The sequence below is a fragment of the Schistocerca serialis genome, chromosome 2 (assembly GCF_023864345.2).
Source record: "Schistocerca serialis cubense isolate TAMUIC-IGC-003099 chromosome 2, iqSchSeri2.2, whole genome shotgun sequence".
NCBI lineage: Eukaryota > Metazoa > Arthropoda > Insecta > Orthoptera > Acrididae > Schistocerca > Schistocerca serialis.
In genome coordinates this window covers 832,390,042-832,678,399 of record NC_064639.1, presented here as the reverse complement: position 1 = coordinate 832,678,399, position 288,358 = coordinate 832,390,042, and the positions used below count along the sequence as shown (strand labels likewise).

The 288,358-nt window shown below is 42.2% G+C and overlaps 1 protein-coding gene across 2 annotated transcripts; it reads right to left on the bottom strand.

The window, feature by feature from the left end:
- Positions 1–50,111: 50,111 nt before the first annotated feature.
- LOC126458106 (acyl-CoA Delta-9 desaturase-like) lies at positions 50,112–187,012 on the bottom strand. 2 transcript variants are annotated; one of them, XM_050094932.1, is made up of 6 exons: positions 186,922–187,012; positions 89,064–89,361; positions 72,948–73,078; positions 64,304–64,509; positions 58,703–58,888; positions 50,112–53,335 (listed from the first exon to the last, which is right to left on the bottom strand). In XM_050094932.1, exons 2-6 carry the CDS (start codon positions 89,341–89,343, stop codon positions 52,981–52,983), a joined length of 1,158 nt encoding a protein of 385 aa, XP_049950889.1. In that variant the 5' UTR covers positions 89,344–89,361; positions 186,922–187,012; the 3' UTR covers positions 50,112–52,980. The 2 variants fall into 2 exon arrangements, with proteins under 2 accessions (XP_049950889.1, XP_049950891.1); XM_050094934.1 differs by lacking the exon at positions 186,922–187,012 and adding an exon at positions 152,861–152,907.
- Positions 187,013–288,358: the final 101,346 nt, after the last annotated feature.

Here is a 288,358-nt window from a genome sequence, read left to right as displayed (position 1 = left end):
AGAACAAAAGTAAGGCATAATAAACACTAAAACTATATGCCACTTATTTTCTCCTCATAAAAATAAAAGAATAACTATATTTTACTTATTTTCTCCTTATAAAAATAAAGAATAACAAATCATCTTGTTGGATATTTTCCCTTTTTTTAACATTTGTACCATTTGTTAGGATAATATCTCAATACTTGTGTATGTTTATTTCTTTGTCAAAGCAATTCTTGGAAATAATTCTTATTTGTTAGTGTAACAATGTTGAAATGAGTGTCTAGAAACAAAAACATTTTACTTGTACACGATATTTAGAAAATGTGTTAGGAATAGATTTTACTTAATTATTAAATTTATAAAAACAATATTACTAAGAAAATCGATGTGAAAGACTCCCCGCTTTCGATAACAAACTTCTTAAAAAACAAACTTCACAATTAAATAAAGAAAGAAAATAATTAAAAAAATAATAATTATAATAGAATAAAAATATTCTTCCCTTGTCAATTTAAACATATTTTTGATAATAATGTGGAAGAATATAAAAATATTAATTAGTAATACAAACTAGCATAGAACAGAATGACGTGGCTGAACAGTAGGCAACAAAATTTAGATAACAGAATAATTTTTGACTGGCTTAGACAACGACTCAATCATTGCCTAACTTCAGTACAAAAATTAAGTTCGAAGGGTGGTGACATGTAAGGTGCCAGGCAAATCCAACACCTTCCATGAAATCTCTGACATGATAAGCAAATCCAGTAGTATGTCATATAGCTCCGAATAAATCGTGACATTAAATTAACCAAAGTAATACGAGTAACGAGTGAGCAAATGGAATACCACAGACTAACACAAGAATGCCTAAATGCATGTCATACCTTCCCACCGTGAGACAGACGCAGTTCCGAGGGGAGAAACGAGAACAGAAACCGAGAGCAGAACCGTGTTAAGCGAGAAGGCCCTACGATAAGGGATGGACACACACGACTCCAGCTAACCGCTAGGACCACCCCCCAGACCACGTTAAAAGCTAGAGCCCTCCAGAAAAACAGTATAGATCTTACAATAACACTAAAAGGGCCACCCAAGCCGCAGGTTTTAGCGTGAGACTTTTTCGCGTCTCTGTTACGTCAGGACCACCCCCCCCAGCCCATGTTATAGGATAGAGCCCTCCAGAAGAACAGTATAGATCTTATGATAGCACTAAAAGGACCACACCAGCTGCAAGTTTTAGCGTGAGACTTTTTCGCGTCTCTGTTACGTTGCAACGTTTCTCATTGGATTGACAGAATTTTTGTAGGTGGAGCTTAAGGTTAACATTGAGACCCTGATTGGTCAAATGAAAACACAGCCAGATAGTTTTTTTAAACCAGCTTTGGTAAATTGTAGTAAGGAGAAGTTAGGAGAGAGTTGCTTCCGAGACGGCGAGGTGAGCAGAGCTGTGCTGTCCGCCGCCCTGTGACGAACACCGACAAGGTAGTGAACGCACGCGATACCGCGTAACAGCGCATAAAGCTTCACGCAGAACTGCAGAAGTCTCATCTGTTACATCCCCTTTTTGTGTAATAGTAGTGCCGATCGTCAATTAAAGCTCATGGCGTTCACATTTGCCACTTGAAGTAAAAATATGGAACGTGATGATTTTTCTGTTATATAGTTAGTGAGAAGCCACATCAGCCACTGTAATTTACGACAAGTTAGGTAAGTAATTAAAGATAATTGAGGGTCACTGTAGACCATTTTGATAGTTTTCTCTCTTGTGAAACTTAATTTAAACCTAGATTATAGATGTGATATGGCATAGGTCATCCTTCGATCCATTGTAGAACTTGGAAACCCACTCAGGGAATATTCGTTCACATTATTGTTGAACGCAGTTGGTTTTTATCATCCTGTATTAAAACATTTCCTTTTATCAATAGTGCAATTTATAAACCATGTTTTGTGAGTAGAATAAAATTTCCAATGGTAAACTTAACTGCTTTTTCGACGTTATTTTACCAGCTAACTAAAAATAGGAAAGCCTTGAACCCCTTCCACTAAATTTAGTTAGTATTAAGATTCTTTTACAGGGAGTGCAGTGGAGCTGACGCTGAAATCATTAAGTGTTTGGTTATATCATCGCTAATCTCACTGAACTCTTCTGGACTCTACATGTCATGTGTGGTCTGGCGTCTCCTTACCAGCAACAGGTCCCAGGTTCAAACTAGTCAATTCCCTAAAAAACACGCTCAGACCGTCGTTGCGCGATAGTGGTAGGGAGACACGATATAGAACAACAGACACCACTCAGAATGTTAGAGCTGAATAGAATTGGGGAGAAGAGGAATTTGTGGCATAACTTGAGTAGAAGAACGGATTGGTTGGCAGGACACGTTCTGAGGCATCAAGGGATCACCAATGTAGTGCTGGAGGGCAGCGTGGAGAGTAAAAGTCGTAGAGGGAGACCAAGAGATGAATACACTAAGCAGATTCAGAAGGATGTAGGCTGCAGTAGGTCCTGGGAGATGAAGAAGCTTGCACAGGATAGAGTAGCATGGAGAGCTGCATCAAACCAGTCTCAGGACTGGAGACCACAACAACAACAACAATTATTCAGGATAAAGAACGTTTTATAAAATTTTCTATATCACTTACGAGCATTGTGTGTTGCATTAATAGTGCTAAATGCATGTTTAGGGGTGATTAAACGGGCAGCTATCTTCGATTTTACTCGTAGAATGTCGGAAACCTTTTGTCAATTTCCTACAAAAGAGCCACAACGACTGCAGATCCATGACTACCTGAAAACTCAGGTTATTTCATTATATTACAAGAGTAATTCTCTTCGCCACATATAACAAAAGATGAAAACTACATAAAAAACAATGTTGTTAAAATGGTTCAAATGGCTTTGAGCACCATGGGACTTATCTTCTGAGGTCATCAGTCCCATAGAACTTACAACCACTTAAACCTAACTAACCTAAGGACATCACACACATCCATGCCCGAGGCAGGATTCAAACCTGCGACCGTAGCGCTCGCGCGGCTCCAGACTGTAGCGCCTAGAAGCTCGGCCATGCCGGCCGGCAACAATTTTGCCTTCAATCGATCATTTCGCTAACACACAGAACACATAACAGACAACATGTATCCAAAAAGTATGTAGTACGCTGACTTCACTAAATGCTGGATGTATAAGAGGTGTGAATGTTACAATAGTGGTACGAATTTGGCCGAAGGTTAAGCGTTTTAGTAAAGGGTACCAGGCCAGACAAAAGTGTGTCCCAGACTCTGATGATAAAATCTCGGCCAACGATAGTGAAATCACCAAAAGATGGAAGTAGTACTTCAGCCAGCTTCTCCACTGTGGTGAACTCAAAGTACGATTCGATTTCCAGTCTCTAACCACAGCTGAAAGACTGCTACCCACCCATACTGGATGAGATCAAAAATCAAATCAGATGGCTTAAGAAGAATAAGAGCCCAAGCGAAGACGGAATACTTGCCGAGATGATCCAGGCAGGAGGCGGAAACTTGCAGAAAGACTGCACCGACAGATATAAAGTCTTTACCAAAGAAGAAATACCATCAGAATGGAAAACGGATGTGATCCGTCCAGTTCATAAGAAGGATGACAAACTGAAATGTGACAACTATCAAGAAATCACCCTGCATAATGTATGCTACAAGATCATGTCCAAATTCCTCGTACATAGAACTCAACCCCTGGTAGAATCAGCGATTTGTGAATACCAGGGAGATTTTTGGCCAAGATGGTCAACGGTCGACCACGTCTTCGTTCTCCGATAGCTCACTGAAAAATTAAGAGAACATGGTAAAGAACTACATATTTTTGTTGATTCCGAGAAGGCCTATGACTGAATATGCTACAAGAGTGGAGGTGGAAAACCGACTTACAGGTGACTTTGAATCTGTGATGCTTCTCAGGCAACGATATAGTTTATTTCCTAATTTGTCTCCTAAACTGGCCCATTTTTCTTTGTGAAGATCATACGTGTGATTTTTGAGAGATCCAAGTCGAAGGGAAGAGCCTGTTTTATCTATCTTACGTAGATCTTATCTGCTTAATCAGCAACATATGACAAGGACAATGGAAATAGCTGTCAGCAGATCTGGGCCACTCATAAACGAAGCAAAGACGGATTACGTGGTTATGACTCGTCGACAAGCTCAGGATACCAAAAAACTACCGTGAGGATGGGAGACCTATCCTACAAGAGAGATCGTGAAAGTAAATACCTAGGAGCACTTTTCACAGAGAACTCGTCATACGAAGTAGACATCAGTACCAGGAAACACGCAGGAAACCGATCTTTCTACAGTCTAACACAACTGTTTCTGTCCAAGTATTCCTCGAGACAGTCCAAGATTCGCCTATATAAAACATCCAGGCCGTAGTCCTAAAGGCTGTGAGACGTGAAGTATCCGAAAGCAGGACTTTCATAAGCTTCTCGTATTTGAGAGAGCTGCGGAAGATCTTTGTCCCGGTGTTGAACGCAAACACCGATGAACGGAGGATAATACAGAACCATGCGCTAGGCGATCTGTGCCGCGATGCCAACGCAACAGAAATCGTCATTTCCCTCAGTTTCCGCGATATTTTTTGGACTGGCACCTTCAGCACACCTGCAACTTCCATAAATGCAGTATCAGCGAAGTTATATAATCTTTTTCAAAAAGTCCGTCCAGATAGCTGAGTGGCAAGGAAGATAATAGTATTCATGCGGCGCACTATCTATACAGCAGTCTCTTCTGACACAGTATTTTTTCCAGAGGGAACGTATTTTCCGCGTCATACGACGAACTCAGTGGCGTGGGTCACAGGTATGACGGTCCATTACATCTACAGAGACACACGTCTGAACGTACTGGATTACTGGCAATACTTGCAAGATGGACAAACAAAACTGTTACGGCTACAAAAGTACAAGGATTTGTATGCCAGTTTCCTAGTAAAGGTTCTTGCGGACCTGCCATATACTTGGGGTGTGCCGGGTGCGCCAAGATGAGCGGCGGTGCTGTCGTTGTGAAACCGACCAAGTACTCGTAAAGTGATCAGCTAAGGACAACTATGCGAGTATGCGACCTAGGAAAAACTGACACTTGCACAGTTAGCAATGGAATGCACTTCAAATTTTGTTTTCATATCTATAGATAATTTTCTTTAGGGTGCCGTAGATGGCCCCACTTGGACTTCGTTGTTCTTTCGTGCTGAATTGTAGGACGGCAGCGAGGTTCCTTCCAGGACAGTTATAATGCGTAAGGACGTACTATGTTTATTTTGTGAACAATAACGGTTTCTGTTTCTCCTACCTTCCTTAAAAAAATAAAAATACCTCTCTCCTGAAAAAAGGGCCAAGGTAACTGGCTGGGAATCGGAGAATAAATTAAAAAAAAAATAAAAAAAAAAAGGTAGAGCACTAAAAAAAAGAGCTCGGCGTTCTGTCAAGCCAAGGGGCCCGGGTTCGATTCCCGGCTGGGTTGGACATTTTCTCCGCTCCGGGATTGGGTGTTGTGTTGTCCTCACTATCATTTCATCATCATCAGTGGAAGGCAACGGGAAAACCACCATTGGCATCACTTTCCTAGACGCTCATGCGGTGGACCTCTCTTGACGAGGCTTCCCCTATGACAAGACCTGCCGCAAGGCATAACGCAGTTTTAAGTTCTCAAAAAAGAACTCTCTAAATTCGAGAATTCTCATGTAATAAGAAATGTACAACTGACTCCAAATTCTATCATTACTTTAAAAGTTAACTTTTATCATGTAACAATAAAAACTCAATTTAAATTATCAATATCAATACTTGACTTATTTTACTGGTTTACATATTAAAATACTCAAGTAAATTCCTGATGCATTCCATTTATTCCAGTGGACGAGAACTACTCCAACATAACAACTCACACCACATTTGACAGACAATAAGAATTTACACAACGTTGAACAGCTAATTAGCTTCTGGTTACCAATCACATCTCGCACCACATTTAACAGACAGTAAAAGTTTACACCACGTTTAATAGCTAATGAACTTCTGGTTACCCATCACTACAGGATAACAAAACACAGATCTATGAGTTCCCAGTGCACCGCCTTAACTGCAGTGTTACGCACAATGCTTTCTACATGCAGAAGCATCAGTCCAACTAGCTATTTCTCGAGTAGCAGAACTTACAAAGCTTAAAATATCAATGACAGATGTGAAGTATCTTGCCATGTTGCAGCAACGAACTGCGTGAGCTGTTCACCAACTCTTCTACCGAGATCTGGGTTGTTTTCTTCAACAAGACGGTGCACCGTCACATTACCATCACAACGTTCAGCAATTCTTGGATGAAACATTTGCTGAAAGGTGGATAGGCCGATGTGGAAGTGCTGACTTTCCACCTAAACCTGCCGATCTAACTCCATTAGACTTATTTCTGTCGGGAACTTCGAAGTACACCGTCGGTGCCACAAACAAAGTACGCTGGATGGCACGAGAGATGCAACTGTCACCACCTGTGATTTCATTCCAGTGACATCCGTAACGCATGTGTGCCGAACTGTTCCGCAGCGTTTCAGTCGCTGTACTGCTGCCGATGGAGGATACTTTGAAAATCTTCAACAGTAAAACGCCTTCAGTAACACCGTGACCATCTATGTAACTTAAAAATTCACAATGTCTGTTATTTTTGTTCAAGTTATTAAAGGTCAAACAGAGTGATACCCGTTTGTGGGGATGACTGTCTTTGTACTAAAGAAAGGAACATTTCGTTTTAAAGTCATTGAGGACTTGTTACAATCCATTCGCAACATCCTGTTTGCATTCCGATATACAATGGACCTTTCTTGCTTCTGCTATCGTATAATTTTACTCGAGCCACTTTTCACTATTAATATACCTTTTATATTGGATAGCTTTCCATCATCATTATTTTAAGTACGCATATTGAGCATGTGAAATTTTTCTGTACGCGTATACTAAGCGACTTCATCCTCATGCATTATTAATTCTAGGATCGCAAACGGAAGACACTTTATCAGGTAGCTTTTCAACTGACCTTAATCTTTCGCACTGAATATTGTCATTAATTTTGCAGCATCACACTTTCACAAATTTACATGAAATAAGTGCTGTGTGAAACTATGTACCGCAAGCGTTGTACGGATAATGGTAGGCGTGTGTATAACATCTCTGTTGCGACAGTGTGCGAGCAATAGTGAGATAGTAATGTCGTTGGAGAAAAAAAGACAGTAGAGGGTCGAACTTAACGTAGTACACCGCGTACTTAGGTTAAACTGTTAAACAATCTGGCAGCTAATTACGTTCTTACATCCAAATTTCCACAACGTGACCGAGACGTTGAGCAGCCCGAAAATTCCGCTGTGTTCCTTGCATCCGATAAATATCAATCCGAGAAAAATTCCAAAATTCTTGAGTACACAGTCGTCTCTACTGTATGCTTCTTGAGGTAAGGAAAACATTACATTGTAATTAGTGAGCTCTGTGATTTAATTTTTAAATTTAGATAAGTCCTTTCTAATCAGCTAGTTGTGCTTTCTGTTGAAAATTGCCAACTAATAAGGCCTCTAAGTTTGTTTGATACGACAGAGTAGTTTTCTCTATAAAAACGAGTAACGTGGATCGAGTTGTACAAATCCTACATACTGTATGTGAGGGAGTATGTCGTACTTCGATGTTTCTGCTAGTGTAAAGTTCACTGAACAAGCATATCTATCCGGTTTCTTTTTCCATTTAGCTATTGTCAGTTTGTAGAAGCGGAGACGCCCATTCTGAGACCTTGATACAGAAAACTGACAGAGGAAAACTATATATTCTACTGAGGAATTATGATTAATATCCAAATTGTCATTAATGTCTAAGTCATTGTACAACGTGTGCTTCTTCTCGAAAGCTTAAATCTTCACTTTCAAAAGCAAATCACGTTACCATACTTCGCATATTATATGACATTGGTGTAGCGACTCTTCTTTTCCCTTGGAGTAGTTGAAAGAAGAATAAAATGACATAATTTTAAATTTTGAAATACTGCATGACTCATTCAGAAAAGCTGTGCTCAATGAATGCGTCATCGGACGTTCAATTCTAGCTAGGCATGTAACAATGACTTCTCAGAAAATCGTAGCTTTCGTTTCAACTTAAGTAATAAAGTATTTTTTCTTCCAAATACAGGCATGAAATTATTGACGTAGTTCGTTCACTGATGCCCTTAGCACTGGAGTGTCGTATTCATGTGCATTTTTAAGTCTCATGTTGTCTGGCATATTTAGTCCTTGCACGAAACTCTTTTTCTGCTTTGTGCCTGCCTGATATTTTTGAGAGCCTCTTTCTGATTTTTCACCACCAAAAATGTATGAAGTCGTCAAGAGCGTGCCTAGGATCTGAACTACAGTGTGGGGGACAACTCATATCAATCTTGCAGTGAATGGCGGAATATTTTTGGGACTTCACGACCAATGGTTCTGCGTACGGAAGGTATCCATTATATTTTTAGCCTTTCTTCAGATTCACACAACACTCATGCGACTATTTCGCGGAGCAATATTAGAGTTCGTATTGCCATTATTATAGTAAATCTTTCTAAGAAACATTTGCCGTACAGTTATGGAGCTTATGTAGTGCGTAACAAGAAACCATAATTGATTTTTCTCACAACGTGTTCCTGAGTATATCTCGACACTGTAGATTTTCAGTTTTCACTAGTCTTGTAAGAAAGTACTTAACAACAAAAAGTTCTGAAGTGATAACTGTCCAGCCAATAGCTCAGAAAACAAATGAATTTAGGTTTTAGAAAACATATGACATTAGGACAGCACAGAAATAAGCATTTTCTCTTTTATTTGATTTGTCACTGAACATTTGTGGATGAGGGGTTGTTAAAAAAAAAAAAAAAAAAAAAAAAAAAAAAACGTGTGACTAGGGCCTCCCGTCGTGTAGACCGGGTGCAAGTCTTACGATTTGACGCCACTTCGGCGACTTGCGCGTCGATGGGGATGAAATGGTGATGGTTAGGACAACACAACACCTAGTGCCTGAGCGGAGAAAATCTCAGACCCAGCCGGGAATCGAACTCGGTTCCTTAGGACTGAGATTGTGTCGCGCTGACCACTCAGTTACCGGGGGCGGACAGGGGTTGTTAAAAGTCTAATAATATCCCTATTTCTTCTGAAATGAATCTGCTCGTAGCAACTAGAGAGTTTTTCAAAGGACTCCTGTGTTGTTGACAGCATCAAGTAAACGTTGTTTCTTGATCGCTGCTACAATTTTAATTTTACTTGACTTACACGTCCGCAAAGCGAAAGCTGGCAATTTTTCTTGAAAGAAAAGCAAGGATGAATCTTTTGCAACATTTATATCTTTACATCGCACATGCGCCAGCCTTGTCGACGTCACGAGCGAAGGTCATAGAGGAAGCCGAGTTTATGTTTTTGCACGTTATGCGAAGTGGAGCTGACGGCTGCAGTTTTACTCACTTAGCTGATATCAGGCATTATTTATAGCAACTGAACGACTCGTTGTATTAGTATTACACATGTGATAGTAAATTTAACGTAATTTTTCCAAAATTCTAAACATTATTCCAATGGTTGTCGTTTCTAAATTTGGCCAGGTGAAAGGGTAATAAAAAAAGGTTGAAATATTTTGTTGAAGCTATTTCTTTCTACCTGGGATAGTTTTACATTTCCTAAATGAATTCCAGTTTTTGCTGCACTGTGAGTCATTTTGTTTAGCTCTTCGTCATAAGCAGAAGACAAAATGTCAGTTTGGCTGAGGCATTCAGTTTCCTGACAATTCCTCAATAATACGTTTGAAATGTTTTATTACGCATTTATAAGACATAACGTCTGCTTCTATCCGTAATGTCGGTTTTTTACGGGAAATAAGCGTTTAAATTTCACAAAGTTGGTTTAATCCAGTACAGATATTGAAAGAATATCAAGACAAAAATATCTATACAGGGTTGTTATAATCATCATCAGTCTACTGACTGGTTTGACGCGGCCCGCCACGAATTCCTTTCCTGTGCTAACCTCTTCATCGCAGAGTAGCACTTGCAACCTACGTCCTCAATTATTTGCTTGACGTATTCCAATCTCTGCCTTCCTCTACAGTTTTTGCCCTCTACAGCTCCCCCTAGTACCATGGAAGTCATTCCCTCATGTCTTAGCAGATGTCCTATCATCCGGTCCTTTCTCCAAATCAGTGTTTTCCACATATTCCTTTCCTCTCCGATTCTGCGTAGAACCTCCTCATTCCTTACCTTATCAGTCCACCTAATTTTCAACATTCGTCTATAGCACCACATCTCAAATGCTTCGATTCTCTTCTGTTCCGGTTTTCCCACAGTCCATGTTCAACTACCATACAATGCTGTACTCCAGACGTACATCCTCAGAAATTTCTTCCCTCTTGGTTGTTGTACATATTGTATATGACCGGTCTCTCCCTATAGCTTACCCCTACTTTTTTCAGAATCTCGAACAGCTTGAACCATTTTATATTGTCGAACGCTTTTTCCAGGTCGACAAATCCTATGAAAGTGTCTTGATTTTTCTTTAGCCTTGCTTCCATTATTAGCCGTAACGTCAGAATTGCCTCTCTCGTCCCTTTACTTTTCCTAAAGCCAAACTGATCGTCACCTAGCGCATTCTCAATTTTCTTTTCCATTCTTCTGTATATTATTCTTGTAAGCAGCTTCGATGCATGAGCTGTTAAGTTGATTGTGCGATAATTCTCGCACTTGTCAGCTCTTACCGTGTTCGGAATCGTGTGGATGATGCTTTTCCGAAAGTCAGATGGTATATCGCCAGACTCATATACTCTACACACCAACGTGAATAGTCGTTTTGTTGCCACTTCCCCCAATGATTTTAGAAATTCTGATGGAATGTTATCTATCCCTTCTGCCTTATTTGACCGTAAGTCCTCCAAAGCTCTTTTAAATTCCGATTCTAATACTGGATCCCCTATCTCTTCTAAATCGACTCCTGTTTCTTCTCCTATCACATCAGACAAATCTTCATCCTCGTAGAGGCTTTCGATGTATTCTTTCCACCTTTCTGCTCTCTCCTCTGCATTTAACAGTGGAATTCCCGTTGCACTCTTAATGTTACCACCGTTGCTTTTAATGTCACCAAAACTTCTAAACTCATGTTTGTAAGTACCTGGTTGGTCTCTGACAAACGTATAAAACTTATTTTGATATCGAAATACGTAAATCTCAGTGCAGGTCAACAGAAGTATATGAAAATTAAGTATATGAAGCTCACGTTACACAATGCGAAATCCATACTAGCCTTACTTGCATCAAACAATTCGCCTGCGAGAAAGCAGTCCATTTTCAAAGAAATATACATATGCTGTTTGACTGCAAAACAAATGACTCAAATTGAAATGTTAGCCCTGAATATTGTTAATCTTATCCGCCCCTGGTAGCTGAGTGGTCAGCGCCACGGAATGTCTTACCTAACGACCCGGGTTCGATTCCCGGCTGGGTCGGAAATTTTCTCTGTTTAGGGACTGGGTGTTGTGTTGTCCTAATCATCATCATTTCTTCCCCATCGACACGCAAGTCGCCGAAGTGGCATCAACTCGAAAGACTTGCACCAGGCGAACGGTCTACCCGATGGGAGGCCCTAGCCCCACGCGTTTCCATTTATTTTATTGTTAATCTTTATCTTTTGCCTTGCAAACAATCACTGCACCAGGACTGTTATTCTAACTACACAGCAAATGAACATAAAATTTACAGCATCTGACAAAACTGCTTGAAAACGCACAAAATAGCATTTTACTGGAATTAATGCTCAGAGCTGAAATTATATTTTCACAAATACATTCCGACAATCGCTGCACCTTACAGTGGACATTATTATTATTATCGTGACAAAAACACACATAAAACGCAGTTCAAACAATTGGTGATAGATCAACATAATTTATATAATCTTTGACCAAAATTTGGCGAGTCACAGTGCATTTTTTGTTGCCTGGTAAACGTCATCTGCTGTGCAGGTGGCTGGACACAGTCGACACTCAAGCATAGGTTGAATAGTCCGACCTTCCCCGCAGTCACGTTGGATTTGTTTTCTTCGATGTATCCCCACTTGGGTTTGTTAACCCGTGATCTGCCCACTTCTGACCTCAAACTATTCAAGGACTCTCAGACTGATCAGTTCTCATCACGACCAAGGGGTAAAGATTCTGAAAATCTTTTCCAACCAGGTGGGTGGGATGTCTCAGCCCTCCACTGTTGCAGCCTGGCTTCCTCATCAGTGGTTGTTAGTTTCTTCGATGTTCTGAGAAACTTTTCCTTGACCTTAGTCGTTGTGAGTAGGGTTGCTACCAGTGTATGGGTTGCGTTTTCTCCTGCTCCAGTTTTGTTCTTTGCCTATTTCCTGCTACTTCTCTTCGAACAGGAGGTGATGCAATTCCTACAAGATGCCAGAGCATTCGACTGGAGTTGACTTCAAAAAGCCTGTTATAATTCTGCACGTGTCGTTTAGCTTATAATTCTGCAAGTGTCGTTTAGCGCAGTGTCCACCTGCTTGGCATGCGTTGACTAATGCCAAACAGGATAGACATAATCTGCAGAAGAGTAGCATTATGCCATTGCAGAAGTTCGGATCGTTTCACCTTGACTGTCCCGCTGTGATCCGGCCAGTTTTCCCTGTAGGTTGTCCCTGGTGGATATTCTGTATTTGAAAATCATGCAGTATTTTTTGAACGTTATAGATCTGTCAAGTGTCACTCCTAGGCATTTTGGAGTCTCACAGTGTTCCAGTTTAACCTCTGACAATTCTATCTTCAGCTATCGGATGGTTTCTCTATTTCTCAGATGGAAAGCACACACCTGTCTCATGGATGGGTTTGGTTTAACCTGGTTTATTCTGTAGAATTTTGATAGATCTTCAAGAGCATTCTTTAGGATGATTTCTATTGAATCGAAGTTTGTGCTTTGGGTTACCAGTGCGAGATCGTCAGCATACACATTGTGAGTTGGTCTTTAGTATATAATTGTATGGAACAGAACTGGAGCCAACACTCTTCCCTGAGGAAGGCCATTCTTCTATAGCTTCCATTGGCTACGCTGTCCTTGGAGATAAACGAAGAGTGTTCGGTTCTGCAGAAGATAGGCGATGAGCCTGGTGAGTCTGAAATCCTTGGTTAATTGTAGACCTTGTTTAATAGTAACTGGTGGTTGACGCTGTCGTCCGCTGCTGCAATGTCCACGAATGACACTCCTGTCACCTTATGGACTTCAAAACCATCTTCTATGAACCATGTAAGACTGAGTAACAGCTCTTTTCAGCTTTTACCAGGGCGGACTCCAACTGGTAAAGAATCAATAACATGAGAGAGACCGTTTAAAATCAGTCTCTCTGGCAGTTTGTAAAGATGACACAATAGTGCGATTGGTCTAACATTCCTTGGACTATTTCCACCTTTACCACGTTTCAGAAAAGCAATTACTAGGTTCTTCTACCATATCTTTGGAATTTGACATCTATCAATACATTTATTGAGGAGTTGGAGAATCTATTCTTTGTTGCTAATCCAAAGTGCTTAACTTTTTCTCAGTGCGTACATCGTCCAAGCCAGGTGACTTACATGTTGTACCCTGTTTACTAGCTTTCTGTAATTCACCCATAGTGAATGGAAGTGGAAAGTAGTTATTCTCCTCTTGTTCAGTTCCTCGTAGTTTTGGTTTTTTGGATTTATTGCTGGGCTTCCCATTTGGCGGTAGCTGGTGTGGTATTTTGTTGGTGGTGATATTCTAATGTGTAGTTGTCTTAGTTGGATCATTCCACAGGCATCGCAGAAGTCTCCAAGCTTTATGACTGTCTTTTTTCAGATCCAGGTTTTCTATTGTTTTAATCCACTTTCCACTTTTTGACTCTCTAATAGAGGAAATGAGTTTGTTTCCTGTTTCTATAGGTGTTTCACTCAAAGGGTTTTCTCTAAATCAGTTGCTATATTCATTAAATAAGGCTGCCTGATCTGATGTGCACCGAGGGATGTAAGATGTTCAACAGCCACGGGGTATAGATATTTTGTAACAACGTTTTACAGCCGTGGTCAATGTGTCGTATTGTTCTTGTGTTGGTTCTATAGAAGATTATTCAGCCTACAATAAATCTGCAAATCTGGTCCAGTCAGCCTTTCTAAAGTTGAGCCTATTATGACATGGGATTTTTTGAGGTCTAACTGCACGAAATATTTGACAGATTAATGGTCTATGATGTGAATTTGGTATTGGAGAAGTGACTGACTTCATAGACTGTCGGCTAATGCTGTTGGTGGTGAATATGAGATCAGGATTGTACCCTCGCCTCCATCTAGCGCTGTTAAATGATGCAGGTAGTTTTTCACTAGGGATAAGGGTAAGGTGATTCATTTCTGCCCGCTCTAGTCCTGCTGCACCATTTTCATCTTCATTGTCATTGCCACAAATATTGCAATATTTTCCTCCTTGAGTGCTGCGGAACGAATCTCGTTATCGTCGGTCAACAGCTCCTGTGTGTTTCCTATATGCGCAGTACATGACACTGCTGCTGTCTGCAAAGTTCTTGTAGCAGTTCTTCCTTGGCTGATGATGTCCCTTCTCTGTTGATTGAGATAATGCATAGCTGTCGCCATAAAAAGGGCTTGTATGTAGATGTTTCTCTTGTGAAAGGATCAGCCGTGATTTCTTGAAGCCCAGGAAATGCACGATTGCTTTTCTCAATCGCAATCTTTGATGATACGCAAACACACCGGCCTACCTGTGGCACTGAACGCTCGTCTAAAAAAATGTTCAAATGTGTGTGAATTCATATGGGACCAAACTGCTAAGGTCACCGTTCCCTAGACTTACACACCACTTAAAATACTTATGCTAAGAACAACACACACACCCATGCCCGAGGGAGAACTCGAACCTCCGGCGGGAGGGGCCGCGCAGTCCGTGCCATGGCGCCTCAAACCGAGCGGCCACTCCGCGCGGCGAACGCTCGTCTATCCTGCAACGTGTTGCTATTAGAAATACTGATCCGGCTGTCCAAACCAAATTTCACTAACCGTAATTGCGATGTAGAATGCAAGACGGTATCTCACCAATTTTCACGGAATATATGCAAAGACAGTATACAAACGCGTTCATAAAGGTACCGAATGAAAACGAGAAACCAAACTTAACGACTGATAAATGAGAACAATGACTCCACGCTTCATTAAGCAATATCAACAAGACAGCCTTTCATAAAGTTCTCACAGCTAGACAAAAAATGGTTCAAATGGCTCTGAGCACTATGGGACTTAACTTCTGAGGTCATCAGTCCCCTAGAACTTAGAACTACTTAAACCTAACTAACCTAAGGACATTAAACACATCCATGCCCGAGACAGGATTCGAACCTGCGACCGCAGCGGTCGCGCGGTTCCAGACTGTAGCGCCTAGAACCACTCCACCACCCCGGCCGCCACAGCTAGTCAAGTTACCGAAATATTTCTTAATAAATTTCCTGCGTACAGTTAATTCCCTTGATATTTGATTCAATTATAAGACAAAACCACGTGACCCATTATAATACTTCTACAATATACTTCAACCATACTCAAGCCGGCCGTTGTGGCCGAGCGGTTCTAGGCGCTTCAGACCGGAGACCTGCGACTGCTACGGTCGCAGGTTCGAATCCTGCCTCGGGCATGAATGCGTGTGATGTCCTTAGGTTAGTTAGGTTTAAGTAGTTCTAAGTTCTAGGGGACTGATGACCTCAGATGTTAAGTCCCATAGTGCTCAGAGCCATTTGAACCAATCTGATAACCCACAGGGATCAAAACAAATATGTTATCCAGGCAGATTCAGGGAGGATGAGGCATCTTGCCACAACCTCCACTGTCAACCCAGAATTTCAAGAGCTACGGTCATTGCTGTAGACTTACCATAATAAATGGTGTTTCCATTGGTCCATCTGTCATAATTTGAGACACATCATGACAATCAACTTAGTGCCACAGAAGATTGTAGAAAATCATCCAGTATCATTATTTCTTATAGCTTTGTGCATGGACGTTAACCAAGATCATCTCTGATGAATGTCCAGATTACATTAGGAATTAGATAAATGATTACACACATTTAAGTGGTAAAATGAATTGTCGTGAAAGACATATAATTTCATGCACATGTGTCTTATTCAAAACCCTTATCTAATATGTACAATACAAACGATTAACTTACATCCTGGGTGTCATATGAATCGTATATAAGCCTGTCAGTAAAATTCTGATGTCATTTTAACCGCGTTGCGTAAGCAAGTGTATAGTTGGTTATCATTTTGGTATCACTTATCAATGCTAAGTACTCATTTTACCCACATAGCTTAAACAGGTACACAGTTGATCATTATTTTGATATCAATAGTCAACGTTAGGCATTCATCTCTGCTCCTAAAGTACATAACATAAATGAATGGATTTGGATCCAGTTTTCTCATTACATCCAGTTACGTATCTGGCTGGTCTGCTAACTACCACATGTACCATACATTACGACTTTCGGAATAACTACGGTGACCACCAGAAATAGGTACTGTTGTGAACACACTATTGGAATAGATAACCTTATTAGAGTATAATTAATGTCAGTCATGTGTCAGTCAACATCTTATACTACTGGAGCAAAATCTTAGGAGTAATATCATCCTAGCGTTTGTCAAATTCATTGGTATCATTACGACTACAAAACTGTTATTACGTTTTCCTTAACAATCTGCAAGTTCCTGAAAATTCAAAGATCAGATGTCAACCACAAATTTGCTACATTCTTCATAAAGACATACACACAGAGCATAATTCTGAGCAAAAAATGTATATGTTAAATTATTTTGGTTCTTTTTTTCCACCGCTACACAGAGTGCCTGTAAAGTTAATATTAGTTTCTTAGACTTTCCCGGCGATTTGATGACATCTCGTGGAAATCGGGTTTTCTGCCGGATATCAGCGTCTACCAAACACGATATTTCGACGTCCTTACTTGACGTCGAAATATCGTGTTTGGAAGACGCTGATATCCGACAGAAAACCCGATCTCCACGAGATGTCAAGTTAATATTAAATCACATGCAACATCACTGCAGAGACAAAACTCTTCCCCTACCACTCATTGGCTACCTGAAATAATAATCCATAAAACATCCATATACACCATCACTACTGAAATAACAACATCGTATACTCCTTATTGGCTTCCTTAAACACATATTCTTAGAACAATCTCTTCACTTGGATACACATCATAATTCAATAAATATTATTCCTTCATTACTGTTCAGCTTATTTACATTATTGCATAATATCTACACCTTAATTCATCATACAAACCCAGTTACATCATAAGCACATCATTTCGTACCTTTTGGTCTTAGTATTTTTCACATAGATGTCATACTATACTCTCTCTCTCTGTCACTCTTTACACTGTGTCCAGTGTCTCACAATATATCTATTCAGCTCGAATTGTCAATTAATATCTCTTATTAGTCAGTAGCTGAGGATTTTTAGTATCATATAACTGCTTCCAAACATGTCAAAATGACATCAGTATAGTAGATTTCTAAAACGTCATTGACAAATTACCAAAAGTTCATAGCGAATTATATTTACCACCAGTTAGGTAAATAGTTTCATGCAGTGGGATGTCGACCAGTCTTAAACTTACTTCACTATACTTACACTAGGATAGTATGAGAGAGTCATTTACACTTGTTATCTAAGTGGAATAGTAGAAGAAGTTAAGTGTAGCATGAATGAAAAGAAGGAATAGTAACACCCAGCTTGAGGAGGCATCAGTCGCCAGCTGATGCACCCACCATACAGAGATGGATCATCTACCTACTTTACTCATTAAATATCTTGACATTAGATACATGATGAAAACCTCATGATTTACATGCCCTATATGTTTCCACTTCTGCAGCATATTCCTGAACAACACGATGTATACGAAATGGTCCATTGCATAGAAGAAAGGTAGTGAGATTTCATCAGAGCTTTATGGCCTACATATAACTGTTTGACATTTACATGTAGTTGCAACTTCTTTCAGTTTTCAGCTGCTCTCTTAATGTTGGCTAAGGATAAATCAATCACTTCATGATGACGTAGGCGCCTCTGTTTGCCTAATGGCACAATTTCTTTGACTCAGTCAAAGATGTAGAATCATTTGGTAACTCATACATTCTGAAACAAATGAAAGTATCTGTTCCAACTGTTATGTAAGCTGTGACATACAATCTATACAGTTTCCCAAGCTCTTTCATTAGGCGTTCACAGGGGTTTGAAGGTGCATAATATAAGATGGTAAAGATAGGTTTAATTTTCCTGTGGTGCAATACACGCAACCAGTGCTGGGATCGGAACTGAGGCCCATTGTCAGATATTACTTTATCTATGTGACCAACTTCCTTCAAAAGGTGTTTAACAAATGCTGCACATACAGATTTTGCTGTAAATGACACAAATTTGGACGCAAGTTCTATTGCCACAAAAACAAAAGAGTAATTGTTGTTTATTCTTGGAAGGAGGTCAGATACATTGACAGCTGCGAGCTATCTTAATTTAGTAGGGATTGTGGGAAACGATGAGGCAGAGTTGGATAGTAAGAGGTTTTGCCTTTTGACGTAGTTTAGACTTTGAAAGCACTGGGTGAATTCATTTCTCCATATTGTAAAAATAACATGAGCCACATAACTTGTAAAAACATTTCCAGGCTCCAAAATGGACGTAACTGATGTGTACATGCCACACAAGTTTGTTTACTAACTCATCAAGAATACAAACCGCCCATAGTTCACTATTTGGATTCCTATGTTTGAAAAGAATATTGTTCCACATTAGATAAAATTGACTCATAGCTATAGTGTCCCTGTCATTCCATTTCTGTTTGATTTCCAACCATACAGCATTCTTATCTTGTTCCTTAGCGATGCCAGGAAGATTTAATGAAATGTAATTCTGATATGCGACCTTCTGAATGTATAAGGCACTAAAGTTATTTTGCTGATAGTCTTCTTTACCTCCCACCATGAACCATGGAACTTGCCGTTGGTGGGGAGGCTTGCGTGCCTCAACGATACAGATAGCCGTACCGTAGGTGCAACCACAACGGAGGGGAATCTGTTGAGAGGCCAGACAAACGTGTGGTTCCTGAAGAGGGGCAGCAGCCTTTTCAGTAGTTGCAGGGGCAACAGTTTGGATGATTGACTGATCTGGCCTTGTGACACTAACCAAAACGGCCTTGCTGTTGTGGTACTGCGAACGGCTGAAAGCAAGGGGAAACTACAGCCGTAATTTTTCCCGAGGGCATGCAGCTTTACTATATGGTTAAATGATGATGGCGTCCTCTTGGGTAAAATATTCCGGAGGTAAAATAGTCCCCCATTCGGACCTCCGGGCGGCGACTACTCAGGAGGACGTCGTTATCAGGAGAAAGAAAACTGACATTCTACGGATCGGAGCGTGGAATGTCAGATCCCTTAATCGGGCAGATAGGTTAGAAAATTTAAAAAGGGAAATGGATAGGTTAAAGTTAGATATAGTGGGAATTAGTGTAGTTCGGTCGCAGGAGGAACAAGACTTCTGGTCAGGTGAATACAGGGTTATAAATACAAAATCAAATAGGGGTAACGCAGGAGTAGGTTTAATAATGAATAGAAAAGTAGGAGTGCGGGTAAGTTACTACAAACAGCACAGTGAACGTATTATAGTGGCGAAGATAGACACGAAGCCCATGCCTACTACAGTAGTACAAGTTTATATGCCAACTAGCTCTGCAAATGACGAAGAAGTTGAAGGAATGTATGATCAGATAAAAGAAATTATTCAGATAGTGAAGGGAGACGAAAGTTTAATAGTCATGGGTAACTGGAATTCGATAGTAGGAAAAGGGAGAGAAGGAAACATAGTAGGTGAATATGGATTGGGGCTAAGAAATGAAAGAGGAAGCCGTCTGGTAGAATTTTGCTCATAGCATAACTTAATCATAGCTAACACTTGGTTCAAGAATCATTAAAGAAGGTTGTGTACATGGAAGAATCCTGGAGATACTAAAAGGTATCAGATAGATAATATAATGGTATGACAGAGATTCGGGAACCAGGTTTTAAATTGTTGGACATTTCCAGGGGCAGATGTGGACTCTGACCACAATCTATTGGTTATGAACTGTAGATTAAAACTGAAGAAATTGCAAAAAGGTGGGAATTTAAGGAGATGGAACCTGGATAAACTGACTAATCCAGAGGTTGTACAGAGTTTCGGGGACAGCATAAGGGAACAATTGACAGGAATAGGGGAAAGAAATACAGTAGAAGACGAATGGGTAGCTCTGAGGAATGAAGTAGTGAAGGCAGCAGAGGATCAAGTAGCTAAAAAGACGAGGGCTAGTAGAAATCCTTGGGTAACAGAAGAAATATTGAATTTAATTGATGAAAGGAGAAAATATAAAAATGCAGTAAATGAAGCAGGCAAAAAGGAATACAAACGTCTCAAAAATGAGATCGACAGGAAGTGAAAAATGGCTAAGCAGGCATGGCTAGAGGACAAATGTAAGGATGTAGAGTCTTATCTCACTAGGGGTAAGATAGATACAGCCTACAGGAAAATTAAAGAGACCTTTGGAGAAAAGAGAGCCACTTGTATGAATATCAAGAGCTCAGATGGAAACCCAGTTCTAAGCAAAGAGGGGAAAGCAGAAAGGTGGAAGGAGTATATAGAGGGTCTATACAGGGGCGATGAACTTGAGGACAATATTATGGAAATGGAAGAGGATGTAGATGAAGATGAAATGGGACATACGATACTGCGTGAAGAGTTTGAAAGAGCACTGAAAGACCTGAGTCGAAACAAGGCCCCGGGAGTAGACAACATTTCATTGGAACTACTGACGACCTTGGGAGAGCCAGTTCTAACAAAACTTTACCATCTGGTGAGCAAAATGTACGAGACAGGCGAAATACCCTCAGACTTCAAGAAGAATATAATAATTCCAATCCCAAAGAAAGCAGGTATTGACAGATGTGAAAATTACCGAACTATCAGTTTAATAAGCCACAGCTGCAAAATACTAACACGAATTCTTTACAGACGAATGGAAAAACTGGTAGAAGGCGACCTCGGGGAAGATCAGTGAGGCAATACTGATCTTACGACTAATCTTAGAAGAAAGATTAAGGAAAAGCAAACCTACGTTTCTAGCGTTTGTAGACTTAGAGGAAGCTTTTGACAATGTTGACTGGAATACTCTCTTTCAAATTCTAAAGGTGCCAGGGGTAAAATACAGGGAGCGAAAGGCCATTTACAATTTGTACAGAAACCAGATGGCAGTTATAAAAGTCGAGGGACATGAAAGAGAAGCAGTGGTTGGGAAGGGAGTGAGACAGGGTTGTAGCCTCTCCCCAATGTTATTCAATCTGTATATTGAGCAAGCAGTAAAGGAAACAAAAGAAAAATTTGGCGTAGGTATTAAAATCCAGGGAGAAGAAATAAAAACTTTGAGGTTCGCCGATGACATTGTAATTCTGTCAGAGACAGCAAAGGACTTGGAAGAGCAGTTGAACGGAATGGACAGTGTCTTGAAAGGAGGATATAAGATGAACATCAACAAAAGTAAAACGAGGATAATGGAATGTAGTCGAATGAAGTCGGGTGATGCTAAGGATTAGATTAGGAAATGAGACACTTAAAGTAGTAAAGGGGTTTTGCTATTTGGGGAGCAAAATAAATGATGATGGTGGAAGTAGAGAGGATATAAAATGTAGACTGGCAATGGCAAGGAAATCGTTTCTGAAGAAGAGAAATTTGTTAACATCGAGTATAGATTTAAGAGTCAGGAAGTCGTTTCTGAAAGTATTTGTATGGAGTGTAGCCATGTATGGAAGTGAAACATGGACAATAAATAGTTTGGAGAAGAAGAGAATAGAAGCTTTCGAAATGTGGTGCTACAGAAGTATGTTGAAGATTAGGTGGGTAGATCATGTAACTAATGAGGAGGTATTGAATAGGATTGGGGAGAAGAGAAGTTTGTGGCTCAACTTGACTAGAAGAAGGGATCGGTTGGTAGGACATATCCTGAGGCATCAAGGGATCACAAATTTGGCATTGGAGGGCAGCGTGGAGGGTAAAAATCGTAGATGGAGACCAAGAGATGAATACACTAAGCAGATTCAGAATGATGTAGGTTGCAGTAGGTACTGGGAGATGAAGGAGCTTGCACAGGATAGATTAGCATGGAGAGCTGCATCAAACCAGTCTCAGGACTGAAGACCACAACAACAACAACAACAACAACAGTCTTCTTTAGTTGCCTTGAAAAGCCCAACAGATGAATGAGACAAAGTGTCAGTTACCATGTTTTGTGTTCCTGGAACATAAACAATGGTAAACTCCTGCGAAGTTAAATCCCAACACTCAAGGCAATCAGGACTTAACAGTTGTCAGGAACTGAGGGACATAGTGATCAGTATATACCTTGATATGCCTGCCATACAAGAAGTAGTGGAATTTATCACAAGTCCAAACCACAGACAATGCCTCCCTTTTGGTCACAGAGTAATTACATTGTGATTTAGAATGCAATAGTCCTTTGGGTAATGGAATCATTTTGCTCAAATTCTTGAAAAACGTGCACGTCAAGTCCAAATTTGGAGCTGTCAGTAGAAACACACAAGTCACATGACAGATCTGGATGAATAATGTAGGTGCAGCAAGAAAAACATTCTTCAATCTTTGAAATTCATCCTGAGCTACTTCATCCCAGTGTCACACAATATTCTTATCAGTCAGCTCATGCAACCTGAGAGTGGTCAGGTACTTCAAATTAATGAAACGTTGATATAAATTAATGAGTCCCAAGAACCCTTTGAGTTGACATTCAGTTGTAGGCACAGGCATTTTTGCAATACTTTCCAACTTTTCTGGATCAAATTGAATTCCTTCATGACATATGCTATGGCCAAGAAATTTGAGATTTGCCAAACTGTGACTGTTCCAAATGAACTGTGATGCCAAGCTCAGTAAATACTTGTAGCAGTGAGTGAAGTAGATTATGTCCTAACTGTGACTATTCCACAATGAGAATATCATCAATGGAGATGGTAATTCTTTCCTTCAAATGTTCAGGAAGACTAGAGTTTAATCCACGAATAAATGTGGATAATGAAATTTTAAGTCGAAAGGGCGATTTACAGAACTGGTAACAGGTACCAAACAAAAACCAGTTGCTCCTAAAATCAAGGTACAGTTGTATTTGGCAAAAATAGGAACAGAGATCTAAAGTAGATAACACCTTTACACAATGCAATTTCTGTAACAATTCCTCTAGTGTCTGAGGACAATCTGTTTCAGGAAGAATAATGGTTTTGACATGTCTGGAACCTAACGCAAAGCGTATTGATACATCTCTTTTTTCATTAGCAAGAAGTGAACTATTGTAAGAACACAAGGCAGAGTCCATGATACCTTGAGCTAATATGGAGTGAATCTCATTCTTCATTCATTCCCTGTATATCAATGGAATAACATAAGGTGGAACGAAAAACTTCCTATGTTCCTTGACTTTATATTCATACAGAAAATTTTGTATGGTGCCTGGCATATTGATAAAGACTTCGGAATGTGAGTGTAAGATATCGAATCCTTCTTTGAAATCCAACCATCGAATTGCAAACAGAGTAACTTCCCACCGACTCCAACTTTCACCTTAGCATCATTAAAGTTTACAACAGCCTTGTATTCTGTCAAGAAATCAACACCTAATATCATTTGTGAAGTATGAAGGGGCCCAGTTAAGAAGTTCTCAGAGAACTGATGACCATGGAAAATGAAATCTAAACGTGTCTGTTTCTTAACCTCTACAGTTTTTGCAGTAATTACAGCTTTAATATTGGATCGTTGCAATGGAAATGTTGGATGAATAGTTAATTCCTGACATTTACTGAGAGCTGCTGCATCGATAACCGAAAAAGTACTACCCAAGTCTAGTACCTCTGAAAAAAAAACTTTTGCAGCACAAACTGCCACTGTAAGATGAATTAATATGTTCTGCCTTCTTTGCCAGCTAGGTGTCTCTAACGTCATCAGACTGGACAGAATTTATTCGTATCTCCTCTCGATCCATGTCACAAAATGTTTTCCCTAATAAAGTGTCACTAAAATCCATTACCATACCATTAGTTATGTTCCGTACCGCTTGTGGATATACATCTGTTTCACATTCACTGTCATCATCTGACCAAGGCATGTAATTTGTTACCCAGTCAAAAACACAGTCATATATTAACAGGACTCTAATCAGTTTCACCTGACATCTGTTCCTAAATTTGATTACTAATAGACTCACCCTCTTCATTTTGTTCACTAATGGGATCACAATGCATCATTCTTTGGTATGAATGGAGGAATTCTCCGTATCAACGAACGAGTCATTTGCCGCAAGTGCCATGTGCCATGTGATAGGTCGTCACGTCTATCACGAGGATTAGGTGGTATTGACTCACGAGATGTGTCATGATAATTGTGCAGCCGCGCAAAGACTGTATGCCGAAAGGTATTCCGACGCCCGTCATCCCACGAAGGTTACAATTATGTCTCTGGTAAGACGAGCTGAAAGAGGGACCTTGAAAAGACAGAGACGAAAGACGGGTCCGAGAGAGGCGACAGCGCTGGGAGTTCGTGCTATCGTGCTACCGTCCACACCTTTCGACTCAGAAAGATTCAGCGAATGCATGGCGTACCTCGATCAACGGTATCTCGGGTTTTAAGATACTCCACCCATATCGCTTACTTATCTCCCAAGCAATTGAGCCTGGGGATCCTGAGAGACGCCTGGCATTTTGTCGATGGGCCGATACGCAAATACGTCGTGATCCCTTTTTCTTCGCACGCGCCCTTTTTCCAGACGAGGCAAACTTTTTGAGGACAACATTTGAGGAGTCACTCTCCATAGAGCACACTACTGGGCGGAAGCAAATCCTCACTGGCAACGAGATCACCGAATACAGAGACGGTGGTGAATCAATGTCTGCCGCGCGGGGTAGCCGTGCGGTCTCGGGCGTCTTGCGCGGTTTGCGCGGCTACTCCAGTCGGAGGTTCGAGTCCTCCCGCGGGCATGGGTGTGTGTGTTGTCCTCAGTATAAGTTAGATTAAGTAGTGCGTAAGCCTAGGGACCGATGACCTCAGCATTTTGTTCCCACAGTCCTTACCACAAATTTCCAATTTCCAATCAATGTCTGGGCGGACATAGTTGGAGATTACGTGATAGGTCCTGTGTTTTATGGCGAAACGTTTAACAGCTCAAGCTATCTTCATATGCTCCAGGATCTGCTACTTCCTTTATTAGAAAATATCCCCCTAGACATACGAGTACGTATGTGGTTTCGACATGACGGCGCCCCTGCACATCAGGCCTTACCTGTCAGAAGGTAGCTTAATGCAACTTACCCGAAGCGATGGATTGGTATCGGTAGTGCAGTTTGTGAATTTCCGCCAAGATCGCCAGACTTAACACCACTGGACTTCTTCTTATAAGGAGCTGTGAGGCAGAAGTTGTAGTCCACTCCCGTGACGACGCCACAAGATGCGAGATAAAGGATTCTGGCGGCTTTCCAGGCAATCATCCATCAGACGTTGAATGATGTCGAGGCCAGTTTCCGACAGAGAGTGTAAATGTGCATTAGGCAAACGGGCATTTATCGAGCATCTGAGATCCTAAACTTCCAGTGAGAACCATGTTAATCAGCCCTTTTCAGGACTAACGATGTGCGAAGTCCAGTGGGCAACCTCCATGTGGTGCACATTGCATTCCGCTAATGCCGACGGTACTTGCTTTCAGGTTAATCCCTACTGAAGAATTTCAAGGCCATTTCAAGTTAACGAAAATTTCACCATTGGACAGAGTTCAGAAACCATACAAGATTTTCCCGATCTCGCTTCGTTCTCGAGATACTAGTAACCTGGGAAAGTTACAATGAAGTAGTGCCCCCTGGCGACAAAGCACTGGTTTGTCGGAATAAATACTTCCTACAAACAATGCGTATTTTTTCACGTAAAATACGAATATGGAATAAAAAATAGGGATTACCACTTGCAAAAATGAACCTGACTTGCTTTGATCTTGAAAACAGGGTTCTAGGTCATTTCGAGGTAACCGTTCCATGACCCTTTTCAAACCTTACAACCTTTACTAGACACTTTTTTTGCAGAACTGTGCCGCTCCAGAGATATCGGACAGTATAGATTAAACTGGGACACCCTGTAGGTTGCTTTATTGGGAGATAAACAACCAGGAGCACCTCCGAAGATGTCCAACGTAGCCTTGGACGAAACGTCAGGGACTGAAGAGTTCCATGGACCACGGCCATACAACACGGAAAAATTCTCAGCAGCTGAAAGCCTTCATTGTATGATTAGACGACTCTACGGGGAGAATGTTTGAAAATCGGTCAGATATCTGGAAGTTTCACGTAAGAAGAAAGCACATTTACCTTGTACTTTAACCTTTCTGTTCCGTTGCAGAGACTCGTCGTCCATCCAGAAATTCTTGAAACTGAAGAGAATGTTTCGGACAGCCCGCGTACAACGGATTTATGATTATACAGAAGCATCGTTACTCCATGAAAGAATACGTTTTACAAGATGAGAGATGGATTCTGTAGACCGTAAGTTACTGCAACTACATTTACTCATTGCTAGCAAGGTATCGGTAGGTCTGTGGAATAAAATAGATTACCTGACGTTTAGATCGATGGAATCTATAATGGAAGTAACTACCAGTAGGCACAAGAAGAAGTTTGATAAATTACAACCTAATGTGCAAACTACTAGTAACGTTGTCATGTCAGATACTATTATTAATAAATCACAGAGAGTATTGTCTCAGAACGAAATTTCGATCCTTGCAAAAGGAGGAAACTTTGGTATTACACCTACGAAAGTACAAGTTGAGAAGATAACTGCGAACGTAGAAGCAGGGATAAGAACCCTCCCCAAAGAAACTGCAAATGTAATTCGAATTGAAACCACCAGGGTCTTGTGACGCAGTAAACCTTTGGAAAGTAACCTAACGAAAGGTGAGGGACGGGCTCTCAGAGATTTAAGTGTAGACGAAGGGGTAGTGGCTCCTCCTTCTGACAAAGACAATGCTACTGTTTTTATGAATAAAGAGGATTATAGAAGTAAGATTTTGGATCTTTTAACGTCAGGACAATATAATAAACTTAAGAAACACCCTATAGCTAGCATATTGAGGAAAACAAATACGCCGATAAAGTCATCTACTTCAATTCAAAAGGAAGATGAGAAGGTTTTGTTGAAGAGTGAGGCTATGTGTCCCAGACTTTATGGCCTACCTAAAGTTCATAAGATTAATCTTCCTCTGAGACCCATTGTCAGTGCTATTAATTTCTCAACGTACTAAATAGCAAGATATCTGGCAATTTGTTTACAACCACATATTGGCAAATCTGATTCTTATGTAAAGGACTCACGTCATTTTATTGAGAAACTTGAGGGACTTACTTTGGCTTCTGAGGATATTCTTGTCATTACCATGATTCCGCTTAACGAAGTTATGGTTTACATAGCGGATGTTTTCCCAGCGGATTTGACTGCTCTTTTCAGACACTACCTTACCTCTAGTCAGTTCCAGTGGGAAAATTAGTCTTATGGGCAGGTTGATGCTGTGGCCATGGGTAATCCATTGAGTCCTACGATTGCTAATTTTTACGTGGAAAAATTCGAACAGTTAACTCTGGAAAAACTGAGTAAGAAATCATGTCGATGGTATCGATACGTGGATGATATATTTATTGTTTGGTCACATGACAAAAAAGCTTTAGAAGAATTCTTTTGTTATTTAAATAGTATAAATCAAAAAATCCAGTTTACCATGGGAATGGAGAAAGACAATGCAATATCCTTCTTGGATGTCTTCGTCATGAGACAGTCTGATGGCAGCTTGAAACATAAAGTCTTTCTGAAGGTTACACATACCGACAGATACCTGAATAAGGATTCCAATCATCATACACAACAGAGAAGAGGTGTAATTAAAAGTCTAGTGGACAGAGCTAAAAGGATTTGTACGCCGGAACACCTGGACGCCGAGTTAAAACATCTAAAGCAGGCTTTCGAGAAGAATGGGTACTCTAGTAAGGAAATAAATTAAGTTTCGCGACCGAATAACAGGAGGCCTAAGGACAACGATAGGACACAGCGATGGAAGAACACGGTTTCTCTATCATCCATCAAAAAAGTAACGGATCAAATCGGCAAGATTCTAAGGAAACATGACGTTCGACCGATTTTCAGACCAACTAAGAAAATAGGCAAAGCACTTCGTTCCGTTAAGGATAAACGTCCCCCTTTGTCTGCAAGTGGTGTATATAAAATTCCGTGTACGTGTGGCAAGGTCTACATTGGAACTACAAAGAGAAGTTTGAATACACGATTGAAAGAACACAAAAGTCTTTGCCGACTAGGGAAAACCGACAAATCAGACGTGGCGGAACATGCTCTTCAATCAGGTGCTCACGTAGTGAAATTTTCGGAAACTGAAGTTTTATGTACTATGACGAACTATTATCCACGGCTATATAGAGAAGCCATCGAAATATATAAACATGGGGACAATTTTAACAGAAAAGAAGAAGCCATGAAACTTAGTGATATATGGACTGTGGCGCTACAGAATCGATGAGAAGTTTTTATGTTTGACGTACTATAATCGATTGTTAAAAATGTTTTACCTTTGGCAAGTTTTATCCCTGCTATCACTTGAAATCCAGACCACGCCCACTTTCCACAGTATTTAGGCCGCTCTTCGACGTCCGACTCGTCAGTCGGCAAGACTCAGCACAACCAGGAGCACCTCCGAAGATGTCCAGCGTAACCTTAGACGAAGCGTCAGGGATTGAAGAATTCCATGGGCCACGGCCATACAACCCGAAAATATTATCGGCATCAGATAGTTACTGTTTCTCTTTATAATCATCTGTATACGACTTGCTGACTCTTAGTCACTGGTCATACGTGATAGGATTAAGAAAAGCAATATACTGACAAAATTCTCTGAACACAGTTTGACAACATTTAACTACTAGCAACTACAATTACACAGGCTACTCCGTATTCTGCTACTTACGTTTTGATCTTAGCATTTTATCAACGATCTGATAACAACACCTCTTATTGAACAACGCTAGTCACGGTGCTTCTCCCTAGATTTTAACACAAACTAAATCAAACAAGAGCTAAATGTGTACGAAGATAGAATCAATCTATACGTTTCAGCGATTGCAGCTTGTGCAGAGCTTTCTTTACAGTTACAGCGATAAAGATACAAATAAAATGCATTTTATACTTTATTTTCCGCAGTAGATAACGTATTTTTAGGTGTTAACTGCTGAGGAAAATCAAAAGTTGATGGCACACATGTCTTCAATGACCATCTTACTGTTTACTGCATCGCTCTGTGCAGTCGTTTGGCTTAAAATTCTCCATATTTCAAGGCAAAAATCATATTTCAGTAGCAACACTGTTATCAGTATCGAAATTATGTGAAAAAGTTAAGTTGGAGAGAAGAAAGGACGACCTTGCAAATAATATTTCATAATATCTACACGTACTTTTACGTGACATGTATACAATGAACATTATCATTCAAGTAAATTCTCTCAAATGGAAGACTATTCGTAGCAGCTTGGTAACTATAACACTCAATTTTAACTTGTAGTTCGTTGAATTAATCACGTCAAATGTGTTGGCAGTTTTTTTGTTTCTTAAAACAACTTTCCCTGTAGAAATAAACATTATGTTCTTTCACACATTTTTCGGTGATCCCAAACACAGCACAAGACCTAACCATTGCGATAAAAAATATCAAAAATGATAAACTTAACAGTATTCCAGAATCCGCCTCTAAATGGATACCACTATCAGTCAGCTGATATAATGACGTTATGCGATGTGTATACCATCCATGGCTAAGGTTTGTGTCAACCGAATGCAGTTAACTTGAAACGTCGTCATATTTTACTGTTTTATGTACCGGGACGAGTCGAAGAATTTTTTGAGTGTTGACGTAATGACAATCTCGATAACGATACTGAACAGTAAATACTATGTATTAAATCTGTTTCTGTACTTTGGACGTGATGTTTAAATGAATGTCATTTTTAAAAGTGAGTGGCTCATACATCCTCTCGTCATTACTTCTGCAGTATTCACTCAGTTATGCTCTTGGATTCTTGTCCCTCTGTTAATTATCCCCACACCGCTGGAAGAGGAAGAACAAAGAAAACTTTCTCTGGGAACTCAGACATCATGACCATCACCAGTCATTTACAATCCACTGCCTGATACAGGCCTTCTCCAGATTCTTCCATGGTTCACTGTCTTCAGCTGTACGTCTCCATGATGTCCCTGCACGTTTGCTACTTTAATATACTCCTAATCTACACCCTCCGCTCATCTCTATTTCCTATACATTAATAAGGAAAACGATATGGGTCGCAAATTGGGAAATCCACTGACATAAGCGGCTTTGACAAAGGGGAGATTGTTATGGCATGGTGTGTGGAAATAAGCACCTTGGAAACGGGAACGCTGGTCAGTTGTCCGTGAGCTAACGACGTCAGCAATGATGGATACTGGTTGAAGGAAGATGAAACAACGAGCAGGCGACAGGCTGATCGACGCCCACACCCGATCTCAGAACGTGGAGATAGGAGGCGTCCCTGCTCTGTAATGTAAGATAGATGACGATCTGTGGCAGAACTGATGACAGACTACAATGCTGTGGCAGGCAAAGCTTTTAGGATACCAGAGTTCAAGGCACAATATTGAAAGGGGGTCTCTGCATCAGACGAACCTTGCTTGTTCCCATGCTGATTCGAAGACATCACTACTTACAACTACAGTAGACACAGAAGCATTGAGACTGGACTGGGATGAATCACGTTCCTTGTAACACCAGATCGATGGTCGTGTCCGGATACGCTGTCACCCAACCGAAAAACTCTTGAAACATCATTCACGCCATCGACGAAGGCTGGTGGGGCCAGTATTATGCTATGGGAGACATTTACTTGAGCTTCCATGGGACCTGTATCACAGTCCGCGATAGCTTTAATGGCTTCTGGGCCGGGGATGCGCAGTAGACAGCTGGGCAGCTAACCAATCAGCACTCAGTCTGTTTCCGCGTTCTGTGTAAACTTCCATCATATTCTAGCGTTCTATCGTGTTTTACGCGCGTGAAACTAGGATTGACGGATTTTTGTTGTAGTCTGTGATGGCTGAAATACCTACAAGCCGCTACATGTTTCACAAACGGGCAAGGGACCTTATTTTGTAGTGTACTCGTTCTTCAAACGTGAGGCAGAAGGCGACCTGGTCTGCGACGTTGCCAGTTAGCAGGGACGTAACATAGCTGTTATCTACGCACTTCCAGTCGAGCTGATGATGCAGCATTCTTTGTGAGCTGTGCAGCCAGAGGCCATTACCGCTGTCACCGGTAATCGCATATGATAGCTGTGGACTACTTGAAAATTATTACCGACCATGTGCATCCATTCATGCTTGATGTCTTTCCCGTCGGCTATGACGGCTTACATCGTGATAACTGGCAATGTCACAAGACCAGAATAATGCTACAGTAGCTTGAGGAGCGCCATAGTGAACTCTCATTGATGTCTTGAACAGAAGTTCGTCTGATATGAACAGGATGGAACTCATACGGCACGGTATCGAGGGCCAGCTCCGCGCCCAGAAACCATTGACTCACAATTTCCGGAAATCGGGTGATCTGAGCGTAGACATCCGATGCCACATAGCTCCAGAAACCTACCAAGAACTTATCAATTCTATATCAAGCAGAATCGTTGGTGTATTGCGTTTCAAAGGTGGAGCAACTCGCTATTAAGCAGGTAGTCCCAATGTTTTGCCTTAACTGTGTTTACTACAGTTAAAGTACATTACAGTTTAAATTACATGTTTCACTTTATCTCTTCCTCATCCGTATGCAGGGTGATCCAGAATGAACTGGACAAAAAGGTGTGCCTACTGCAATAACTTTACTTCAGAAATACTCATACAGACTGAAAGCTTAACTCTCACATTCCTTATGGATATCACATGTGTTCGATGTGGGCTCCATTTGGGACACGGCAGGTGTGTATCCGGTGCTGCATTTCCTGCCACATCTGTTACGATGTAGCCCAGTCAATGGAGTTATCCGCGAAGACTATTCAGTGCCTAAGCTGCTGTAAGGCTAGAAGAGTGTTTCTTCTGGAGAGTGCAATTAATTAGCTGTTGGCATGTCGCTTGGACAATGAGTTGATGTCATTTAGTTCCGCTGTGATATAGAGGCGAAGTTTAAGCACAATGTGAATTGTGGTTGGGGAGCTGTGTGCCTTATAAGTAGGTTAAGAACGGAAAAGGCTACCACGGTTTAACAATTAAATTCGGAAAATGCAGAGGAAGCAAAAGATGTTGCACTCTCGGTTCAAAAGAGAGGTCCCAAATGAAAACGGGCAAAAGATAGTAGAGATTCCTGTATCCGCGAAAAGATCTATGTTCGAAGCATACAACAACTACCACCGTCAAACGTTAGCAAATGATCTGGCCGACAACCCGAGAAAATTTTGGTTCTGTGTGAAATCCTATCCAGTCATTCGCTGACCAGCCTGATGTGGCAGTAGAAGACAGCAAAACGAAAGCCGAAGTTTTCAATTTTGCGTTTAAGAAATTGTACACGAGGGAGAATCGTGCAAAGGTGCCGTCGTTTTAACCGTCGCTGGACTCCCGTATGGACGACATAGTAATAAGCAGCCCTGGCGTGGAGAAAAAACTAAACAGTTGAAAACAAGTAAGTCGCCAGGTCCAGAAGAAATTTCAGTTCTGTTTTACAAAGACTATTCTATCGCACTGGTCCTTTATTTAGCTTGCATTTATCTTCAATCTGTCGACCAGCGCAAAGTCCTAAGTGGCTGAAAAAAAGCGCAGGTGGCTCCTGTATATAAGACCAGTGAAAGAACAGGGCCGCAGAATTACAGATCAATATCCTTAACATCGGGCTGAACATCTTGAGAGGAGCTCCAGGCGACGCTGTCTTGTCGACTGACGAGTCGGACGTCGGAGAGTGACATAGATACTGTGTGAAGTGGGCGTGGTCGCGTTTACAAGTGATCAGCAGAGATAATTTCTGTTAGAGATAGAACTTAACTATGGATTTTCTCCTGTCAAGGATAAAAACTTATCTATCAATTATGCAAAGTCACTGTCCATATGTCAGTCAATCTGATGGCTTCTTATTATCTGTTAAAATTATCACTGTGTTTATGTACTTCGATGACTTCTCTATACAGTCGTGGATAATAGTTTGTCCGGTAGATACAATTTCGGTTTAGGTTCAGGAAATCATGAAGTGAAGTCTTCCGAAACCGAAATTTTATCTATTATGACAAACTGCTCCATGATTATATAGAGAAGCCATTTAAATATATGAGCATAGTGATTAATAGAAAAGAACTAGCCACAAAATTTAGAGATATATGGACAGTGGCTCTGCAAATCGATAGATAAGCTTTTATCCTTGACAAGCGACAATCGGTAGTTGTGTTTCATGTCCGACTAAGATTATCTCTGCTCATCACTTGCAAACTCGACCACGCCCACTTTACACAGTTTTTATGTTGCTCTCCCATATTCGACAAGACTCAGCGCCGCTAGGTGCACCTCCGAAGATGTCTAGCGCAGCTCTGGACGAAACGTCAGGAACCGAAAAGTTACTTCGACCACGGCCATACAACCCGAAAGATACATCAGGAACTATGACATCTGGTCGTGAAAGCCTTCGTTGTATAACTTTAACATATTCTCAGTTCGAATATAATAATTTTTATTTGGAACAAAATGCCTCTGTCCAAGAATCAGCACGGTTTTAGAAAGAATCGCTCGTGCGAAACTCAGATTGCCCTTTATCACGTTATGCACTGCAAACTATGCATGAACGGAAACAGTCAAATTTCATTTTTCTAGATTTCCGAAAGGGTTTGACACGGTGCTCCACTGAATATTGTTAGCGAAGGTACGAGCGTATGGAATAGGTTCCCAGATATGTGAGTGGCTCGAAGACTTCTAAAGTAATACGAGGGCCGTTCAGAAAGTAACCTCCGGTTGATTTAAAAAAATACACCAAGTTAAATAAAAATATTTTAATATATACATCTTACAACTACATCTTTGCACTATTTTTCTACATAGTCTCCATAGCGATTGAGGCACTTATCGTATCTCTTCACAAGCTTTGAAATTCCTTCTGCATAAAAATCACCCGCTTGTGCCTGGAGCCAGCCTGTGACCGCATCTTTGAGCTCTTCGTCGTCATCAAACCGCTGTGACCCGAGCCATTTCTTCAAATGCATGAAGAGGTGATAATCACTTGGCGCCAGGTCTGGGCTGTAAGGTGGATGGTTGATAACGTCCCACTTGAAGGACTCAAGAAGGGCCGTTGTTCTGCGAGCAGAGTGAGGACGGGCGTTATCGTGCAAAAAAACGATACCGGAAGTCAGCATACCACGGCGTTTGTTCTGTATAGCCCATCGTAACTTTTTTATTGTTTCACAGTACACGTCTTGATTAATGGTCGCACCACGTTCCATGAATTCAACCAACAACACCCCTTTGGCATCCGAAAACACCGATGCCATCAGTTTTCTGGCAGAAAAATCTTGCGAGGCTTTTCTTGGTTTGGTAGGCGAATTTGAATGTGCCCACATCTTTGATTGGTCTTTTGTCTCAGGGTTCACGTACTTAATCCAGGTTTCGTCACCGGTCACGATTCTGTTTAACAATGGATCCTCTTCGTCCTCATAACGTGACAGAAAGTCTAATGTAGAGGCCATTCTTTGAGTTTTGTGGTGGTCGGTAAGAATTTTGGGCACCCATCGTGCACAGAACTTACGGTAACCCAATCTTGCTGTCACTATCTCGTACAAGAGAGTCTTAGAAATCTGTGGAAAACCAGTAGACAACTCCGACATTGAGAAACGTCGATTTTCACGAACTTTTGCATCAACTGCCTGAACGAGTTTGTCAGTCACCAATGATGGTCTACCACTCCTCTCTTCATCATGAACGTTTTCTCGTCCACTTTTAAATAAACGTACCCATTCACGGACAACTCCTTCACTCATAACTCTTGGTCCGTACACGGCACAAAGATCACGATGAATAGCTGCTGCAGAATATCCTTTGGCTGTAAAAAACCTTATGACAGCACGCACTTCACATTTGGCGGGGTTTTCTATTGCAGCACACATTTCAAACTGCCACAAAAACTAAACTAGCGCAGGTACGACGTTCACTCGACCACGGCTTGATGCCGACTGACCTGTTGAGCGCGTGAACGCACAGATGGCGTCGCTACTCCCCCCACAACCCGCACTGTGACCAATCGGAGGTTACTTTCTGAACCGCCCTCGTAGAAGCCAGTACGTTGTCCTTGACGGCGAGCGTTTATTATAGACAGGGGTGTTACCAGGAGTGCCCTAGGAAAATGTAATAGAACCGCTGTGGCAGCTAGCTTTAAATGTGGAAAAGTGTAAGTTAATGTGGGTGAGCGGGAAGAACAAACGTGTAATGTTCGGATACGTTATTACTAATGTCCTGGTTGACACAGTCAAATCGTTTAAATATCTGGGCGTAACATTGCAAAGCGATATGAAAAGGAACGAGCATGTGGGAACTGCGGTACGGAAGGCGAATTGTCGACTTCGGTTTATTGGAAGAATTTTAGGAAAGGATGCTTCACCTGTAAAAGAAACCGCATATAGGACGATGGTGCTGCGTATTCTTGAGTACTGCACGTGTATTAGGGGCCCATGCCAGGTCGGATTGAAAGAAGACATTGAAGCAATCCTGAGGTGGGCTGCTAAATTTGTTAGCAGTAAGTTAGAACAACTCGCAAGTATTATGGACATGCTTCGGGAACTCAAATGGGAAACTCTGAAGGGAAGGCGACGTTCCTTTCGAGGAACATTATTGAGAAAATTTAGAGAACCAGCATTAGAAGCTAACTGCAGAACGATCCTACTGCCGCCAACATACATTTGACGTAAGGGCCACGAGGATAAGGTACGAGAAATTAAGATTCATGTGGAGGCATTGAGATAGTTATTTTCCCCTCGCTCTGTTTGCGAGTGAAACAGGAAAGAAAACGGCTAATAATGGTTCGGAGTACCCTACGCCACGCACCGTACGGTCGCTTGTAGAGTATGTATATGAGACATGTAAGTCCCGCGGAAATAGGGATACGTAAACGATTTCTTCACACTTTCTCAAAAGAAAAATTCCGTTGGTGTAAAGTCAGGCGTCCTGGGAGGGGTCAGGGGAGACCACACCATGAACGGCACATTATTCCACGCAGAACAACAAATCCAGCGCTGTGGAACATGTTCGTTGAGGTGCATATTTACGAGGTGGGGCTCTGTCCTCCAGCAAAATTAAGTTGAGGACCTCTTCGGTCAACTGAGGTAAAAGCCAGAACGAAAGCATATCGAGAGAGGTTACGCCTGTAACGGTAGACCTCACGAAGAAGAAAGAGCCGAAGACGCTGTGGTTGGCGCAGTAAATAGTCGGAGAATATCGTTCATGTTCCAGAGCGGCATGCAGGTTATTGTGTACCCCATATTCTCAAATTATGCTTTCTCAGTTCGACACTTAATTATGTCTTCGACAGAGAACACAGCTACGTCTGCGAAACAATTCATCTCCATCCGCCCCTGAAATTCAGTGCATAGTATTGTCTCCGTTTCGGTTACCGGCTGGGTTCAGCACCTGCAACATCTGAAATCTGGAAGTTTTCAACTGCAGACGATTGTGCAACATGCATCCCACTGTTGACTGCGACACATTTACTTCTCTGCTGATGCGATGCGTGGATTTTCTAGGCGTTTTTTCGTAGATCGCACGAATGTATTCCACCAAATCATTCTCGATAAATAGGTACCCTGCGTTTTCTTTTCCCTCGCATATGCATCCTATCTCCTCCAGTTGCTTTTTACAGCCCTCACGTTGTGACAGAGTAGTGCCACTTTACCAAACTTGGCCTGAAAATGTCTTTGAACAATGATTAGTGATGATGTTTCTTGCGTATTCTATGACATAATACGCCTTTCCCATCGCGGACGCCACCATTTTGAATTCTAGCGCCAGCGGTGGACAATGGTGACTTTCTATTGTTCCACTGTTGCCAACCTAAAACGTGACAGTTTACCTTTCAGTTTGTGAAAGTCATTGCTATTGTCGCAGGAATATTTCTTTTCGTCCTATTCATTTTGAGTCACAGTATGTTTGTTTTCCTTTTCCTCCCAGTAATTCCTAAAATTCCATTTCTCATTGGACATCCCCATTCACCCCAGTCTGTGAATGATTTTCACATGCTGCACTGCTCCAAGTCTAAACTTGTAACATACATTAAAAGTAAAGTTTTTGTTTGAGACGCGTAGGAAGTTTAGTTTTGGATATCCTGTTTAGTTTCACTAGACGCACTCTCACCAGTTTTTACTTTCCTGTTTATTTATTTTGTTGTCTATCCAATCAATTTTCAATTGTTCCTAAAATACAAACTCTTAATAACTGTTTCTATGACTTCATCGACGCGCAGGTCGCCGAAGTGGCGTCAACTCGATAGACTTGCACCAGGCGAGCGGTATACCAGACGGGAGGCCCTAGCCACACGCCATTTTCATTTTTATCTTTTGTACTGTTTTCTTTTCGAAATGTCGATTGTGGATTATTCTCTATTTGCTCTAAATGATTTTCAGGGCGGCTTCCGAACTATTTTTTTAGTTTTCATTTAGCCGTTGAAGTTTTTCTGCACTAATAACAGTGCAATGTCGATTGAAGGTACTTTGCTTTAACAGAAATTTCTTCTTCTTTTCCAAACTGAACGACCTGAAACTGGTGTAGAAGACCTGTGTTCTGCAATTTTACCTGCTGACAAAAAGATTACTTCTTGAATGAGATTTTCACTCTGCAGCGGAGTGTGCGCTGATATGAAACTTCCTGGCAGATTAAAACTGTGTGCCGGACCGACACTCGAACTCGGGATCCTTGTAACTCACGGGCAAGTGCTAGTTCTTCAAGGTTCGCAGGAGAGCTTCTGTAAAGTTTGGAAGGTAGCAGACGAGGCACTAGCAGAAGTAACGCTGTGAGGACGGGGCGTGAGTCGTGATTGGGTAGCTCAGATGGTAGAGCACTTGCCCGCGAGGGGCAAGGGTCCCGGGTTCGAGTCTCGGTCCGGCACACAGTTTTATTCTGCCAGGAAGTTTCAGATTACTTCATTTATGTTTTCTACGCCGTTAAATTGTTGTTGTTGTGGTCTTCAGTCCTGAGACTGGTTTGATGCAGCTCTCCATGCTACTCTATCCTGTGCAAGCTTTTTCATCTAACAGTACCTACTGCAACCTACATCCTTCTGAATCTGCTTAGAGTATTCATCTCTTGGTCTCCCTCTACGATTTTTACCCTCCACGCTGCCCTCCAATACTAAATTGGTGATCCCTTGATGCCTCAGAACATGTCCTACCAACCGATCCTTTCTTCAGGTCAAGTTGTGCCACAAACTTCTCTTCTCCCCAATCCTATTCAATACCTCCTCATTAGTTATGTGATCTACCAATCTAATCTTCAGCATTCTTCTGTAGCACCACATTTCGAAAGCTTCTATTCTCTTCTTGTCCAAACTATTTATCGTCCACGCTTCACTTCCATACATGGCTACACTCCACACAAATACTTTCAGAAACGACCTCCTGACACTTAAATCTATACTCGATGTTAACAAATTTCTCTTCTTCAGAAACGCTTTCCTTGCCATTGCCAGCCTACATTTTATATCCTCTCTACTTCGACCATCATCAGTTATTTTGCTCCCCAAATAGCAAAACTCCTTTACTACTTTAAGTGCCTCATTTCCTAATCTAATTCCCTCAGCATCACCCGACTAATTAGACTACATTCCATTATCCTTGTTTTGCTTTTGTTGATGTTCATCTTATATCCTCCTTTCAAGACACTGTCCATTCCATTCAACTGCTCTTCCAAGTCCTTTGCTGTCTCTGACAGAATTACAATGTCATCGGTGAACCTCAAAGTTTTTATTTCTTCTCCATGAATTTTAATACCTACTCCGAATTTTTCTTTTGTTTCCTTTACTGCTTGTTCAATATACAGATTGAACAACATCGGGGAGAGGCTACAACCCTGTCTTACTCCCTTCCAAACCACTGCTTCCCTTTCATGTCCCTCGACTCTTATAACTGCCATCTGGTTTCTGTACAAATTGTAAATAGCCTTTCGCTCCCTGTATTTTAACCCTGCCACCTTTATAATTTGAAAGAGAGTATTCCAGTCAACATTGTCAAAAGCTTTCTCTAAGTCTACAAATGCTAGAAACGTAGGTTTGCCTTTCCTTAATCTTTCTTCTAAGATACGTCGTAAGGTCAGTATTGCCTCACGTGTTCCAGTGTTTCTACGGAATCCAAACTGATCTTCCCCGAGGTTGGCTTCTACTAGTTTTTCCATTCGTCTGTAAAGAATTCGTGTTAGTATTTTGCAGCTGTGACTTATTAAACTGATAGTTCGATAATTTTCACATCTGTCAACACCTGCCTTCTTTGGGATTGGAATTATTATATTCTTCTTGAAGTCTGAGGGTATTTCGCCTGTTTCATACATCTTGCTCACCAGATGGTAGAGTTTTGTCAGGACTGGCTCTCCCACGGCCGTCAGTAGTTCCAATGGAATATTGTCTACTCCGGGGGCCTTGTTTCGACTCAGGTCTTTCAGTGCTCTGTCAAACTCTTCACGCAGTACCATATCTCCCATTTCATCTTCATCTACATCCTCTTCCATTTCCATAATATTGTCCTCAAGTACATCGCCCTTGTATAGACCCTCTATATACTCCTTCCACCTTTCTGCTTTCCCTTCTTTGCTTAGAACTGGGTATCCATCTGAGCTCTTGATATTCATACAAGTCGTTCTCTTATCTCCAATGGTCTCTTTAATTTTCCTGTTGGCGGTATCTATCTTACCCCTAGTGAGATAGGCCTCTACATCCTTACATTTGTCCTCTAGCCATCCCTGCTTAGCCATTTTGCACTTCCTGTCGATCTCATTTTTGAGACGTTTGTATTCCTTTTTGCCGTTAAATTAAGTCTTTGAAAATATCGTGTTAACTACAAAATTAAACCCTTTTTTTCGTGCAGTAGATTTTGTGTACTCCGTCCGAATTGTATCGGTTGACATGTCTAAATTTTATTAAGAGCCTTAGTAACACTATAATTAATTACTGACTTTGGTGTACATTGGTTGGTTGATTGGTTGGTTGATTTGGGGGAGGGAACCAACCAGCGAGGTCATCGGTCTCATCGGATGAGGGAAGGATGGGGAAGGAAGCTGGCCGTGCCCTCTCAAAGGAACCGTCCCGACATCTGCTTGAAGCGATTTAGGGAAATTACGGAAAACCTAAACCAGGTTTGAACCGTCGTCCTCCCGAATGCGAGTCTAGGGTGCTAACCACTGCACTACCTCGCTCGGTATTGGTGTACATTGCAGCACAGTAGTATAGAATAGAAAATTGCATCTACCATTGACAACGTAATCATGAGCTATTTTCGGGCTGTCCATTATTTTTATATGAATCTACCTTGTATCTTCCTTTTGTCCATACATATATAAATTAAAGTCCCTTACAACGAGTTCTGTATGTATGTTCGGGCTAATCTGAGGAATTACCGTAGAGATTTTGATACGGTTTTCACTAGCACACTGTACAACACAATTGAAGTATCAATTTTTCGAAACCCCGTAGTTGCCTACAGTTGCGACACATAAGGTTAAAATTTGGCTCGGAGGTGCCTGCTGCCTTCCTCTGTAATGTTACAAGAGCGTAGCGCCCTGCGACGGTCGAGCTTGGCCACGCTTCAGACAGCAAGGCGTCGGCCGACATAAGCGAAAAAAAGGCAAGCGCGCAGAAGTTCATGTGAGCTGTAAGGTGGGTTAATGATGTCACATGGGGACCCATTTTCATCACAATTCTGTTTAACGCCGCTGTAGATCTATCACAGAATGGGAAGGCCGTCTCACCCCGTATGGCCCACATTTCACCCCTTCTTTTAATGTCTTCGCGATGGAGACCAGAACAGCGACGCCCAGCGTTGAAATCACGCGGTTTTCTTGTAAGTTGTCAAGGAAAACATTTCAAACACACCGCTGTTCGGAATCTACATGAAAAGACCTTAGGCGGTGATATAAAGAGTATCAATGAAACCACTTCTCCCCTTAATGCATACAGTCCCACGCACTCGGCAGCGAAGTGAGCAACAAGATGATGTTTTTGACATCCTTCGATACTGATGACACCAAGCGAACGATTCAACTCATCTCTGTTTAAGAACATCATGGGCCAGTAACCTCATTGGACGTGATTGCCCTCGCTGGAGTGCAATGCGACAACAGTTCTTGCTCTGGTGTACAATATGGTACCTGTAGAGACTATTCACAACCATTCGTCAAAATCTGAACGTGAGCGGAAGCAGCAAACTGGGCTTATCCTTCTGCCGCCCCACTGTTTCACACCTGTGGTCCGATTACAGATGTATGCGATACTGACATATGAATGAAACGACAAAGGGTCCCTCTAAGAGCCCCCTATTCTGCAACGCCCTCGGTGTCACGCTCCCGCATTTGTTGAGCACTTTGAAAATGTACCTGTGTGGAGACGGCCCTTGACAATTGACCTACGTGACTGCAGGTAAGCTGTCTGCTGCTCTTGCGGCTGCTAGCAGGCATGGAGAATGGGAGGGGTGTCAAGGGACTGCATATCTGCAAGTGTCTAGCACTCCTTCATAGGCTGTCACTGTATAGGAACGTTTTTAAAATTGACAAAAAATGCGGACAGATGGCTCAGAGAACTTTGCCAAACTGTGGGGTCTTAGAGGGATCCTTTGCCATTTTATTCACGCATTTGTCAATGTCACACCCTTCATGATCATTTCAAAGGAGGGATGAGAAAGAAGAACCTTTGCCTCTTCGGATCACGTTCAACTTCCGTTTAATGCTTTCTAGAGGTCCCAAGTGGTTCCACTCCGTACACCAGAGCAAAAATTATGGTTTCACTCCCCTTCAAAGGGGTACGACCACGTTCAGCGAGCTTGCTGGCTCTTGATGTCTTTAAATATAGAAGGGTTGAACCTCGCCCATCGCACTGCGCAGTGTGTTGGAATCCGCGCACCAGGGCAAGGTGTGGTTACATTGATGCTCTTTATATTACCCTTTGAGAACTTTCCGTATCGATTCTTGGATACCTTTAAGAAAACCGCGTTGTTTCAACATCGGGCGTCGCGGTTCTGATCCCCATCACGAAGACGTCAAGAGAAGGTGTGAAATATGTGCGATACGGGGTGCGACGACCTTCCCATCCTGTGACACATTCACAGTGGCATTGAGCAGAATTGTCGGGAAATTTGCTGTCGATGTGAAATCATTAACCGACCTTACAGCTCACATGAACTTCTGAGCTCTGGCCTTTTTTTCCGCATGTGTCGACCGACACCTTACTGTCTGAAGCGTGGCCGAGCTCGAGCGGGACGTCGTAGGGCGCCATGCTTTTGTACCATGACAGAAGAAGGCTGCAGGCAAATTTCAGACAAATTTCAAACTTTTATGTCGCAAATATAAACAATTAGGGGGTTTCGAAAAATTGACTCTCGAAGTGTGTTTGCGCAGTGTATGAGTACATTGACTGGTTCGTGAGGAATACTTGTGTATATAATTTACAATTATTTGGTTCTAATTGACTGAACTGTAGTGAATTAAAGCCCTCCGCCGCTGCGAAACGATGCTGTTGCCATCTGAGAGCGAATGGCAAAACTCACTGGGATCGTGCAACGCTACCATACTGCACTGCCAGGCCGGCGTTAGCTACCACTGCCGCGAGGCTGTCAAGAGCTACCACCGGCTTCCTGAAAGATTTGCAATTGTTGGTCTTGATGGTCTAGCGCTAAAGGGCGACCAAAAAGGTCTTGGAAGTAATCCCCACTGGAACTAATGACTTTTCATCCAGCCTTTTAATCTGGCATTCATGTTCAATGATGTGGAGATTTTTCAGAAACGGCATATGGTACGGATTCTACATTACGCTGTTGTGGGTCCGCTTTCCCCAGCTGGATAATTGGTGTAGGTTAGGAACACACAAGTCACCTGAAGGGCGTCCAATAGAAAGATTTACACCAGGCTATTGAGCCACACGAAATTATTATTACCAGAATCTATACGTCTATCCATATCTTCTTCCCCTACACATATTATAAATTAAAGTCGCCCGCTGTTTTTTTACGTGCGTGAAGGTTAATCTTAGGAACGGCTGTTGATATTCTGGTACGATTTTCACTAATATATACTGTTGTGGGTTGGCAGGAGAGCCAACACCGTATTATTAGAGGAAGACGAATGGCACGCGTTTTAGCTCACGCAGGCTGGCTTGAGGTCTGGAACAGGACAAGGAAATTAGACTTTAGAAAAACGGACGTAGCTGGTGGAATACTTAACTTTAATCCATTAATGATGAGCGTCGCTCTTGACTGTACATGACTCATAATATCAATAGTAACTGGTAATGGCGCCTTGCTAGGTCGTAGCAAATGACGTAGCTGAAGGCTATGCTAACTAACGTCTCGGCAAATGAGAGCGTATTTTGTCAGTGAACCATCGCTACCAAAGTCGGCTGTACAACTGGGCGAGTGCTAGGAAGTCTCTCTAGACTTGCCGTGTGACGGCGCTCGGTCTGCAATCACTGATAGTGGCGACACGCGGGTCCGACGCATACTAACGGACCGCGGCCGATTTAAAGGCTACCACCTAGCAAGTGTGGTGTCTGGCTGTGACACCACATATACACTGATTTACAAGGAGCATTTGTGTATATCAAATATTTATTACAAACAAGTCATCTAGCCGAATATACTTACAAGGGAACCTCCCCATCGCACCCCCCTCAGATTTAGTTATAAGTTGGCACAGTGGATACGCCTTGAAAAACTGAACACACATCAATCGAGAAAACAGGAAGAAGTTGTGTGGAACTATGGAAAAAAAGCAAAATATACAAACTGAGTAGTCCATGCGCAAGATACGCAATATCAAGGACAATATGAGCCAAGGAGCGCCGTGGTCCCGTAGTTAGCGTGAGCAGCTGCGGAACATAAGTTGCTTGATTCAAGTCTTCCCTCGCGTGAAAATTTTATATTCTTTATTTTCGCAAAGTTATGATCTGTCCGTTCGTTCATTGACGTCTCTGTTCACTGTAATAAGTTTAGTGTCTGTGTTTCGCGACCGCACCACAAAACCGTGCGATTAGTAGACGAAAGGACGTGCCTCTCCAATGGGAACCGAAAACATTTGATCGCAAGGTCATAGATCAACCAATTCTTCCAAAGGAAAACACATCTAATATATTCTATACGACACCGGTGGCGGCATGTGCGTCACATGATAGGAATATGTTGTAGATCCACCTAACTTGTACACTTGGCGAATGGGTAAAAAGATTCTTTATACCTTGCCCGATTTAGGTTTTCACGTGGACGTGATAATCACTCCCAAAAAAAGTGATGAAAACATGAGAGTTTGTCACATAAACTGAAAATAAAAAATTAAAATTTCCAGTTGAGGGAAGTCTTGAACCACAGACCCCTCAGTCCGCAGCTGCTTACGCGAACCACAGAACCCCGGCGCTACTGAGATCACACTCTCCTTGATATTACCTATGTTGCGCATGGACTACTCAGTTTGTATATTTTGTTTATTTTTTCGTAGCTCCACACAACTTCTTCCAGTTTTCTCGATTGATCTGTGTTCAGTTTTTCAAGGCCTATCCACTGTGCCAACTTATAACTAAATCTGAGGGGGGTGCGATGGGGAGGTTCCCTTGTTAGTGCTATCTGTGTGAAGCCAGTTTGTATATTTAGTCTAGTGATACACCACGAAAATATTAATTGTTTAAATTAGAAATTGTACCTATGTTAACTATCTATAAGTGCAAAATTTTCTCAGAATTGTATACGACGTGTTTATTACGTAAGTCATGTTTTGATATTTAGATAATTTGTAATAAGAGACTCTATACTTACGATCATGATGGTAAGTTGTAATCTGTGAGGTTGCTGTGTAGCAACAAAAGGTGTGGTAATGTGTGAATGGTCGGGATGAGACGTACTTTTCGTTTGATCTTTGTTTTCTATGTTCTGATCGTGCTGTACTGTTCACTTTTATCGGTGAGATCAATGCTTAATGGGTATAAGCAGAGAATAATCCAAGTACATGTTAGGTGGCATCGTCTTGTTAGCTGCAGGTGAGACGTGCTGTAATGTTTCGTCAAAGCTGTGCCGCGATGCTGCGTCCGAGCAGCGGAATGAATTGTGAGCTGCTGCTTACGGGATAACGCATTATGTTAAGAACATATTCTCCGAGCATTACTATCAAAATGTTTTGCAGCGCCTTAGAAATGGATACCTATCAGTACCTTATAACGAGTGAAATTAATAACTATATAGTCTTCGTTTAGTTTTACAGTTTCACAAATATGTGCTCTTGTAAAAGGACATGTCATAATAAAAGCTGATCGGCGTCGCTGTTGAAAACAATAATATTTTCGATGTTACAGAAAGTCATCTAGCCTTGCAGTCAGATTGCTTACTTCCGAAATACACGAATTTTACAGGGAATACACCAGTCCCAGGCTGAGCACACTCGCTTTGTTTAAGAGTACAAACATATTGATATTATGAATTTCATACGTAACATAGTGTATATACGGCTATACATGAGGTTTTCTACTTTTTGTTTTACTTGTAATTGTCACTGTCTCTTGATGCCATTGTCTGCGTGAATTTTCTGTATGTCTTGTGCTATAACCGTTAGGAAGAATGTTAACCACTAAAGGTGTGTGGTTTAGTTTTCAGTCTGGATACTGGTTACATGCAGCTCTCCAGACTAGTCTATCCTGTGCAAATCTCTGCATACTTACTGCAACTAACATCCATTTCAGCCTGGTTAATGCAGTCAATCCTTGGTCTCCCTCTATGATTTTTCACACTCTCCTCCTCCTCACTTGCTTCCATTACCACACGGACAATCCACTGATGCCTCAGTTCAGTCAACTGATCCCTTCTTTCCGTAAGATTGTGTTATAAATTTATTTCTTTTCCGCAATTCTATTCAGTACCTCTAATTATTTATTCGATCTTCCCATTTAATCTTCACCATTCCTCTATAGCGCCACATTTCAAAACACTCTATTCCATTCATGTCTGAACAGTTTGTCGTATACTTACAAATATCGTCAGCAAATACTTCTTAATATTTAAATGCAAATGAGATGCAAACAGCTGTCTCTTTAACAACAGATTGTAACGACAACAAAGCTATACTATTGTAATTATAATACATTTTTTCTTCTGAATTTCGATAAATTAGTATAATCGATGTTCTGATTTCATTTCTTTTCTTTTCATGTCATTATGTTAAAGAAAATGTAAACAATGTTCGATGTAAATTTTAATATTTTTGTAAAATTGCAAGCAATATTATAACAAAATGGAAATGGAAGAAATGTTGAAACTGTTGTAAGATGTTAAAGTTGTACTTTTGCGTCTGGTCCATACGTAGGCAATGTATTAGGATATGTGGAATGTAAAATCTTTGGGGAGTACCCTGTCTGTAGGGGAGCGGTAAAAGGTGATTGGCAGGCGAGCGCGGGAAAATGCACACGGGCGCGGCACGGCATAACGGGATCAGCATCAGTAGTAGTCGGAGTTGGGCTTTGATCTGAGAAACGCGTTTCGGATCGAGGAGGCTATCCTGGAAAACGTGATTTCGTTGATCCTCGGATGAGCCGTTTCCGACGACTATACAGCTCGGCAATAGTCCATAGGCACTAAATGGGAAAGTATTGCGACGCTATGAAGAAGTAAAGTGCCGATAATTCAAGAGCCATTGCCGTGATTGTATGTGTGCTCCGCGCCTCGCCATCTCGCCGCCTGCCGACCGCCGCATCGATACGAACAGGTTGAATCTTTTAGTACTGTATTCGTGTGGACCAGTGTTACTTTTGTTCCTGACTGTTCAATAACAAATTAACTTTTACCATAACTGTTCTATCATCTAATTTTCCTCATCACAAACCTAGACAGGGTCCTTTCCACATGTTGTGCAACCCGAGTGTCCCGAGCGGAAGATTTAAAGTTTATGTTGATAATAATTACCTGCAGACCTATCTGAGTTAGAATGATGTTTAAGGATCTTTGTTGTTAATGAAATAATAACTTAGGTCTGACAAAGTTTGAAGATAATGTTGAAATTGGTTTAGTAATGAAGTTCAATTAATTTGAGACAAAAATAATGGTAGTTAAATGAGCAGAAAATAAGACAAAAAGAAGAGTAACTCATATATTGGAAATCTTGAGTGCTTAACTATTTAGGTAATCAAAAATTTCAGTACAGTGATCATAACAGTTTCAGGACCCCCCCTCCCCCTTTTCTTTTCTATTCATTTGAATTCTGAAGTGTACTGAACTGATTTGACCAGCAAAGTTAAAGTCAATATAAAACTTAAATTTATCAATGTTTTACCTTTTTAAAATTGACATTGTATGTGTGTTTCGAAAGTGCTGTTTCTAGGGTAACCTATGCCCGATTTCAATCAGATCAATAGACAATACGAATTTTGTAGTAAACATTATAGTGTATTGTTGTGTATTTATAGCTTGTCCATATTAGTACAGAAAGTGAAAATATTAGTTCAGTAGATTTTCTGGTTCTAAAACTTGCCATATAATGCAATGTTACTACGTGTTGTTGTGCTTGAACGTAATCCTTCTTGTACAGGGAAGAAACTCAGTTAATGCCTAATTAGGCTGGTGACCGTATTATTAACAATTGGTAGCATCTGCTGTGTTGTTTCTTGTCCGTCCTAATGTGTAGTTGCACTTTAGGCTTGCTTAACGTGTCATTGTATTTACTGAGTGAGTGTAAGTCTGATTTTGCCTCCATTCAGGTACACGCGGTCAACATATTTACCAAAATCCTTTCTTATAAGGTGAGGCCCGTCAACTTACTATAGTACAGGCTTTATAAAGTTAACGTACGCAAGAGCGTAGTCGTTACAAGATCATCCTTTTTATTACTTGTCTGCATTTTATACGCTCTCTAGTTCGGCCACAATCACTTATTTGCTGCCTAAATAGGTAGCAATACTACTTTCCTAATCTAATTCACTGGGTATCACCTGATTTAATTTGATTGCATGCCATTACCCTTGCTTTAATGTTATTGATGATCATATTACAACCTCTTTTCGAGACACTATTTATTCCGTTCATCTGCTCTTCCAAGTCCTTTGCCGTCTCTGTCAGAATAATATTGTCGTCGCCAGATCTCATAGTTTCTATTTCGCCTCGCTAAACTATTACCCCTTTCCAAATTTCTCCTTGGTTTCCTTCACAGCGTGCTCAGGGTACGGACTGAATAACAGCGCATTCACTAACAGCCTGCCTCTCTTCTTTCTCAGCTGTTTCTTCGTTTTGATATTCTTCGCCTCTTGTAACTTTAGTCTGGTATTGCACACGTCGTCATTTTTTCCCTGCTATCTTCAAAATTTCAAAGAGTGTATTCCAGTCAACATTGTTAAAAACTTTTGCTAAGTCTATAAACGCTTCAGATGTAGGTTTGCCTTTGCTCAGTCTATCTACGAACAAACGTAGTGGGGTCAACATTCGACGAGGTCGGCTTTTACCAATTTGTCCATTCTTCTGTAAATAATACATGTTGGTATTCTGAAACCAAGGCTTAACAAACCGGTGTTTCGATAATATTCATATCAGTTACCAGCTGTCACCTTATGAAATCAGTTGAAGATCGTTATCATTGTAGTTTTTTTCGGTGAGATTAAGACACGTGGCATGCAAAGTAGGTTGTCGTAACATCCCACGGGAAGTCCGCTTGCCACATGCTCGTGCCTACTTGTTAGAAGAATTAGTTAGTGAAAGTGCTGATTCCTACTTCTGTTTTGTGATACTATCTTGTTGCTCATCAAATAATATTTGAAACTCTAATAATGGCTATAATAGCAATAAATCGAAATCATGAGCATTTCTGAGCGCATATTCAGCACAGTAGACGTTTTCAGTTTTAATTTGGTATGCTGAATTGTGTAAGAAGCTTTTGACTAACCAGAAATGGCGTATCGATTTTGAGTATACGAAACTGGAACTTGCAAGATTTCCTTCTCTCTAAGTCCATTCTGCGTCTGTAAACTAAATTTTATTTTCCTTGTGTAAAGTCACTCGACATGAACTTTAACAGTATTGTAATCTTTTGAGTGAGATGGTACTGCCAGTGACAGTATACACAGTAAAAGAGTGGAAATTTGCACATGAGAGAAGATAAGAGTCAAATGAAAACGGAACAAATGGGAAAAAATAAGTAAACCGCATATTATTTCAAAAGTGATCGCCGTAACTGTTAATGCATTTATTCCACTGTGAGACAAGACGTTCAATGCCTTCATGGAAAAATGTTTTCGGTTGTACCAAGGCGTTCACCTCTTCGTCCGAAGCAATTCGAAAGCCATGAATGTCTTTTTCAGGGCTCCAAAAACAGGGAAATCGCATCGGGAGGCATCGTATTTGTACTGGAGGATGTGTAAGGGCTTCCTAGCGAAATTCCTGCAGCGCAGTGAAACACCCTTGGCAACCTGTGGAGGGATCAACATGTGTCCGTAAGCAACCGAAAACACTCTTTCAGTAAGACGTTGACCATCTTAGCTCACAGTGGGATAAATTTATTAACAATTACAGCAATTACTTTTGAAACAATGAATATTTTACTTATTTTTCCGTCTGTCTCGTTTTCATTTGACTGCCTCTCATATATAGATTCAAATTAATGTTCAACAAGATAAGGCAATTTGCATAGATGAGCATTCAAACCACGTAACAACTTACATGGAAACTTTATTTGGCAATAAAGTTAATACACACACAACACATTTTATATACAAAAATATATTCATAGAATTGAGCCTGAAGCCAGCGTTTCGCGGCTCTAGGTACAATATTAGTGCTCGCTACAACTAACAATAAATAAAATTAGTGCGGCCGTCTCGGGGGCCGTTACTCCATTGTTAAGGAGTGTGTCCACCACCACTGGGGAACAAAGCTGTCTACTACGGCGTCTTACTACGATGTGCATATCTCACTAATCTGGCTCCGATATAGTTATCGGAAGTCGCAAGCTACATATATGTCTGGCGAAGCGTTTATCAGTTGAAGAAGGGTGCAGAACTGTAGCTACATGACATATTTTCAGCGGAGTAACAAAGCATTTTACATCTGAAATGATTAACAGGCTGCGGAGGTAAACATTCAGCAATCATGAAACGAAATGGATATGTAATAACTTTAAGTTACTATTTACTAATTAAGGTACTATTTCTGTGACTGGGTTTCAGTTTACATGTTTGGACGAAATGTTATGGTAAGATCTCGGTTTCACTGCTTTTCGTGAACAGGTTGTAAATTGCTTTTAAATCCACAACTGTACCTTCAGATCATATTTTAAACATTCTTTCACATCAACTGGAAAATTTCAAAAAGAATTTGTTAACTTGGCACGATGGGCGAAGATATTTGGTACAACAGCTGTCATACGAAGATGAGAAAATTAAGCATTAAGAATCTAAATAACTAAAGTTGTTTCAGAACTCGATGCGACAATGAATGAAAGACTTTAAGTCAAAGTCTTAACTTACAAACTAAGATTATTAACAAATGTTCTATATCAACGACTACATTTCATGACAAACACACATAATTCTCTAAGAATCTGACACTAGTTAAAGCTTTTGTAAAAAATCATTGCCCTTAGCATTAACGAAATTTTGGAATGACACAGTGTCACTCCTGACTGAGAAGGGCTCAGCAACCACATTTTATGTGTTATTGTTTACGTGAAGTAAGCGACATTGTCTGCACTTAATGCCACTGATGTTCTCTGCTACTTGGAGAAAATTTTGAAGTTAATTTATGAATGAAGATAATTGATTTATAAGCTTAATACTACTCGCGTTAAGTCACCAGTCACTGTTATTCCCCTGAAATATTTCTGACTCATAAATACGAGTTTTGGGAGGAACTGAAGCAGTATCCTGCCAAGGAGACATAAGAAACATCATTGTAATGGATATATTCAATTGAGTTGTTGATAATCATTGATGGAACTCTTTTTTTGAGGAAACAGAGCGAGTAATGGCGACTGGCTGCAGTTTGTATAAAGATTATTAAGAGTGCAGAAGAGCAACACACTCAAACCAAAAGGTGACCTGTGAATGTTGCAACACAACAATGAAATACTTCATACTTTGTGCAGAATGCTGGAAATTTGTAGAAATATCAATCAGCAAAGTAAAAACAGAAACCGTATTACACAGACGTTATGAATGTCCACCTATTTTGATTCATAACAACATTTTTGGGCGTACGACATACTGTCAAACAGCGTGTCGGTGTCTTTACCAACTGCACCACGATAGTCTGAATTTGTAGGATTGCTCTCAGCAAGTCTACGTCCAGGGCCAGATTTACGTTGTGGTCAGGCACTACCAAGTCTAGGTCGCAGGAAAGGGGACGCTGAAAAATCTCGACTGATGATTTTACTATCGGTAGACACCACTGTGGCTAATCGGTAGCTTCATAGTTATGTTACGGGGTGATTGTTAATGTCGCTGGCGGCAATTGCTGTATAGCTGTGCATCGTCTCGACTAATTTTCATTGCTTTGGTGGGCGGTTTGTAAAGCTGTGTTTCCCATCAATTTGTGTACAAGCGGTGAAAGCTCTGGCTGTCGGTTATCATCGTTGCGAGGGTTAGATAATAACCTTTTTCTTTTTCTTTTTTTTTTTAAAAAAAAGTAGTCTATCTGACACGATAATGAGCGCCGTGAAGAAGCTAATTCGCGAGCAAAATACGAAACGAACTCTTGAACAGTTCTCGTCGGCAGCTGCGCCGCCAGCACGACAGATTGCTAACCGAAGGGACCTGGGTTCGATTCCTAGCTGGTTTGAAGAATTTCTCCGCTCGAAAGCTCAGCGTCGTGTTCTACTTGCATTCATACCGGCATAACTGACAAGAAATTCGTCAACGATAAGCTGTTGTATTGTCTTTCAATTATTGAGATGGCTGAATGGGCACAAACCGAAAGCAAATTTAAAAAAGAACTATTGAACAGGGAAAAGAGAGATGCCGTTCGAGCTAATTAAGTGATTCCGTTACTATTGCACTTTTTGACTTTTTGTATGGTGAAGTACTAATTTTGGAAAGAAAAAAAAGGCTACAAAAACTGAAAACGTCTAAAATCGAAAACCGAATGAGGGACACGGAAAAAGTTTCTAGGACGCCGCCGCCACCGTATGTAAATCCAGTCCTGTCCGTTTACAAGGCAGGCCGTAAACGGAGTGAATATAATGTCAGCTTAGGGCTAACAGAAGCGAAAATCACATAGAAAGGTGAAATGCTATTCCTAATTCGTGCAGTGTCACACTAAAATCCAAGTCAACATAAACCCAATAATCTATCACGAGTTTTCCTACTCAAGCAGGGGAGCTGCAAGAAAGGGGGAAGCGTAACACGTGAGCGTGGCATCACAGAATAAACTCGTTCGTATGACAGCTGACACCAAAACAAAACACCATAAAATCTGGGAGTTGGTTTGAGACTGGGGAAGCGTGTCGAACACTATCTTCGCCCACCGCACGATGCGAGACCCCCGCATGCAGGGACGTCGGCGCAGCGGTCGCGGTGCGTTCTGGAGGCTGCTCAGAGCGCTTGCCGGGCAACATTGGCGTCGCGCACTTCGTCGGCCGGCATGTCGGGGTCCCCCCACCCCCAGATGGCGGGATGCGCGCCGTGCGACTTCCGGCGCTGCAGCCGCGGGTGGCTGCCGTCCCCGCAGCGCGCCGCGCGGCTCAGTGCCATGCGCTCCGGCACCGTCTTCAGGTCGTACGCCCAGCCGAGCCACGCGAAGAAGTCGATGAACGCCGTCGTGAAGTTGAGCCGGTAGTTGCCCAGCTCGGCCGCCTTGTAGTCCCACGGGAAGACGTGGTGGTAGTTGTGCCAGCCCTCGCCGAACGCCGCCACTGCCACCGGGACGCTCTCTACTGGGCTCATGTTCCTGTGGGAGAGCAGCCATTGTTAGTACGTCTGCGGCACCACGATGAACCGTCCTACGTTGCTGAGTGTCGGTCTGGCAGAAAGCCGGCCGAGGTGGCCGTGTGCTTCTAGGCGCTACAGTCTAAAACCGCAGGACCGCTACGGTCGCAGGTTCGAATCCTGCCTCGGGCATGGATGCGTGTGGTGTCCTTAGGTTTGTTAGGTTTAAGTAGTTCTAAGTTCTAGGGGACTGATGACCTCAGAAGTTAAGTCCCATAGTCCTCAGAGCCATTTGAACCATTTTCTGCCAGAAAAATATTTCCAGAATGTGATTTTCACTCTGCAGCGGAGTGTGCGCTGATATGAAACTTCCTGGCAGATTAAAACTGTGTGTCAGACCGAGACTCGAACTCGGGACTTTGCCTTTCGCGGGCAAGTGGTCTACCAATTTTTTTTTTTTTTTAATCCCATTTTGTTCGCTATTGTTCGTTGCATCTGCTCGGGGCGGACGTCGTAAGACATCCATTTATGCTCGTTGTTGATCGACTGACTCAGTTTTTTATTACAGAGGGCAGCTAACACTCTGACCAACCAATTGAGCTACCCAAGCACGAATCACGTCCCCTTCTCACAGCTTTACTCCTGCCAGAACCTCGCCTCCTACCTTCCAAACTTTACAGAAGCTCTCCTGCGAACTTTGCACAGCTAGCAGTCCTGAAAGAAAGGATATTGCGGAGACATGGCTTAGCCACGGCCTGGGGGATGTTTCCACAATGAGATTTTCACTCTGCAGCGGAGTGTGCGCTGATATGAAACTCCCTGGCTGCCAGGAAGTTTCAGAAAATATATTGTTTTAAAAAACATCTACTGAGATAAACTTTCCAAGCCTTCGTCAGCTATCACTGCTATCGTCTTCAGCAGCTAAAAATTCTGATTTTTGGTTTAGGCAGCGTGTTCGCCATATACACTGAAGCGTCAAAGAAACTGGTATAGCCATAAGTATTCAAATACAGAGATATGTAAACAGGCAGAATAAGGCGTTGCGGATGGCAACGCCTGTGTAAGACAACAAGTGTCTGGCGCAATTGTTAGATCGGTTACTGCTGCTACAATGGCAGATTATAAAGATGTAAGTGAGTTTGAACGTGGTGTTGTAGTCCGTGCACGAGTGATGGGACACGGCATCTCCAAGGTAGCGATTTTCCAGTACAATCATTTCACGAGTGTACCGTGAACATCACGAATTCGGTAAAATATCAAATCTCCGACATCGCTGCGGCCGGAGAAAGATCCTGCAAGAACGGGACCAACGATGACTGAAGAGAATCGTTCACTGTGACTCAAGTGAAGCTTTAAGTGAAGCTTTCCACAAATTGCTGCAGATTTCAGTGCTGGGCCATCAACAAATGTCAGCTTGCGAACCGTTCAACGAAACATCATAGATATGGGCTTTTGGAGCACAAGGCCCAATCATGAACCCTCGATGACTGCACGACACAAAGCTGTACGCCTAGCCTGTGCCCGTCAATGGACTGTTGATGACTGGAAATACGTTGCCTGGTCGGACGGCTCTCGTTTCAAATTGTATGGAACGGATGGACTGTACAGGTATGGAGACGCCCTCGTGAATCCATAGACCCTGCATACCAGCAGGGGACTTTCTGTGCCGGCCGCTGTGGCCGAGCGGTTCTAGGCACTTCAGTCCGGAACCGCGCTGCTGCGATGGGCGCAGGTTCGAATCCTGCCTCGGGCGTGGATGTGTTTGATGTCCTTAGGTTATTAAGTAGTTCTGACTCTAGGGGACTGATGACCTCAGACGTTAAGTCCCATTTGAACCATTTGGAGGCTCTATAGTGATGTGGGGCGTGTTCACTTGGCGTAATATGGGACGCCTGATGTGTCTAAATTCGACTATAACAGGTGATACGTACGTAAGCATCCTGTCTGATCACCTGCATCCATTGTACATTCTGACGGACTTGGACAATTTCAGCAGGAAAACTCGTAACCGCACACGTCCAGAGTTGCTACAGAGTGGCTCGAGGAACACTCTTGTGGGTTTAAACACTTCCGCTGGCCACCAAACTCGCCAGACATGAAAATTATCGAGCATATCTGGGATGCCTTGCAATGTGCTGTTCAGAAGAGATCTTCACCCCCTCGTACTCTTACGGAGTTATGGACTGACATGCAGGATTCATGGTGTCAGTTCCCTCCAGCACTACTTTAGACATTAGTCGAGTCCATGCCACGCCGTGTTGCGGCACTTCTGCGTGCTCGCGGTGGCCCTAGACGATATTAGGCAGGTGTACCAGTTTCTTTGGCTCTTCAGTGTATACGGCTGATTGAGCTGCTCCTAACGATTATTTTTATGCAGCCCTCACTATGTTTGTATCAGCAACAGTATCCAGACAGGCGGTAGCCACATCATCGATATAAGTTCCCTCTCAGAGCTCTGGGCGACTGTTAGCTAATGGAATCACACTGCAAAAAATACGAGTGAGGATAGGTCACGAGTACCATGGCATTTTTGGACCAAGATATACCTTACTTCTATCATACTTATCCAAGTGTCTCCATTACTTCTTTGTGTAATGAGTGATGTTATCCTACAGATTTCGGATGTAAATGTCGGCTCCGTGTCCAAAGTTCGCCCCAATGCCATACTAATAGTGTACACCTGTTCCCGAAATTATTGCTCTTTTTGCGCCTTAATTCTAAGATAAAAGAGGCAGCTCAGATCCAATAATTGCGTATTTAGTAAGCCATGGAGTAGGGCTTTGGACACCGAACGTAAACAAAGAAAAACGCCTTATATTTACAAGGCTGCCTAAGCAGCAGTTTCGAATATGGCACCGGGCTCTCACGCCTGTTGACGTCATTGTACTCACGATAAGCCGGAGCTGTCGTGGGATGCTGCCTCGCGTATATAAGGCGGACACACTGCCTATTCCACACGGGGCTCCTACGACGTAGATACACTGCACATTTCGAGCAAATTATCCGCTTTACTCAGTATACACACAGACAAATATACCTGTACGAACACTGAAGCTTCATATTTTTTGTATGGGGCATATCGTCCTAGAATTAAATTAAAAATAGTTCCCATCCGCTGGTTCTGACCAAGGTTTACCTTGGTGCTAAGGGGCAAGTGCTAGAACTAGAAAGGCCCTCCCATTTATTTATTCCCAACCAGATTCCCCCAGCCTCACTACTACCTCGCCAGGTATTTGGCTGAAAAATCGCCGACTCTTCTGTCGGTCATTGCTCGAACAGTCCGCTCTATCTTTAGGGATAGAAAATGAAAAAGAACAAAGAAAACCTAGTCCAGCACTCGGAAGTTTTATCTCCTGAAGACGTTAGTTGCGACAGCTGTCGAAATGTTGAGAATGTCATTTTAGTTGATGAGGCATGGAAATCGAGAATATTTGGGCCATTATGCCGCCATGGAATACTCAGATGACACATGTGAGTGTATAAGTTCTCTATTTCACTTTAGATGATGGCTAAGACTGCTCTTACACGAAACACACTTCGGTATTATCCTCATTTCCCTGTCCAACAATCCAAGTTTTTTATTTAAATTCTTTAGGGAATCATACAAGCAATTAAGCCGAAATATTTTTGGGATGGTTGAAAATAGCGAAACGAGTCTCTCGACAAATTGTGCTACACAAAGAGCGGAGCATTTTTCAGTATTACCATATGACTAATGCTCATAATTTTATACAATAAGACAGTGGAACAGTTGCATTATCCATGATGGTTTGAACACTGCATTGTTCAGCAATAAAACACTCATAAAAAAAACTGTAAGCAGACACAGTTTTGCCACAATGGAGATTTATTTTTCCGTATTGAGTTTGGGACTTAAGGCGATCTTCAGTCAACAGCATACTGTTTTCCTACAGTCTTAGACCTCATTCGTAAAGAGAAAGTCACAAATACACGAGAAATGTATGCCACTGCTTAGATCAGAAACTAGCTACATTGATATAAATAGTTTCTTCAGCGAAACTGTAGCTGTTTACAATATTACAGTGTTGATTTTCACTTTGACTACATTTTTATCAGAACTATTTTTCAATTACAAAGCGAGATATGAAGTTCTTTTTTGTATTAGGACAAATAAGCCCTCGGTCACAAATATTAAGTCAAAATTTACCAGGTTTCGACGCTACTATGAGCGTCGTCTTCAGAATTAAATTAACTGTTCTAAAACATAATAGGTATACAAAACATTAATAAACTAAAGTGTGTACTGACTGGAGAGAGATGCTGTACTTACAAGTCACATTCTAAACAAATCTAAACCGGAAAGGCGACGTCATGAACAGTTGTAAATAAAATATGATGGCGAGCCGCTAAGGGCTGCTCGTACCTGAGTGAACACGGGTTGCAACAAAGCGTCGAAACCTGGTCAATTTTGACTTAATATTTGTGACCGAGGGCTTATTTGTTCTAATATAATTCTGACACGGTCACTGAACCTTAGCAGCTATGTTCAAAGTTTTAGTTCTTTTTTGTTTCGAAAGATTTTATCCACCCCTAACGAGTTGTCCGTACAACGGCTTTATCAGATACCTTTTGGCCGTAATTTTCCGGATTCCTATATGGCTTTCATAACTACCGTGATGGTTCCAGAACACACGAAGTTCCCCTGTGCTTTCACCCTAGAGGCCATTTCATACCGTTATCCGTCTCCCGTTACCTGCAGAAGGCGTTTGATTGAAGTAAGACCCAATAGCTTGGAGAAGCATATCCTGACGGATCATAGCGTTTTATGTAGCAATTACTATCAGATAAACAAACAACTGCCGTAGAAGTACAAGTACCTGGCTTACTGAAGTGAACAAATGATGTTGTGGTTATATGTTTCAGCGCTACTTTTCGGTAAAAAGGTGGGCAGGCGTACTAAATTTGTAGGGTAAGCCTGTCACCATACAGCAGTTTGTGCCCTATCACTATTTCACTGTAACAAGGCTAGATTGGGTCGAGAGTTGTGCATCAGTAGTTCACTCAATAAGAATATTTCCCGCGGAAAGGTTCCAGCTCCGGTGCAAATTTTTAATCTATCTGGAAGCTTCAGCAGTCTGGCAGTTTTACATATTCGGAGATCGTGACTGGTGAGCCAGGAAGATGTGAGGTCCAAGTCAAAATCTTAGGTGGAAATGAAATGTGGATTACAAAGGTACCCACTTCATATTTGTATTGCAACCGCGAGGAAGATGTGAGGTCCAAGTTAGAATTTTAGATGGAAATGAAATGTGCATTACAAAGGTACCCACTTCAGATTTGTATAGCAAGAGTATATCCTGCTGATATAGAACTAGGCACTGCGAAGTATTTAGGCAGTCGCAACAGCCAGAATGTTGCTCCGACTTACCTGTCGTACGGCTTGACTCCCCAAATGTGTGCGGCGCTGTTGACGAGCCACGTGCAGTTGAGGGACAGCGTGTAGCGGAAGATAGCAGCCACGTGCCACGACACCCAGGGGTCCTCGCCCCACACACGCACCGGGATCCAGGCGGGCAGCACGAAGCAGAACAACGGCATGATGAAGAGGTACCACCTACAGTACGAATATGTACAGTCGTATAAAAAACAGCCTTCGGCTGCAGATATTGCATCACCACAAAAAGTCAGTTTCATTAGGGAACATCTTACACAGTAAAATATGTAATATTTCAAGGGCAGGTTGCGTATTCAGTTAAGTTTAGGAGAAAAAGATCTTGGTTTTATTCTGTGCGGATAAAATATCTTCAGAATGTCTTTAACGAAAGCCGCATTTCGCTCGTGGCTTAATGAAATACATAAACAGTTTTCAAAATCGGCATAAAGCACTGTGGAACACAAGTTCTTAACAGAAACGATCTCTATAATCACATTAATGAGGCGAAACGCAAGAATTGACGGCAACAAAACTTTCCTCTTAGTGATATACAGTGTGATCAGAAACTGAAAAGCTTGTAAGGGTGTTGTAGGGTAAGTTGTGCTGAGAAATAATTGTTAAGAAAAAAAATTCGATTCGTTGCGCCGTTTCCGAGTTAGTTACTAAAGTTAGCTAATCAGGGCGCTGCAAGAGCAAATTCCTCTGTTGCCAGATTCAATTAGTGTCAGTTGTTCCCATAGCGTGGATAACAGCGCTCGAGATTGCTCGGTCCTTCGGTTGGGTTCGGCCCCTACTAGAGTCCCATGTCCAATTTTTGTATCGTTCTCCTATTTTGTTACAGGAAACCAGAGGAAGAACACGTTCTGAGACATCGTCTCTGGTGGGGTGCTTGAATCTGCACAGGTGATGGCCTGATTTGCTGACTTCAAGGCGCCATGTATCGAATTTTTTATTAACGTTTACTTCGTAGCACAACCTACCCTGGATCACTCTTACAAGCTTTCCAGATTAGTCCTGATAGATCTGTGTAATATCATATGTACATTTTGCCTGTAGTTGACAAGGAGGAAAAAAAATGTTCAAATGTGTGTGAAATCTTATGGGACTTAACTGCTAAGGTCATCAGTCCCTAAGTTTACACATACATCCATACCCGAGGGAGGACTCGAACCTCCGCCGGGACCAGCCGCACAGTCCACGACTGCAGCGCCTGAGACCGCTCGGCTAATCCCGCGCGGCACAAGGAGAAAAACTGTCGAAATTTATCTTCTGAACGACGATGTTTCTGGGTTTGAACTGTGCTTTTTCTAACTTGTTTAAGAAAAAGGGTGTGATGGTTCCTTTGAAGAAGACACGTCAAATTTCCTTCTCCAGCGAACTCGTCGCCGACGGAAGGTTTCTTCCTTCTTTCCGTCTCCGTCAACCCGAGAAGATCTGTCAACGGAGAATACACGTTCATAATTATGGGTGAAATATAACAGTTTGAGATACGAAACGTTCTAGGCATCACGAAAGGTATTCGAAAGGTCAAAACTTGCAAAACCGGGTAAATATGTACACGTGTTCTACATGGTAACCATCGGCATGGCGCGCGATGCCCGCTCGCGGGTAAACTGGTCTTACACCGGACGGTATTCTTCCTATGACTATGCTGACGCTCTCACACCATGACGCCGATACCATTGGTACCATTCCATGATATTATACATATAAAAAAAGACCTCTATTTTCTCCTCGTCGATGCATACCTCGAATTGGTCCGTAAACTGGACTAAAAAAAGGATGAATGTCACCACTGATCCATTTAATGGCGTCTGTCATATCGTTGCGAGCGGGAGATATACGATATTACGAACATAGAGAGACCAACTATGTGCAGATCCCGACAGACACCGTAAGCTCGAGTTACAGAAATTAGTTACCACCCTGAAATACAGCAATGGTCGCTATGGAGCGGTATAAGTGGTGTAAAACTGGTAACAAGTGATCAAGCGATCTTCCACTGATGACACAAGTTGTGGTAGTGAAGTGTTGTGTATGTGTCAGGCAATTGTATGGTATCAGCGTAATGAGGTAGGTCAACTTGGAGACTTCACAGAATGGCAGAAAATGACAATAGCGTTCAGAAGCGTCTATGGTCATCCAATGAATGAAATTGCTCGATTTGTTGCTGTATCGACGGGTACTCGCAACTATGTATAGAGTGTTTTTAACTAAACTTCGCCGGCCAGAGTGGCCGAGCGTTCTAGGCGCTATAGTCTGGACACGCGCGACCGCTTCGGTCGCAGGTTCGAATCCTGCGTCGGGCATGGATGTGTGTGATCTCCTTAGGTTAGTTAGGTTTAAGTAGTTCTACGTTCTAGGGGACTGATGACCTCAGAAGTTAAGTCCCATGGTGCTCAGAGCCATTTGAACCATCTTTGAACTAAACTTCCGCTACTTGAGCCAGTGGAGACGGAAAACTGCATACTGCATGAGTACCCAACGTTAAGTAGTGATGTCGAGAGCGTACGCTGCAGGATTTGCGTTGTTAGCAGTGTTAGTGTCATGACTTGCCTTTAGGCGACAGTACTGCTATGGCGACGTAGAGCTGAAACACAGGCATCAGGGTGCATCACAGTTGCCAGCAGTCAACATGGGCTTAGACAAGGTCAGCTGCACTTTTACCTGCAAAGCTGTTTTATCAAAACAAAAGCAACAGTTCTGCTGCTCTTCGAGAGAATCGACGCGTTGAAGGAACAGAGAGAGGTCCTCTTTCCGCACGGATGTTCTACATCTACATCTACATTGATACTCCGCAAGCCACCCAACGGTGTATGGCGGAGGGCACCTTACGTGCCACTGTCATTACCTCCCTTTCCTGTTCCAGTCGCGTATGGTTCGCGGGAAGAACGACTGTCTGAAAGCCTCCGTGCGCGCTCTAATCTCTCTAATTTTACATTCGTGATCTCCTCGGGAAGTATAAGTAGGGGGAAGCAATATATTCGATACCTCATCCAGAAACGCATCCTGTCGAAACCTGGCGAGCAAGCTACACCGCGATGCAGAGCGCCTCTCTTGCAGAGTCTGCCACTTGAGTTTATTAAACATCTCCGTAACGCTATCACGGTTACCAAATAACCCAGTGACGAAACGCGCCGCTCTTCTTTGGATCTTCTCTATCTCCTCCGTCAACCCGACCTGGTACGGATCCCACACTTTACTGGGGATTTGGGAATTGTTCCTGGGAGAGGGCGATGGGCAATTGCGTCACAAATTGTTGAAGTTTCTGTTGCCATGGCTGAGTATGCTGGACGCAGTGTACAATCTACAAGCAGTGCACGAGCTGTATAGAAACAGTAGACTATTCTACGAGCTGTGCCACGACACCTGACTATTCCGTGGCCCAACGTTCGAAACGTGCTGCGTTAAAATGTATTTCTTTCAATGGTTCATTCGTTATTTATCTCCCGCATGTTCTTACAAATGTTTTCACAAAGTTTCTTTGTCCTACGAACTCTCGTTTTTCATGGAGACCTTCTCAAGTAACGAAGGATATAATTAAAATAAAATAATTAACCTTCTTGTAATACTGAGTAACAACAATCGCGGTAAAAAGATCCAACCGACAGGAGCTGGAGAAGATTTTCACTCCTTATCAACGACACTCTGTTTCAAACTCGCCAGGAGTTGCTGCTGTCAGCGAATTCAGCTTAATCTCAACCAGTTTACGAACGAATGTTTCGAAGTGAACAGCATGGAGTGGACGTCTGGAGTCGAGTACCACGCTAAACGCCATTCCTTACGGCGGGAGATAAAGCAGTACGATTTCAATGGGCCAAACAACACAGAAACTGCACCTTATCTGACTGGAGGCTTGTAGTTTAGTCCGACAAGCCACGATTTCGCCTCTTTACAAAGGGTGCAAGACACTGCGTGCAAAGATGCCCACGAAGTGTTCAAAACGCAATGTGTGGTGGGTGTATTAGAGGCCGAGTATAGTTGTGTGATGTGTTTCTCGTACCATGACTTTGGCTTATTTGGGTAAGGGGTTTATTTCAGCACCCTCTGTGACCAAGTTTTGCCGTTCCCTCTATATCTCCGTGATGAGTGCCCTTCGGGCACTCTGTCTTCCAAAATAACAGCTGTGTTAATGTACTTGAGGGGCATTCTACATTCTGACACTCTACCGTAACTTGATTGTCACTCTAAAATTCCAATCTTAACTCCATAGAATATGTCTACGATTATTTGGAAATCAGGTGAATAAACGTAACCGCAATTTGGCAGCATAACGGGACCTAATCATCAATGAGTGTTTTCAGCTGTATATGGCATACCTGAAAGAAAGTGGACTTTCTTCCTCGGCTAGCTGAAGCCATTATTAAAGTTAGAAGCTGTGTTACAAGATAATAGCATGATACTTGATACTTCCTAGCAGATTAAAACTGTGTGCCGGACCGAGACTCGAACTCAGGACCTTTGCCTTTCGCGGGCAAGTGCTCTACCAACTGAGCGACCCAAGCACGACTGATGACCCTTTCTCACAGATTCAACTCTGCCAGTACCTCGTCTCCTACCTTGAACTGAAGCTGTGAGGAGAGCTCGTGAGTCGTGCTTCGGTAGATCAGTTGGTAGAGCTGTTTCCGACAAAAGGCAAAGGTCCCGAGTTCGAGTCTCGGTCCGACACACAGTTTTAATCTGCCAGGAAGTTTCTTATCAGCGTAGAGTGAAAATCTCTTTCTGGTAATAGCATGATGTCGCCCGAGGATGAATAATTTTTCTGTCCGATGTGTTTCCCTTGAAACACGTGACCTTAATGCCACTACAAACCTTATCATAACCGCCTCAAACACTTCGAACCTCTCAGACGGTTTGACATCTAAATCGCAGACTGACGATATTATTTTTGCCACACACTGCCTTCGGGTGTCGTCTACGTGTATTAGCTATATTTTCCTATCCTTGATCATGGGCCTATCTCTTGACCGAGATAGGGGCGTTCACTGTTATCACATCCACCCACACGGCTTGATGATACGATCTTCAGAGGGCGCAATACTCCGTGTTCAAAACTTCTTAGAAGTGGAATGCAATCAATAGTGCTAATGTGTTTGGTGTTTCTGTATTAAATGCGTGTTTCCTTTTAATGAAATTCACGGTGTTAGGAGCATATGTGCAGATTGTACCTTAATATGAACCCACTTCAGTGTGTTGTTTGATTTTTCTCTGCGTCGAACAGTCTTGCCGGAAACACGTCAAATAATTCACCACCTGATGTTTTCTGCACAGTCGTAACTGCACAAAGAAGTTGACTATGCCTTTCAGTATAGACTTTCCATTTTGCGTCCGCACGCCCACACGTCAATAGCTGATTTGCTGCCAAGGTTAAAATAAACATTAATGGCTGGTATGTGCCCTGCGTACTTACGTCAACCCCAAAACAAACTATCGGTATTAGCTATAATAATTAGACTGCAAAAGAGGTAAATACTGGTGTAACGTTGCTCAGTACACTGTCCTCGGTCATCAATAGAAATATCTGCACCTACACCGGTAAAACGCTGTAGTTTGGCGACCAGTCTTGTAGGTAAGGAGTCTTCAGGGGTTACACACCTCTTCTGCCACATGACGAGGGGATCCCGTTCCAGGTCCGACATGTCCACTTTTTTGCCCTTCTCGCTCACGTCAGGATGCTTGCGGACCATCAGCCAGCCGATGTGTGAGAAGAAGAAGCCGCGGCTCGAGTTGTGCGGGTCTGCATCCGTGTCCGTGAACTTGTGGTGCACCCGGTGGTCACGCACCCACTCGTAAATGTGGTTCTGAAACACGAGAAACAGGTGGCAGCTGCGTCTTATGTTGCTCTAATACAGATAGTTGGGATCGACGCCAAGTTAAACAGCCCAGTCAAAAACGTAGTCCCAAGGAAATAAAAGCAAGTACCTTCTAAGACATTTTCAAAACAATACGTCTGAATGCAAAACTTTACTGTTTGTACAATGATAATTTCTAACCCTACAGCAAAGAATAACGTACTTAAATATGATAAATTTTGAAATTTCGAAAACGTAGGACGTACATTGTAAGTAGGCTGTTTAGGTTTTATGTTGGTAACGCCACGTAGCACTCTGTATGAAAATCACTGACTGTGCTGTGTGCAATCTGTGTCTGGTTGGCATTGTTGGAATATTCGCTATTGTAGTGTTGGGCAGTTGGATGTGAACAGCGCGTAGCCTTCTACATCTACATCTACATTTATACTCCGCAAGCCACCCAAAGGTGTGTGGCGGAGGGCATTTTACGCGCCACTGTCATTACCTCCCTTTCCTGTTCCAGTCGCGTATGGTTCGCGGGAAGAACGACTGTCTGAAAGCCTCCGTGCGCGCTCTAATCTCTCTAATTTTACATTCGTGATCTCCTCGGGAGGTATAAGTAGGGGGAAGCAATGTATTCGATACCTCATCCAGAAACGCACCCTCTCGAAACCTGGCGAGCAATCTACACCGCGATGCAGAGCGCCTCTCTTGCAGAGTCTGCCACTTGAGTTTATTAAACATCTCCGTAACGCTATCACGGTTACCAAATAACCCTGTGACGAAACGCGCCGCTCTTCTTTGAATCTTCTCTATCTCCTCCGTCAAACCGATCTGGTACGGATCCCACACTAATGAGCAATACTCAAGTATAGGTCGAACGAGAGTTTTGTAAGCCACCTCCTTTGTTGATGGACTACATTTTCTAAGCACTCTCCCAATGAATCTCAACCTGGTACCCGCCTTACCAACAATTAATTTTATATGATCATTCCACTTCAAATCGTTCCGCACGCATACTCCCAGATATTTTACAGAAGTAACTGCTACCAGTGTTTGTTCCGCTATCATATAATCATACAATAAAGGATCCTTCTTTCTATGTATTCGCAATACATTACATTTGTCTATGTTAAGGGACAGTTGCCACTCCCTGCACCAAGTGCCTATCCGCTGCAGATCTTCCTGCATTTCGCTACAATTTTCTTGTCTAGTTGGAGGTGAGCCGCCAGCAGTGGTGGATGTGGGGAGAGAGATGGCAGAGCGGACGATCTGGACGTGTGCCCGGCAGAAAAACGAAATTTGTAAGACCGGATGTCATATATATATATATATATATATACTATTAACGTAAATCTTTCATTTGCTAACTATGCCTGTCAGTAGTTAGTGCCTTCAGTAGTTAAAATCTTTTATTTAGCTGGCAGTATTGGCGCACGCTGTATTGCAGTAGTTTGAGTAACGAAAATTTTTGTGAAGTAAGTGACTCATGAAAGGTATAGGTTATTGTTAGTCAGGGCCATTCTTTTGTAGGGATTATTGAAAGTCAGATTGCGTTGCGCTAAAAAAAAATGTATTGTGTGTCAGTTTACTGTTGATCAGAATAAGTAAAGAGAGAAACGTCTGAGTACGTTCAGTTTTGCTCAGCTGTTTGAAAATCAAATAACGTAAGAGGTTTACCAGCATTGTCATTCTTAATTTTTCTAAGGGGATGTTTCAACATGACACGCATGAGATACAAGTCTCCTATAGTGCTCTGTGGCTGGGCAGGCAGCACGTACGACCGCAAAGTAGAGGTTCCGGGTTCAATTTTGTTTACTGACACCGAATTTTACTTGATCGGATTACCGAACAATGGTGCTTATTGCTTCGTGAAGACTGGCGAATTGCTGATTGAGGAAGAAGAAAGTCTCGTGTGTGAATCTTGTCACTAACGATCGGGAGAGCGAGAAACTGACCATAATTGATACCGTTACATTCCATGTGCAGTCGTAGGCAAGAGGATGATACAGCATTCAGACGACAACGCACAGACAGATCTGATCAGCTTATACAGACGAAAATTCTCGTGTGATGTTAATTAATGTTCGTTTCCTTTCATTTTTGCTATGAAAATCCGTTTGGAACATTTGTAGTGTGTTTAAATACAGCATTCGGCCAATAGAGATTAAGGTAGACTGCATAGTGAATATTCTGCTTCGTCGTTAATCGTGATTCGTGTAATATGTGAGTCATTTCCATCTATTTTATGCTACGAGCCTTCGAATGAACGTGAATCACTTTTTTTCATTAAGGGAGATCTTAGCTACTATAATTTTTAATTCTGCAGTGTTGGTGGTTCCACCGATTTTGAGGAACAGTCAGTGAATAATATCAAACTTCCTGGCAGATTAAAACGTGTGCCCGACCAGATTTTTAGTCCCGGTCTGGCAGACATTTTTAACCTGCCTGCAAGTTTCATACAACCGCACAATCCTCTGGAGAGTGAAATTTCATTCAATGAATAATACCACCAAGTAGAAACCGACATGAAATTTTGTGTCACCTTACAATTTTGTTCAAAAATGGTTCAAATGGCTCTAAGCACTATGGGGGTTAACATCTGAGGTCACCAGTCCCCTAGACTTAGAATTACTTAAACCTAACTAACCTAAGGACATCACCCACATCCATGGCCGAGGCAGGATTCGAACCTGCGACCGTAGCAGCAGCGCGGTTCCGGACTGAGTACAATTTTGTGCCGAAATGGGTCTGGGACCCTGAATTCTGCCTGTTAAGGGCAATGCTCTTACCGGCTGAGCTATCCAGGCATGACTCATGACCCGCTCTCAGTCCTACTAAGACTTCTTTCCTACTTTTCAAACTGTACAGAAGCGCTCCCACTTAATTTACTGGCCTAGCAGACGTAGAAGAATAGAAATCCTAAAGAAACGGCTTAGCATCCATCTAGCGGCTTATTTCCAAAAATGATCAACCACCATTCAGCGGAGTGTGGGCTGTTTTGTAACATCCTGACCGATTGAAACTGTGTGACAGACCGAGACTCCAACCCGAAACCTCTTCTTTTGGGCGAAAGGCTTTCACCAGGTGCGCTATCCAGGCGCGGCTGACGATCCTCTATCACAAGTTCAATTCCGCCCGTCCCTCTCACCCACTCGTTCCTACTAGCATTTCCCGCAAAATGTAAAATTTCTTTTTCGGATTCCTGTTCGGCACCCAGTTCTCATCTCTCTGAAACTCATTTTCGTAACTGGAGGAGGAGTAGGAGGATGTGGAGATGAATCTTTAGCGTATTGTCGACCACGAGGTCATTAGAGATGGGGCACAACCTCGGATTAGGAAGGATGAAGAAGAAAAGCGGCCGTTCCCTTTCTAAGGACTCATCCCGCCATTTTCCTTAAGCCATTTAGGGAAATCACGGAAAACCTAAATCAGGGTCGCCGGATGCGGGGTTGAGCCGTCGTCCTCCCGAATGCGAGTCCAGCGTGCTAACCACTGAGCTATCCCGCTCGGTTTCTTAACTGCACACATTCACTGCAGATTGAAAGTTTCATTCTAGAAATTATCATATTACGAGCGTGGAGGATCTGCTTCAAAAATTTTGAGCATCTTATCCCGGACCGAGCAGTTTTCATTATTGCTCACTATCATTTACGTACCACGTGCCTGTGAGTGTCACTTGCCTGCCCAAGAAGGAAACGTTTCGGAAAGGCAAAGAAATATACAGTTCCAGTCGATTCTTAATGTGTTATGTAAAGGACAGTACTGTCATGGTCTGGATTTTCCGAAATCTATCAACACGTGAACTTTCACAAACATTAGAATAAAACACATTCAGTATTACTGATATATTTCTGACAGCATAGCTGAGGTCAGGCGACTGCAGCTACTGTTGATGGCTACTAAAGCATTGGCAGTTCACTCACTGTCAGATGTTTTATTTCCTAATAGCACGTTTCGAAACCATACGGGTGTTTTTGTGTAAGTTTTCCTTCTCCAGGTTTCCTGCTAGCCCGTGGAGCATTGGAACGAGTTTCACGTATAAACAAAGTGTAAGCATATGTTTACTTTTATTACGTTTAGATACTGTCAACAAGATGGTAACATCCCAGCGACTCGCGCGCCCCGATATGAATGCGTCATTTAGCGGCATACGGGAACCCGCTAGAGAAACGAGGAAGCATTCCGTTTGCAGCTGAGCGCGCAGGCACAGTTGTGACGCGCTTTTAGAAGCACCGAGGTTCAACCTCCCCACTAGCTATTCACATTTAGATTAAGATTCGTGCTGATTTCCACCTCGGGATCTTCGGCCGACGTTTGCTCATTGAATTTCAAGACTTTCGCCATCACGAATGGCTGAGTATTTGATAGTACCGGGCACTCGTTATGGCGAAAGGTAGTACGGTACGTCAGTAAGTGGTCGCTTTTGCGCATGATTCAGTTGTCTGTAATGAGTTTCTATCCAAAAAAAAGCTGCTCAAATATCCAGTCAGATCTTGATACGACTTCAAAGTAATCTTAATCATGTCGAACACCACAGCTGACACTGACTTGTGTTATTACCCTTTTACTGTGCTATGACCGGTTCTTGGAACATCTTCAGCTTGCCGAGTAGTGCTAAAGTCATGGCATAAATGGTTTGGTTGTCATATGTAATGTTAACGACCAAAACCAGAAACAATGATCACAAAAAAGTAATGCAAAGATTGGCAGCTTGCTTTAAATGTACAGAAATATAAAATTGTTTACTTCACAAAAGGCAGAAAAGTATTATCCTCTGACTACAACATGAATCAGTCATCTCATGCAACAATCTGAGTGTAATAATTTGTGGGGACATGAAATGATCACATAGACTCAGTCACAGGTAATATATGCGGCAGACTTAGTGTCATTTTGGGGATGAGGGGTAAATGCAGTCAGTCTACAAAGGAGACTGTTTGCAAATCGCTTACACGTCCCATCTTAGAATAATACTTAAATATGTGGGAGTCTTACAATATAGGACTTTCTTCTGTTGAACATTTACAAAGAAGAACGGAATAAAAGCTAGGAAAGAGAGAGTCGGTAAACTGGGAATTAGAAATGGACTCCCACCAATATGTTAATACATTATTTGATTTCTTTTCATTCAATTCCCGATCTGGCGATATATCAATTATTTTCGTAAAGTGTGGACAAAATGAAGTTATTCCAAAAGTGGTTAATTCATTTGTAGGTTAAGTGTCAGAAGATCAGTTATTGTACGGATTGTCGGAAAGATGGAACATCAGCCCATAGCGTGCAAGCAACCCTGGAAAGAGTTCATGAAGTGTTTGCTGAGTGAAAAACAATCAGCAAGAGCAATGTGATCTCAAGGTCCAAACGCATTCCAATACGCCTTACTAGTTGGAAGAGCCACAGCAGAATATCGAAAATGTTGCCATCCTTAAGACAGAGCTGCTACGAGTGTCTCGTAGTCTGGTAAACCACGTGCAGTGCTTTATCGACATCAACAGGGGCCATTTCGAGGTTGTTTTATAATGAGCATTTCCCCTGTTCATTAACTAGGGTAATTTTGTTCATGTTAGATTTGTAAACATTTTGCGGGTCAGTTTTATGTTGGCCGGCCTGGGGCACCCAGTTTTGGAGTTATCAGACAGCCTGTTAACTTCAAGGTGAGGGAAGTGTGACAATTATAACCTACACTGCTGTTGACATGCATACAGAGTGTTCGGAAAGCCGCTGTGCACTGCACTGCGGACTACGGATGTAGATTACAAATAAAATTGGCAGAACAGCAGTTGGAAGAACTGTTTTTCGTAGATATGCGATTGTTCTTTACTTCGTTGTTCTGTTGAGTAACATTTAACTGTTTGGAGCAGTTGATGAAAGCTACTGAACGCGATGTGTTCTATTTAGATGTTCATGTTGTCTTTAATTATGGTACTCTGAATTCTTCTTGTTGATTTGATTATTTATTTTAGACACGTTTCTCGTTCCATAGACCCAAAAATGAGGTGATTCTAGTGGTGTGGAACATGTCAGAAAGTATAACACAAAAACATAGAACATTTGAATATAATATTCACTTCCCTGGTCGTTTGTCTAGATATGTGAATACATTGTAGTAAACTGGAACTGCTAATATTTACAGAATTAATACACTGTCAGAATGAAACATAATTATGAACTTTTAATAAATTTATCATACACAAAATACCCAATCTTGACAGTTGTGGCCAAGTGCTGTCAAGAGTGATATCTAACAGACATTTTACTTAAGCTTGTCTAACAGACCCTAGTAAGATAGTCACCTGTAGAGTGAAGGAATTGCCTACAAAACAGTGTTTCAAATTCTGTTTACACTGTTTCTTTTCAAACTGTTTTGGGGAGGCGGTAAATGCAAGGATTTAGTGCAGGAGGCAATTGTTGCAAAATTCCCGGAAAGGGCAGTTCGTCTGCTTAGTGAGAAATTTCAAGAGACAGTCTCGGTGATTATATGGCGAATGAACAGGAAGACCATCTAAGTTAAACGAACAGAATCTGTTAAATATTTCTCACTCTAATGCAGCAAAGCCCAGCAAAATCATCGCGCAAGATGGCACAACGAAAAATACCCCGCTTTGCAATACTGCAAATGGTTTACATCTTTTATTGAGAGGAATACCACTGATATTTTTGACGTCAGCTTCCACCTCTCTGGTCATGTAAACACACAAAACACACGATTACGGTTAATGAAGACTCCTCTGGCCGTGCTTGAAACGCCACTGCATAGTCAGAAAATAGGAGCGTATATAGCAATATCAAGACATCACAATATTGGAACTTAATTTTTTGAATAAACCGTGAACAGTGGACGGTATTTTTCAGTGATCCACGCTTTCAATTGCTACCTAAAGGAAGAAACAACTCCAGATTTCAACACTATAATGCTACTGCGTACACAGTTAACAACACTATGCGTCTTCTGGAAGTGCTTTTTAGGGAATGTATCATCTCAAAAATACTATGGCCCCTTTCTCACTGGATCTTACGCCACCAAACTTTTGTTTGTGGAGCAGCAAAATCTGTAGCGTATCGTAATCCCTACGAACGCTTTATGACTTAAAAAGTGAAATAAATACACTCATGCTCGTAAATTAAGGATGATGCTGATGCATGGTGAAATAACGCTCTGGTGGGCGGTTTGTGGGTTTACAGACGACTGAATAGACATGGTTTATTCGCCCGGAGACCTGCAAGGTGCATTCCACGGACTACTGCACGTAAAGCCTGGTGTCAAGAACAGTGGTCCCAGGTTATGTTCACGGACGAGTGCAGGTATAGTCTGAACAGTGATTCTCGCCGGTTTTTCATCTGGCGTGAACCAGGAACCAACAAACCCCTTAATGTCCGTGAAAGGGACCTGTATGGAGAACGTGGTTTGATGGTGTGGGGTGGGATTATGATTGGTGCACGTACCCCCGTGCATGTCTTTGACAGAGGAACTGTGACAGGTCAGGTGTATCGGGACGTCATTTTGCACCAGTATGTCCGCTGTTTTAGGGGTGCAGTGGGTCCCACCTTCCTCCTGATGGATGATAACGCACGGCCCCACCGAGTTGCCATCGTTGAGGAGTACCTTGAAACAGAAGATATCTGGTGAATGGAGTGGCCTGCCTGTTCTCCAGACCTAAACCCCACCGAGCACGTCTGAGATGCTCTCGGTCGACGTATCGCTGCACGTCTTCAAACACCTACGACACTTCAGGAGCTCCGACAGGCACTGGTGCAAGAATGGGAGGCTATACCCCGGCAGCTACTCGACCACCTGATACAGAGTATGCCAACCCGTTGTGCGGCCTGTGTACGTGTGCGTGGTCACCGTATCCCATGTCGGGGTACATTCGCAGGAAACAGTGACGTTTTGTAGCACATTTGCTTCGGGACGGTTTTCTCAACTTATCACCAATACCGTGGACTTACAGATCTGTGTCGTGTGTGTTCCCTATGTGCCTATGCTACTAGCGCCAGTTGTGTATAGTGCCACGTTGTGTGGCACCACATTCTGCAATTATCCTTAATTTATGAGCATGAGTGTATGTACGTGAGAAGTATATCACAATAAGATCTTGAGAAGCTGTTTTCCAATAAAATTCAGCGCGTCCAGACTTGTACAGCCGTCAGTGGATGTAATTTCCAACATATGTTGTGACTGCGTATCAACTTTCCGAACACACAGTAAGAGAACAGCCGTGCGTGGTAGCCGTGTGGTCTTGGGCGCCTAGCCACGGCTCGCGCGGCTATCCCCGTCGGCGGTTCGAGTCCTCCCTCGGGCATGGGTGTGTGTGGTGTCGTTAGCGTAAGTTGGATTAAATAGTGTGTAAGATTAGGGACCGATGACCTTAGCAGTTTGGTCCCATAGGAACTTAGCACAAATTTCCAATTTGTAAGAGAACAGATGAGCTGTGGGAGGGACGTACCTGGAAGGCGATGGTGTTGCAGATGACGAGCAGCAGGCGGAGCGGCCACTTGGCTTTGTAGGAACGGTGGGCCCACAGCCGGTGCGCCCCTGCCGTCACGCCCATGCCTCCCAGACCGCCCAGGAAGTACACTGAAAACAGCGAAGTCAGTAAGCACATTATGTCACTCCCTTTAGCCACTTATTCCTATCGACAGACTACCTGCAGCAATCGTCTCACCTGCTAAACAAATTTTTTGAGTGATGCAATTGCATAATATTTATGTGAAAATTTAAGATTGCCACTGAGAGGGGAAGAATCCATTACATCAACAATAAGTGTCGATTATGGATTACTAGACTAAGTCAGAGACTTCAGACAGCTTGAGTGTAATATGACACACAGTATGACATAGCCATTGAAGATAAGTTTGCCATGTGGCAAAAGTGAGGTGTTGGGAAGGTACTTCAGAAGGGAAACATAAATAAAAATCTTTATACAGGGTCACTAACTATTGCCACCTAGAATAGCTCCGAAAGTATGACAGTAGCTGAAAATTTTATGGGATTTGTTGCATGGGACAACGGGGGTCATAATATGACGTTGGTTTTTCTTTTGCTAGGTGGGATCGCGTCAGAGATATGAAGGCCAACATTGTTTTTTTTTTTTTTTTAATGGGATGCTATAGTTTTGTACTTATTTTCTGATAGCGGCTGTCGAGACGAATCCAATGATGTGTAACAGTAAGGTCTTTGAAGGTCAACGAAGGTTACAAAGAAGGCATGAACGTCAATTTACAGAAGGTGTTAGAAGTGATGACAATCGGTATCAGTGCAGTACTGCAAAAGTCTTGTCACGGATTGAGGGGTATTCCTTATCACTTCGGCACTTATCGAAGCACATGCTCTGACAATTCTCTCTTGCATATATTCGGGTATGGTTGGAACGTCTTTATAAACAATGTCTTTTACAAATCCCCACAACAAAAAATCCAGAGGCGTCAAGTCTGGCGAACGAGCCGGCCACGACACGTCTCCTCCGCGTGCAGTCCAACGATTTGGGAATTGTCTCTGCAACTCATTTCTAGCCATCACCGAAAACAATGCCGGACACACATCTGTTGATACCACATTCTGTTACTTGTTGCTAAAGGAAAAAACCATGTTTCTTGCAGGAATGTGGTGTACTTCCTACCATTAAGATTTCCTTCGATGAAATAGGGGCCTATAATTCTGTCCTCCAGAATCCCACACCATACGTTCACCGACCACGGGTTTTGGTGTGCAACTTGCAGCACCCAACACGGATTTTCAGTTGCCCAGTAATGCATGTTATGCAAATTAACATTTCCATGGCTCGTGAATGTATCCTCGTCAGTAAATAAAATCAAATTAATAAATGTCTCATCCCTCTGAATATGAAGTTGAGCCCATCGGCAGAATTCAATGCGACGCATAGAACCCGTACCAATTAATTCTTGGTGGGTACTGATATGGGAAGGATGACATGTATGGCGATGCAGAACACCAAAAACACTACTCTGGCTCTTGCCAGATTCCATTGCGATTTGACGCGAACTAACACAAGTATCTCGAACGACAGTGGCAAGAGAACCAATTTCGTTAGTAACTTTTCTTTGTCGGATATGTTTACGATGCGTTAAAGATCCAGTTGTTCTCAATTTATCTTACACATATTTAAATGTACGACGTGCAGGGTGAGTACGTTGAGGATATCTTTCAGCGTATAAGTCTGTAGCTCTCACTGAAATTCGGTGGCATTCTTCGCAAATGAGAAGCATATCGGCTTGTTCTTCGAAGGAATACGTCATTCACATTCACTTGATTGGACGATACTAGTCTTAACGTTCCTATTAGTATTGTATGCGACACCGTCGAATGGTGTTTACATGTCAATGGCACGTTAGATGGACACGACGTATTCGGTTAATATTTACTATCTGCACGATATGGGAGAGAGAATTGTAAGAGCATGTGCCACGATAAGTGCTGAAATGATAAGGAATACCACTCAATCCACGATACGATGATTGCAGCACTGCATTGATACCAATGGTCATCATTTAGAACAGTTTCTTTAAATGGACGTTCATGCCACCTTTGCGACATTCGTTGACCTTCAAAGATCTTGCTGTTACACATTATTGGATTCGTCTCAATTCATTTTTGGAACACAACCTACGACCATCTTAGAGACAGAAGTGATGACACTTTCTGCAGGACCTGACCATCATTTTGCAGCACAATGCTCAAGCACGTACAGTGCAAGCTGTTATTGATTTGTTTGACTGATGGGGCTGTTAAGTGCTATACCACCTACAGCACTCTCCTGATTTACCACTCGTGAGTTCAACTCGATTTCTAAACTGAAGGAAACACTTTGCGGCATTCGTTTCAGAACTGCTACAAATTCGTCGGCACAACTGGCACTGCTAAGAGTATCCTACGACTCCCACATCGCTGGCAACGAGTTATACATAAGACTGGTGACTACTTTGAAGGTTAGTAAAACTCTGAAACACGTATCTATTTTGTACAAGCTTTAAATAAATAGTTGCCACTATTAAAGTTTTCATAAAAGGCATAAAAAGGAGAAGCAGAAGTAAATGTGAATTTGCGAATTTTCAGGAAGGGATTGTAAGCTGTGAGCGAAAACTTCGTATACAACATGATATACTTTTAATCGTACAAACAGTGGAAACTGTTTCGTCTGCATCCCGCACAGATTATAAACGGTATATTTTTACAATTACATGCTTGTTTTCAACTTCATATACCAAATCAAACTTGGTTTACATACATAAAAAGTTATTGGGTTGCGTTGCTGCCTCTGGATCACGGGGTTCCGGGTTCGATTCCTGGCGGGGTTGGCGTGTTACTCTGTCCGCGGACTGGGTGGTTGTGTTGTCCTCATAATTTCATTATCATCATCATTTGTGACAGTAGCTAGATTGGACTGTGAAAAAAATTGGAATATGTAACAATGGGGACTTTGTACGTGAGCTGATGACCTTGCAGTTGAGCGCCCCACAAACCAAACATCATCATCATCATCATCGCGCAGATTAGCAGTAACCCACGCATAACGAGTTGCTGGAAGTCCCCTAAAGAAATACTGAGCCTCTACAGCCGTCCATAATTGCGAAAGTGTTGACGGTGAAGGATTTTGTGTACGAAATGACCTCTCGATTACATCCAATAAATGTTCGATAGGATACATGTCGGGCGATCTCGCGGCCATATCCTTCGCTCGAATTGTCCAGAATGTTCTTCATAAGAATTATGAACAATTGTGGCACGGTGAAATGGCGAATTGTCATCCATAAAAATTATATCGTTGTTTGGGAACTTGAGTCCATGAATGGCTGCGAAAGATATCCTAGTAGCCGAACATAACCTTTCCCTGTCAGTGATCGGTTCATGTGGGCCAGACACCCAGTCCATTCCACGGCCGGCCGGAGTGGCCGGGCGGTTCTAGGCGCTACAGTGTGGAACCGCGCTACCGCTACGGTCGCAGGTTCGAATCCTGCCCCGGGCATGGATGTGTGTGATGTCCTTAGGTTAGTTAGGTTTAAGTAGTTCTAAGTTCTAGGGGACTCATGACCTCAGAAGTTAAGTCCCATAGTGCTCAGAGCCATTTGAACCTTTTTTGAATCCATTACACGTAAACACAGCTGACACAATTATACAGCAACCACCAGCTTGCACTGTACCTTGTTGTTAACATGCGTCCATGACTTCGCGGGGTCCGCGGCACACTCAAACCCTACCAGCAGCTCTTACCTGCTAAAATCGGTACTCATCTGATCAGGGTACGATTTTACAGTCGTCTGGGGTGCACGCGATATGGTCACGAGCCCAGAAGAGGCGCTGCAGGTAATGTTGTGCTGTAGTAAAAGCACTCTTATCGGCCGCCTGCTGCCGTAGACCATTATCGCCAAATCTCGCCACGCTCTCCTAACGGATACGTTCGTCGTACGCTTCACATTGATTTCTACGATTATTTTTCAATGTTGCTCGTCTGTTAGCACTGAAAGCTTCACGCAGATGCCATTGCTCTCGGTCGTTAAGTGAACATAGTCAGCCACTGCTTTGTCTGTGGTGATAGGTAATGCTTGAAATTTGGTATCCCGGCACACGCTTGATGCTGAGGATCTCGGAATATTGAATTCCCTAACGATTTCAGAAATGGAATTTCCCAGCCGTCTATATGCAACTACCATTCCGCGTTCAAAGTCTGTTAATTTCTGTCGAGATACCATAATCGCGTCGGAAACCTTTTCACTTGAATCACCTGAGTTCAAATAACATCTCCGCCATTGCACTGCCCTTTTATACCTTTTGTACGCGATACTACCGCCATCTGTATATGTACATGCCTCTATCACATGACTTTTGTCACCTCAGTGAATACCATAAATTTGGACGAAATCGGTGATGACGTGTAGGCGAAGTCCCCGTGTCGGTTTCGATTCGATGGCCAGCCAGGTTAGAGCCCTTGCTGCCGCCATACAGCTGCCAGCACATTAGCTACATAATTTTGTCAAATATTGTTTCTGTTATCCTTTGTACGCACTGTAAGCAAAATTTTATTAGTTACTGTCCTTTCTGATGTTGCTATTTTAATGGACAGCAGTGTTGTAAGTAACGGTAAATGTATTCATCCTTTCTTTCACTTGACGATACTCTTTGCAATAGTTCACGAGAGCAGGCGAGGTTTTCTGCTGGTCGTGAAGACGCAGCAGCTGAAATCGCCTGCGAGGAGCGGCCGGCCAGCTATCACGGTGAGCGGACGTGTCATGCAGCCCAGCTCGTTGTGCAAGGTGCGTGTTTACGACGGCGCCCCACCGGCGACTCACTGCCGGAAGTAGCCGTCTGTTGCCTGTCCACCTGTGATGACTGCACTTCAATAAGACTAGCGTTTGTGTAATGGAGTGCACAACAAATCTGTAAGATTGAATCGGCTATTCTCGTTTACATTCAACGATTCAGGAGACATACTCCGCGAGTCCAAAAGTTTGGACACTGGATTAATAAAAACATAAGAGAAAAGTTAATACAGTAGCTTTAACGCCTCAGCTGTTTCCCCACTTGAGTACAACGCAAAGAACGTTCATACGAAGATGTCAGCGAGGTGGATGTTGCTCAAATAGCATTCTACACTGGCTGGAATGTTAATTTCTGCACTTGTAAGCGTACTGTCATATCGCTAGCTTAGTTGCGGAGTATCTTTGCGGGCAGTCGCGTCTGCAGAGTCGAGCGCGGGACACGGAACTGTTGTGTTGTGTGTAGCTCTGTATGTGAGAGGCATTGTTAGTATGGAAGTTGAAGTGTTGCTACAAGTGCTATTACAGTAAAGTGATAAAATAAGCAAACGATTCAGAGGAAAGTGCGTCAAGAAGTAATTTAAAAAATGAGCAGTGTTGCTGATAACGTATTTGTGTACCCTCTCGTAGCGTGTCGTACCGTACAGTATCAATCATCCGCACCGTGTTCGGTCTCCCAGAATGAACTAATGTAATTAGAAAAAAATGAGTTACCACAAAAGAGTGCAGTCAAGTGCCAGTGTCTCGTAGCGAGCATGAGGACGTTCGTTCGATCATCGCGTTCCGCATTATCAACAATCAGCCGCGCCGCGACGGTTACGCGCACGCTCGTACAAGTGAGAACTGAGAACTGAATAATTAACTCTATAATCGGTGTTATATCGTTACTAGTGTCAAGGAGGACTGGTACCAAAAGAAATCTGTGTATGCGTGACGAGCGTAAGAACTTTCGTGCGATCATTCGGCTTCCGCATCAGCAACAATCACCCGCGTCGTGTCGGTTACGCGTACGCTCGTCTGAGTGATTTTGTGGACTGGTAATCATCCATTAATTGTGATAAACACTTGTGAATTAGAATGTAAACAGTGCAACCTCCGATTTTCTTTAATCTTCTCAGAATATAGTTGATTATACCAGACGTCGAGCAGTGCTGCGTTTTAACGTTGAGTGGCTCCCCTAAACGCGCTTGCATATTTATATACATAATTTCAGGCAAGCCAGCAGCAGTGTGGAGCAGAACAGTACGACCGCCGCGGGATTATCAGGTACGTGGTGTGGACAGGGCGCACGGTCGAAACGAGGAACAGTTTAAGGCCCCCCACCCATTAGTACCCTCGGGCGTGTTACACACTGTGTCGTTTTATGGTAGATTCTTATAGATAACACCAATTCTCTTCACCAGTGACGATTTTTCCAGAAAAGAGCTGCCTTTGTTTTGCATTTCAATCAAGTTCCGGCAGGCATCCATGCGTCGTTGTTTTGTTCTGTAGTCAAGGTTTGCAAGACACTTTCTCTTCTTCAAAACATTCAAAAGGCTATCTTCATCATTTGAGTTAGAGAAGTTGCTCCATTGCAATGTGACACACTGCGGTAGAACGTCCACTGCTTACCTCTGCCTGCTAAGAACTGGCTGGTTCAATGCACGTCCGTTGTTTACAATTGTTAATTCAAGATGCCACGGAAAGTTACACGCTGACGTCGCTTATATGCCAGGAATAAAATCAGTTTTGGAACATAATACACGGACGATGTGCGTACAGATTTGCTCCAATGAAGCAAAATGTTATTAACATACACAAACGATACAGAGAGTGAAATCCAACGACAATTTGTGTTTTGGTGTAGTTTATAGATATGTTTTATAGATATTGCTTCCTGTGGCTCGATATAGAGTAATAATGTAATTATAATTTACTCGAATGCCTTTTTTTCTGTGAAATTAAGCTCACGGGACAAAAAAGTAGTCCATCTAGAGAAATCACTACAGACATAATTTAATACCGGATAATCCCGCCCCTGGATTGATAACCGCCTGGATTAGGCTAGGAAGTTGTCTTCAGGTAAAGCCGTCAAATTGCGGGGATGCTAATGTCGGCGTTTTACCCACTGTTCCAACTTGTCCCACAGATTTTCTATGGGGCTCGAATCAGGTGATTTTGCAGGGCAATCAACATGTAAGGAGGTGGGGAGTAACCAGAAAACCAATCATATATTCTTCCAGTGCGATAAACTGTGCTATTGATTTATGTGCCTGTGTTAGCAATGGTCTCCTGCGAGGTGACCGATTAAAATTATTTACTGCCTGCAGTTCCCGTCGCAATATTCTCTTGCTAACAGGCGTGGAAGGTCTATCATTCCTTGCCTGTAGCAATTCCTGTCGGATTTAGTATCGATTTTTATTCATAATTTCGTGAAACGCCTCTCCGGTTCCTCTCACGCAGGATCTACACTACGGTGATAAAAGTCATGGGATTCCTCCTAATATCGTGTCGGACCTCCTTTGGACTCAACAAGTCGCTGGAAGTCCCCTGCAGAAAAATTGAGCCATGCTGCCTCTATAGCCGTCCATAATTGGTTCAAATGGCTCTAATCACTATGGGACTTAACATCTTAGGTCATCAATACCCTAGACTTAGAAGTACTTAAACCTAACTAACCTAAGGACATCACACACATCCATGCCCGAGGCAGGATTCGAACCGTTGACTGTAGCAGCAGCGTGGTTCCGGACTGAGGCGCCTAGAACCGCTCGCCCATAATTGCGAACGTGTTACCGGCTCATGATTTTGTACCGACATCTCGATTATGTACCGTAAATGGTCGGCGGGATTCATTTCGGGCGATATGGGTAGCCAAATTATTCGCTCGCATTGTCCAGAATGTTCTTAAAACACTTGTGAACAGTTGTGGTCTTGTGACACAAGAGATTGTCATCCGCTAATATTCAATCGTTGTTTGGGAACATGAAGTCCATGAATGCCTTCAAATGGTCTCCAAGTAGTCAGGTAGCCGAAAATAGCAATTTTGCAGTCAATGATTGGTTCAGTTGGACCAGTTTTACAGCCAATACCATTATGGGCCCACAGTGCCTCATGGACAACTGGGGTCTGTACCACACTAGAACAAGTTGTTACGTCCTTACATTTACCCATGTGTCCGCCCCCGGTAGCTGAGTGGTCAGCGCGACAGAATGTCAATCCTAAGAGCCCAGGTTCGATTCCCGGCTGGGTTGGAGATTTTCTCCGTTCTGGGAAGTGGCGTTCACGAAGTGGCGTCAAATCGAAATACTTGCACCAAGCGAATGGTCTACCCGACGGGAGGCCCTAGTCACACTACATTTGCATTTTTATTTACCCATGTATCATTTATTAATGATTTATCAGGTAACGTTCGTTGCCTTCTCAAACTTTTTGCAGATGATGCGTTTAAATATGAGGAAATTTTGTCCGCTGTAGTAAAGTCCAGTTATATCTCGAAAAATAGGAGCTGGTGCAGTGACTAGCAACTGGCTCCAAACGTAGACAAAACAAAGCTGTGCTCATCACGGAAGCTTGAAGTGCTGTACCATTGACTAATGGATTAATGAGCCGCAACATAGTCGTGTAGCACAACTTCTTGGTAGTAACAGTATCTAGACATATAAAGTGTAACGATCACAGGCGCTCAGTTGTAAGTAATGCAAATGGTATACTTCGATTCATTTGTAAGATACTACGAAACTACAGTTTGTCTGCAAAAGAGATTGCATACGAACCACTTGTACGCCCATTCTTGACTACTGTATTTGTACAAGCCTATGTGAGCTTACCAAGTCGAGTTCAGGAATGTTACAACGAAACGTTTACGTCCGATTTCCTTAAACATTCTTCTCCAACTCGAGCTCAAGCTGCGCTTCTATGGACTTTGTCATCGACAGAGCATTTGACGCCCAGGCAGCAGATAAAGGTGAAAAAATGATTCATGGACCTGTAACCGAATGACAGACGAGCATAAATAAGGTATCATTCAGAGTATAAGCATATGATGTAACATCGTCTCTGAACTGTAATTTTTCTAAACATAGTCGTTTTATCGAACTGCAGACTTCGAAAAGTAGCGTATTAAAACTTTCGAAGATTAAGAAATCTCTTCCTCAATCAAGCCGATTCATTATTTGCAGAGTATAGATGCCTAGTCTATGTCTGTTGAGGGTGAGAAAACCTCATCAAGTAGAAAATCCAATGTGGCTCTGCGACGGATGACTAATGATCTGCATGTAGCCCACCTTTCCTGCCAGAGTTCATAATTCGTCGAAATTTACTTCTAGAACACAATGACTGGAGCATTGATTACTGACTTTCCGCCGAACCTTTGCGGTTAGCTACATATCAGACTGACAGTCGTGACAGAAAGGAAGCAATTTTGCCGTGTTGTAAGGCATCCACGTTCCACACCATAAGTGATAGTTATCTTGACGCAGTAGGCGAACAAGAACATGCTGAAATAAGTATACAGTTTTGCACTTAAAAGTTTCCTAGCTATATCATTTCTTGTCCACTGGTTATAATACTGTAGATCCACAATGGATAATTAGGCCACTTGCTGCCATTACAGCAGCCATTGTCCTTCTAAGAAGCTACACATTGAATACAGATTCATTGCATGTCTTTGACCTAGCGAAAGCAAGGCTGTTCCCACACCCGCACTGCCCAGACTACAACTGCACTGCCGGATAAATACGGCTATTGTTATCTGAGGCTAACAAGGGGAGGCCGCCAATTGTGAAATTCAGATTCGATTCATACTGCGCATAATAAAAGCTCATGGCCAGAGGTGTAATGTGGCAAAACACCAAGATGCACTTCTCAGCCGTTGTCGAGACAATCAACAGTTAAAAGAAACCGTTGCGGTGAAATGCTCTCTACGGTTAATAGTTTTATACAGCGTCGTGGCGCAGCGGTAAGCGCTCGGGTTTGTAATCGGAAGGTCGGTCGCCGGATCGAATCTCGCGGCATGCAACATTTTTTTATTATTATTAGTTTTTTGTCATTCAAATATATATATATATATATATATATATATATATATATAAACTATTAATGAATTGCTTATGCATTTTGGTGAAGGCGCATCGCTCTCCAATTGTACCGCCTCCATTTTTCCGTTTGTTTAACAGGGTGTACCAAAGCTCTCACGTCCGCACTGATTTTCGACGATGTTTTAAGTTGCGCTAGGGACCGCATCTACCTTCTTTCGAAGTTAGCAGGCAAGTACGCTTTTATGCGGCGGCTCGTTTCGGCCCATTCAACAGCTGTCCTTCAAGTGTAACGAGCGAGTAACGGAGCTTATATTTCATACCTGCCACAGCAAATTTGTGTTCGTGGGGTTTCTATTCTAATTCGAACGTTTGACTTACGCTATACGTATTCGTTTCGGAATATCGTTTCTACGTCTTCCGTTAACTATACGTGGTTAACATTATGAAGACAATTAATAACATTTGTGAAATACAACTTTGTTTACGGAAAACATAATGATGTTCGAAGTCGCCAGTTTTTCCACGACAAACGACCTTCAACAACTTATTATATGCATAATTGTTGCAACTGATTGCCGGGAATTATATATATATATATATATATATATATATATATATATATATATATGTGTGTGTGTGTGTGTGTGTGTGTGTGTGTGTGTGTGTATAGACACATTTGAATAACAAAAAACAAATACTAAAAAAAAAAAATGCATGGCGCGAGATTCGATCCGGCGACCTTCGGATTCCGAACCCGAGCGCTTACCGCTGCGCCACGACGCTGCCGATAATTATTAATCGCTGAGAGTATTTCACCGCAACGGTTTATTTTAACTGTAGATTTTCTCGACAACGGCTGAGAAATGCATCTTGGTGCTTTGCCACATTACACCTCTGGCCATGAGCTTTTATCATGCGCAGTATGAATTGAATCTGAATTTCACAATTGGCGGCCTCCCCTTGTAAGATACGGACGGTTGGGGACAAGTCAAAACAGTTGCTCTGCTGCACGTCACAAGCCGGCACGAACCGCATTCGGGAGGACGACGGTTCAATCCCGCGTCCGGCCATCCTGGGTTAGGTTTCCCGTGGTTTTCCTAAATTGCTTCAGGCAAATTCCGGGATGGTTCCTTTGAAACGGCACGGCCGACTTCCCCATCCTTCCCTAATCCGATGAGACCAATGACGTCGCTGTTTGGTCTCTTCCACCAAATCAATCTAATCCAATCCAGTACGAACCTAAGTCGTAACATGTACGAACCTAATCATTACTTGCAGGAACTATTACTGCAATTGGTTGTAGTTAACTAGTATAGTTGTTTAATTTGACTGCACTATTAGGTATGTAGCCATTACTAGATTGTTTCATTAGCTTCGTGCCGATTTCGACATAACCTACATGAAGTCCTAGTCATCACAATTAATTGTGTGTTGGGTGTAACATTATCGAATAATAAAAACTCTATCCTGTTCATTGTCCCTCAGAAATAAGCTGGTTAAGAGAAAATAGCAAAGTGTTTCGAGGGATTAACAGTCGCTAGCTACTAGTCAGTACACAAGTTCTTTGCTGGGACTGCGTAACCCTGAATTTGAGCAAGCAGACGAAAGCAGAAACCTCCATCTCACCTCTCAATTTAAAGTCCGCCCAGCCTCTACACATGCAGTAGATCGATCTATTTTCATCCAAGGGTATTTTTGTACCTCATCAGTAGGCACTAGTTGACTTCTTGGAGAGAAGAAAACTACAAGACAGGTTGAAACAATTGTCACGCCGGGTTTCCAGAATGGGAACACACATTTCGCGGGAAACGTTCTAGTATTTTAATCCTCTTTGAACACTTTACGAGCTTGTTCTCTACAGGGATGTTCGTAGCAGTGGTTACTGTGTGAAAAGCAGGGCATCTGAATTCAATACAACCTTGTAGCTGCGATTGGTATTTTCCTTCTACCATGGGTGCTACTTCAGGTACATCATAGAGTAGCTTCAAAGGGGTCTGTCCAAAAAGGAGAAGATGTAGCGTCATTTTCAATCTATGGAACGTACCGTGAAGCGTAAATGTGGGTCGTGTGAAATAGCACTGCTGCCGAAACGCAGGTGGCCTATGGTTGTAACATATGACTCCTCGACGCGCTCGTGGTCTCATCCTCTTGTCTACTGTGTATATCAGGACTGGTTCCCAGTACTAAGTGAAAGGGGGCTTCAAGTAATCCTTGTAAGTGAGCTGTGCTCGGAACCTAATACAGTGGCGTAAGGACTACTGGCTTTCCAATGATAGTAAGTGTTTCCCAGTACCTGTTCGGCACAAGCTTCTGGAAAGTCTCAGCTGTTAAAAGCATCTTCCTGAGGAGTTACAGGGAGTGGGTAAAAACATGGAAACACCAAAAACATGTTGTTGTTGTGGTCTTCAGTTCAGAGACTGGCTAGATGCATCTCTCCATGCTACTCTATCCTGTACAAGCTTCTTCATCTCACAGTACCTACTGCAACTTACATCTTTCTGAACCTGCTCAGTGTATTCATCTCTTGGTCTCCCTCTACGATTTTTACCCTCCACGCTGCCCTCCAATACTAAATTGCTGATCCGTTGATGCCTCAGAACATGTCCTACCAACTGATCTCTTGTTCTAGTCAAGTTGTGCCACAAACGTCTCTTCTCCCCAATTCCATTCAATACCTCCTCATTAGTTACGTGATCTACCCATCTAATCGTCAGCATTCTTCTGTAGCACCACATTTCGAAAGCTTCTGTTCTCTTCTTGTCTAAACCATTTATCGTCCACGTTTCACTTCCACACATGGCTACACTCCGTACAAATACTTTCAGAAACGACTTACTGACAATTAAATCTGTACTCCATGTTAACAAATTTCTTTCTTTCAGAAGCGCTTTCCTTGCCATTCCCAGTCCACATTTTATATCCTCTCTGCTTCGACCATCATCAGTTATTTTGCTCCCCAAATAGCAAAACTCATCTACTATTTTAAGTGTCTCATTTCCTAATCTAATCCCCTCAGCATCACCCGACTTAATTCGACTACATTCCATTATCCTCATTTTGCTTTTGTTGATGTTCATCTTATATCCTCCTTTCAACACACTGTCCATTCCGTTCAACTGCTCTTCAGGTCCTTTGCTGTCTCTGATAGAATTACAATGCTGTCGGCGAACCTCAAAATTTTTATTTCTTTTCCATTGATTTTTATTTCGTTTCCTTTACTGCTTGCTCAATATACAGATTGAATAACATCGGGGATAGGCTACAACCCTGTCTCATTCCCTTCCCAACCACTGCTTCCCTTTCATGCCCTTCGACTCTTATAACTGCCAATATAATACGGTGTTGGAAAACCGTTGGTACTCAAAACAGCATCCAGGTGTATAGAAATGGATAAATACAGGTTCTGCATGGTTTACAAGGGAATCTCATACCATTCTTTCTGCAAAATAAAGGCAAGACCGATAACGATAATGAAAGCAGATAGCGATGATGCACCCTTCTCTCCAAGGTAGGCCACGAAGGCTCAATAATACTGAGGTCTGGTGACTGTGATGGCCAGAAAAGATGCGAAAATTCATCCTCGTGTTCACAAAACCTATTCTGGAGGATGCGAGCTGCGTGAAGTGGGGCCTGTCGTCTTGGAACACAGCGTCAGCATTATGGAACAAAATTGTACCACGGGATAGATCTGATCACCGAAAATGGCGAGATAATCCAGGCAGTAATGCAACCTAGCCAAGTAACCACGGGACCGTTGGAAAACCACGAAAGGCTGCCCAAAATATCATAGGGCATCACCCGCCATGTCTCAGTCCTGGGACGCAAACTCGGCCTAAAGTTCGAGATCGTGAGCAACATACTCAACCAAATGACTTCCTTCCATTGCTCCATAGTCCTAGTTTTTAGACTTCAACACCAAATTTACCTGTTACGGGCATTTGGATCACTGATGAGTGGTTCAGGAATTCCATCCCAGCCAGCAATTCCCAGCTTATGAAGCTTCCTTCGTCTTGTTATGGTGCTAACGGCTAACGGGATTCGCGAGTGCGACATTCATTTCTGTAATGACTTTTGCAGCTATTGTCCCCTTAGTTTTCGTCAAATTCCTCTTCAACACCCGTCTACCACGATCACGGAACTTACATTTCGCATTGTGACTTAGCGGATGCCGTTTTACCTGCAAGTGGCATAAATCTTGGATACGGTGCCTTATAAAACACGAATCACTTCGGCTGCCCCGGTTACGGTAGCACTCACCATACGAGCTCCACGTGCGGCTTTACTTACTCCGACAAATTCAGTCAATACTGCACAGAACACTGTTCTGAGAAAGACTGACAGTGGCAACGTACTGAGGACGTGACACAGGTGCCGTTCGAGTCAAATACAACAGCGCAATCTTCCAATTAAGCTAGTATCTATTGTCCTCAAGCATGCATTTCTCGCAGTGCTTCCATATTTCTGTCCAATCCCTGTATGTTGACTGGAGCAGCAACTGATCAATGAAATGGTTGCTCCAGAGACTGATTGGTTTAAAGGATCAAGCTGGCTCGAGTTCGTGTAAGTCAAGCACAGAGAACCAATTCGCGTCTGCCAACAATTGTTTCCTTGTAAATTTGGGGAGCAATAAGTCGTGTTAACTGTCTCGCCTGCCTAGCCGCGCTAAGACTGCGTACACTCTGGTCGCGGACGCGATTAGGACATGGCGCTATGCACTGAGGTGACAAAAGTTCTGGGCTAGCAATATGCACATATACAGATGACGGCAGTATCGCGTACACAAGGTATAGAAGGCAATGCATTGGCAGAGCCGTCATTTGCACACTGGTGATTCATGTGGAAAGGTTTCGACGTGACTTTCACCACACGACAGGAATTAACAGACTTTGAACGCGAAATGACAGTTGGAGCTAGATCCATGGGATATTCAGTTTCGTAAATAGTTACGGAATTCAATTCCGAGATCTACAGTAACGATAGTGTTCCGAGAATATCAAATTTCACACATTACCTCCCATCATGGACAACGCAGCGGCCGACAGCCTTCTCTTAACGACCGAGAGCAGCGGCGTTTGTGTAGAGTTGTCAGTACTAACACACAAGCAACGAGAATTCAATTCCGAGATCTACAGTAACGAGAGTGTTCCGAGAATATCAAATTTCACACATTACCTCCCACCATGGACAATGCAGCGGCCGACAGCCTTCTCTTAACGACCGAGAGCAGCGGCGTTTGTGTAGAGTTGTCAGTACTAACACACAAGCAACGATGAGTGAAATGATCGCAGAAATAAATACGGGACATTCGACGAACGTATCCCCTAGTACAGTGCGGCGAAATTTGGCCTTTATGTGGCTGACGACCGATGATAGTGCGTTTGCTAAAAGCACGACATCGGTTGCTGTGCCTCTCCTGGGCTCGTGACCATGTCGGTTGCAGCCTAGACTCTTGGAAAACCGTGACCTGGTCAGATGAGCCCCGACTTCAGTTGGTAAAAGCTGATGGATGGGTTCGAGTGTGGCTCAAATCGCACGATGCCGTGGACGGAAGTTTTCAACAAGGTAGAGAGCAACCTGGTGGTGTTCCATAATGGTCTGGGCAGTGTTTATTTGGAATGTACTGGAGTCTGTGGTCCAACTGAACCGATCATTGACTGCAAATAGTTATGTTCCGCTACTTGGAGACCATTTGCTGCCCTTGATGACCCCCATGTCCCCAAACAAGATGGAACTCTGATGGATGACAATGAGCCAAGTCACCAGACCTTAACTGTTTGCGGATGATTTGAAGAACATTCTGGAAAATTGGTGCGAATGATTTGGCTACCCACATCTCCCGACATGAATTCCATCGAACATTTCTGGGACATGCTCGTGCGCAAAGTCCTTCACTGGCAACACTTCTGTTATTATGGAAGGCTGTAGAGGCAGCACGGCTTAATATTTCGGCAGCTCACTTCGAACGACTTGTTGGGTGCATGGCATATCAAGATACTGCACTACGCTGGACAAGAGGAGATCCGCCACGATATTAGGAAGTATTCCAGGACTATTACCATCTCAGTGTACGACCGAAGCACCGACAGGACCATGTTTCCAGTTTTATTGATAACCCTTTATTTCCACAACTACTTAAGTCTTTTTCAGGTTGTGCGAGTGATGGTATACAATATTCGCACTGACTTGCATTCAATCAGCGACGGTATACATTCGCCTAGGTTGTTTACGAGGTAGCCGGGCAAAAATAACGTAACATCTCGCATCGCCACTTACCCCAGAAAACAGTGAGCAGCTTGGCTGTGGTGATGGCAAGGTAGAGCCCGTACAGCGATGCGGTGTGCAGGTAGACGAAGGCGATGACGTTGCGCCAGACAATGCGCCACTCGTAGTTCGGTGCAAGATCCAGCTCCAGCTCCTCCGGCTCTGGTTCTGGAGGCGGCAGCTTCTCCGGCTCGGGCTCTGGAGGCGAGCGCTTCTCCAGCGCGCGCAGCCCCGGCCGGCTGTCCGTCTCCGACATGCCCAGCAGCGTCAGAGTCGTCACGTTCGGCGCCATCGCGAAGTGAGCGCTTTCCTGTCAACAACAAAGTGCGGCCGGTCACGAACCTGGCTCTCCAGACAACCTTAACAATAACCTGCTGGCCATTAAAGTAGCAAGTCCAGGGAGGATAGGGAAGGGAACGAAGTTTTACCTGTTCGAATACAGCTGAGTACCGCCACACAACTGTGTCACGTTCTCTAAATCATTTTCTGTATCAGGAACCTGACTGTGGAATAATATTCCACAAAATATTTGAGAAAATCCTTTCAAACTTCAAAGGTCCATGACATATCGAGTTGCTGCACTACACCGGGCAAAAGGAGGTCCGACACGAAACGACAGAGACCTTCTGCTGTCACAATAGCTTTCTCCTCAGCACCTCGCTCTCATTAACCCCCCCCCCCCCCCCCCCCGCTCCTTCGCCCCCCAACACTTTTCCTCACCTTGTCTACAGAGTTCTATATTGAAATTCTCTTCTTTCCTAGCAGCTATCGTCGCTTTCATTACAATCTTCTACTCCTTCATTATCCTTTCCACTTCTTATAATACCAAAAAAGGCTTCAAAAGTGCTGAACTTATCAAGATTAATCTTAATGCCTCCACTACTTTATTATTTATTTATTTTCGTTACAGCCATCTATGGGCTACGTTTACACAACTTCCCTCATTTTCTAAAGTACTCTTCTTTCCTCTTTCGCCAATACTCCTTCATCCTTGGCTCACTCGTGCACGTTCTTCTGCCGAGAATACTCTGTTCTTCCTCGTTTACTCCTCGAAGAAATCCTTCACCTCCGTAACCTTTTTCCTATAGATCTGCCTGTTCACAATTTCTTCTGCCGTCATCCCGCATTTTTCTAGATCCCAGTGCACTTCTTTCACCAATGGAACTGGTGTCTTCCTGTTCTCCTGGAAGAGAAGAATCTTGTTGGCAAACCTCTCTGATTCCATTCTTTTAATATGTCCATTGTGGTGGTGATATTTTCAAATCGTTGATAAAGTTCTTGATTTGATCTGAATTCATTAGATATTTTTCTGGGCCCAAGAATCTTTCTAAGGAATTTCTTTTCTTTCTTTTCCAAGCCTGGTAGTCCATTCCTGTCTATTGTCTTAGATGCATATAAACATTCAGGTTTGACGACTGTGCTGTACTGCTGGAATTTGGCCTTTATTATTATTATAGTCCCTATTATTATTTTTGGCAATTATTATGATGCAAATTATCATTACCGAGTTTGTTATATAATATCTAATATGTACTATTCTGAATTCCTCCATTATTTTATCACAATTATTATTGTTACTATTATTATTATTATTATAACTGTTATTATACTGCCAACTATTATATTTATTAATTACTGTGATTATTATAAAATATTTTTTGTAAATGTTGTTCCTGGTGAGATGTAAGAGAGGTCAGGCTAAAGAAGCAATAAATAAATAAACAAAACTGCAACACTCGCCGAGGATATCAGACTAAACGGTACTGCAAGCCATCTCATGGCATACGCACTCGTGAACTATTTCAAAGATTACCTTACCGGATGACACAAATTTGTTGCTCACTGGGGATCAGTCACTCCTGAGTAGATGTAATCAACTCTTAAAATATAACCTCCGTGTCACAGAGACTACCAGTTGCGACTGAGCCAGGCGAAGGTTAGTGGCTGTTTCAATAATTTCACGGGTACCAATCACTCACTTTTGCCCCTGCAGCCAATGAACCTCATGAATAGAATTCAAGCTTTTACATTATCCATGTCCTGCACCTGCTTATAGCCCATTATAACATCGAGCTTTTTCCTGCCAGAGCTTTTTAACGTTTCTCTCTACCGTGTGCTGAAAAGTACGTAGCGTCACGAGAAAGTTATTAGCCATTAAGGCAGGACAGTAGGTTCTGACGAGCACAGGTTCGACTAGGAAATGATATGTTACACACTGACCTTCTACCACGCCAGGTATACCACCTAACTGAAGTGTACTCGGGAAGTGTAACGCTGTGCAATACAGGTATAATGGCCTAACATGACTTGATACGTACGTCATTTGGGAGGTGTACCGGGCCCATATGTAGCAGAGAGAGAGAGAGAGATGTCAACGTTGGCAGCTATAACAACTTTCAACCGTCTAGGCATCGGGCCGAATTGCGGTTGGATGACAAATAATGGCCCATCATTCAATGTCACTTCAACCCTTTGCCAGATTTCATCAACCGTAGTACCCAACCAGATGTTTATGGTGGTTGAGGGACCTAGAGGACGTACCCGCCGGGACCATAGTCGAACACCTTCTGTTTCGAGAGAGGTCAGGGCAGCACAACCAACACTTGGTCTTGAATTATCTTGTTGAAATATAACGTCTCGGAGACCTCGATGGAAGGATGCAGCTACTGGGCTTAGTATATTACAATTAAGGCAACGTGGTACGCTTTCTGGCAATAGCGTGTGACGGCGTTCAGCGTTATGCTATTACGATTACTACGCAGCTTCGGTACACTTTTAATGTTGTCGGTGTATTTGACACCAGGCTTAAGTTCAAACAGGCAAAACGGTGAGTGTTTCCTTAATTTTTCGACATTCACCTCGTGTTTCGAATTGCTTTTCGTTTCATCAGTAGAGACACACTATTTGTTGATTCGAAACGAACAATAGCTGACAGCTCTTGTTCAGTATCAGCTTTGAGAAGGAAAGATATGAGTGTTGCATGCCTAACTCGAAACACAGAAATACCGCAAGCTCGATTTTAAACTTTTTAAGCTGGTAACTGACGTCTGCAGCTGTTCAAGTCTATAATCGGCTACATAGGGCGTAGAGAAGCCCTATTTTGGGGCGGTTGTCCTTTCTTTGTTTTGACTTTGTGATTCCGTACAATTTGGAAGTAACATTAGAAAGCATGTAACTCGGCAGTAGGCGTATCACGCAAGAAGCGCGAACTCAGAGATCGAATATTTTCCTATTATTTTATAAATTATGCTTAAAATCGCACAGTTTGTTGGACAAGCTAAGTAAGTGAATTCTACTAGTTTTAGACGTACTGTCCAGTAAGTGAATTCTACTAGTTTTAGACGTACTGTCCATAATCGAATGTAACATTTTTACTACTTTGTATAAGCACTGGCATTGAGTGGAGTTACGCTGATCTTCATGCCTGCCCTGTAGTGCACCATAGTAATAAATATTCGTTAGATAATAGACAGAAAGAATTTTATGCTAATTTATGCACAAAATTTTTATGCACAGCCTAGCAACTTGCCGTTAAACCGCTTTCCGCATAAAAAAAAGGTCAGCAACGCGGGGTGTATTGGTGCTGATACGGTAGCTCACTGCGTTCGTTCAGAGAGCTGGCTGCCCTCTGTAACAAAAAACTGAGTGAAATATTCAACGATGGACTTGAAGGGATAATCATGTGACATCCGCCCCGGTAAAATGCTGATAATAATAACAAAAAAATGTAAGAAAAAGTGATTAGCGTCGCTGCTTCTAGATAGCGGGGCCCCGAGTTCGATTCACGGCCGGGGCGAACATTTTCTCCGCTAGGGAGCTGAGTGTTTGTGGTGTCTCAATCATTAACCTCATTTTCATCGGACGAGCAGGCCGCCGAGGTGGCGTCCAATAGAGAGAGCTGCACCTGGAGAACGAAGAACGAAGAACATCAGACCTCGCGGCCAATAATGCCATACGAGCGTTCACTACCGAGAAAAAAAGCTGATATTGTTAAGTTTGACATAAAATTCATATTAATAATTTGCTTACATTTAGACGTATGTATTGATCAATATGGTGCAGTGATTGAAACACGAGCTTCGCATGGGAGAGGACTGTCGTCTAAATCGTCGTGCTGCCATACAGACTTCACTTTGTAGTGTTTTCACCAAGTAGCTTAACGGATGTGGGAGGACCACTTATTTAAAACTAATACGGCCAATTTCCCTCCTCATTCTCCCGCAATCCTACAATAGGTTCAAACGGCTCTGAGCACTATGGGACTTAACTGCTGAGGTCATCAGTCCCCTAGAACTTAGAACTACTTAAACCAAACTAACCTAAGGATATCACACACATCCATGCCCCAGGCATCCCGCAATCCTAACTTGTGCTCCATCTATAAGGGGCAGTCAAATGAAACCTAGACAGATGGCAAAAAAGTAAGTAAGTTTTTTTTAAAAGGTAGTCGCTGTAACTTTAATACATCTATCGCACTGGAAGAAAAGACAGGCGCGCACCTCTTCGTCCGAAACAATTCGACCGCCCATAAGTTGCCAATGTTGTTTCGAGTACGCCGCAGAAGTTTCACTGGGACGCTCTTACGTATCATCTATACAGTTTCGATCTCTCCCCATGCGATTTCCATATTTTTTGAGTCCTGAAGAAAGACATTCGTGACTGTCGATTTGCTTCGGAGGTAAACATGCATGCCTGGATACAATCATTGTTATGTAGGCAACTGTAAACACTTTCCAACGAAGGCATCGACCGCCTTTTCTTACAGCGGAATAAAGGTATTAACAATTACGGAGATTGCTTTTGAAATAATACAGTTTATTTCCATCCGTCGCGTTTTCATTTGACTCTCCCTCATATAATGAGCGAGACGGTAGACTCTACTCTTCCTTTCTGCCTTTAACATATTATATATTTCCAGGACTATGTGAAGTCTATTCGTGCACCTAAGATCTTGTAGTATTCCACATCATGTATGTTCAAATGACTTCTGCACTGTAGTCACAGGAAAGAGCCTACTGGCATTACTGTTACGGAGAAACAGAATAAAAAGGTGAAAGGTTGAGAACAATCGAGTCTTTAAGGCGTTGTGTTTTAATCGTATGCAGTGAAATAAACAGCTGCACCCAAACTGTATTATCAGGCACAGCACTTTTCCATCAGATAAGCACACGATCGTAGAATAATATTCCGTCTGTTGTGAAGAAGTTTCCCACGCTCCTGTAACTCTCATTGTTTCCCGATGTAGAAAGCTGGACACAAAACAATATTACAGAAACTTTTATTCCTCGTTTTGTTCACAGCAGGTACGCAAGTTACCAAATCGACTCTCGCGCGAACGCAATTCTCCTACTTATAGGGTATTACAATCCAACTGTTATGCCATCGTTACCACGTATCAGTGAAACACGTCACTTTTGACATGCTTTTGGGGTTTGCATCTAAAATATCATTTCCTCTTTCACGATATTTCGACATCTTTCCTGGCTGTCTTCGTCGGATGTTGAGAGCAAACTCCTTTGCGTACTCTTTGGACTTCAACCAGTCTGTCGATAACATGTAGCTTTCAATTTGGTGATATTATCAAAGAAATATGTAAATGATCTATACATAATTACTCACGCGTCTCCTCAGGTGAGCTCTACATCGATGCTGAATTTGAAATGAGTTCCGCTAAAATTGTTGACCTTACCTTCCCCCGAACAATGGCAACTAATTTACTTCACGAATTTAAATATATCTGCGCTGATGTACTAAATGCTTAAAGAAATACAGCTTTTTTTCTCACATCGCCGTCCAGAAACAGCGGTTTTCCACCAAGGAAAACGTTGATATAAGATATGAGATTTTCTCGCCGAGTTTCTAATTTAAACTTTACCTCGTTGTCCTTCTGGACTTGTTAGCACTTTCTGCACGAAATTTCAGCAACAACAGTGTGAGAGAGTGCCTCAACTACTAACCCTAATGATAAAGAATAAGAATTGTACTCTGTAAATTCACTGCGGTATTGCACAGTTTATTGAAAACGTGGCTCATTAGCGAGCATGCTATGTTTTTATCAGTTCTATTTCTGTTCTAACTCCTATTTAAATAATACGTCTTAAAAACTGATAATTGCTTACATTGACCTGACAGGTAATTTCCAGTTATTTAGACAGTTTCAAGATACACTATCAGACGATGGCATTCTAGCCTACATTGTTCTCGTAGACACGGATTCCTTACAGGAGTGATACATTTTCGCTGCTTAACGTACATTTCTTATTAAATAATGTTGTTCTTGAAAATTTTAGAAGTCATTTCAAACTAAAGGCAATTTTCTGTTTTTTGTTACTATTATAGATCGAAAGATGACTGTTTAGCAACCGAAACTAGTAATAACTTGCAAAGTAATGTATTAACGCGATAAAGACAATAAGAAGATTTATACAAAATTTTTTAAAACTTTTATACGTAAGTTCGTTTACCTCCGTTACCGTCATATTGGGTAACTCAGGTAAATTAACTTAAGGAATGGTACATTCCATTATGAACATCTTATAATGCAAATATATGTTTTGAATTTTGTGTTCATTAAACAAAACACTGAACGAAATCGTTTAGAAAAGGAAAATATCCAAAATATCAGCTTAATTAACTATGGAATAGTCCACGTGTGTACTGCCCGTCCATATGGACTGTTCGAGCAAGAAATACGCCGGGAGAAACTGAAGAATCACAACTATGGAATAGATACGAAACAGCAATAACGTTTATCTTATAAAATAGTGACAAAAATGAAGAAGAAGACTTGAGTATAAGCGTATTCAGTAATTGCTCACTTTTATATCTGTAAGGCAGCTAACGCATCTTAAGACAGGAATTACAGTTATGGTTTTCAGGACTGTCCCAACCACTGCATTCAGAGAGACACCAAAAAGTACCAGAAATACACCAGTACCAATTCTCGCCATCTTTGCCGAATTCACCACATGCTACGCACAGATCTTTGCCTGTGGTATGTTGTGCTGGATGATGCTCTGTCTAATAGAAGTTCCATTATGTGAATTTTATCCATAGTGGATGCTGTTGAACTCCGTGACTGTTCCTTATCAGGTGTAGAAAAATTTCCGCTACAAGTCACAATAGGAGATTATTTATTCGTCACACGAGTCCTCATGTGTTTATACATTCATGTACATGTTTATGCCGGCAGCTGTGGCTGAGCGGTTCTAGGCGCTTCAGCCCGGAACCGCGCTGCTGCTACGGTCGCAGGTTCGAATCCTGTCTCGGGCATGGATGTGTGTGATGTCCTTAGGTTGGTTAGGTTTAAGTAGTTCTAAGTCTAGCGGACTGATGACCTCAGATGTTAAGTTCCATAGTGCTTAGAGCCAATTGAACCATTTTTTGAACATGTTTATATTGCTTGAGATCAAAGAAAATTATCTGCTTGTGACTAATCAGATACAAATGGAACAACTGTACATACACAAACATGAAGCATCCTTATCATAATCATGCTGTTGTGACAGATTTTTCACTCAGTTGTACATTTGTTATTTTCGCGTCCATGTTTCAAAAAAATGGCTCTGAGCACTATGGGACTTAACTTCTGAGGTCATCAGTCCCCTAGAACTTAGAACTACTTAAACCTAACTAACCTAAGGACATAACACACATCCATGCCTGAGGCAGGATTCGAACCTGCGACCTAGCGGTCGCGCGGTTCCAGACTGTAGCGCCTAGAACCGCTCGGCCACCCCGACCGGCGTCCATGTTTCAGTTTTTTTTAATATAGCTGCATGTTTCACTACTATGTCGTGCTGTTCCATGATGAAAAGCACTGACGACTTTTTTTTATGCACACCCTGTCCAAGAAGATCTCTCTGTTTAACGAGTGTATTTCCTCGGTATCTGAACAGACGAGCCCATTCATGTATAAATGATGCACAATGATATTTGTGCTTTGATTAAATATATGTTATCGTATCTCATTTAGCTACCTGCTTTCATTAGTCTGAATCTGATGTGGGGTAAAATGGCGAACTAGGCCCTGTGCGTCAAAATACCCCAACACGAATGGCTTACACGAAAGTATAGTTACATACAAATAATACTTATACAATCGTGCAGAGATAGGCATAACAACAAAAACTTGTAGTTTAACACAACGGGAAATGGCTTAACCTCTCAGTGACTAGAGATCAGTTATTAGAAGAAATAGGAACAAAACACACTCCTGCTTCTTGCGCCGACATCTGGCAAGTAACAGGTCCCGCGTTCTGTATGCTTATTTGCATAACTGAGTACCAGATGACAGCACCGATCACATAAGTCCAGCTCTCACATACTGACGTGCGTCATTTTACCCGCCGCGCCAAATTCCCCAACTCTCCCCTATAGGTACCACTACGAATATCGTTACTATTATTGATCCTTTCTGAAGAAACACGCTTCTTTGTAGCGGAACACTCCCACTCTATCAACCGAATGCTCAAACGCTGCTGCTCGACTAGCGCTCTCGTATGGTATGTTGAACCTCGACTTCGCTTAAGAAGCGCGTCATACTGGAGCTGCGTTTGTTACATGAAGTATCTGCTACAATTCTGTGAAAGATGAGAAAAATATGTGAGCCGTTTCGTGCATGCCTCCCTTGCGATGAGGAGCAAGACCCGGCGCGCTGTACACTACTGAGAAATTCGCCACCGCGAGTATAGACAAGCCGTTAGAGGCTTCCGTTAGCTGTCTCAACAGTTGCACCTTCAGAAAGGGGTTGACGGCGTGCTTGTCGCTAGGGTGAAACTCATGAAAGACCGCTGGAGCTCAGTAATAAACACAGATTTTCAGCATTTAAAAACAGTACATAGACGCAAAACAGGCGAAATACATTGACGGAACCGCAACATCAAAAAATATTTAATGTAGAGTAATGAAAATTCGGGAATACGTTTGTCTAGTGATTAGCATTACAAGATCACAGGTTAATACATTGAAGCTCCAAAGAAACTGGTATAGGCATACATATTCTAATACAAAAATATGTAAACAGGCAGATCACCGCGCTGAGGTCTGAAACGCCAGTACAACACAAGTGTCTGGCGCAGTTGTTAGAACTGTTACTGCTGCTACAATAGCAGGTTATCAAGGTTTAAGTGAGTCTGAACGTCGTGCTATAGTCGGCGCAAGAGCGATGGAACACAGCATCTCCGAGGTAGCTATGAAGCCGTACGACCATTTTACGAGTTTACTGTGGATATCAGGAATCCGATAAAACATCAAATCTCCGACATTGCTGCTGCCGGAAAAAGATTCTCCAAGAACAGGGCCAAGGACGACTGAAGAGAATTGTTCAATGTGACACTACTGCAACCCTTCCCAAAATTGATGAAGATTTCAGTGATGGGCCATTAGCAAATGTCAACGTGCGGACCGCTCAAAGAAAAATCATCGATATGGGCTTTCGGAGCACAAGGCCCACTCGCGTACCCTTGATGACTGTACAACACAAAACTTTAAGTCTCGCCTGAGCCCGTCAACACCGACATTGGATTGTTTGATGACTGGAAACATGTTGTCTGGTCGGACGAGTCTCGTTTCAGATTGTATCGAGTGGATGGACGTGTACGGGTATGGAGACAACCTCATGAATCCATGGATCCTGCATGTTAGCAAGAAACTGTTCAAGCTGGTGAAGTCTCTGTAATGGTGTGAGGCATGCGTTGTTGGTGCGATATGGGACCCCTGATACGTCTAGATACGACTCTGACAGGTGACACGTACGTAAGCGTCCTGTCTGAGCACCTGCGTCCATTCATGTCCATTGTGCATTCTGATGGACTTCTGCAATTCCAGCAAGACAATGTGACACGTCCAGAATTGCTACAGAGTGTTTCCAGGAACATTCTTCTGAGTGTGAACACTTCCGCTGCCCACCAAATTCTCCAAATGTGAACAGTACTTAGCATATCTGGGATGCCTTGCAACGTGCTGTTCAAAAGAGATCTCCACCCCCTCGTACTCTTACGGGTTTATTGACAGCCCTGCAGGATTCATGGTGTCAATTCCCTCCAGCACTACTTCAGACATTAGTCGAGTCCACGCCACGTCGTGTTGCGGCACTTCTGCGTGCTAGCGGGGCCCCTACATGATATTAGGCAAGTGTACCAGTTTCTTTGGTTCTTCAGTATATACACATGAGATAAGCCATTGCAAACGTAAAATGCTAGTACTTTAATAACGGACGTAACCGCCAGAATCTTGAATATGGGCATGCAAACGTGAATGAATGTTTTCTGTTATACAGGTGCCGTATGTCAATTTGTGAGATACAGTTCCACGCCTACAACACGGGGACGGTCAATACAGTGACGGTTAATTCTACTTGTGGAAGCCCTGGAGTTGTCGTGCGATGATGTCACATATGTGCTCGACTAGGGACTGATCTGTTGATTCAGCAGGCCAAGGCAACTACTCAACCCTCTGTAAAGCATGTTGGGTTACAACAGCGGTATGAAGGCGAGCGTTATCCTGTTGGAAAACGCCCACTGGAGTGTTCTTCATGAATGGCAGCACAACAGGTCGAATCAGCATGCGTGGGATAACCACGAAAGTGCTCCTGCTGTCACACCAAGTCACACCACAGTCTATAACTCCTGATGCATGTCCAGTGCGTTTAGCAAACAGACAGGTTAGCTGCAGGCCGTCCACATGCCTCCTTCTAACAAACACACGGCCATCACTGGCACCGAGACAGAACCAGCTTTTATCAGAAAATACAACAAACCTCCACCCCGTCCTCCAATGAGCTCTCGCTTGACACGGCTGAAGTCGCAAATGACGGTGTTTTGGGGTCAGTGGAATGCACCCTAATAGGCGTCTGGCTCAGAGCTGTCCTTGAAGTAACCAGTTTGTAACAGTCCGTCGTGTCACTGAAATACCAACTGCAGCGCAGATAGCTGCTGCAGATGCAGTACGACATGCCAGAGCCGTACACCGAACACGATTGTCTTACGTCTCGGTAGTGCCACATGGCCGTCTGTAGCCCGGTCTTCTTGCTACCGTACATTCTCGTGAACACCGCTGCCAGCAATAATGTACAATGGCTACGTTCCTGCCATATCTTTCTGCAGAGTCGCAGAAGGAACATCCAGCTTCTCATAGCCCTATTAAACGACCAAGTTCAAACTCAGTAAGGTATTGATAATGGCTTCTTTGTCGCCTTAAAGGCATTCTTGACTAATATCAACTCACCACGTCCAATCCCAACGTAACTAGCGCTCACGACCCTTACAGCGTGTATTTAAAGCAAACATCATTAGCATCCTTATAATGGCACTACTAGCGGCAAACGTATGCGAACAGTGTGATATTTTAAATAAATACCATCTTTCATATAGAGGAACACGCCTACCCACTTTCTTTTATGTCGCATAACTGATTCTTGATGTTGCGATTTTTTTTCCGTCGGGTATAATTTCATCACTTATTTCATCGTCTAATCCTTTCTTACTGACGATAGTATCTACTGCACTCAATTATCTCACCATTTTCAGCTTCATTATCTTTTGTTCTAGGCTTTTCTCCACATATGAGTGCTTGCAACTCTGATAAATTTGCAAACGATACCTGCTCATTTCTGCTAAATTTGTTTCATAAAGACGTTGTCTTCCGAATCCACGTCTGTCTTCTTGACTTACATTATCTGCCAGCTTCGTAACTGAGTGTAGACAGCACTATTAGATGGAAAGAAAAGGGATTCGGCTGATAGGACAAATTGCGTTAAAATTCCACGTTTCAAACATTTCTGAATCTAAGGGTTCTTTGCAAAATGAGAATAACGGAAGAGGTTGAGGCATCCGTAGACTGGTATCACGAGAGTATCCATTCGAAGAGATGGGAAGCATTCAAAAAAGGAGACGCACTTTCCATTCGAAAGTAATTTAGTATTTCCTAGACGTCAACGCTTGGTGAAAGCGATGTATATGCTACTTTCGGCTGCCTTAAAGTCGCGTAGGTATCACAGTATTGTAAGTAGGGAGTTTAGGATGCATGAGGAGACTTAAACCATTTATTTCTTCCTCATCCGACAGTGGAAAATAAATTCTGGGAACGGTACTGATACTTCGTGGTATGTGCGTCACTGAGGGTGCTATTACGTTTATTAAATTTATTTGTCTATAAAAGACTGTAAGGGCGGCTCGTTTTGTACTATCGCGAAATAGGAGAGATAGTGCCACAGACTTGATATATGAGCTGGGGTGGCAATCATTAAAACAAAGGCGTTTATCGTTGCGACGGGATCTTCTCATGAAATTTCAATCACCAGTTTCCTCCTCCGATTCTGTTGGCACCCACCTACATAGGGGGAAATGATCATCACGATAAAATACACTCCTGGAAATGGAAAAAAGAACACATTGACACCGGTGTGTCAGACCCACCATACTTGCTCCGGACACTGCGAGAGGGCTGTACAAGCAATGATCACACGCACGGCACAGCGGACACACCAGGAACCGCGGTGTTGGCCGTCGAATGGCGCTAGCTGCGCAGCATTTGTGCACCGCCGCCGTCAGTGTCAGCCAGTTTGCCGTGGCATACGGAGCTCCATCGCAGTCTTTAACACTGGTAGCATGCCGCGACAGCGTGGACGTGAACCGTATGTGCAGTTGACGGACTTTAAGCGAGGGCGTATAGTGGGCATGCGGGAGGCCGGGTGGACGTACCGCCGAATTGCTCAACACGTGGGGCGTGAGGTCACCACAGTACATCGATGTTGTCGCCAGTGGTCGGCGGAAGGTGCACGTGCCCGTCGACCAGGGACAGGACCGCAGCGACGCACGGATGCACGCCAAGACGGTAGGATCCTACGCAGTGCCCTAGGGGACCGCACCGCCACTTCCCAGCAAATTAGGGACACTGTTGCTCCTGGGGTATCGGCGAGGTCCATTCGCAACCGTCTCCATGAAGCTGGGCTACGGTCCCGCACACCGTTAGGCCGTCTTCCGCTCACGCCCCAACATCGTGCAGCCCGCCTCCAGTGGTATCGCGACAGGCGTGAATGGAGGGACGAATGGAGACGTGTCGTCTTCAGCGATGAGAGTCGCTTCTGCCTTGGTGCCAATGATGGTCGTATGCGTGTTTGGCGCCGTGCAGGTGAGCGCCACAATCAGGACTGCATACAACCGAGGCACACAGGGCCAACACCCGGCATCATGGTGTGGGGAGCGATCTCCTACACTGGCCGTACACCACTGGTGATCGTCGAGGGGACACTGAATAGTGCACGGTACATCCAAACCGTCATCGAACCCATCGTTCTACCATTCCTAGACCGGCAAGGGAACTTGCTGTTCCAACAGGACAATGCACGTCCGCATGTATCCCGTGCCACCCAACGTGCTCTAGAAGGTGTAAGTCAACTACCCTGGCCAGCAAGATCTCCGGATCTGTCCCCCATTGAGCATGTTTGGGACTGGATGAAGCGTCGTCTCACGCGGTCTGCACGTCCAGCACGAACGCTGGTCCAACTGGGGCGCCAGGTGGAAATGGCATGGCAAGCCGTTCCACAGGACTACATCCAGCATCTCTACGATCGTCTCCATGGGAGAATAGCAGCCTGCATTGCTGCGAAAGGTGGATATGCACTGTACTAGTGCCGACATTGTGCATGCTCTGTTGCCTGTGTCTATGTGCCTGTGGTTCTGTCAGTGTGATCATGTGATGTATCTGACCCCAGGAATGTGTCAATAAAGTTTCCCCTTCCTGGGACAATGAATTCACGGTGTTCTTATTTCAATTTCCAGGAGTGTAAGAGAAATCAGAGCTTGCACAGAAAAATTTAAGTGCTCGTTTTTTCCGCGTGCCTTTCGAGAGTGGAACGTTAGAGAGACAGCTTGAAGGTGGTTCATTGAAACCTCTGACAGGCACTTTATTGTGAATAGCAGAGTAATTACGCAGATGTGGATGTAGACGTCTAGAGTTTTGCGTATTATTATTGCGGTAGTTTGCTCGTTAACGATTTAATTAGAACATCGCGGTTCGCTGATCGAACCTTTCTCTCTCGCTCTCCCTCTCTCTCTCTCTCTCTCTCTCTCTCTCTCTGTCTCTCTCCCTCCCTCTTGTCCCTCCACTCAGCTCACTCAAACATTTCTTCTGTCTTGTTATTGCAACACTACACTGTCAGCGTATCTATGTACTTGGTAAACATAGCTCCATCTCTCGATTGTGGAGCGTGAGACAGCGGCTGATCGATGAATTGTAAAAATTGTGTTCAAGAGCTGTTGATTTTATAGTTGTTTACTATATTCAAGCTACCTGTTTCGTCTCCTCAATAGAGTCTTTTTTAGGTCCTGTAGCACTGACGACAGAAAGCATCCAGTAGTACAAGTATATAACAGGGGACCAATATTTACGTCTTGTTTCCGCAGAAGACTTCAAGAGCAATGTATGCTCTTCGTACACGTAACAACAACCGTTTGGAGGTTTGGGGGCATTTCGTTCTATATAACAGGGGACCAATATTTACGTCTTGTTTCCGCAGAAGACTTCAGGAGCAATGTATGCTCTTCGTACACGTAACAACAACCGTTTGGAGGTTTGGGGGCATTTCGTTTGACACTTGTTGTTACGTATGTGAAGAGCACACATTGCTCTTGAAGTCTTCTACGGAAACCAGGCGCAAATATTATTTCCTTGTTTTGTACGACTGTATGCTTCCCGTGGTCCTTACCACAAGGCCTGAAAATGACTGTACTGAGGAGTGAAAACTGGTAGCGTAACTAAACACTATAAAAATAACTGTTGTTGGAATACCATTTTCACGGTTGACCTACTTGGTGTTGCAATCGCTACTGCAAGGAGGAAGTAAGCAATAGCGAAATTAGCTTGAGAGTCTTTTAGGGTACATGTACTGTTCCAAGAGAACAATAGTTTTGAAGTTTTTATTTTTCTGCAGTCTTCTTTTACTTATTTTTACCTGAAACTGAAGAAGACCTAACGATTGACAGAGTAGTGGTACTGCGGCTGTGAGCTGCAGATTTGTTATCGAGGAACAGGTCTCTACTTCCCGTCCGACACTTCCTGATATTTATTTCTACCGCAGTTTCCGTGAATCATATAGAGCGAATGTCAGGGAGGCTCCTTGAAAAGACTGCTTTCCTATTTTTATCCAAAAGAGCTATCAGTGCATCTGTAATGACCTCGATACAGACGGCACGTTTAACCTTTACCGAACTGCTGAGTAAGAGACAAAGTTAGAAAAGATTCGAAGTCACTCTCGGTTTTCTCGGTCGGTAACCACAGCGTCATCAGCACAACCGTAAATTGTTGCTCATACTGTCCCTCAGCTCATGTATGTGCACGAATAGAGAGTAAAAACGTTCTTATCACACTTCGCTGGGGCACTACCGACTGTAACTTGTCTGTGATGAACTCAATCGCCGTCGAGGACAACGTAATGGGTTCTATTACTTAAAAGGTCATCAAGCCACTCACATACCTGGGAACCTAATCCGTATGCTCGAACCTTCTTCAACAGTCTGCACTGAAGTAACATGAACGATCTCCGGAAATCTATGGATAAGGAGTGTGCCTCTTGTCCTCCACCCACACCCAAGGTTTGTAGGCTATCGTACGACGAAAGAGCAAGCTGAGTCTCACACAAGCGATGTTTCCTAAATCTGTGCTGGTTTATGGACAGAAGTTTTTCTGTCTCCGAGCGGCAGTGCTGGGAGTGTGCTTGTCGCATTGTAAACAGCGCACTGTAGAGCGAAGGTGTAGTACGCTCGGGCAAAGCGTAAATTGGATCAGCAAACGAATATGCCGTTCTGTTTAAACCTGGAAAACCTGCGAAAGAGACTCATGAAATGCTGACAACAATTTACGAAGAACGTGCTCTCACTTTCATGTCTGTTCATGAATGTCTTAAACGCTTCCGCGAAGGAAGGGACACTATGGAAGACGCCCACCCCCAAACTGGACCGCCTGCAACTTCACGCAACCCTGACAACCTACAGAAGAAGCAACCTTCGTTTCAGGATCGTCATGTGACAGTCGAATGTGGGGAAGAAGTGGGAATTGGTCGTGATATGGCCCACCTCATTGTGACCCAGGATTTTGGTAAACGTAGGTTTTCCTTCAGACTCGTACCCCACACTTTGACACGGAACAAACGCAAGAAATGCAGTGCGACCTGGTACCTGAGGTACGACCCCGAAAGCAAGCGTCGTATGGAGTGGCGGGATCCGGGGTCCAGGGTCAGGGAAAAGCAAGATAGTTGCCCAGGGAGAGATCCAGCCTCAAGACAATGCTTGTGGCATTCTTCGATTCTGAGAGGTCATCCATAAAGAATTCTTCCCTGAAGACATCGCGTTAAATGCCGCGATGGACGTGGAAATGCTGAAATGTCGGTTGCAACATATCATCTCTGTATGTCCTCAGTAACCCAAACAAGGCGACTGGACCCTGCTTCACGACAATGCCCGGCCACACACTGCCTTTCTGGTGCAGTAGTTCCTGGTCAAAAGGGGAGTTGTGCCACTCAGTCTCCCTCCCTACTCCTGGAGCGTGTCTCTTCCGTACTTTTTCTTAGTCTCCATGTTGAAATCAGCCATGAAGGGACAGAGGTTTTTGGACATTTTGATCTTCAGTCGTAATGCTACGACCCAAATGAAGGCTATCCCCAAACAAGACTACACCAAGAGTTCCCAGGACTTGTACAGTCGTTACTAGCAGTGTATTACCATCGACGGGGATTACGTCTAAGGACAGTAGCCACTGTTTCAGGTATGTCAACAATCCATTTGGAATATAGACTCAGTCATCGAACTTTCTGGACAGATGTTGTAACTTCGGAAGGTAGATGCTCATCAGTGCGGACGCGAAAGTTTTGATGTCTTGAGCCTTAATTTTTCACTTAACGGTGGTTTCCATGTTTTTACATCGTCATCCTGTGACAAAATTCTTCATACCGCGTCTCTAATACTCTATCATGTTTAATGATGTTATGTCTAAAACATACAAAACTCACAAACATATTTATCTACGAATTAACGACACTTACGGATGTTATGTTCTTTTCTTGTGCTAACTGAGGTCACAAATATTTATGGGCACTACTGTTTTCCTTACAGACGTGAATGGCATATTCTTTCCTATTTTGGGAAAGGAATATTTTTGCTGTTCTTTAGCAGGTAACTTAAAATAAACTAAGAAATAACACGAAAATCGGTTTGAGAAGTTCGCACCTCTTGAAAGGAACTCCTCCTGATTATTTAATTCAGACGCAGAATGACTGTAACAACTAACACATTACAGAATAAAACTATACATCTTACAATTAAAACAGTACAGGAATTCAAAGGCAGAATGACCGTAAAAAATAACACATTAAAGAGTAAAACTATACATCTCACAATTAAAACAGTGCAGGCCATGAAATTTCCACTATATGTGTAACATTTTTGCGAGATTTCCTGTACTACAGACAAAGTCAGTTAACAGAAAGTAGTGGTACATTGTGAAAATATTAGACAGCTTCAAGCGAATTGTTGAAGTGCTTCCGTCAACGAGGCAGTGTCCGCTTTCTTATTGCAATACGCATCCGAATGTATTCATTCTGTAATGACTGCACTGTCGATTCAGGATGCTACGGCTGAGAATGAACTGACATGGCTCTTCCATACGAATGATACATATACGACAAATAAACATAGCGAAACATTTTATGGCATCTAGCTCCAACCCCAACACATAGGAATAAAGCAGTTTATCTGTGATTAATATCATCACTTAATCGGTAAACTTACAGGTTAGCGTAAACGAAGGTTGACATACTAGCGTAACCTAACGTATTAAGATATATCTACCCAAATGACGATGCTCTGCTGATGGCGGTACTAGAAAGTTATGCATCGATCTCTTATTCCGAGTTGACATTCGACACACCCAACCAGTCAGCGTAACTTACAGTCTAACGAAGAACCCAAATCGTATTGAAAACTGCAATCTTAAAGTATATTAGGAGTAATTTGGATTTAAGTCATTAAAAGTCTTTAAACGAATCGGGAATAAAACGCTGAACCTTCGCGTTTATGAGGTAATACTTATATGCGGAACCCTAAATCCATTAGACGTCTAATTTCTTAATATCCTAATTGACTAAGTGCACTGACTGAGGTATTTTAAGCGTTACATAATTAGAAAATATTTATCTCACCCGTTTCTCATACAAAATCCTCTATCTGAGACCTAAGAGTAACCATTGCTTATTATCTTATAATGTCGAGTTTCGGACTTATGACTCCTTTACCATTCAAACTATTCAAATATTGCAACGCGTGCATACTGTGCCACAATTCTGAAAGACGAAGATCTCGACACTTGTCAGACTGTTTTTCCTTTAGGTAGAAGGAAAAGCCTGTTTGATAGTTGTACATCGGTGGAAGAGTACAGCAGCAGGATGTTTGAGAAGAGATAAAAACAAGGTCTGACAACAAAAACGTCTCAGAAGGAGAAGAGATCCGGGTACATCAGAAAGTCATTAGTCACTGCTACAGACTAATCAGAGCGGTCTATGAAAGAATCTCATTGTTGAGAGATGCTAATCCTATCGGACTTCCTTCTTTCATGGCTTTTCGATTATAGAGGGCTTATTGACGATGACCTTGGACAGTTACGGCTCTAGAAGTTAAAAATCGATAATATGAATTCTGAATGGATATTAATGTTCTACTCTAATGAGCAAGCAATGGCGGGAGCGGTAGCATGTGGAAGGTCAAATATTGGGCGATTTACTTCGGTTACCTGCTCTTCACTCATGAACATTTATGTATTTGTTCATGATATTTTTTTAAATATACTATTTCTGAGTATCCTTCATTTTTATCCGTGTTGACAATACGCATTCTGATCACCAGAACACATCGTTTCATGGGATTTTGTAACAAATACAGCTTTTGGGAATAGCTTCATCTGTACTACTGTACCACCATACAAAGACAATTGTTACCGAAATTTCGAAAAGTTCTTGACCGATTTACTTGAAATTTTTACGCGTTGCTCTGTAAACACTAGCGTAGACACAGGCTACATTTTCTACTTTTAATACAGATACGTATACCGTATATATAAAGGGAAAACGTTTGCAAAAATCTCGATAAGTCCTCCTATCGTAGCTCAAACAGACAGCGAGAAACCAAACTTTAACTGCACATATTCACAGCACATCACAGCCCTTTCCTTTTCGCAGTCGGTTTTAACAGAAAAACTATACGTTGTTTTTCCAAAATATATATATATATATATATATATATATATATATATATATATATATATATATATATATATACAGGGTGAGTCACCTAACATTACCGCTGGATATATTTCGTAAACCACATTAAATACTGACGAACCGATTCCACAGACCGAACGTGAGGAGAGGAGCTAGTGTAATTGTTTAATACAAACCATACAAAAATGCACGGAAGTATGTTTTTTAACACAAACCTACGTTTTTTTAAATGAAACCACGTTAGTTTTGTTAGCACATCTGAACATATAAACAAATACGTAATCAGTGCCGTTTGTTGCATCGTAAAATGTTAATTACATCCGGAGATATTGTAACAACAGCCCAAAACAGCTGCAACATACATCGCGTTTCTACAGAATGATCTGCCAACGTTGCTCGAAAATGTCCCACTGGGAACGCGTCAACGTATGTGGGATCAGCATGATGGTGCACCTGCACATTTCGCAATTAACACTAGGCTGACCCTTGACAGGATGTTCGACGGGCGTTTCGTAGGACGTGGAGGACGCGTAAATTGGCCAGCCCGTTCTCCTGATCTTACACCTCTGGACTTCTTTCTGTGGGACACGTTAAAGGAGAATGTATACCGTGATGTGCCTACAACCCCAGAGGATATGAAACAACGTATTGTGGCAGCCTGCGGCGACATTACACCAGATGTACTGCGGCGTGTACGACATTCATTACGCCAGAGATTGCAATTGTGTGCAGCAAATGATGGCCACCACATTGAACATCTATTGGCCTGACATGTCGGGACACACTCTGTTCCACTCCGTAATTGAAAACGGAAACCACGTGTGTACGTGTACCTCACCCCCCATGGTAATGTACATGTGCGTCAGTGAAAAAGACCAATAAAAAGGTGTTAGCATGTGGACGAAATGCGCTGTTCCAGTCTCTTCTGTACCTGAAGTCCATTACCGTTCCCTTTCGATCCCTACGTAATTCGGTGCTCTCCGATACTCACGATCGAACAGCGGAGGAGTGGTACTCAAGCGTCAACTTTAGGTTACAATATCTTCGGATGTAATTAACATTTTACAATGCAACAAACGGCACTGATTACGTATTTGTTTACATGTTCAGATGTGCTAACAAAACTAACGGGGTTCCATTTAAAAAAACGTAGATTTGTGTTAAAAAACACACTTCCGTGCATTTTTTTATGGTTTGTATTAACCAATTACACTAGCCCCTCTCCTCACGTTCGGTCTGTGGAATCGATTCGTCAGTATTTGATGTGGTTTACGAAATATATCCAGCGGTAATGTTAGGTGACTCACCCTGTATATATATATATATATATATATTGAAAAAACAACGCATATATATATATATATATATATATATATATATATATATATTGAAAAAACAACGCATATATATATATATATATATATATATATATATATATATATATAGGGTGAGTCACCTAACATTACCGCTGGATATATTTCGTAAACCACATCAAATACTGATATATAACTCATAGTTTTTCTGTTAAAACCGACTGCGAAAAGGAAAGGGCTGTGATGTGCTGTGAATATGTGCAGTTAAAGTTTTGTTTCTCGCTGTCTGTTTGAGCTACGATAGGAGGACATTTAAACCAGCAAATAAATTGTTTCTCGATATATATTCTTTCTACTTACATATAATGTAAAACATAAATGGTATACACAACAATGTGCTGACTTGTTTTCTTCGTCGCAGGTGGTTTTAATAGAACACAGGGAAGTTATAATTATGGTTTATCGGCTAATGATTAGAATCCTACAACAAAATCTGAAGCGTCCGATACTTTGTAATCCTACCCGTTAAAACTATGCAAAATACTGTGATTGAAGCTACTGCCTTCACAGACCCAGCAGCTGGAGAGGTCTCTCTCGTAGCCAGTCTACCAATGAGCCCAACTGTTTTACCTACACATTTTAAGCTGCTTCAGTTCACAAACAGTCTGTTGTTTGCTATGTAAATCATAAAAGGCCAAGGTCAGAGAGAAGAAAAGAGAAGAGGGAGAGGTGGGGGATCAAATAGACATAGAGAGGTGTAAGGACAAGATGAACAAGTAGAGAAGGGTAGGAGAAGGTGTAGATAAAGACCAGGGGGTGGAGGAGGTGGAGGAAAACAGGTGGGAAATGGAGATTAGGACGCTTATCCAATTGTAAGCACTTCTGGGATCGCTAGTTGTATCTATAAACGACTGTTAGAAGTAATGATAATGGTCATCGTTGTCTAACCAGCAGGCCCTAAAAAATGAAGCAAATGTAAGTGTCAAATGAGTACTGGAAGTTATAATAAAGGGAATAATATTTTTCCTCTAATGTGTATTTTTGGCCGCTTTTATATTTATTCCATGATATTTTGATCCACTCTGTATAGACTAAGCTCATTACCGATTTCAGCAAGGTGCGAACAACTAAGTTAGTTAATAAACTTGCATAAACAATCTAGAAGCCTAGTCGTACAGGGAATAAACGAAATACAGCGGAGTCGTTGACCCTATCACACGATTTCCGTGATACTGTTGTAAAAGCACAATTGCTGACTTGATATATTAATTTTTTTAAAAAAAGGAGTTGTATTATTCTGAATTGAAAGAAATTTGCTACCTGGAATAGATGTGAGAATTTGTAGGAAAAACATAGAACAGCGATAACAGATTCGAATTAACATTGATTCTATCCCAAAGAAATGTGTTCCAAATCGCCAGCTAATTATCCATTAATAATGCGTTTGAGTATGCACATGGAATGGAGAATCCTCTAAGCATAGAGATGGCGATACAGAAATTTCACAATGAGGTGACTGAGGTCATGAGATAGCGATCGCACAAATATAAATGGCGGTGGTTTCGCGAACAAAGGGTATAAAAGGGCAATACGTTGGTGGAGCTCTCATTTACGCTCAAGTGATTCAATTAACAAACTTCTAATACGGGATGGTAGTTGGAACTAGAAGCATGGGACATTCCATTTCGTAAACGTTTGAGAATTCAATTTTTCGAGATCGACAGTGTCAAGGGTGTGCCTATAATACCACATTTCAGGCATTACCACTCGCAACGGACAAGGCAGTAGCCAATGGCCTTCACTTAACGACCGAGAGTAGCTGCGTCAACGTAGAGTTGTCAGTGGTGACAGATAGGCAGTACTGCGTGAAATAACCGCAGAAATCAATGTGGGACGTACGACGAACATTTCCTTTAGGGCAGAGTGGTGAAATTCGGCGTTAATGGTATATGCCAGCATACGACCATATCGGTTGGACCCTAGACGACTGGAAAACCTTGGTCTGGTTGGATGAGTCCCTATTCCAATTGCTAGGAGCCAAGGGCAGGGTTCGAGTACGGCGCAGATTGCCATCCATATTGTCAATAAGACACTGTGCAAGCTGGTAGTATCTCCATAATGGTGTGGACTGTGTTTACATGGAATGGACTGGGTCCTCTGGTCCAACTGAACCTATCATTGACTGCAAATGGTTATGTTTGGCTACTCGGAGACCATTTGTAGCCATTCATAGACTTCATGTTCCCACACATCGATGGAATTTTTATGAATGACAATGCAGCATATCACTGGACCACGATTGATTTGATGAAGATTCTGGACAATGGCCAGCCATATCCCGTGACATGTGTCCCATCGAGAATTTGTGGGACGCAATCAAGAGGTCAGTTCGTGGACAAGATCCTACATAGGCAACACTTTGCAGTTATGGACGGTCCGTGCCACGTCGAAATGCTGCACTACGCCGGGAAAAAGATGTCGACACGATATTAAAAGGTAACCCACTGCTCTTACCACCTCAGTGCTTGTTCAGCGATTCGTTGGATGTTTGTAAATACTGAAACTGACTGCCAACATGAGAACACGTACCCGGGCCAGAAACGATCTTGAAAGTAAGGTTGCGGTGATACGAAACACCTCTTCAAAGAGTTGTTACCTTCTCCGATAGTAATAAATTCTTTTACTCTAATACAAAAGAAATAAGAATATGGATATAAGGTCTCGTCGACGGCGAGATCTTTAGACACGGGTGCAAGTACGTATTCTGGAAGTAAGGAGAGGTAAATCCTTTTTAAGGGAACTATTCCGACATCTATCTAACCTAGTTATGGAAACCACGATTTGGGGGAACCTACTTTAAATTTCAGAGAAATGCGTGAAGCACTGCACATCCACAAAGTGTGAAGTTGTTCGTGTGAGTGAGACTTTCGTAACTTTTTTTCCATGTTATCACCTCAACAGAGTAAGTTAATTATAAAATTTATTCCAGATAACGCAAACAGCTGGCAATTGAAACCATATTTATGAACTGTAATTTAAATCCAAAGATGAAAGTAGAGATGCACATGAAGCGTACATTCAACAGGTCTGTTCAAATTGTCTGGCCCGTTTCCCCCTCAGAATATTACGACACATATATAAAGAAGATCGCAACAGGAAACTCATGCTGCCTACGCCAGGGAATTGTTCGATTGCCTGCAATGGACATGGCGCTCTGTTCATGTGAGGCGGAGCCACATTAGGATGCCAGTGCAGCGATTTATTCCTTTCAAATGAGAAACCAACAGTTACGAATCTGTCTGCGCTTTTAGACAGTGGGGCAAACGAACACTGCAGATTCTTCAAAATGTCAAGGGCAAACTTTCTTTGAGGAAAAGAACTGGCCGGCCGTTGTGGCCGACGGCTACGGTCGCAGGTTCGAATCCTGCCTCGGGCATGGATGTGTGTGATGTCCTTAGGTTAGTTAGGTTTAAGTAGTTGTAAGTTCTAGGGGACTGATGACCTCAGAAGTTAAGTCCCATAGTGCTCAGAGCCAGTTGCATCATTTGAAAAGAAGTTACGAGGCAAAGTTCTGAGAAGTAGAAGGGAGGATACAGCATAATCTACAGGACACTGAATCACAGGACATCTAGCCGTAGTTCAGCTGGAGAGCAATGAGGGAAGTAAATCGGTCGTGACGTTCTGGAATTATTCTACTTTTCATTTACTTATTTAATTTGCACGCTGATATCATACATCCAGCGAGCTTATAATGCACAAAGTTCAAAACAGCCTGTCGCACAAAATTAATTCTCTTCTCCGAATAAGATAAACGAAAATAAGGACTCCATAATATAACGAACGAGGATTTAAAACTCGCTGTTTCCAAATAACCACTACACCACTTCGTTCTGTCCTATGTAAATGAAAATTTGTAAAACTGGTCGGCAGTAACGACAAAGCTAATAATTTCTAAATTGAAAGATAAGGTCACCTCACATTCTGAAACCAATTAGTTTCGAAACTTGGTTTTACTTACCGTTTGAGGTCACCATTTACAGTAGTTACACTGAATCTTTGAAAAAATACACTGATGCAAGTTGTTTAAGGAAGAGGTGCTGTTTTGTCATGACGGCACTGCAGACTGAAACTCTGCCCATTGCAGATCAGACGTTTCGACATACCAATATAATGAAATGAAGGTAGAAAAAATGCAAGTAGTGTGAAACCCGATAAACAGTCAAAAGCAAGGGAGGAAATTTTCTCTGAATAGCGCAAGTACTGACCAACTCGCTGGAAATGCACTACGATAAAATTATGACGACTACATATCGAACAGTAACAGCGACGAGATTTCATTATGACTACGAAAGAACGAAACTTCCCGTACAACTAAACATTATAACAACAGACCATTTAAAGAAATCGATGCACAATATTATCCTTCAGTCGCCCCCACCACACCGTCAGCTTCATCTTTTGTTCTCATTCACGAAGTACTGAGACTACGGACACAGAGAAAATGCTATCTATGACCTCCTGCAGTTACCTCCAGTATCCCTTTGCGACTATAAACTCAAGTGCGTATTAAGCATTAGGCACGTTCGTGGCAGGCGAGCGGTGGATGACGCGCTGCGGGCAGCAGCAGGTGAACTGAACATCGCACTTTCTGCAGGCCTAAGGAAAGAGTGCGCCTCCTGGTTTCCAAAAATAGTTGTGCTTTCTCCTCGCGGGAAAGCCACCCCGAGTACTGGAGTGCATTTCCCGTACCTACACGATACGTCGTGACTACAGAAATCAAGTCATTACAGGGAATTAATTAAAATTCCTACCACTCCTTGGCATTATATGCAGCTGGTGTTTCCGTCTGTGGTGTTGCACATTCCAGATGAAGACGATTGGCCTGGAAAGCAGGTACAAATGGGATAATTTTTCATTTTAGGTGCATTTACATTTTAAGTTTAACGTCTGAGTTGTTGAAATACACCTGAAAGCGTCGCAGTTCAACAAGGTGCTTCACATACGTCACAAAATGTGTAAGCTTTCACTGGCGGAACTGTAACGAATATTAATATTTTCCTAACGTTTATGTTGGGGTCAACTGGATACACTGTGTTTGCTCCTCGTCTGCGGAGGACATCTTCATGGTGGGTCGTTGCTTCGATTCACTACCCACAGAGGTTCCACGCTGATTCAATTACTGAAATCTTCCTCGCTGTTATGCTATAGTCTGACAGATTTTCATCATCAGCGAACTACGGTACCCAGCGGATCGAGACTACGCGCGGCCTGAAGACGTCCTCTGCAGACACAGACAAAACATTGGATTTATAAAAACAAATCCGTTCGACCAAATCTCTAAAGACGCTTATCTACTAAGAGTAGAACGCGTAAAGTGCAACTTTAAGCTCATTGTTGTCAGGAACGAAAGAAGAGGCAAAAATGTTGTTGTTGTGGTCTTCAGTCCTGAGACTGGTTTGATGCAGCTCTCCATGCTACTCTATCCTGTGCAAGCTTTTTCATCTCCCAGTACCTACTGCAACCTACATCCTTCTGAATCTGCTTAGTGTATTCATCTCTTGGTCTCCCTCTACGATTTTTACCCTCCACGCTGCCCTCCAATACTAAATTGGTGATCCCTTGATGCCTCAGAACATGTCCTACCAACCGATCCCTTCTTCTGGTCAAGTTGTGCCACAAACTTCTCTTCTCCCCAATCCTATTCAATACTTCCTCATTAGTTACGTGATCTACCCATCTAATCTTCAGCATTCTTCTGTAGCACCACATTTCGAAAGCTTCTATTCTCTTCTTGTCCAAACTATTTACCGTCCATGTTTCACTTCCATACATGGCTACACTCCATACGAATACTTTCAGAAATGACTTCCTGACACTTAAATCAATACTGGATGTTAACAAATTTCTCTTCTTCAGAAACGCTTTCCTTGCCATTGCCAGCCTACATTTTATATCCTCTCTACTTCGACCATCATCAGTTATTTTGCTCCCCAAATAGCAAAACTCCTTTACTACTTTAAGCATCTCATTTCCTAATCTAATTCCCTCAGCATCACCCGACTTAATTAGACTACATTCCATTATCCTCGTTTTGCTTTTGTTGATGTTCATCTTATATCCTCCTTTCAAGACACTGTCCATTCCATTCAACTGCTCTTCCAAGTCCTTTGCTGTCTCTGACAGAATTACAATGTCATCGGCGAACCTCAAAGTTTTTATTTCTTCTCCATGAATTTTAATACCTACTCCAAAATTTTCTTTTGTTTCCTTTACTGCTTGCTCAATATACAGATTGAACAACATCGGGGAGAGGCTACAACCCTGTCTTACTCCCTTCCCAACCACTGCTTCCCTTTCATGTCCCTCGACTCTTATAACTGCCATCTGGTTTCTGTACAAATTGTAAATAGCCTTTCGTTCCCTGTATTTTACCCCTGCCACCTTTAGAATTTGAAAGAGAGTATTCCAGTCAACATTGTCAAAAGCTTTCTCTAAGTCTACAAATGCTAGAAACGTAGGTTTGCCTTTCCTTAATCTTTCTTCTAAGATAAGTCGTAAGGTCAGTATTGCCTCACGTGTTCCAGTGTTTCTACGGAATCCAAACTGATCTTCCCCGAGGTTGGCTTCTACTAGTTTTTCCATTCGTCTGTAAAGAATTCGTGTTAGTATTTTGCAGCTGTGACTTATTAAGCTGATAGTTCGGTAATTTTCACATCTGTCAACACCTGCTTTCTTTGGGATTGGAATTATTATATTCTTCTTGAAGTATGAGGGTATTTCGCCTGTTTCATACATCTTGCTCACCAGGTGGTAGAGTTTTGTCAGGACTGGCTCTCCCACGGCCGTCAGTAGTTCCAATGGAATATTGTCTACTCCGGGGGCCTTGTTTCGACTCAGGTCTTTCAGTGCTCTGTCAAACTCTTCACGCAGTATAGTATCTCCCATTTCATCTTCATCTACATCCTCTTCCATTTCCATAATATTGTCCTCAAGTACATCGCCCTTGTATAGACCCTCTATATACTCCTTCCACCTTTCTGCTTTCCCTTCTTTGCTTAGAACTGGGTTTCCATCTGAGCTCTTGATATTCATACAAGTCGTTCTCTTATCTCCAAAGGTCTCTTTAATTTTCCTGTAGGCGGTATCTATCTTACCCCTAGTGAGATAGGCCTCTACATCCTTACATTTGTCCTCTAGCCATCCCTGCTTAGCCATTTTGCACTTCCTGTCGATCTCATTTTTGAGACGTTTGTATTCCTTTTTGCCTGTTTCAGTTACTGCATTTTTATATTTTCTCCTTTCATCAATTAAATTCAATATTTCTTCTGTTACCCAAGGATTTCTACTAGCCCTCGCCTTTTTACCTACTTGATCCTCTGCTGCCTTCACTACTTCATCCCTCAAAGCTACCCATTCTTCTTCTACTGTATTTATTTCCCCCATTCCTGTCAATTGCTCCCTTATGCTCTCCCTGAATCTCTGTACAACCTCTGGTTTTTTTAGTTTATCCAGTTCCCATCTCCTTAAATTCCCACCTTTTTGCAGTTTCTTCAGTTTTAATCTACAGGTCATAACCAATAGATTGTGGTCAGAGTCCACATCTGCCCCTGGAAATGTCTTACAATTTAAAACCTGGTTCCTAAATCTCTGTCTTACCATTATATAATCTATCTGATACCTTTTAGTATCTCCAGGGTTCTTCCATGTATACAACCTTCTTTCATGATTCTTAAACCAAGTGTTAGTTATGATTATGTTGTGCTCTGTGCAAAATTCTACCAGGCGGCTTCCTCTTTCATTTCTGTCCCCCAATCCATATTCACCTACTATGTTTCCTTCTCTCCCTTTTCCTACACTCGAATTCCAGTCACCCATGACTATTAAATTTTCGTCTCCCTTCACAATCTGAATAATTTCTTTTATTTCATCATACATTTCTTCAATTTCTTCGTCATCTGCAGAGCTCGTTGGCATATAAACTTGTACTACTGTAGTAGGTGTGGGCTTCGTATCTATCTTGGCCACAATAATGCGTTCACTATGCTGTTTGTAGTAGCTTACCCGCATTCCTATTTTCCTATTCATTATTAAACGTACTCCTGCATTCCCCCTATTTGATTTTGTGTTTATAACCCTGTAGTCACCTGACCAGAAGTCTTGTTCCTCCTGCCACCGAACTTCACTAATTCCCACTATATCTAACTTCAACCTATCCATTTCCCTTTTTAAATTTTCTAACCTACCTGCCCGATTAAGGGATCTGACATTCCACGCTCCGATCCGTAGAACGCCAGTTTTCTTTCTCCTGATAACGACATCCTCTCGAGTAGTCCCCGCCCGGAGATCCGAATGGGGGACTATTTTACCTCCGGAATATTTTACCCAAGAGGACGCCATCATCATGTAATCATACAGTAAAGCTGCATGCCCTCGGGAAAAATTACGGCTGTAGTTTCCCCTTGCTTTCAGCCGTTCGCAGTACCAGCACAGCAAGGCCGTTTTGGTTATTGTTACAAGGCCAGATCAGTCAATCATCCAGACTGTTGCCCTTGCAACTACTGAAAAGGCTGCTGCCCCTCTTCAGGAACCACACGTTTGTCTGGCCTCTCAACAGATACCCCTCCGTTGTGGTTGCACCTACGGTACGGCTATCTGTATCGCTGAGGCACGCAAGCCTCCCCACCAACGGCAAGGTCCATGGTTCATGGGGGGGGAGGCAAAAATATAAAGATGAAATCAACTGGAAGCATAGGAATACATTGTCTGTATTTCGGTCACATAGGTTTTTGTTCCCGATACGTGTTCCGGATGCAGAATCTCCATCATCAGGATTTTTAACTTGAGGCTTTCCATCACGACCTAGCAAAGCAATTGCAGCTTCATATTGCGAAGTCTGCTCCAGTAGGCAGTCGATGCACTCTAGCCTTGAATCATATGAAAAGAGGCAAAATCGCAACTCATCGGACCGCACTACACTTCCGTGTTGTTTGACCCATTGAGGACTTGCAGCTTTATACGTTTCTGTGAGAAAGGCCCTTTCCCGAGGTGTCCGACTCTAAATATCCATTCTGTGTGGTAGGCTTCGTGATGTTCACTCAGAAAGTTGTTCAGATGGACCTGCATTCACTGACAGCAACCATTTCCTGCAGTATGTGGTTCAAATGGTTCAAATGGCTCTGAGCACTATGGGACTTAACTTCTGAGGTCATCAGTCCCCTAGAACTTACAACTACTTAAACCTAACTAACCTAAGGACATCACACACATCCATGACCGAGGCAGGATTCGAACCTGCGACCGTGGCACTCGCTCGTTTCCGGACTGAAGCGCCTAGAACCGCTCGGCCACCTCGGCTGGCTCCGAATTGGTCGCACACACTTTTTACAGGGGACACATCAGAGGCCGTGCTGCCCACTGGAGTATCTTAGCATCATGTTGACAGTCTATAGAGACACGAGCATTGTCCTGTTGAAAAATAGTACCACGATACTTTCACATGAGAGGTAATGCATGAGGGGGCAGGATGGAAGAATGAAGGAAAGAGGTAAGTTTAACGTCCCGCCGGCAGCGCGGTGTTATAGATGGACCCCAGTCTCGGATAACTAAGGATGGGGGAGGAAATCGGTAGTGCTCTTTTCAAAGAAATCATCAAAGAACCTTTCTTTCGCGATTTAGGAAACTCACGGAAAACCTAAAGTGGGCGGGTGGACGGATATTTGAACCGTCGTCCACCCGAATTCGAGTCTAATGTGCTAAGGTTGGAAGATTAGGACCTCTGCCCAGATCGTCACCATACCCGCCGACAATGGTCATCCGGAAAAGTACAGAACCCTGATTCGTAACTCAGCACAATGCGAGGTCATTCACCAGCAGTCCTTGCTACCCGGGACGACACAACTCCAAACGAAGCTATATGTGGTGCGGTGTTGACAGTACACGCATGGTAGAGTAATATCCAAGCCCGCTGCTTCCAATCTGCGGCCCATGGTGCGGGATGACACAGAACGTTGGAGGCAGTCCATTACTTGTTCTCGGATGGCAGGAGTAGATGTGATGGGATTACGATGTGCTCAGTGCAGTACAGCGAACCTCCTTAGAGTGGTCAGACGTAGTCTACCATAACCTTGACAAAGAGTATGTCTGCCCTCGCGTTCCCATGCTATTGTGCCACTGTCACGTTTGGATGACCGACAAATCTGGATACCACTTCGTCCAGCTGGCCAAATAGAGACTACAATGACGCTCCTTCAAGGTCTCTCAGGTGCTGATAAAGCTGTCTCAGACAATTACGCGGCATCTCCGTGTGTTTCACAGCGATCACGCCTCACGCTTATACACAATGAAAGGTCTGGTTACAACATACAAACAAAACTAAAGCAGTCTGGGCCGGCCTCGGTGACCGAGCGGTTCTAGGCACTTCAGTCCGTAACCGCGCTACTGCTACGGTCGCAGGTTCGAATCCTGCCTCGGGCATGGATGTGTGTGATGTCCTTAGGTTAGTTACGTTTAAGTAGTTCTAAGTCTAGGGGACTGATGACCTCAAATGTTAAGTCCCATAGTGCTCAGAGCCATTTGAACCAAAGGAGTCTGGTGGCCGCTCTATCTGCCGCAGAGAATTGTTCCTCTAATCATTTACGTACCTGCCAGTGGCTGTGTACGTGTACGCATTTACATTGACATCTAATCTTGTCTGCTGGATGCTCCACTTCGTTTGTCAGGAAGTGTATTTTGTCACTATCCTTGCGTGCCATGTGACACGATTATGGGTTCGTTAAAACAAGAGTACTCGTTGTGAACTGCGTGAGAACAAGGCTGACATTCTCAGTTTACTTGAGACATTTAGAGATAATCACATTATTAACTGCTGTATCAAAAATCAGGTACTGAAAAGAGTGTTCGACGCAACAAAATTAAGCTACGCATCGACATAAGTACTATCCAAACAAAGCCACACTTGGAAAGGTTGCAGCAGTAGTGGCCCACGCCGAGACACCTGGAGTGTTGTTGCGAAAGGGCTGCGAAACGCATGGGCAGCGGGCTACGTGAGTCCTACAGTGCCTGTGGCGGCGTCAGCAGGCGAGGAATGTGCTGCACACTTCCCTCGGGACAAGAACAGCCCACTGTGCTGTCCACACAGATGACGCGCACCACAGTCGGTAACGGGTAACTTCACTGGACTCTGATATCACGTGGAGCCTGAACTGACGTCACGTATGCTGTGCTGCACTGGTCCCTACTGTGGGTTATGTTTCGGAAGATGGCACGTAAACCTGACTTTGTTGGGTTTTGTTTTGGACTGAATGAAGGAATACGTGAAATGTATTCGCAGTTGCGACTATGGACAGCCATCAGCTGTATAACGGAATGACGACAATGAAAATTTGTAGTGCACCGGGACTCGAACTCAGATTTCCCGCGTATCGCAAGCGGTCGGCTTACCTTTACGATATCTGAGCATGACTCATTGCCAGACCAAAAATTTCATATGTTGCCAACCATGTGTCGGCAGACTGTACTTTCACATGCATTATGTATATTCCTGTACAGTGGAGGCGTTTTACTTGAAAGTCGCAGGCCCGGTGTCAGCATGTGTGCATGTCCAAAGGAATATTGCATCGTGATTCGGAATAACACAGGCACTGCAATATCGAATCGTTTGAATGGAGGATGGTTAACGTCTCGTAGACCTCAAGAGACGCAACACCAGTCCAGCTGGAGAAGAATGTAAGAAGCGAATATTCGAAGCTTGCTTTAACGAAAAGTTCAGTTGTGCACTTACAGAAAACTAATGAAAACCCAGAATAACAGAAAAATAACTTTAATCCTTCCTCTCGAATACAAATCCAATGTTCGTGCCACTGTATTCCTACAAGCTGTTTATTTTTAAGTGATGAGTAGATGACGCTGCTGTTCGTTATATTACTGTGTATAACTCAGAATATCACGATTAATTTGAAAACTTGCGTGTTTCTCTACGCAACACTGCAGTTATTAGCGTATAAAGTGTAATATTATTACGTTTGCAATTTGTGCTTCAGATTTGTTAGTTTCATAAGCCCAATAGCGTAACTACACAGCGGCAGCTGGGGTGCGTGCTCTGGGTGCCGTTTTCGAGAGGGAGCTGTTTCACTATGGGAGAACAAATAAGGAGGACGGAAAGGAAGGATGAAGAAAAAGTGAACAAAAAAGAATAAGCACAGAAAAACTATAAAGGGGGGGGGGGGTGAAGGAGGAATTAGAAGAAGAACAGGGAGGAGGAGGACGTGGAGGGAGAGAAGGGACAGAATTAAGGGCAGTAAAATGGAATGGGAATCGTGTGGAGATGTATGAAAGGAAGTTCAAAAATGGTTCAAATAGCTCTGAGCACTATGGGACTTAACATCTCAGGTCATCAGTCCCCTAGAACTTAGAACTACTTAAGCCTAACTAACCTAAGGACATCAGACACATCCATGCCCGAGGCAGGATTCGAACCTGCGACTGTAGCGGTCGAGCGGTTCCAGACTGAAGCGCCTAGAACCGCTCGGCCACCTGCGGGCGGCATAAATGGAAGTCATAAGGACATTCTGACTGGGCTATGACGAGTAACAGTTCCATAAGACCTAACTACAGAGACGGTTGTTTCTTGCTTTCGTTTACTAGATTGAGTCGCTGGAGCTCTGCCGAGCGAGTTGACCAATTATCTCTATCCTACCTGGATGTAGAACTCTGAGAAACGGCCTCCAACGCAGCGCTGAAGAACTGACTGCTTAGGGGTCTGCGCAGCCCATAAGCTCCACACTGCCAAATAACATTCTTACACGTTAAGACTAACAAATTGTTTGATCGTCTTTGGAGCTTACACATAAAGTCTGACAAATTATTTGATCGTCTTTGGAGGCCTTCGAATACTTATTTCTGATTATGAAGCTTATGTCATCAAGTATAACAGTATTTGAAGTAGGGTCCTTAGATGAGCACAATATTTTATTTTGCCTTCTAATGAATGGGATTGCCATGTAGCAGTCAGTCAACAAATGAAACACTTGGGTCGGCACGATAAGACAGCTGCAGTTCGACATCTAGTTTGTCTTGAGACCACTCGAGCTAACGCAATGATACGGTAAATTGCACTGTACTTTTTTGTTTCTGTTTGTTAAACCTTTGCATTGATCGGTAAGGGAAAAATGAATCATAAATAGTATAACTGTTGCAAGCAATACGGCTTTGGACTGTGTCGTTCCATGTTTTGAATTCTATCCTACAAATAAAAATTATTGAAATATTTACCTTTTATTTCTCCATAATGCTATATTGATCTCAATAAGGAATAATCACGTTAAGCAACAAAGAAAATTAATCAAAAAATAGGGTGAAGATTGCCCTGGCGTCATTTACCATAGTGAAGCCACGCCTACCCCTACGATCGGTTAGGGAGTCAGTTACCAATTTTGTTACCAAGTCGGAGCACTAATAACAACTTTATATCTTTTTATCAGTTAAATTACAAGTCTCATCAATGTCAGCAAAATTTAAAAGTAACTTACAGTACGACAACCGAAAATGCTGAACGTGTAATTATGGCAGTGCACCTCACTCCGGGAGGAAAGGAGCTAAAATTGCCGCAAACCAATTGAGATTTTGGTTTTCGTCGGGTTCCCTAAACCACATCACACGAATACTTGGGTACTTCCTTCAAAACACCACAAAAATTTATTGCCTATCCTTCTGCTATGAAATATCGCTGCATATCTAGTGACGACGAGACAAACTGTAACCTATCTCTTTCCGTCCTAGTCACTTGACGCCGAAACTGGCGCATTTAAGTCACTGTAAAACATTTAGCAAAGTCACTATTTGGAAGCAAATTTTTTTTCCAGTTGAGACATTTCAGGTCTTATCTCGTAATTTATACTTTTTCTATCTCGTCCCTGAGACTCTGAAAAAAATTACTCAGTCCCTTTACTGCGCTAGAAAAACAAAGCTTGAGTTACATTAAAGGCAATTTATCCCACCACCAGTTTCGAACCCTATGCCACTTCCAGTTATTTAACACAACGGTTATGTTGTTGCAAAGATTTGTGAATATCGACCTCCCACAGAATTGTTACAAGAAACCTGTTGTTTTAAGTAATTGATGGGCACTTGCGAATGGCTAGTGTCTAATAACAGTGCAGTATGAAGAACATATTGAACAAAATAAAATTCCACTTCTCTTGCAGTTGTAAGATTACAGTCTTTCCCTTCAGGTCAGATTCTGTCTGTCCACTTAGGCAGCTACTGCATATCTGAGACATTCAAACAGTTTTTGTTCAAGCTGTATGCCGTTTGTGTCTTCTAGGTGGTGGTGTTATTATTCTCCACAGCTGTGCACGGGAAAAACCATTGCCAATGATAATGAGTGTGATGTCAATGTGATGTCATATGTAAGCGAAAAAATTTTATTTTTAATCTTCCTCTCATACTCAGTGGTACAGTGTCTTATTGCGCAATACCAGATTCTCTGGTGTTGCCAGGAGATGCTACACTGGATCACCCGTTGTTTGTAAACTATTGAAATAGTTGTTTCATCTGTAACGACCTGTTGAGAGAGGACCTTAGGTAACCTCGGGTTTCCCGGATATGGATCCTACTACACGTTACATCGCCTCATTCATTTGATCCGAAAGAGAATAACTGCCTCAAGATATTTTCAAGCTCCCACGTTGGACATCAGCTTGCTGCGCACCATCGACACACATTTTTGTCTTCCGCCTTTTCTGCGCCGGAGGGGCAAAATTATGAATCGTCTGTAACTCTGTGCGCTTTCCCCTTCCTAGCTAGTGCTAGGGTGATCTCTTGACAAAGTGCTGTGGGGCGATGTCATGCAACCATATTTGTGTAGCATGGAACCCCAACTCGTTCTGAGGTTATTATGGCTCATTAATTTTAAATCTCTTTTTATCTAAAAGAACAAGATAACGCATAGCCCGTGGGAAGGTAATTACATACTACCACAAATCAGCACCAGAGTTGCCCACAAGCTAAAGATATTAGGCAGAGAAAATGTTACTGAATTACAATATTTTTGTATCATGAATATTTTAATTATGTTTAGAATATATAAAAAGTTACTTTTCCATATTACCACCATCGCTGCTCATACGTTTTGTTAAACTACATACGTGATTTCTTACCTCATGCCGTAGTATAACTCCACCCTCTCCCTCATGCGATTTGTTTGAGCCACTTGAGCATCGTAGTCTGCAAAAGCCTATGAAGCTAAAAATTTCATACCACGGTTATTCTTCTTATAACAGAAGTTTATCCGCCCAGATCGCATAAGAGTACATAATGATTACTAGTTTCAGCGAAATTAAATCACCATCTTCAGATCATTGAACAGTTCTCTTTATTATTTTTTAATTGGGGACAACGTATAGACACGGTGAACAATGATCTTTTTCTTGGGACTTTTCATGTCCTCTTATCTCGGGACTTTTTGAAACTGATGAATAGGAGGCTCATGAATGTGCCACGCTTGCTGTGCTTTACACGTGGCCAGAAAACCACACAGAACTAACAATGTCCGCCTTTAACTGCTGTAAAATTAACCAGCCATGGTTACAACCACTGCCAATCTAATAAAAATATGTCTTTATGCCATCAGTGTCACTATTGAAACTAATTCTCGCCTGGTTGCCATGGATTCAATATAATGAATTACTTTAGGGAATAGTCAGTCTCACTTCTTTCAACTTAATATCCGACGTCGAAAATAATTGCCAGGAGACTACGATCCATTTCATCAACGCAGTTGAAGCCACTGCAGCTACTGGCTAGATCCATTTTCACTGTCAGTACAACTACTGGAATTTTTAATGTAGGTATTTGAGTCTGGATATATCATTGCATATTGCATATTTTCAGATTTCCAGAAGGCTTTCGACGGCGTTCCTCACAAGTGCCTTCTAACCAAACTGCGTGCTTATGGATTATCGCCTCAGTTGTGCGACTGGATTTGTGATTTCCTGACAGAAAGGTCACAGTTCAAAGAAACAGACGAAAAGTCATCGAGTAAAACAGAAGTAACATCCGGTGTTCACCAAGGAAGTGTTATAGGCCCGCTAATGTTCCTAATCTATATTAACGACATAGGAGACAATCTGAGTAGCCGTCTTAGATTATTTGCGGATGATACTGTCATTTACCGTCTTTTTAAATCATCAGATAATCAAAACGAATTGCAAAATGATTTAGATAAGATACCTGTATGGTGCGAAAAGTGACAATTGACCCTGAATAAAGAAAAGTACTAAATGATATCCACTAAATTCCGGTTTCGCGGTAAGTCACACAAATCTGTAGGCTGTAAATTCAACTAAATACTTAGGGATCACAATTACAAATAACCTAAACTGGAACGATAACATAGATAACGTTTTGGGAAGAGCAAACCAAAGACTGCGATTCATTGGCAGAACACTTAGAAGGTGCAACAGGTCTACTAAAGAGCTGCTTACACCACGCTTGTCCTCCCTATTCTGGAGTATTGCTGTGCCGTGTGGGATCCGCATGAGGTGGGACTGACGCATGATATCGAAAAACTTCAAAGAAGGGCAGTGAAATAGGGGAGATGGTGCCACAGACATTATACGTAAATTGGAGTGACAATCATTAAAACAAAACAGTTTCTCGTTGCGACGGGTTCTTCTCATGAAATTTCAAGCACCAATTTTCTCCTCCAATTGCGAAAACATTCTGTTGACACCCACCTACATAGGGAGAAATGATCATCACTATAAAATAAGAGAAAATATGGCACAGAAAAATTTAAGTGCTCGTTTTTCCCGCGCGCCGTTCGAGAGTAGAACGGTAGAGAGACAGCTTGAAGGTGCTTCATTCAGCCCTCTGCCAGGAGCTTTATTGAGATTAGCAGAGTAATTACGTAGATGTAGATGAAGGTAGTGCATTTTAATTCATACTCCGCAAGCCACTATGAAGTGCGTAGCGGAGGGTACCTTATACCACAACCAGTCACTTCCTTTCCTGTTCCACTCGCAAACAGAGCGAGGGAAAAGCGACTGACCCTGTGCCTCCGTACGAGCCCTAATTTCTCTTATCTTGCCTTGGTGGTCCTTACGCGAAATCTACCTTGACAGCAGTAGAATAGTTCTGTAGTCATCTTCAAATGCCATTTCTCTGTTCCCTCAGTTTCATTTTCAGTTTTCATCATTCGAATATTGGTCATTTTCTCCACACTTTTCGCTATGATTTTACACTTCACGGTGCACCATATTCTACGTAAACTACATTCATGCTTCATTGATCATCAACAACTCATTGTTTACTTCGGAAAAATTGAGAGATAACTTCATTCACTCCGTCAGCACTGTCGCGCCGCATTGTCCAGCTGAGTTTCGTGACAGCGCATTATATAGACGTTCACCCTCGCCGGCCGGTGTGGCCGAGCGGTTCTAGGCGCTTCAGTCTGGAACCACGCGACCGCTACGGTTCACCCTCAAACGTCGTACTTATATGAAATAGCTATTATGAAATTAATTAAATGAAGGCTATAGCGCAACGATTACTCAGTGATCACCACCCACTGTTTGACTGCTTAGGTTGGCAGTAGTTCGAATGACGACGATTTGCTACTTCTGTCGACAAATACCTATCTACTGCTAGATTTACGTTCATACTCCACAAGCCACCAGCTGTCGTTACCTTTCCTGATTCACTCGCAAATGTACCGAGGGAGAATAGACTCTCTATACGCCCCCGTATGAGTCCTAATATCTCATATTTTATCGTCGTGGTTCTTACGCGAAATGCACGTCAGTGACAGTGGAATCATTCTGCAATTAGCCGAAAATGCCGGTTCTCTAAATTTTCTCAACAACGTTTGGCGAAAAGAACGTCGTCGTCCCTTCAGGGAGACCTCTTTGAATACACGAGGCATCCCCATAACATTCGTGTCTTTGTCGAAGCTATCGGTAACAAATGTAGCAGGACGCCTCTGAACTGCATCGACGTCTTCCTTCAGTCCGACCTGGCGAGGATCCCAAACAGTCGATCACGACTCTTGAATGAGTCACACTAGTGTTATACATGCGGTCTCCTTTATATATGAGCTATACTTTCCTACAATTCTGCCAATAAATAGAAGACGACCATTCGCCTTGCCTACTACCGACCTTACATGCTCCTTCAATCTCATATCGCTTTCCAACGTCACGCTTAGATATCTAATCGACGTGACTCTCTCAAGCAAGACACCACATATACTGCATTCGAACATTACAGGAGTTGGCCGAGCGGTTCTAGGCAGTTCAGTCTGGAACCGCGCGACCGCTACGGTCGCAGGTTCGAATCCTGCCTCGGTCATGGATGTGTGTGATGTCCTTAGGTTAGTTAGGTTTAAGTGGTTCTAAATTCTAGGGGACTGATGACCTCAGAAGTTAAGTCCCATAGTGCTCAGAGCCAGAGCCATTACAGGAGTGTCTTGCCTACTCATCGGCATTAACTTACACTTTTTTACGTTTAGAGAATGCTGTCATTCATCACACCAAATAGATATTCTATCTAAGTCAACCTGCATTGTTCCACAGTCAACGATGACACACTACTGCTGACTGCAGCGCCATCAGCAAACAGTCACAGACTGCTGCTCATCCTTTCCTTTAGATCGTTTGTGTACATAGAAAACAAGAACGGTCCTATCACACTTCGGTATTTTAGATGTCTTTGAGCCACTTACACACCTGAGAACCTATTTCGTATGCTTAGGACTTCATTAACAGTTTGCAGAGGGACACTGTGTCAAATGCTTTCTGGAAATCTATGAATATGTAGTCTGGCTGTTGCCCTTCATACATTGGTCGTAGAGCGGTCCTATTATACTTCCCTGAGCACTCCTGACAATGACCTTGTCTCCGAGGAACACTCACCGTTCAGGTCAACGCACTGCATTCCGTTACTTAAGATGCGTTCGAGCTGCTTACATATCTGCCAGCCTATTCCGTATTCTTGACCCTTCATCAGCAGTCTGCATTTGGTCACTGTGCCAAACGCTTTCCGAAATCTACAAACATGGAGTTTGCCATTTGTCCTGCGAGAAAAGGGAAGACTGGGTTTTTCACGAGCGATGCGTTCTAGATCCTTGTTGATATGTGGATAGACGAATTTCTGGCCGAATGAAATTTATTGTATTCTGCAGCAGAACGATGTTAACGGTATTGACCTGCAATGGCTTAGTCACAGCCTGGGGGATATTTCTAGAATGAATTCTAGAAACATCCCCCAGGCTGTGGCTAAGCCATGTCTCCGCAATATCCTTTCTTCCAGGAGTGCTGGTTCCCAAGGTTCGCAGGAGAGCTTCTGTGAAGTTTGGAAGGTAGGAGACGAGGTACTGACGGAATTAAAGCTGTGAGGACGGGGCGTGAGTTGTGCTTGGGTAGCTTAGTTGGTAGAGCACTTGCCCGCGAAAAGCAAAGGTCCCGAGTTCGAGTCTCGGTCCGACACACAGTTTTAATCTGGCAGGAAGTTTCAGTGTGGATATGATTTTGGTTCCGTAGTGTATGAAAAAGTCTTGTGGTAATGGTACAGAGCGGTTTTATGGCTAACAACTACTTTAATGAATTACGCGATTGTGCAGAGCTTAGCCTAAAAATAGATCTGCCTGGCAGAAATTGTTACATGCTTCGTGCGGAGAGTGAATTTTATAAAAAGTCAAATTCTTTGTACATCTATATAAACTTTCGGAACAGAAGCAGATATGGAAAGTGCATAAGTTTTTTTCGTATTTGTTTGTCATTAACACTACCCTCCTGGTCCTCAATTTTTCTTCAGCCTTCGATCCGACTACTTCAGATCAGTTACCATCTGTTGATGTTCATGTAGTGATTTTGTCATGCATCTCTTATTAGGAACTCTATATATTTGTTTTTCAGTGCATGGGTTTACGTGTTTCGATTGTGAATATTTTTCCGTTCTATATCTGTTCATTGGTTTAAAGTAAGTTAACAGCTGTCCAAGGTGGTCGTCACGATTGGTGCAGAGTTGCTTGATTTATATTACGCCCAAAAACTGAGAGACTGAAATGTCATGTTCATGAGCACATTTTACTGTAGCCCAATAAGTGCTCTTTCCTTTGCTCTCTTCCTTTGGAAGATGTTTCATTGCCGTTAGCTTTGACAACGGTGATGACAGGTGGAAAGGAAATTTGGGGGGCAAACGGATTTTGACGCCGCCTCAACACTGAGATGAGCACAAACTTAGCACTCTCACATCTCATCTCAATTGCTTAGGCTTGATGAATGAATGAATTCAATATTAGAGAAAGCCCATATTTGGATGTCAGAATGATGATTCTGAACAGCTCGTGATGAAGCATGTTTCAGCTATGTGTCAGAACTAGTAACTATACGACGCACATCAACAAAGCACTGCTGATAATAGAGAGTACCGTTAGTAACACGAGAGGTAAATAACATAGAAAACTTAAACCTAAAGAAGACGAAACGAGACATGGAGCAGATCAGTTGTCGTAACGAAAAACAGTGCAGCTATCCACAGAGTACGAATATCCCTATGGTAAGCATACCGTACTGTGCATGCGCCAACAACAAACCAGAATTGTCAAACGAATTCGGTATAACACTGTTTGTTTACATTTTGCACCATGCGCCAAACATTAGTGTTCAATTTTTTGTCCCGTTGTAACACATTTAGTTACTAGTAACAGCAATGGTGCTGTTAGGGATGCAGATTGTAATAAAAGATGAAAGTATAGTTTTCATAAGTAAACGAAGGTATCATTTAGTTATCATAGTAGTAACAGCTATTTTATATGATGAAAATGATCTGGACATAGTTTAATAAAGACTTAATATCGTAGAGCTAATTTATTTGACTGTATGGGAAAATATTTAAGAGACGAATGCTACATTAATTCGGTAGTGTGGGAGTATTCTGCAAATTAGTCCGTTGAGTATATACACTGTCGAGCAATTTTCACCTGCAGATAAAATGTATATATATGGTGCATTAGCTCCGAGTTACACAGGTGTGCGTAAATTAAAGTAGCTACAATACGAAAGTATGGTTCTAGCACCTATGACCTGGAGAATGAGTATGTGCGTTTAAATATATGGTACTAGAAAGTAAAAACGAAAGAATGTAGTCCCTAAAATACTTCAAAGTGTTTTAAATCGGTAATTTTCTGCATGAACAGCTCAAAGTTCGATGTATATCAGAACGCTATAACTCTGACGCTCTAGGAATCCATATTGCAATGCTGCAGCAGCGTAATCTATTAACCCTCGCAATAATAAGGAAAGGGGGAGGGGGGGCGGATAACTGATGCTTGCGTTTTGAAAATATTGTTGTCTAGCTTAACCATATTTTAAATTTTTTCAAAAATATTTATTGTTTTAATGAATTTTCCAACACATTTCACATACGTTTTAAATTTTTAGCTTAAACTTAACCCATAAATTTACGTCGCAATAGAAGACGTCAATGTTCCCAATGATCGTATTCAAAATTTCCAGGGTCAGGGCCTTACTTACCCATCAGCATCTCTTTAAAAGCATGTTGAGAGTGAAAGTCAAAAACAATGAACGAAATCTGCGTATTTTAATTTTTTTGTGGTGTTCATAAAGTCAGTAGCGGACGTTATTGAAAGTGCGTTGATATTGCTAAGTGTGTGCTAAAAAGTATTTTCATATCCTGGGCTCTACTCACATACCAGTATCTCTTTAAAAAGTATGTTGTTAATAAAATGTAACAACAATTAACGAATTTTATTTTTTTTTTATATTTTGGGTGGGAATCCCCCTCTTCCCCCCCCCCCCCCCCCCCCCCTGGCCTTGGTATTGCTAGGGTTAATACAGGCACTCGGTAAATCTATCAAACAAAGTACAAAATTGAAAACGTAGCAGTGGCTACTCCTTTTCTCCAGCTTTTTTTTTTTTTGGTCATCAGTCTACTGACTGGTTTGATGCGGCCCGCCACGAATTCCTTTCCTGTGCTAACCTCTTCATCTCAGAGTAGCACTTGCAACCTACGTCCTCAATTATTTGCTTGACGTATTCCAATCTCTGTCTTCCTCTACAGTTTTTGCCCTCTACAGCTCCCTCTAGTACCATGGAAGTCATTCCCTCATGTCTCAGCAGATGTCCTATCATCCTATCCCTTCTCCCTGTCAGTGTTTTCCACACATTCCTTTCCTCTCCGATTCTGCGTAGAACCTCCTCATTCCTTACCTTATCAGTCCACCTAATTTTCAACATTCGTCTATAGCACCACATCTCAAATGCTTCGGTTCTCTTCTGTTCCGGTTTTCCCACCTAACCAAAGAAATAGCGAAATCTGAGCCGTGACCCTTTCCCCAAACAAGCGATGTGACCTTAGATTTTCACTTCAAAGCCTTAAACGTGATTCACTTGAGATATCAAATGATGATTATTACGGTACTCATGAAACGGGAGTATAAAATTCATGATATCTTTGATAACGGTAGGTTTGTAGTAGCGACGTAATGAGATTCAAAATCTCTAACGTGCTTATGGGCAATCAGACGCCGTACCGTAGTAAAGCCACTTACTAGGCAGGACACGATAATCAAAATTCAGTTCGCACATCCGAATTCTGGTTTCACAGATATTTCTATTCGTATGCTCCTGCCAGCACTCGTGAAGGGTAGGACGAACCAGCCACGTGCAGGCGCAGCCGCGCCGCCAGCTGACAGCCAGCTGTCACGTGCCGCCTCGGTGAACAAACTGCTGAGCGCGCTGCGCCCCACATTACGCGACGCTCCCCAGCGACACTTACGGGCTGTTGTTTACTCCCACGTCTCTCCGGCCGCAGGAGGGATAATGTTCGTTCGTATTAAGGAGATCTCGCTGGTATTTTCGACAGCAGTGATCTCGACGAAATGACAGTGTACCGTCGGTGAAGACTATAAAAGAAATTCGTTACACGCGAAAGATATCAGTATTAAAGGAAGAAAGAAGGGGAGGCTACACGGGTTAACGTCCCGTCGACATGGATGTCATTAAAGATGAAACGCAAACTGCTATGAGGGAAGGACGGGTGAGATAATAGGTCGTCAGCTTTCAAGAAACCATCCTGGTACTGGGCTTAAAGTATTTTGGTAAAGAATGGAAAACTAAAATCTGGGCAACTGGATGCGACTGGAACCACTGTTATTTTGAATGTGAGTTAATGTGTTAACCCGAGCACTACCTCTCTCTGCAGTAGTGGATATGAACTTCCGTACATCTCAATAACATTTGACCTTAAAAAATGTAATAAAGTCTTATATTTTTCAAGACCAACTGGTAAACTGAAGTTCGCTACATTGCCTTTCGGCTTTGACAAATGACGGCTCGGATGGTACCGAGGTTAAGTTGGAAGCTGACGGTTTGCCTGTGAGTTGCCGAGGCCAAAGAAAGTGTTTCGACATTCAACGTTAAAAAACTGTGGTTGTGGTGATGGGCTGTAACGTTGCAAGATCACTAGCTCATAAAATGTGATGGTTTGGTTGTGAGTTGGCGAAGCCAACAAATGTGTCCCAAGAATAACTTCTTTTGTACATCACGCAATCCATTGTTATACATACGTCTTCGCTGAAAATTCTTGTTTCCTTACTTTTACACGATATTTTCAAGTTTTAATATGCTTAAAGGTGTCAATAACAAGAACATCACGGTGCACCGTCTCCACATTCTCTCAGACTCTTCGATGTTTTCATATTGCTGTAATATGGGTGACTGCATATGTCTTAGTCTCTCTCTGTCTCTCTCTTTCTCTCTCTCTCTCTCTCTCTCTCACACACACACACACCCACCCACACACACACACATACTTATAGACAACTAATATTATAACCCCCCCCCCCCCCCCCCAGCCCGACAACGGTTTTTCGGAGGTTTCCTTTGGTTGTCAGGCGAATGCCGAAACCGCAACTCATAAATATTGCTGATTGGGATCCCTGAGCCCCACTTTTCGAGCTCACTGGGGTGCCGGCTGAAAACAACCACCTCTCCTAAGTGGGCCTTATGTCAAACAGCCCACTCTACTCCTTGAAGTAGAGAATGAAAGAAAAAAAACAATAACTCTTACTCGCCATTATGTTTATGTAGAGCTAACGAATAGCCGGCCGAAGTGGCCGTGCGGTTAAAGGCGCTGCAGTCTGGAACCGCAGGACCGCTATGGTCGCAGGTTCGAATCCTGCCTCGGGCATGGATGTTTGTGATGTCCTTAGGTTAGTTAGGTTTAACTAGTTCTAAGTTCTAGGGGACTAATGACCTCAGCAGTTGAGTCCCATAGTGTTCAGAGCCATTTGAACCAGCTAACGAATAACTGTCTTGTTTTGAGAATTAGTGGACAAAGCGGACCGTTTGTATCATATTGTTCACAGTTTTTGAGTCAGTCATGCACGACATTATTTTCTCTATCGAAATAAATATCTGGCTCATGGTGATAGTAGGTCTGTATCTGTATAATCAACAGTGGTATCATCGGTCCCTAGGTAAAGATTTACTATTAAAACAGTCTTGATCACGATTTATTTATCAAGGTGACCGGTTTCAACCACTACTGTGGTTATCTTCAGATCATTGAGTAGGAACCTATTTCTGTTGGAGAATCACTACTCTCCAACAGAAAGAGGTTCCTACTCAATGGTCTGAAGATGACCACAGTAGTGGTTGAAACCGGTCACCTTGATAAATAAATCGTGATCAAGACTGTTTTTAATAGTAAATATTTGTAACACATTGATCACTGCCTTTCCTGTAATGTATTCAAAAGTTATATAAGTAAAGAGACTAGTGTAGTTAAAATAACTTATATGCAATCAGTATATTAGCACTGTTCTTAAAGGATTGCATTCGCACTTCCAAGCAAGTCTCACATTCTTCTCTCATGTACAATGCACTAAAAGAAATCACGGTCTAATTGTTTACAAACATTTAAGAGAAAGGCTGAGGACAAATGTTTACATCTATCAGAGTACAATGCGTGACTGGTTTATTTGAAAAAACTGTTGTGTCTAAAAGGGTCGTGAGCAGGAATTACCAACTCACGTCTGCTTATTTAATAACAATAATTAAAAATCTTTTAAATCTTCGGTATATAGCCATATTTACAGGATAATTTGTGATGTGAATGCAAAGTGACTCGTTCCATATCATTAAGATGTGTCGTGCAATGATCCGTGCAGCATGCGGTTAACTAACTTAACAGATTGAACCAGTTATTCGGGTACACATTAAAATCTCCTCCTAATCAAATAATGGTCAGAGTCCTGCTACAACATCACGTTTTACATTCGTCCCCATTACTGAAAACTAGCAGGTAACTTGCTGAGAACATTCCTTTTGTTCACATGTAAATTGAACGTTAATGGGCCGTGACTCTTTCAAAAGTATAAAAAGGCCTCTCAAAAGCCTTTTCATAAGTTAAAAAGAGGTGTGCTTTGAATTTTACTCGGTGTGTACAGTAATGCATGGGCTCTTCCAGTTGGAGGAGGAAGATGAGTGTTGGAGGCTTGAGAGGATTACTGAAACCCACCTAAAAGGGGAAAAGTTCGGGCTGTTAACTTCATCGATCACTTTTTTTTCAGTTCCAGCCTAGCTTCGTCTCACCGACTAACAATATCCCTATTATCTAAGCCAAGATATTCACACCCTGGCTTGATGATATCGTGACTGTTACCGACATTTCTATATGACCGAATATATAATTTCGCAATCCTCACACATCGCGTAACAGCTGAATTTAAGCGTGCCTGCTAAAAGCAGATCCTCGGGAGCACGTAATCCAGCTAGCTTACGTCACTTATTGTCACCTAAAGAACGTTCCAAGACCTTCCCCGAAGTACAGTACAGCAGCATTATATGTGTCGCCTACTGCTTCAAGCAAGAAAGACCTCTAAAATCCTCAAGTTGTATAAACTTTACGAACCTCCAAATGACACACCTCCCTATCAGCCCATCATTCCGATTCTTTCTTCACCAGCGTCGTCAATCACCTGGCGAGCGAAATTTCGCTCTTAGCGAGGCACTGGGCTCGTACTACGGCACGACGGGATTAAAGCGACAGACGGAAAATCGTGATTTAAGTTTTGGTTGGTTTCCCTATTATCATTTGAAGAGAATCTCTGAATAGTTCCTACAACAAAGCCAGTGTCCATTTTCTTCCACCTTAATTGACAAACATTCCTATTCTCCTTTAAGTTTACCAGAGATCAAGAATACACAAATACGAAAGGTTTCATGGAATTGAATGTAGCTCCTGTGATAAACTTTCTCCCAGCAAACAACTGCACATTTTTTCCTCGCAAGGGGCGAACAGAAGCACACACTTTCAGAGTTTGCTTTAAAAGGGAAACATTTTCTGAGGGAGCCGTTTAAAACTGAAAGTGATGCTTACTGTATGACTACTCCGTTATCTTACTGTCAACTCTTCTCAATTCCGCGTCTTCCATTCATCCATAGAGACGTGCCACATATCTATCCACTCTCTAGTGCTGTATCGTCTTTGTACAGCCCGTGTAACAAGTGACTGATACGTGTTTACTTATTCTGTTATTCGAATAACTTCACATTCCGTTGTAAACTGTTCTGTGTCATATCGGCGCAACCAATTTCTGCCAACACGGTTTATAGTTTATCATCAGTTGTTCTAATGCAACAACTTCAAACTCTAATCTTTCTCTTCAGTTGAAACATCCGGGCTGAGAGGCCGTGGTCGATGTATAAAATTTTCACATGACGTCTAATCATTTTTCTTTTCAATCTTCCAATTCTGGCATGACTTTCGTCGTCAGATGCTTGAGTGACAGCTATCTTGTCATTTGATACTGGCAACAGCGTGTTGGTGAATACAGGCTCCAAAAATTGAGTACTGACATTACGAAGGAATAGTTGCCAACGCTACCACTTGCTGAAGTTACTAGACCTACGAGACACTTGACACATGTGGTGAGTGCGTCAGCCTTTAGGTTGTTTTCCAGCTCGCGCTGTTTCACGGCCAGCGGCGCTTCTGAGAATGCTTCGAGTGCATGTGTTACTCTTCCGTAGCTACTGGCCCAGCCCTCTGCTGAAGCAGGTGCTGTTATTTTGAACGCAGTTTCTCGCTAACAAATAAGTAAACTACCGTAAATAGCGTATAACTTCATTGTTTTAATACAGATTTCAGAAAAACAGCGTAACTTTATATCAGAAACTTGCCTATATACATTCGTTTATAGGCCTATTCTCGTAACGTTTTTGGAGAATCAAAGTTAAAGTATCTCGTTTAATTGCCCTTTTTTCGTTCCATCGAGTGAAATATATAATAAATAGCGTATACCTTCGTTGTTTTAATACAGATCTCAGAAAACCAGCGGAATTTTAAATCAGAAACTTGCTTATATACATTTGTGAATAGGCTTAATTCTTGTAACGTCTTTTTTGATTTTCGGTAATTTAATTGATTTATTCTAGCTAAAGTATTATTTTTGCCATGAGTGAGAAGTGCCTGACTTGCCGTAGAATTGTTAGTTCCGGGGTTTGGTGTGATGGATGCAGTAGTTTTTTTCACTGGGGGGACTGCAGTGGCGTGGGTGTTGGGAAAGTGGATCAGGTTCATCAGTGGTTATGTAGGATTTGCAGCAGAGATAGGAAGATAGTGGAACAGGAGGGGAAAATTGCTGCCCTTCAGGCTGAGCTAGATCAGGCTAGGGAAGATCTGGACAGGTTAAGGAGGGAGAAGGGCAAAGAGAGGTGGGAAGTGGCAACAGGTAGCAGAAGGAACAGGCCTAGAACTAAGTCTGACAGTTATGTGGTGAATGTCAAAAATAAGTTTGACCTGTTGCTTCAGTTAGAAACTGATGAGCCTCAAGCAGAGGTAGGTGTAGACAGGACACAACAAACTTTCAATAGGAAATTGAAAAAGAATGTAGGAAAGTCATCGAAAAGGAAGAAAGTTTTGTTGTTAGGCAGTTCTCATGCCAGAGGTGTAGGCCAACTTCTGCAGGAGGAATTAGGACCAGAATACCAAGTCACAAATTTTTTCAAACCAAGTGCTAGTCTGGATCAGGTGACAGAGGATTTAGGTTCACTCTGTAAAGGATTTACCAGGGAAGACACCGTGGTTATTGTGGGAGGGCCAGGGAACAGCATCGACAGGGATCCTGGGTACAGTATAGAGTGTGACCTGGTAAAGATTGCGTCGGCATCGAGACACACCAATGTTGAATTTGTATCTGTCCTGAGACGCCATGACCGGCCTCATTTGAACTCTTCTGTTGGGAGAGTTAATTTGGAGTTGGAACGGCTGCTTGTGTCGGGTGCGGGGGCTCATATTGGTGTGGTTCCTGTTGATTATCTCAGTAGGTGGGACTATACCAGGCACGGCCTACATCTCAACAGGAAAGGGAAGGGGAAATTGGCTGGGGTAATAGCAGGAAATTTAAGGGGGGGAGGCACTGCCATGAATGGTAAAATACCAGTGGTTACAGGTGTTGGAGCAGCACCTTTTTTAGGATAGGTAAGACAGAAAGATGTCAAGTTCTACGAGAGGTCAGGATTGAAACAAATCTTCAGTTTAGGAAAGAAATTCAACAGCACAATTCTAGCACATTGGATCACCAATCACAGCTATCAATTACAAATTTTCATCAATCACCAGAAATTTTATCTCCACCAAGTTGTATCTCAGTCCTAGGTAATTGCATTGATGAACTAAAGTCACCAAACCCAATTGACATAATCTGCCTCTCTGAACACCATGTGACCACTGGTATAGGAACTAGGCCTAAGCACAATGAGAAACTCAGACAGGAGAGTACTGCAAATGTTAGAATAAGGAAAGGTTCTCATAAAAGTATAATTAAAAATAATGTAAGTATATTTCATCAAAATATTGGGAGTTTAAAGAATAAAGTAGATGAGCTTCTGGTTTGTTTGGAAGATTTAGAAGCTGAGAATGAAATAGATATACTATGCCTATCTGAGCATCACATTGTTACTGATATGGATAAGGTAAATGTAAGTGGTTATAAGCTCTCTGCACATGTAATGAGAGAAAATATGGAGAAAGGAGGAGTTGCCATATATGTCAAAAGTTATCATTGTGCAAAAAGTATAGAAACAAAAAAGTTTTGTGTAGAGAAACATATAGAAGCATGTGCCTGTGAGCTTAAATTAAATAAAGACACATTTATAATTGTAACTGTATATAGGTCCCCATCAGGAAATTTTCATCTATTTCTGAAAAATTTGGACTCCTTGTTGTGCTATCTGTCAGACAGGGGGAAGCAAATTATTATTTGTGGGGACTTCAATGTAGATTCTCTGAAAGAGGGTAATAGGAAAAATGACCTTGAAGTATTACTCGGTTCTTTCAATTTGACACCCGTTATTGATTTTCCTACTCGGGTGGTAAAGGATAGCAGCTCACTGATAGATAACTTCTTTATAGACCAAGATAAGTTTAACCAGATAAATGCTCAGCCTGTTGAGAATGGTCTTTCTGATCATGGTGCACAGCTAGTTACAATATATGACATAGCTCCATTCAGCAATACTAAACAGTCCTCCAAAGTAGTACGTTCAGTCAACAATTTAACAATTGCAAATTTCAGGGAAAGCCTACAGCAGTTAGACTGGGATGAGGTGTACCATGAACCTGATGCCAATTTAAAATATAATTTATTTCATGACATTTTTGTAAATGCATTTGAAAACTGCTTCCCCAAGAAAATAGTTAAATATACTCGTAAGAAACCTTGTAACAAACCATGGCTTACTAAGGGTATAAAAATATCTTGTAACCGGAAAAGGGAAATGTATCTGACAGCAAGAAAGAGTAGTGACCCAGAAACTATCAAAAACTATAAAAACTACTGTGTTATATTAAGAAAAGTTATTAAAAAATCCAGGAGTATGTGTATCATGTCTGAAATCAGCAACTCTGATAATAAAATTAAAACAATTTGGAATATTATTAAAAGAGAAACAGGTCTACCAAGAGCAGAGGAAGACAGTATTACCATCAAATTGAATGAAAACTTTACGAACAAAAAGTCAGAAGTTGAAAATATTTTTAATAATCATTTTCTAAATGTTGTGGATATAGTAGGATCCAGGTGTTCATTAGAAGATGCTAGGCTGTTAATGGAAGAGGCCATACCTATGCAATTTGATACAATTGAAATCTCACCCACTTCTCCCTCTGAAATTAGGAAAATAATAAACTTGCTTAAAAGCAAAAACTCACATGGAATTGATGGCATTTCCAGCAAAATACTAAAAGCTTGTTCTCAACAGATAAGTAAGATTCTCAGCCACCTGTGTAATAGCTCTCTGGAACAGGGCATTTTCCCTGATAGACTGAAATATGCTATTGTTATATCTTTGCATAAAAAGGGGGATAGATCTGATGTCAACAATTACAGTCCAATCTCCCTTCTAACAGCTTTATCCAAAATTTTTGAGAAAGTAATGTATTCAAGAGTAGCTTCACATATCTGTAAAAATGAAGTACTAACAAAATGTCAGTTTGGTTTCCAGAAAGGTTTTTCAACAGAAAATGCCATATATGCTTTCACCAGTCAAATTTTGAATGATCTGAATAACCGAACACCACCCATTGGGATTTTTTGTGATCTCTCAAAGGCTTTTGATTGTGTAAATCATGAAATTCTGCTAGACAAGCTCAAGTATTGTGGCATGAGTGGGACAGTGCACAAATGGTTTAATTCGTACCTAACTGGAAGAGTGCAGAAAGTTGAAATAAGTAGTTCTCGTAACATGCAAAGATCAGCACATTCCTCAAACTGGGGAACTGTCAAGAATGGGGTTCCACAAGGGTCAGTCTTGGGTCCTTTGTTGTTCTTATTATATATTAATGACTTGCCATTCTATATTCATGAAGAGGCAAAGTTAGTTCTCTTTGCTGATGATACAAGTATAGTAATCACACCTGAGAAACAAGAATTAACTGATGAAATTGTCAATACCGTCTTTCAGAAAATTACTAAGTGGTTCCTTGTAAACGGACTCTCACTGAATTTTGATAAGACACAGTACATACAGTTCCGTACAGTGAATGGTATGACGCCATTAATAAATATAGACCTTAATCAGAAGCATATAGCTAAGGTAGAATATTCCAAATTTTTAGGTATGTCCATTGATGAGAGATTAAATTGGAAGAAACACATTGATGATCTGCTGAAACGTTTGAGTTCAGCTACTTATGCAATAAGGGTCATTGCAAATTTTGGTGATAAACATCTTAGTAAATTAGCTTTCTACGCCTATTTTCACTCATTGCTTTCATATGACATCATATTTTGGGGTAATTCATCACTGAGGAATAAAGTATTTATTGCACAAAAGCGTGTAATCAGAATAATAGCTGGAGTCCACCCAAGATCATCCTGCAGACATTTATTTAAGGATCTAGGGATATTCACAGTAGCTTCTCAGTATATATACTCTCTTATGAAATTTGTTATTAACAACCAAACCCAATTCAAAAGTAATAGCAGTGTGCATAACTACAATACTAGGAGAAAGGACGATCTTCACTATTCAAGATTAAATCTAACTTTGGCACAGAAAGGGGTGAATTATACTGGCACTAAAGTCTTTGGTCACTTACCAAATAGTATCAAAAGTCTGACAGATAACCAACAAGTATTTAAGAAGAAATTAAAAGAATTTCTGAATGACAACTCCTTCTACTCCATAGAGGAATTTTTAGATATAAATTAAGAAAAAAAGAAAAAAAACAAAAATATTGAAAAAAAATAAAAAAATAAAAATAAAAAATAAAGAAAAACAAAAAACACAAAAAAATAAAGTTGTTATATTAACTTAAGTATGTTGTTAAATTAACCTAATTATGTCATGTATTGGAAAATTCGACTCGTTCCACATCATTACGAAATATCGTATTCATGATCCATGGAACTAGTATTACTCTAATCTAATCTAATCTACACGACGTCGACTGCGGTTTTTCATGACTTCACAAGCGATATACAGGGTGTTACAAAAAGGTACGGCCAAACTTTCAGGAAACATTCCTCACACACAAAGAAAGAAAATATGTTATGTGGACATGTATCCGGAAACGCTTACTTTCCATGTTAGAGCTCATTTTATTACTTCTCTTCAAATCACATTAATCATGGAATGGAAACACACAGCAACAGAACGTACCAGCATGACTTCAAACACTTTGTTACAGGAAATGTTCAAAATGTCCTCCATTAGCGAGGATACATGCATTCACACTCCGTCGCATGGAATCCCTGATGCGCTGATGCAGCCCTGGAGAATAGCGTATTGTATCACAGCCGTCCACAATACGAGCACGTACTCTACACTTGGTACCGGGGTTGCGTAGACAAGAGCTTTCAAATGCCCCCGTAAATGAAAGTCAAGAGGGTTGAGGTCAGGAGAGCGTGGAGGCCATGGAATTGGTCCGCCTCTACCAATCCATCGGTCACCGAATCTGTTGTTGAGAAGCGTACGAACACTTCGACTGAAATGTGCAGGAGCTCCATCGTGCATGAACAACATGTTGTGTCGTAATTGTAAAGGCACATGTTTTAGCAGCACAGGTAGAGTATCCCATATGAAATCATGGTGGTGAATCGAGGAAGTACAGTACATACTGACGAAACTAAAATGAGCTCTAACACGGAAATTAAGCGTTCCCGGACACATTTCCTCATAATATCTTTTCTTTATTTGTGTGTGAGGAATGTTTCCTGAAAGTTTGGCCGTACCTTTTTGTAACACCCTGTATAGCTACACGCCCGCTTCTGCGACATCAGGTGAACCTGAACAATCACATTTTGACATGAACCCAATGGTGATATGTCAACACCATCACGGAAAATGTACGATATTGTTAAATGTCTTACTTATCTGAACATTTAAAATGTTTAACTCAGGTCTCAGTCAAACGGTTCATTAATCATCACATTGTTTGTAACTTTTTTCTATTAGTTTCTGTCGATCAGTCATAAGTAAGAAAGTAAGATATGATTTGATAGGTGAAATGTATAAAAACGTTTTCCGGATAAAGCAATAGACGTTCAGTGGGTGACGCCAATCCTTGGGCGCACGGAGTGGCCGCGATGTTTGAGGCGCCATGTTACGGATTGCGTGGCTCCTCTCGCCGGAGGTTCGAGGCCTCCCTCTGGCATGTGTGTGTGTGTGTGTGTGTGTGTGTGTGTGTGTGTGTGTGTGTGTGTTGTTCTTAGCATAAGTTAGTTTACGTTAGTTTAAGTAGTGTTTAAGTCTAGGCACCGATGACCTGAGTAGTTTGGTCCCTTAAGAATGCACACACACACGTTTTTGTTAATCTGTGTATCTGATGCTCTAACGCAATGAGTCAGCACCACAATTATATTTTCTGTTAGGAGTCAAAGGAGGGAAATGAATGAATTGAAATAGGGCGTTTGAAGAGACCGTAGGTTCGGTCATTACGTCACAGACACTTTATAGAAGTATACTGCGCCTTGGTGCAATGTTCACAACGAAACTGTGAAAGAGGAACGTCAAAGAGATACTAAGCCTAGAAATCGTTCTGACAGTCTTCGAACTGTTGGAGAGTGCCGAAACCCCAAAGCGCAATACAGGAAACAGTCGAAAGATGCCGTTGTGAAGTGCTGTAGAGGACTTGCGTTTGAGATCAGGTACTGACGTCAGTGAGAGAACGATCTCTTGACAGCGAAGTTTTCGTGGTTGTGCTGCAACCCGCAAGTTACTAACCACGTCGCCTAGAATAGTGCAGATAAGTCTGATATTGGTACATGAAACAAAGGAGGTGACACTCAAGTGAACGTGCTTGGATATGGTAAATTCTTTCGAATGGTAAATATCTGTGTTCGGCCGAAAAAAGCTTAGGTAGAGGTTGTGTTATGACCAGGACGTTTTATTCTGCTATTGCTTAGATCATTAGTATTAGTCTATCGCGAAAAAACAGATTTTTACGAAAAATTTAGACAATAGTTTGTTTTGTATACAGTTTCAAAACTTCAGAATCAGAGGTTTCCTCGGCTATCATTATAATAAAAAGTGGATTTGGTGGACTGGTCTTTTCAAAAAGCTCCCCTCTGTACCTGTCGAACGTCTCTTGATACGATAAAGCTTTGCTAGCATTCCATACCAATTAGTACAACCTTTGTTGTGTTACTTTCCATCATGTGTCACGATATATGGGGAAAATGATCTATATGCGGTGTTGCAGACATCTTTAAAACTTAAACCCGTAATAGTACTAAAAGGTGGTGTGTTATTTGCGTTTCTAGCGTTCTGAGAACGATGAACAATGCGTGTCCGAAGCTTTTTTACCACATCGTAGGTAACGTATGTTTTTGTTTTATTGTTGATGCCAAATCTTAATTGCTCAGATCGCGGTACTCTACACGTAAATGTTAGATTTTCAAGTGGATTTAGCGTTCAGTGTTAGATGCCTAGTCCTGTATTATTTGGACACAAAACATGGTGGACCATCTATGGCGAACATAAAGTGTAGTGCATCATAAGTCTACAAGTCACTGTTACGCATAACACAGTGAAAACTGAAATTAAATGAAACAGTGTATATAAAAAGAAGAAAAAATGAAAAATAACTATTTCCCATATACAGAGCTGACTGGAGAAGAAACACTTGGAAAGCAGATACAGAAAAATTTTAAACGATGTATTTAATAGACCATTAAATGGAATTTAATAGAGCTAATTAGACGTTTCGGAAACGTTTCTTCCTTCGGGGAATGAAGTCACTACTGAAGTCATGTAAAAAAAAAACTTTGTGTTCTGCCTTACGGCAGGTCTTGTCATAGGGGAAGCCTCCTCAGAGAGGTCCACCGCATGAGCGTCTAGGGAAGTGATTCCTGTGGTGGTTTCCCGTTGCCTTCCACTGGTGATGAAATGAGCGGAGAAAATTGCCGACCCAGCCGGGAATCGAACCCGGGCCCCTTGGCATGAAGTCATGTATGCATCGTTGAACGGAGCGATAGGAGAAGTGCAATAAGAATATAAGCTGGAATGACGACTGCTGCAATAAAATTATCAATTTCCGCCTTGAAGCTATACTTCCACTATCGACGTGTGTGGCGGGTGTCGACGGAGAGTAAGCCTGCTGGAACTGCGCCGCTCTCTGAGTCCCTGAAACTTACGTCACACGTTGCTGACGGAGCACTGGAAGCAGACTGTCAGCAAACACACTCAGCCACAACCCACGGTGTCACCTGTTACAAAAGCCTCAGCACCGTACTGCCCAGAGAGCGATCCGAGGGCATTTATTCGTGGCTTCAGATCTCCTTATCGAAAGCAGTTATGCGGTATTATATCCATAGACCGTTCTCGGTGCACTTACCGCGTTAATTCTGTATGAAAACGCGAGCTTTCGGCAACAGTCACATTGTCTTCCTCAGGAACGCAACTGCCGATGAAGTAAATGAATCATGCAGATGTGATGTGGCCCACACTTTAAGCAACAGCGACTCACGTATCAGAAGGCCATGTGTATTTGAATGTTTAGCAGTAACTGTGCAGAGCCTGGATGCTAGAAAATCAAGCCCTTTTTTCCACTCCACAAAAGAGGGAGAATCATAGCAACAGCTTTAGTTGTTTTATTTTGACACCATTTGTTTTTGTGGTAAAATTATGATCCCAGTATTCTCTTTACAAGTGTGGAAAACACCTCTGCAACCTTACATGGAGTGACTGAATAATGCTACGTACTGTATTATACAAATAAAGAGGCTGTGAGTGACGTTTCATCCTTGGCGCCAATGTAATCTCTGAAAGTAGTGGACATTGGTACTTCTGTAATATCTGTATGACTTCTTAAACAGTCAGTGACTTTTCTTATGACGACAACAGTGGGTAATACCGAAAGCTCGAATTTTCATAGATAGTTAACGTGGCAAGTGCACCGACAACGTATTATGCAATAAATTCGTCGCGAAAGACTGCTTGGTTACATGCAATATCGTATATTCAAACAGGCAAAGGAAATTTTATCACGAATCCAGTGTTGTATTTCAGTTGCTTACAATAATGTGAAATACAAAGTAGTACGAGTACTGAATATGACACAAGTCTTCCGGTCGGCAGCAGTAATACAGACGTTATTAAAATAACATATCGCATCATGACCTCCAAATTGGTGAGGACAACTGGCGCGTTAACAACATATGAGCACCTTCCAATATGGAAATAAAGGAAAATAAAAAAAAACGTTTCGATAAGTAATCTGCTTAAAATGCTCCGTAGAAAACGCCAAAGGATATGTATATGGAGAACGCTAGCTGTCATCCAGCCTGCTGCCAACGGCTTACTCAAGTTCGTTAGCGAGATAAAAGCCATCTCTACATGGTGTTTCAAACCTTTTGGGTCAAATTGAAACAGGCTATAGTGGGTTCACAACAAATTGTATTGAGATAGGGAACCAACGGGCATATTTATTGAGTTGGCATGCTCAGCGCACATCGCATAACAACGCACCGCATAGTAATTGTTGGAAGTGACGACCGCCAGTCCAAATGCATGCGTGGTAACGGCGCATGATGTTCTGCCGCAGTCCCTCAAAGATCACTGGTGTCTGCTGTACCAGCAGACTGGCAGCTTGGACCCTCGAAAGCAGCTCTACATCCGCTTCTACAGGCTTTTACACACCAACGTCTCGACGAAACCCCGAGGAAAGAGTCTCAAGGTGTGTGATCGGGCGATCACGCTGGCCATGGGATATGCCTTCCTCTTCCAATCCAACGATGACGGTTTCACATTTGTTCTGTGCATTCCATTCTGGCCCAACGTTCTTGTTTAATACAGTTACAAAGTACTCACTGTAAAGCTTATTACACTGAGAAGCATCGTACGTAAACATAACATGCGGTTGATAAATTAACTATATGACTAACTTTGAAACATATATAATATGTGACGATAACTGGTAACATGCCGTCATTTGAGTTCTGTGTTTCCTGTGTTCCACAAAAAATTTCCCAAAATTCATTTCATTTATCACGACAGAAAACTGCGAAGGACCGGAGCGTAACAAACATATAACACGCTACGTTGTATTAGTATATTGTTATGATCAGCCACTTATGTTTTTAGTGAATGGGATATAAATTACAAAGTCCGACTTCAGCAGACGACAATTTCGGCCAGACACAAACTTACCATCGGAGCTTTGAACAGTTTTAAATGGTTTACACAATTCTGATACCTTTTGATGAGGATGTGGATAAAAGACATACGGATTCGAATAAACGACTTGCAGACACGAGTCTAAATTGTCTTATCCGCGAAGGGCTCTACTGATATTCTTTTCTATAGAGTCGACTTTTAATAAGGTAAACTTCGACCTTCAATTTTGTTGCTCTTCTCCGTCCTGGTAACGTGTTCTGTGCTTATCTTTGACAGTCCATTACAAGGAGAAAATTTCATGTGTTTTCTTATACCTTGTATTTGTTTACAGCTGTTAACAAAGTGATTTTGAAACATTAAGTGAAACTAAATTAAGGAAGTCTAAGACGAAAACAAGTTGTCTCGCATGCTCCCTCGTGCTCCTAGCTAGCTCGTTCAGCGTTCCGTAACGCTAGCCGTCTCTACAGTTACAAAAATTGCCCTCATCTCTTCTCTCGTACACCGGGTTTCTCATGTCTGTCGTGCGTCAGTGGCAGAGCCTTGTGTCAGCTACTTCGTCATTTCAAGAGGTGGTTTCACCTGGTTTTCATGCAGGAGTTGGTAGTGTGTTGCGACGCCTCGAATATTGGTTACGTAACAATCGAAAGGAAAATTAACTACAGCCTAGAAATGAACCACGAAGTATTCTTTTTATGTTTCATCTGAGGCTGGACGAGAAAGCATTTGAACTCTGTATTGTGAAAAATTACATTTGCCTTGCACTTTCGCGGTAATTTGAGTGAGGAGAAACCTTTCTACATCTTCAGTATGTCAACACACAGCACACGTAGTGGGCAAGTATTTAAAGAACTCAAGACACTGAAAGTTGATACCTGGACATATTTTTACTGAGGAGGTTATGTGATACTGTCATCGTCTCGTCACTTGTTTGGTCCGATCACGAACGCTTTCGTTGTTGTTAAGTGCGCTCCGAAGATAATATCCACAAATCCCAAGCGAATGTATTCAGTCTGCTGTTATCAGCACGCAGAGTCGTCTTAGTGTGTATATTGTCGTCCAGGATGATAACGTTTATTATGGCGCTTGATTAGTTTTCTGGGATGGTAGCCTTCTGGACCTAATCCAGTTATCCATCCAAGATCCATTATCCCGATTTCCGTATGTTATAAACACCGGGATAGTTCCTTCACCAAATCCATGGGCGTCATCTCCAACCAAGTCGAGGGGAAACCAAGCACGATCGATCAGTGTAACCCTCCAAGATTTCTAGGTCAACGAGACGTTGTATGGGAACATACCTCACTTCTTTCACATTTTTTGCTACAGAGTGACTGCAATTGCTTTGTTGCTTTTACAGTTATTCAGAGATACGTTTTTTTTTTTAAATAAAATGTTATTTATGTAGCGTTCGTAAATTGGATTATACAACTTTGAAATTCCATTATTACTAAACAGTACCCAGCATAATGCATTGCTTTTACATACTACAATATTTCCTATTTATTCTGTAATCTATAAAGGATACTGTATGTATTCCCCGGAAAGAAAAAAATTCTTACTTGTTGCCTCTCCCTTCAATTCTTTTGTGGAACTCAGCTGGACAAGGGCCCCAAAGACCACGTATAGACGAAATGGGTAAACTACATTCCCGCTTACAGGTCATACACGTGTAACGTAGTGATTTACATTACGGTGTTTAAGTGTTAAAACAGCAACTATTTTTATACATGTACAACACACACGTGGGTCAATCAATAATTTACATACACGATTTCTCGTTCTGCGTAACGAGAGGACTACGTCATGTCAATTGTGCGCATAAATTGGTCGAGTGTGAAAAACGTTTTGTTTAAATGCCCATGTGGTATTTCTTATTTTTCTGACCTAGATGGCTCAGTAATAGATAATAGAGCAAGATTCAATGGCCCACTATATCCACACAGGGCGGACCTGAAGATTTTTTTTGAACTGCAACCAGAAATCGTCGTAAAGATCTGTACTTCTGGTACTGAGGGATAACAAATATGCTGTTTAAACAAGGTTCATTGCTGTATTCTTCTAGCCACAATGTCATTTTGGACAAAATTGTCAGTAGGTGTTTCACTGTCTGCTGCATAATTAAAGATTAGTTTTCCGAAGATAAGAATCCGCTGCCGAAACCATTGAAGCTGTTGTGTTTAACGGCAGATAGGCCAGACGTTAGTCTTACATCACAAGACTGCCTCGACCGAAATACTGCATATCGCACGAAGCAGCGAAAGGTGACCGTGTTTTCGAAGTCAGATAGTTGTTCTGTCTTCTTATTTACACTCCGATTGCGTGTTACAGTAACAGACAAAGTTCTTGAAACTGGTGTCTTAGCTTACGAGCTCCTGGGTCTATTGAAAGTATTACTGTGCATTAGGGGATTCCGACATTTAACTCGTTTCGCGATTGGAAAGAATATTATTGAATGTAACTTTCGAGAATACTAGTTGCATCTACGATTAAGTAAAGAATGTTTTAAATACGAAATTGGAATTGTCGCTAATGAAGTCTTGGAGTTGTTCAAGTTAAAGTATATGGTTCCAGAGACCTTCTCATTTCTCAGACATCTAATCCTAAGTTTCAGGCAGGATCCCCCTTTTCGCTCGATGCTGAGGTGTTATTCCAATACAGTTGGGGAGCCTCTGCAATTCTGTTCGAGTGAGCTGAGGAATGAACGGAGATTTGGAATGAGAAGGGAGTCATGCTAGGGTGGTCCGTGCAGTCATACGAACCCACTGTACCAAGATGGCGTATGGTTAGTCCATCTGCCTAGTGAGCAAATGATCCGGGTTCGAGTCCCGGCCTTGGTATAAATTTTCATTCATCGCTTGTTTGTGTATGTACATTTTAGAACTGGTTTCTTGGAAGATATGGTGTTTTCCTTGTTCACACTAATAGACAGCGAGAAAGTAGCCCGTTAAATTTTCGAATGACCTTGAATGTATCGGAATCCATACACAAATTCCTTGCGGATTATTTCCACTGTCATCGTACTTACGCGAAAATTTCTGAAATATCTTGGAACGTTAAAATTTGTGCAGGCGTGCAGCTGAAGGCTGAAGTGGTTCGAAACAAACTTTCAGACACTGTCTAGCAGAAATGATCTGTAATTTAACCTCAACAGTAAATCGTCTACGAGCAGAACATGCATTGATTGCGCGTTTATAATTCCAGCAGTTATTTACCAAATAAATTTTCTACATATAATAAAATTACCCTGCTCAAGACATCCCCTCGCCACTCTTTATAGAAGGATTACATGCTTACACATGTGACCTACACGTCGCCCTCATGGCTGTCAGGTGTCTTAAAGGCAGCTGAAGTCCTGGAATGCTGTCATTTAAAATTTTATGGATCGAATGTCATACATTTCCTTGTCAACAGATGGTGAACTGTGTGAGGGGAAAAAAGCATCCGAAATATATCGCCTTGTCATTTCTATGACTTCGATGTTTAGCAGAGGTGTTGAGCTGTCGATAGGCACACACAAAAGGACAACTTGCTAGCTTTCGGAGTTATCCTTTCACGAGCTAGAGTAAAATACACGAACATACACAAACACGCTCACACACACGCAGACAGACGCCTATGTCCCAACACCGCGTGTGTTTGTGTATTTTACTCTAGGTCGTCAAATGATAACTCTGTCTATCAACAGTTCAACGCTTGTATTTTTCGGTAAGTGGTCTCCTTTAACCGTAAAGTATTTACACTCTACAAGAACTTTTCGACAACACGTTTAGGTACCATAAAGAAAAGGTACTTGCTCTTTTTGATCTCTACCTTCTTTGTAAAAGGTAGTTTCTTAATGCTATTTATCGTCCATCTCATTTTGTTAAAACAGTTATTTTCGCCTGCAGTAGAACACAAGATTGCGGAACAGGGGCTAGAAGACAGATATGTTCATACATTTCCCAGAAATGTAAATTCAGAAATCAAACGTGCGGAGAGGAAGAGATTAGTGTTTAACGTCCCGTCGACAACGAGGTCATTAGAGACGGAGCACAAGCTCGGATTAGGGAAGGATTGGGAAGGAAATCGGCCGTGCCCTTTCAAAGGAACCATCGCGGCATTTGCCTGAAGTGATTTAGGGAAATCACGGAAAAACTAAATCAGGATGGCCGGAGACGGGTTTGAACCGTCGTCCTCCCGAATGCGAGTCCAGTGTGCTAACCACTGCGCCACCTCGCTCGGTCTCAAACGCGCGTACGGCATTATTAGTCAGGAGTCTCTTTCTGTGATTCGGCCACTTGCTGCAAGTCTTTTTGTTTGACGCCACTTCGGCGTCGATGATAATGAAATAATGATGAGGGCAACCCACACACTCAGTCTCGAGCGGAGAAAATCCCCAGCTCTGCCGGGAATCGATCTCGGGGCCTCGTGACCTAGAGTCAACAGCGTTACCACATGACCACGAACTGCTCCCAACATGTAATCATTTATACGATCGGGCAAGTTCCCCTAGCTTGATTAGTTAACGAGGAGATTTCGGGTAACTGAAGAAAATTTAAGAAGCCAAGCTCGATACAAAACCACTGCTGTCATCATCAGATATTGTGTTTTTGAATTTTCATAATATATTATCGATCAGTGCTAAAATCGCTTCACATTGCATCTATACACGTCACTACGATGAAGACCACTGCACATCGGCATCTGCAAACATTAACATAACTACATTTGACATGCAGACGTATAGCGATCTCGATGGTAATGAGCGCACAGATGCAATCTGAAGCGAATTGTAAAACTGTTGGGTAATATGTTGTAAACATTCAAAAGCAGAAGATCTGATGGCAACAACATAGCGCTGTCGAAACCATTCATCCAATGAAATGCTTTTTAGCGATCTTGGCTTGTGGAGATTTCTCCAGTTACCATGCATTGCAGATCACCCCAGATCTGGCCATGTCAGAAATATACGAGATTTCGGTTGTTCGGTAAAGCCGTTGACTGCATTTTTCTGCACGATTCTTCGATGACCGACCCAGTCGCCTTCTTCATACGCTGCGAACTGGGTTACTGTACGCATTCGCTGTCTGCACTCCAGGCAGACAGTGAGGTATTGTATGTACTGGTGCGACACCAACAATATTTCTCACAAATTGGTTTGAGTCCGTGCAAGGACAGCTCGAAGCACCTGAACAAGTCGGGTCGGTCTTCGAAGTACGGTGCATAAAAATGAAATCGACCAGTCTTCTGAACATCAGGGACCACAATAAGGTCCCTTAATTAATAAAATATCATTCACTGATTGTTAGCAATTTAAGCAGATTATTTATATCCATCTGCATCTACATCTACATGACTATTCTGCAAGTCACACGTAAGTGCCTGGTAGAAGGTTCTTCGAACCACCTTCAGACTATTTCTCTACCTATTCACTTAAATCTTTCCGTGCGAGCTCTGATTTCTCTTATTTTATTATGATGATCATTTTTCCTTATGTAGATTGGCAACGATAAAACATTTTCACATTCAGAAAAGAAAGTTGGTGATTCAAATTTATTGAAAAGATCTCGCCGCATCGAGAAACGACTGTGTTTTAATCATTAGCATCGCAACTTGCTTATCATATCTGTGACACTATTTCCCCTATTTCGCACTAATACAAAACGAGTTGCCCTTCTTTGAACTTCTTCGACTTCTTCTGTCAATCATTTCTGGTAAGGATCTCTTACAGCACAGCAACATTCTAGCAGAGAACGAACAAGCGTAGTGTAGGCAGACTCTTTAGTAGAACTGTTGCGTCTAAGTATTCTCTCAATCAAACGCAGTTTTTCCTTTGCCTTTCCCACCCATTATCTATGTCATAGTTCCAACTGACATTAGTTATTAAGAAAACTATTTAATCCAACCGCAGTATATCGTAAAGTTACGGATAACACACACTAAGTACCAGTAGTAACAATGACATGTCGACGTGAATAGTCAGGAACAATTTACTTAGGGTGCCTGATCAGAAGTCCACGAAACCATCCTAGTACAACTCTAGAACTGTTGAGCAAAAATGAATGGGTGCCAAATCGTGGCTGTAGACGAGGCCCGGCGTGTCCTGCTTACCTTGGCGGGGGTGGCTGCGGTGTGACAGCCGTCCTCTTGCGGGGAAGTTGCAAGAGACAGTGCAGGCGCCGTCGGCGAGCCGGGTCGCCAGTAGGTGCAGTCACGGCCCCCACCACCTCCGCTCCCCACCAGGGCCGCTACAGCTGACAGCAGGAAGCCGCCCCTACAGTTGCATCCTCGCACGAGGAGGAGAGCCGCCGGCTTCATACGGGGTGTTTCCGTAAGAGCGTGCAAAAATTTAACACGGCGTAGAGGCTGCTCTATTGAACAGTTTGTACTGTGTCTTACAAAATGTACTGAGACTGACCTCAATGCAAGCATGACATCGGCGAACAAGATTCTGACGCACCATGAAAAAAATCCGTGGTGTGTTTCAAATTACACTACTGGCCATTAAATTGCTCCACCAAGAAGAAATGCAGATGATAAACGGGTATTCATTGGACAAACATGTTATACTAGAACTGACATGTAATTACATTTTCACGCCATTTGGGAGTATAGATCCTGAGAAATCAGTACACAGAACAACCACCTCTGGCCGTAATAACGGCCTTGATACGCCTGGGCATTGAGTCAGACAGAGCTTGGCTGGCGTGTACAGGTACAGCTGCCCATGCAGCTTCAAAACGATACCACAGCTCATCAAGAGTAGTGACTGGCGTATTGTGACGAGCCAGTTGCTCGGCCACCATTGACCAGACGTTTCTGTTGGTGAGAGATCTGGAGAATGTGCTGTCCAGGGCAGCAGTTGAACATTTTCTGTATCCACAAAGGCCCGTACAGGGCCTGTAACATGCGGTCGTGCATTATCTTTCTGAAATGTAGGATTTCGTAGGGATCGAATTAAGGGTAGAGCCACGGGTCGTAATACATCTGAAATGTAACGTCCACTGTTCAAAGTACCGTCAATGCGAACAAGAGGTGACCGAGACGTGTAACCAATGGGACCCCGTACCATCACGCGATTAGCTTTTGTGGGTTTTGCTTGTGCAGGGTGTTTCCTAAGAGCGTGTATAACAGGACATAGAGGCTGCTGCACTGAAAAGTGTGAGGTAGGGAACTTGGGGTCGGAGAAGCCAGCTTAAGGAGGCATGGAAGTAAACCTGTCTGCCCCTTTGTCTAGCATTCTTGTTTCCCAGCTTATTTACAGCTAACATGCGTAAAACTTTACACTTACTGTGCTACAATTGAAAAAAAATCAGCCCTCGGTCACTATTTTCAACAAATTAACCTGGTTTCGACACTGCTAGGAGTGTCTTCCTCAGAATTTAAAACAAAGAATGGTCTATATTCTATAACATGGTCACAGAATTATGACTAAAAACGTATGATAGAGTGTAAGTACGGAATCGTCGTGAAAGACTGGCAGTACTTATGTCATTTATAAAATAATAAATAAGCCAAAATGGTATTAATCACAAAGATATTTAAGATAAAGAAAACTGTGATGGCGAGCCACTAAGGGCTGCTCGCAACCTGCACCACGCAAGTAACGAGCAGCCCTTAGTGGCTCGCCATCATGGTTTTCTTTATCTTAAATATCTTTGTGACTAATACCATTTTGGCTTATTTATTATTTTACAAATGACATAAGTACTGTCAGTCTTTCACGACGATTCCGTACTTACACTCTATCATACATTCTTAGTCATAATTCTGTGACCATGTTATAGAATATAGACCATTCTTTGCTTTAAATTCTGAGGAAGACACTCCTAGCAGTGTCGAAACCAGGTTAATTTGTTGAAAATAGTGACCGAGGGCTGATTTTTTTTTCAATTGTAGCACAGTAAGTGTAAAGTTTTACGCATGTTAGCTGTAAATAAGCTGGGAAACAAGAATGCTAGACAAAGGGGCAGACAGGTTTACTTCCATGTCTCCTTAAGCTGGCTTCTCCGACCCCAAGTTCCCTACCTCACACTTTTCAGTGCAGCAGCCTCTATGTCCTGTTATACACGCTCTTAGGAAACACCCTGCACAAGCAAAACCCACAAAAGCTAATCGGCCCTAAGGGACAACACGCTAAGACCGTCTAACACGGCTATACACTTAAAAATGGTATCAATTCCGCGGAGAAGAAGGTTTATAGATTTCTTCGGATGTGTCATATTCACCAGAATCCACTTACTAAATACCAGCTCTGTAGAGATGCCAACTGGGAAGATGTTTATTTCTGCGTTTTATCCATTGTTACTAATAGCCCCACACTATTTACAAGATGCTACGCGGTGCCTGAGTGTTTGCCAGACCGAGAATGTGTGCTTGTAACCCTACAAACACAACTGTTGTTTTCTTCAACGATAGAAGTATCCACAGCATACATATGAAGAAGATGTGGAAGAAAGGAAACACTTGAAACTTCCTGACAATTTAAAACTGTGTGCCAGACCGAGACTCGAACTCGGGGTCTTTGCCTTTCGTGGGCAGGTGCTACCGAAGCACAACGCACGACCCCTCCTCACAGCTTTACTTCCGCCAGTGCCTCGTCTCCTACCTTCCAAACTTCACAGACGTTCTCCTGCGAAACTTGTAAGACTAGCACTCCTGCAAGAAAGGATATTGTAGAGATCTTCTAGGAGCGCTAGTCCAGCTAGTTTCGCTGGAGAAGTTCTGTGAAGTTTACAAGGTAGGAGACGAGGCACTGGCGGAAGTAAAGCTATGACGACGGATCGCGAGGCGCCCTTGGATAGTTCAGCTGATTGAGCACTTGCCCATCAAGGTCTCGAGTTCGAGTCTCGGTCCGGCACACAGATTTAAACTTCCAGCTAGTTTCATGTTAGCGCACACTTTGTTGCAGAGTGAAACTATATTCAAGGAAACATCCTGACTCTTGTTCGCGGGCCCAATACTTGGTACGAAAAGCAGCGCTAAAACATGACACAACGACCTCTTCCCTGATCTACACCCTCACTGGGCTGTCGACGCTTTCGACGACTTGCGTCATTTCATAAGAGGCACAACTGCGACACGGCTTAACACACTACATTACGCCAGTCAGCTAATGTCCAGTTACTGTGGCATCTGGCCCCTTGAAGACTGTGAGCGACAGCCTTTGCCAGGTACCCGATACCACATGTCCCTTACGTGCCATTTTCTATACGACAGCTTGTTTCTAACATTCCGTCGCATCTCCACGTCGACCCGTCTCACTGCGCTGATTCTAAACGAATGAATGGCCCATACACACTGTTGTGACAAGAGGAAACTACTTTCATCCGGGCATAACTGTGGATTCTTTGATTGGTCAGGAAGAAGGCTCATCGAACTTGAACACTTGAAATATTAGTTCACTTTATTACTTTAAAGAATAAAAGATTTGCTTAACTTTGGCGCACCTCTTTGCCACATGAGCACTGGATAATTTAAAACTGCCATGGACTAGCAAAGCCTACTTGATGCACTAATTAACAAACTGTTCTCTTGAGGAGCAATGTTCAACATGTACTGCAGTACAAGTTCATCAGAAACTTTTAACTACTCGCTGGCCCTACACTATGATGTTGACTCCTTCAGATGAGGTCACGAACTTGGGCAGAGATCTTCTATGCTTGACTCTATATTGACCTCAATGCGAGGGCGCTGCCGTGCTCAGAGGGAGGCGTGGTCTTCTAGAGTGCCTCAAACTGGTTGTTGCGGATCGCTAATGTCTGTGGTATCGGTTCGCGTTGCCGACTTGTATGGCATCTCGATCTCTGGGCACTCACCACTTCACTGCCATGACTTACGTCAGTGGTACATGGTCACATGATCACCTGGTACCAGCTCTGAACCATCTATAGCACTCGAAAGTGACTAGTCTGCTGTTTTAAAGGAGTGACTAACATAGAAGGTGTTTCACAAATCATGTTACACACTTCCACATGTTGTAGAGAGGAATTAATAGATCAAGTTTTACACAGGAACCCATGTCCTGATACGTCATCCAACAACGCTACAGAGCGCCCGAGTTACAGGCGCCGGTGCCTGTAAATGTATTTATAAACAGGGTGATTCCGTGATGACGTTACAAACTTTCTACGATGATGGAGAAGGATGATGTACAACTTGAGGTAAAGGACTCTGTACCGGAATAGAGAAAGTCTAAAGTTGTATGCGAAAATAATCGTTCTGGTACCTCAGCGGAATGCATGTACTGGTACTGTTGCTGCTAATACTGTAGGGTGGCCAACGTTTATAGGTGGTAGTATGGGCCAAAACAAGAAAAAATTTCGAGTAAACGTGGGCTCCAAAATGCATATTGAGGAGCTATGAGCACTTTTTCTTCTTCGCTACTGTGAAACACATCTCCTCTATGAAACAAGACCTCGTAACTCTCAAGTTATACACTTTAGAGCCCATGTTTACTAGACATTTTTACTTGTTTTGATCCGTACTACTGCCTGTGAAAGTTTCCCACCCTACGTCATAGCAACAAAGGTACATGTATTCCACTGTCAGAGGTATCAAAAACGGTTTCCACTTACAACTTTAGAGACGTTCGTTTCCGGTACAGAGACCTTTACCTCAAATTGATACATTTATCCTTATCCATCATCCTAGAAAGTTTGTAACACCACCACGGAATAACTCTGTCTATACATACATTTACAGGCGCCGGCGCGTGTAATTTGGACGCTCCGTAGCGTCGTTGGATGACGTTTCCAGACATGAATTCCTATGTAAAACCTGATCTGCTAGGTCCCCTCTACAATCTCTAGAAGTGCGTAACATGAAATTTTAAACACCCTGTATTATTCAGTGAGCTTACCTACCCCTAATGAAGGACTAAAAATAAACATCCCAAAGCAATAATACCTCATGAATTTGGAGAACTGGTTAGATACCATCACTGATCCTTTCACTACGCAAAAAATAAAAATATCGATAACTATAGAGTCATATCACTACTGCAAATTCCATACGAGATCTTATTCAAAGAGTTTCAGAAACAAAAACTTAAGAATATCTTGGTGAGTTTCAAGAAGGTTTCAGTCAATGGCGCTCTTGAGTGGAACATATTTCCAATTTGAGAAACATCGAGAGATGAAACATTGTCGGAGGGTGCTGCAGCTTGTTCATGTTTGTTAATTTTAAGAAAACCTGGCATTGTTTCCTGATATTGTCAGCAGTAGAGTGGTCTCTGAGTATGAAAAACGTAATCTTCTTACTAGAGAGACACAATGGTTGACGTATGTAGACGATCTAAAGACAGAAATTTAAACTGACGAAACTAATTGTGTATATGTGTCTATTGCGATCTGGGCAAGTAAAATTTCTCTAATAAGAAGATTACACTTTTCAAACCTTGACTGATTAATGAAACTGGAAAAGGAATGAAGAATATGAAAGGTTTATCGTGATAGTGTAATCCTGCCAGATGTGCCGAAGGACCTCGAAGTTCAGTTGAGCAGCATCAGTAGTTTCTTAAAAAGAGATTAGGAGAGGAACATAAACGAAAGGAAAATCAGGGTAATGGCATCTACTCAAATTTCCGGCCGGTGTGGCCGTGCGGTTCTAGGCGCTTCAAAATGGTTCAAATGGCTCTGAGCACTATGGGACTTAACATCTACGGTCATCAGTCCCCTAGAACTTAGAACTACTTAAACCTAACCAACCTAAGGACATCACACACATCCATGCCCGAGGCAGGATTCGAACCTGCGACCGTAGCAGTCGCGCGGCTCCGGACTGAGCGCCTAGAACCGCTAGACCACCACGGCCGGCAACTAGGCCCTTCAGTCTGGAACCGCGTGACCACTACGGTTGCAGGTTCGAATCCTGCTTCGGGCGTGGATGTGTGTGATGTCCGTAGGTTAGTTAAGTTTAAGTAGTTCTAAGTTCTAGGGGACTGATGACCATAGATGTTAAGTCCCATAGTGCTCTGAGCCATGTACTCAAATTAAACCAGATGATACGTAGGGAATTATATTATGAAGTGAGGCACTAAAAGCAGAGGACGGGCTCGTTAACTACAGGCAAACAAAATAACTGAAGCTGCCAGAAGCATAGAGGATTTAAAATACAGACCGGTAGGACTTTTACTCAAAAAGGACATATGTTAACATCTAATATATTTAAATGTCAGGATATATTTGTCTAGAATGTAACCTTATGCCGAAGTGAAACGATGAACGGCACAATCAAGAGGAGAACAGAAGTTTTCAAAAGTTAATGCACCAGAAGAATACTGAAGAATAGATGGGCAGATCGGAAAACTAATGGAGAGGTACTGAACTGAATCGGTGAAAACATAAAAGTATTGCACTACTCGATTAATTAAGGGATAGGTTGATCGGACACACATTGGAGCCTGAAGGAATAGTCAATTTCGTAATAGTCCTGAAGATGTTCTGTAGCGCAAACTGAAATCGGTAGTCGGTAATAAAATAAGTGATTCAGACGGTTTTTGTTTATTTATTATAATAAAAGAGAACACAGTTCCTACGAGTAAGAGTCAGTTACAACATTGGTACTCTGTCATATTATTTTCGTAATTTCTACCGACATAGATATGACAGAGGCAATAAAATTCTTGTATTCTTCCTAATTTCTCGAAATTTACGCATCAGGATAGCATGCGAACAACGTTGGCCACAGTCTTCTTTTTGAGTCTCACTGTTATACATCCGTATGAAGCGTCGAACCTATTGTGGTTCTGGCAACACTTCTCCGAATTAGCCAGATATCTGTGATCAAGTAAAAACGAAGAGGAGTACAGCCTTTGGAACAATACTCCGCAAATGGTCACAATCGCTGCCTCTATGAGGTTACCAGAGAAGCAGCCTTGCGTTGACTACTTCTGGTTTCATTTACTAGCGCCATTTCATATCGTTTCGCACTATTACGCCTGAGTTTCTTCCTATTATAAGAAATCTGCGCAGCTAAAATAAAGGAGATTCGAATCCGTGAGTCCCTTGCCGGCATCGGCATCCGCAAAACTCTGTTTCACATTGGAATCGGTGACTATTTAAATTTTGTGAATCAACCTATTCACCGCATGAAAGCTATGGCGATAGCATTGGCCTTGGCCTAAATTTTTGTCTGCTGAAGTTGGGGATCGTGATTTATATTCCACTAACTAAAACCGTAGAAGCCAATCAGAACAATATTTTAATACTACACAACCTGTATATGCTTGATAAGTACCGTACATTACACCTTCCTGTAGTAATAAAATAAAATGTGTTTGTGAAATATGCTGTGGAATATGTTGGCTCTATTGGAACATCAAATTAAGTATTGCTACAAGTAATCGTCGCGTAATGCTTACCGTACCGTATTTCTCAAATATAAATTAATTCTCTATGCCGTTGAACCACGTCAATGAGCTACGATTTTCAGCGTTACACTAAACATTTATAAATACACTGAAGAGCCAAATAAACTGGTAAACCTGCCTAATATCGTGTAGGGCCCCCGCGAGCACGCAGAAGGGCTGCAACACGATGTGGCATGGACTCGACTAATGTCAAGTAGCTCTGGAGGGAACTGACAACATGAATCCTGTAGGGCTGTCCAAAAATCCGTAGCAATACGAGGGAGTGGAGATCTCTTCTGGACAGCACGTTGCAAGGCAGCCGAGATATGCTGAAAGATCCTCATGTCTAGGGAGTTTGGTGGACAGCGGAAGTTTTTAAACTCAGAAGAGTGTTTCTGGAGCCACTCTGTATCAATTCTGGACGTGTGGAGTGTCGCATTGTCCTGCTGGAATTGCCCAAGTCTTTCGAAATACACAATTGACTTCAACTGCACATCCCCCACACCATTACAGAGCCTAAACCAGCTTGAACAGCCCCTTGCTGACATGCAGGCTCCCTGGATTCACACCCGTACACGTCCATCCACTCTATACAATTTGCAACGAGACTCTTCCGACCAGGCAACATGTTTCCAGTCATTAACAGTCCAATGTTGTTGTTGAAGAGCCCACGAGAGCCGTAAAGCTTTGTTTCGTGTAGTCATCAAGGGTACACGAGTGGCCTTCGGCTCCGAAAGTCCTTATCGATGATGTTTCGTTGAATGGTTCACTCATTGACACTTGTTGATGGCCCAGCATTGAAATCTGCAGCTGTTTGCGGAAGCGTTGCACTTGTGTCATGTTGAACGATTCTCTTCAGTCGTTGTTGGTCCCGTTCTTGCAGGATCTTTTTCCGGCCGCAGCGATATAGGAGATTTGATGTTTTAGCGGATTCCTGATATTTACGGTACACTCGTGAAATGGTCGTACGGGAAAATCCCCACATCATCGCTACCTCGGAGATGCTGTGTCCCATCGCTCGTCCACGAACTATAACGCCACTTTCAAACTCACTTAAATGTTGATAGCCTGCCATTGTAGCAGCAGTAACCGATCTAACAACTGCACCAGACATTTGTTGTCTTACACAGGCGTTGCCGACTGCTGCGCCGTATTCTGCCTGTTTACGTATCTCTGTATTTGAATACGCATGCCTATACCAGTCGCTTGGCGCTTCAGTGCCTATTTAAGAAGAACGTTGCTATAGTCCCCTAGAACTTAGAACTACTTAAACCTAACTAACCTAAGGACAGCACACACATCCATGCCCGAGGCAGGATTCGAACCTGCGACCGTAGCAGTTAATTCATAAGTGAGCTCTGTTCCCGCAAACGAAACAGGGATGACTGAGCCGTAAGGCAGCTGCTGGTAGAACGGAAACAGGATCTTCATGTACAGTGCGGTAAACCAGTAACAAAAACATGGTACCAGATTTAGTCATTGTAGATGTCAAGAACGCATCAACTTTTTCCAGGACACTGCACTGAAGCCAATATGAAAGCTGAAACTGAACACCACCGACAAAAATTAGAAGTTAGTTCGGGGACATTTTCTGAGTCTACGGGAAGAATGGTCTCTGGTGTCTCGTTACAGAGTCATTGGATTTTACTTGATTTCTTACCCCGTTCAACTTTGTATCTGAATTGCACTGAAATTATCAATGTATCGCTGTAAATGCCTTCGTTATACCCTTTGTGTCTTGTTTGGAAATAAATTTGCTCACATTACACTTCGCCCTCAAGCTTGCATTCAGTATTGCTGCATTCTCCCTCGGGATAGTTTTGCTGGCAGTAATATTTGTTCGATACAGTAGTGATACACAGCAGTATGAAGAGGTCTGAAGAGTTGGCCGATTTGCACCTCGTGTGAGTAGTCCACTGAATGCGATGGCAGAGTGGCACAGTAGCGCTATGTTGAGCTGTTCCCGCAGCGGTGCAAGCGGCGTTACAGTACTTTTGCATCTCTATGAGGGTTTCCGCGTAACTCTGTGAAACACAGAGTTGTACGTTTTGGTGATAACATATTACAGGCTTTTCACTGCAGTGAAAGCTTATGCTCCACAGAGCCTGCAGCGTAGGATATCAGCAAGTGACATGTTTATAAGGAGCGTCCAGATTCTGTGCCATTTCTTTCACTTCACTACAGATCTGTTTCAGGTAAACTGCCATTATCGAGTGATGTATATATTTCCTACATGGACTGGCATACGTACAACATAGTTGCTAATTGTATTTTGACTGTCGTTCTATGTTTGTTGTGTTACGGAATTGCTCAATTTGTTGTGACAGTAATTCGACAGTTTTGGAGCTACTATGTCAGATTACGGTCATAACAAACAAGGTACAGCTTTAATTGAATTAATGTGGCAAGACAGTCAAAATACAGGTGACAACGATGTTATATGTTCAAAATGGCTCTGAGCACTATGCGACTTAACTTCCGAGGTCATCAGTCCCCTAGAACTTAGAACTACTTAAACCTAACTAACCTAAGGACATCACACACATCCATGCCCGAGGCAGGATTCAAACCTGCGACCGTAGCGGTCGCTCGGTTCCAGACTGTAGCGCCTAGAACCGCAAGGCCACTCCGGCCGGCGATGTTATATATATATCCATCCATCTAGACAGTATATACGTCATTCGATAACGGTAATTTAGCGGAAATAGGTCTGCATGGAAGGCAAAAGAAATAAAAATTAATATCACACAGCAGCTGGTCCGAACACCTCTTATAAACACGTCACTTGTTACGAAAGTATTTTCACCGAAACAAGGGTAACTGGGGTATCCAAACGAGTTTATCAGTATCGCATTATGGCTACAAAACGACCACCGAAGACCACGGGCCCTTATTCAGAAACGCGTAAAAAATACCCTGGACAACCACAGAAAATCTGTCGATGGCATTAGGGTGCACTCTGCATATGTGTAATAATAGTGACTTAAAACGAAGTAATTATTATTATTATCGATTACATGTAACCCAAACGGATGAAAATCGCATGCTGTTCTGTCCTTGAACATTTAGTTACAGAGTAACAGCTATTATCCCTGAAGTCCGCAGATATACCTGCAGATGTCTATGTCATTGAAGGCTTTTATCCGTATCACTGCGGATATATTTGCAGATATCCACATCCGCACAGACATCTAGTTACCGAGATTATTTTCCACTTAACCACTATTGAAGACCATTGCAACTGAATAACCAAGCAGAAATACTTACGATACCCTCTTGTGGGTCCTTACATATTCTTGAAACGCGCATATAGTGCTCCTGACCCTATATAATGAGTCGTTTATGTATACTGAATAAGCAAGTGCTTCTAATACACTTCTTAGAGACGCACCCAATGATACTTTGGTTTCTACAGGTTCATTCATACTCTGAAGTTCACTGGGGAGTGCAAACAAAAAGGTACTTTCCATATTAATTATTACATTTCTTCTCCTTTCATTTGCGTATGGTCATGACAGATAAATATCTCTGTGCGTGCCCTGCGACTTGTAATTAGTGTAGCCGGCTGATGTGCCCGAGGGTTCTAGGCACTTTTGTAATTAGTGTAACCTTGTCTTGACGGTGCCTGCGGGAGCGACACTTGGGAGCTTGCTGTATGGTTCCAGATTACTGTTTCTTCTTTATATAGCGCTTGCAGGTGGTGCTCCTGGCACTCGTGATGCGCTGAAATGCTAATCATATATATCTCTCGTTGCCGAAAATGCATGCTAAAAATTTCGTCTGATTTGTATACTTCCTTCAGGGTGTTGCATTTTGGGTGGCTAGCAGTGTATTAGGAACGAACTGACCATACCTAGCTTAGGAAAGACAAAGAACTAAACACGTTAATATAACGAATATGAATGAAGAAGAAGACAAGGAACATAGAGGAAAAGGTTTTTCCAACAGGTGAATGCCTACTGTCTGATGTATAAAAGCCAACAGGAGCCAGCAGGAAGGATATTTGGGTAGAGCAAGCGAGAAACACACAGAAATCTACAACCAAAAGAAATATGCACTAGCGTTAGATCACTCGGAATATGATTTAGCTATGTATGAACGCAGAGTCTCTCGGTGATAACAATGAATAAAATTTTCAAGTGTTATGACACTTGACAATGGCCAAGGAGTGCTTGGCCGAAAGCTCGTGTAGTTTTAAGCAATTCACGTGGTTGGAAACCCGAGAACATTTTATAAAATGATTTAGCTAAGTTACAGCTGTGCAGCCCTCCACATACGTTTCAATGGCAGTCACAAATATGAAGATATTAACCCACTTGCCCCATTTTCACCTACATAATTACTGATGACCCACCGTATCTCAGTATTATTCTAATAAAAACTACTGTGTCAAGTGCTACACTACAGTTTATGTTACGTCCATCTATTCTTCGTGATTTTGAGAGTTTTCAATTCACAACTTCTCTTCCATGTAATGCGGTCGTCTGAATTTCACGAATATGAGGAGCAATCTCAACATTGACACTTGCATCCTACAAGTGAGAACGAGTTGTAACTCGGTGATCCTGATATTTAGATAGCACGCTGATTCTCCCGGTATTTCTGTTTACAGTTGTCCTTCTAGACGACATGCTATTGATAAATAATTTATAATTCTTTGAAAGAGCGGATGTGATTAACGGTGTTGGCAAATGTGAAATTTGGAACTTTTTTGATGAAATTTGCAAATGTACTCAACGTGCAATTGTTGTTTGACAGTCGTATACAGTGGTTGGGGTAATGTTTAGTATGGTGGAAGGAAAAAAAATACATTTAGTTCTGTTATTGCAAACTTTTACTTGAGAGACTGGAAAGCTCATCGAAATACTACGTATAAAAATGACATCACCCAGCGAATGGATAACCGGAAACATATCGTCTACGATTCACACCAGAAAAACCTCAGAAATCATACATGTAACATTGCTTTGTTAATTTCAAGCGGCGACAGAGGAAGGGTCACAGGGGAAAACTCATTAGCTCGCAACGGGAATTACAGGCACTGTTTGCTACATTAGTGGAGAGAGTAGCGCTAAATGAGTTGCTCCTGTACTGCCCCGTGACTTCAAGGCCGCACCATTGAGGAAGCTGTCGTCGTGCTTAGCGCTCCTCATATCACTCTGTCTCCAGAACGAAAAGTAATTCGCCGATAGGAATTCTGTTCTTTTTCAGCATTCGTTTTGCGCAACAGTAAGTTGTGGTAAACTGGAAATCTTAGAGTAGCAGTTATGTACAAATCCATTTACTGTATTTTCATAGGGCTTTTATTATGACTGTGGGCGTCTCTGAAGTCACAGTTTCATCATCAGGACTTTAGCCGTTATGTAAGGATCTTCACTGCGATGTCAACCTGCCAGAAACCAGTATCTGCGGCAGTTAAGTGGAATTTCAATTATGGTGGAATATAAGCACAATTGCAGAAGAATATATGTGGACTGTTGTAATAATTTATAGTGTTCTCGCGAATTTTAACAAAATATATAGATAGTTTTTGTAATTCCTTGTATAATCCACCACAATTTGGTAAATTGCAATTAAGTGTGCACAATAACGCAATTCTTGCCTACTGACATAGTAAAGAAAAATCATTTCATAACGACCCTGTGACTTCGAAATGTACACTGACGTAATAGAAGTGCTATGAAAAGACGAAGACAGATTATATTTTTTAAGTTTTCCATTTATTCCACTGTTTTTGTTTCGCCTAAATAGCCACTATAAAGCGTAAAGTAATACTTCAACGAGAGTCTGTGCACCACAGCTGCGCGTTCCAGAAACCATCTACTTGCGTAGAAAAGTCGTAGTTGATTTGCGGCTGGTAACAAGGCTGCCAGTGTACCTTGCCTTTACAATAGTTTCAGAATTTACATACTGTGTTTACAAAGATACGAGGGGTGTCCAATAAGAAATGCAACATATTTTTTTCTGAGAGCAAGTTGGTTTTATTCAAGACTCCAATACACCGTATTATTAAACTTCCTGGGAGATTAAAACTGTGTGCTGGACCGAGACTCGAACTCGGGGCCTTTGCCTCTCGCGGGCTAGTGCTTCTGTAAAGTTTGGAAGGTAGGAGACTAGGTACTGGCAGAAGTGAAGCTGTGAGGAGTTGGGTAGCTCAGATGGTACAGCACTTGCCCGCGAAAGGCAAAGGTCCCGAGTTTGAGTCTCGGTCCGGCACACAGTTTTAATCTGCCAGGAAGTTTCATATCAGCGCACACTCCGCTGCAGAGTGAAAATATCACTCTATTTTTTAACATAATCTCCGTTCAATGCGACTGCCAATGCTACCTCACTAAAAGGGCCAGTATGCCCGCATGGTCCCACCCTACTGGTCGACGAAGGAATCGCCGTCTTGATGCATCAGTAACCTCCCTGTCATCCATGCACTGTTTACTGCGAAGTGTATCCTTCATTGGGCCAAACAGATGGAAATCCGAAGGCGCGAGATCCGGGACGAGGAAGAACGGTCCACTAAAGTTTTGTGAGCTCCTGTCTCGTGAATAGAATTGTGTGAGGCCTTGCGTTGTCCTGGAGAAGGAGAAGTTGGTTTGCATTTTTGTGGCGATGAACACTCTGAAGTAGTTTCTTTAATTTTCTGAGGGTAGCACTATACATTTCAGAGTTGATCATTGTACCATGAGGGAGGATTTCAAACAGAGTAAGCCCTTAAGAGTCCCAGAATTCTGTTACCATGACTTTACGAGCTGAGAATGCAGCAATGATCTTTTCTTTGTACTATAGGTGGTGTGACGCAATTCACAGTGAATGCTGTTTCGTTTCCGGTTCAAATGCATAACACCGAGTTCCGTCGGCTGTAAAGACGTTCGACGAAAACTTGTCACAATCAGTCTCGTAACGCACAAGTGATTTCGCACAGATGGTCCTACGTTGCCCTTTATGGTCTTCTCTTAGGTGGCGAGGAACCCATTTGGCACACCCCTTTGAGTACCCCACGTGGTGGATGAGTGTGTCAGCACTGCCAACAGATACTTCCAGCGGAGCAGCGAGGTCTTACTGATTGTGATTCGTCGATCGCCTCGAATGACAGAATCCGCTCGTTCCAACATTGCAGGAGTCTCAGCTGTGTACGGCCGGCCTGCACGCAGAAGATCGGACACGTTTGCGCGCCTATGAATGTCTGCGGTGCTCTGGTCTTCCGCTAAAACAAACTTACTGACAGCTCTCTCCTTGTAACGCACCTCGGTTACAGACACCATGTTCAAGGCTACTTATAGTATCACCACCAATCTGAACTTCATGAAACTACAGGGTCTGAAGCGGGAATATTTCACAAAGTCCCGCAACAAATTTCCCATTTTTTCAACCTGGAATGAGTTCCATTACTTATTGAACGCCCCTCATGATGGTATCTCTGTTATGCTTGAGACAGGAAATTTATTTCACAAATATTTTGTGGAGAGTCGTACACTGCGTTTTATTTCCAACACGAGGCGAGATTTGAATTCGCCCCTTTCCGTCGTTGTCGTTAATGCGCTCATTTAATTTGCCAAGAGAGTAGAGACCGGATCCCAGTCCAACACCGCACTCAGGGAAAGCAGAAGTGTTCCGTCTCTCTCTCTCTCGCTCTCTCTCTCTCTCTCTCGCGTTCTCTATTGTCTAAATATACATGGAAGTGGAAGATATCTCCAGGCATTTGCCTTAAATGTCTTAGGAAATATCCAGACAAATTGAATCAGGCTGGTTCAAAATGGTTCAAATGGCTCTAAGCACTATGGGGCTTAACATCTGAGGTCATCAGTCCCCTAGACTTAGAACTACTTAAACCTAACCAACCTAAGGACATCACACACATCCGTACCGGAGGCAGGATTCGAACATGCGACCGCAGCAGCAGCGTGGTTCCCGACTGAAGCGCCCAGAACCGCTCGGCCACAGCGGCCTGCTCAGGCTCGTCGGATTGGGATTTGAACTCTGCTCTTCTTGAATATGAATTCCGTGAATGTCACCAAAGACGCAATCTATGGCAGTCGGTCTCAATGATGATTACAAAATTAGGAAATTCGAAACGTTTTGCAATAATCGTTTTTTGAAGCTAGCACTCTAGCTGGAGTGGAGCCTTCCAGATGTAGCTACTTTCAAATATCGTGATTTGGTGTCGGGTGAGAATTCTCGCCGACAGTACTCGTAGTTATAGCTGCCCCCAAGCCCACCGTCCGCATACCATTGGACTGCGCAGGCTCGATAAGGTTTTGGCGCAACTAAGCTAGAAAAAGAGGTAAACTGTTACAATTCTGTACACCGTGACAGCGTGTAACAGACAGGACCGTACTGACACTACTTCCTTGAGGCATCTAGTAGGACGACAGATGGGCAGTAGGTACGAATAGCTAGTTCATCTGTACCCAGCAGTGACCTTTAACATTCCTGCACGGTATTGTAAGGAAAATCAAATGAAAACGAGGCAGGAGACAAAACGGTCGATGCCTCTATGGTAGAACGCTTGCGGTCGTCTACGGAACCACGATTGTACCCAGGCATGCACCTCTTCGTCCGAAGCAAATCGCCTGCTCTAATGCCTTTCTTCAGAACTCCGAAAATACAGAATTCGCCTGGGGAAAGGTAGGAACTGTGTAAGGGTTTTCCAGCGAAACTTCTGCAGCGTAGTCGAGACAATCTTGTAACGTATGCGCCCAGACACATGTTTCTACTACGGAGCGGAAGTTTCGCTGGAAATCCCTTACACATCCTCCATACATCAATTTAGCAAGTATCTTCTTTATAACTTTCCCTCAAACTTTGATTATTATTATTGAATCAACATAAAATCGTTCAAATGGCTCTGAGCACTATGGGACTCAACTTCTGAGGTCATCAGTCCCCTAGAAATTAGAACTACTTAAACCTAACTAACCTAAGGACATCACACACATCCATTCCCGATGCAGGATTCGAACCTGCGACCGTAGCGGTCTCGCTCTTCCATACTGTAGCGCCTAGAACCGCACGGCCACTCCGGCCGGCTGAATCAACATAATTTCACGCCATATTTCATTTATTCAGGCATCGGAAGACTTTTTACGCCTCATCTGGCTTTATTTCCGGAAGGTCATAGATCCATGCCGTGAAAGGGAATAGAGAAAGCGGCTTGCATTTTCTGAACATTCTGCTCCTCCCGCCCCCCTACACACACACACACACACACACACACACACAAACACACACACACAAACACACACACACACACACACACACACACACACACACACAAAAGATGAGCTATGTCCGTCACAGTGTCTATAATGACCTGAAAATAGTGATTCTTCTGTCGAATTGACCACATTATGCATTGTGATTACATTATTCAACGATTTCGTACGGTTTTAGTATGTGCATCAACTCCGAACGTGACTGTCTTAAAAAAGTACAGTGGTGACTAAGGAAAACGCATGGCACTGTGAATGATTTCAAGACCGTTTTGCATATCAAGTGGTTCAGCGTGGCATTTTGAAATTCACGATAAAAACTCACGATAAGCCGACCGAAGTGCCCTCATTTCCCAGGCGCAGTAATACTGTGGTCGACTAATGTACGCCACCTATCTGGGAGCTCTACCTTCTTCTTGTTCCAAAAATGACGGCACTGTCGATCCAGCGAGACTGGTTTGTACTTGAATACGCAAGAACATGCACTGGTATACTCCACTACTAACGAATGAAATAGCTGCGTAACTGACATGGAAGACGCTGGAATGGAGTAATGCGAATATAGGTACAGATAATACTTTTTAGTGCTTACTATAGGATATGGATCATCGTGCCTCAAGGCAGTTACATAATTACTGCTTCTCGATGCAGAGATAGTCATAATGCCTCGAACGGTTTTAGTGCTTGCATCAACTCCGAACTTATACACACTATGAATGTCTTGGAAGAGATTAAAAAATATGAGGGCTTGCTAGACGTTTTCAAACTGAAAATATGCGTCACTGTCATAACTGGCACTAACTACTCCTTAATTTATTCACTATTAAATTCTGCAGAAATGAACATTCATAATAGCTCTCAAGACACCCTGAAAATAATTGATCTATCTAATGATTTCTGCTTTGTCTGTCTCGCAACGAATACATCCTTTTTGGTACTGCTGTAAAACACACAAATCGTTGTCTTTCAAAAATTTGCTATGCCAAACATTTTTCAGGCGAAATATATCATCATATCCTCGCACATTTGTTTTGTTTAGAACACACTCATAAATGAGAGGCTGCGTTTCCCGAGATGTGAAATGGGGATGATTTAGAAAACGATATTTGAAAATGACCTCCCTGAATTCCTGGAAGATACGTGCTTTCATCGAGTCAGAGCGATGACATACATTGCACGCGGTTTTAAAGAGTGCCTCAGCGTACAGTTTTGGCAACGGTCGGTTGGATTGGTAGCCTTTTTCCTAGGTTACCTCAGTTTCTGTAGCTTTATTAGCGCGGAAATTATCGCCAATCACTTTTCAATCTACTGAAATATCAGCCATCTTGCGAGGTACTATGTCTAATCAAAATATGGGCAATCATGAAATTATTTTGTAGTCCAGGGACAGTTAGCCGCAGCGATTATGGAGATGGTGACAAGGACTGACATTAAGTGCGGTTTACGGGAACTACGCACAGGACCGTCATTTGTTATTTTACTGTCTCTGGCTGCCAGGGGTAGACTGATCCCGGAAGCCAGAGACAGAGGTTATGTGTTTGTCAGTTGCCTTTGCGTGAATGTGCGTGTGTGCGTTGTCTGTTCCGGAAGAAGGCATCTGGCCCAAAGCTTACGTGTTTACTAGTCATTTTGTTGTGTCTGTCTGCGACTCAACAACTCTGCTATATGGGGAATTGCAATCTATACTTTTCATAATATTCTCATTATTCCATCCTGGATTTTCCATTGTTTGAGTTAATATTTTAGTTACTAACATATCACGGTATCCAGGAGGATGCAGGAAATGCTCTGTAGCAGTGTCAGTTTGAAATGTCAGTGGAAAAACAGGTGTACAAGGTTTCATTCCCAGCGCACAGTGCCTTAAAATCAAGCAAAGAGAGAGACTTGAGATCGAGTAGCGTGAGAGGCATGACACCGTCACATCGTGATCTTGAGATGTCGGTACATTTTTTGTCGGAAAAAATACATACGGGTTCACCATCATCATCTCATGCATATAATGATAAATACAGTGCGCGACTTTAAGATGTAGCTCTTAGGTCCGTGAGCTTCCATTGTCAAGTGCAGCCGCGTAAAATAGAACTACATTTATAAAACACAAACAAACCACCCTTTTTTATACAACAGTAGCAGTATTCAACGACGAGAATAGTTATGATAACAATTGCCTTTCATTTATTTATTCATTCATTATTTACTCATTTCTTCTTCATAACTGTCACTTTGGCCTGATATACAAGATGCGTTCTGTACTTTCCTGTTGCAGTCTTTCTCTTCCTGGCTTTCGTGAACCATCCTCCTGTCCTCAGCCCCATAGCCTCCGTATTCCTGTCGACATCATTCTTCCATCTTGTCCGTGGCCTTCGTCGGCCCCCTCTGCCATCCACGGATCCTCAGAGTGCTACTCGCGGTGTTCTTTCCTCTCCCATACTAATTAGATGACTTGCCCACATCAGTGTTCTCTTCTTCATCCTTTGACCAATTTCAGCTTGTAAGAATAAGTCTGCAAGTTCTCCATTCCTATGGTTGTTCCTCTTGGGGCCAAATATTTTCCTTAATGTAAATGTCATGTGACTAGGGCCTCCCGTCAGGTAGACTGTTCGCCGGGTGCAAGTCTTTCGATTTGACGCAACTTCGGCGACTTGCGCATTGATGAGGAGAAAATGATAATGATTAGGACAACACAACACCCAGTCTATGAGCGGAGGAAATCTCCAACCCAGCCGGGAATCAAACCCGGGCTCTTAGGATTGACATTCTGTCGCACTGACCACTTTGTTTTTCTTTTTTTTAATTTCATTTTGTTCGCTTTCCGTTCCTTGCATCTGCTCGGGGCGGACGTCGTAAGACACCCGTTTAACTTCGTCGTTTATCGGTTCAGCTAGCAGGGGTGGACATTTCTTTCTCTCAAAGAATAGCATGTTTCTTATCTGTTTTCCTTAATGTAAATGTTCCTGGCCCATATGGCGCAATCGGGACAATTATTCTGATACAGTCGGATTACTCTGATACAGTCGGATTTTAAAACTTCTCGACACTGCTCTACTGCGGTGCACGTCCCGTAAGTCAAAATATGCTATATTTGCCGTTGCGATCCTTGTCTTAGTGTCAATTCCTGCTCAATTCTGTTCGCTAAAAATGCTTCCCTATTATTTACGTATGTCTATTCTTTTAAAGGGGGGTAAGGTGTGGGATGCGTCACCAATAGCCTCTCCCACACAAATGTCAACCTCTCCGGCACGTGGTATCCCCTGCTACGCTAACGAGGCTCTGGCGACCGAGTTTCTCCCGGGATAAGGAGAACCCTCTACTAAGTCAACGACCTTCTAGAGGGCGGATGAGCTGGTAGAGCAAGGGCACCCTCTTGTCCTTGGAGTGAGAAATCACTCCTAAAGACGGAAGAATCACCAAGGGTGGTCAACGGCATAGGATGCTGAAGGCAACGGGAAACCACAGCATTAAAGATCCAATGGATATCCCCAGGAAAACTCATCATGGCAGGGTTCAATGTCAAATTATCCGGAGTTTCAACTCCCCCACTCGGATCTCCGGGGGGGAGAGCCTTGAACAATGCCACAAGTAAATACAAAAATAATGCAACAATAGCAACTTGGAATGTAAGATCATTATACCAACCAGCAAAGTAAATAATGTTATACAAGAAATGAAACGCCTAAAAATTAACATTTTGGGTGTAAGTGAAACAAGATGGCCTGACTCAGGAGAAATGACCATTGACAACATGAAAGTATATTACTCGGGAAATTCTGATAGCCAGCACAGGAATGGGGTAGGAATAATTTTAGATGAGTATGCTAGTAAATCTGTCAAAAGCATTTTACCAATCTCAGATAGAGTAATCAGTCTACATTTACAAACGAAACAAACAAATACTAATTTAATCCAAATCTATGCTCCAACAGCCGACAAAGACCAAGAAGAAATAGGAAAATTTTATGAAGAATTAACACAAGCAATAGGAACCTCAAAAAGCAGAGACATTATTATCATCATGGGAGATTTTAATGCCAAAAAAGGTGAAGGAAGTGAAGGTGATCTTATTGGACCTTTTGGTTTAGGAACAAGAAATGAAAGAGGAGATTTGCTGTCACAATTTTGCCAGGAAAACAATCTGTCTATTACAAACACATTTTTTAAACTCCCTAAACGAAGACTTTATACTTGGAAATCACCAAGAGACTGTAATGAAGAAGTTTGCAGAAATCAAATTGATTTCATACTTGTAAACAAGAGGTACAAAAATTCTATTCATGGTGTGAAAACATATCCAGGAGCTGATATATTTTCTGATCATAACCTTTTAGTAGCAAAGTTCCATGTGAAACTGAAAGCCATACAAAAGAAACAAAAGAAGGACTATATAAATACAACTATTCTAAGAGACCCCTTGACTAAACAAAAGACTTCTGAAGAGATTAATAAGGAATTAGTTAGGATAAAGAATAATCAAACAGAAGACATTGATGGCAAATGGGAACTTATAAAAGACACATTAAATAATGCATGTAAAAACACAATGGCGACCAAACACGACAACATGAAAAAGAAGTGGATGACAGAGAAGATATTACAATTGATGGAACAAAGAAGAATACTTAAAAATAGAGATGAAAGTGAGTATAAAAGATTACATGCAGAAATACGAAAAGAAACACGGCGAGCAAAAGAAGAATGGTACAAGGAACAATGCTCTGAAATTGAGAGTTATGAAACAAGACATGATAGTTTCAACTTACACAAAAAAGTTAAAAATTTAGCTGGACTTAATAAAAAGAAAAGTACAAGTTTATTGTTAGATAAAAATAACAAAATAATTCCTGATGTTAAAGGTAAACTGGACAGGTGGACAGAATATGTCAAAGAACTATTTGAAGATACAAGAAAAGATCAAAAATGTTATGATAACATGATCGGAGAACGAGGACCAAGCATATCGAAAGAAGAAATATTACATGTTATCAACAAATCAAAGACAGGAAAAGCCCCTGGACCGGATAAGATACCAAATGACATCCTGAAACTCATAGGAATAGACCATATAGATATATTTGTACAATTGTTTAATGATATTTATAATTCGGGAATTATTCCTAGGGATTGGTTGACATCTACCTTTGTTACATTACCCAAAAAGGCTAATGCCAAAACTTGTAATGATCACCGTACAATAAGCTTAATGAGTCACACCTTAAAGATATTTCTAAAAGTTATACACCAACGAATATACAAAAAAGTAGAAGAAGGTATAAGTGAAACACAATTCGGTTTTAGAAGTTCCCTCGGTACAAGAGAAGCATTGTTTGCTTTTAACATATTAGCGCAACGATGTATGGAGGTTAACCAGCCACTATATGTGTGCTTCCTGGATTATAATAAAGCATTTGACAAAGTTCGTCATGATCATCTCATAGAATTGTTAGAAAAGAAAACACTTGATAAGAAAGACATCCGCATTATATATAACCTCTACTACAATCAAATCGCAACCGTGAAGGTAGAAAATGAGTTATCGAATGATATAGAAATAAAGAGGGGTGTGAGACAAGGTTGCGTTCTCTCACCCTTATTGTTTAATATGTATTCAGAAGACATAATCCAGGCAGCTCTATCAGATGAAATAGCTGGCATTAAAGTGAATGGGCTAAACATTAACAATGTTAGGTTTGCTGATGACACTGCACTACTAGCTGGAAACCTCAAAGATCTACAATTACTTCTTGACAAAGTCGCAGAAAAAAGTGAAGAATTTGGCTTGACTCTTAACGTAAGCAAGACTAAGTTCATGGTGATATCTAAAACACACCAACAAGAAAATCTTACAATCAATAGGGAAAGAGTCGATCAAGTACGTAAATTTAAATATCTCGGAACAATTGTAAATGAGGAGATTGAAAGCTCAGAAGAAATTAAATCGAGAATAGGACAGGCCAGAAGTATCTTTAATAAGATGAAAAATGCATTCTGTTCGAGAGACATTTGTTTAAACACAAAAATGAGGTTGCTAAGATGCTATGTATTCTCAAAATTATTATACGGAATGGAATCGTGGACATTGAAAAAGAAGGACATGAACAGTTTAGAAGCTTTTGAAATGTGGGCATATAGAAGAATACTTAGAATTAGTTGGGTGTCGAGGATTACTAATCAAGATGTCCTAAGAAGAATGGGAAAGGAAAAAGAATTAATTAAAACTATTAAAGTAAGGAAGCTACAATATTTAGGCCATGTTATTAGGGGAGTAAATTACAAAATATTGCAAATAATACTAGAAGGGAAAATTTGTGGGAAGAGAACGAGGGGTAGAAGACGGACATCCTGGATTGACAATTTAAAAAATTGGTACAACTGTTCAACGTCAGAACTCCTTAGATCAGCCAAATCAAGATCAGAAATTGCCATGATGACAGCCAACCTTCTTAGAGGAGACGGCACATGAAGAAGATTCTTTTAAAAGTGACTTCGTCAACTGTCAATGGGGTACTACCATAGGATGAGTTGTTCACTACCCATGTACTCCGTTTCTCTTCATTAATTTGTAATCCTGTTTTTCATGCAATATTACTGTAAAATATTATCATGAGCTGCCAAATCCTTTGTGCTATGACGTATTAGAATAAAATCGTCTGCATGTGCACCCCGATTTATTGTGATATTATTCAGTCTTACTCTCTACCACCTGTAATCTTTCAAGGAATAGTTAATCTGTTGATGGAGGAAAGTGTGTGTAAGTGTGTGTGTGGGGGGGGGGGGGGGGGGGAATTAAAATTGTAAAGGGATTCCATGGCATGAATCGGTACGCAGGTTCAAAAGTATGTTGACAAAAGCAGTATGGAAACATGAGGAGACTTGTATAAGGTAGTCTAGCATGGAGAGCTCCATGAAACCAGTCTTCTGACTGAAGGCCACAACAACTTTTTAATCTTCTGGGACGATCTCAGTGCCTTATTTCGTGAGATTCCAGTTGATACTAGCACCGATTTTACTGTAACTATTCTGCGTCTAGTGAAGTTGTATGAATATCTATTCCATATGTCGAACGACTGTTTTGAAAAACCAAAATCGTATCAGAACATATCACGAACAGTACTGCAACAAAAACATAACGGCGGGGTTCTTCATTGCTCATATGTTTTGCACGTTTTGGTCATCTGTTTGTCTAGATATGATATTCAAATTGTAAGAACAAAATGAGTCGTTGACTGACATTTTTTTGTGGACAAACACATCTCTCATGGCCTCGGCGACATTACGTGTTTAACTCGCCAACACCAAACTCCTATTTAACGAGACAAAGGGACCTTGTATACAAGTAGGCAAGTAATGTTTCAGAACGACCACGGGGAGATCAACAATGGTGTTCATAACCTTCTTAAACATATCGATACCACGATGTTGCAGCTTTCGACATATTGCCACTGTAGTATGACGCGCTCGACATCACGTGGAAGCGCGTGTGGCGGATGTATCATTCCGCTTGCCAGAAATAGGTTAACGGTACAGTTGCTGCCGGCAATGAACTAAACAGTTGACGGCAACTGTACATCCAAACACCAGCACCTACGTAATGCACTGCTCACTGAAGCCACATCCATGCATATCGGAGTACTAGGATTGAATGTGCGGCTTCCTCGCTTGATATAAACCAACGATCTTTACTCTAGACACAAGCATTCATAATCTATACCAACTTACACTTGTTTCGAAGGCCTAATTTTGTAAGTTGGATGCCCAACACCTTTACGCTGTAGCTTAATTTTTTGTAATAAATTACAACAACACCCAGTAATAATTATTATTTGTCGACTTACATTTTACAGAAAAAATGTTACCATTGACTCAATGGTTGCTTTGAACATCGCATGGTTTCACGATGCTTGATGACAATGATGATATTAGGTGTACCTGGAACCTTCCTCCAATCTCTGAACCTGCTCAAGGGACCTAATGGAGATGGAGCTACAATTTAACATAGAGGCTCAATTGCTGAGAGGAAAAATTCTCAGTAGAGGCAAGATATCACCCACAGAACCTCTGCTTTTATAGTTCGTTACCCTAAATGCCACGAAGTGGCAAATACACAGCATAACAAAAAAAGTAACCCATGCAGAAGACATGTTCGGATGTCAACGTAATTTCGACGATTATGTAAGTTCAAATGGTTCAAATGGCCCTGAGCTCTATGGGACTTAACATCTGAGGTCATCAGTCCCCTATAACTTAGAACTATTTAAACCTAACTAACCTAAGGACATCACACACATCCATGCCCGAGGCAGGATTCGAACCTGCGACCGTAGCAGTCGCGCAGTTTCAGACTGAAGCGCCTAGAACCGCTCGGCCACAACGGCCGGCGATTATGTAAGTGATTAATGTTTCAGTTCTCTGTGTCACACAGAACGGCCACCAGAGGACATTGATGATGTTGATGTTTATTGTGTTACTAGGCCTGACAGAGTATATAAGGGTCATGAGCAGTGTGAGATGTTGACTGATCGTCACGAACGACGTGGAGATACTACTCATCCGTGTGAGACAGCGTTATCAGCACCTTAGAAAATTTGAAATGGGGCTTCATTGCGGGCCTCCATTTGGCCAGCTGGTCGAGTCGTGTAATATCTGTAATGTCCAGATTTGTGGGGCTTTCGGATGTCACAGTGCCCTGATGTTTCAGATCTACTGCATGGGAAGGCAAGTGCAGGCATAAATGTCGTCGAGATTTCTGTCGACCACGTCTGACAACCACGAGAGGGGATCGTTGTATTTTTCACCAAGCACTTTGTAAACTATTCACATCTGCGCCTGTCATCCGACAACAAGTAATGGTCTCCCTGCAACATTCTGTGTCATCCCGCAACATTTATCGGAGAATAACAGTAGCCGAACTGAAGAATTACTTTCCCACGCGTAGGTTTCCGTGTTCATCATAACTCAAACGCCTCTTTTGAACTGGTGCCGCGACCGGGAAGCATTGACTGCTGATGAATGGCGTCACATTGTGTACATCGATGGATAGTGTAACACCTTTCATACGAAAATACCGTTTTTCGACAAGCGAACTTTCATCCACAAACGGCACGTGTCTCTATGAACTGTCTGTGTGATGATGAATTACTCCAGTGGCCACCGAGATCCCCATATCTGTCCCAGATAGAACTCGTTATTATGTGTGCCCAACAATTTCAGTTTCCACTGGGCATGATGTTCTTTTATTACGAACTGATCTCCGTTAACTCGTTGGGGGATCGGGGTCAATCCATCTAGGCGTAACAGTCTCCCGGAGTTGCCGAATGATGATAATGAATCATGGCTCGACTCGAACGCGTCGGACTAGCTGCACAGTTGTCCCGTCTTACGAATGGACTGTCTTGCTTAGAAGGCACTGGGAGGAGATTTACGTAGCGGCATTAGATAGCTGTCACCTGGTGGTCAGAGGTACATCACCAATTATCGTATCAGATCCTGCTGCCTACAATTCATTGTAGCAGCTGATGTAAGTCAGCCGGGCCCTTTCAAAGGAAGCATCCCGGCGTTCACCTTATAGTCCAGTCAAGGAAAATCAGGGGAAGAAATCGTGTACTCACAAATTTTTGTACGGTCGTGGGAGGGAATGCCACGAACAACACATTAAAATTCCTAACAGAAGGGGTGTGTATGTTCACGTATGGAGGAGAAAAGCGCTGACCGTAATCCTGTGACCTACATTTCCTCGCTCCTCCATCATCCACTGCCCCCCGCCCCCCAAACCTGTACTCAGTTGCACAACAGGAACAACACAACATAGCCTTTAATATGGCTCTTTAATCAACTTCATTAAAATATAAATATTGATTTATTATTATTATTATTATTATTATTATTATTTATTTTATGGCCTTCATTGGACCACTCTAGTCAAAAATACAAAGTGCTAAACAAGTTGTCACACAGGGATACAATTTGGTTCAACAATAACTTAATATGATATTTAGGTAATATAATTATTAGAGTCTATTCTTATATGAAAGGTGTTTTGCTCTTCTGTCTGCCCAATATTTCTTCATTCTTTCAGATATTTTCTTTCTTTCTTCATCTGAGACCACTCTTCCTGTACTCCTTTTATTGATTTTCATTTGTAGTCTGGTTTGCGGGTCTTGCAGTATTCTGGTTTTCTCTGTCTTTTTTTTTTAGGTCATCTACCGTAATTTGAAGCTCTTTTATATCTTCCTTAATTTCTGTGATCCATTTAATGTCGCTCTTGCTATTCCACAATTTTTGTATTATTTTTTTACTAATTCTGCTCTCTGTTTTCTGGAGTTCTCATCAGATGTCCAAAGGATGAGATGCGTTTCTTCCTGATTGTGCTCATGGCTGGTTCTATTTTCTTATATACTGTTTCATTTGATGCTATTCTCCAACGTCCATTTACTATATACTGTTTATTTATACATGTCCTAATTATTATTCTTTCTATTTTTAGTATTCTGTCAATTTCTGCTGTATTAGTTGTTTTGAAGATAGTTTCAGCTGCATACGTTATTTCTGGTTGTGTAACTGTTTTATAGTGTTTTAATTTTGTATCTATAGATAGGCTTTTTTTGTTGTATGTAGTTTTGGTAATGTAATTTGCGTAGTTCAGTTTTTTTATTCTATTCTGCCATGATGGCTTCTCATTCAGATTGTATGTTATTATTTCGCCTAAACATTTAAATTTATCAACAGTTTTGATTTCCTGTTCTCCTATTGTAATTTTGTTTGCAAGTGGTGAATCAGTTAGCATGATCTCCGTTTTTTCAAATGATATTCTAAGGCCTACTTTCTCTGCTATTTCTTGTAGTGATTTCACTTGTTGCCTGGCTTCTTGAACGGTGTTGGCTAGGAGAGCAAGATCATCAGCGAATCCCAAGCAGTTTAAGCTAATATCATCTTTTGCACTTCCAATCCTTATCCTCTTTGGATTGTCCTTGTACCATTCTCTCATTATGTATTCCAGTGCACAGTTGAACAGTAATGGTGATAGGCAGTCACCTTGTCTTAAGCCAGTTTTTATGAGGAATGGTTCCGAAATTTCTCCTCTAAACTTCATTTTTGATTTGGTATTGGTTAGAGTGAGTTGTATTATTTTAATCAGTTTTGGATGGAGTCCTAGATTTCTTAAAATTTTTAATACTGAATGTCTGTGAAGACAGTCATATGCCTTCTTAAAATCTACAAATGTTATTGCCAGAGGTTTGTACCATTTCTTGTAGTATGCGATAATCAATTTTAAACTAATTATCTGCTCTGCACAGCTTCTCCATGGTCTGAAACCTCCCTGATGTTCCCCTAACTCCTGTTCTAATTGCTCCTTGATTCTTTCATATATTGATTTAATAACGTTGAAACAATATTTTCAACAATCCGTGATTTTTCCATCCCCTGCAATGCGGAAACTACACTGAAGAACCAAAGAAATTAGTACACCTGCCTAATAACGCGTAGGGCCTCCGCGACCACGCAGACGTGCCGCAACATGACATGGAATGAACTCGACTAATTTCTGAATAGTCCTGGGGGGAACTGACACCATGAATCCTACAGGGCTGTTCATAAATCCGTAAGAGTACGAGGTGCAGCAGAAATCTCTTCTGAACAGCACGTTGCAAGGCATCCCAGATATGCTAAATAATGTACATGTCTGGGGAGTCTGGCGGCCAGCGGAAGTATTTAAACTCAGAAGAATGTTCCTGGAGACACTCTGTAGCAACTCTGGACGTGTGGAGTGTCGCATTGTCCTGCTGGGTTGCCAAAGTCCGTCGGAATGCGATGGACATGAATGGATACAGATGAACAGACAGGATACTTACGGACGTGTCACCTGTCAGAGTCGTATGTAGATGCATCAGTGGTCCCATATCACTCCAATTGCACGCGTCCCACGTCATTACAGAGCTTCCACGAGCTTCAACAGTTCCCTGCTGACATACAGGGTCCATGTATTCATGAGGTTGTCTCCATACCCGTGCGCTTCCATCTGCTCGACAGGATTTGGAGCGATACTCGTCTGACAAGGTAACATGTTTCTCGTCACCAACAGCCCCATGTCGGTGTAGTGTCGTGCAGTCATCAATGGTACACGATTGGGCATTCGGCTCCAAAAGCCCATGTCGATGATGTTCCGTTGAATGATTTGAACGCTGACACTTGTTGGGGGACCAGCATTGAAATCTGCAGCAATTTTGGGGAAGGGTTGCACTTCTGTCACGTTGAACGATTCTCTTCAGTCGTCGTTGATCCCGTTCTTGCAGAATTTTTTCCTGTCGCAGCGGTGTCGAAGATTTGATGTTTTACCGGATTCCTGATATTCTCTGTAGACTTGTGAAATGGTCGTACGAGAAAATCCGCACTTCATCGCTGCCTCGGAGATGCTGTGTCCCACCGCTCGTGCGCCGACTATAACACGTTCAGACTCACTTAAATCTTGATAAGCTCCCATTGTAGCAGCAGTAGCGTACCTAACAACTGCGCCAGATACTTGTTGTGTTATATAGTCGTTGCCGACCGCAGCGCCGTATTCGGCCTGTTTACACATCTGCGTATTTGGGTGCGCATGCCTGTACCAGTTTCTATGGCACTTCACTGTCTGATTCCTCGAGAAAAAATGAATAGAATGTTTCTGTAGGGTATTTAATGTAGTTAAATTTTATGCTAGGAAACAATTTCACTAGAAGCTGCGTTGTTCGAGTTATTCAAGAAAAACATAACACTGTGACCTTTAAACGCCTTGGCCCCTTCCCACTCCAGCGCTCACACCCGACTGGTCAGGACTTTTAGCATGTTACTCATGGCACTACGTCCTATCAATGTGCAAAAATTTGCGACTATACGACTTCTTTCTCCTAATCGGACTTCTCTGGTCTTCATTGACAAAGCTATTACGTTATTTAGAGAAATTACGGACAACCTAAATTTGGATGGCGGGCAAGGTGTTAGACTCAGCGTCCTCACTTCAGAGAGTCCGCTATCTTACCACTGTCGAGCACTAGTGCACGACATCGCATTCAAAACCTATTTACCAGAGACGCATATTTCATAAGGGCTCGTTACCAAACAAAAAATTTCTGTAAATTTGTAAATATCTGCTGCCAGTTGTCTACAACCAACGCGCGAAGACTCAGAAAGAACTTCGCGGTTCCTCCCACATTTCAAACTGCGGCCTGTCCCGGCTCCGACAGGCAAACATCCCGTCCGCTATCGTGACGCTTTACGACTCCCAAACGTTTACATTTGCTTCCAAGAAGTAAAAGCACTTTGCATAGCCCGTGACGTGGCCAATGCGTCGTGTGTGAGTGTGTGCACGCGCAGGCCTTTCCGCAGTAAATAACGTTTTGTTACGTTTCCAGCGCCTCGTAAAAGAAGCTGAGTAAAGTTCAAACAGCATGAAAGAGTTTGTACGCTGTCGACTAAGTCGTGGATAAAGGATGTTTGAGAACTTCACCTCTAAATATTTTGGTGTGACAGGTCACATTGCCGCGCGGGATTAGCCGAGCGGTCTAAGGCGCTGCAGTCATGGACTGTGCGGCTGGTCCCGCCGGAGGTTCGAGTCCTCCCTCTGGCATGGGTGTGTGTGTTTGTGTTCTTAGGATAATTTAGGTTAAGTAGTGTGTAAGTTTAGGGACTGATAACCTTAGCAGTTAAGTCCCATAAGATTTCACACACATTTTTTTTTATTTTTTTTTTTTTTAACAGGCTACATACAGAGAATTTATTGTCGTTCAGGAATATAATTATTGTTTTTAATCTTTGGTTTATGAGTAATAGACATGGGCATGGCGCGTTGTTCATGGTACGTTACGCACGCCCTTAAATGTGACAAATGTGACGTTCTGGATCCATTACGGACTACTGACTGCTGAAGTTCAGCGGAAAAATTACGAGTTGCAAGCTTTTCAGGACTGTGTTGCACTTTATTCTAAATGAAACCAGACGTTTATCTGATTGTCCCAATATAATTATGCTTTCACGATGTGATAACTGAATTCTGTTTTACGTAGTTTGATGATAACTACTGCGTCGGTATGCATTCCATAATGAAGCATGGCCGAATGTTTCAACACATCTTACATAATTTCGGAAGGTATATGCGGACGACCTTGCAGTGACTAGAAATAAAGAAGCTAAAATGTCTGGCTGCAATTAAAAGAACAATTGAGCGAGATGACCTTGCTAGCTGTGCCATTCATATTGCAAGGAAAATGAAGTGGTCTACAGCAGGTGTTCCCAGACTTTTTGTTGCTGCGTGCCACTTGAAATTTTTGAAAAGTTGGGCGTACCTCTATAATTTGTTCAATTTTGAACGAATCCCGAGGTGTAGGTGTAAAGTTTTCGTTCCTTTGCAGTTCTAAAGCCATGTACGCGTATGAGGTTTTTATCAAGCTAATTTCAGCGTTAACAAAATTTGCCATGCATTTGGATCATTTGTTACAAAACGCAGAATTCGTTTGAAAAAGGCTACTACCTCAGATTGGTTACAACTTTGATAGCGTCTACAAGCATACAGTGCATTGGGGATCTGGGTATCACTGGTTTCTGTGCCGGTCTTTACTGTAAAGCTAAATTGTAGTAGATTTCATCATACTTGCGGTTTGGTGTTGGGTTAGGTTTGTTAACTGCATCCCTGGAAGTGTGAGGCTTAAAAGTCACTTCACGGTTAACTTAGAACACTATCACGTATAAGTCACGCAATCAAGTGAAACTCCGCGTCGCATTTTTTGTAGTCAAGAATCAGCTCGCTGCAATACGCTCACTCCGGTTCCAGCCGCAAGCTTTCTTCCTTTCACGACGCCATTTAATGCAACGCTAAAGAGGGTGACAGTAACAACAATAAACTGTTCACTGCATAATGACTATTGCATCGCCACTCATTGGAACAACAAATAAGTTGACAGCAGTTGCAAAGCGGCACGAAAATTTTACTGTAACCAACGACAAGACTAGATCAAACTGTCGCCAACGTCGAAACGAGATCAATCGTTCCCGGCCATTGCAGCGACGACTAATGAAGGCAGGGGTTGGGTTGGTACAATCCGCCCCTCTTATGTCCTCCGTAGAGTAAAAAGTAATCATTCTGTGGTAAACAACAATATAAGAATGATACTTTTATCAATCAGTTTTCTCATTATTAAGTTACTTTGTAAATACAGTAACGCAAGAGAACAATTTTACTTGTAATGGTGTTTTGTTTACTTGTAAACGGAATACTTGAAATGGCCCTGCGTACCGCCAGTGGTACACTTATAACCATCTGACAACCTATGGGCTACAGGATCCATTAGATAGAGAACAAACAGGAATTCTGACCGAGAAATCAAAAAGATGCATCTCAAGAGGTCAGCGTCTCGTTCATCCTCCAGCTTCAGTAAACGTACATGTTATAGCCGAGATTAGTGCCACAATAAAACTGAGCAGTTTCAAAAATGCGCCGTTAGCAGTAGGCTTTAGATGGGATATCAGAATATGGTCATTAATCATGAGATGTGTTCATGTAAGGAAATGCCGAGTGTTGTAATGGCGCTTCTGACTGTTAGCTGTTGCATTAAACTACGTCTTCCGAAAGAACCAGCACAGTTAATAACTGTAAAGTCTTTCCTTAATGCTTCCAGTTGTTCAGCTTAAAGAGATTACATCACTAACGAACTTTCGTGCAAGTATATGTAAGCCCGTCCGGTTAGCCGAGCGGTCTAACGCACGGCTTTCCGGAGCGGGAAGGAGCGCCTGGTCCCCGGCACAAATCCGCCCGGTGGACTTGTGTCGAGGTCCGGTGAGCCGGCCAGTTTGTGGATCGTTTTTAGGCGGTTTTCCAACTGCCTCGGCGAACCCGGGCTGGTTCCCCTTATTCCGTCTCAGCTACACTATGTCGGTGATTGCTGCCCAAACAAGTTCTCCACGTACGCCTACACCACCATTACTCTACCACGCAAACATAGAGGTTACACTCGTCTGGTGTGAGACGTTCCCTGGGTGGGGGGGGGGGGGGGGGGAGGTTTCCACCGGGGGCCGAACCGCACGATAACCCTGAGTTCGGTGTGGGGCGGCGGAGGGGTGTACTGCGGTAGTCGTCGTGTGGTTTAGGACCACTGCAGCTGCGGCGGGGATCTACATCTACATCTACATCTATACTCCGCGAGCCACCTTACGGTGTGTGGCGGAGGGTACTTATTGTACCACTATCTGATCCCCCCTTCCCTGTTCCGTTCACGAATTGTGCGTGGGAAGAACGACTGCTTGTAAGTCTCCGTATTTGCTCTAATTTCTCGGATCTTTTCGTTGTGATCATTACGCGAGATATATGTGGGCGGTAGTAATATGTTGCCCATCTCTTCCCGGAATGTGCTCTCTCGTAATTTCGATAATAAACCTCTCCGTATTGCGTAACGCCTTTCTTGAAGTGTCCGCCACTGGAGCTTGTTCAGCATCTCCGTAACGCTCTCGCGCTGACTAAATGTCCCCATGACGAATCGCGCTGCTTTTCGCTGGATCATGTCTATCTCTTCTATTAATCCAACCTGGTAAGGGTCCCATACTGATGAGCAATACTCAAGAATCGGACGAACAAGCGTTTTGTAAGCTACTTCTTTCGTCGATGAGTCACATTTTCTTAGAATTCTTCCTATGAATCTCAACCTGGCGCCTACTTTTCCCACTATTTGTTTTATGTGATCATTCCACTTCAGATCGCTCCTAAGTATTTTACGGTCGTTACCGCTTCCAATGATTTACCACCTATGGCATAATCGTACTGGAATGGATTTCTGCCCCCTCTCCGTCGTTTCTAGGTCCCCGGTTAACATACAACACACAAGTATATGTTGGTTCCCTATAATATCACTTAATTTATGCACTATATATTTCCCGCAAGCATCAAATTCATCGTTAGAACGAACGGCGTTCTATGTTTGACCAAGATTTTTCCGAATGCTGGTCTTCGAGAATCAAATAGGAGAGCAAATAAAATTAGCACAAAGAAGGATCGCTTCTACTTCCGCACTCTCTTTGCAATAAAATGTCCCAGATGAGTTGATCTTTTAATTAACCACCTCTTTTGTTCTTTAGGATCCACTTCCTCGTAGTTACTAACAAAAGCGGCGCATGACTTGTTTTTCTTGATTCGGTTAAGTAAACTTCAGATTTTACTTGTCAGAGGCAAGGAAAACTTCGGTACGGCGTGAATATTTCGTGATTCAAGTGTCGTAAATTCTGACATTTTCTTACGCTACTACAAGCGCTAAAATAACAGTTGTACCCTCTAGCGTCAGTGAGAGTAGACTGGTAGCGGAGCTGAAGTTTGAGCGATAAGACGAACGAGCGTCTACGTGCACCGACTTGTTGGCAGCCTTGCATACACACAAAGCTTCAGCACCCGAGTGCTTTGCGACTTTGTCAAACTTCACACAGTTCATGCGAAACTGTCAAACTTCCGTCCACACGTAACGTTTTATTTGAGAAATCTGGCGTGACAATGCAAAACTGACGACAAAACGTTGCGTGTAGGTCAGGCTAAAAAAGCGGCCAACGCCGTATCGATGCGCCTGTGAGAGGGTCAACACAGCCTTAAGGAAATATTGCGTTTTGAGCGAACCCACCTGCACGCGGCTCCAAGTCCGTCCTCGTTGCCGATGCCGCAGCCAATGGCGGCGGCTTGTGCTTGTTCGCCCTTATATGCGCCGGTCGTCTGCTCCGTGGCGCAAGTCGCGGGTCGCCGATTATCAGCAAGTAGCGAGAGCTCTTTCCCACAGTGACACCTCTGCAGCGGCGAGCAGAAATAATAGGCCGTCGCTTTCGCGCTTATCGGTTGCATCAAGAACGCTTCCGGTCAGAGCTGGGGGAGAGTTACCTAACGATGCATAGCTCGGTTTGCATTGAGATGTTTTTCCTGCCGGTGAAATCCAGAGGAAAAGAAGAGTTTGACCCTATATCATTTGGCGATACGTTATTCCGGTAATGATGGAATCGGGATTCTACACTTTGTTGCAATTTTCTTTTTGGAAAAAAAGTGCAGTGCAGTGTCGATTATCCGAACGTCGGTCAACCGAATGATTGTTTAACCGATTGTTAACCGCTCATGCGTACCGTCCTCCCCAAACTATCGTCTTGCTCCCCCTCACCCCTCTCGCCACTCCCCCTCCTACGCACCAATGCGGAGTTGCCGACAATAGTAATGGTTTGTGCTCTGTTACAATCACTTGTGTCAACTTCTTTGCGTAAAGTAAACTTGCGATATAAAGTGCATAAACATAAATGTGTTGTCCTTTCTAAGGTTGACCAGACGTCCCAGTGTTGTCGGGGCAGTCCAGATTTAAAAAAAAAAAATGGTTCAAATGGCTCTGAGCACTATAGGACTTAACTTCTGAGGTCATCAGTCCCCTATAACTTAGAACTACTTAAACCTAACTAACCTAAGAACATCACACACATCCATGCCCGAGGCAGGAATCGAACCTGCGACAGTAGTGGTAGCGCGGTTCCAGACTGAAGCGCCTAGAACCGCTCGGCCACCCCGGCCGGCCCAGTTTTTCACACAAATGTCCTGGTGTCCTGAGAAAATCATTCGGGACACATAAGTGTCCCGGTTTTTTATCAAGAAACAAAATGCGGACAATAATATTCCACCTTTAATTAAATATTTGCGAAAAACGAGTATCCTAGACGTAAAACGTAATAGAAATACATATTTTCATAATACCCACTATAGGCTGACCACATTCGGTTCAACTCATCTCTTGCCTAAAGAAAAAATTAGGGATATGTTGAAAAGAAAATCGGGTATTACCTACCTCCGCCTCTAACTTGCCGACGTTCCACTTCATGGTCTCGAGAGAAGTAAAAGCAAAACCCAAGGATATATAAAGGACCATTTCTCCTAACGGGACTGCAGCCATATGGAAGTTAATATTGTGAAGAATGTGAGTGATGCGGCGTGGGTTAGCAGTGCTTACCGAATATTGGTTGGTAGTCAAACTGCATCTGAAATTTCCTATATAATTACTCATTAGTAATGTGGTACACTTCTTAGGATTAACAGATTGTACCTAAATACCTAACAATTGAATAAAAAGGCAGAAAATATATCTGCGCTATTACAATAAAAAGTATATATCAGTCTTTATTTATTTCTAAAGAAAAGAATTTTTTTATGTAATATACCTGCATGTTCCATTCCAATACACAAATTGAAGACACATTCTTGCCATGGGTTTTGCAGCTGCTGCATCGTCATAGGCCTATTAACGATTTCAAAATATCACTATAACTGACAATGTATGTAACCATAAATGTACTAATGAAGTTAGGTACAAAGTGTAAACAGAAGTGTCCCGGTTTTTTCTCTTTGAAATCTGGTCATCCTATACCTTCTGTGAGAGATAAATACGAGAGGTGAATCTGCAAGTTATGTAATGAGTACAACGTTAGTAAGTCGATGTATATAAAAGATGTGCATCACTCGAAAACTCGTGAAACTATGAAGCTTGTCACAAACTAGGATCTAGGTTATGGTGCTTACAAGTTGCCTACACAAAGAAGATCACAACCACTTGTCCTATTCTATGCGAAAAGGCAGTTAAATTTCATGAAAATCTTGGAGGCCCGTCGAATTTGAAGGCAGTCTCGGGCGGTTTACAGCGTTTTAAGTCAAAATACTGCATTCGTGAGTTTCTAATACAGGAGAAAAAAACTAAGGGACTTATCGTGGAAGAAGATCACACTCTCGAAAACGTTTATAATGCTGACGAAACTGGCCTCAGTTGAAACGTTTTGTCAAAAAAACTCCCGTTTCAAGTGGTGAATCAGCAGCACCTTGTTCTTAAATAAGTAAGGATCGTGTTACTGCTATATCTTGCGTTGATGGTACTGGTAGCCACCAATTTCCTATGCTCGCCTGAATGGATTCTGCGCTTCTCACGGTATGTTTTATGGAAGTTGTCATACGCTCTATAAAAGCTCACCGCTTAAAAAATGGCAAAAGGGAAAAAACGTTATTGTTCCTTGACAACGCACAACTCAACTATCATGTGATACCCTACAAGAAAATTACGAGTTCTCCCACCTACCGTAACCTCCTTATTACAGCCCACAGATCAAGGCATTACAGAAAAGAATTGTTGTATACTTTATTGTTAAAAAGAGAAGTGGCGAAAGTCTGTTAATAAATAAAAAAATACTGATTTAATAGAATCGTCCTACGTAATCGGAGCAGCATGATATAATGTAAAGGTACAGAATAAATAAATAAATAAACATGGAATAAAATGGTAGGTATGGTGGAAAGTTCACATAGTGATACGTCCGAAAAGCTCTATATGCAGAAAAAACTCAATTGCCTTGAATGTAATGAAGAACACATTAAAGAATGTATGAGTGTCGACGATGCAGATCGAAGGAATCCAATCATGCAGAATAGCGAAACTGTAGACCTAGTCTCAAAGGAATTAAAGACATTAGATGCCAGTGAGCATTGATTTAAATCCATGGGGAAAGTTGAAAATTTGTGCCAGACCAGGATTCGAACCTATGTCTGCCACTTACTAGGCAGGTGCACTGACCACTGCGCCATTCGGACACAGTGGGCATGACAACTGCACGGAATACACTAGAGCTCTACCCATAAGGTCCAAATTCTCACCTTACCCAAGCACTACTAATATAATGCCCCTTGCCAATTAGCCTCATTACTCGTGGCATCTCGCATGTCCGAAAGAACAGATACCACATACGTAAGTCAGGCGAGGACGGCCAATGATTCCCTCAGGACGGATGCTCATCAAGCTCGAGCTCTTACGGGAATCGGCGAGATGGCGCGAGTAATGAGGGTAATGGCCAAGACGCACTGTATTAGTAGTGTACGGATAAATTGAGAATTTTGGCCTGCAGGAGGCGTACCAGGGCAGTCCACGCACTTACGATGACCACTGCGTCCAAATGGTGCAGTGGTCAGCGCACCTGCTAAGTAACTGGGAGACACGGGGTCGAATCTCGGTCTGGAACAAATTTTCAGCTTTCCTCACTGATTTAGATCGATGCCACTGGCAGCTAATGTGCCCGGTTCCTATGTGTCTTGATTCATAGTGGTTACAGGATCAAAATGGTGTCTATTCTTTCAGAACTGACACGACAAATGTGAAACTGTATGCCTCGTCACTGATAAAGCTGACGCCACCAGCATCTCATCAATTAGTGTTCCAGAAAACGAAGATGAAAATATACCAGCTGCTTCTGAAGCCGATATAAAAGTTTTCTGGGTATGGTACAGCATCATATTGTACAAAACTACTGCTGGAGAAGACCAACGTTTTGGCCACGGTTGCAGCGGCCTTCTTCTGGGTCTACTGGTGCTTATGAAGCATTTACATGTTTAGCTAGTGCCCTATGACGGTGTGAAGTTCAAGATGAAAGCGACCGTTATCACATTACCTGTTCCGAAAAAAGGGCGTGACCTACATGCTCGTAAGCGGGTAGACGTGCTAGGACAGACTAAAATTAAGTTTCTTTTAGGCTAACCGTTAATTCTACACATATGTACTGTTCATACAAAATGCACATATATTACATGTTTTTGGTTTGTTAGGCTGTACGCATACATTCCTACTGTACTTGCCTACGTAATAATGATAAAAGATATTCATGTTATTGTAAATAAACGTAGTTTTTATAGGTAAATAAAAGTATACAACTCGATTATCCGAATAAACCGGTTTTCCGAACACCCATGTCCAACAGTTTCTTCTTCTTCTTTCGGTGCCTATCCGGTTCGGATGTTGGCGATCATGATGGCTGTTCATCTCTTGTTGCTAGCAACATGGAACAGTTCTGTTGAAGACATAATGAACGAGCATCTAAGGTTGTCAAACATACTCGTCTTCTTCCAGGACCTCTTTTTCTGCTGATTTTCCCTTGAAGTATTTTTGTAGCAAATCATATATGTTTGTATTATGTACGGTATATTGCAACTTTCGGCACTATCTTGATTAATATAGTTGTTGTGTTCTTTTTCTCAAAACTTCTGCGTTTTTCACTCTCTGAGTCCAATGTATTCTCAGTATCCGTCTATAAAACCACAATTCAAAGGCCTCCATCGTCTTCTCCTTGTTTTTATTTAAAGTCCATGTCTCTACCCAATATAGGGGAACAAAATATACATAGCAGTGGAAAAGTCTGATTTTTGTCCTTAGACTGTAAGGGGTAGACTGGGGTGTAAGGAGAAGATACCTTCAAATGCCATCCTCATCTGAACGTGGTGCATCCTTCTTCAGACTGACGAGGCTCTGGCGACCGAATGACATCCGGGATAAGAAGTCCCTCCTCTCTCTTGCCAATAGCAGATTGAGGTTAGGGCTATTTTTTGCACTAGAGGTGGAAAACTGGCTCTAAAGGCGGAGAAACCACGAAGACGGTGAACGGCATATGAATGGACGACATTAAAGGCGTTATGGCATGTCCATGGCTATGCTCATGGCGAAATTAGCATCCGGAGCAAGTTCTCCAATCGGATCTTGTGGAGGAACAGTTATGAGTATAGACATGCAAAAAATCAAATGACCCACTGCTACTGGATCGTCTTTCATTGTCTTGTGTTTCAGACATTTTTCGGTTGTTCAGCTTCACAGACTAAAAAAACATTTGTTTTGAAGAATTTGACATGTTTCTTTGATAAAGAGGAAAGAGAAAAAAAGTTATATTGTTGTCGTCCTCATTCCAAAAACTGGTCTGGTGCCACTCTCCACGTTAGTCTATACCATTCAAGCCTCTTCATCTCTGCATAAGTACTGCAATACAGCAACATACATCTATTTGAATGTGTTGACTATAGGCAAGACTTAGCTTCCCTCTACGGGTTTTACCACCCACACTTTGCTCCATTACCAAATTGACAATTCCTTGATGCCAAAAGGTGTATCCGATTAACAGATCCCTTTTTTTAGTCAAGTTCTGCCATAAATTTCTTTTTGTCCCGATTTTGCTTTAAAATCTCCTCATTATTTATCCGATCTACCTACATAATCTTCAGCATTCTTCCGTAGCACCACATTTCTAAAGGGTCTATCCTCTTCCTGTCTGAACTGTTTTCCGTTCATGTTTCACTGCTGTACACGACTACATCGAGGACAAATACTTTCAGAAAAGACGTCCTAAATTCTAAACATGTTAATAAATTTGTTTTTCATAAATGATTTTTCTTTCCATAGAGAAGTATAAACGTTAAATAAAAGTAAACATAAACTGTGTGCTGCAGTCGTCAAACAACCCAAAACATTATTATTCAATGTAACGTTAAAATATACGGAAATTTAGAGTGTTTCCGAAGAAAAAATGGAGTTTATAGCGTTTCACATTCCGTTGACGCCAAGGTCAACAGAGACGTGACAAAATCATATCGCTCAGGGATGGGCATAGGAAACCAGATGTCACAGTTTGACAAGTATCGTAGTTGGGTTTTACAAAGATTACTCTGCGGTACTGGCCCCACATTTAGCTAGCATTTATCGCGAATCTTCCGCCCACCGCATGGTCCCAAGCGACTGGATAAAGGCGCAGGTGACTCGTGTATGTAAGAAGATTAAAAGAACGGACCCACATAGTTACCAGCTAATATTCTGAACATCGGTTTGTTGCAGGATTCTTGAACATAACGTCAGTTCGAATGTAATGAAAGCCCTTGAGACGAAAATCTTTTGCCCACGAGGCAGCCATGTATTAGACAGCATCGCACGTGCGAAACACAGCTTACCGTTTTCTCACATGATATCCTGCGAAACATGGATGAAGGGCAGCTGGCAGATTCCTTATTGCTACATTTCCAAAAAGCATTTAACACCGTACCCCAATGCAAACTGTTAAAGAAGGCACTAGAATAAGGGATAGATTCACAGATGTGGGGGTGTCTTGAAGACTTCTTAAGTAACAGAATCCACGACGTTGTCCTCGACGGCAAGTGTTCATCAGGAGCGGGTATTGTCAGCAGTGCCCAAAGGAGTGTGACAGGACCGCTGCTACTTTCTGTGTTGATTAATGATCTGTCGCACAGGTTGAGCAAAAATCTGCGGCTGTTTGCTGACGATGTTGTGGTGTACGGCAGGATGTCGTCGCAAGTGACTGACTAACTGCAGCTGTCGACGCTTTCTACACACATCAAAAAAGTTTTGCATCACCTCGGTTCCGAGAGCTCCGGAACGTGTACAGAAAATTGAAATAGAGATCAACATAAACATCATTTCCGCCCTTTTTATTGCTCATGAAAACCACATATTGCATGTTGTACCACCATACTGCGAGACCTTCAGAGGTGGTGGTCCAGATTTCTGTACACACCGGTACCTCTAATACCCAGTAGCATGTCCTCTTGCACTGATGCATGCCTGTATTCGTCGTGCCATATTATCCACAAGTTCATCAAGACACTGTTGGTCCAGATTGTCCCGCTCCTCAACAGCGATTCGGCGTAGATCCCTCGGAGTGGTTGGTGGGCCACGTCATCCATAAACAGCCCTTTTCAATCTATCCCAGACATGTTCGATAGGGTTCATGTCTCGAGAAAATGCTGGCCACTCTAGTCGAGCGATGTCGTTATCCTGAAGAAAGCCATTCACAAGATATGTACTATGGGTGCGCGAATTGTCCTCCATGAAGACGAATGCGTGGCCAATATGCTGCCGATATGGTTGCACTATCGGTCGGAGGATGGCACTCACGTATCGTACAGCCGTTACGGCACCTTCCATGACCACTGGTGGCGTACGTTGGCCCCACATAATGCCACCCCAAAACATCAGAGAACCTCCACCTTGGTGCACTCACTAGACAGTGTGTCTAAGGCGTTCGTTCAGCCTGATCGCGTTGCCTCCAAACACGTCTTCGACGATTGTCTGGTTGAAGGCATATGCGACACTCATCGGTGAAGAGAACGTGATGCCAATCCTGAACGGATCATTCGGCTTGTTGTTGGGCCCATCTGTACCGCGCTGCATGGTGTCGTGGTTGCAAAGATGTACCTCGCCATGGACGTCGGGAGTGAAGCTGCGCATCACGCAGCCTATTGCGCACAGTTTGAGACATAACACGATGTCCTGCGGCTCCACGAAAAGCATTATCCAACATGGTGACGTTGCTGTCAGGGTTCCTCCGAGCCATAATCCGTAGGTAGCGATCATCCACTTGAGTAGTAGCCCTTGGGCGGAATGAGCGAGGCATGTCATCGACAGCTCCTGTCTCTCTTTATCTCCTCTATTTTCTAACACCATCGCTTTTGTTCGCTCCGTGACGCCTGGACAGTTCCCTTGTTGAGAGCCCTTCCTGGCACAAAGTAACAATGCGGACGCGATCGAACCGCGGTATTGACCGTCTAGGCATGGTAGAACTACAGACAACACGAGCCATGTACCTCCTTTCTGGTGGAATGACTGGTCGGCTGTCGGACCCCTCCATCTAATTAGGCGCTGTTCATGAATGGTTGCTTACATCTTTGGGCGGGTTTAGTGACATCTCTGAACAGTCAAAGTGACTGTGTCTATGATACAATATCCACAATCAACGTCCATTTTCAGGAGTTCTGGAAACCGGGGTGATGCAAAACTTTTTTTGGTATGTGTGTATACTCTACAGAACTAAGATGTGTATAACAGATGGAAATAATGTTCGAGGAACTGACTTATCCTATTGCAAACACTGGAATATTCTGTGTATGTGGGCGAAAACTCCGCCTATGTTTTGAGTAATCGAAAAACTGCGTTGCCACACGAACACAGGCAAAGAAGTAAGCCAACAAAACAGGAAAACGTACCACAACTTCAAAACTATGACATGTTGTATATTGTGTAGCATAACAGCTACCAAAACAAGAGGACAATAATATAATGTAAGTTAAAAACAAAAATAGAACCCACTGATGATAGCACAAAAGTGCTGAAACATGTATGGGTGAAACAAAAGAAAAAAGGTGTCTTGCATAAGGCGGAACTTCTCATCCCAAAGTAAATAATATAAAATCGAACAATTACACAAACCCCACCACTTGCAGCACCGAATGACATATTCTGCATGATTATCAAGATCTGTAACTGTAGATGTTATGGCATACGACTTACGCTAGACTCAAACTCACACCATAGCTACTGCAGACGAGCTCCAACGAGCAACATCACTCACCAAAATCACAGAAATGAGTGAAGAGTACAATAGCCAAATCGGGGTCCACACAGGTAATGTAAGTGGTGAGATAAGCCCCTTTCCGCACTCTGTCAACTTCAGCACAATAGTGCTTTGACTAGAAAGAAACAAATTTCTTTGCCTCCGTCTAAGCCCACACAAGAGTTGGCTAAACTGCCACTGGAAACAGATGATAAGCTAATCAGTCACCAAAAACTGTAGGAGCCCAATACACAGATGCATTCACTGATCTATCATTCATATAGGACAGGAATGAGAAACAAGGATAGGAGTTCAGCATATTGTAACGAAGTGTGGGGAAGGTAGGGGTAACACAGATACTTAATAAATCGGCATACACAGTTGTAAAACGCATGCACAACAAACATGAATTGAGAGAATGTATGAAGTTGTGGTTGGTATTGTGGTGTCACCGCCAGACACCACACTTGCTAGGTGGTAGCCTTTAAATCGGCCGCGGTCCGGTAGTATACGTCGGACCCGCGTGTCGCCACTGTCAGTGATTGCAGACCGAGCGCCACCACACGGAAGGTCTAGTGAGACGTCCTAGCACTCGCCCCAGTTGTACAGCAGACTTTGCTAGCGATGCTACACTGACAAATACGCTCTCATTTGTCGAGACGATAGTTAGCATAGCCTTCAGCTACGTCATTTGCTACGACCTAGCAAGGCGCCATTACGAGTTATATTGAGCTTATATTAATTTCTAAACAAGAGCGATGTTCTCCAATTGTGGATTAATGTTAAGTATTCCAAGAACTACGTTCTTTTCTTTATAGGATAATTACTTTACCTTGTTCTAGACCTCACGCCAATCTGCGTGAGCTTAAAAGCGTGCATTTCGGCCTCCTCTAGCAACACGGTGTTGGCTCTTCTGCCAACACTTCAGGTTCAAATGGTTCAAATGGCTCTGAGCACTATGAGACTTAACATCTGAGGTCATCAGTCCCCTAGAACTTAGAACTACTTAAACCTAACTAACCGAAGGACATCACACATATCCATGCCCGAGGCAGGATTCGAACCTGCGACCGTAGCAGTCGCGTGGTTCCGGACTGCAGCGCCGAAACCGCGTGTCCACCGCGGTCGGCAACATTTCAGGTATGGCCGTACTAAACTGCTGACACTTTCTTCAGGCATAATTTATTAAATGCACAGACAGTATGAGGCGCTAAAAGTATGGGAAATTAAATACAATTTCGACGAAACATTATGAAATGGCTCATACAGAGACCTTTTAAGTCTATGGAGTTTCGTCTTATTCCACTTGGACTGAAACTTCCGCACTCTGGCTTTACCGAATCATCATTATGGTCTGCGAGAAACTACTATTGGAACCATCACAATTCCCAGTTGAGTAATGTGCAACTTCGCACAGCAATTTTCTTACTGAAGTTGGTCTTCTTTGTATGACTAAAATAAACACTCTTATCTTTTTTCTGAGAAATTTTTCGCCATGCCATTCTCTCTTCAGTACATTTCAACTTTACTCTCATTGGCTGCCGACAAATATTTTGCTAGGAAATTTGCTCCGAATTCATCATACTTCATACACTTTCATCATTACGTTGTAAGTGACCACGTTCACAATTTTGATGCAACTTTATTAAATCCATCAAAGAAAAATTTACTGTAAAATTAAGCAGATAATATGAGTAATTATGAACATCTCTAAAAATACATAAACTTGATCAGTGTATATGAGTGCGGTAATTTTAGTGTGTGCATCGTATGACCATAGCTATTTGGTGAGGGAGGTGAATGGGTGAGACCATTTTTGTGATGGTGCCTTATGGTGTACCTAAAAAAATATTCTCTTGTAATTTCAATATACCATTATAGTAACAGTAAATACATTCATTTAACGCAACTTTCAAATACAAAAGAAGGATAAAGCATGGATGCGCATGAATGTAATTTCCATTTTTCGTTGATAACATGTGGTCTAGAATATGTGTGTGATACTGTCAACTGGAAAAGGCGAAAGAAGGACGTGGATGCAATCTCCGCTCACTTTTACAACTGGTTATAAAAAGCAAACATTCCGAGAGCAATCAGTGACTAGGAGATGCCACAATTGTACAGCTGAGATCTACACAGGAAGGAGCAGCAGCGCTTGCTTATGCTGCAACAGCTCGTTTAAATCAGTGTTTTCTCACGAATATAGATAAGCAGGTAATATCACATTGAACATTCAAATAACATTTTCTAGCTTGAGAATGTCACTTTAAAAAGTTTTTTCTTACAAAAATTCTGAAGTTTTTTTAAAAAAGACGTTGTTGTTGTTGTTGTTGTTGTTGTTGTGGTCTTCAGTCCTGAGACTGGTTTGATGCAGCTCTCCATGCTAATCTATCCTGTGCAAGCTTCTTCATCTCCCAGTACCTACTGCAGCCTACATCTTCTGAATCTGCTTAGTGTATTCATCTCTTGGTCTCCCTCTACGATTTTTACCCTCCACGCTGCCCTCCAATACTAAATTGGTGATCCCTTGATGCCTCAGAACATGTCCTACCAACCGATCCCTTCTTCTAGTCAAGTTGGGCCACAAACTCCTCTTCTCCCCAATTCTATTCAATACCTCCTCATTAGTTATCTGATCTACCCATCTAATCTTCAGCATTCTCCTGTAGCACCACATTTCGAAAACTTCTATTCTCTTCTTGTCTAAACTATTTATCGTCCATGTTTCACTTCCATACATGGCTACACTCCATACAAATACTTTCAGAAACGACTTCCTGACCCTTAAATCTATACTCGATGTTAACAAATTTTTCTTCTTCAGAAACGCTTTCCTTGCCATTACCAGTCTACATTTTATATCCTCTCTACTTCGACCATCATCAGTTATTTTGCTCCCTAAACAGCAAAACTCCTTTACTACTTTAAGTGTCTCATTTCCTAATCTAATCCCCTCAGCATCACCCGACTTAATTTGACTACATTCCATTATCCTCGTTTTGCTTTTGTTGATGTTCATCTTATACCCTTATTTCAAGACACTGTCCACTCCGTTCAACTGCTCTTCCAAGTCCTTTGCTGTCTCTGACAGAATTACAATGTCATCAGCGAACCTCAAAGTTTTTATTTCTTCTCCATGGATTTCAATATCTACTCCGAACTTTTCTTTTGTTTACTGCTTGCTCAATATACAGATTGAATAGTATCGGGGAGAGGTTACAACCCTGTTTCACTCCCTTCCCAACCATTGCTTCCCTTTCATGTCACTCGACTCTTATAACTGCAATCTGCTTTCTGTACAAATTGTAAATAGCCTTTCGCTCCCTGTATTTTACCCCTGCCATCTTCAGAATTTGAAAGAGAGTATTCCAGTCAACGTTGTCAAAAGCTTTCTCTAAGTCTACAAATGCTAGAAACGTAGGTCTGCCTTTCCTTAATCTATTTTTTAAGATAAGTCGTAGGGTCAGTATTGCCTCACGTGTTCCAAAATTTCTACGGAATCCAAACTGATCATCCCCGAGGTCTGCTTCTACCAGTTTTTCCATTCGTCTGTAAAGAATTCGCGTTAGTATTTTGCAGCTGTGACATTAAACTGATAGTTCGGTAATTTTCACATCTGCACTGAGTGCAGTACAAGTTCAAGTTTCATTTACAAATGTTCAATGTGGCTACTTTTTGTAACGCGACATATGTCTCATCTACCTAATCCTATGAAGCAAGTCTTGATATTTGATGGTAGCTGCTTGAGTTATCCGTTGTCTCAGCTCATCGACTTTTCCCGGAAGCGGAGGAACAAACACTCTGTCTTTAATGTACACGTAGCTATTAAAATAAAACTTTATTTCAAAAGGAATATGTCAAAGTCGTCAGTGAACAAAAGTACTCAAACAATATCATATCAAATACACAAATAATTAAGAACATGATATTAAATTTGGAATGTCTTTTTCAAGAATCTTTTCTTTCAAACATTCCGACTTCAAAAGATGTGATTGTTAAAGCACATTGTCATAAATGGAATACAGCGTTAGATAGTTACTTAAAACAAACATTTAGTTGTGAAAAGTGTAAATAACATACGCAAATGTTTGATACAGCACTGAGTGCAGTACAAGTTCAAGTTTTATTTACAAATGTTCAATGTGGCTACTTTTTGTAACACGACATATGTCTCATCTATCTAATCCTATGAAGCAAGTCTTGATATATGATGGCAGCTGCTTGTGTTATCCGTTGTCTCAGCTCATCGACTTTTCCCGGAAGCGGAGGAACAAACACTCTGTCTTTAATGTAACCCCGTACATGGAATTCCATTGGTGTTAAATCAGGTGATCGTGGTGACCAGGATATTGTTCCACCACGTCCAACCCAAGTCGGCACATACGCGACAACATCACGACGATAATGTGGTGGAGCGCCACCGTGCCGAAAATAAATTCTCTACCCATACCCGGTTGTAATTGGGGCGCTAGATAACATAGGGAAAGGGGCGTGTTCAGGTACGATACAACAGTTCAGTTGAATCGGCAAAAAAAGGAGCATAGATCTTGTTACAGCTTACAGCGCAAAAAAGTTTACCTTCGAAGAGTCACGTACATATTCGATTACGTGACGTGGTTTCTGCTCACTCTATATCCGAACATCTGCCGATTCACTTTACCGCAGGTATGGAAGATGGCTTCGCCACTGAATCCAATTTTATTAAGAAAATCATCTTCGGCCTGAATTTTGATAACCATTTCTACACAAAACTCAGTTCGTTTTTCTTTGTCACTTTCTCCTCAAGCTTGTAACAGCTCCAGTTTGTAGGGTTTGAATGACAGGTGTTTCTGTAATACCTTCCACACTGCAAGAGACATATTCAGTTCTAAGCTGACGCATTTCGTTGGTTTACCCGGACTACGAATGTAAGACTGCCGAATTTGATACACACCTATTTCTGTGAAACGATTGTACCAATTAATAATTGTTTGCCTTTTAGATGGTGGCTTGTGATGATTAGTTATGGATTTTAGTAGCGGACTGGATTCACGAAACCACAAACAACACTGCGTTTGCTCTGCACCGTTATATGGTTCCATGATGAGTGTTGAAATAAGCCACCCGCACGTTCCTCCTAGCGGTAACGTCAGGAAATAACAGTGTTAGGCGGGAATAAAAAATTAAGATATATTTCACTCACTGCTGTATGAAACAGTTTTGCAAGTTATTTACACTTTTCAGAGTTAAAAATTACTTTTGTATAATTATTTTATATACATCCTGCATGTCAAGGATATCAAATGAACAGCGATAAGAAAAAGGTACAAACAAATAGTTATAACTTGATTCTAAATCTTGAGAGATGTATGCAAAATTCATTGAGAGATGTTCTTGGAACACCTGTCTGCAAACAAAACGAAATCAGATGAACTCATGTGCTATAAGAGTTCTATAGGAACATGAGACAATGAAATGAAACAGTAAATACAGATAATAAGTGAGTAATATTCAGTCCTGTTGAAAGACACTCTCGCATTTCAGATATACGTCGCACTTCAGCTTGTCACTTGTCGCTGGCACAAAACACAGCCTGGAGGCAGACACCGTGGGATACCATTGTCAAAGAGGGTAAATAAAAAAGGAAGTTGAGCTTGCCATCGCGGCGTCGGCGGATGTCGACTGTTTATTCGCGAAATGCGGCCTTCCTGCATTCGATGTCCAGAAAACTTCCTCACAGTGGCTCGTGTGTACCTTCTGCTTACATAGACAACCGTAACATGTATGTCACACTTCAGTTTGTCACTTGTTCTGGCACAAGACACAGCCTGGAGCAGACACCTTGGCATACCGTTGTCCAAGAGGGTAAAAAAAAAAAAAAAGTGAGAGGAGCTTCTCGTCACAGCTGTCAGCGGATGTCGACTGTTCGTTCGCGAAATGCGCCTTCCTGCCTTCGACGTCCCAGAAAACTTTTTAATAGTGCCTGATGTTTACCTTCTTCTTAGACAACAGTAACATGACCATGGTGGCAGCTGTATATCCGCTTGGCGTTGGCGATGTTTTTTAGTTAGGCGTGCTGAAAATCACCTGCAAGTTGTCGTGCAAGGTTGGCACGTAGAATTTATTGTTTGTCCCCCTTAGCAAGCAGTGAACCTTGCCCTATCTCCCGCGACGCTGATGATTCTACCGCCTGACGGTAGTCAGCAGGATAGGCGTGGTGATGCGCCCTGCTGATGTGTCGAAGTGGTGTCATGTGCAGTCTACAAGACAACATCTGTCCTGGCTGGTACATCCCCATGGTGCTCCAGTTGCGCTGTAGCGGAATAATATACGATTCTTGTTATATTACTACTGTGCTCTAAAATCGGAGACAGTCGCTATACGCTCCTCCGGCGAAGTTATCTTGCTTTTGGAGCGAGTGCGTATTTGCTAATGGTGTGGCCCGTATATACAACAAGACATTATGTCGTAACAATCCGCTTCTCTACTCAAGTAACGTACTAACAACTATACGCCGCAACACACCTGAACATCAAAAGATTCTCAGATACCGTATTAAGTTGCCAGTACGTAGGGAGCGGTAAAATGTAAGCAATGTTTTTTTTTCTCTCAACTTATTTCTGATTGACTGATGTTCTATTAAATGTACTAAACCATCCAGCGAAGCGAACCAGAAAGTAAAATGGTTCAAATGGCTCTGAGCACTATGGGACTCAACTGCTGTGGTCATAAGTCCCCTAGAACTTAGAACTACTTAAACCTAACTAACCTAAGGACATCACACACATCCATGCCCGAGGCAGGATTCGAACCTGCGACCGTAGCGGTCATGCGGTTCCAGACTGTAGCGCCTTTAACCGCTCGGCCACTCCGGCCGGCACCAGAAAGTAAAACATTAATCTCTTCCACCTCTATACCACAAACTGTAGACTTCCCCGTAATCTGAATTCATTCTAACTGGTTACGTAAACAAAATCTTAATGTTCATCATTGAATCAAACTTGTTTGACGGTTAAATCCAAGCGTCTTGGCATCCAAATTACCGTCTGCTTTTTCCTAACACAGCTATCCATCTCTCGCAAAGGCGGCCCAGCACTGGGAATCCCCTCGCCGTCCGTGTCTGGTCGCTTCTTAATGAACTCGACGTTTTCCCCATACCACCTTTCCTGAGGATCCACTTCCGTTCACCTCCATGGTCCATACCTCCACAACTGCTTCGGCTGCACCTATTGCAAGGTCCAGAAGGCTCCGTTCCACCTGAGGCACTCCGCCGGCATTTTCTGTCTCGCCTCAGCGAGTTCCAGTGCTCACAAATAGTCTACACCGATTGATCAACGGTCGACAGTCTTGTTGGCTTCGCTTACGCTCACGTTGGACATAATGAATAACGCTCCTTGTCAGATGGCTGCAGTGTTTTCACTGCAGAGTTGGTAACCATTTATCGCGCCCTTGAGCTTATCCGCTCTTGCACCAGTGAGTCCTTCGTCATCTGTAGTGACTCCATAAGCAGCCTACAAGTTCTCGACCAGTGCTTCCCTCGACATCCTTTGGTAATGACCATCCATGAGTCTCTTTATGTTCTCGAAAACAGTGGATGTTCAGTGACCTTCATTTGGACCTGAGGACGTGTCAGGATACCGGGAAATGAACTTGCTGACCGCCTGGCCAAACAGGCTACCAATAAACCAACCCTGGATATTGTCCTGCCGGAGACCCATTTGCGATCAGTCTTCCGCCGCAAAGTTTTAGCGATCTGGGATACTGAATGGCACATCCTCAGTACACCAAATAAACTTCATGTTATCAAGGAGAAATAAATGTATGGTGGTCATCCATGCGAGCCACTCGCAGGGAATCTGTTGTCCTTTGCCGCCTCCGTATCGGCCATACGTGGTTAAAACATGGTCACCTCCTCCATCGCGAGGAACCATCTCAGTGTGACTGTGGCTCCCCTATGACTGTCGTCCACATCTTGTTGGACTGACAACTTTTAGCCGTTCTGCAGTGGACTTTTAATCTTCCCAGCACTGTACCTACGGTCTCGGGCGACAGTGACTAAACAGCACATTTAGTTCTGTGTTTTATTCATGAGGGGGGCTTTTATCATACCATCTAAGGGTGAGCGTCTGGCCTTCTCTCCGAGGCCTCCACCCTCCCACCGATTTAACTCTCTGTCATCCTTTCTTTGCATTTTGTTTGCCTTGTTGTTCGTCTTTTTCCTATGTGTGTTCATCTCGCCTTGTCGTTTTGGGTTGGACATTATAGTGTGTTGTAGATTGACTGGCTCATCTTCTTTTATTCTTGTGTTCAGCCAGTACAGACCATCTGCTCTATGGTTTTAATACCTTCCTTTGCTTTCCTTGTGGTGTATATTTCCCCCCTTTTTTGTTCGTTTGTTTCGTTTTCTCTTTCGGTGTGGTTCCCCATTCCTTTTGCCCCCTTTTACTTTCCCAAACTAAATTTGGGTGTTTTTTTTTACGTTGAGCCTGTTTGCGTCAGGAAAAAGGGACTGATGACCCTGTATTTTGGCCCCTTTGTATCCCAAAGCAACCAGCCAGTTCATCATCTAATAAATCAAGCAAAGCTTGATCTTACAATGAATCATGTTTACTGTACGCAAACAGTAAAGAACTGCCTCCCCCACACTGACTTACAAGGCACACAGAAACACAGCAACTGATACCAGTGCTAGTAAGTAACCGATTAACACTTTAGAAAAGAATTTATAGCGCTAGGTGTCAACGCTCACTGAGTAATACGTAATCTGAGAGGGCACATAGCTCCCTTTTGTGTGTGTGTGTGTGTGTGTGTGTGTGTGTGTGTGTGTGTAAACGGCTGGTCGTGTTCCGGCCACTGCTTCATAATTAACAGGTCCATTTGAATCAATCATAAGTCTACGTCAGTCCATGGAAATACCATACAATATCTGTCCTTACATCCGAAACAGCTCAATGTCATACGTCTGTATAATTAATCTCCTTGCACCCACTAGCAATTTTATTGTCTCAACTTTACTCATTTTAGCCACTGCCGTGGCCTAATATCAATGTATTATTTAATAACTGTTTCAACAAGTGGACCTGAAGTATTTGCTTATATAGTACCACTCTCATTACACAATACCATTTAGCAAATACGTTCTGTGCAACTGTCTAGTTTCTAAAATAAAGCTGCACAATATATAACACCAATTTTAATCACGAAGATCAGCAGTAAGAAACAGATGCACCATCTAATACTGTGGCGTTAAAAATGACGACATTAATATTGCCGAGGGACACGACCTGCAGCAAATATTGCGTCAACACAAGAGTCGCATTTCACTTCACTTCACTTCGCCTGAATAAACAAGCTTGAAGCAGAAACGATCAACTGCAACCGGCCGCTGTGGTCGAGCGACTGTAGGCGCTTCAGTCCGGAACCGCGCTGCTGCTACGGTCGCAGGTTCGAATCCTGCCTCGGGCATGGATGTGTGTGATGTCCTTAGGTTAGGTAGGTTTAAATGGATTTAAGTCTAGGTGACTGATGACCTCAGATGTTAAGTCCCATAGTGCTTAGAGCCATTTGAACCATTTTTTTGAAATGCAACACCGGGACAAGGAAGTCTCGCCAACCTAGATCGGCTGTTGCCAAACTTTATCAAAGTGCCGTACACAGCATTTTTGTATGACTAATCTAAATACTCCCATCCTTTTCCTAAGAACTTTGCCGTCATGCCATTTTGTCTTCTGTACCTTTCAGCTCTAATCTCATTGGCTACCGCCAAATATTTTGCTAAGAAAGTTGCTTGAAATGCAGCATTTTTGACACACTTTCGTCATTTCGTTGTAAATGACCACATTCACGATTTTGGTGCGATTATATTAAATCATTGGAGGAAAAATGTACTGTAAAATAAAGTACATAAATTGACTATTTATGTACAACTGTAAAGAAATATACAGCATGTTAGAAAATTTCCGTTACAAACTTCTAGGACTTGTAAGCGGCAGTCAGTACGTAATATATTGAATAGGATCCCATGTCCGGAAACGTTATCCAGCGACGCTACAGAGCGTCAACGTTATAGGCGCCGGCGTCTGTAAATGTATGTATATAGAAGGTGATTCCGTCATGATGTTAACAAGAAAAAACATCTAGTGAACACGGGCTCTAATGTCCGTCCCTTAAGAGCCATGAGTACCTGTTCAAAAATGGTTCAAATGGCTCTGAGCACTATGGGACTTAACATCTATGGTCATTAGTCCCCTAGAACTACTTAAACCTAACTAACCTAAGGACAGCACAGGTACTTGTTCACTAGAGAAGATTTTTCACGTTGGCGAAGATGAAGAAATGCTCATAGCTCCTCAGGTATGCATTTTAGAGCTCATGTTTACTGAACATTTTTTTCCCTTGTTCTGGTCCATATTACCACCTCTGAAAGTTGCATGCCTACAGTCAGAGCAACACCAGTAGCAGCACATGCATTCCACTGTCAGACGCATCAAAACGGTCTTCGCTTATAAGTTTCCACTCGTTCGTTCCCGGTACAGAGACCCTTATGTCAAATTGATACATTTATCCTTCTCCATCATCCTTGAAAGTCTGTATCATCGTCACAGAATCGCCGTGTATGAACATATAAAACTTTAACGCTCTGTAGCGTCGTTGAATAACGTTTCCAGACATAGGTCATTATTCAATATATTATGTACTCACTCCGCTCTAAAAGTCCCAGAAGTTTGTAACGGGAATATCCGAACACTCGGCATATACTAAACTTGATGAGCCTAGTTAAGTGTCATAATATTAGTATGGGCGTCGTATGGCCATAGCTCATTGGCATGGGAGGCGAATGTGTGAGACCACTTTTATGATGTTGCCTTATTGTGTATCAGAACACGAAAATCTTCACTTGTAACGTCAGTATGGTACTGTAATAGAAGAGGTAACCGTAAATACATCTATTCGGCGCTATCTTTAAGCATAGAAGAGGGATAAAGTATGGACGCTCTTATATGTAATTTGTGTTTTTCATCAGCGATTTACAGTCTATAGAATAGTATGATACTGTCAATAGGAAAAAAAATGGAGATGGAGGCAACGTGAGCTTACTGTTGTAACTGGCTATCGAAAGGAAACAGTCGTAGTGCAACCAGTGATTAGGAGATAGCAGAATGGTACAGAAGAGTTCCAGCCACCCAGGAAGAAGCAGCAGCAGCGGTTGTTTATGCTTCTACAGTTACATTAAATTAGTGTTTTCTCATGAGCTTCTGTCAGGAAGTAAGTTCTGTGTGTTTATCTGCTTCGACTAATATTTAAATACATTGCCTAAATGCTTGCGGTTTTTTTCGCGTATTATTTTTTGTGTGAACTATTTCTAGATTATAAATTAACTGTCTATACACACTGACTGGCAGAAAAAAATGAAGCGATCAGGAGAGAAGAAGAAGACGAAATGAAAGTTCTTGGTTTAGAGGATGTGTGATGTTATTCCAGTGATTACAAAATCGAGTCAGATTTACAAAAATCTTGACGGTATGAACCCACACATGAATACTATGTTGCACCCTCTCTGGCCTCGATTCATGCTCTTATCCTTTAGGAAAGAGTTTCATAAACCCGTTGTATCCTCTGCTGAGGCAAACTGGTCCACAACTGTTGTAACTGGTCCTTGATATCCTGGTACTGGCACTGGAAAGGTGTTGACATCTGAGCTGGTCCAATACATGTTCTTTTGGGGACAGTTCCGGGGATCTTGCTGGCCACAGAAGTACCTCATAACAGGCAGACAATTAATGGTGACACGTGCCATGTGTGGAGAAGCAATGTCCTGTTCAAAAATGGCACTCCGATACTGCCACATGATAGATAACGAGAGAAAACACATAAGGAAGCAGGATGTCATTAGAGTCCCCTCAGTCACAACCAGCTGTGACCTGAGGTCATTCCAATAGCTCCCCACACCGTGATGACCCTCCAAGTCACTGGAGCAATGGGACCTCTCCCAATCTCGTCACCGTACTCACCGCCGCCGGATATCCAGTTTTGTGCAGAACCACGATTCATCGCTGAAAACACTGCGACGCCATTATTCATGCTTCCCGATCACGGCACCGCTCTAGGCGCGACCTTTAGTGTTGTGGTATTAAACGCAAAGTATGCATTGGACTGTAATTCCCAAGTCTGGCTGCTCCTAGTCTCCAGCCAAGGGTAAGGAATGACTCAGAATGTTGCAAGAGGTCCTTTACCCGTTCTTGAAACGCAGGCGCAGAGGTGAAGGAGTTATGATGTACTTGGTGCACAAGAGGGCGATCCTCCCTTGTGGTGGTCAGACGTGGTCGACCGTTACCATGACAAGGAGAATTTTGACCTCACAATCCCACTCTGTCCAACATCAGACCATGTCACCTGTTAATGCTCAGCAAATCTGGATACTGCAATTCGACTAGCAGTCCAAATGGAGGCCCACAATGAAGCCCCTTGCAAACACGCTCAGGTGCTGATAACGCTGTGTCACACAGCTACGCAGCATCTCCGTGTCACTCACTGTCATCATTCTACATCTGAGCCTCTTCATGCCTTTTATATGTCCTACCATACCCGTTAACAGAACTAAACATGACTAACGTTAATGCACTATGCTAGCCGTTCCCATTGACATCTAACCAAGTGTTCTGTGTGCTTCACTTTTTTTGTCAGGTGGTTTATTTGTTTTCAGCAGGTGTTGACAGATGTGAAAATTACCGAAATATCAGTTTAATAAGTCACAGCTGCAAAATACTAACACGAATTGTTTACAGACGAATGGAAAAACTGGTAGAAGCCGACCTCAGGGAAGATGTTTGGATTCCGTAGAAATGTTGGAACACGTGAGGCAATACTGACCCTACGACTTATCTTAGAAGAAAGATTAAGGGAGGGCAAACTTACGTTTCTAGCATCTGTAGACTTAGAGAAAGCTTTCGACAATGTTGACTGGAATACTGACTTTCAAATTCTGAAGGTGGCAGGGGTAAAATACAGGGAGCGAATGGCTATTTACAATTTGTACAGAAAGCAGATGGCAGTTATAAGAGTCGAGGGACATGAAAGGGAAGTAGTGGTTGGGAAGGGAGTGAGACAGAGTTGTAGCCTCTCCGCGATGCTACTCAATCTGTATATTGAGCAAGCAGTAAAGGAAACAAAAGAAAAGTTCGGAGTAGGTATTGAAATCCATGGAGAAGAAATAAAAACTTTGAGGTTCGCCGATGACATTGTAATTCTGTCAGAGACAGCAAAGGACTTGGAAGAGCAGTTGAACGGAATAGACAGTGTCTTGAAAGGAGGGTATAAGATGAATATCAACAAAAGCAAAACGAGGATAATGGAATGTAGTCGAATTAAATCGGGTGATGCTGCTATTTGGGGAGCAAAATAACTGATGATGGTCGAAGTAGAGTGGATATAAAATGTAGACTGGCAATGGCAAGGAAAGTGTTTCTGAAAAAGAGAAATTTGTTAACATCGAGTATAGATTTAAGTGTCAAGAAGTCGTTTCTGACAGTATTTGTATGGAGTGTAGCCATGTATGGAAGCGAAAACATGGACGATAAATAGTTTAGACAAGAAGAGAACAGAAGCTTTCGAAATTTGGTGCTACAGAAGATGGGTAGATCACATAACTAATGAAGAGGTATTGAATAGAAGTGGGGAGAAGAGGAGTTGACCAGAAGAAGGGATCGGTTGGTTGGACATGTTCTGAGGCATCAAGGGATCACCAGTTTAGTACTGGAGAGCAGCGTGGAGGGTAAAACTCGTAGAGGGAGACCAAGAGATGAATACACTAAGCAGATTCAGAAGGATGTAGGCTGCAGTAGGTACTAGGAGATGAAGAAGCTTGCACAGCGTAGAATAGCATGGAGAGCTGCATCAAACCAGTCTCAGGACTGAAGACGACAACAACAACAACAACAGCAGTGTAATTTATTTTTGGTATGAGAGTTTGTGGATTTTGTGACCTTAGTGTAGAGTGAGAACTTTACAGAGCAGATTTTGTGCTATTTATTTCTCATTTATAATTTATATTTTGTGTGTATTCCAACTTCAGCAGTGCCACAGACGGGTAATTTCAATTCTTCCTGAGTGTTGTTCTTTCTCAGGTAGTCTTAACTGTTTTACCTGTATTTGGTTTTTTGAGATTTTATGCGGTTTTTTCACATAGTACTAAATGGAAAGGGCAGTGCACGTCGTGTACGGACATAAACAGTTGTAAGCTGCGTTGGCCATATTCGACAGATTTCAGGCTACTGCTCGAAGTTCCAACGACAATGGGACACCAGTAGAGAAAGCTGTGACACATGTGGTATCGTTGGAATCTCCTTCATCCCCTGTTGCCACTGAGTCCTCCAACACGCAACATGTGAATCGTCTGTCTTAATTCGAGGGTGTTTGGAGGCAACTGCGGATTCGCATATCTCTGGGCAGAGGGCAAATCTGGGAAGTGGCCGCCTTAGCAACAGGCACGAGGTCGTGCCCAGCATTGCCGTCTGAATGCAGTGCCTCTCCTGTTGGACCAGCGGCTAATTTCCCTGGCCAGTCTGGACAAGTGTAGAAGGTGATAGTTATTGGTAATGGAAATCCTCGGGGAAACAGGAGGCAGTCTGGGCAAGACTGTCAGTCTGCACACAGTACGGGAGGTCTCGTCTGAGATGCGGAGGAAGCTGTGTCGGCGGATATTGAAATACTGGATACAACTTGCCGCAAATCATAGCTCACGTAGGCACAAACGACACATGCCGTTTGAGTTCTGATACCAGCCTCGGTTCTTTGCGATAGTTGACGACAGAACGAGGTGGCGCAGTGGTTACCACACTGGACTCGCATTCGGGAGAGGGAGGTGTGGGCGTTTTATAAGAGGGGTGAATTATCCCCAAGGGGTCATATATCAACCCTAAAAGAAATGGCTCTAAGCACTATGGGACTTAGAACTACTTAAACCTAACTAACCTACGGACATCACACACATCCAAGCCCGAGGCAGAATTCGAACCTGCGACCGTAGCAGCCGCGTGGTTCTGGAATGAAGTGCCTAGAACTGCCCGACCACAGCGGCCGGCATCCCTCAGTGAGGGTCGTAAACCACTTAGCAGAACGATAGGTTATGGAGGGGAGAGGCAGGGGTGGTTTAATTGGTCAGTTTAGTTAATTATCATATCAATTTGATATCAATAGTGTGCAAGATCTCTCTTTATCCCAAACCTCATGGATTCTCACGAAATTTCCCTTCCTCTCAACTTCTGCTATTTAGCTCCTCCCAGGCCACCCATCAAGGTTAACGTCTGCACAAAGCACAAGTTTTTCCGGAATTCTGACTCCCAGAAGAGTACTTCAAATTCCTTGGTCCTATGTTCCCATCAGAGGCCCGTGAATTTCATTCTGTTGCTCTTCACCTGATGAACTTCAGACTCTGCGGACCATGAATTCAGCGCGAAGTTGCTATAGTCACGAACACGCATATTTTGGCGTCTTTTGACCGCTCCACCATAGCTTTGCGCCGCTTTCTCGCATGTTTCACTGAAAACGGGACGATGGACATTTATCAACAGGCATACAAGTTCTCCTTCTGCTTCCCAGTACACCTGCATAGGGTCAACCACCCACTCACTGTCACTCATCTTACGGCAGCTGGAGGCCGCGCCCCGTTACCGCTTTCTCAGAGCTTGAGCCACCCTAAGCTGCCTATTGTCGCTTTCCTTCGCCGCTCCCCAGGTGGCCACGTTCAACTCTGAATACTTCCCTGGGATAAACTAGTCTCCAGTAAATCGACGTGTTTCCACAAAGTTTTCATGTCGTGTGAATTACTTTACATCGCCCGACATTAATTATTCCAATACGTGCATCTATACCCCCTACAAGATGCATTGTGCCTTTCAGTCATTTTTGTTCAGCCCTACTGTTCGCTCAACGTGAGTTAGGTGATCTTTAATGACTTCATGTAAGGGGCATAGTTCTTGTCATCTTACAATATGCACAGTAAGTACAATTTCGTTAATTGCTTTCGTTCCCAGTGTTGAACTTTTGGTGGCCATCAGTATGATAATCAGATAATCAACTCTACAACATGAAGCTAGGTGCAATATTCCAAATACGAGCGGCCATTAATAAGTAATGCTACATATAGTTTTCTGAAAACAGGTTGGCTTCTTGCATGAGTCCAATACATCCTATTATTCCCCACTCTTTTGGATATTTTTCAATATAATCTCCATTCAATGCGACGGCCTTACGCCACCTTACTGGGAGGTTGTGTATGCCCACATGGTACCACTCTAATGGTCGACGTCGGAGCCAACGTCTCTCTGCATGAATAACATGCCAATTATCCCCGTATTGCGGCCTGTGCGGGACGTCCTTCATTGGGCCATACAGGTGGATGTCGGAAGGTACGAGATTCGGGCTGTAGAGTGTATGAAGGAGATCGGTCCAATGAAGTTTTGTGAGATCTTCTCAAGTGCGCAGACTTGCGTGAGGCCTTGCGTTGTCATGGAGAAGAATAAGGTCGTTTGTATTTTAGTAGCGATGAACATCCTGAAGTCGTTTCTTCAGTTTCCTGAGGTTAGTACAATAAACTTTTATTGTTGCACCATGGGGAATGATATCAAACAGCACAACCCGTTCAGAGTCCCAGAAAACCCTCGCCATAATTTTTCTGACTGAAGATGCGGCCTTGAACGTTTTCTTCGGAGGAAAGGTAGCACTATGCCTCTCCATATATTTTCTTTTTGTTTCCGATGTTTCATCGTCTGTGACGATGTTGTCTAACAACCCTACCACAACAAAGGTCAAAAATTAATTATGATTGTAGTGTTGCTCACGCTACTAAATATTGCATTTTCGGGCAACAACAACGTTATATTATGTGACAGGTGCCATTAGAGTACAGTTAATAAAGTCATTTGATGAAATAATGAATAAACTAGGTACTCATCTTTTCGTGTTTCCCACACTGGTCTCGTTGTGAACTCATGGCTCAATCGTCGAAAATCTAGGTAGTGATGATTCCAAGCTCGGATGCAAAGAGGCCTAGGTGTTATTCTGCGATATTGAAAAGTTTTATAGATGTGTTTCATAAACCATTCTTGAAGGTTAAACTTTTGCAAGTTAGCACAATGGTGATGTAAAAAAGTAATCAGCATTCCGAATTTAAGTTACACTTCTTTTTTATTACTTTTGTTGCAATATCACGCAACACACAAAACATCACAATATAAAACATACCTGAAAATATCTTCCACACTGTTAAAGTTCACATTTTATAAAATGACTACAATTTGCGTCTTTTCAACGTGACGACCAAGACCTGACTCTCTCTAATAACCGCTTACGCGCCCAAAAATCAGAGTTACAAGTACGTCAAAGATCATAGTGACAAAGAAAAGAATTCACATAAGAATAACATCATTGCAATATAAACATATCGATGTATCAAAGTACCTCTACATTAATGAAATCAAATCTGAATGTTGTCACAGAAATATGTTAACTATTCTACAGAAACACAGTAGAATATTGCTGGTATCGAGAGGTTGAGGTGAGGTGCCGTAATGGTTACGTAATTCACGTACCATTACAGTTGGACAAAAAATTGTCACGATCAATCTTGTAACTCGCAATCAATTCTGCACAGTTGGTCCTTCGTTGCTCTTTATCGTCTTCTATTTAGCAGCTAGGACCCCGTGGGCACACATCTTTGATTGCCCCAGCTGGACGAGTGAGTCAGCACTACTAACAGGGAGGCGTTGAGCAGCGAGGCGTTTGGCTGTGATCTATCGATCACCTCGAATGGGAGTGTCTGCACGTTCCAACTGTCCTGGAGTCACAGATGTGTGCGGCCGTCAGGCACACTGGTGATCTGGCAGGTTTGCACGACCTTGTTGCGATGATGAGAGACTCCTCACCGAATGACTCACCGTGCTTAATTCATTACCAGGTCTCTGCAGACATTCTGCAAGCGCCTATGAATATGTCCAACGCTCTGCTTTTCTACCAAAAGAAACTCAATTACAGCTCTCTACTTGGAACGCACCTCCACATAGACGCCATTTTGAAGGCTATGCATAGCACCACGCCTATCAGAACTTTGTCTACATCTACATCTACTTGCTACTCTTCAAATACCTGGCAAAGTTTCACTGAACCACCTTCACGATAATTCTCTGTTATTTCATAAACGAACACCTATATCTTCCAGTAAAAGCGCTAATTTCGCTTATTTTATTATGGTGATCGTTTCGCTCTATGTACATCGGCGGCAACAAATATTTTGGCCCACGGAGGAGAAATATTGCGATAAAAATTTACTGAGAAGATCCCACCGCAACGATAAACGTCTTTGTTTTAATGGTGCCCATCCCAAATCCTGTATCACGTCCGTGACACTCTCTCTCCTATTTCTCGATAATACAAAACGTGCTTCCCTTCTTTGAACTTTCTTGATGTACTTAGTTATCTTATCTGATAAGGATCCCACTCCGCTCAGCAGTATTCTAAAAGCGGACGGACAAGCGTAGCATAGACTGTTTCTTTAGTAGATATGTTGCATCTTTTAAGTGTCTCGCCAATAAAACGCAGTCTTTGGTTCGGCTCCCCCTCAACATTTTCTGTGTGTTCTTTCAAATTGAAGTTTTTAGTAATCGTAATTCCTACGTATTTGGTTGAACTTACCGTCTTAAGATTCGATTGATTTATCGTGTTACAGAACTTTAACGTATTCATTTTAGCAATCATACAGATGACCTCCGACTTTTCATTATTTAGGGTCAATTGCCAATTTTCGCAGCATACAGATATTTTATCTAAATTGTTTCACGATTGCTTTTAATCTGCTGATGACTATACTAGATAATAAACGACAGCATCACTCGCAAACAATGCTGCTCCGATTGTCTCGTAAATCGTTTATATACATGAGAAACAACAGAGGGCCTATGACACTGCGTTGGAAACGCCAGAAATCACTTCTGTTTTACTCGATTACTTTGTGTCACTCACTACGAATTGTGACCTCTCTGACAGTCGCATAACTGAGACGATATCCCATAAGCACGCAATTTAATTACAAGTCGCTTAGCAAATATGGTGTCAAAAGCCTTCTGCATACCCACAAGCCGGCCGCGGTGGCCGAGCGGTTCTAGGCGCTTCAGTCCGGAACCGCGCGACTGCTACGGTTGCAGGTTCAAATCCTGCCTCGGGCATGGATGTGTGTGTTGTCCTTTGGTCTAAGTAGTTCTAAGCTCTAGGGGACTGATGGCCTCAGATATTAAGTCCCATAGTTCTCAGAGCCATTTGAACCATATCCAGAAATACGGAATCAATTTGAAATTCTTTGTCGATAGCACTCAGCACTTCGTGCGAGTAAACAGCCAGTTGTGTTTCACAAGAACGATGTTTTCTAAATCCGTGTTGACTGTATGTCAATAGATAGTTCTCTTCCAGGTTGGTCGGTTGGTTGATTTGGAGGAGGAGACCAAACAGCGAGTTCATCGGTCCCATCGGATGGGGAAGAATGAGGAAAGAAGTCGGCGGTACCCTTTCAAAGGAACCATCCCGGCATTTGCCTGAAACGATTTGGGGAAATCACGGAAAACCTAAGTCAGGATGGCCGGACGCGGGTTTTTGAACCGTCGTCCTCCCGAATGCGAGTCCAGTGTATTAACCAATTCGGCACCTCTTCGAGATAATTCCTAGTGTTCGAAAATCTTGTTGCATATCGACGTTATCGATACGGTTCTGTAATTTAGTGGATTACTCCTATTGCCTTTCTTGAATATTGATCTGACCTGTGCAACTTTCCAGTTTTCGGGTACGAATCTTTCATCGAGCGAGCGGTTGTAGATGATTGTTAAGTATGGAGCTATTGCATGAGCATACTCTGAAAGGAACCTAACTGGCACACAAGCTGGCCCGGAAGACTTGCTTTTATTAAGTGATTTAAGTTGCTTTACTACTCCGAGGATATCTACTTCTGAGTTACCCATGTTGGTAGCTGTTATTTATTATAATCCAGAAAATTTACTTCGTCTTCCCTGGTGAAAGAATTTCGAAAGGCTGTGTTTAGTAACTCTACTTTAGCAGCATTGTCTTCAATAACACCCCCATTGCTATCGCGCAGAGAAGGCATTGTTCGTGTCTTGGCGCTAGCATACTTTGCGAACAACCAGAATCTCTGAGCATTTTCTGCCAGGTTTCGAGACAAAGTTTCGTTGTGGAAACTATTATAAGCATCTCGCACTGAAGTCCGCGTTAAATTTCGAGCTTCTGTAAAAGATAGCCAATTTGGGGATTTTACATTCATTTAAATTTGTTATGCTTTTTTCGTTGTTTCTGCAACAGTGTTCTGACCTGTTTTGTGTACCATGGGAGATCAGCTCCGTCGTTTGTTAATTTATTTGCTATAAATCTCTTAACTGCTGTCGATACTATTTCTTTGAATTCAAGCCACACCTGGTTTACGCTTACATTGTTAACTATGAAAGAGTGGAGATTGTCTCTCAGGAAGACGTCAAGTGAATTTTTTTCTGCTTTTTTGAATAGATATATTATTCGTTTATTTTTGGTGGATTTGGGAGTTATAGTATTCAGACTCGCTACGAGCACGCTGTGTTCACTAATCCCTGTGTCAGTGTGTGTGTGTGTGCGTGTGTGTGTGTGTGTGTGTGTGTGTGTGTTTGTAGCTTATGGACCCTGTATCCGTTTTGATGCTCGCTATTGGCTCAGGTTTATTTGTTTATAAGAGGTCAACTGTGTTTTCATAGCTGTTTACTATTCGACTGGGGTCATGAACTAACTGCTCGAAATAATTTCCAGAGAACGCGTTTAGCACAATTTCGCATGATATTTTATATGTACCTTCGGATTTAAACATGTATTTTCGCCAACATATCGAAGGTAAGCTGATGTCGCCGTCAACTATAACTGTATGAGTCGCGTACGTGTTTGAAATTGGACTCAAATTTTCTTTGAACATTTCATCAACTGTATCATGTGAGTTAGAAGGTCGGTAAAAGGATCCATTTATTATTTTATTCAGATTGCTAAGAATGATCTCTGTCCATATTAACTCACAGGAACCATCAACTTCAATTTTGCTACAAGATAAATTAGTCTAACAGCAACAAACACGCCACCGGAAACATATATAGCCCATCCTTTCTGAACACCGTTAGGTCCTTCGCAGTCTATAGGGAGCGAAGCAGGAGTATTCCATGACTGATGTCCCACAATAAACCCCGCATTTTTTCAACCGAAAATGGCCGAGAAAAAATATATTGCATTACTTATTGAACGCCCCTCTTAGAATCTGTTTAAACAAATGCAGACTGTAATAAATGTGGGAAGTTTCTGGATGAAACGTAATTATTTCGGGAGACAATGATTAACACAATTTAGATACAAAAAGTCCACATAAATATGCGTCAGATTTTCAGTGGATTTAGAGAGTCTGCTTTTAAATGTTGATGCGTACAATGTCAGCGGGCGTGAATCTTGCTAAAACAGAAACTATAACTCGCACCTCTAATATGTGTTGTAATGACACTGCAGTTCCACGAATTTACACCAACTGAAATACACTGACATCCTACACGTTTAGAGTGTTTTTTTGGTTTTCTTCTTAATGAAACCACTGTTGCTACATATTATGAATTCTGTGGATTTCTTTGTAGCTATGGAGTACTGGAATGCATCAAATAACATTCATCAGGCTAACTCCATTCTCAATACACACATTTCTTCTACACTTGGAAATAAATAAAATGCAACTAAATCAGAAGTCACTCTTTACTCTGTAGAACGTGTTATAAGAAAAATCTAACATATCGGTATCATAAATAATAAAAGTGGCGAACATACTTGAAAACCTTCTGAATAGAAACACAGGACTTGTGATTTCTGGCATATCAGCTCGTGTTTTCCTCAATTAGTGGAGCGTGGCGAGGCGTGACACCTGCAAGTCCTCGGCAGTGGGTTGAGAAAAACCGGAATTCTGAGTGGCTTCCCAAAAGAAACTTTCAGGAGCCGCGGTCGTGAGAGGAAGTCACTTTGAGTACCTCTTAAAGAAAAGCATTCTGGCTGTGCGAACCACGACAGGTCCTGAGAGATTTGAAGAAAGTCCATGGGTCCTGCTGAAGGAGGAAGCGGAAAAGCAGGGCCACCGCTGAGTTTCCGTGAAAAGCGTGGGAAGCGAGCTGCATTTTTGCGCCAAGATATCCATCCGCCAATCATAAGGGGAGGGCTGGTATTCCGCTAGCCTTTAGTTAGTTAACTGAGAATATAATAAACACTGGATGAGAAAATTCTGCAGATTTTCAGTTGTCACTGTGGCAATCCTTGCAATTTCCTCTTCTACAGTAATTTTTAGGAGTGTGAGAGATGGAATCCAGTCAGCCGTTTTCTTGGTGCGTGGAGGTGTCAATTTCTGGGCGAGCAGAATTGGCTCGTTCGTTGGAGAGTTGCTGTTCAGTGGCCGGTTGCAGCTTGGCGTACCTTTAGCGGTTTTCGAGTAGTTGGCGAGTTTAGCGTTTGCGTATGTCTTTGCAGTGCACAGCTAACAATCTGCGAGCATGTTTCGCATCTTCTGGTTGCATTTTATCGTTATTTCTTTATCATACTATGATCTGGAGTTGATGCTGTCTGGCATTTGCGCGTTTAGTGAGTTGTCTATACTTCGGAAAGTGATATGCTTATCAATCTACAGTCTTACAAAGAGTATTCAGGTGATTTCCGCACAGACGAAGTTTTTATTAATTTGAATATTATCATGTTGGTGATCCAGAGAAACCTAGAAATCGTTAGCATATGGAATTTACGTTTGTGATGAAAATAGTTGTGACTCAATATAAACTGAATTTAAGTAATAGTGACTGAGACCAAATATATCAGTATATTTGAAAATAACCTTCCTCACTCCATCATTTCCTCCCACAACATTCTGAGGAGGCGACCCTTATAAAATATAGTCAGTGGATTCTTGCTCACTGAATCTCAGTTTCACTGTGACACGGGTGCCATGACGAGAAGCATACCGTTTTCTTTTAACCTTGGAAGTTATATGAATCATTTTTAATTATATAACTCTAATTAAATTTATTTCTGAAAATGAAATTTCAGCTGCCTTAGTACATGGCAGTGTGAATAATTATTGACTCAACTGTTTTATCCGATTCTGTTCGATTCTATCCGAGCATATAATCTGTAGTTTGGTCTTTCGAGTGTCGAGCTCGCAAGTGTGGCAGGCAGCTTGCACTAACGACTGCTGAATCACTGTCCTGCAGCAGCAGAGAACGCAGCAGGGTATCAAATTTTATTTTTGTGAAACTGCTGATCACCAGTTAATTAGATTTAAATGTTTAAATGATGAAACTACTTTCACTTGTAAATTCAACAACTCGTGAAATTATAGGGGTTTTCAATACCACAACACCGTACACAGTTCCCTGTAATTGGGTATATCGTACATCGAATCGTCTTGCCATTGCTGTTGAGTTTCCAACGATTACAACTCTTTTCATGTTCTTCCGATTTCGTGAGGCGCTGCTCATTCAGTCCGTCAGATAATATGTCAAATTTAAGGGGATTGGTCTGTAAATAGCAGGGAAAACCTTGACAAAATTGTTAGTTTTCTAAACAGTGTAACTCAGAGAATAAGATTTGTACGCCCATAGATTGGTTACCGTCTTTTAAGACATCTTTCGGGAACATTTTTATGTATGAAACCCAGCTTTGGCTCTCACATTTTTTTATTTATATTATTTTGTTGCAAGTAAAATGAAGCATGCTTATTATTTATGAACATCATATGTACGCATTTCTCAACGTACAAACGAAATAGAAAGTTTGCTTTTTACGGAAGTTCTTTACACTATTATCTTTAAAGCAGACTGCTGAAAAGATGGTTCTGTCATAAATTGTTGTATAAAAAATTTAAATTATGATTATCAAAAATATTGGAAATGAATTCAGGATTTTTCTACAAAAAAGCATTTTATTTTCAAAGTTAGTCACAAGAGTAGTCTACTTTTTATCTAAGCATGTTTTAAGACAGTATACAAAATTTCAGCTCTCCATGTTTAATAATTTTTAGCAAAAGTGTACCAGAACATGAAATAATTTAACTTTAGGGAAACTTGATTTTCTATTAAACTTGCAAGGCGCTAATGCATCCCAGGTCCGTTATCATCTTGTTTCCTGTGTTGTTCTTCCTCCCTTGTCTCTTTCACACTTCTTCTTATTCTTGCTTCTTTAGTGGCTTCCAACACCGGCTTTTGTGCTTCAAAGAGTCTCCTTCGGTCAATGGCTAGTAGAGCTCTATGCACATTTAGTCCACCAGGCACTCCCATCAGTCCCATAACATTAAGCGTTGACACTGCAGCGTCACTGAAACATAGAACAGCATCTAGCACACCTATTTAGTCCTAGTAGAACAGTTTTTGAAATCTGTTCCCATATACAATTGTTGAAACTTTGGGTTTTGAGTCCTACCATGTAAACGTTGCTCTAATAATCTTGTGTCACTAAGATCCCTATGCATAGGTTTTGTAACTTCCATTATAGCGAATGGCAAAGAATGTTTATGGTTGCAGGTCTCACCGCGAATAACAGCCCTGTGGTAGCCACACCATGAATCATTGCCAGGTGGGCAGAATGCATGACAGGGGTTGTTGTATGTGGAGAATTTATCAAAGAAGTTAGCCCATACTGCCTTTTTCATTTCCTCAAGGTCATTTTCATTATATCTTATGGCTTTTTCTTAATAATATTGCAATCTGTCTATTTCTTCGTCTGAAAGCTGACCAAGTCCGCTAATTAACTTACCATTAGCTAATTTCTTTCCCTTCAAATTCCACTTCAAGTTCCTGAGTCTTGTACCTAACCTTTTCTGGACATTCTATTTATTCAGTTTTTTGTCAGCATAAGGTTTGCATTCGCAAACTTTTTGGTACCCTTTTGAGTCTCCATCTCCTAGATAATACGTATACATCATGCCACATTTCTCCACTGACCTGTGAAATATCTTCACAACACCTTCAGATTCCATCCCTCCACTATACCCACTAAAATTAACCATTTATGATTTTCAGTTGCACTAGTACAGCCGTGACAGTGCTTGGTAATATGTTCCACATCAGTGACTGTACAATTGTCCAAGGAGGTAGCTGTCACTACACCATTTAGGAAACTATGGCCTCTTTGTTGCCAGGATGCATCCAGGGCTGCAGAGATACATATATTGCTGTCATTAATGTCTACACTTTCCTGAACAGCATTTTTCATGCTATCATTTGCTACTTCTTCTAAAATCTGTAGAATAATTTTATTGTACCTCTCAAACCTTTTAGGGAGAGATAAGTCCATAAGAGCACAGAAAATTTGTGCACTTCAGTACTGTTTACCTATAAACCTCATATCATCAGTTTAGTATTTATGTTATACACTCTCTGTTTATTTTCATCACAATTATAACCCCATTCGCTTAAATCACAAAAATTACAAACAATTCTTAATTTTGATGCACAACCTCTTTTAGCATGTATCCCTCAACTACCTTCACACCACTATTGCCACATTCCTTACACTGCACAGCTTTATTTTAGGTTCAGATAGAGCAGAGAATTCAACAGTAACACATGTTGAATGAATAGTTGGCGTCTCTATATTATCAGCATTAATACTGTCAAACCTATTACCCAAATACTTCAGTTTTAGCTTCACAGCACTTGGAGCAGTTGAAGCTGATTCAAGAGTTGTATCACTTTTTATTTCAGTATTAGCAGAGTTAACCCGTTTGGTTTAGCCGCAACTAGTGTTATGCCCGGTTTGGAGGCACAGAGTCGCTCCGACCACAATAATTTGGGTCACGTTCAGCAAACTAAACGTAATGAAGTCGTGCGGTGTTTTGATTTGAAATTAGTAGACCGACTGGAAAAGGCAGCTAAAAATGTGGTTCAGGAAACCCCTACACACCTTTATCTAAAAGTAATGAAGACAGTTGTTAATCACTTTAGCTGGAGACAAATCCAAAAGGAACTATTGGATGACTATTGAATGAATTTGAGGAACCACCTGTATAACCTAAAATAAGCCACCCTATAATACCAGTAAATACATAGGTAACAATGTACGTTGTCTTTTAGACAGTGGCAGTGAGGTGAGTGCGTTGTCTCAGTCCTTCTTTGACGATTTATCTAGTAAAGACAAGCTTACAGTAATGGGGGTATCAGGACTGAGAATAATTGGTGCTACTGGCAAGGTGTCAAAAACGGTAAAGCAAGAAGCTTTGCTCCCCTTTAATGTTAATGGTAATGTAATTGATCATCCATGCTTAATAGTAATCAATCTCAGTAAAGAGTTTCTAATTGGCATAGATTTCTTGTCAAAGTATCAGGGTGTTGTTGACTTTGAAAGAAGCTAGTCAAAAATGGTCTTGCCAATAACCGCAGTAAGTGCAAATTTATTGACAAACGCATAGTAACTAATGATGAGGCTTGGGACCTGCCTATACGAGTTCTGAAAAATAGAAGGTATTGGGACGAAGATGTTGATCTTAGTAAAGGTAGGTTGAACACAGCAGAAACAGAAACAAAGAAATTCATGTTCGTATACCAAGGACCTTTCAGGATTGCAGGAAAACCGCATGCAAATGCGTATAGGCTGGAGTACCCGAAGAGTAAAAAAAGTATTGGGTCTCAGAAACGTGATTGACCTAAAGAAATTCATAGATAGTGAATGAATTCTGTAGGGAGGAGGTTGTTCTGTAACTTCTACGCAGAGTGGCAGCTGTGCAGTCCCAGCTGTGTGAGATCTTCTTTCCCCATTTCAGATCTCACTCATTCCTCATCTTTCCTATCCACCATAGTTTCCACCCCTTCTTTCCAATACCAAAATTTTTCGATATGGCTATCAAGCCAGTAATAAGCCAATGAATTCTGTAGGGAGGAGATTGTTCTGTAACTTCTACGTAGTGTGGCAGCTGTACAGTCCCAGCTGTGTGAGATCATCCTTCCCCTTTTCAGGTCTCACTCATTCTTCATCTTTTCTATCCCCAAAATTTCGATTTCTTCTTATCCATTGATTAGTGAAGATAATACTAGATGTGACAAACCTAATAGTGAAAAGTAACCAATAGAGAGGTATGAAGTACTATAGACGTAAATGTATCTGAGTAACAAGTATGTATATTTGCGTTTTGGGAAGAACCTTGGCAATATTATAAGTACAAAGTGTTGTTTCATTGGAAATGGTTCCATAATAATATTAAAAAGATATGCAAATTCGTTTATAAGCAGAAGCTGAAGTGGCAAGGAGATCTATTGTTTGCATTAGAGGTAACTAGTAAATAATAGAAGAGATTGCTTAGTGTTATGGAATATATGACGGTAAGTTGTAATAATGAACTCACCCTGTATAGCAAGGAATGGCAATAATAATGAAATTTAATATTGTTTGTAGTTGAGACGTGAAGGACGCGTCCTTGGAGTATTTATGAGGTTGGAGCTGGTCATTATTTTGGTGTAGTGTGTGCTAGGACACGCCTACACGTATTAAGGTTATGAGTTGGAGGCGTGAATGCGACCGTAGGTACCCTTATGTTAGATGAGACAAAGCATGGTGTCGTATAGGTTTCAGGAAGTTAGCATAACGCATATCCGTGATTACTTAATGCACTTTAGTGGTAAGTCGAGAGAGACTACCTGTGGTTTCAGCATCTGATCGAGTGGAAATGGATTGCCAGGTGAGCAAACTGATCAGCTACAATACACCATAGAAATTAAACCAATCTGCTATCCTGTGCTTTAAATTGTTAATAGAGTGAGTATTACATAAGTACATACACTAGCAACGTAATTGAATAACATAACTCCAGACGTGAAACAATATTAATAGCTCAGCATAATTAAACTTCAATGAAATGTGGAAATGACACCGCAGCGAAAGACCAATAAATGAAATTAGTAATCGTCTAATCATAGTGTGTTTTGAACACTCAGCAATTATACTCCTATTACCACAAGTTACTCAAATGTACAGAAAAGTTAAGAATGGCAACTAATAATTAAGTATACTCATACCATCTCTAAGAATGAGATAGTTCATTGATGAGTCAGCCTGTAAATAAATACAGATGTGTCATGAATGTACCGAGCATTGGTTCAGTGTACCAGCCCAGAAATAATAATTTGAGATTTAAAGGTTTCGTGATTGTATGCCTTGGGCATAAAATTTTCTTTAATACGTAATTAATGGCTTATTGAGCCATTTGTTTCTACATCTACATTCTACATTTAAACTCCGCAAGCCACCCAACGGTGTGTGGCGGAGGGCACTTTATGTGCCACTGTCATTACCTCCCTTTCCTGTTTCAGTTGCGTATGGTTCGCGGGAAGAACGACTGTCTGAAAGCCTCCGTGCGCGCTCTAATCTCTCTAATTTTACATTCGTGATCTCCTTGGGAGGTATAAGTAGGGGGAAGCAATGTAATCGATACCTCATCCAGAAACGCACCCTCTCGAAACCTGGCGACAAAGCTACACCGCGATGCAGAGCGCCTCTCTTGCAGAGTTGAAAGGGTACAGTACCGCCCGACATTGAAAATAGGTACAACATTCTTCGTTATTCTTGCCAGAACAACATATTTTTTCTAATAATAACTCAATTTCAATTAATACAGCAAAGCCGGATACCAGTGTGGGAAAGAATGACAATTTATTTATTTAATTGATCACATGTGGACTCCCACAAAATAAATCCCTACATCCAGTTTGGTGAAATCTGTGAAATGAATGAATGTATGATCGTCTGCTAACCGCAGATAGTGAATGTGAATATATGATCATCTTTGAGACGATCCTTTGGCCACCTTTGGTGGTACCAAAGAGATGAAATTTATCTGAGCTTTGAGCGCTTGAAATGTGGCTGACCAATACGGTAGCAAGGTGCTCCCCCACTTCGGCAGAGGTGTGAGAGGACCTGGAGAACGGCCATGTTTCAGCACTCTGCCGCTGGATCTTGTGCTGTTAAGACCTGTCTTAGGTGTGCTCCGTAAACACAAAAGAGTGGAGACATGGTATGCATGTGGAATATTTAAGAGTAGTTTGAAATAATAATTTCTCTATTTCAGGAACTTTTGTGGGGAGAACTAAATGTCAGGCAGGTAATATTAATGGGATCATAGTAATCTTAGGAAGTGACCAACGGTCACAATGAAACCACGTGTAGCAATAAGTTGAAATACTTCCACATGCTTAAGTTAAGCTGAATTACTAGCGTGTGTACTATAAGTTGAAATATTTAAGAAATGGCGTGTGCAGGACTTGAAATTAGAGACGAGTACCTCCACGTGGTGAGTACTGTGTGAGTCTCAATCTGTGTATGAGACAAAGGATAAAGAGAAGTACTCGTCCATGGTATCAGTTGATGACTCCCTGTGTGATGAATATGTTCTTAATATTACTTTGCGTGATATGTTTCCGTGTAACGCTTGATTCAAACTATAATACTCTGAGAGAGAAGCAAGGTGAGTCAGCCGTCTATCCAGCAACGCCACACAGGAATACGTGCATATATCTCCAGAGTTCATAGTAGGAAAGAAGAACTACGAAGTGGGAAAGTGTCGTGTGAAACTGGGATAAATACTAATTGAAGTGATAGTGTTGTGACTATTTATTGTGTTGTATTCCATGTTGTAGTGTGGTGTATGTCATGTAATTTGGGTATGTGTGGTTTGCATGGGAGAGTAGCAAGGTAGTTTCAGAGGTAGTGGGTTATGCGTGTTCCTTTTGTAGCGCTCGGTCTGAAGGAAAGTTTCGTGATGATGGTTGTGAGAGTCGAAGTGTGAGATATAATAAAAGATCCACCATCCTATCCAGAAAGTGCACTGTAGCGTTAAATAATTACGAGACGATAAGATAGAGGATCACCAATGTAAAGCCATGCCCACTGGGCGGAATTTCTCATGTGTTATTGTTGTAGGTTATAGAATTTGTGTGTTTAGGTTATAGAATTTATCGGAATAAATAAGATAGTGAAAAGAAAAAGATTGGTGGCCTTTTCCTTCGAATTGTATGTTTTCATGATATCCAGAATTTATAATGTGTGCGCCACTCATATTCAGTGCGATGGCCACGTGTTGATGAAAGCCGTTAAATAAAAAAAAGAAAATGTGGTATTGCCAGTGCGTAGTGTACAGTCAGAGTTCTGTAAATTACTGATAGTCAGGTTTGCGTTTCCGTTGCGTATTATTCATATAGGAGGATAATTTGTAACTTAATTGTGAGTACGAGAGTTCATGTTACTCGATAAATAAGAATGAATCCACTCGCTTGGCAGACCACTCATCTTGCAGGCCTGACTACTTGATGCCACAGTATGAGCAAGGCATGTGAGTGCCTCTCAGAGTCTGCCACTTGAGTTTGTTAAACATCTCCGTAACGCTATCACGGTTACCAAATAATCCTGTGACAAAACTCGCCGCTCCTCTTTGGATCTTCTCTATCTCCTCCGTCAAGCCGATCTGGTACGGATCCCACACAGATGAGCAATACTCAAGTATAGGTCGAACGAGTGTTTTGTAAGCCACCTCCTTTGTTGATGGACTACATTTTCTAAGGACTCTCCCAATGAATCTCAACCTGGTACCCGCCTTACCAATAATTAATTTTATATGATCATTCCACTTCAAATCGTACCGCACGCACATTCCCAGATATTTTACAGAAGTAACTGCTACCAGTGTTTGTTCCGCTATCATATAATCATACAATAAAGGATCCTTCTTTCTATGTATTCGCAATACATTACTTTTGTCTATGTTAAGGGTCAGTTGCCACTCCCTGCACCAAGTGCCTATCCGCTGCAGATCTTCCTGCATTTCGCTACAATTTTCAAATGCTGCAATTTCTCTGTATACTACAGCATCATCTTCGAAAAGCCGCATGGAACTTCCGACACTATCTACTAGGTCATTTATATATATTGTGAAAAGCAATGGTCCCGTAACACTCCCCTGTGGCACGCCAGAGGTTACTTTAACGTCTGTAGACGTCTCTCCATTGATAACAACATGCTGTGTTCTGTTTGCTAAAAACTCTTCAATCCAGCCACACAGCTGGTCTGATATTCCGTAGGCTCTTACTTTGTTTATCAGGCGACAGTGCGGAACTGTATCGAACGCCTTCCGGAAGTCAAGGAAAATAGCAGCTACCTGGGAGCCTGTATCTAATATTTTCTGGGTCTCATGAACAAATAAAGCGAGTTGGGTCTCACACGATCGTTGTTTCCGGAATCCATGTTGATTCCTACATAGTAGATTCTGGGTTTCCAAAAACGTCATGATACTCGAGCAAAAAACATATTCTAAAATTCTACAACAGATCGACGTCAGAGATATAGGTCTATAATTTTGCGCATCTGCTCGACGACCCTTCTTGAAGACTGGGACTACCTGTGCTCTTTTCCAGTCATTTGGAACCTTCCGTTCCTCTAGAGACTTGCGGTACACGGCTGTTAGAAGGGGGGCAAGTTCTTTCGCGTACTCTGTGTAGAATCGAACTGGTATCCCATCAGGTCCAGTGGACTTTCCTCTGTTGAGTGATTCCAGTTGCTTTTCTATTCCTTGGACACTTATTTCGATGTCAGCCATTTTTTTGTTTGTGCGAGGATTTAGAGAAGGAATTGCAGTGCGGTCTTCCTCTGTGAAACATCTTTGGAAAAAGGTGTTTAGTATTTCAGCTTTACGCGTGTCATCCTCTGTTTCAATGCCATCATCATCCCGGAGTGTCTGGATATGCTGTTTCGAGCCACTTACTGATTTAACGTAAGACCAGAACTTCCTAGGATTTTCTGTCAAGTCGGTACATAGAATTTTACTTTCGAATTCACTGAACGCTTCACGCACAGCCCTCCTTACGCTAACTTTGACATCGTTTAGCTTCTGTTTGTCTGAGAGGTTTTGGCTGCGTTTAAACTTGGAGTGGAGCTCTCTTTGCTTTCGCAGTAGTTTCCTAACTTTGTTGTTGTACCACGGTGGGTTTTTCCCGTCCCTCACAGTTTTACTCGGCACGTACCTGTCTAAAACGCATTTCACGATTGCCTTGAACTTTTTCCATAAACACTCAACATTGTCAGTGTCGGAACAGAAATTTTCGTTTTGATCTGTTAGGTAGTCTGAAATCTGCCTTCTATTACTCTTGCTAAACAGATAAACCTTCCTCCCTTTTTTTATATTCCTATTAACTTCCATATTCAGGGAATTGCAATAAAGTAGCCATGAAATTGAAATATAAAACCGTTCTGTTAACTTTGTTTCAGTAACGAGTTGAGAGGTAAAATTTATACATTCCCATTTCATTCTGACCCTCCCTCAGTAATTAAGTGAACGGAGTCTGAGGTACTCTTTTTATTTGTTCTACAGGATAAACCAGATAATGGCAGCCTGGTAGCTGCGTGAAAGCGTGGAGTGACTTGGACACAACTCACAGTGACCCCTCCCCTTTCGCCATTGTAGCATAGAGTGGACGTGAAGGACGCACGCCATAGCAACTTCCCCCCTCTACTCTTGTGAATCGAAATGCAGTACGCCAGCCAAAGCGGCTACAACAACGTATGTAAAAGTGGAAGTGTTATGATTTTTGAAATTCAGGTGTAGAAAAGACTGCTAAAATTACATTATTTATTTATGTAACAAGAATAACCATGTCATTTTCTTTGGACCTATGTATGTAAAAATATCTACAGACAATTTAATAGGTTTAAGATTTTCACCTAATAAGTTTACTTGTTTATGTGTTTATGTATTTGATTTTCGAAACTACTTAAAATTTTGAGTGATTTTCTGGGCAGTATCATGCCGTCTGTTTAATACCTGTTTCATGAATAATTTAATATGCAAGGCATTAGTGCCATGAATTACCCAGACTTGCAATTTACGTATTTTATAGATGTTCTTATCAGTTTTGAAATTTTGCTTAAGAGGCAGTGAACTTGCCAGCAATCTATATAATTGAAGTAGATAATAAGTTTTCTTTCAATATTTCTAAATGTTTAAATTTCAGTTTTTCCATTTTCATAGGGAGTTAAGCTGTACTCCTGCTTCCCCTTTTGTAATTAATTTTTTTTTCATTTACATTCAAAAAAATTAAGTAGAGTGTGATGTAGGAAAGCAGCCTACTCACGCTATATACTATTCGTATGCTTTCCATTGTGTGCCAGCCTAGTCCACAGTAACTAGCTATGACGTCATGAATGTTGCGCAATACCCTAAAAGTAAAGTAAATAATCTGAAAAGTTAATAGCATGTAAGAAATGATGCTAAAATGGTAATGTGTTAAGTTTCAGTTTAGTAACTTTAACAGTTTTCGAAATTTTGACGATTTACGTAAAAATCATTGGAGCAACAGGAAGGAGCTTGAAACTTCAAAATTTATATTTGGATTCCTTTTTCATTGTAATTTAATGGAAACAGCATGCTGGATCTCACAAAGTAATATTTCGGTTGAAATTCATGATTTTCTGTTTTTGTGTCCTAAGAGTAAGGAAGCAAGATAGGAAGTGAAACTTCCTGGCAGATTAAAACCGTGTGCCGGACCGAGACTCGAACACAGGACCATTGCCTTTCGTGGGAAAGTGCTCTACCAACTGAGCTACCCAAGCACGACTCACGCCCCATCCTCACAGCTCCACTTCTGCCAGTACCTCGTCTCTTACCTTCCAAACTTTACAGAAGCTCTCCTGCGAACCTTGCAGAACTAGCACTCTTTTCCTTCAGGAGTGCTAGTTCTGCATGGTTCGCAGGAGAGATTCTGTTAAGTTTGGAAGGTAGGAGACGAGGTACTGGCAGAAGTGGAGCTGTGAGGACGGGGCGTGAGTCGTGCTTGGGTAGCTCAGTTGGTAGAGCACTTGCCCGCGAAAGGCAAAGGTCCCGAGTTCGAGTCTCGGTCCGGCACACAGTTTTAATCTGCCAGGAAGTTTCATATCAGCGCACACTCGGCTCCAGAGTGAAAATTTCATTCTGTAAATAGGAAGTGATTAGATAGAGCTAGGTGTTTAGATTTAGGTAGAATTGAGATACGCTATAATAACAAAGATGTGAGAAGTTTCCAAAAGATAGCTATATAACTATAGCTGTAGCGTCTCTCCAAAGGTCAAGTTCAGAACTCATCTATTGCGTGCAGTGCAACTAAAATAATTCAAATGCCAAAAGTATTTAGCTTAGCCACATCAGAATTGTATTACAGATACTTACCTGTATGCTGATAGCACAATTAAATTGAAAGCTTCATTGGACTTCAGCGAATGAAGCAAGTAATTATTTAGTAACTCGAAGTGGTGCATTACTAGCCTAGCAGCTAGTGAGGAAAGCAAATGTTGTCGGTTGCGCCTTCAGCGGTCCGCACCGCGGCTGTATAAATAAGAGCGCTGCGAGCTAGAGTCAGACCCCAGTTCTCTTACAGATTCGTATCAGCGCGCACTCCGTGTCGGAAGCCGCGTCGCGTCTGTGCAGTTGCAAGGAACAGCCTTGGATGCCATCTGATGTAACTCAGTATGCACGTAACAATGAGTTCACATTGTTGTAAAGTGTTAATTGAAGGACGACTCCAATGATTTATTCTCGCATTTTCACGTGTCGCCGCAGGACAGACTCTCTATCATTACTAGCGTGGCGTTTTATGAGTATTAACATAAAATTTTGGCGAGCATTCACTTTGAACATTTACATCGCTAATGGTTATTGAACAGTTTCGTTATCTAGGGATAGTAGGATCCACGCAATAGACTCTGAACAGCTCTGATAGTACAATAGTTGACAGTAGCATTGCTTGGTTATTTATTTATTTGAAACTTTACACTTTATCGTTTTCAGAATATAGTGAAAATTGTTATAGTAAAATGCATTTTCTATGAATCCCATTCATCCTAAATCCTCAGAGTAATGAACTTCAATTATCAATAACTTTATTTCTCCATCATTGTAGTTAGAGAGCCTGTGTTGAGAACAGCAACAATATAATAGAAGAAAAATTACCACTCGCCGCCCCACACATGGTTTTAGTATATCTATCGCAACAAAATAAATCTTCTGCAGTTTGTTCACCAGTACTTTCGTATTTGTTTTTCTAACTACACGATTTCACAAATTTTGCAAATGTGTCTATCAGCACAAAGGTAGTGACAAAGTCAAGTCTGTTTTGTGGCTCTACACTGTACATTTGGCCTTGTATTATCTTTTTTGCACATATCACCGCATCTACACTCCTGGAAATTGAAATAAGAACACCGTGAATTCATTGTCCCAGGAAGGGGAAACTTTATTGACACATTCCTGGGGTCAGTTACATCACATGATCACACTGACAGAACCACAGGCACATAGACACAGGCAACAGAGCATGCACAATGTCGGCACTAGTACAGTGTATATCCACCTTTCGCAGCAATGCAGGCTGCTATTCTCCCATGGAGACGATCGTAGAGATGCTGGATGTAGTCCTGTGGAACGGCTTGCCATGCCATTTCCACCTGGCGCCTCAGTTGGACCAGCGTTCGTGCTGGACGTGCAGACCGCGTGAGACGACGCTTCATCCAGTCCCAAACATGCTCAATGGGGGACAGATCCGGAGATCTTGCTGGCCAGGGTAGTTGACTTACACCTTCTAGAGCACGTTGGGTGGCACGGGATACATGCGGACGTGCATTGTCCTGTTGGAACAGCAAGTTCCCTTGCCGGTCTAGGAATGGTAGAACGATGGGTTCGATGACGGTTTGGATGTACCGTGCACTATTCAGTGTCCCCTCGACGATCACCAGTGGTGTACGGCCAGTGTAGGAGATCGCTCCCCACACCATGATGCCGGGTGTTGGCCCTGTGTGCCTTGGTCGTATGCAGTCTTGATTGTGGCGCTCACCTGCACGGCGCCAAACACGCATACGACCATCATTGGCACCAAGGCAGAAGCGACTCTCATCGCTGAAGACGACACGTCTCCATTCGTCCCTCCATTCACGCCTGTCGCGACACCACTGGAGGCGGGCTGCACGATGTTGGGGCGTGAGCGGAAGACGGCCTAACGGTGTGCGGGACCGTAGCCCAGCTTCATGGAGACGGTTGCGAATGGTCCTCGTCGATACCCCAGGAGCAACAGTGTCCCTAATTTGCTGGGAAGTGGCGGTGCGGTCCCCTACGGCACTGCGTAGGATCCTACGGTCTTGGCGTGCATCCGTGCGTCGCTGCGGTCCGGTCCCAGGTCGACGGGCACGTGCACCTTCCGCCGACCACTGGCGACAACATCGATGTACTGTGGAGACCTCACGCCCCACGTGTTGAGCAATTCGGCGGTACGTCCACCCGGCCTCCCGCATGCCCACTATATGCCCTCGCTCAAAGTCCGTCAACTGCACATACGGTTCACGTCCACGCTGTCGCGGCATGCTACCAGTGTTAAAGACTGCGATGGAGCTCCGTATGCCACGGCAAACTGGCTGACACTGACGGCGGCGGTGCACAAATGCTGCGCAGCTAGCGCCATTCGACGGCCAACACCGCGGTTCCTGGTGTGTCCGCTGTGCCGTGCGTGTGATCATTGCTTGTACAGCCCTCTCGCAGTGTCCGGAGCAAGTATGGTGGGTCTGACACAACGGTGTCAATGTGTTCTTTTTTCCATTTCCAGGAGTGTATTATGTACGTCCACATTTCCGGCTATACTCCGCAATCTACCTTGCAGCGTGTGGCGGAGGTTATTTTGTGTACTACCAACATTTCCACCCTTGCTGTTCCAGTTTGTGGGAAGACTGGTTGTCAGTAAGCCTCCATGTGGTTTCGAATCTTTCTGCCTTTATCTTCATGGTCTTTTAACGAGATGTATGTAGGACGAAGTTATATATGTGTATTGACTCTTCTAGGAACGTATGAACTTCAACAACAAACCACGCCGTGATGCAGAATACCTATCTTGCAGTTTGATGATCATCTCTGCCCTGCTTCTGCACTTGCTAAATGAACCCAAAATGAAATAGAACGCTCTTATTTAGGTCTTTTGTATTACCTCCACCAATACTGTCTGGAGATCGTCCCAAAATGATAAGATATATTCGAGTACCTATTGAACGGTTGTTTTGTTAATGGACTTCATTTCCTGAAGCTTCTTACAAAGAACTCAGTCTGGCATCTGCCTTACATCTGATTAATTTCGTGTCGTCGTTCGATTTAACATCATTTTGTATGCATACTCCTAAATATTTTATGCAAGTAACTGTTTCCAGCGATTGTTTTGCAGTTGCATAATCATACGATGAAGCGTGTTTCTGTATATGTATTCGCAATACGTTTGATTTCTTTATGTTGGGGGCAAATTTCAAGTTCCTGCGCCAAGTCCCAATCCTCTGCAGCTCTTCTTGATTTTCACTTAAGTTTTCTAGCATCATGCTCGAGAACCCCATGGAGCTTCCGACATTATCTGCTAGGTCGTTTATACAGGGTGGTCCATTGCTCGTGACCGGGCCAAATGTCTTACTAAATAAGCGTCAAACGAAAAAACTACAAAGAGCGAAACTTGTCTAGCTTGAAGGGGGAAACCAGATGGCGCTACGGTTGGCCCGATAGATGGCGCTGCCATAGGTCAAACGGATATCAGCAGCGTTTTTTTAAATAGGAACCCCCATTTTTTATTACATATTCGTGTAGTACGTAAAGAAATATGAATGTTTTAGTTGGACCACTTTTTTCGCTTTGTGATAGATGGCGCTGTAATAGTCACAAACATATGGCTCACAATTTTCGACGAACTGTTCGTAACAGGTAGGTTTTTTAAATTAAAATACTGAGCTTAGGTACGTTTGAACATTTTATTTTGGTTGTTCCAATGTGATACATGTACCTTTATGAACTTATCGTTTCTGAGAACGCATGCTGTTACAGCGTGATTAACTGTAAATACCACATTAATGCAATAAATGCTCAAAATGATGTCCGTCAACCTCAGTGCATTTGGCAATACGTGTAACGACATTCCTCTCAACAGCGAGTATTTCGCCTTTCGTAATGTTTGCACATGCATTGACAATGCGCTGACGCATGTTGTCAGGCGTTGTCGGTGGATCACGATGGCAAATATCCTTCAATTTCCCCCACAGAAAGAAATCCGTGGACGTCAGATCAGGTGAACGTGCGGGCCATGGTATGGTGCTTCGACGACCAATCCACCTGTCATGAAATATGCTATTCAATACCGCTTGAACGGCACGCGAGCTATGTGCCGGACATCCATCATGTTGGAAGTACATCGCCATTCTGTCATGCAGTGAAACATCTTGTAGTAACATCGGTAGAACATTACGTAGGAAATCAGCATACATTGCACCATTTAGATTGCCATCATCAAAGGGGGCCAATTATCCTTCCTCCCATAATGCCACACCATACATTAACCCGCCAAGGTCGCTGATGTTCCACTTGTTGCAGCCATCGTGGATTTTCCGTTGCCCAATAGTACATATTATGCCGGTTTACGTTACCGCTGTTGGTGAATTACGCTTCCTCGCTAAATAGAATAAGTTGCAAAAAATCTGTCATTGTCCCGTAATTTTTCTTCTGCCCAGTGGCAGAACTGTACACAACGTTCAAAGTCGTCGCCATGCAATTCCTGGTGCATAGTAATATGGTACGGTTGCAATCGATGTTGATTTAGCATTCTCAACACCGAAGTTTTTGAAATTCAAGATTCTGGCGCAATTTGGCTGCTACTGATGTGCAGATTAGCCGTGACAGCAGCTAAAACACCTACTTGGGCATCATCATTTGTTGCAGGTCGTGGTTGACGTTTCACAAGTGGCTGAACACTTCCTGTTTCCTTCAATAACGTAACTATCCGGCGAACGGTCCGGATACTTGGATGATGTCGTCCAGGATACCGAGCAGCATACATAGCACACGCCCGTTGGGCATTTTGATCACAATAGCCATACATCAACACGATATCGATCTTTCCCGCAATTGGTAAACGGTCCATTTTAACACGGTTAATGTATCATGAAGCAAATACCGTCCACACTGGCGGAATGTTACGTGATACTACGTACCTATACATTTGTGACTATTACAGCGCCATCTATCACAAAGCGAAGAAAGTGGTCCAACTAAAACATTCATATTTCTTTACGTACTACACGAATATGTAATAAAAATGGGGGTTCCTATTTAAAAAAACGCAGTTGATATCCGTTTGACCTGTGGCAGCGCCATCTAGCGGGCCAACCATAGCGCCATCTGGTTTCCCCCTTCAAGTTAGAAGAGTTTCGTTGTTTGTAGTTTTTTTGTTTGATGCTTATTTCGTGAGATATTTGGCCCGGTCACTATCAATGGACCACCCTGTATATGAGGTCTGTTCAAAGACTTCCTGATCTGCGTGCACAAAATTTTTCTCCACTTAAATTTTACTTATTAAGCATGGTCTCCTTTGGAATAACTCCTCCACAACTGATACACCGCTCCCAATGCCGTTTCCACTTTCGGATGCACTCTTGGTGCGCCTCTTGCTGGATCCCGCCAAGCGCCGTCTGGGAGTTTTCTTTTATCTCGTCTATCATTGCAAGTCTTCGTCCTTTGAATGTGGTCTTCAACTTTGGAAATGAAAAAAGTCCGCAGCGGCCAGGTCTGGAGAGTAAAGAAGATCAAGCAGCACAGTGATTTCATTTTTTGAGCAAGGGTCATGCATCAACAGGGATGAATGTGCAGATGCGTTATCGTGATGCAAGAGCCATGAATTGTATCCCTACTTTTCAGGCTGCCCGGCCGGTGTGGCGGAGCGGTTCTAAGCGCTTCAGTGTGGAACCTGCCTAGGGCATGGATGTGCGTTCTGTCCTTAGGTTAGTTAGGTTTAAGTAGTTCTAAGTTCTAGGTGACTGTTGACCTCAGATGTTAAGTCCCATAGTGCTCAGAGCCATTTGAACCATTTTTCAAGCTGTTTCCTTCTCATATTTTCTCGCAGGCGTCTCAGTACGTCCCAATAGTAGCATCGATTAACAATTTGTCCTTGGGGCACGAATTCATGATGAACTAATCCTTCAAAGTCAAAGGAAACTATCAGCATGGCTTTGACATTTGACTGACCTGACGAGCTTCTTTTAGTCTTGGAGAACCTTCCCTGATTCATTGTGAAGACTGAACCTTGGTCTCAACATCATAACCGTAGACCAAAGTCTCACCACCAGTTATGATTCTCTTAAGGAACACCTCGTTCTCATTTGCGCGATCCAATAGCTTTTCGCAGGCTGAGAGGTGAAGGTGTTTCTAGTCTTGACTCATGAGCCGTGGAATGAACTTGGCGGCAACACGATGCATTCCAAGATGCTGTGATGGGATTTCATGACACGATCCAACTCAAATGTGCATTCTTCTGCCATCTCTCGGTCAGTCAGTCTTCGATTCGCACACACAATTTCGTTGACTTTCCTGACATGAGCATCGTCGGTAGACGTCGAACGGCGTCCTGAGCGAGTGTCATCTTATACTTCCGTTCGGCCATTTTTAAACCGTGTGAACCTTTCGTAACACCGAGTATGGCTTAAGCACTCATCACCGTAGGCTTCCTGCACCATTTGGTATGTCTCTGTAAATGTTTTCTTGAGTTTCACGCAAAATTTAATGCAGAAGCGTTGCTCTTCTGACTCTGCTATCTCGAAATTCGCAAACTTTGCGACACAATGTTCTGCTCAGTACAGCATTGAACAACAGACATACAACAATGAAACTTCCGGCAGTCACACAATGAACACAGTTATGTGCAGGGATACCAACCATATTTCACTCCAGTACGCCATTGGCGCGAAATTATTAATTTCTATTGTGGAATGTTATGGTCCTGGAACTCTCCCCTGAGGCCCACCCGAAGTTACTTTTACGTCTGGAACTTCTCTCCATTCAGTATAACATGTTGTGTCCTGTTTGGTAGAAACCCTTCAATGCAGTCACGCAGTTGGTTTGATACTCCATAAAGTAGTATTTTGTTCATTAGGTGGGAGTATGGAGCTGTATGAAATGCCTTCAGGAAGTCAAGGAACGTGGCATATACGTGGTCGCCTGAATGTCCTATTTTATAGGTCTCCTGGACGAACAAAGTGAACTGAGTTTCACACGCTCCAGTTTTCGGAACTCATGTTGCTTCCAACTTAGGAGATATTCGATCTCCAGGAACGTCGTAACACCCGATCATAAAACGTGTTCCAAAACTCTACAGCTGTAGACGTCAAGGATATAGGTCTATAGTTATGTGCGTCTGTTCCACGACCGTTCTTCAAAACGGGAATGACCTGTGCTTTTTTTCCAATCGTTAGGAACACTTCACTCCTCTAAATACTTAACATACACTACTGCTAAGGGAAAGGCAAGTTTTTTGACACACTCAGTGTAGAATCGTATTGGTATTCCGTCAGGTCCAGTGGCCTTCTTTCTGTTGAGCGATTTCAGTTGCTTTTCTAGCCCATGGTGACCAATAACGATTTCAAGGAAGCATCAACTACACTCTTCCTCTTTGAAAGAGTTTTGGAAAATGATCATTAATATTTCGGCATTTTCTCAGTCGTTCTCCATTCCAGTGCCATTACGAGTAGGTTATCAAGGTGGGCTCAACCGCGGATCCGGTTGTACCTGGATTCTTATCTCAAGGTCAATGATAAGGACTTCCGGTGTCAGGTTACATACTTGTGTTAATAATATTCACGGATAATCATCCACTCTCATCCACCTGGGCATTCACAGTCAATTTGTCGAGGGGAATCTTCCCTACCCTCCTCCCCGGACCAATGAGATTTAATCACTCGCTGGCCGGAGTGGCCGTGCGGCTCTAGGCGCTACAGTCTGGAGCCGAGCGACCGCTACGGTCGCAGGTTCAAATCCTGCCTCGGGCATGGATGTATGTGATGTCCTTAGGTTAGTTAGGTTTAATTAGTTCCAAGTTCTAGGCGACTGATGACCTCAGAAGTTAAGTCGCATAGTGCTCAGAGCCATTTAATCACTCTCTCCCAATCTTCACTTTTTATAACTCAGGTATCTGAGTCGGTGGCTTCACTCAGGAGCCGAGCAGCATAGACAGAGGATCAGGCTGCGTCTATTCGCTAATAACAAATTATTACACTTACCTTAAGTCACGTCACTCCAGGACTACTTGTTAATAAAAAATTAAATTTAATATTACGTGATTTTTGTCATTTGAGGCACTAGCAGAGACCAGATCTTGGCAGATATGTAAGTACTCCCATTGTTCCACATTTGACCCATTGTTTCGTATTTTTTCATTGTTTGCACAAATTCCAGAATTATTTATTATTACTAAGCCACCATTACAGTACTAGATCGTGTGACTTAATAATTTATGTGTTAAAACGAAAGGGTTGTTTGAAATAACGGCGCCATAGTTCCCAACCGAAGATAATGTGCATACAATAAGTAACAGAGCGCTACAAAATAAGCACCTAGGGAGTGAACTGACCAGTTTCTGCAACCATCCCAGTGAAAAAACATGTCGCCCATAGGGTATCCAAACCTGTGACACTTACGTATAGAGTGAAGCTGAGACCGTAAACATCGATATTTGGAGTATGGTGCACCAAACCCAGTAATTCCGAGAAATTTGTGCAATATATGCGTAATTGTCTCCTACCTCGTTCTAGGCGGAAAAGGAGCTGTTATGAAAGCAGACACCTCCGGCTGATCCATTCTGCCCACAGCATATCCCAACATGTCGGCTGAAAAGCATGTGTGTTATATTGCAGATAAACACCAAGCACTCTGCTCCACCTTCCTCTCTGGATCACAATGAAATTTTCAAATCTAGTTCTTGTGAGCGGACTACATCTGTCTTAGACAGCTAGAGCTCTCAGACAGAGTAAAATTCTTTGTAACACGATATAAACTATTGCATTCTTATTACATAGCGTTTGACAGTACTAGAAGGCACGTAAAAATTTCTAGTAGTCATTCCATCTTCGTCCATGACATTGGTAAGATTAGTCTTCATTTTCTTTCAAACATCAACACCACGTAGTGCTACTATTACACACATGAAAAAAAGTTTTGCATCACCCTGGTTCCCAGAACTCCTGAAGATAGACGTTGACTGTGGATATTGTATGACAGACACAATCCCTTCGACTGTTCAGAGATATCACTGAACCTGCCCATAGATGTAAACAACCATGCACGAGCAGCGCCTATTAGACAGAGGGGGTTCGACAGCCGATCAGTTCCAGTCATTCCACCAGGAAGGAGGTAAACGGCTCGTCTTGTCTGTAGTTTAACCATGCCTAGACGGTCAATACCGCGGTTCCATCGTGTCTGCATTGTTACTTTGTGCCAGGAAGGGCTCTCAACAAGGAAAGTGTCCAGTCGTCTCGGAGTGAACCAAAGCGGTGTTGTTCGGACATGGAGGAGATACCGAGAGACAGAAATAGTCGCTCAGGCTACTACGGATTATGGCTCCGAGGAACGCTGACACCAACGCCATCATGTTGAATAATGCTTTTCATGCAGCCACAGGACGTCGTGTTACGACTCAAACTATGCGCAATAGGCTGCATGATGCGCAACTTCACTGCCGATGTCCATGGCGAGGTCCATCTTTGCGACACCATGCAGCGCGGTACAGATGGGCCCAACAACATGCCGAATGGACCGCTCAGGAGTGGCATCATGTTCTCTTCACCGGTGAGTGTCGTGTGCGCCTTCAACCAGACAATACTTGCCTGGAAACAACCCGGTCAGGCTGAACGCCTTACACGCACTGTCCAGCGAGTGCAGCAAGGTGGAGGTTCCTTGATATTTTGGGGTGGCATTATGTGGGGCCGACGAACGCCGCTGGTGGTCATGGAAGGCGCAGTAACGGCTGTACGATACGTGAATGCCATCCTCCAACTGATAGTGCAACCATATCGGCAGCATATTGGCGAGGCATTAATGTTCATGGACGACAGTACGCGCCCCCATAGTGCACATTTTGCGAGTGACTTCGTTCAGTATAACAATATCGCTCGACTAGAGTGGCCAGCATGTTCTCCAGATATGAAGCCTATCGAACATGCCTGGGATAGATTGAAAAGGGCTGTTTATGGACGACGTGACCCACTAACAACTCTTAGGGATTTACGCCGAATCGCCGTAGAGGAGTGGGACAATCTGGACCAACAGTGCCTTGATGAACTTGTGGATAGTATGCCACGACGAACACAGGCATGCATCAATGCAATTGGACGTGCTATTGGGTATTAGAGGTACCGGTGTGTACACCAATCTGGACCACCATCTCTGAAGGTCTCGCTATATGGTGGTACAACATTCAATGTGCGGTTTTCATGAGCAATAAAAAGAATTCAATGTGCGGTTTTCATGAGCAATAAAATGGGCGGAAATGTTGTTTATGTTGATCTCCATCCCATTTTTCTGTACAGGTTCCGGAAGTCTCGGAACCGAGGCGATGCAAAACTTTTTTTGATGTGTGTATATTCTCCACCCCTACACCTGAACCGTACTGGACATATCAATGTAGCCGCAATGCACCATCCTGCTAGCACACTGACTGGAGGAGAGACCTGCCAGTGCTCGCAGGCAGAATAAAGGGGAAACACGTAACACAGAATAAACTTTTACAATGTGAGTCCGCAACGTCACCATGAGACTCATAAATAGATACGCAAAAAATTCGAGAAGTGTATGCAGGATGTTCCTCGTAAGAGGCGTCAGGAGCGTTTTCTCTGATGTTTTTGGCAGATATCTGAAATTTAGTTTTTTGCATAGTTTAGCTGGAGTCATCGCAGTCAAATACTGCTCATCACGTCTTCTAGATGACGCCCATTTTTCGACGGAGTGCTTCGGTTTGTTTCTCGCCACAAACAAAGCGATTTTTAAAGCTGAATTTTACGTCTCAGATTAGTCTAGCGAGACATTTGTTTTATCGCTAAGTATGAACAAGGACAGCAAAATACAAAGAATTACCAGTATTTCAGCAGCGACTGAACCGCCTTGGCCAGCGCTGTTACCGCCATGCCGCAGTGAGGCTCATCCGTTGCTGGAGTAATCGTAATTCCTCGTCTTTTACTGTCCCTGTTAATACATATCAACAAAACAAATATAGCACTAGACTAATTTGAGAGCGCTCTGTTTAATGGGTACGTAAAATTCTGCTTTAAAAATCACTTTGTTTGTAACGGGAAACAAATCGACGCTTTCCGTCGATAATGGACATCGCTTGAGAGAGGTTATGAGCAGTATTTGTTTGGGCTGATTCCAGTTACACATTGCGAAAACGAAATTGCAAATATTTCTTGGGGAGCATGTAAGTCTGCTGATCGACTTAGGAGCCACGTCTTGCTGCGTCAATAGCCTCTCCATCATTCACATACTGCTTCTAGTGAAGTGCACCCTCCATTGGCCCAAACAGATGGAAGTGGGGGAGTGCGAGATCTAGGCTGGAGGTCACATGAGGAAGAACAGTCCAATGAAGTTTTGTGAACTCCTCTCAGCTGCACGGACATGTCACGGGGAAGGAGAAATTGTTTGCATTTCTGTGTCAGCGGACACGCTGAAGTCGTTTCTTCAATTTTCTGGGGGTAGCACAATATACATCAGAGTTGATCGTTCATCGTAAGGGAGGTCATCAAACAGAATAATCTATCTGTTGCCTATGATGATATTCGACAAATTATTGTCATTATCAGCCCCGTAACGCGCGAGCAACTCCTCTCAGGTGGTCCTTCGTTGCTCTCTGCGGTCTTCAGTTAGCCAGCAAGGAACCCAGTGGGTACACATCATTGAATACCTCAACTGGTGGACGGGTGTGTAATTACTGCTGACAGAGACGTGCAGTTGGGCAGCGAGGTATTTGACTGTGATCCGTCGATCACCTCAAATGAGAGTGTCCGCACGTTCCAGCGTCGCTAGACTCACAGTTGTGTGCAAGCTGGCCGGCATACGCGGTATCGGACAGGTTTGCGCAACTTCGTGGCGATGGTTACAGAAAAAGAAACTCAATGACAGTTCTTTGCTTGAAACACACCCTCGCTACACACCCTCGCCATTTTGAAGGCTATGTATAGCGCCGCCAACGATCAGAACTTAGTGAAACTGCAGGGGCTGAAGAGAGAATATTCCACAATGTCCCATAACAAATTCCGCATTTTTTCAACCGAAATTGGCCGAGTAAAAAATGTGTTTCATTACTTATCGAACACCCATCGTAATTATAATGTAGTTTCGGTTGTGTTCAGTGTCTGTTACGTGTGACGATGTGGTTCAGGGTAGTTGTTTCTTGTAATGATGAATCATTAAAAAATTACTGAGATTAAATTTCGTTTTTCTATTAATTAAAAATAAAACTTACTGACTTGAAAGTCTTCTTACTTCTTTCGCTTTTTTACACACTTCAGAGAATGACGTTCAGGGTGTAAGTTCTTGTGTGCGTGCATGTGTGTGTGGAGGGGGGGTAATGAAGTGAGCGTGGTGAGTTGGGAATGAGGGTGGGCAGGGCGTTGGAGGAGTATTTACATACACAAAAACTATTCGTCCGGCAAATCTGTATTTGCACCATCGCGTGCTTTCCACAGAGACCTCTGTGTCTCTGTTACATTTTCCGGAGAAATTCACGAGTTGTTCTTTGAAAAACTTCTTCAACACCTCTGTGCAATCCTTTGTTGCCCTTGTAACGATTTTGAGCCACATGGTGTAAGTAGGCTGTTTATGTTTTCTTATTGGCAACGTTACGTAGCGCTCTGTATGAAAATCACTGGCTGTGCTGTGTGCAGTCTGTGGCTAGTTTGCATTGTTGTCTGCCATTGTAGTGTTGGGCAGCGGCAGCTGGATGTGAACAGCGCGTAGCGTTGCGCAGTTGGAGGTGAGCCGCCAGCAGTGGTGGATGTGGGGAGAGAAATGGCGGAGTTTTGAAATTTGTAAGACTGGATGTCATGAACTGCTATATATATTATGACTATTAAGGTAAATACATTGTTTGTTCTCTATTAAAATCTTTCCTTTGCTAACTACGCCTATCAGTAGATAGTGCCTTCCGTAGTTTGAATCTTTTATTTAGCTGGCAGTAGTGGAGGTCGCTGAATTGCAGTAGTTCGAGTAACGAAGATTTTTGTGAGGTAAGTGATTTGTGAAAGGTATAGGTTAATGTTAGTCAGGGCCATTCTTTTGTAGGGATTATTGAAAGTCAGATTCCGTTGCGCTAAAAATATTGTGTGGCAGTTTAAGCACAGTCGTGTATAATATTTCTAAGGGTACGTTTCCTATGTCGACCCTTAGCCAAGGATACCTCACTGGAATCTTCTGATTTTTTCTTGTAGTTTGGGTAATTAGTGTAGATTTTGTTTATTGCTAGCGCGTAATTGTAGAGAGAACCTACTTTGTAGTTGCAGTCTTTCATTGTTGCACAGTAAAATAGGTGTGGCACGCATGTAAATTTGCACCAAGTATTTCGCAGCTGCGCTTGCAATTAACGAGATATTATTTTCAGTGCTATGTTAATGTGTTTTCTTATTTTACTCTTCCAGTTGTGCTTTTCTGTGTTATTGTGACAATAATGGCGTGTGAAAAACGTAATACTAGGCTCCAAAGTAGACTGAGAAATGACAGTGAAGACGAAAGCAGTGTGTTAGCGCCACCGAGTAATGAATTAACTAATGTTCAAAGTAGTGATTTGGTAATTGTGCATAGGGAAATGGAGCGGGCGGCAAATAATGGTGTAGACAGTAAAACAATTAGTGAACAGGGAAGCATTATCGATCGATCGGTCAGCAACAGTTCGCCTCAGGAATCCGAAATGACAGGACACAATCTTGCAAACACTGTAGATTCAGGTTTTGGGTCCTCACCGTTTTCTCAAATAAGTCAAGACACATCTTCTGCTTCTCAAAATGTGAATGTTGCCGGTGCAACTTCACTGCCGAAAAGCACTGAGGAACATGTTTCAGACACCAGTGCATTGTTATTACAGTTAATGCAACAAATGGGACAAAGGCTACAAAAGTTAGACACAATGCTTGAACAAAATCAGAAACAAACGGGACAAAATCTTCAAAAGTTAGACACAATGGAACAACACCAGAGACAAACACAGCAACAGTTAGACACAATGGAACAAAATCAGAGACAAACGCAGCAAAAGCTTCAAAAGTTAGACACCACACTTGAACAAACACGTGAAGATTTAACTACTGAGTTACATAACATTGAATCAAAATGTCAAAAAGTCTGTAATGACGTAAAAACACACATTTGTGAGCATTTCCAACCTATTTTTTTGCGTCATGAAAATGCATTACAGAATCACGAAGCAGCCATAAAAGAACTGTCACAGTGAAGGAGAATTTTATCATGTCTTCCTCTCAGCATATTGGTCTCAAGCTACACAAGACCGAGTAAAACATAGCATCATAATGATGAAACATTTCGAACAATCTGAATTCTCCAGTCTTGTGAAATATTTTGAAGACATGTTGCACAAGAATCAGTACCTGTCAAACCCATACAGCCCCTCAGAACTCATCCGCATTTGCTTAATCAAATTACCTGAACACTTACGACACATTATTTTGACAGGACGTTGCAAAGACGACATTGAAGCTTTTCAGGGACTCTTTACAAGAATTAGAAATCGACACTGACAATCGCGGGACGCGAAAACAGGAGCACAAGAATTACAGGTCACATCCGTCACAATTCCGCGGTGAAAGAAATAATAACTGGACAGGACAAGGCTATTCTTACAACGCAAATCGTGACCAAAACAGACACCACCCGTATGACAACCATTGGCAGAATAATAGTTACAGAGAAAGATCGCACTTCAGTAGTAATGAATGTGGCAGAGATAACCATAGAAACAGACAATATGGGAACCAAAACAATTATTATCATGGGAGACAGAATCACTTCAGACACAACGGTCCTCTGAGCAGTTACGATTCAGGGAGAAATTCTCCACCACGTGACCGACAAGAAAGAAACTGTGGAATCTACCGACATGACGACAGACGGTATAATCATAACGACAGACCTGAATTTTATCAGAACTGGCGGGATTCAAACAGAGCAGGGCACTCTCGATTAGGTGAATTTGTAGAAGTTAGGTCTCCTAATCCTAATAACGACGCGTGCCAACAAAGAGACAGACAATGACTCGCATAGCATACAACCGCGTGCGCCAGCTGGCTCAGAGAAAAATAACATAGACGTAAACCTTGAGAAAAATTTGTGCATTCCTTACCGATGTACCATATACCACATGATTATTCCGTTGAAGCTGGAGCTCTGCATAGTAGTAAGAGTAAAGGATTACACCACATTTCACATGTAAAACCGTTTATTGAAAGATAATCTGCTTTTTAACTTAGTCTTTGCTATAAAATTTTTCACTTTACATTACCAGTGTGCTTTGTCAGACTTAGAATCTGTTAACATGCAACAATGTTTGAAGTTAAATATCCAGTCTAGAACCAAGAGAACTTATTTAAACAGAAATTACGAGTGCATTGTTATAGTGAACAGACGACACAGTGTTATTGTTATTAGTAGCACGATTACGTAACATCTATAAGGCTCACATACTTTGAACATTTACCAGTACTGCTAACGAGATTTTAATGCAACATTTTGGTTTACTTGAAAAGACATTCTTTATTTAAAGTACTTTATGTGAGATTACCGATGACTTAGTATTTGGTTTCTTTGACAGCTACACGATTATATCACGATGCTACTAATATGTGACACGATTTACATTGTTGCTTTTGCGGTGTATCTGTTTTATATCTGCACAGTTTTTCTGTATTATTCTGGAAAGTAAAACATGTTTTAGTAGTAACTTTTGTGGTATAGCTACAACGAGACTGCCTTTTCCGTAGCACCACAATACGTTACAGCACAGTACTTTCTTCATCACAGCAATAAACGTAATAACTAAGATATCTATATGCAAAGCATTTCACTTTTTTTTATCATGAGGTAAGTACATTGGCTTCTGCAGAACTTAGCTTTCGGAGGACAATAACTACGACACTTCCACAGAGATTATCTTACAGCAAGACGCACATTTAGCGCTACAGGACACGTATTTGAGTGATTAATTTTGTACTTAAATCATTTATTTTTAAAGATATTTGAAGTACAATGATACAAAGGTTTTCCATGATACATTTCATTGCATTGCTGTAATCTGTAATAACTGAGGGTATAATTATATTAATCCTCAGGGGGGTACACGCCTACTTTGTGTACCATGTGTGTGGCAAGCACAAGGAGCCCTAGCTAATATTGTATTTGCTTATACAACTTTACACATCGGTACCATATTTCTCTAACACAGAATTACACAGCTATCTGATCATTTAACTGAGAGAGACAAATATTTATTTTACTAAATCAGTGACAGATGTTTACGTAATTACACCGTTGGATAACTTCACACTTACGAAATTGTATTTTGTCTGTACTTTGTGAACTGTTCATATTTTTTTGGAACCACTGTGATACTATGAGAGCTTTGAATGATGTATTTGGTATGGGATCATGATTTTAAAGTACGTTTGAGGTAGATGACACTATTAAAATGAGCAGAGAATTTTTTTTAGGTTTTGAAATTATTGGAGGAAGCTACGACGATTTTGAGAATTGACTGAGATGTTATGATATTATTACGACGACGATATGTATTATGCTGTTGAGGTATGTTTATGATCAATAAGATGATGATACTGTACATGAGGAATTTGATTATGCTACGTATTTCTTATGGAAGAAGTGTCGACGAATATGTATATGTATAATAAGGTAAAGAATAATGAGTAGTGGCTAGGCACTCTGATTTGTGGAAAAGGATGTTGGAAACCAAGAATCGTACTTTAGAATTATGAAATGCGTGTACATGTGTGAATGTATCACAATGCCACTGAAAATTTTTTGGACACTGTTGTATTTATAGGATTTTGTTTCTACACATTTGTAACGCCATTATCCTCGCTATTGACATTCCTTTGTAGAAAGCATCGCAAATACAACACGCTCAAACTTGAAAACATATGATTATACTGTGGAGCTCTTAATTTATGATATTTGCTAAAATGCCTAATGAAATGATGAGAAACATTTCACAGCTATTGTCTTGCTAGTTGAGAGAAATGCCATATGGCTTGCTTTATGTATTTATTTACTCATTTTGTTTAATATCTAGTTTCTAGCTGCACTGCAGCATTGGTTAAAATAAAATTTAATAGATGTACTAATATAGTTATTTTATGCCTACAGATCCAGTCAATAAGAAATTTATGATCTACTTCCAAGAAAACAAGGGCACATAAATAGACATTTCCCTTCACAGGAATTGCATAAATAATTTTTTTACGATTTCCTAGTGTAAGTTCTCGTGATGCATCACTCTAGTGTTAAGATGTGACATAGGTATTAAACATAGCCATTTTTACTGTAATATTTTTTCTGCTTGAGCTTCGTCATGTTTGGATATAAGTTATTGCATTTGCTGCTGCTTGCTTTGCCAATTTCCATTTTTTGTTGTTGTTGTCATTGCTGTTTGTGTTAATTGTTCTGTGCTGCTGCATTGCCTTGTCCCTTACCTTAGCATCTGAGCTCAGTAGATTTAAGTTAGCTTAAGAGGGGGTAGAATATATAAGAGAATGAGTTGCGATGAATTGGAAGAAATGGATTGAGAAGTCATATGAAAAAAGTACAGAAAGCAGGTATAGATAGGACTTTTTGGAAATAATGAAGAACGAAGGGAGATCTCTGAGAAGTAAAGAAAGTTTTGTTTGCAAAATACTGCAATAAAAGAAACCCTGTCCTTTCCTTGTGTTATCCCACTATGTGTTTGTGTTCCCTTGTGTATTTGTGTTTTTCCTGTCTTTATGTGTTTAGCTGATGTTGTTATGTTGTAGAACTTTTCTAATACTATGTTATTTACTTTGTAAAGATGTTTAAACATTATTTGTTCTGTTTTGTTTTAATGCTCATGTGTGAAGTTGATGTTTCGAAAGTTATTCTGATCTTTTATGTATTTACTTGTGTCATAATTCTTGTAACACTGATGTACATGTTTATTTCTATTCTTTTGTAAAGCTTGTTTTACTACAAATGTTATCTGTATTGTTATGTTTTTAATGATGTATTTTGTACCTTTGTATTTGTATTCTTATGTTATAAAATTGTAATGGACACCAGTTCAGCAAATTAAGTACCTTGTAAGCACTCATTACAGTGCACACATTTCTGTTGGTCATAGTATATGGACAATATGTGAGAAGTAGGGACTGTTAGTGTTTGCATGTGTGTTAATAATTCAGCAAGGGACTGGATAACAGCATTGCTGGTTCTAAGGACAATTCCAAAAACTTTGTGAGTGCACAAGTGGTGGTTATGGACTTGCTATATTATCCGCAAGACTCTTCAATGGTGATTGTGCACCTGCACAGTCACAACAGATGGCTGCTGGCCATCTCTACAAGGACTACAGTGGGTCTGCATCTTTGATGATCCACCAATACCATTATTTCTACAAGGACTGCAGTTGGTCTGTACCTTTGGTGGCCCACCAATACCACAATCTCTACCAGGACTACAGTGGGTCTGCACCTCTGGTGGCCCACCAATACCGTAATCTCTACCAGGACTACAGTGGGTCTACTCTGTGATGACCTGCCTACCAATATTCTTCAAAACTTCGAATGACTGCTGTGGGTTTGCTCTGTTGTGACCCATTACTTGTCTGCATGTCGAGAGTCAGCACTGTCTTTCCGTTGGAAGGACAACACTACTTCATCAAGACTGCATGGAAATCCACAACTTCCGTGTGCATTTTCTTTTACTGCTCAGACTTTGAGAAAAACACGACATTTTTTCTGTGATGAATGATCAGGACTGTCTTTTGATGGACTGTGAGAAAATTTTAGCTTTTGACCAACATTGTATCAATAAGTGTGTGTATCTGATATCTTTGTTATTGTAATTATGAAAATTTTTATCAAATCAATATTGGCCACTGCCCAAAACAATTTGTAAAATTTTTTGTGGGGTGCATGGGGGCTATGTAAGTAGGCTGTTTATGTTTTATTATTGGAAACGTTACGTAGCGCTCTGTATGAAAATCACTGGCTGTGCTGTGTGCAGCCTGTGGCTAGTTTGCATTGTTGTCTGCCATTGTAGTGTTGGGCAGCGGCTGCTGGATGTGAACAGCGCGTAGCGTTGCGCAGTTGGAGGTGAGCCGTCAGCAGTGGTGGATGTGGGGAGAGAAATGGCGGAGTTTTGAAATTTGTAAGACTGGATGTCATGAACTGCTATATATATTATTATTAAGGTAAATACATTGTTTGTTCTCTATTAAAATCTTTCATTTGCTAACTATGCCTATCAGTAGTTAGTGCCTTCTGTAGTTTGAATCTTTCGATTAGCTGACAGTAGTGGCGCTCGCTGAATTGCAGTAGTTCGAGTAACGAAGATTTTTGTGAGGTAAAATAAAATGAAAGGTATAGGTTAATGTTAGTCAGGGCCATTCTTTTGTAGGGATTATTGAAAGTCAGATTCCGTTGCGCTAAAAATATTGTGTGGCAGTTTAAGGACAGTCATGTATAATATTTCTAAGGGGACGTTTCAATGGGACTTGATTGTTCCCATCGTTAGGCTGCTGGCGTGTTAGCGGCTGGTCTTCGTGGTGAACGTTTCATCTGGAAGGGTGATGTTTTTGAACCACACCTAATCTAGGGGCTCTAAGATGTTCATCAAAGAATTCACACACCTGAACAGCAAAGTATGCTGGAGCTCCTCCCTGCAGTAACCTCACATGATCCGTGATTCCCTCGCCTTCGAGCCGAGGTTTATAACCAGGAGTGCAACATATGAAAACAATATTTTCCGTTCATGTACCCTTCGGATAGATGTTTTCCTAATGGGTAACGTGATGATATCCTGGACCATACTATAATATGAGATGAGTTCCTTTCCAGTCCTTGCACATAATGGAGAGTTTCTTTAGACCAGAAAACTACATTCCTCATGTGCCAATGTATTAAATGGCACATTCATCAGAAAAGAGAATTTGAAGAATAAAATCAAATGTTTTCTGAAAGTACTTTTCTAAAAGTAATATTAAAAATGCTAGAGACACTTCTGAATACATATGAAAAATGATGGAAATCAGACTGAACGGTCTATGGAATCCGTCAGACAAATAGTCTCCATCCTCTTTGAAACTATAAGATAAACATTGTACAGGGTGTCAATAATTAAGTTCCAGTTTCAATCGCTGCTGAAGGGAAACCACTGCTCATAATGACGTCAAATTTGAACAGCATATTATTGACGCAGGGGCTGGTTGGTTTGTACATTAACTAAACTATAAGGTTATCAGTCCGTTTTTCCTCGGTCTCGGAATAAAACCATACTCCAGAAATAATCCTAATGCCTCAAATCCTGCGAAGGAGCAAAATGCGTAGAACAGTGTGTGTAACCACACTGAAGCAGAAAACGAAAATTTCGAGCCAAAATTGAAAACATTAAATAAAAGGGAAAAAAGCGGTAGAAGTTGTTAAAACAATCTAGCAGACTGCCTCGGCTGGCTGATAGTAAGAATAAAAAAGTATGAGGAAGCCACTCTGTAACACACTAAAATCTCCTGCCTAAAAAGACAAGACAGACATCTGTGGTGAAAAAACCCCAATCGAACAGACAGCAGCAGATAGAGCAAGGAAAAAGTAAAATGCAGGTAGAGTGAGGGCCTGGAAGACGAGGCTAAGGCGCCCACCCTTAAATAGAATGATAAAAACATCCTTTGCGGATAAAAAATATAACTATGTTAACCGTTGAGGTATTGTAACGTAAAATCGAAGTGGCGCGTCAGAGTGATCAAAAGTCCGCATCAGGACGGCCAAATCTGCACAGTCCTGCAAGATGTGGGCCACTGCAAACGTGAACCACAGCGACGCTGAGGTGAGTCCTCGCCAGGTAGGACACCGTGTAGCAGCCAAGTATGGCCGAGGAGGAGCCGACAAATGCGATCCTTACGAGAGGCTCACACGGAGGACCTCCACACATTCCCCGTCTCCTTTACCATACGTAACTTAATGGGTGAAGCCATGGAGCGCCATTCTGTATTCCAGGACCCAAAGACTTCGCAGCGTAATACCGATCGAAGATCAGATTCCGGTAAGTCGATCTCCAGACTCGGTTTAGAGGTAGCCTCTTTGGCTAGCCTATCGACAAGTTCATTTCCCAGGACCCCGACGTGTCCCGAGGTCCATACGAAGACCACTGACCGTCCGCGTTGTTCGAGGACGTGAACTGGCTCCTGGATGGCCATTACCAAAGGATGGCGAGGACAGCACTGCTCGAGAGCTCGTCAGTCACTCAAGGAGTCGCTACAAATGAGGAATGACTCCCCGGCGGGGAACGGATATGCCCAATAGCGCGAGAGATGTCTACCATCTCTGCAGTGAAAACACTACAGCCATCTGGCATAAATCGCAATTCGGTATGTCCTGCGTGAGCATAAGCGAACCCAACGTGACCATCAGCCATCGAGCTATCTTTGTAAACTGCTGCTCAACACTGAGACGCGTCAAGAATAGAGAGAAATAGACACCGAAGAGTCGCATAATGAACTGAGCCTTTTGGAACTTGTGATGGGTCCAGACGAAGCTGTGGTTGAGGTATACACCATGGAGATGTACGTCAGTGGACCCAGAGAAGAGGTGGTAGAGGAAAAGACTCGAGCTCAGTAAGAAGGGACCAGACACGGACTGCAATTGAATCCCCGATATTTGACACAGGAGGAAACGTCATGAAATAAAATAAATTTAACGAAAATTTAATGTGGCAGAGGGAGGGAAGCAGTTAATCTGCCGTCTCTTGAAGAAGTGACCACAGCATTGCAGGAGGGGTCGAACACTGGACATGCTTGTAGTACCTGTACCGTCACTGGTGAGCGCTACAAGAGTCTTTCGCACACCAACGCCATTCCAAGCCCTCAAAAGCGTGGATGTGTGGGTAGGATCAATTTTATGCACGATGGCGCTCCTCTGCACATTGCGCAGCCATTGAAGGGACTGCTGCAGAGGCATTTACGAAATGCTGAAATTATCAGCCGTCATTTCCCTACAGCCTGGCCGCCCACATCACGTGATCATAATCCGTGTGACTTTTGCTGTGGCGTTGTCTGAAAGATGTGTTCAGTGTTACGATTAGGAACGTAACTGAATTGAAGGCACGCAATGCGCAACGCATCTGAACGTGACTCCCGACACACCCGATCTGTTGTGAAACGTACTGTTTCTCGATTTCAACATGTGGCAGTAAACGGTGGACAGCATATTGAACACGTCTTGCGCCAGTCTCACGACAATGAGAAATCGATTTTTCTTTGCTTTTCGTGCAGTTTTTGGCCCCAAGACAAAATTACAACAATTTTTCCCATCCGTTGTGGCACGATCTTGAAGTGGTTGATGGACTGACCTAACTTAATAAGGCAAGGCGCAAATTGAGGCGCGTATAGCACGTGTGACGTGACACGACACTACAGCGCGACACGCACGTGCCGCACGGGTCGCGTGGGTCCAGCGCATATTGCGACGCGTACACCATACTTCGCACGCGCCTGCTGACGACGCTCTGCGCTGACTGAACCGAAGCTCGCGCAACCTGTTATCTTCCTCAAACGATTTTACAGAAACTATTCTCTGAAAATATAGGATTTTTACCTTACTTGTAGCGTTATATGTCAACTTCGTGGCGAAGTGCCCATCACCTCGCTAATGACCATTCTTATTGTGATGTACACATTTTAGTAAGACACTACGCAAAACTCAAAAAGTTTGCAACATAAATTAGGGGTCGCTGTGATTTTGCGTTTTGTGCGTATTAAACCATATGTTGCTGGGTATAAAATTTAGCTAACATGCTGAATTTTTGTTTAGACTTGGGAGGAGATCTCAATCTGCCTCTGATCACGAGAAAATGGATCCCATGTATAGCGCTCACTTCCGATCTCACGCCCGCAACATCTCTCATATCTCCTAAACCGCTCGAGACATCGAAACGAAAGTTTGGCGAATGATAGCACACAAGGAGGAGAGTGTTTTGCCAATTATTAAACACACGGAACTTTCTTATCTATGGCGATATATCACTACTTATACTTCATTTTTTATTTATTTCATGGCCGAGCGGTTCTTGGCGCTTCAGTCTGGAACCGCGCGACCGCTACGTCGCTGGTTCGAATCCTGTCCTGGGCATGGCTGTGTGTGCTGTCCTTAGGTTAGTTAGATTTAAGTAGTTCTAGGTTCTAGGGGACTAATGACCTCAGATGTTAAGTCCCATAGTGCTCAGAGCCATTTGAACCATTATTTATTTCACTTCAGTGACTGTAATTTTTTAAGAGTTATCGTCAGCTAGCGAAACAAGAGCTTCCTAGTATGAAAATAAACATGAAATTTCTTCTTTTATGTTACTGCAAACCGATACTATGTGGTTTTTCGTAAGCTATTGAGATCTGTGATTGCCAATTACTTGTTTAATGAGGCCCTCCGTTTCGGAATTCTGTCTCAATAGCTGCTGTGAGATGAGTTTGGCAAATTACACTGTGACAAAGGAACTACAATTAAACCAGTCACCAAGAGAAATGTGGCCTTTACTCATAAATTGTGATGCTTCTTCGAATGAGAATACGTTAACAACTCACACAAAAACAGATTAACAATTCTGTTGGAATTTTGGTGGAATCCTCGTAACCTATCGTATTTTTAACACTGAGCGACTGGAATGGAAACTTACCACAGGATTTTATTCCTTCTCTTGATCTGAGCAGTATTAAAATAATGATGAGCGTTCCTTCAGGCGTAATGACAGGCACATGTCAGATACTGGTTACTCACCTACGGCTTGCCAAACTGACAATGTGTGATCGCGAATAAAATAGTTGTTACTGAGAAAAATAAACAATTGGTCTGTCGCACAACACAATGGTCAGTGTATTGTCAGCAGCGGAGGATAATGAGCGCGGCAGGAATGCACTAGCTAGCCATGTGTACCTTGTGAGCTGGAGTTCGAAAAACATTGTCATGAAGGTAGATCTTTTTCCGCAGTACATCTGAACAAATTAAATATATCTAATCATGACACTCTTTTAGGATATTCCTACGTAAGCAATAATACCGACCAGTTTCTTAATTTGTGTAGCCTGTTGTATAATTAGTTTATTAACGCTGATAATGTGCATCCAACAATTGAAATGCTTTTTCTCATCACGGCGAACCAATTAAAACATTGTTATTTGTTACTGATTTTCAACTGTTTCTAGCTTGCAGTGAAAATGTGATGTTCACATGCATATAGTACAGTGTGTCGTATTACTTTATTACATCTATATCCAAGTAATCACAGTGAGACTTTCTATGCTTCACATCTTGGACGCTTTTTACCAGGAGCACAAGGGGATCACACCTGTGGAGATTACCCCTTTCTAAATTTTTGTAACAGATCGTAAATATCCGCCAGCACACTAGGCTGCGAGAAGATAACCTTGTTTTACTTTCCTGCCTTGCTTCTTAATCACATGATTTTATAATAACCCTTGCTTCCTTATTCACTACCCTCTGTCCCTTCTTGGGATCTGAAAACATCGCGGATGCATATGATACAAATCCAGCGTTCAATGGCTCACCAGTAACTGAAATATGCATTTTTCTTGACAGAAGAAAAAAAAAACTATACAGATGTAAATAACAGAAAAGTATAAAGTACTAACGAAGAAATCTGGACCGCTTAAATGACGAAAAACGAAACACTACCCGTGCAATACTACCGCTGCTCATATGCGCCGTTCCGATGTGAGCATATAGCCGGGCTACTTTTCCGCTGCCCCCCTATAATTTCCCACGGTGCTAGCGAGGCACGCGCGACGCGCGGCGCGGGAAACTGTGCCTCAACCACAGTGCCACAGGTCTTGACTACCGAATTTCAGCGGTTTTGCCCATTGAACGGTACGAATGGTTTAACATGCAACTCAAAACATATCCGTCGTTTTTCGATTTATCTGTCATTAACGTTAAGATGCTTACAGAACCGTCCATTGGTGAATTTTTTACACGTACCGGGAACATTTCCACAATCCAATAACACTAGAAGTGATGAAGGAAATAAAATGCATTCGTAGTAATTGAAACCTTAAAACTTTGCCATTTACGAAACATTAATGGTATTTATCATTTCCTAAAAATTACGTCGTTTAGATGGCGTCCTCCTGTACGAATACATTCGTGAAATCTGCTGTTGACATTCCTCATTGACCGCTGCAACATCTCAGCTGGGATACTGTGAATTGCAGCCCGAATTCTCTGTTTTAACTCATCCAAGGTTCCTGGTCGAGTCGTGCAGACTTTGCTCTTGCGACATCCCCACAAGAAGAAATCACAAACGGATAAATCTGGCTATCTAGGGGGCCAGGTAATGTTACCGAATCGTGAGATCACACGGTTGCCAAACAATTCTCGCGCATATGCCATTGATCGCTGTGCAATGTGTGACGTCGTTCCGTCCTGTTGAAACCAGGCTTCTTGACGTTTGGAAAGTTGCTCAATGTAGGTGTTACGACAGTTAGTAACATCTCCACGTAACGATCTGCACTGACAGTTATTGTGTTGCCCCGTTCATTTGCGAGCATATACGGTCCGATAATCCCATATGATGAAACACACACCATACTGTCACTTTATTAGCGTCTAAAGGGCGCTCATGAACGTCATTAGGATTTGTGTTTGTCCAGTAACGGTAGTTCTGTTTATTCATATAACCTGTGAGACGAAAATGTGCCTCATCTGACACCCACACCTTTTTTAGAAATTCATCGTCACTGTTTATTTTTGTTATCATTTGTTGACAATCATAATCGTAGCTGGTAATCGCTGTTCTTCAACTGTTGCACCATCTGTAGTTTGTATGGATGAAATTTTAAATCAAGATGAAGAATTCTGTGAACACTCTCCCGGGACATTCCAACCACTGCTGCTTGCTTATGAATTGAACACCGTGGGCTCCGTAAGACAGGCTCGCGTACAACATCAATGTTCACTGGAGAACGCACACTTCTTGGTCGTCCTGTTGGTTTCTTCTTGAAGGCAGACCCAGTCTTTTCCCAGTTATTAATCCAACATTTTATCGTATGTTTCGACTGAACGGCATCATGACGTCCTAAATTATAAAAGCGTCGAAACTCCCACTGCGTCGATACCAAACTATCATTGTTTTTATAAAACATTTTTATGGCTAACACACGCTGTTGTCCGTTCCACAGATCCATGATTACTGAAATGGCGGACTATTTACTCGCTAATTGTCACGAACCCGCAGTGCTGCCACCTGCCCATGGCTGCCCCTACTCATCTCAAACATTCCCGTTATTCTGTGTCTCCGTGTAGTTCTCAGTCGTCACTATGTCCTATACATGCTTTCAAACTCATTCAAATGTGCGTTAAATGTTTTCCTAATCTGTTTTGTTTCTTACTTTTGAACGAATCATGTCACAAATTAAGTAGCCGCTTGGTCGAGGGCGCCTTGCCACGGTTCGCGCGGCTCTCCCCGTCAAAGGTTGGAGTCCTCCCTCGGGGATGGGTGTGTGTGTTGTCCTTAGTGTAAGTTAGTTTTTAAGTTAGATTAAGTAGTGTGTAACCCTAAGGAAACTAACTGGTCTCTCCTTGGCAGAAATGAATTTTCGCCAGGGTGACTATGTTGAGAAATAAATATGTAGACTTGAAAAATAAAGATCTACCATGTCGACAACTTTTTTTTTTCAATTTAAGAAGCTTTAAGAGTTTTCACACACAAAAATTCGGAGGCATTACTTTTCAACACGCTCTCGTACTAGCTCTTACCCATTGCTACACTCGTATATCGGTAGTTTTGTTATGGTGGGTAATCAAGTTAGCAATTTGTAAATATCTGTGTATATGTTGGTGCAGATGTGTATGTGTGCAGGCCTAAATATGTGTACGCTGCTATATAGGCACATAATCAATGTGTTGGTATTATTTTGCTGTATGTCGAATGTAAAAGCATGCATTATATTTTCTGATTATGTTTATAAAGCGTCTCGTTTCATTACATTCGTACAGAGGTCGAGTCCTAAGGGTTCCCTGGCTCACCTGGTAATGGTAGTGAGATTTTGCCAGCAGAGCATCACGTACCACCCATTTCTTCTTTCCATTTCAAAGCACTGCATTGCCTACAGTTTTGATCAGTTTCCCTTAAGACGATTAATGGACGATTAACGTAGTCAGTTAATGGATCCTAATGAAATGCATTCGAACTAACAGCCTCCCACGTTCTACTTGTAAACGCGCGACCTGTCTCCGTTTGTCGTACAGCCTTCAAAAATATCGTCGCTGTGAGTCTCAAAGCGTCTCAGAGGCTACATGCAAAGGACGCTGATGCTCAGCGTCTAAAATGTGACGTCCTTGTGACAGTTCTAGCGCCTCTGCAGCTCTTAAGGCCGCCTAACGCTCTGCATCTGAACTCCGGGAGGACTGAGATCGCTCCGACGTTTGTTGGGTTCGAGTAACTTTTGCAGCTCGAGTTCTCTTAGAGCTACGCGATAAATCAGACTTAACGTTTTCTAGGCTTACCGTAATCGTTTCAAATACGGTTCTCGGTCTTACTGTCGGATGTTATTATTGTACCTCCACAATATTCCGCCGTAAAAAAGTCAAGGCTCACCAGGATGTTTAGCAGCTCCTTTACAATTTCAGAAGCCGCGTTTATGAGTAAACATTGGATTCCCATTGTCACGGAATAAACATCAAGAATCACCGGTCTCAGCGCAACCGTTGTCTTCATCCCACTCGTGTGTTCATATTAGCGATCCTCTTTTTACTTTCTAAACCAGCCTATGTTCTTCCTCAGGGCTCAAGCGTCTTAGCCCTAAAAAAAGTAATAGAGTTAGTCTCGCAATCACAATATATAACATTAGTGTGGATACTGTAGTGTGGTTGTGTGGACCAAACGTGTTTAGGATTGTATAAGCATTGTATTGAGAATGTTGAATCGTACTACACTCTAACGGAAAGCAAAAATATGACGCACTACGAAGGAATTACCCGAACGCGATGGAAATGGGCAAATGCGATGCACATGCACAGACAACCAAATAGTCACAATTTCAAATCATATTTGGATGATTCATTCGACAGAAAAATTCTTCACAAACGCAGCAAGTCAATAACATGTTGCTCCACCTCCGGTTCTTGTGTAAGCAATTACTCGTCTTCGCCGGCCGAAGTGGCCGTGCGGTTAAAGGCGCTGCAGCCTGGAACCGCAAGACCGCTACGGTCGCAGGTTCGAATCCTGCCTCGAGCATGGATGTTTGTGATGTCCTTAGGTTAGTTAGGTTTAACTAGTTCTAAGTTCTAGGGGACTAATGACCTCAGCAGTTGAGTCCCATAGTGCTCAGAGCCATTTGAACCATTTTTTACTCGTCTTCGCGCTGATTGACAGAATTATTGGATGTTCTCATTGACAGAATTATTGGATGTCCTCGTGAGGGATATCGTGCGAAATTCTGTCCAGTAAGCGGGGCAGGTCGTCAAAATCCCGAGATGTTCGGTGGCCCCCGCCCATAATGCGCCAAACGTTGTAAGTTGGGTAGTGATACGTCGACAATAATGTATACCCCGTTTTCTTGCCCTTCAAGGTAGAACCAACCTGGGTTTCTATTTCAGCAAGATAATGGCCGCCCACCCACGACGAGAGTCGCGACAGTCGCTGTATCTCTCCCCAGTTGAAAACGTTTGGAACATTGTGGACAGGACCCTCCCACCGCTTGGGATTTAGACGATCTAACGCGCCAGTTAGAATTTGGCACGATATCAGTCAGGAGGACAACCAGCAACTCTGTCAATCATTACCAAGCCAAAAAACTGCTTGCATAGAAGCAAGAGGTGGACCAACGCGTTATTGACTTGCTTAATTTGTTAAGCTATTTTCTGTTAAATAACTCATGCAATCTTGTAATCATCTGTTTGTCCGTACATGTACATCACAACTACAGCAATTCAAAGGCTGGCTGCTAGATTTGTTGCCGGCAGGTTCGAGCAACACGCAGGTATTACGGAGATACTTCTGGAAATCAAATGGGAATCTCTGGAAAGACGACGACGTTCTTTGCGAGGAACGCTACCGAGAAAATTTAGAGGAGTGTCATCTGAAGCTGACTGCAGAACGATCCAACTGCCGCTGGAACGTACATGTCGCGCAAGGACCACGAAGAAGAGATAAGAGACATCACGACTCTTACGGAGGCATACAGATAGTCGTTTTCCGCTCGCTCTATTTGCGAGTGCAATAGGAGGGGAACTGTGTAGTAGTGGTGCAACGTACACTCCGCTACGCACCGTACGATGGTTATGCACTATGCATATAGGCAACACCACCTATATGGAAAGGCCGAACAACTCCGAGAACTTGAAGTTGTGACGACAGTGAGAAGCCACGAAAGTCCACAGTTGTCTTGTGTTGTATCAACAATATGTTGGCTACAAAAAGTCATGGCGCTGTGAATCGCTACGAAATTGCAGAGAAATCATGTTATGTGTCACTACGTTGTGTTTGTGCGAGTTTTACTCAACATAATATATATATTAATCCAGTTTCACCTTCATTATGGTTATTCAGCGTGACGTACCAAAACTAATGGAAATTACAAAGCAGGAAACAAGGCTCACGTGTTCAAGTTTCCCAAAGACAATATAAAGAGACAGAAATGGTACCATTCAATTGCAAGCCAGTATTTCGAGGTTACTAATTATTCAGTGGTAAGTTTTGTTTTGAATGTAATTTAATAATGTATGTTTCAGAACACGCTTCAACGAGAAATTCTGTAAACAAAATACAGCAGGCTGCAACTCGCCGCTCCATGTCGTTTCCAGATAACTCATTGGGGTAAATTGGTCTACGTCCTTCCGTGTTTCAAAACTTTGTCAGTGACAAAGTGGATGAGTTAAAACAGAGAATTCGGGCTGCAATTCACAGTATCCCAGCTGAGATGTTGCAGCGGTCAATGAGGAATCTCAACAGCAGATTTCACGAATGTATTCGTACAGGAGGACTGCGGTACTTTAAATTCAGATGCTGCTTTCGTCATCTTCAGAGTAGGGATCTCGGTAAAAACACAGTTTACTTCCCCAGTAGTACAAAGTCACGAGGCGTATAGGGTCTTCTCCCCTCTCCCCTATCAGCAACAAATTAACGAAATAGAAGTGACCTAATTTGCTAATTACTTGTTTGGTTTCACAGCCTTCGAAAGACAGGTCGTTACGAGCGATTGGGACACGACAGTGCGCGCGGTAAAATCGGATACAATTAGAAAGTCGATGTTCTCACGGTAAAACCAATGAATATACGAGTGGACAGTGAATTAGCCTTGAAAACCTACATGTGGGCCAACGCAATACGGTAGGCAAACGTTCTTCAATTATTCATGCATCATTTTCTTTTGTTTCTAAGCGCGGGTGCCTTTTATCGTATGCAGGGAAGTAAAGACGGCGACGCAATTTCCGCTTAACGGAATAATAACCCTCCTTTGAGTTCACTCTGCTTACCGTTGCTAGTTAATCGGTATTATCTTCTATATAAACGCGACAATGATCATTTACAGCTCAAATAGGTGATGCGAGATGGTGATAGTTGACAGTAAGTCAACGTACACTCCCTCTGATATTGTAAATTGTCTTCTACATAAAGCCACCCTGCTTTGACACGATAACAAACAACACATCGAAAACCGCAAATATGCTGCAGTCGGATTATGGCACATTACGAACATGACAAAAGTCACACACATAAGAAATAAACGTTCATTTAGTATCAAGCAGAATCAGTTAACAGGTCGTTCATCAGAGGGAAATAAATGATTTTTAACAAAAACAATATACAAATATCACCACCACCACCACCACACCGTACTTAGGTATAGTCTCAAAAAACTGCCATCTTATTTAGAAATGCTAATGCAACCTTTCTCAACAAAAAGTTGGATATCTGTTACCTATCCCAATAAACACAAATACCCATATAAAGCAATATAATAAAACCTACATTTACACTAGACAAAGCGAAGTGTTGATCTCGCCAAGGTCGCAGCACCGTCGTGTTTACACCGGAGAAACAGGGAGCGGGGAACAATGCAGGCGTATAGTAGTACACAGTGCACACCAGTATTCTAGCAAGTGGAGCGCTGTTACATGCCACCTGTCCGGCATCACGTTTACGAGCGACACAGTTTGCGGAAGACAACAAATTGATTTCGAAATCCGAATGCGATGTTTGCTGTTGTGTTTGCGCGTTAGGTTCAAAATGGTTCAAATGGCTCTGAGCACTACGGGACTTAACTGCTGAGGTCATCAGTCCCCTAGAACTTAGAAGTACATAAACCTAAGTAACCTAAGAACATCACACACATCCATGAGCGAGGCAGGATTCGAATCTGCGACCGTAGCAGTCGCGCAGTTCCAGACTGAAGCATCTAGAACCGCACGGCCACCACGGCCAGCTTTGCGTGTTAGGCCTGAATATATTAGCTTGGTGCATAAGTTTGTAGCGGTTTTGTTCTGCACGTTGGTATTCCGGTTCCTACGGGTTACTTATCGACTGTCGTTTTTTATTTGTAGCTCACTGTTGCTGTTTCAGTTTAGATAATGACATTTTGTGATTTGGAGATAGTGAGCGGAGCAGTGGTCGCTATAAAGTCGAGTGCTACGTGGAGAAATTGGGACATTTCCGACTTGTTCTGTTCAGTAGAGGGGTATCAGTAGCGGAGGCAGCCATAAACGTTTGCGCCGTGTATGGAGATAATGCCGTTGGACAGAGAACAACCAGGAAATGAATTTCTCGTTTTAAGGAGGATCGTTTTGACATCGTTGGCCGTCTAGGTTCAGAAAGACCTTTGGGCTTTGATGAAGATCGTTTAAACGTATTAATCCACAATGATGCATGTCAGTTTACTCGAGAACTGGTAAATTTCATGAAGTTGAAACTTCCCCTTCAAAAATTAAGAATGACTGTGCAGATAAACTTCTACGTTATTTGATTTTCAAACAGCTGAGCAAAACTGAACGTACTCAGACAATTCTCTCTTTACTTACTCTGATCATCATTAAACTTACACACAACATTTTTTAGCCGCAACGCAATCTGACTTCCAATAATCCCTACAAAAGAATGACCCTGACTAATAGTAAGCTATATCTTTCATGAATCACTTACCTCACAAAAATCTTCGCTACTCGAACTACTGCAATACAGCGAGGCCAATACTGCCATATAAATAAAAGATTCTAACTAATGAAGGCACTAACTGCTGATAGGCATAGTTAGCAAATGAAATGTTTTGATAGAGAACAAACAATGTATTTACCTTAATTGTGTTCAAAGGTCATAATATATATCCAGTCTTACAAATTTCCTTTTTCTGACGGACGCACGTCCAGATCCTCCGCTCATAGTACTCTCTCAAAATACTGCCGTCTCTCTCCCCACATACACCACTGCTACGCGCTAGTCACATCCAACAGCCCAACACTACATTAACGAATATACCAACCAGCCACAGACTGCACACAACGCTGTCAGCGATTTTCATACAGAGCACTACGTGGCGTTACCAACATAAAAACCTGAACAGCCTACTTACAAAGTGCGATCATTCCACCATCGTGCTTCATTTGCATGCAATGTGGGAGGTTAAAAAAGTAGGTGTATGGGTACTGCATGCTCTAACCCAAAATCACAAAAACCAGCGGGCGGTCATATGTGCGTCTCTGCTTGCTCACCATCAATTGGCTCGTGAACAACATCGACCATTTCCAGCCTCTAACGGCATTAGAGATGAGAAATGGTGTCTTTTGGGTAAAGTAAGGAAAAGAATGGTTGAGCCCAAAAAAAGCAGCGACTCCCCGGCCAAAGATGTGTGGGCATCCATAAAAGATAATGTTATACATCTGGTGCAGGAGCGACAGCGTGATGTATTGCGAATTGCTTCCTCGAGATGTAACCATCGCTGCCGACATTTGTTGTCCACAATTTAGACGTCTTACAGACGCAGTCCAAGAACAACGGCCAGGATGAATGTGTGAAGTGATGTTACTTCACGATAACACCCGCTCGCATTCTGCTCGACTGTCGAAAAACACTACACAGCAGCTGGGCTGGGAAGTCATTCCGCACCCGCCTTACTCACCTGATCTTGTGCCCACGTATTTCCACCTTTCCCACTCTCTGTCGAATAACCTTAAGGGAAATCCCTTCCCGGGTGAAAACGCGCTCCTAACGTGGCTCGACGATTACTTCGCCTCTAAACCATGTGGCTTCTACAGTCGCGGAATCGAATAGTTACCCCAGCGTTGACAGACTCGTGTAAATAGTGAAGGAGAAGACAGGGTGATTCAAAAAGAATACCACAACTTTAAAAATGTGTATTTCATGAAAGAAACATAATGTAACCTTCTGTTATACATCAATACAAAGAGTATTTAAAAAGGTTTTTCTTCACTCAAAAACAAGTCCAGAGATGTTCAATATGGCCCCCTCCAGACACTCGAGCAATATCAACACGATACTCCAACTCGTTCCACACTCTCTGTAGCATATCAGGCGTAACAGTTTGGATAGCTGCTGTTATTTCTCGTTTCAAATCATCAGTGGTGGCTGGGAGAGGTGGCCGAAACGCCATATCCTTAACATACCCCCATAAGAAAAAATCGCAGGGGGTAAGATCAGGGCTTCTTGGAGGCCAGTGATGAAGTGCTCTGTCACGGGCTGCCTGGCGGCCGATCCATCGCCTCGGGTAGTTGACGTTCAGGTAGTTACGGACAGATAAGTGCCAATGTGGTGGCGCTCCATCCTGCTGAAATATGAATTGTTGTGCTTCTTGTTCGAGCTGAGGGAACAGCCAATTCTCTAACATCTCCAGATACTGTAGTCCAGTTACAGTAGCACCTTCGAAGAAAAAGGGACCAAAAACTTTATTGGCTGAAATGGCGCAGAAAACGTTCACCTTAGTCGAGTCACGTTCATACTGAGTTGTTTCCCGCGGATTCTCAGTGCCCCATATACAGACATTGTGACGGTTGACTTTCCCGTTAGTGTGGAAAGTTGCTTCATCACTAAACACAATCTTTGAAACGAAAGATTCATCTGTTTCCATTTGAGCAAGGATAAAATCACAGATATCGATTCTTATAATCTTATCAGCTGCAGACAGTGCTTCAACCAATTTCAGACGATAAGGTTTCATAACCAACCTTTTTCGTAGGACTCTCCATACAGTTGATTGTGGAATTTGCGGCTCTCTGCTAGCTCTGGGAGTCGACTTTCCTGGGCTGCGAACAAATGCTTACTGGATGGGTGCTACATTTTCATCACTCGTTCTCGGCCGTCCAGAACTTTTCTCTTTGCACAAACACCCATTCTCTGTAAACTGTTTATACCAACGTTTAATACACCACCTATCAGGAGGTTTAACACCATACTTCGTTCGAAATGCACGCTGAACAACTGTCGTCGATTCACTTCTGCCGTACTCAATAACACAAAAAGCTTTCTGTTGAGCGGTCGCCATCTTAGCATCAACTGACGCTGACGCCTAGTCAACAGCGCCTCAAGCGAACAAATGTACAACTAAATGAAACTTTATAGCTCCCTTAATTCGCCGACAGATAGTGCTTAGCTCTGCCTTTTGCCGTTGCAGAGTTTTAAATTCCTAAAGTTGTGGTATTCTTTTTGAATCACCCTGTATATCATTGACGACTGAAGTTCCTGTTATGTGCATCTCTTGTGTTATTTAACTTATGGAACTTATGGAAAAACTCTATTAACTTATGCACCAATCGAGTATTTTGCTAACCCTATCAAGTATATGTTTATGAGTGTCACGTTTATAACACGAGTGCATTACGCAAATCTGGTGTTCCAATTTAGTGAACTCTGCGAAGTGAGATTGTCAGCTCCGTCGTAGTTTTTTTTTATTATTATTAACAGAGAGAGTAAGTTGTTTAAGAAATGTTTAAAAATCTTATACTTGCGAGACTGTTTTATTACTCCTGCCAGATCACGTTCATTAGTGATAATAACTGCGAAGTGATCAGTGGGTCAACATTATTGTAAGTGAAGATTTTGAACACTTACGTAGCTAGAAATATCCCGAACACGTAAAGACATTTCGAATAATCAACAAAAAGTGTTTCACATGATGGTCTAGATCATTAATGTTAGTTTTTTTTGTCATGAAGCATTTATTAACGAATCTGTCAACAATTCAGTACATATGTTTGGGGGCTAGTTTCGGACCAAGTGGTTCACTTTCCAGCCTGGACTCCTCAGACTACAAAAAGCAGAACATAGTTGACAGTGAAGAGTGAACAGAAAAGTGTAATTACAATAAAAAGCTCAAATGTAACACAATTTAATTATCTGAATTCAAACATACCTGCACTGAAAATAACAGATTTTTGTAATAAATATCAAAATGACAGTACATGCTTTATCAGACGTTCGCAGAATGACTGTGCCTCTTGTTGTTGTTGTTGTTGTTGTGGTCTTCAGTCCAGAGACCGGTTTGATGCAGCTCTCCATGCTACTCTATCCTGTGCAAGCTGCTTCATCTCCCAGTACCTACTGCAAGCTACATTCTTCTGAATGTCTTTGGTGTATTCATCTCTTGGCCTCCCTCTACGATTTTTATCCTCCGCGCTGCCCTCCAATACTTGATTTGTGATCCCTTGATGCCTCAGAACATGCCCTACCAACCGACCCCTTCTTCTAGTCAGGTTGTGCCACAAAGTCCTCTTCTCTCCAGTTCTATTCAGTACCTCCTCATTAGTTATGTGATCTACCCATCTAATCTTCAGCATTCTTTTGTAGCGCCACATTTCGAAAGCTTCTATTCTCCTCTTGTCTAAACTATTTATCGTCCATGTTTCACTTCCATACATGACTACACACGATACAAATACTTTCAGAAACGACTTCCTGACACTTAAATCTATACTGTGCCTCTTAGGAAGCCAAAATCAAATAGGAAGTCAACATAGCCAACAGCACAAGGGAACTTTCGATGGCACTGGTGTCACGCCTCACGTACAAGCGCACGCACGCAGCCAATGTGCCTGTTGCATTTCAAATGTGGATACGTCTAAGCACTTTTACTAATCTTGACATCAGTGCAGTGAATGACAATAACAAATCAACAAGTATTACACAAAAATAAAAACTAGTGTAGTCGGTGCTAAATACATATTTGAACGTAAGACAAGAGTTTCATATTCAGCTGCGCCCCCACGGCCAGTAGGTGCATCGAATTAAATAAGGGACATCTTAGAGCGCTTATTAATCAGTCACAATTAATGTTACATCACTGGCCATTACAATTGCTACACCACGAAGATGACGTGCTACAGACGCGAAATTTAGCCGACAGGAAGAAGATGCTGTGGTATGCAAATGATTAGCTTTTCAGAGCATTCACACAAGGTTGGCCCCAGTGGCGACACCTACAACGTGCTGACATGAGGAAAGTTTCCAACCGATTTCTCATACACAAACAGCACTTGACCGGCGTTGCCTGGTGAAACGTTGTTGTGATGCCTCGTGTAAGGAGGAGAAACGCGTACCATCACGTTTCCGACTTTGATAAAGGTCGGATTGTAGCCTATCGCGATTGCGGTTTATCGAATCGCGACATTGCTGCTCGCGTTGGTCGAGATCCAATGACTGATAGCAGAATATGGAATCCGTGGATTCAGGAGGGTAATACGGAACGCCGTGCTGGATCCCAACGGCCTCGTATCACTAGCAGTCGAGATGACAGGCATCTTAGCCGCATGGCTGTAACGGATCGTTCAGCCACGTCTCGATTCCTGAGTCAACGGATGGAGACGTTTGCAAGACAACAAACATCTGCACGAACAATTCGGCAACGTTTGCAGCAGCACGGACTATCGGCTCGGAGACCATGGCCGCGGCTACCCTTGACGCTGCATCACAGACAGGAGCGCCTGCGATGGTGTACTCAACGACGAACCTGGGTGCACGAATGACAAAACGTCATTTTTTTCGGATGAATCCAGATTATGTTTACAGCATCACAATGGTCGCATCCGTGTTTGGCGAAATCGAAGTGAACGCACATTGGAAGCGTGTATTCGTCATTGCCATGTTGGCGTATCACCCGGCATGATGGTATGGAGTGCCATTGGTTACACGTCTCGGTCATCTCTTGTTCGCATTGACGGCACTTTGAACAGTGGACGTTACATTTCAGATGTGTTACGACCCGTGGCTCTACCCTTCATTCGATCCCTGCGAAACCCTACATTTCAGCAGGATAATGCACGACCGCATGTTACAGGTCCTGTACGGGCCTTTGTGGATACAGAAAATGTTCGACTACTGTCCTGGCCAGCACATTCTCCAGATCTCTCACCAATAGAAAACGTCTGGTCAATGGTGGCCGAGCAACTGGCTCGTCGCAATACGGCAGTCACTACTCTTGATGAACTATGGTACCGTGTTAAAGCTGCATGGGCAGCTGTACCTGTACACGCCATCCAAGCTCTGTTTGACTCAATGCCCAGGCGTATCAAGGCCGTTATTACGGCCATAGGTCGTTGTTCTGGGTACTGATTTCTCAGGATCTATGCACCCAAATTGCGTGAAAATGTAATCACATGTCAGTTCTAGTACAATATATTTGTCCAATCATTACCCGTTTATCATTTGCATTTCTTCTTGGTGTAGCAATTTTAATGGCCAGTAGTGTAAGTACAACAAAAATAAGTAAATAATCGCATTTGTTTCTCCATCATAAATTTTGCGTAATACATACAGAAGATTGTGTTCCAAAAGTCTGCATACATATATAGTGTGCACACGTAAAACATTTTTATTCACTTCTGTTTTGTGTGTGTGTGTGTGTGTGTTTTTTTTTTCAGCTGCTTAATACCTTGCACATGGGCAATATCACGGTAAATAAGCACTCTGCACCTACCCACGCATTCATTTACACATGGACATTTCACTAAACGCCTGCTTAAGCTAACCATTCTCTTTATCATGCGTTCTGGGACGCCAGCGCCGTTTCCCGATAATTGCAAGATGGGCAATGCCAGGACGTCAACAAGGGATTGGGTGCGTATAGCATGATCTCTAGAATCAAATAGTTTTTAAATAAAGTGTGCAAATGACTTGTAGAAAGGCTCTGAAACGTAGGCCGGACACAATGGCCTGACTTTTTAAATTTTATGCCTTAATTTTTTAATTTTAGGTTTCGACATTAGGGTGTACATAAGGCCGTTTTCATTTTTTAATTGTTGCATTAGACACCTAAAATATGATCTCATAGCGAATAAATAGGAAATACTGCGCATTGTCTGACACATAGCACAATGTTTCGTACGAGAACTCTTTGTAGTAAGATATTATATCAGTTGAATGTAATATGTAACTAGATATGCATGTCAAGCAAACAGATATGTCAAATCATGATGTTTGAATCTGAAACAATGTATCGTAGGAAAGCACTGAAGTGTATTTGCAATTGGATTAGCATATTTAATTAGTAAATTGTGTCAGTTCATTATATTGTATCTGACAGGTGTCGTAATTCATAGCGGCTATACGAAAAAGGATGTTCATGCGGCATGTTTGACCACAACGCAAAATTGTTTAAAATTATGCAGTCAGCTTGAGTATCCGTATTTTAACGTTCCTCTGGAAATACAGCAATACGAGTCGCACGAACTGACACGTCCTATGATTACTGCACAAGTAGGTTACGGTATGGACGCGTTTAACGAAATGCCTGAATGATTCTGTGCCACGAGATGCTAATTCACTAGGACTATGTAACTGTTTTTTTTTCCAAAACTTATTGGTTAAACAAACAATATGTACCGCTCTTTAAACGCTTAATATATATATACTATTTCATCAAAAGTATCCGGACACCTGATTGAAAATAACTTTCAAGTTCGTGGCGCCCTCCATCAGTAATGCTAGAATTCAGTATGGTGTTGGCCCACCCTTAGCCTTGATGACAGCTTCCACTCTCGCAGGCATAACGTTCCATCAGGCGCTGGAAAGTGTGTTGGGGAATGGCAGCCCATTCCCCACTGGGTGTTGCACTGAGGAGAGGTATCGATGTCGGTCGATGAGGCCTACCGCGAAGTCGGCGTTCCAAAACATCCTAAATGTGTTCTATAGGATTTAGGTCAGGACTCTGTGCAGGCCAGTCCATTACAGGGATGTTATTGTCGTGTAACCACTCCGCCACAGGCCGTGCATTATGAACAGGTGTTCGATCGTGTCGAAAGATGGAATTGCCATCCCCGAATTTCTCTTCAACAGTGGGAAGCAAGAAGGTGCTTAAAACATCAGTATAGGCCTGTGCTGTGATAGTGCCACGTAAAACAACAAGGGGTGGAAGTCCCCTCCATGAAAAACACGACCACATCAGAACACTACCGCCTCCGAAATTTACTGTTGGCACTACAGACGCTGACAGATGACGTTCATCGGGCATTCGCCATACCCACACCATGCCATCGGCTTGCCACATTGTATACCGTGATTCGTCACTACACACAACGTTTTTGCACTGTTTAGTCATCCAATGTTTACGCTTCCTACACCAAGCGATGCGTCGTTTGGCATTTATCGGTGTCTTGCGTGGCTTATGAGCAGCCGCTTGACTATGATATCCAAGTTTTCTCACATCCCGCCTAACTGCCATAGTACTTGCAGTGGATCCTGATGCAGTTTGGAATTCCTATGTGATGGTCTGGATAGATGTCTGCCTATTACACATTACGATCCTCTTCATATGTCGGCGATCTCTGTCAGTGAACAGATGAGGTCAGCCTGTGCGCTTTTGTGCTATACGTATCCCTTCACGTTTCCACTCCACTATCACATTGGAAACAGTGGGCCTAGGAATGTTTAGGAGAGTGAAAATCTCGCGTACAGGCGCATGACACAAGTGACCCCCATTCACCTGACCACATTCTAAGTCCGTGAGTTCCGCAGAGCGCCCCATTCTGCTCCCTCATGATGTAATAATTACAGAGATCGCTGACATCGAGTACCTGGCAGTAGGTGGCAGCACAATCACCTAATATGAAAAACGTATGTTTTTGGGGGCGTCCGGATACTTTTGATTTTGTATATATATCTAATTTTTTAGAAGACCACCATCTGTACGTATGATGCAAAATTTGTAATGGAGAAACTAATGTGATTTTTTATTTCTTTTTATTGTACTTAACAGTAATTGTGACTAGTTAATAAAGGCGCTGCTATACCCTTTATTTAATTCGATGTGACTGTTTTGCGTGGGCGCGCACATAAACATGAAATAGTTCTCTTATATTCAAATACGTAAAGTGTACGCACGACTTGCGTTTGTATTTGCGTAAGACTTGTATCTTTGCTATTGTCATTTGCTACATTGATGTCAAGATTAATAAAGGCGTTTTGACGCAGCCACATTCAAAGCGCCACACGCACACTGCCTGCGGGCGTGCGATAGCACCACCGAAAGTCACCTGCTACTGTTGGCTTCGTAGAACTCCAGTTTGATTTGGTATTGGTAAGAGGCACGTGTGGATTGCGTTGGTCGTTCTGCTGACATTTTATAAAGCGTGCGTTGCGATTTTGATGTTTATTATTTGCATCAGGCACTTTCATTGCTGGTATAAGTTTGAATTCAAATAATCAATTTCTGTTATGTTTGTTTATTGTAATTCCACTTTCCTGTTAACTCTCCACTGACACCTATGTTCTGTTTTTCATAGCCTCAGTAGCACAGGCTTGAAAATAACCCGGTTGGTTCGAAACTAGTCGCCAAAAATATGTATTGCAACTGTTGACAGAAGTATTAAAAAATGTTGCTGGGTCCCTGTCAACAAAGTTTAAAAACTAAAAAAGTATTGCTAATGTCGTCTCAAGAAAAGGTGGTGCAGTGTAAGGAGTATAGATATATTAGTGACACGCCAGAAGTTGGCGGTTCGACTCCTTACAGATGTCCTGAAATTTTAATTTTTAATTCTTCATCAAAATTACTTCATTCATTGGTTTTATTCAATTAATCGTATTTATTCTAATTTCAATCGTTTGTCAAGTCATTTTAGTTATCGTATGAACTTTTTTATTGGCCCACCATCTTATAGACAGTTCCTGAATGTTTATCCCACGCCTCGCATTGTGAGTCACCGAATATTTTGCCTTCAGGAAATGACTGCCGACGAGAGCGTTTGTTAGTAAGAAAAATCAGGGGTAAAAGCTTACAAATTAGCCTGCTACAAAGGATAAAACGATGATCAATTAGTTTCGTCGTATTAATTCAGAAAATATTTCGGCATTTGTGTATCTTGTTCGGCAACGACCTTGCCGCGGTGGATACACCGGTTCCCGTCAGATCACCGACGTTAAGAGCTGTCGGGCGTGGCCGGCACTTGCGTGGGTGACCGTCCGTGACGACTTGTGCTGTTGCAATTTTTTGGGGTGCACTCAGCCTCGTGCTGCCAGTTGAGGGTCTACTCGACCGAATAGTAGCGGCTCCGGTCAAAGAAAACCATCGTACCGACCGGAAGAGCGGTGTGCTGACCACACGCCCCTCCTATCGTCAGCTGAGGTTGGCAAGGCGGTCGGATGGTACCGATGGGCCACTTGTGACCTGAAAACGGAGTGCTTCTTTTGTATCTTGTTCGGTCAAAGAAAGATAGAATGTGATTCTCCTCAAACAAATAAAGAAAAGACTTAATGTTCCATTTCTGGGTAATAATGCGACGATTTGGTTTCTGACTCACATATGGGAAGTGAATCCTTGATGAACCCCATGTCACTGCCGGCATGCACAACAATTAACGCTAGCCGCCTCTTTCGTTCGACAATACTTCCACAAACTGTCACTGAAATACCATCAAATTTATTTACGGTGTAATGTGTGTGGTGTGTCATCTAAGTAAACCACTGGCCACTTTCAATCTGATGCTAATACCTGATGCCTAATGTAGTATACCTTTCCAGCAAGTCCCCTCGTTCGTGCATAAAGTATATTTTGGTTCCTTTTGAAACTGAAGCCTATAGAGAACAAAATTTTTCTGAGAGTTTGCTTGCTAGCTTTGAAATTCAGATCTGTGCGACGAAAGCTGCGTAGTTGATATTTCGTTAAATTCCATGCAATACTATTAAAATTGCTGCCCGATAATGTTTTTATTATTATGGTCAATGTAATACTTATTATGAGCACCTTTCATTTCGTTCTTTGTCGTAGAAACTTGAATTCCACTCTGCTCGGTTTCGTGTCTCTCCTTCTGTAATTTGCAAATTATTTCCATTCTTTCTCTATTTTAACAATTTGGCTGCACCTTCCGTCGATTTCTCCGCAGAATGTCTTCTCCTTCTCATCGTCATAAATTTTAATTACGTTAATTGGAAGCTTGCCCACGTAGTCATTTGCCACTCCATGTTCGCACTGCGACTTAACAACGCGCACTGGATACACCTAGTACCTAGTTACGTGACCCAGTAAGTGCCTCCTATGGCCCTAGAGTTGCGCCCTACCATAACTACCGTTCCGTAGTTTTCGTACACTTCTTAAATTACGTAGTAAATGGCAGGATTACCAGTTGTATTGGTAGAACTGGTACGAAAAGAAACATAAATGAATGTGCAAGAGAGGATGTGGGAGCCGACTACTTGTCTTTGTTTTGTTTGTATGGTTGTTTGTTTTGCACATAATTAGAACCCATCATCATTCAGTGTTAGTCCATTGTGTATTTTATATCCTCGAAGAATGTAAATTTCATTTTAAAACTAATGAAAATTAGTTGATTGCATAACTTCTGCGCATTTATGTAACCTAAACCATTTTTTTATGCAAGTAAGTTTTTGTGTACATACATGAAAAACATATATAATTGCAGTTATTTTATACTCAAATGGTTCAAATGGCTCTGAGCACTATGGGACTTAACATCTATGGTCATCAGTCCCCTAGAACTTAGAACTACTTAAACCTAACTAACCTAAGGACAGCACACAACACCCAGTCATCACGAGGCAGAGAAAATCCCTGACCCCGCCTGGAATCGAAGCCGGGACCCGGGCGCGGGAAGCGAGAACGCTACCGCACGACCACGAGCTGCGGACTTTTACACTCACAAGAACGTTGTTCGTCATGACCAAAGGGATGAGTTCCTCCATACGTACAGAAAGCGATCGTTATGAAGCAATACCTGATCAGTATGCAACACACCCAACATACAGGTAACGCGGATACGACCTTAACTGACAAAAGCTTCAAGGAAAACTACCATATTCTACACTTAATGACAGTCTACGGTAGCCAACGGTAGTTTTACAGCTGTATACCAACACATATTGAAAAGTGGGTCGCAAGGTGTTCTGTACGTCCTCTATAGATGAGCTGAAATTTCCTAGAATTTTCTCAATAAACCGAAGTCGATTATTCGTCTTCCCTACAACCGAAATTACATGCTTGTTCAATTACATGTCGCTTTGCAACTTTACACACGTGTATTTAATAGACGTGAATGTGCAAATCAGCACACCTTTAATACTACACTCCTGGAAATTGAAATAAGAACACCGTGAATTCATTGTCCCAGGAAGGGGAAACTTTATTGACACATTCCTGGGGTCAGATACATCACATGATCACACTGACAGAACCACAGGCACATAGACACAGGCAACAGAGCAAGCACAATGTCGGCACTAGTACAGTGTATATCCACCTTTCGCAGCAATGCAGGCTGCTATTCTCCCATGGAGACGATCGTTGAGATGCTGGATGTAGTCCTGTGGAACGGCTTGCCATGCCATTTCCACCTGGCGCCTCAGTTGGACCAGCGTTCGTGCTGGACGTGCAGACCGCGTGAGACGACGCTTCATCCAGTCCCAAACGTGCTCAATGGGGGACAGATCCGGAGATCTTGCTGGCCAGGGTAGTTGACTTACACCTTCTAGAGCACGTTGGGTGGCACGGGATACATGCGGACGTGCATTGTCCTGTTGGAACAGCAAGTTCCCTTGCCGGTCTAGGAATGGTAGAACGATGGGTTCGATGACGGTTTGGATGTACCGTGCACTATTCAGTGTCCCCTCGGCGGTCACCAGTGGTTTACGGCCAGTGTAGGAGATCGCTCCCCACACCATGATGCCGGGTGTTGGACCTGTGTGCCTCGGTCGTATGCAGTCCTGATTGTGGCGCTCACCTGCACGACGCCAAACACGCATACGACCATCATTGGCACCAAGGCAGAAGCGACTCTCACCGCTGAAGATGACACGTCTCCATTCGTCCCTCCATTCACGCCTGTCGCGACACCACTGGAGGCGGGCTGCACGATGTTGGGGCGTGAGAGGAAGACGGCCTAACGGTGTGCGGGACCGTAGCCCAGCTTCATGGAGACGGTTGCGAATGGTCCTCGCCGATACCCCAGGAGCAACAGTGTCCCTAATTTACTGGGAAGTGGCGGTGCGGTCCCCTACGGCACTGCGTAGGATCCTACGGTCTTGGCGTGCATCCGTGCGTCGCTGCGGTCCGGTCCCAGGTCGACGGGCACGTGCACCTTCCGCCGACCACTGGCGACAACATCGATGTACTGTGGAGACCTCACGCCCCACGTGTTGAGCAATTCGGCGGTACGTCCACCCGGCCTCCCGCATGCCCACTATACGCCCTCGCTCAAAGTCCGTCAACTGCACATACGGTTCACGTCCACGCTGTCGCGGCATGCTACCAGTGTTAAAGACTGCGATGGAGCTCCGTATGCCACGGCAAACTGGCTGACACTGACGGCGGCGGTGCACAAATGCTGCGCAGCTAGCGCCATTCGACGGCCAACACCGCGGTTCCTGGTGTGTCCGCTATGCCGTGCGTGTGATCATTGCTTGTACAGCCCTCTCGCAGTGTCCGGAGCAAGTATGGTGGGTCTGACACACCGGAGTCAATGTGTTCTTTTTTCCATTTCCAGGAGTGTATATTCGATCACTGTAGGATTTTTCTTCCTACACATCTTCATTACCTTGCATCTTCCACATTTAGAGCAAGCTGTCATCAGAACACCAAATAAACGTTGTATCCATGTCACCTTGTATCCTGCTGTAGTCAAGTCAGTTAACAAGGACACTTTCCCATACACTGCAGCGTCAGCAGCAAATACTCACAGACTAGGGGTTATCCTACATGTCAGGTCGTTTGTGTGGACCTACATGGAAAACCAGAGCGGACCTATTACATTTCCCTGGGGCGCTCCTCACGAATCCATTGTCTCAAATGAGCTCTCTCCGTCCAGGACAACGCATTGGGTTTTATTACTTAATCCTTGGATGCGTGACTGGCTACTTGCAAAACTGCGTGAGAGGGATCCGTAAAACCCCTACCTATGAAAAAATACAAAAAGCTATTTATTAATGCAATATTATTAAATTATGGGGAGTTTGTTAACACAGTATGAATAAGAAAATATGTATTGTAATAATTTGACCTTCATTTAAGTACCTGAAGCACAATATAGTAAAATACTTTAAAGCTCTTCTAAGAGTGAACAACATATTTTCAGTTTTACTAGGCTTACACCAGAAGTTCTGCTCACGAAAACTGCTCTTTTTACTAATAATTGCACCATGTTTTTGCATTTTTTCTGCGTTTGCAATATGTTTGATAAAGTTTTCTGTCTAATCAATGTCAGCACACAGAACATCTTCAGTTGTAGGTGAGTAGCCCCACAACATGCCATGATTTGTAAGAAAACTAAGGCATGGGTTGTTGACATACTTTTCCATCTTAGGATGTACCATTCTTGTCGCAATTTCCCTTGGAAAATTCTGCTTTTACAAAATCTTTCGGTCTGGTAGTTGTTATGTTGCTGTGAAAATAAGCACTGAGTTTTTATAGCTACACCTATTATATCTGTCCGTAAGTATCTTGCATTTGTGCCTTGTTGTCAAGAGAATTGACAGCTTATTTTATTGAGTAATAATAGTATCTTTGGCTTCTTTTTACGCCCTTCATATACTGTGGCAAAGGCGTAGATAACTGAGCAGTATGACACTTTTACTCTTTTTGGCCATGTAACCTACAGCTGTCAAATTGTTTACATAACCATGGGATGAGGATAAAATTTCTATGAACTTGCAAGGCTTCATTTCTGGCGGAATGTACTAAGCTGTTGACTCAAGTTTCTCATTGCTGCAATTTTTTCCTCCAATTCTTCTTCAAATACCGGAATACTTCCGAAAAAATGTTCCATTCTAAAATTTGTTGATTTTCTCCTAGTGTGCATTTACTATAGTAGGACCAATATCGGTTTGTTTTGCCAGAGCAGGGCCCCAAAAATCCATTCATTTCATTCTGAAATTTTTTTCTTGGTACTAACAATATGCCTACCTTCTAAATGCTCGATCACCTTTTCTTTGCGAGATAAAATAGTCCAGGGTATTCTTAGAGTGACAGTTATACTACCTGTTGCTGGTTCAGGTGGAATTTGCATGGTGTGAAATCAATTCTGCTGCAGCGGTGGCAGTATTTTACTCCTCTGAGTTTCATCATGATCAATTAAGAAATCAGAATTTCTTTAGTCTGTCTTCAAGTGTATTACTCGAAGATGCAATTTCCTTACAAAATGGACCATAGTGTCTACATCTCTGTCATTTTACTGGGAGTATCATCTTCAAACCGTTCAGAAATTGTTGATTCAAAATTCTGATCACTTTTGCTGACGTCAGATGATGTTCTTTTGCTTCTAATAGATAATATGCACTCATGCTGTAAGCGAAGGATAGAAGTGTATTGCATAACTATTATGTTCAATGAACTAAATTTATAATCACTGGAGTCCGCCTGCTTAGCTGGTGGTAACGTGCTTGCTTCCATGCAGTGCACCCGGGTTCGATTCCTGGCTGGGTTGGAGATTTTCTCCGCTCGTGGACTGGGTGTTATGTTGTCCTCATGATCATTTCATCCTCATCACTGGCACGCAAGTCGCCCAATGTGGCGTCGACTGAAATAAGACTTACACTTGGCGGCCGATCTTCCGTGGATGGGGCCTCTCGGCCAACAATGCCATACGCTCATTTCGTTTCCGTGATCACCTGAAACTATTTTGGTGTAAATAAAGACACTTACCCTCCAAAACAATACTATGTTGTAGCTTTTGCAGTACTCCTGACGTTTCAACAATGAGTGAGGTGTGCCAAGCTGGTAACTGTTGTCAGTAATATAGACAAGAAAGTGTGTCACTGAAATTGAAGAGAAACCATTCGAAATATGGCTTGTTCGCTAAGGGGTCTAGTACACACTTGGTATGCGTTGGGGGTATAGGATTACAAAATCAGTAATGAAAAATAATTGACTTTACTTGCACCAAATAAAATTTCTCCTAAAGAAAGTCAGTTGTATTTCCAAGGATTACACAGAACGTACAGAAAATAAGGCAGTTTATTGATAAATTGGAAAGTTGCCGGCTCCAAAAATCCCCTCTTACGCATATAAGGGTTAAAAAGTCTTCTCTGAGACAATCATATATCTGAGAATGTATTCCATATGCTCGGACCTTCGTTAACAGTCTGCAGTGTCATGCACGGACCTTCGTTAACAGTCTGCAGTGTCAAAGGCTTTCCGGAAATTTAGGAATATGGAATCTACCTGCTGCCCCTTCATTCATGATTCACAGGAAATCATAGGGAAGAATTTGGTTTCGCGCGAGCTATACTTTCTAAATCCGTGTCGATTTGTGGATATAAGCCTTTCTCCCTCGAGGAAGTTCAGTATATTCGAACTTAGAGTATGATCAGAAATTCTGCTGTAAACCAACATTAAGAATATCGCATTTGCCAGTATTTTTTCAGGTCTAATCTTTTACACTTCTTATAAGCGGTGGTCACCATTCTTCTAGTCACTTGAAGCTTTGCGCTGCCTGAGAGGTACACGATAAATACAAGTTAAGTAAAGGATCAATGCGGAGGAAACATAACTGGAATTGCAACCGATCCTGACGACTTACTTGTTTCCCCATCTTTCAGCTGCTTTTCCATAACAATGGTGCCTATTTCTAATTCCTCCAAACTGAAGTTTATGCGACGGTCAAACTACGGTGTGGCTGTAGATCCTCCTGCGCGAATGATTTTTAAATGCGAGATTTAAAACTTCTTCTTTCCTTTTGCTACCTTCTATTGTCACACCAGACTGGCCTACGAGTAACTGAGCAGAAGACTTCAATCCGCATAGTGATTTTACTGAGAAGAATTTTCTAGTGCTCTTGGTGAGCTATTTCGCTAACGTATTGCTGTGGAGATGAACACTTCACTCAGCGGTTGAACAGTAGCCCTGCTCGCTCCATAGCAAAAACGAGAAGAGTTTTCCATATACGTTACAAAGAGCATGCTGATTAAAAATCCACACTATGTAACCGTGCCAATGCGCACCAGAACAGAAACATACTACATCACGATAAGGATTGACTCACTGTATTTCATGTAGAAACCAAGTCTGTTAGAACTACTGGAAATACTTTTGCACACATTGAAAGTTTCCGAAAAGTATTTAAATCAACAAAGTAATGTCAAGAGATAAAGCTTTTTCACAGTTTTATAGATTTTTAAAAAGTGACTAAAACCTAAGCTTCGTAGCATACAAGTCACTTCTGAAGCCAGGAAACGTAATAGACACAGATATTAAGAATGATTCACAATGTCCCTGATTACATGACTTCGCAGAATTAGCCCGCTGGAGGAAACATGTCATCTTGGAAGACAGAGTTGGTAATGTTTGTGTGCTCACTAAGATAACAAACAGCATCAACCAGGTTCTTCAGTAGCTGTACGTAGTTGTTGTAATGTATGTATCCGGTGATATAGTTCTCATAGCCTTTCTAAAGCTAATATTTTATGTTAGTCAAATGGTTCAAATGGCTCTGAGCACTATGGGACTTAACATCTATGGTCATCAGTCCCCTAGAACTTAGAACTACTTAAACCTAACTGACCTAAGGACAACACACAACACCCAGTCATCACGAGGCAGAGAAAACCCCTGACCCCGCCGGGAATCGAACCCGGGAACCCGGACGTGGGAAGCGAGAACGCTACCGCACGACCACGAGCTGCGGACTTATGTTAGTCTACCTACACAATCCTATGATCTGTGAATAACATAAAGGATAGTTTCGGTAAACATGTCAGCAAAAGATTCGGATAATCCAGTGCTGCTTGTTCCAAGGATGCTAGGACGTGGAACACATATTTTTGCTGCTACGTCAGTGTTTAATCGTTGGGAAAGTATTTAAAACCTTGTGAGGTAGTGAGGTTAACTGGAGGGTGTGGAAAATGTCGGAAAAACAAAAATACAAATACATTTTATAACATTCTCACAGGAAAGGGAAGGCAAAATTGCCTGGGCTAATAGCAAATAATTTAAGAGGGGGGGGGGGCACTATTGCAAGTGGTAAAGTACCAGTGGTTACAAGTGAAGGAACAGAAGTTTTTATAGGGTAGGGACGGCAGAAACAAACGATGTTCAGGTACAGGCTGAAAGTGACATTAACAATGATATAACAGGCTGCCAGAAAGGACATTTTAATGTACACAATTAATGCAGACAACCTCTTATTGAAATTAGAGACGGAATTTGACAGGAAAATTAGGTTAATCCAGTTGTAATTCAGTCAGCGCACAAAGTCAGTTATCCTCGAATCAGAAGATCTGAGGATTAAGGCGCTAGCTTAATGAGTTGCTTGTTTGTGTTGAATAATTAGATTTGAGCAAACCAGTTGATGTACTCTGCCTCTCTGAACATCATGTGACCACAGGTGTAGATATGTTAAATGTTACAGGATTCAAGTTAGTTTCTTACTTCTGTAGAGAAAATACGGAGAAAGGAGGAGTTACCACATTTGTTAGAAACTGTTTTGATTTCAAGAATACTGATATTAATCAGTTTTGCTCAGAGGAGCACTTGGAAGCTTGTGCTACAGAAGCAGTATTTCATAATAAGTCCTTTATAATAGAAACTACATGCACATCACCTTCAGGAAATTTTAACCTCTTTATAAAAAATCCAGAAGTTCTGTTGTCCCATCTCACAGCAAAAAAGAAGGAAGTAGTGGTTGTTGGTGATTTTAATATGAATTTTTTGAAGGTCTCTGTCAGTGGACAATTAGTGCGATCTGTAACACTATCATTCAGTTCAGTTCATACTGTGAAGTTTGCAACTAGGATATGTAAATGCTCTGAGACTGCTAATGATAATATCTTTGAAGACAAATCTAGGGAAAAAGTCGTATCACAAAACCAACGGTAAATCGACTATCTGATCATGATATGCGGCATCTTGTGTTAAATTGGAAATTTGTCAGAATAATATATATATATATATATATATATATATATATATATATATATATATTAAATCCGAGTACAGCATGTAATACATCAGTCAAAAATTGAGAAATTTAGGAACTTGCTCAAAGAGACGGATTGAGTAGATGTTTACAATACTTCTGACTCAAATAGAAAATACAAAGCATTCATTAATAAAGTTACTTCCACTTTTGAAAATTGTTTTCCCCTAAAGGTAATGTAAATCACACAGAAGTCAAAAATTAAACCATGGATGAAACAAGGAATAAAGATATTATATGTGATAAAAAGGAGACTGTATTACTATCCAGGAACAGCTCTGATGTTAGCATGGTGAGGATTACAAAGAATGTTGCAAAGTATTGAAACAAGTAATCGAGAAATAGAAGCTGCTATATTATGAGAAAAAGATAATTACATTGGGCAGCAAAATAAAAACTGTATGGGATATAGTGAAGACAGAGACAGGTGGGGCCAAAAAGTAAGAGGAACAGATAGCTCTAAAAACAACTGAGACATTGGTAACAAGAGCATGTAGTGTTGTAAGCCTCTTAAACAAGTACTTCATTTCTGTTACTGACAACTTGGGTCTATCAGCTTCGCTGATCATACAATGGAGTATCTGAGACCAGTCTTTAAAAATAACTGCAGTAAAATGGAATGACACTCACATCTCCCAAACAAGTAGCATCTATCATAAAATCCTTAAAATCTAAGTATTCTAGCAGGTTTGCAAACATATCAATGTAGTTAATCAAAGAGTAATCATGCAAGTTGATTTCTACCTTAAGTTATTTGTGTAATCAATCTGTTATCAGTGGAACATTTCCAGGTTGACTAAAATATGCTGAAGTTAAGCCTCTTTACAAGAAGAGGAGATAAAGAGATACCATCAGACTATCGACCAATTTCACTTTTGCCAAATTTTTCAAAAGTATTTGACAAGGTTGTATTCAAATGTCTCTTTAAGAGTCTGACTGCAAATAATATATTGTCCAAGCCACAGTTTGGGTTTCTTATGATTTCTGATGTAGAGAAAGCTATTTAGCTTAATTTATTTAATTCATTCAAATGGCTGTAAGCACTACGGGACTTAACATCTGAGGTCATCAGTCCACTAGACTTAGAACTACTTAAACCTGACTAACCTAAGGACATCACACATATTCATACCTGAGGCAGGATTCGAACCTGCGACTATAGCACCAGCGCGGTTCTGGACTGAAGCGTCTAGAAACATTCGGCCAGAGCGACCGGCTTTAATTCATTAGATAATAAATTAGAGGCTTCTGGCATTTTCTGTAACCTGTCAAAAGCCTTTGACTGTGTGAACCACTGCATTCTCTTAAGTAAATTAGAAAATCATGGTGTTACTGGCAATGCTGCAAAATGGTTTGAATCTAACTAACAGGAAACTAAGGGTGTCATTGCGAAATACCTGTGCAGTAAATAGTAAGTCTTCATCTGACTGGGAATTAATCACACATGGTGTTCCTAATGGCTTCATCTTTGTTCCATTGCTTTTTCTTGTGTACATTAATGACCTCTCGTCTGTTACATTGCCAGATGCTAAGTTTGCTTTGCTTGCAGATGGTACGAACCTTGCAATAAGTAGCAAGTCAAGTAAAAATTTAGAAATAGCTGCTATTCAAATTTTCACTGACATTAATAAATGGTTTAATGCTAGTTCACAGTCATTAATCTTTGAAAAGATCCGTTACATGTGGTTCAGAACCTGTAAGAGATTTCCTTCCAGCATGTGTGTAACATATGAAGACATGCAGATCGAAGAGGCTGACAGTGTTAAATTTCTGGTATTACAACTCAATAATAAATTCAGTTGGAAAGGGCATACCAAAGGAATTTCTGAAGCGCCTAAACAAGTTTGTATTTGCAGGGAGAACGGTGTTAGATGTAGGAGATATAAATATAAAATACTTGCATACTTTTCTTACTTTTATTCTATTATGTCACATGGGATCATATTCTGTGGTAACTCATCAAACCAAGCAAAAGTTTTTCGTGTGCAAAAAAATGTAATCAGAATCATTTGTGGTGTACATTCAAGAACATCATGTAGAAACCTGTTCAAGGAAGTATGTATTCTAAGCACAGCTTCTCAGTATATTTATTCCTTAACGAAATTTGTTGCAAGTAATGTATCTCTGTTTCCAACCATTAGCTCAATGTATCGTATCAGTACTAGAAAATAGAACAATCTTCATAAAGATCTAGAATCACTTACCTTGGTCCAAGAAGGGGTCCAGTATTCAGGAACACACATTTTCAATAATTTGCCAGTAGCCATTAAAAACTTGGTTTCAGATAAAACATGGTTTATACAGAGTCTGAAAGACTTTTCGATAGGCAATTCCTTTTATTCTGTAGAAGAATATCCTAACAGTGACTGTTAGACAAGTGTAAGTAAAAATGTCTGTTAGACTTCGCTATTGACAGCACTTGGTCACAACAGTCAAGATTAGCTATTTTGTGTATGGTAAATTTATTAATGGTGCATAACAATTTTTCGTCTGACAGTGTATTAATTCTGCAGATCTTAGGCATTCCAGTTTTATGTAATGTATTCAACTATTTTGACAAATTCCTGACAAATTTTCGGGGTAGTAAGCATTATATTCAAATGTTTTGTGTTTTTTATGTTATACTTTCTGACCTGTTCCAGGCATAATAATCATCTCATTTTTCGAGTCTATGTAATGAAACCTGAATTTAATCTACTCTGACATTAATATTCCCTCTAAATATCCTAAGTAACGAATGCAGAAAAGTTATCTATTTTCCTCATTTCTTTGTTTATGCATTTATTATACAGCCTAACACAAACATTTCAATGTATATACACTAAATTTCTTCATTTCATGACTAAAGTAGCCTAAAATCGTCGGAAAAACTCTTTTCGAAGTTTACTTATACGCATCACACACTACTGACCTGAACTCAGGCATCATATATCATTCATCTGATGAGATACAGTAAATAATAAGTACATGAAAATTATATGGTACATTAAAATTGCATGCCGCACTGACAGCTGAAACCAGTTTTGAGTTCCACGCTGTTTTAACCTGAAAAGAAGTTTCTAAACAGCGGAGTGAAATAGTCATTCTGGGAATAAGTTCATCAGTTGGTTCTGTTAAGATTTTCATCAGTGAGGTAGTACAAGTTGCCACCAACAAAATCTTTATGCTCCTGTTAAATTGTAAGTTATTGGTTGCTAAGCTTTTTATAATTATGGAAAGCTATTGAAAGTGTGAGTACATGAATAACGTACATTTTCTGGATCACAGCGGGTGACTTTGAGTCTCCACAGGCAGTTTGATCTCAGATGTAACCTACGCTCTGGTTCATCAAAAGTATGTTCGATTTTCAAACAACTTACAGGAATGCAGCTGTGTGGTGTCTTCGGCAGGGTGCACATCCTGTCATTTCTAGGAAACAGATTCAGCGAGAGAGCGCTTTGCAAGGAGATTTAAAACTCCAAATGCGGGGCATGCGAGGAAAAGCAACATCCACGCTGTAAACATTAGTACCATCACACATATAAACGTGACTAACGTCAGAAGTTCTAGACTGTGAATCTTAATTACCAACTGGAGTGCAGATGGCACTTTCTCTGTCCTTCTGCTGTTTGACCAGTTAGAGAATAGCAAATTGTTCAGGGTTTAAACAAAAACCACAGGAACTGTTTATAAAGCCACATGCTAATTGAATCTCAACTGCGTTTCTGTAGACCACAATACAGTGGCACCAGCTTCGTCGACAAGGGCCTTATAATGCTGATACAGGCTTATCTAGATGTCAAACCATTGTAACTATGGCTCTGATTTCTAGGCGCTAATAACCAGGAAATTAGTTTTTCACGTTTTAAAAATACTGGAAATGTGGGACAAAAAGCATAAATATTTCATTATAATTGGAATTATGTATGTGACTACGAAAATTATGCAGTTCTTACAAATGCCATGATGTATGTGATGCCTCACTGGTAGGTGAAGAATTACAACATACAATGAGATTCAGCCTGGAGCTGCCCATCACAAAGGATTAACGATTATCTCAAAACACTGCCTTATACTGTAGAAAATTAGCGCTACACGATACGAGAAGTCAGTCTGGCAAATGTATAAATGTATAGGGGGGTGTATCGCTCACACTCACAGAAATATCCTCTTATTGATGATAATCTAACACATGGAAACTTTTACATTAGTTTGAAACACACAATTGTTTTCAGACACACATCTGAATTTATTTTGTAGCATTTGTGTTGCATATTGCTTAAGACTGTTGAGTTTTCTTCCGATGTCGTGAATATATTGAACAGTTTCTAACAGAAAGATCCTTCCCTGCTCAAGTTTGCCAATTCTCCTGCTATGGAAACACAAGTTAACAGATGTAGGTTCCAGGTCTTTTTTTCTTTAACTACGTGTCACTTAATATTCCCCAAAGGATTTCAATTGAAGTTGTATCATCTTTGTTGAGTACATTAACTACTGAAACAAAACAAACAAAAATTTTCTGTAAAGTATTGGACTGCAGCGAACCAAGTTCCCATCTGTGTTGTTACTGGGAGGGGCAGCAGTGATATCTTGGGAGTTTCACTCATAAATATGAGAATACTTCTCAGTGACTTATTGAAAACTCTTTTTACATTAGAAATTGCTTTATCCATGTTATGATATACTGCTTTAATTTCATCACACAGTCAGTATAAACCAAGCGCAATGCACTGTCGCAGATCGCCAAAAAGGTAAAGTTCAAGATCACCAATTACTCTTCTGCACAACTAGGTGGCTTATAAATGCTGGGAAAAGCTGGCACAGCCTGCATGGTTGACAAATTTCCTCCCCTCCCACTTCCTCCAACTTGCTCCTCCCCAATTTCAGACAACTGGGTGACTTAAAAATGACAGAACAGGTGCAGTCACTACTCACCCAGGCACGTTAGCCATCACCTGTGCTTTGTACAGTGTAATGGAAGGAGCTGCCAAAACAACAAGAAAAATGTGATTATTACTCAATTTCTGCAGATGAAATGAAATGATCGTATGGCATTGTTGGCCGAGAGGCCCCATGCGGGGAAGTTCGGCCGCCATATTGCAAGTCCTTTTTAGTTGACGCCACTTCGGCGCCTTGCGAGTCAATGATGATGAAATGATGATGAAGAACACACAACACCCAGACATCACGAGGCACAGAAAAGCCCTGACCCCGCCGGGAATTGAACCCGGGACCCCGTGCACAGGAAATTTCTGCAGATAATAATTATGGATAAGCCCAACTGACTAATTACACTAACTGCACATTTGATAACTGCCACAAAATTGCGCTGTGGATGTGTATAAACCAGCTGCACCATCGAACATGTTGTTGTTGTTGTTGTGGTCTTCAGTCCTGAGACTGGTTTGATGCAGCTCTCCGTGCTACTCTATCCTGTGCAAGCTGCTTCATCTCCCAGTACCTACTGCAACCTACATCCTTCTGAATCTGCTTAGTGTATTCATCTCTTGGTCTCCCTCTACGATTTTTACCCTCCACACTGCCCTCCAGTACTAAATTGATGATCCCCTGATGCCTCAGAACATGTCCTACCAACCGATCCCTTCTTCTAGTCAAGTTGTGCCACAAACTCCTCTTCTCCCCAATTATATTCAATACCTCCTCATTAGTTTGTGATCTACCCATCTAATCTTCAGCATTCTTCTGTAGCACCACATTTCGAAAGCTTCTATTCTCTTCTTGTCCAAACTATTTATCGTCCATGTTTCACTTCCATACATGGTTACACTCCACACAAATACTTTCAGAAACGACTTCCTGACACTTAAATCTATACTCGATGTTAACAAATTTGTCTTCTTCAGAAACGCTTTCCTTTCCATTGCCAGTCTACATTTTATATCCTCTCTACTTCGACCATCATCAGTTATTTTGCTCCCTAAACAGCAAAACTCCTTTACTACTTTAAGTGTCTCATTTCCTAATCTAATTCCCTCAGCATCAGCTGACTTAATTCGACTACATTCCATTATCCTCGTTTTGCTTTTGTTGATGTTCATCTTATATCCTCCTTTCAAGACACTGTCCATTCCGTTCAACTACTCTTCCGAGTCCTTTGCTGTCTCTGACAGAATTACAATGTCATCGGCGAACGTCAAAGTTTTTATTTGTTCTCCATGGATTTTAATACGTACTCCGAATTTTTCTTTTGTTTCCTTTACTGCTTGCTCAGTACACAGACTGAATAACATCGGGGAGAGGCTACAGCCCTGTCTCACTCCCTTCCCGACCACTGCTTCCCTTTCATGCCCCTCGACTCTTATAACTGCCATCTGCTTTCTGTACAAATTGTAAATAGCCTTAATCCCCGCCTCCTTTAGAATTTCAAAGAGAGTATTCCAGTCAACATTGTCAAAAGCTTTCTCTAAGTCTACAAATGCTAGAAATGTAGGTTTGCCTTTCCTTAATTTTTCTTCTAAGATAAGGCGTAAGGTCAGTATTGCCTCACGTGATCCAACATTTCTACGGAATCGAAACTGATCTTCGAACATGTCATGAAGTAAGTAATGGGTCAGACACGGTGATTTTGTTGGTTTACTCACTGTGGGGAAGCAAGCGCCTGACAATTATACTGTTTAATGAACGTTTTTGGCCTCTGTCAGGTGATACACATTTACACTTTGGTCGTGGTATGTGGATGTAATTACGCTAAATAGAATGTTTTATAAGCACAGTCACACTAACAATTAAACTGTGTAACGAACGTTCTATGGTACAGTTATGCAATAGAAGTATAAACTTTGGGAAAGAAACTACATAAAGACTTTATTACGAAAAATGCTGGACACGCATGTATATTCCGGGCTGTCAGAACACTCTGGATACTGCCACAACCTGCACCGCCAGCCGCTGACAATTCTACAAGGCTGTGCCTGGTGGGACCTCACATCGTCTCCCCTACCAACCGCACAGCATCCACACAACTAAATAGTAACCAGTCCATTGGGGATCTGCCCCTCTCTTTCGGAGCCTCTTCAGACTCGGAGCTGCAGACTCACCTCACGTAAAATACATGTTGTGGAAGTATCATCCGACAGTTAAATTTGTGTCACTCCCATGGTTCCAAAAAGCAGTTCGCAGACAGTTACCATAATTTAATTAATGACTCTATGACTGTACACGTTAATGATTTTTCCGAGAAGTTTGCTTTTGCTCCGTGGACGCCCCCAGAGTCTCCGGACTCGTGATCGCCGGCAGGACACTGAGCTGCCACCTGGAGACGTAGCAATATCTTAAGTGAGACGCAGAGCGAGCCGCTACGTGGTAGACAGCCGCTGTGCCCTGGGGAGCCCAACACCACATCAGCAGGGCACGGGCACTACACCGACAGAGACATACAGCTCTGCAGCCATCCCCTGTCACTAGATCGCAAAGAAGGAGGGCGAGAGCCTTGGCCGTGGCTGAGAGACGTGTTAGACTTATCACATGCCGCCTGACCCTAGCCAACCCGACAACTCTCCAATAGTGCGACGACGGTGGTGCTCCAGAGTTACACAGATAATTACAGACGCTTCTCTTGATTTCGTTTTGCAAGTCGTAATGTCTTGTTATTGTGCGTTTCAACGGCCACATAACATGAATAATTTAATCGAAGTGTGTAAGTAGCGTTAGGGTTTATCATCCTGAATGCATTGTGGTCATTAGAGACAGAGTACAAGCTCAGAATAATTAAAGGATGGGAAAGGAAATCGGCTGTACCCATTCAAAGGAAACATGTCTGCATTTGCCCTGAGAGATTTAGGGGTATCACGGTAAGCCAATCTACATCTACATCTACATTGATACCCCGCAAGCCACCCAACGGTGTGTGGCGGAGGGCACTTTACGTGCCACTGTCATTACCTCCCTTCCTGTTCCAGTCGCGTATGGTTCGCGGGAAGAACGACTGTCTGAAAGCCAGTCAGGATGGTCGGACGTACATCCGAACTGCCATCCTCCCGAATGCAAGACCGGTGTGCTACCCACACGCGTCAAAATGGTCTCTCAAATTTATTCAAGCAGCACAATATAGTTCTTGTGAAGCTACGTTAGGTAAATTTTGAGGGTTTCTACTCGAAGTAGATTATGTGCACCACCATCACCAGCGACCTGTCGAAATTCACGCCGTGTTTAAAATAAGAAAATCTTGAATATTAGTAGAAAAAAAGTTAATTTATGATTCCCCGTTGCCACAGATATGCCTCTTGCTATCACTGTATTATCGCGAAGTTGGAGGGAAAATGTCACAGATCACCGTTTCTCGTGTTATCCCCCGCAAACCATCGTCATATCTTTGTATCTTTTGTTTTCGCTGATGCATGAAGGAAATATTGTATCCGAGAAGTTCCGCGTAACGCTAATTTTTCAGATTTTCTCTCTTGTTGCTTA

Bases quoted from the DNA above. Each gene is read 5' to 3' on its own strand.
- LOC126458106 (XM_050094932.1), bottom strand. From the start codon at position 89,343: ATGGCGCCGAACGTGACGACTCTGACGCTGCTGGGCATGTCGGAGACG. The intron at 58,889-64,303 runs GTGTGTAACCCC...TTCGTACTGTAG, and splicing joins CTCGTCATGTGGCAGAAGAG to GTGGTACCTCTTCATCATGC. The intron at 53,336-58,702 runs GTAAGTCGGAGC...GCTCTCCCACAG, and splicing joins GGAGTCAAGCCGTACGACAG to GAACATGAGCCCAGTAGAGA.